Source organism: Diadema antillarum, unplaced genomic scaffold (assembly GCF_040938485.1).
Source record: "Diadema antillarum isolate AM-2024a unplaced genomic scaffold, OU_Dant_1.0 scf00000117, whole genome shotgun sequence".
Lineage (NCBI taxonomy): Eukaryota > Metazoa > Echinodermata > Echinoidea > Diadematoida > Diadematidae > Diadema > Diadema antillarum.
Window position 1 is genome coordinate 1,963,801 of NW_027271006.1, and position 288,358 is coordinate 2,252,158.

At 38.9% G+C, this 288,358-nt stretch overlaps 4 protein-coding genes and 2 pseudogenes across 5 annotated transcripts; 4 read left to right on the forward strand and 2 right to left on the reverse strand.

The window, feature by feature from the left end:
* Window positions 1–2,370: 2,370 nt before the first annotated feature.
* On the forward strand, window positions 2,371–23,359 carry LOC139719971 (uncharacterized). Its single transcript, XM_071631350.1, has 5 exons — window positions 2,371–2,568; window positions 19,905–19,990; window positions 20,544–20,719; window positions 21,995–22,112; window positions 23,231–23,359. The coding sequence occupies exons 1-5, from the start codon at window positions 2,517–2,519 to the stop codon at window positions 23,357–23,359; spliced, it is 561 nt and encodes a 186-aa protein (XP_071487451.1). The 5' UTR covers window positions 2,371–2,516.
* Window positions 23,360–30,532: 7,173 nt separating this feature from the next.
* Window positions 30,533–47,881, forward strand: LOC139719944 (aqualysin-1-like). Its single transcript, XM_071631324.1, has 9 exons — window positions 30,533–30,576; window positions 30,942–31,071; window positions 33,085–33,222; window positions 34,681–34,822; window positions 37,681–37,787; window positions 39,183–39,324; window positions 41,791–41,975; window positions 46,425–46,596; window positions 47,563–47,881. The coding sequence occupies exons 2-9, from the start codon at window positions 30,961–30,963 to the stop codon at window positions 47,691–47,693; spliced, it is 1,128 nt and encodes a 375-aa protein (XP_071487425.1). The 5' UTR covers window positions 30,533–30,576; window positions 30,942–30,960; the 3' UTR covers window positions 47,694–47,881.
* A 13,600-nt stretch (window positions 47,882–61,481) lies between these two features.
* On the forward strand, window positions 61,482–72,774 carry LOC139719972 (aqualysin-1-like; annotated as a pseudogene).
* Window positions 72,775–75,695: 2,921 nt separating this feature from the next.
* On the reverse strand, window positions 75,696–97,714 carry LOC139719946 (uncharacterized; annotated as a pseudogene).
* An 8,834-nt stretch (window positions 97,715–106,548) lies between these two features.
* LOC139719956 (guanine nucleotide-binding protein G(i) subunit alpha) lies at window positions 106,549–193,036 on the forward strand. 2 transcript variants are annotated; one of them, XM_071631337.1, is made up of 9 exons: window positions 106,549–106,988; window positions 113,870–113,912; window positions 120,312–120,453; window positions 141,418–141,575; window positions 155,496–155,624; window positions 158,841–158,970; window positions 181,756–181,909; window positions 189,039–189,267; window positions 190,627–193,036. In XM_071631337.1, the coding sequence occupies exons 1-8, from the start codon at window positions 106,871–106,873 to the stop codon at window positions 189,227–189,229; spliced, it is 1,065 nt and encodes a 354-aa protein (XP_071487438.1). In that variant the 5' UTR covers window positions 106,549–106,870; the 3' UTR covers window positions 189,230–189,267; window positions 190,627–193,036. The 2 variants fall into 2 exon arrangements, with proteins under 2 accessions (XP_071487438.1, XP_071487437.1); XM_071631336.1 differs by having other exon boundaries at window positions 106,550–106,988; window positions 189,039–189,271.
* Window positions 193,037–215,617: 22,581 nt separating this feature from the next.
* Window positions 215,618–236,033, reverse strand: LOC139719973 (mitochondrial mRNA pseudouridine synthase RPUSD3-like). The gene is made up of 8 exons (XM_071631351.1): window positions 235,709–236,033; window positions 231,797–231,947; window positions 229,477–229,584; window positions 228,768–228,802; window positions 227,237–227,286; window positions 225,051–225,183; window positions 219,424–219,564; window positions 215,618–215,889 (listed from the first exon to the last, which is right to left on the reverse strand). The coding sequence occupies exons 1-8, from the start codon at window positions 236,031–236,033 to the stop codon at window positions 215,618–215,620; spliced, it is 1,215 nt and encodes a 404-aa protein (XP_071487452.1).
* Window positions 236,034–288,358: the final 52,325 nt, after the last annotated feature.

Consider the following 288,358-nt stretch of genomic DNA (forward strand, 5'->3'; position numbering starts at 1 on the left):
TTGAATTGTGCCGATATCTCGAAATGAGGTTTGTGTCATTTGAGATATTGAAAAATCATTGAAAACTATTGAAAGAAAAAAGAAGAAAAATATGTATCTGGATACTTATTACTCTTGTTATCATTGTGACATAAAGACGGTAGTGCAAGTACTACCTGCAACAATTGATCTTCCAAATAACATGAATAATGATAATGTAATTGCAAAGGAGAATAACTGTGCAAAGTCATTAAAGGTGGGGATCTTTTTTCAGTGATTACACTGCATTTGCACTGTAGACGTGCTAAGATTGTCATGGCGAATCTTCCAGACGAGCGAAACGGAAACATTCGAAGAGGATTTGAGTGTTAACAAAATTTCATATTTATACCTCATCAAAAAAAAAAAAGGAATGACAACTGAAAGCTGTAGGCTTATTAGCTCAAAACAGAGCTTGCCGAATCTCTGTAAAAATAGAAAGAAAAGAGTTGCTGACAATTTAGCCTATGTCAGGTATATACTTCAGGTAAACAATATATGCCACATGGTTATATTTCTCGTGCAATCTTAATGTACATGCATACCTGTTGAGCCTGTATATAAATACCAGCGATATTAGACTTGAATCCATAGGAACACACGCAAATCAGATTTCAAAACAAAACATTCTATTTAATCAGGGTTACCATGCTCCAATAACAAATGCGAGTCGTATGCACATGACGATTGTGTTCCGACCAGGATTTTAATTCAAACACTTAATCTACTCTCCCCACTGTCATAGAATAAATGGCGACAAGGCAATCTTTAATATCTTAATCCTCATTCGCTTTGTTTTCCAGTGTATACGTATCAACTACCATTATGCCGATGTGTAATCGTGTAGCAAATATTTTTTGCAGTCTCTTTAAAATGCAACTGCAGTGGTTGAAGTGTTGCCATCGTGCTGAAGTGCCCTAATTCTAATTGACCATACTCGGCTTCAGATCTTTTTTTTTTTTTTTTGGTCAAGGTCTAAGTTCACCAAGATTGCTATTTCATTTAGCGAAGGTGTTGTAATGTTATTTGAACATAGCTGACGTTACAGGCATCATAGCTCGACAGTGATCGACGTTTGAGTTGATTAGTGTCTAAAGACACGTTGCCCACGCCTATTCAAGTAAGACGTTGCACTGCCGGTGACAGCACACGCAGCAGATGACAACAATTACTGTTCTTCTACTTTAATATGACATGCGTTTGCTACTAAGTATTTGAATATGATTACTGCAATATGTGTTACAAAAAAGAAAACTAATGCATTTTGAGTGAAACTTAATCGAATCAGTATGTACTGGTATGGGCCCTAATTGATTTGTTTCTGTTGTAGACGTATTGTGTGTACTACATGATTACTTTAGTAGGAGAATACGTAGATATTACTTCTTTATCTATTTATTTCACGTTGTTATTTTTATGATAAAGATTCTCTGAAATGAGAAACAAAAATGTAACAAAAAGATCAAAATAAAATCAACTCGATTTGACAATAAATATTGCTCCCGTTGGTCTATTTATGACTATTATCCGAATTTATCATAAACACCATGCTTTCGATTTGTTAGTACTTGAATTCTATTGTCTACTTGGACGTTCTAGTTCCATCTTCCGCCCCTCCCTACATTATGTAGGCCTATATTCTTACCTGTATAATGTATGTGTGCGTGTGTATGTGTGACATGGTTATAACACAAAATATGCATTTTTCATGTATATCTGAATATATCATGAATAACTCACAAGCACACATACATGATGATAATGTACTTGGAACATGATTCCTTGTTGCTGGTATCAAATCAGTGACTTCAAGTCACTTTCATTGTTTCCGCTATAAACATTATATACCGTAGTATATGGTGTGCACTGTAACAAAAAAATAAAGAAACACACACGAGAATAGTCACTATGGATCTACGATTTTATGCAATCATTTTGTGATAAATCTGTGTCTGTCATCTACAGATCTCTTTATGGCCAATCAACGAGTTTCACCATGTTCGCATTGCTTAGAATCTGCGGGATGCCTTCTGACGACAACAAACCAATCCAGTGGTTACTCAGTTATCCGTCGGAAGCCGATGTAGCTATTTCTCATACATCAATTTTGACCCACAATGTGCATCATTCTTGTTGTGGCCAGATAATGTCTTATTGTCACTCCTTACAATGCATTGTGCATCTCGGATATCCAAATGCACTACACACATAGATTCCAAGAACTAGATTATACCTTGGCTGAGCATGTGAGAAAGTTCGAGATGGGAAAACACGCCCCCTACGACTGTTTTTGGCTCTCATGTTAGAGGCGAATCTCCGTTCCTGACACCTTTTATACATTTCGTAAGAGCACTCCGACGGGGCAGCAGACGCCCCTTTCCTGTGTTGGATTACCTCAGTGGTGAAAGTAAGTCGCTCCATTTCGTCCCTTCTAGGGGGTGACCGTTGTCACCGGTGCTGCCGAGAGTTCAGCGAAGAAAAGCGTCACGACTTCCAAGATGCAGCTCCTGCTTGCCATCGCCTTGTTCGCCACTCTACTGGCACAGAGCTGTAAGTGTTGTAGGCCTACACATTATTACATTTGCCTTATCAATGGAGCACAGCCGACTTATAGAAGAAACATGGAACATGACACATACAGACGATTTTTTTTCATTCATTTTTTTTTTTTTTTTTTTGCCACTGACGCTTTGACGGCTTTGTTGCAGTCCCGTGTACTCTTATATTGTATCTCAGGAGCGGATTTCACCAATGTCCAAAAATTTGTCGAAAAGGATCTCTTTTTCGTAAACAACTGACAAGACAAAACAAACAAAATACATGAATTCCAGTCGAAACAAAACCACTGGTGGCACGACTCTTTACCAAACCAAGTCTGTTTTCAACTAAACGGCAACCTGCGAGAGGAAATAGGTTACGCGCGATAACATTTTGAAGGTGCTTTTCCTTGCATTACATACACAATAGTCATAGATGTTTGATTTTAACAATAGTCAGCCACCGAGTTATGCAAGGTTCGTAGACGATTACTGTTGTATTATCATGTATCAGTATCTGAGTTTTAGTGAGTGGCCCAAGAGACCGGATTTCCTGAATACATTCATGTTGGTCTCTTTTCCTTTATTACGTCAGCGTAGGTCTACCCCCCCCCCCCCCCACAATAACAAACAAACCAGACGTATGTTCGACAGAGATGATAGTAGTTAAAACTATGTTTGTGTTGTCGAACTATTCTTAAATTACCATGCTAACGTGGCTGCTATTGTGTAATTCATACCAAGCTCTGCACGCGTGGCAGGCAGGGCATGCCCGTTCAATGCCTCCATAGTTAATAGGGGAGGAGGGTGCCAAGTATTTTTCGCATATGGTTGTTTCTGGTGCCAATTGGCAATCAACAGAGCATGATGTTTATCAGTAATTGTATAATGATGTGTGGTGGCATGCCCGGTAATTGTTCGTAAAGCAATTCCCCATTGACAATGAATGGGTGTTTAAGGTGGCCTGATAGTTCTGCAGTTTTTATTGACTGTTCATTTGGCTGGCGATTTCAGATACTTGGCTAGATCGACCGGATTTAAAAGGCTTCGACAACATTCCGAGGAGTCGTTTATCAGGCTTAGACAGTTAAGTCATTTGACAGACGAATTTATATCAAAGAAATGGCTGCGATAAATATCTCTATCCTTTGACGGGTATTCATTCCCATTATAGTGACTACCTTTTATGTCACTGTGCGCGTAAGCATAGGAAGGAGGCGGGGGAGCTTTGGGCACAAAAGAACGATTATGATATTTACAATTGCAAGTTCCTACTCGTGAGCGAATAGTATTGAAGGACTGCGAAATGTGATTACCTAGCGAGGTTTCTTTTTTGTTCGTTTGTTTGTTTGTTTTTGTGTGTATGTGTGTTATCAGCCAGGTTATGTGTGTTATCAACTACGTTTTACATTTTCCTCAGCAAGGTTACAATGGGGGTCGCTTGCTGTGGCTCGGCAACTGAAAGAAATAAAGAATTTCGGGTTTTGTTGAGACCGGATGGGATAATCCCTATTAGACTATATTGTGGTAAAGATCGACCACCCCATCCCACTCCCAGTTGTGTTATTAGGAAGATTTTACGCAGAACAATAAGTGCTGTGCAACCGTGAAAAGCAACAACCTCGTAAGTCTGGGAGTATAAACTATTCCAGTTATTGTTGTCAGCGGTGGGAAAGGATATCAAGGAGGTAGTTAAAACTGGAGAATTTTAGGCTACCAAAACTGCTACCTCTAGAGGAGACAGTATTTACCTAATCTATGAACAGGGCCTCATTCATTCTGAAAATGCTCATTGCTATGAAAAGGACATGCAAGTCAAAACGTCATTATACTTATTCACAGTTAGTTTTGACAAATTCACAACGCTATCCCATATTTGTATATTTGTGATTCATCATAATAATCTGTGTCGCGCACTGCAATCTATTATTGTATGATTTTTTTGGCAAATTTCATTTTCTTGCCTTGCACACACACACACACACACACACACACACACACATATATATATATATATATATATATATATATATATATATAAACACACAAGTGCGCGCAGTTACGTGTCCTCTCTCTCTCTCTCTTGCCCACGCACACACACACACACACATATAATACACATACAAACAATACACACACAAACACAAACTCACAATAGAACTTTCCAAAAAGTATACCTTCAAGTTCAATAAACGTTCGTATATACAGATGTCAGGAGATCAGTACAACAATGCGACGAACATAATAACATATGATAAAGACACAGGTAAATTATCAAGGAGATACAAATAAATGTTATATCATTGTGGTAAAGGCAGAAACAAAATTGCTGGAAATGGAGGGGACTGCTAAAAAGCAGAGCTTGTAGTATGCAGTCCCCTCACGAGAGGGGACTGCATACTCACCTTACTTTTCAATTGTTTTGAAAATACAACATTCCGGACAAGCAATTTATGCTTTGGACCCGTGGGAGGAGCAGATTGTATCACGATAAAAAATTCGTTTTGAAACTGTCGCAATGAACAGACAATGTGACTCGAATTTGTCAATCTTCGTTTGGGTGTTTTACACGTGTTTATTGTTATTTGGTGGATGGTGTCAAAGTGTCATGGCGACGTTAACGAAACTTTAAACTTCGTCATCACTCTCCGTGAGGTATGTCAAATAAATTTCTCGTTTTTAATGTCCATATACATTTTCAAACTATATCTCTGGCATGATCAGAGCACCTACAGAAACAAAAAGAAGAACGTAAGGCAGCAGAAATGAAAAGAAACAGGAAAGAAAACAAACAGGACCAAACTTTTCACCTGGAGGAATTTCTTTCAATCGTTGATATACGTTTAGATTACAATTCATTTTGACTGGAGTTGGATTTCTGATAGGGAACCTTCCGTGGCTGTACAACAAACATCAACATCGATCTCCGCTTCCCTCTGTAGCAAGGTTTAAGGAACAATATTGATGGGACCCCAGGACAAAATCTTTCCCGGTTTCAATTTCGATAGATATATATTTTTGCGATGTGTTGGGTGTTCTCCCTTTTCAAATCATCTTTTAACTTCATTGAGTACATGGGCAAGGGACGGCCTGGGTGGATTAAGAGGACACAGCTAATGATGATAATAGAAACAATAATAGTAATAATAGTAATAGTAATGATAATAATGATAATGATAATAACAATAATAATAATAATAATAATAATAATAATAATAATAATAATAATAATAATGACAATATGGTCTTCTTTATTCAGGGTAGCCTCTTCAGTGTTGACACTGTTTTAATCAGAGGGCACTGCCATTGTTATTACCCTGGCGTTACCAGGAACCCATACACCTGTGGGTGGAGAGGGGCATGGTTTGTGATAAACATCTTTTTCAAGGACGTAAGCAGTGGTCGGGAATCGAACTCGGACCTCTTATCAAAAGTCAGGAATCCTATCCACTATGCCACAGTGCCCCTACAGATTGGTAATTCATGCGATTCTTTTTCTTGTCATTTTAGCTTAGTTGCTATTGTTTTTTTTTTTATGATGATCGCATTTTGTGTTGACGTCATGTGACTTCATGGTTGGTGTAGGTCGTCGACCCCTTCGTTCTAGTAGTTATCCCCATTGTTAAACCACGTAATCAAATTATCAACAGCAAACAATCGCTTCTAGGGTTAACAGCTTCAAGAATTCTTTTATCAGCAGAACGAGTAAAGTTAAACAAACAAGACAGTAAAAGTTCCATTAAGGGCCTGACCTATAAAAAGAAAGTTAGGTAGTTTTTTAGTGCTACTGTTTTCAAGAAACGTTTTAATGTATTAAGATGATATGCTACATTATTCAGGCGCGATTTAAAGGACAAGTTCACCCTCATAAACATAAGGATTGAGAGAATGCAACAATATTAGTAGAACACATCAGTGAAAGTTTGAGGCAAATTGGACAATCGATGCAAAAGTTATGAATTTTTAAAATTTTTGTGTTGGAACCGCTGGATGAGGAGACTACTACAGCTTGTGAGTCATATGCGTACAACAGTATAAAGACAATGTAAAAGAAAATTCAACATATTTTCACTTTTTTCGCATAATAAAAGAGCACTTGACTTGCCTCTTTCTAAAGGCAGGGGGAATAATATTACCCATAACATTTGTCGGTAACAAGTCAGGGGAATGTGTACTTTTTCCAAAAGATGGAATTTAGTGAAATTCTTTTTATATTTTCCTTATATTGTTGTACGCATGTGACATCTAAGTTATTCATACACTGCAGTAGTCTTCTCATCCAGCGGTTACTGCACAAAAACTTCAAAAATTCATAACTTTTGAACGGATTGTCTGATTTTCCTCAAACTTTCAATGATGCGTTGCACTAATATTGCTACATTCTCTCAATCCTTATGTTTATGAAGGTGAACTTGTCCTTTAACTTTTACTTTAATACTCATGTTACATTTCCTGAGCCCATTTACGGGATGATGTCGACCCTTTCCTTTGTACGTTCCCGGATCATCTGAAGATGATACAAAACATGTACACAACGCTTTCAGCTCTTTCGGCTATATGCAAGCGTCCGTAATTTGAGCTGCAGTTTGATTTACGCGCAATATGTTATTTGATATCATGTGCCATCACAAGTGGCGTCTTCCAGAGACACCAGAGAGTCAGAAGACTTGTCATAGAGGACTACTGTCTCAACACTAGGGGGCGTAAAGTAACTTCTCTGACACCTACAAACATCCTCGGGGATGTTTTACAAAAGCCTAGCTCCTAAGGTTGCGTCAAGTTCAAATAAGAAATGCATGGAATTCCGCATTGGTTTTTCATACACGGTCGAGATCTATATCTGTGTTCATAATGACTATACTCATTATGAATCTGATTGAAATGTTACATATTGTCATTATAGTCATTTGCTCTATTACACTGAAAATTCTTCCTCCTCTGCAAAGTTACGTATGATTACAAAATATTTTAAAATCATCTTTACCCTCCATTTTTATCTGACTCGTAAATTGAAGAGAGTGGGGCCAAGAAGTAGATGGGACTCCTTAAAGATGGGGGCACACTGAGAGGTGATATACATTGTTTGCCTTCCTCTCCTAAGGCGCTCAAGATCGCCAGGTTCTTCATCACTGTAGCCCAAGTTTTAATTGTCTTTGGTTGATATTTTTTCTCGGTATTTCATATATCATTATATCCCCATATATTTCGTATATTTTTTGTATCATTGTTCAATTGTTTACTTTATTTTGGTCCTAAGTTATATCCGTGCTCCATATATTGATCTTTACTCTTGGTTTCTACTTGCTTTTAAGTAGATTCCATCGTGTTTCTCTGGCATTTCAAATTCAAATTTTTGATAAACTGACTGCCATGTTCTACATGTTTCTAATATCTCATTGTGCATTCAAGCTGGGATATCATACATATCAGTCAATTTTGTTACTGCTGATATATTTCTCACTGAGAAATATAAACATACATTGAATTGAAATAAAATGAAATGAAATATATTGGATGAGTGCTTGATGTATTCCTGTTCGTGATTAGCTCGATCATTTCGTTTTCCAGGGTAGAAAAACACTTTTCTAGATTTCAAGTGTCATCTCAAATCCTACATGAGAGCTTATTTCAACGGCTCATCAGAATCAGAAGGTACAGCTGTTTCTAGAAATAACACAAGGGGGATGTCAAGTCACTTAACAGTCCTGAGCATGTCCCTCAATTGCTCTAACCTAGTTTCTTGAATCAATAATACTCATAAAGCTTTACTTTTTCACTTACGTTCAGCTCTCCTTCTCTTCTCTCTCGTCCTATTTCTTCTTGCTTCTTCTTCTCCCTTCCTTTTCAGTAGTAGTGAAGCAAGCTGTTTTTACAGTTGTGAATCTTAACCAAAACATGACAAACGTCTCTCAAGCCAGTACACTCAGGGAGCAAATATCGAAAGATTTTTCTCGAAGCAGCCGAGATGGTGAAAAGTTGAACGAAGGAAATAAAACAGGCAGTTTTTAATTCTCTGTTTTGTTTTGCTTCCTTCGTTCATGATGGTTTTAGGATAGGCTTATAGCCTTCTTTTCTACAAATACCATTTACACATCCGGTTGACAGCTTTAACTGAAGTTTTGTTCGCACGCACATGCATCAACCCCAACGCACACAAGCAGAAACATACCCGCACCCATCCACACACAAATATATGCATCTAGATAGATAAATAGATATCATACGTGTGTATTTATTGTTCATTTACTTCCCAATTCTCTATATATTCTCTATAATTCTCTGTCTCTTTTGCTGCCTTCGTTCATGATGATTTTAGAATAGGCATATTATCTTACTTTTCTATAAATGATATGTACATATCCAGTTTTCTGTCACAAGCCCATGCATATCATAAATCCCAACGCACACACACAGAAACACAGCCACACCCATCCACACATAAATATATTTTTTACACGTAGGTATATAGATAGATATCATATGTGTGTTTTTATTGTTCATTTACCTTGCATGGGAAAATTCCACCTTTCCATGCCAACAGAAATGTCGGCTTCTTCTCAACTTCAAACTGCCTGATTCTCCTCGAAGCGTTTTGAAATCGCATCTCTGTTTTCGTCTCGATCCGAGACCTGGAATGCTAATATGTTTCAGCGTATATCGTTGCTACACGACAATATTTTTTTTTTGCCTCTCTTTCCACACAATGGCAATGCCTCCAGCGGCACCATGGTCCGATTTCCAACCTCTCTTGTGTGTTCAGCACATAGCTGTGTTATTTTCTTCGTTTTGGGAAACAATCATAGTTTAAACATAGAAACGCAATTGCGACTGCCGACGGAATGGAGCAAGAAAAGTCACGTTTTCTTCTCTGTGACTCGATGAAACGTTGGGAACTAGTTACGATTACAGAGCTACAGCATGCGAAATAAAAAGTTTTTTTAAGGCCCTTTAGGGAATAGTATACTATTCTGTCACTCCTATGCTTGAATTTGAAGTTAGAGGTAAAATCGGTGAAAATTTGTGTAAAATCGAACAAATAATTATCACACTTTAACTGCTGATAAAAGTTATTATCGAGTACCATTCTTTGACGACTCATCAAAGGCGATTTGGTCATGTGACTTTCCTGACAAAGTTGAGCAGTTCTCCATTGGTGTTGTACACAAAATTTACAGTAGTATTAGTTTTCTGAAATCCACACAGAGAAGTGTTTTTATGCTCTTTTTCTAACCACATTATCGTAACTGCACGCTGAAAAGAGTTCTAAAAAGAGCATCATTATTCGAAAATGGAAGCAAGAGTAAAGTGATATACATGTGGAGAGCTTCTTGACTTTGCCATCGCAGTTACGTGACTAGAAGTTTTCAAGTTGCCTTAATACAATACGATGATTTGATGACGGCCTAATATTCAAAGCGTTATTACTTCTTTTATCATTTGTAGGATTTTACTTGAACTTTAAATGATTTGTAAATCATTTCAAAATTACTTCCTTACATATATGGTAACATTTTAATCAATAAGCTGTATATAGACAACATGTAAGACCCTGGTTGTGTAGTCCATCCCGACAACACATGTTATGCTCAAAGTGTTAGGTCCCGGGTAAAGTGATATGATTTTTGTTATCAGTCTAACAGTGTGAAAACAGTACATTTGCGTTTTGCTTGCGAGTTTGCAATGCATCAGAGAGTCGTCACGAATATCATGTTGATCCAGTAAACTGACCACTAGCTAGACAGTGCGGTCTCAAATGTTTGTCACACCTTGTAACGCATGAGCGTTCATTTTAATACACAATGACGATTATTCTGCGTAACTGTACAGTGTGGCAAAGCATATGAATTCATTGTAACCATGGATCTACAACGAAACGATACTCTAGCTTCGCACTCTCACTATTTACGCCAGGATTCTAAGAGTGCGCGTTTAATGTCGTATAGATCGACTGTGGTATAACCACATGCTTGTTAATAGTCTCTTACTGTATTAGACATCGATTACCATACTGGGAGTGTTGATTCACAGTATTTAAGAGCACTGGTTATCTGTACACAACACAGTAGATTGTCACATTTTGAGACAATTGCAGAATATATTTACTACATTTTCACGTTTTACCCAACAGAGTATAGGCCTACAATATATCACACTGTCGTCATCTGAGTGTGAAGTTAGCAGTGCATGCAATCAAATAGAGCAGTGTAGAATGGTGCTGTGTGGGCTGAAGAATAAATCCAGTTTGAACTCAACAATCTGTGCCGACTGAAATAGGAAATTATACAACACGCATCGCCGATTGCGTGAATTGAATGAAAACAGCGTAATTCCACGTTGTCTTTGTACCGTGCTAATATTGTACCGGTTGGTTCACTCTATGGATATAACCGTCCTATTATCACAAACAACGTTTTGCTATTCAATCAATTTGACTTGTCAATCAAATCCGATGCGACACTAATCCAAATTAACCATGAACTCGGATGACCGACATTCATCTGAGCAATCAAGGCTCCGTCTTCGAAACGAAGTGAGTTCGTAAAGTAGTTGCCTGCCAACGGTTACTCATTATTACAGACAAAACAAAACAAAACAAAACAAAACAAAACTAAGCCTGAAGTTGGGCAGTGATTGTCTTCGCGGAACTGTAGTTCGTTTTCCTCTACCGACATTGCATACTGTCGCAGACTTATAGAGCACTTGCAAAAGTCGTTGAGAGCTAGCCACTTTAAATACTTCATGAAATTGAGTGCAAAATGTCACGGCAGGAATACCAGATCCGACGAGTACCGTGAGTTTTAGACGTTTAACTCAAGGGAGATCTTGTCGGCACGAATTATGCAGCAAAGGCAAGATTGGATCGATTTTCATGAGGGCATAGCCTACTTTTCAGGATTTTTTTTCTTCAAAATTAGTACTTAAATATCTTCATTTTCTTCTTGTCATCAAGCTAAGAGCCAGCAATAACGTCCTTCCTAGCTTTTCATATCAATCTTCTTATCACTTGTTTCTATAAAGTACTTCAATGTTTATTTCTTATCGACGATCAAAAATTTGCTTCGCTTTTTTCCCCAAATAGCTCAATGGCGTCAGTTAAGCCTATGTTATGGTCTGTCGGCTTCATCCGTATTGTCGATGACAGTGGTCATACTAAACGCGCAGGCGCGTTTCGACGTACGTCATAATATGCTCAAAGAAACTCTCAGAGGATTTCAGTCCCAGGTGACTGCGCCGAAAATAGTTCCAGCACAAAAGACCACCGCATTTGATGTATTTTGGTAAAAAAATTAACAGAAAAAAAAAGGAGACTGCGAGACCGAGGTGTCATAGGTGAACAGCCCGTTAAGGTAGATGCCCGACAAGGTGAGAGGTGAGATGGCACGAGATATTTTGAAGCAGAAAACAGATACAGAGAGAAAAAACTGGAGCAAAATCTACTCCGTTTTTAAATTGACTTTGATAAAAATCAAACACTTAGAACGATAAAAGTTCCATTATAGAGTCGGACATGAAATGGAGAAGTTATGGCATATTATAAAGGAGAAGCCGTGGAGGAGAAGTAGGAGACGTAAGGAAGAAGTAAAAACGAAAGAAAGAAAGAAGGATAAGACGAAAAGAAAGTGATGGTAAAGAGAATTATCAAGATTCCGAAGAAGGGGAACAAGATATAAGGGTGCAATAAGGAACCGAGTCTCGTTCTTGATTGTTATCACGGGCAGTCACTGAACAACACGTTTCTCAAGGACCAGGTTTCTACTGAACAATTGGGGTGGGGGAGCGGTAGGTAGCAATTCCTCGTAGGGTATACATATTAAAGTGTCACGCCAGTATGTTGTCTGTGCATGTATTTCTATTCATGCGGGGAAGGAGTATGTGTCATTTTAAGTTCCTAAACTTTAATGTCAAGTCTCTGGCTAAAACTTTTGTATGACGAGTCATAATGTAATATATAATGTTCATGTAAAATGAACCCTTATAACCTACCCTGATTAATTGAGCAATTTTTCGTGTTTGAGATACTCATTTCATCTTCCTCGAATTACAATTTCACAGCCCTTCTTCTAAATTACATCATCTCCGTCAAACAGTGTTTCCTAACCCTTACAGTCATATTGTTATTATCATTATTATTGATTTGTTTGGCATTTCAACATAAAATATAAATAGAAAGCCATATTACATGATATGATATAGAATAATGTGGTGATTCTAGGTCCATACCGCTGGTTGCCAGGGTCAGGAAAATAGAATCTTTATCAGCGAGGCTTGAGGCCTCCCTCCCCGACCAGTTCAGCTATATCATTTGATTTCAAACAATTACAAACAGCTTCAATGAAATATATCATACTATGAAACAAACACTTCAAATACAAATAGATACAAATTGAAGTAGGCCTACAAATACAATCGGCAGCTGTTGAAGTCTGATACATTCATTTTCAGTTCACAATTCAGAATGGCATACGAATTGCAAAAACAACCCATTCCATTCATAATCACCCCAAGAATCACTTAATAATTCTTTTTTATATATTTCATGAGAGAACTGCATACTACAAGCTCTGCTTTATAGCAGTCCCCTCCATTTCGAGCAATTTTGTTTCTACCTTTTTCATAATGACATAACATTTATTTGTATCTCTGTTAATAATTTACCTGTGTCTCTATTACATGTTATTATGTTCATCGCATTGTTGTACTGATTTCCTGATATCTTTATATACGAACATTTCATTGTATTCTTAATTATTTGTTCGTTGGAAATGAAATAAATCAAACTTGAAACCAACACAACAACTGTTCATATATCAATCGCAACTATGTCATGGTACGAATGAAATAAAATATGACCTACATTATCAGGGCGATAAATTTCAGATTAAGGATCCGTTTTAATAGATTCTTAGAACAAAACAAAACAACAGGAGAAAGAGCGTGACTCACAAAAAAAAAAATGCAAGAGAACCTAAAGATTTGCATGACTTGTAATTTCAACGTCCGTGTTTTCATGTCATGTGTGTCATAGTGTGAACATTAATTGAAAGAGGTGTCCTACACTACATTCCCTATCATATACCTGTCACAATACTACAGCGAAACGTTTTGATCTAGACCATCAATGCGGGGGTTACGTATGGATGGATCATAACACTTACTCCGTCAAAATATCTTCATGACAATGACTATTATGTCCATGATGTCATACAAAGCAAATATAGCATACTAATCACAATCAGACGCATTGGTTTGGCACATGTATGCGTTTCACCTCGTGCTAATCTATGTTTGCTTTCCATTATTTTCTGCGTAATTATTTTGCTCGTGCTCGGTGGAAAGTCTAAGAATAGCTTCACCACCTCCATGCCCTTTGAAATTATAAAAACAAGTCATGCAAAGTTCCCGTAGGCCTACTATTGTGACGACTCCCCCGTTAGTCTTTTTCTTGGGTTTTCGATATCCCTTTAATTTCCCAACACTGGATGTCACATATGCTTGAGGGCTGCACTCCTCAAGTTACTTCTTTAAAGCGATAGCTGCTTCGTGCGATACTCACTCGAGAAATCTGCGTATGAAGGTTATGCAAAATAGAAAGCGCGATATCTGACATAGGACCTGATATCTTTACAGATAACAGGCGCGAAATCTACCAATTATGACATAATGTGAACGCACAGACATGAGTGTTGTCTTGTCTGCTTGTCTTTAAGAGTCTGCCTTGCAATCGATATATCATTTCATGCCATTTGTTCCCATCATTCAAGGAAAAAAATGCATATAAACTTATAAAAAGCGAAACAACGAAACACAGATGACGTCAAATATTGTTATTATACAAATCAGTGCAATTTTAGACAATGAGATAGCTGACAATAGAATCATGAAAAGGGGAATGTATGTAAGAAGGATTTTGTATGGCTTTCAGAAGTGTTTATGTATACCTATAGTGGTGTAAGCAAGATATTATTAGCACCAGCAGAACTAAAGGAATCAAGTCCTGATGAAAGTTTATTACACATAAGATTTAAATGCTATTGTCATCATACAAAACATCAGTATGAATTCAAAAGTAACTTTTTATAAAGTTTTTGAATAATATCATTAAATTGTGGATTAAAAAATTAATCAAATTCGTATTGTTAGGCAATACAGGTCGAGTTTGACCCAATGAATACATATTCATTTCATTAGTTATTATCACGTATCAGATAACAGCCTACTTAAATCCCAAGGGACGTAGTCTAAATTATCCAGACTGTACATGAATAGCCATCAAACGAAGAAACTTATAACCCACCAGCAATCATTCATGGAAAAGGAAAAAACAGACCAATTCTGTTTTGGAGGATGTGTAAGAATAGGGTCACAGCGATAAATGAATTGAAAAAAAAAGAAAGTAAACATTTTCGAGTTCATAATTTTCAAAGAAGATTTTGATGAAAATCAATGTATTATACACCATATCACAGGTAATTCTATTTGCTATCAACCTAGTAGGTCAATATAAAGGGAAATTTTACGCATGAGTGAACATACTTGTTTTTGTCCTCCAAGGCACAAAAGTAAAAATTGCAAAAATTGACACATTGTCTTTCATTTGCAAATGCCCTTTAAGATAACAATGATAACAAAAGACCAGTTTAACACAATGAGAGACATGAATAAAATAACAGAAATAAGTTTTCTTTCTCTTCATCTCTTTATTACCTCAAACAAAATCAAAGTGGGAAACATAAGGTGGGAAAATACGAATTTTCTGTCAAATCAAACCTCAAATGACATAGGGAGTGAGGGCACAAAATGATTAATTTAACAGAATATCTTTATTTCATTCTTCACTTTAGTAATTTAAGAATTCATAAGACAAATTCAAGAACCAAATGCAATGTACAATTTTCCTCATTTGAAAAATAAATTCAAAATCCCAACATTTTTGTTAACATTGATTCTTCTGTTATTTCATTTGAATTTGGATTTGACAGAAAATTCTTCATTGTTAGCCTTTATCATGTTTATTGATCTTCAAAGATATAACAGAAATCATAGGTATATTTTTTGCAACTGAATTCATGCTTTTTATTGCGTGAAATTTGTCTTTTGTTCTCATTGTTACATGGAAGAGCATTTACGGGTGAATGACAGCTTGCTTATTTTTGCAATTTTTACTTTTGTGCCCTTTCAAGAGAAAAACAGTGGTGTTCACTCATGCGTAAAGTTTCCCTTTTTATTGACTTACCAAGTTGATAGCCAATTGCATTACCTTTAACATGGTATATAAAACTTCAACATTTAACCAAAATTTCTATGAGAAATATGAGCTTGAAAAAGTGTTTATTTTCTTTTTTCTTTTTCTTTTTTGGTCGAGTGAAGATTGGATTCGTCTGGTTATGACGAGTTGGTAGACGAGTTAAAGGAAATGAACTGCACGGGGAAAACGTGAGCGTTGGGCTGCATGGGTGCCTCTCGACACTGACAGACTATCTACATCTCCACCACGTATGTCGACCATGTGTCTTCTAATACATATCAGTTAGGTACTCGAACGCAACATGATCAAAATGTCGAGGACACGCTCGGGAGCTGGAACGAATACACACCGCCTTGCAGCTGCCTTCGACCGTCAGCAAAACGTCTCGATAGAATGCTTCCAACACAACATGGGGTCATGTTGGGAACCAGCTAATTCTTCAAACGTTATATCTACTAGCAGATACACGCATGCAGCATTAGGCCTACGTTGCTACTAATGCATGCTTCTCAATGCTCCTCTTGCCGATGAAGTGCACTTTCCTACAGGCGCGTGACTTTAAGGTAGAGTTCATAACATAATTTCGGACACTTAACGGTATCTCTCCGTAGCATGACCTTTTTGAAAGTTGTCAAAAGCGTCCCCAAAACTAACTTCTTTTCAACAGTGCATTTAGAGTTTACTCATAGTGCAGTTACATTACAGTCCTTTTGATGATTTTATTTTGTGCCTTGAATGTATAATGCAAATTATGGAATATGAATATTCACTATCTTTATCATCATCATTCAATCATCATTTTTGTCATATTGAAGGCTGAAGCTAGAAGCGCGGAGAAATGAAATTGTTTAGCTGTAGATTTATGCCCTCTTATTTAAAAATGGATAAAACTGTAAAACGAGAGATCTTTTCTTTTTTTTTTGATTGACAATTTCAAATTAATCCTTAGTACATTTTAAACCTAATTACCACAAATCGACAATGCAATTTATTTGAAGCTGTTTCAGCAATGATCTCAAGTGTCAAGTTTTGCCATTCAATGACATTATACGCCCTTTGACAACGCTGTGTCCGCCTTACTTAAAGTGGGATACATTATGACAGTAATGTGATATGTAGAGGTAACGCTATACCATGTATACGGTGTCCTTATAATGTTTAAAGGGATATCGCCTCAACCAAACAGGCGGTGATCTTTACTCTTTACTAAACACAACGACTACAACGATGGCTCACTGACGCCTTGGGGGAAAACAACAAACCAAATGAATTCATGAGCATTTTAGACAGGTAGAAAATTGGCGACCTTCCTTTCTACAATGTCATTACATTTTGACATATAACATTTGAAGTGGTAGTCCATTTGATTATATACCTCTATGGGCATTTGTAGGAACGTTAAAAGGTTGCCAGGCGGTGAAATTGTGACGTCACTTGCTATTTAGTTCTTAGTGCTATCCTGACTATCTTTTTTTAATCTATTTAGGCTACATCTGTTGAGAAATCTTCAATTTTTGTCATACGTGGATATGTAAAGTGTGACAAAAACAATTATTCGGAAATCTCTGTAGAAGTATAACACTGTAAAAATACGTTGTCAACCTTGTACTAAAACAATCATTTTTCATTCTGTCTTTTATTTTGCATTTCCTTCAGTTTTGAAAGGGTTAGTGGTTCTTTCCCTTCTTTGGTTCGGCTGGATTCATTGGACGTTAACTGACTTTTTATTATGTAACTTCCCATTATGACAGTGGTTAACTATATCCGGAGTTCCAGTTCTTGCTACGGAATGAAAAGAAAAATATGAAAAAAGCGAGGTCCTAAATTCTCGATGGCATTTGTATTCTCTTTATCAATACCTGTGTGTATGTGTGTGTCGGGGGGGGGGGGGAGGATGGTGGGGTGCATAGCGTAGTGGAGGTTTCAAGTATGTTAATAATGTTGAAATAGCGCTTTTGATTTTGACCTGAGAAATATCTTTACTTGTAACGCTAAAGAAAGTTTGGTTATATAAAATACATCTAAATGGCATTAAAAAAAATCCGTAAATTATCTTTGAAAAATAAAAGTAAATTCACATTGCATAGTAACATTTACTGACATTCTGGATGACTTTGCACGTTTTCTCTTTGTGTCTACGTCACCCATCGATTTCCGTCAAAATACCTATTAGGCCTATCATTCCTTTTTTTTTTTTTTTTGGTCCTTTACAAATATTCTGAGATATTGTGCCACAATGCCACAATCGATAAAATGTCTGCATAACTTCACATCTTGGTAAGTTCACCGAGTGACCTGGATGTCCCCATCTGCAGTGTCTGCAGGTGGTCAAGTTATAGTCGGCAAGATGCCATCTTCTTTCCATAAATACTTGAAGCACCGAGGTATAGTAGCGACTCGTTTTGCCCTTTGACGGTATCCCGTTCTTCCCTGTTCCACCCATACCAGGTGCTGCGCGGATCCCTCTCTTTAGAACCTTGGAACGGCTCCAAGGCGAGATCGACGCCCTCAAACCCCTCAAGAGCGAGGTCGACGAGCTCAAACCTCTGCAGACCGAGATGAACGACCTCGAGCACGAGGTCGCTTTCCTCCGCACCTTTGTGAAGTCACACTGCAACCTTGAGGAATTCCCGGGTAAATTGGTGTCTCGTTTCGCAACTTTGTATGTCGTACGTGCGTGTGCTGAAGATTGATTTTAAAAGAGCGCTAGGACGTGGAGCGATTAACGGAATTGGGCAGAAGAAATTAACCACAATCCATTTCTGCATATTCCTTCTTTTTATTGGCTAAAGTACACATTCGTTTCCCTTCTCGTGTGAATCATTTGTAACCTTACGAATGGGTCTTCACTTTTATACTGCCTTTGCTCCTGCCCAGAGTGAAATGTGCGTGACGCATTGTGGCTTGACTATTATAAGCACATCATCATTACCGCATCTTCGAAACACACCCATCACGTAGTCCTGGTGTTGTCATTGCTAACACGTCTTCAGAACCTGTCTTCCGTGCACATCTCGAAGCTGTATTCGTTTGTGGTGGCATTTGGTTGTTGTTGGGTCATACTAACCAGCATCGGCATCTTGGAGCCTGCTCAGTGTTATGCAGTAACCATGGCAACTCCCACGGACTAACTATCATCCAGAAGAATCTCTTATTAGCTATCTGACTCTCTTTTTTTGAGCACTAACTTTCATTCTAATTTGTGAAAGTATGTATATGGGCAATGTTAGTATTCATAAATGTGTGGTGACGAGGTGCAACTTAACCCTTCCAATATAATGCAAGATGATTCAGTGACCAAACATAAAAGCTCGTCACAATTATACATTGAAACGCGAAGCCCTTTAGTTTCTCGTTGTATCGATACATGTATCGTCACGATTTTTGCATGCGGACAAGCTGGCTGTGGCTAACAGGTTGATATGAATAGGCCATCTCACATTTTGGAGTTCTTTCCGGGGCTTTCATAGTTTTAGTATTACTTTTCGTTTAATTTTACATATCACTGGCAGTCGATCGAACAGACGGGAAGTTTCCAAGCTTTCCTCGATCACGGTGTATTCATGATTCTGATATATCCTTGTGAAATTTGGACTTTTTTACAAGCATATTCTATAAGATACACTGTGTGCCTTACTTTAAGTCAAGAGGTAAGACGTAAATATCTCATTTCAATTTCAGACTGCGGGAAAATTTTGTTATAATAGCAGGTGGTTTTGTGTTGGATTCTAACAGCGTGTCGTGTCTGATATAATTTTCCATTTTATGCACCATTATTCATTCCCTTTCTTTGACACATTTTTGTTTCTTATCACTCTTCTGACATCATGTGTTTAACGATTATGAACATCCGAACATATTAATTGGACTTTGTTCTTAAATATAGTAACTTTGTAACCCAATGCAGCAACTCCTGGAATAGTACGCTTCGTGCGACGGGTTCAGGAGCTCAGTTTACGGAGCCCATCATGAGTAATGAAAAATGGTGATTTAAAACAAGAAGAAAAACAAATAAAGAGTGTCCGGAATGTAGAATTTAATCAAACAAACTTGTTAAGATTTTAAATGTTTAAGTTGACTCCATCTTTGTTCTCCATTAATAGCCCCTGCATCTGTCCACTACGCATCATGCCTCCTAGCCAAGAGCGGGAACACACAAATTGTCGGACGGGTCGATCTGCGGGAACAGGTAACTTGCATGTCAACACCTTGTCTCGTAGAACCCTTTATTACTTTACTTTATTACTTTACTTTACTTTACTCATTCTACTTGACCGAATTAAATATAAGCAAACATAGATCGATCACCGTCCGCACGAAATCGATTGCTGGGTTACATGTTACGGGGTTCAAAGTTTGATGTCATATGCTTACCATGGCTACATCTTTTTAGTTATGTCTTGGTAATAACTGTTCGTAATATCGTATGTATCAGCTTTATAGTTTTACATTTTAGTATGAAAGAGCTATGTAGGCCCTACTTCTATTTATAAAGATTCTCTTAAGAATAGTTTACACACTCTTATTCCTACAATCTACTGAAGAAGTAGATAATTATGTTGTCTTTATACATGTATTTTGTGAATGTTGTATGTTAATTGTGCAGCGTTTTGATGATACAGCCCTGTAAAAGCGCTCAATGAGAAATAGTTATCATTATCATTACTAAGAAACTTTGAAGAAATTCGAAAACATTTTCAAGTAATATCCGTCCTCCTATACAATCCTGGTCGAAACTGCAGAGTGGAACATTGGAGATAAACCTGCAGGTTGACGGTTCGAAACTCAGTCTCCAAGCTGACAGCAAGCACGGTTTCCACGTCCACACCTATGGCAACATCAGAGGCTCCTGCGGCAGCACTGGTGGTCACTACAACCCAGACGATGTCAACCATGCAGGACCAACCGACTCTGAAAGGTTCTGAAATCTAAAGATGCATGCAATGGGAAAATAGTGTCCATCATAAATGTTTTTTTCAAGCCCCTTCAGCTCCATGCAGATTGTAGGGTACAGGCCTACATTCATGTCGCCTTGTAAATGAATGTCTGAAAAGGGGACCAGTGGGTAACAAGCATGTCGGAAAAAGGGACCAGTGGGACTCAACCTGTCATCTACTGCTTTCCGGGCAGCGACACTACCACCAGGCTGTCCCTGGTTGCCGGCAGTGACACGATGAACATGGAACAAATACCCAAGCTCCGAAATTCCGACATTGTTATGTTAAGTAGTCCAAGGCGGACATGGCATATTAAATGAAAGAAAGAAACTCACAAGAAATTGAAGAAACTCACTCCTGAACCTTCACCCCTCTGAATAACATCTTTCTTTCAAGATTTGATCAATTGACGTAAAACAGTAAACAGAATGACCTAAAAGCATGCTTGAATCGACCCTCCTCTTTCCCCTTATCCCATCAATGACGATACATCTTCTCGTGGGACCTTTTGTCTTATTAAATTATTGTTACATATTATTACAGAGGAGAGGAAAAGATGGTGACAACTCAACATGTCACACGTATCATCACTGACACCAAATCATCACCGTACCACACTTTCTTTACAGTAACAACAACAAAACTTTATTCCTCCCCTCGAGCGCCATAGTCCCCAAGTGTCTCGAATCTTCCTCTGCCCCTCGTGGGCTGAACAGGTCATGCTTACTTTACATAAATGCATATTCATGAGTCATGACAATGTTTTATCACTCGAGGATAAGAGTACATGTCGCGTGAGGCAATGACCGACATTTTACAGCAGCTACGGCGATAGTACATCAGGCATTTACTCTATTTATCAATGGCTATGTCTCTGAGGCTAATGTTTGTGATTGTGATCACAAGTCAGATGACTTTTGCAAGTCTTCCAATCAAACTGTAACTTCACATGACACATACGACACGACAAGTTGTGGGCTTACAGTTAACCAGCGTGTTTATGAAGATGAAGAGTGCAAAAATGATAATAAGGATAATAACAATAATGGCACATGAACATAACTTTGACACTCTATAGCCAGCTCTACCTAATTCAAATAACTCATTAGAAATTCTATCAAATCTAATCTAATCAATATACATATCCATAATTATACTGAAGATAATGATATAAAACAGAAATCACCTAGATGTATTTTGACTTATACTTTACATTATTTTTTTGATTAATGCTGACCTGTTCTGTTCTGTTACAGACACGTAGGAGACTTGGGAAACGTCGTCACGAATAGCAGCGGCGACATCGACGTCCGGTTCAACGACACTTTCGCCTCGCTCGTTGGAAACAAGTCGATCATTGGACGAAGCTTCGTGGTGGGTATTGCTCGAGAAAGTTTCGTTTGTGGACATTAAAAGGGAATGGGAACGAAGATGATACGTTTAATTTGTCGAATTAATCTTTAGTCTTTAATATTTTTTTAAATATCTGAAATTGCATTTAGTTTGTCTGTTGCTTTATCTTGTTACCTCCGCAAAGAGGTTATGTTTTTCGCCGGCGTTGGTTTGTTTGTCTGTTTGCATAATTTAAAGTTGTGAACGGCTTTGGATGTAACCTAAAGTAAGCCGAAAATTTGATAATAACACAAGGAAAATATGATTAAATGTTGGTTTCTGATCCTGGAATTTTCAATGAATTGTTGAAGGATTTTTTATCTTTTGGCTGATAGGATCAATGAACTTGGAGTTCAAGATGCGCGTATTTGAGGTTTGCATTGAATGATGCACACTTAAGCGCGTGCTCTGCTCGTGGCGTCGCGCAGCATGCAGGAAGCTGATGAGGTAAACATGGTAAACTCAAGGCTTCTTGGTAGCCTATATGGAAATTTGTACTTGGGTGATTATTAGCATGTACACGTATGGGTGTAGATGAACTACATAGTGAAGGGCTGCTCTTTCCAAGTGTTTTTCTAGTTAATTCTTATATTGATAGGTTTCCGCCTTTTACAAGGCTCATGTCTCTTTCCTGTCGATTCCTATTGTCATAAGATTATGTACTTGTAAGATTCTTACAAGATTTTCTTCTCGTGTCTATCTTCTGTTATTGTCCTTAAATGACATTTGATTACACCAGTGTATAAATGTAATATTCCCCGTACTTTTGTTTTGATTTTGTTATGTGGATGTTACCGATATAGCATTAGTTGTTATTGATAGTTGATGTTTATTGTGGACGAATGAAAACTCAAATTGAAATGAATCGTAATCGCAGCTTTGTGTTGGAGACGTACACAGACACAGACAGGCAGACAGACGCACACACATACACACTACTACTACCATATACTGCTACTCCTACCACTACTTGAACCTTGAAGATATAATCTACTACCACTACTACTACTACTACTACCACTATTACTTCTGTCTTCGATCATGTTTTCCTCTAAAATTTTGTGGGTATCGATATCTTGTTTGCTTGCTCCTGATCGCAGCTCCATGCTGGCGAGGATGATCTCGGAAAGGTGGACAATGACGGGAGCCGGGCTAGCGGGAACGCCGGAGCACGTTTAGCTTGCTGCGTGATCGGCTGGGCGAGTGGCTCAGAATGGACAGACAGCTAACTTGCTCCTTTTTTTAATTTCAAGGATGTATCTCCTACATTTTGTATTTTGCTTTGGATCCCTCATTCCCCGTTTTGCATACTGCCATGCACGAGAAACACGCTTGTAAATAGAATCTTTCATAATGATACTCTAACGCCTTGATGCTTTTGCCTTCCAACCCGCTGCTGAGTGACACTAGACCACGTAATCTTATGTATATCTGATCGTACGGATAAGAATAAGTGTGCCTCCTAAGGTGCTAGGAAGTTTTGTTCAGTGCGGCCCTGTTAACGCACAGTTCGTATACAACAAAATGACCTTGATACAACTTGAGTAAGTTTCACAGACATATAGCACACATTGCAAATGACAATATTCCACTGTCGATTTCATGCGGGACTATACCTTCGTATTAATGATAGAGAGAAGACACGTGACGAAAAATACCAACTGTCGTAAGTCTTATGGCAAATATCCACCTGATTCTTATAGTATCATCTCTATGAGTAGCTCTATATTGCGAAGTAACCATTTGACTAATTGTAGCACATGTGCAACTTCATGTGATGCACTGAGCTCATTCTATCCATCTGAAGGAATATCTCATTTTATCGGCTAAGGTTTTAATTTTGGGCATTACCATACCCTTTTGTTGCTGCAGCCCTAATCCTGAAAAGAACTTGTTTTAAGTCCACTAAGGTGTAGGTCTATGTTTTTATACTCTTAGTTTACACAAAAGTTCTCAGTAGATCATTTCCTTAGCGAGGGAGTTTTCACTTATTTCTGTCGTGGTCTATTTCACGTGCTAAAGAACGTACACTTTGATACGACTGCCTACACTCTATCTGTGGTTAACTTTTACGTTGAAACTGGTGTTAAACTTTTGATCTCAATGCAAGAAATTTACCTCCGGAATTTTCAGCTGTCAACGCTATAGCCATCATCAGCGGAATGACCCGTCTTTGCCTTGATCACGTGACGGTCGATTTCAGCGGGTCATCATGGTCATTTATAGGCTTTCGGAAGTTTGTACCCCCTCCCTCTGTCTTCAGTTGATTTCCAATACAGATTAGCTTCTACTCTAACTTTTGTATTATTTATGTTGAAAACAAAAATAATGTACATGGTACCTTTGTTGAAATGATATATTGAGACCATAATATTCCATGTTGCTTCTTCATATGACAATGAATACTGAAAATGAGATTATCAATCTGGAGAATGATAGTGTTCAGCAGGAACAGACATTATCCCCATCATGGGATTAACCAGTCACATAGGAGAGTGGATCGTATCACCGGACGCGTTTTTTTTTTTTTTTTTTTTGGCTCTGAATTCCGTACTCAGAGGATGAAATTTCGGCCAAAAATAACACCAATTATTCACAAAGTCCTGAAAATTACGATTTCAGCTATGTTATGAAAATAATTCATTCCGACTTTTGTAAAATAGACTTTAAATATACCCCTCTCTAAAAAGTTGTCTTGTGCGCGGTGCAAAATCGCATTATAATTCCGGACACGATTTTTGTAAAGGAGTAATCTTTCGTCTTTCGCACCCTGTCCTTGCACCAAAATCACAATAATTATTCATACCCAGGATTCACCGTACCAATTCTTACCGAGCGGACGACAAAAATAAAGAATAAGAAATCGGCAAATGAGGTTCAAATTTCGTATTTTACGGTAAAATATCAGACTTGAACATTTCGAACACTTCAAAAAGCTTGTGATAAATCGATATATTCTTCTAAATCTAAGGTGAAATGTGAATTTTTTATCGTTTTTCCATTTTTATGTCGCGTTTTTGCGATTTCGGTCCATACAACGCTCTGTGAGGCTCATCTACGAAGCCCCGCGCGTATTGAACGTCATTAGTACGCAAAAATGTGCACGTCTGGAATTACCATGCTGTCCGGTAATACCATACCTGCATATATTTGGTAATACTAGTACCTGCACCCGTTCCGACAAAGTGAAATGGTGCCACTGCCAGCTCGAGTGTGATATTCAATTTTCTTTATTTACAGAGGATGTATTCTTTGTTTGAATTTAGGACGGAAATACTGCCCTGATTTAATCAAGAGTGTACATGAACCTGTTTATCCATTTTCAGTTAGTCTGTAGTCTGTCACTAGCAAGTATCATGGAGACCAAAGCAAAACAAAACAAAACAAACCAAACATACAATGCATGGCGATTTGTATTGTATTTTGTAATAACTGCTCACATGCCACTGATGAATGGCTATTTGCTTGAACTACTATGCCAGGATCCTTAAATGAAAAAAAGGACGGTTGAAACATATCAAAGATATAGGCCACGTTTAAATTACAAAATATGTAGCTGCCATCTGGAAGCAAAATGCTTTGACGTCAATATCTTATGTATTAATGTTGCGAAATGTAAGTGTAGATAAACAATTTATTTATTCGTAATGCGCTACAAACTTTTGTACTTGCAGTTTTGTAGAAAAAGGTCAGTCAATGTAAACTTTTGCACCATGTTTTAGATTGTTTTAAATCTATAAGAAACACGTTATCATAGTGTAAAGTTAATGTCATGTGGAAAATATTTACTGTTTAATTGTCTGTGATAAACATTGTTCTTTAATGATAACTAAGATTATGATTATTATATTCGGTACTTCAAGGATTTCACTTGATTGTAAATAAAAGTACACAAAAACTCAAAATATATTTACACAAACTTCGCTGTCAAAGTTCAAATTGGTATGAATTTGATGGATATAATAAATCCAATCATATCAAATCGACTTACTGTGTGTATGTTATGCAGAGCTTGATTGTGATAGGCATTTCTTTCTCACTATTTATGAGATCATGGCCTATTTCTCTTGATTATTGTTTCTTGTTTGCATTCATGTGTAACTGATTGAGTGATTGGTGATTATCTGAGCTATGCACTAATGATTTGATGCAGTATGGTGTGGGTGATTGCACGTAATGTTGTCAAGTAATATCATAATCTTTATCTTAGTTTGTGCTTGTGGATCGTAGTCATACGAGGCTCTTGATCAGGATTGTTTATTTAAAAAAATACATTTTTGTGCGTCAAAATACTGAGTTCAGAAATCGATGTAACGAAAGAAAGAAAAAAAAATAACTCGTAAACGAGAGCATAGCCTAAAACCCATTGTAGACCCATGTATTGGATTTTCGAATTGGTAAAGTGCATACATCCACAGTTACATCGAAGCCCACGTGTAAGTTTTCTGAGAAATCCTGAACCCAAAGTGTCATATAATAATGTATATAAATGTATATAAAATGTAATAAAATATATATATATACACACATAATTATATATATATATATATATATATATATATATGCCTACGAAATGTCGAAGGCAGATTGCTCTTTGATGTTGATAAGACTCGGCGTTCAAGTTTCGTGATGTTGATTGGAATATATTTGTGAATTGAAATTCAGGTTATCTTATTCAATAACATAATACAAGCACTCAACGTACACTTATATTAAAAAAGTTCCAAAGGACTTGTATCTTACTGTCTACTGGAACTATTTACACGCAGTGTTGATATTAAAACAAGGAAAAGTGCTAAGTAGCAATTTCAAGTACTTGATTTCTCATGCTATAGGCCGATTTTTGTACAGCACAATGCATGCTGGATATAATCAAGTTGCATTATGAAATTACAAGGATCCATGTCACCATTTTATAAAACAAATAATGCACACTACCTATTCGGGCGTTCAGATTTATCCACCTTCTGTTACTTTGGAACAGTTCAAAACATACTCGGCTTTGCTTCGTTTGTTTCAAACTGGTCCAAAGTTACTATCGGGTGGATGATTCTACTAACGCCCTCTGTGATGTATATTACTAATACCAATATCACGTATTATAAAATGGGTTCAAGAATGTAGCCAATAGGAAGCGCTGAAATGAGTCACGTGTGCTTTGGTTATTCTAGTCCCATCGCACTGGGCGTGTTAAATCCTATTGCCGATCGTCTGTGCGCGCGGCGGCTCCTTTGAATTGCATGCATACAGTACGCGCTGTCAATCCTGTAAACAACTTCTAGTTCGGGCTGCCGGCCGGCTGGCCTTTGTAGCGTACGTATACTCTTATACGTACACTTTGTACAGTACAGTAGACCAAGCGTTGTGGGACCGGACGCGTACATGGAGTCACTTTGAAGGGCAAATCAAACGATTTAGCAGATTAATTCTCACGCCGTTTTCAGAGTATGTTGTCTAGTAGGCCTATATGAGGAGTCTATATCAAGACTTTAAGGTAAAGGGTGCATATTCTATGTAAAATAAGTAAGTTTTCATGCGGGAACTTAAGTGTCCGGAAACCCAACCCCCCATCATACATTCCGAGTGCGACGTGCGTAAATGTTTGGGACGAACATCTTCGGACGTCTTGACCCACAAAGGTACGTGAAAAACGCTGAAAAATGCTGTTAGTTTTCGAATTTTCGACCCATTTTATAAAACAAATGATGCACAGGATTATTTCGTGGCGTTAGTGGAGGCGTAGCTCACTCTCGGGTATTAACAATGTAGTGCATGTTTCACAATTGTAAATACCCTCGAGTGCGCTATACGCCTCCACTAACGCACTCTATCCTGTGCATCATTTGTATAACAACTCAAAACCCCCTCAAAGAAAATCATTATATGAGAAACTAATGGCAGTATGTAATTCATCTACTCTTCTCTTTGATATCAAGGCAAAAATCCAATTCAAACCAATAGCCTACACTATTATGTTTTTCAATCACATTTTGCCACTCTTTGTACCTTGCGCACTTTGCGTTTTTTTTTCTTCAGAGGTTTGACGATTCAATAATGATTCAATAAGAGTGGAATCAAATGTCATAAGAACGACGTGGAGATTGTCACGTTCTCCTTACGTCAAGCTAGTTGGAATCACGTGATAGAACAGTGTACTTACCTTTATACACCATTACCAGTCATGTGAATTTCAGGTGGTGGTGGTTTAAGTTTATCGGTGTTTGATGATGAGTTTGATATCAGAAGCTTCATGGTAGACTGGAGACATGGTATCATATCACGAGACTGAGTAGCTTTGTTGACTGAGGTGATGATAGTGTGTGATGAACTGTTTACTAAACTTCGTTTGTCCGTCCCGACGCCTGCAAAATGCTGTTCTAGCAAAAAATAGTTCTGTAATTGCTAAAATCAAGTGACAATATTGACACTTACGCATTTTTTTCTTAATTAAGATGAGTATCCGTAAAGCAGTCTTCTGGTCGTCCTCTGGCGTTTGATCAGGTTTGAATAGGTTGTTTTGTTTTCTGCTAACTGTCTAGGGGTCTATCATTCACTTTCATTGTTTGGTTTATTCGAATCGCTTGTGATCATTACATCTTCATTTTGACGCTATGTACATTCATAAACATATGCCCACGAATATTCGAAGGCAGATTACTCTTTGATGTTAATAAGACTTGGCGTTCAAGTTTCATGCTGTTGATTGGAATATATTTGAGACTTGAAATTCAGGTTATTTTATTCAACATTTTAACATTCATGCACTCAACGTACACTTATATTAAATAATTTTCAAAGGACTTGTATCTTACTGTCTGCTAGAACTATTCACACGCAGTGTTAATCATTAAAACAAGAAAATGTGCTAATTAGCGAGTTTAAGTACTTGATTTCTCATGCAATAGGCCCATTTTTGTACAGCACAATGCATGCTGGATATAATCAAGTTGCATTATGAAATAACAAGGATCCATGTCACCATTTTAAAAAACAAATAATGCACACTACCTATTCGGGTGTTCAGATTTATCCACCGTCTGTTACTTTGGAACAGTCCAAAACATAATCGGCTTTGCCTCGTATGTTTTAAGCTGGTCCAAAGTTACTATCGGGTGGATGATTCTACTAACGCCCTCTGTGATGTGCATTACTTATACCAACGTCACGTAACAACTCAAACCCCCTCAAAAAAAAAAATCATTCCATGGGAAACTAATCACACTATATAATTTATCTACTCTCCTCTTTCATAAGAAATTCAATTTAAACCAATAGCTTACACTACGTTTTCCAATCACATTTTGCCACTCTTTGTACCTTGCGCACTTTGCGTCTTTTTCAGAGGGTTTGACGATTAAATAATAATTCAATAAGAGTGGAATCAACGTCATAAGAACGACGTGGAGATTGTCACGTTCTCCTTACGTCAAGCTAGTTGGAATCACGTGATAGAACAGTGTACTTACCTTTATACACCATTACCAGTCATGTGAATTTCAGGTGGTGGTGGTTTAAGTTTATCGGTGTTTGATGATGAGTTTGATATCAGAAGCTTCATGGTAGACCGGAGAGATGATGTCTTGTAACGAGACTGACTACCTTTGTTGACTGAGGTGATGATAGTGTGCGGTGAATTGTACGCTTAGTGTGACCTGACGCTGGCAAATGCTATTCTAGCGAAATTTAATTGTGATAATGAAAGAATCGTGTAATGATGATGACAATGACCCATTTGTTTTAAAGTTATGACGATAAGTAATTCATCATCTGCTTTTTGCTCAATTATTACAGAACATCCCATGCGACTAATATAAGATGTTTTTTTATTTCTTGTAAAAAGAAGAAATCAAGTAAAGATTTGTACGTAAGTTCATGACCCAAACTTAACATGGTTGTTTTCCTGTTTGTTTGTTTGTTTGTTTGTTTGTTTGTTGTTGTTGTTTTTGCCTACTTAGCCAAACTTAATTTCTGCCTACTTAGCCATGAGCGACAATAGATATGTAAAATGTGAGCTGTTCCAGTAGCCAGGTGGTAGCTGTACCAATACTGAATAATGGTGAATGATCATTAGGCGTTTTCACATCAGCCCGATGTTTCGAAATTCATAGCACGCTATTTTCTGACTTGGGAAATAGGAAAATATCTCGAGCTTGGATTTTTATCGGGCTGATGTGAAAACGCCTAGTATCTTTCTTCAGAGGATGAATATAGAAACTGTTTCATTTCTTTATCGGAAGCACGTGGCTGCTTGTTTATCCCTTTTCTTTTTTTGTCTTCTGTCGTAGTTGATTTAGGTCAAACAGGTGCAGAATTTCGCACTAGTCTCCAGCAGGCAAAAACTTGATTATAAATGTACCTGTTGCAGCAGACGGATTATCATCTACTATCTAGCGCTGACTGTCATTCTGTGTCTTGCCGCGACTACAGGAGCAAAGTTACACGACTGGTGAGCACATCGTGAAATACAATTTTATTGACAGGGCCCTGAATATCATTTGGTTTCATTTTAACTACAAATTAAATTTTATTTGAATTGCACGGAACCGGAAAAAAAAAACATAAAGAATGACATTTATATCATCGAGGCTTTAGGAGTTGTGCCCCACACACTCATTTGAATTGTCGTATGTCTTGTCAGCATTAACCACATTTTTTCCTACAGTTTGAAGCATAATTTCCATTCAGACGCTTAACTGGTCTTTGTTAAGCTTTATTGACTATTATGGTAAGCACTCACGATGCTGTGGTCAACATTATCATATATATGTATTTTATATATCCTCATTTTATACATTCTTTTTTTTTCGACAGAAACAGAAGAGAATCAGAGATGATGCGCCTGTTTCTTCTCGCCTTGACTTTGGCCGCCGCCAGCGCCCTGGCTCCATTCTACATCCCGGACAAGGACCGCGTCCAAGGACGCTACATTGTGGTCTTAGAGGTACTTATAATGATAATAATAGTAATAGTAATACTAACCATGACCATAACAATAACAATAACAATAACAATACTAATACTATTATTGTTATTATTGTTGTTATAATTACCATTATTATTATTATTATCATTATCATTATTATTGTTATTATTATTATTATTATCATAGTTATTATCATCATTACTATTATTATCATTATTATTATTATTATTATCATTGTTATTATCATTGTTATTATCATCATTACTATTATTATCATTATTATTATTATTACTACTACTACTACTACTACTACTACTACTTCTACTACTATTCTTTCTTCTCCTCCTCCTGATCCTCCTCCTTTATCTTCTATTTTATTCTGCATCCTTCAAATTCTGTTCTCCCTTTCGCAAGTCTCGCGTCCAATGGGCAGCGCCGAGTGTCATCGGCGCGCTGGTGACATCGCCGCCGCGGCGATGGTGAGTGTTTTATCCACAAAGCGCAGTATTCAGAAGTTGGCTGAGCATTCTATGTGTATACTTTGCATTTCCTCCATTGTGTATGGGGCTTTTGTCTCGCTGCGAAGGGGTGATTACGCCGCTAGTTTAATGTATAACAGACATTCATTTTTCTTAGTCTAATTTTCTTTTGTGTTCTTCGACGTGTATATGATCCCGCTTCACTTTGTCAATCTTTACAACTTTTACAATCTTTTCAATTTCATGTGAAAATTGATTTATCTATTCGTCCGGTGGGGCGGGGACTTTGCATATGAAAAATGAAATATTCCATAGCAAGTTTATACGATTTGAGATCTAGGTTTTTAGCTGACTGCATTATACACCACCAAACGTCAAGAAAACGAATATTAATGGAAAGCTTACAATTTGCAATTCACTTTTCTTTTCTCGAGACCCCCTTTTTTCGTAATATTTTTTTTTATTTTCATGAAATGCGTATTCATTTTACTTTTCGCGTTTTGTTATTTATGATCTGCATTGTTTTTACGATATGTGGTTGAACATGCACGTCCCTCAGGGCCGGTTGCACTCCATTTTAATATCCCATTCCACGTTCTGCACCATCTCATTGTTTACAATTTCTGTGTTTGTTTGTTTGTTTTTAGAATTCCACATTTCACATTCATTTCTACAAGTAAATCATAAAAAGAAATTGAACGTGTGAATTGTCTAATATACGAAATAACAAATAATTATGTTATACATTTGAAATATGAAGACTACATACAAAGAAGTATTACCTGTATAGCATAGATTCCAAGAAATAAATTTAAAGTAGATTGAGTAAATAGAAACTATTCATTGTTTCTGCTTCCTTTTGGTGACTTTGTTACTTTTAGTTCATTTTCATCTTCTACTTCATGTAAAAAATCAAAACAAAACACTACTTCGAAATGAAATCCAGTAGTTCCTGTGTAAAAGTCGGAGCGGAAAAATGTTTTGGCATTTAGCACATGCTGCTTTTATGCTGTCTGCGAGATTTTTCATGCCCTTTGAGCACTCAGACTGAGTGGTAAAGGGCATTATAAATACCTCCTATTACTATTTTTGTTATTATTATTATTATTATCATTATTATCATCATCATTATCATCATCATACCATTTTACTTATTGTGAATGAGATATTTAAGTTCGTTTTTCATGGTAAAAGGTCTGTTGGTAAAACCAGCATCTTTCGCGGGTAAGACATATTTTCCTGCTAATCAATATGCAGTAAACATTCAGTCAAAAAGTTTTGGGTGCATGAGAATATGATATGCATTTACTGTGAATGCATACTGCAAATGTATTTCCATTTTGTTCATGTTCTACATTTCTAATGAAAAACTTGTGAGTTTACTATTCATTGCACCAAGGTAAATTGGAACCCTCATGTTCTTGCGACTATTTTTTTTTTCAGTAACTGGGCTTGCTGTCAGACAGCCTTTGAATTATGACATCAGTAAATTCATATAGCACTTAATCTTATATCAATAGGAGCACCGATCTTTCTTTGCTATTTTGTACAGGATGGAGTTGATGTAGACTCCTTCATCAGTCGTTTTGAGCGAGAGGTGTCCGTGGAGATCGAGATCAAGAGAAAGTACTCAAAGGTGCTGAACGGGTTTGGCGTACAAGCGGATGTTGGCGGTGTCGCTCTCAATCTTGTAAGTATACCAGCGCCAGATTTGTAGAAATTTGTGGCATAACATAAAGTAGTGGAAGAATTAAGGAATAGCAAGCGAAGAAGTCAAAATAAACAGATGATACTGGCAGAGTGTAATAACCTGTTCGTCAGACGTGTGTATTGTGTTGTGACTGGCTGTGGCGGCATGACTCGAGAAGGGATTGTGTCATACGCGCGGAACAATATACAAGTTATGTATACACAATATATATATATATATATATATATATATATATATATATATATATATTGTGTATACATAACTGTGTGTATGTATATGTGTAGAGATTTCACGCATTGCTTCCACGAGGAAAATAAAGAAATTGTCATGCATTTTTTCCCAATATATTATGTATATTTGACCCAAATTTTCTGCGTCCTACGCCTTCTCCAGGAGTCTTGACAGCGTTTATAGAGCATTTAAAAGCTAATTTCTAGGGAATTAAACAGTGGAAAGAATCATTGCGAAGGACTATGATTATAACATACGGGGTACATTATTTTATGTGACGGTGTTAGATCCTCGGAGAGGGAGCGAGGCGACCGAGCGGGGGAGGGTGTGAGAGGGAAATACCCCTTCCCACGGTAGGGACTTTTTGTAAAAACAGAGTATAAAAGTCGCGTTTATAGAGCATTTAAATCAAATTTCTAGGGAATTAAAGGTGGTTTTAAAAAATTCACTGCGAAGGACTATGATCATAACTTATGCAAACTATTCATTCTACTATAACGGACAGAACGAGAGAGCCACTCTCACTTTGCTATTCGTCTGAAATGTATTCATTAAAAGCTAAAACGTAATCGCACTGTTCGAGCAATAAAAATACTCTTGTATTACTAGAAAGCATAGAAGCAAAGGAAAAATGTAGGGTTTACTAAAGGTATGTTCCACGGGGCACACTCGAGGACGCGAGGCTACCATCTATACACTAAATTTACTCATAAGTAAATCTCAGTGTATAGATATAATATTGTATATTGTTAGTGTATTATAAACGGGGCGAAAATTTTGCATTTTCAGGTTTGAAATTGACAACTTTTAGACAAGAAAAGTGCCTTTATTGTTCAATTTGGTCTTAAAACAATTGATTAATTACTTGTTGTTTGTTTGTGTGTTCTTTCTTTTTCTTTTTTTACTTGGCAGCCCAAGGGGGGGGGGGGGGGGGGGGGGGGGGTTAAACCCCCGAACCCCCCCCCCCCCCGTAGATCCGCCACTGGCAACCCCAAGCCACGTCTCCTAGCAAAGTCTGTCTGAGAGTGCGCGCTCTATCCATGCTCAAATTTTGCTTTGTTTTGATACCGCTATTGTCAAGACTCCTGAAAAAAAAAAGCGTGGAACGCCGAAATTATGACTCGAATAGACATATAATATATCACCTAAAAATGCACTACAAGGTTCTTTATATTACATATCTTTTCTCTTTCAATCCATCCAAAGCTTCGATCGCTTCCTGGAGTGGAATTTATAGAAGAAGACCGCGTTATCTTCGCCCAGGGAAGGAACAGAAATCCTGGATCGTGGGGGATCGATCGCATCGATCAGAGAGGAGTCACTTTAGACGGAGACATGACTCTTAGTGGTATGTAACTACTTTTGGAAACAAAAAATTATCATTGCCATGACTCGACTGATTGCACTTTGTCATTTTCCACACCTTTAAAAAGAAGAAGTTTAATTATTTGGAGATTTTGGTTTCAAGAGAATCTTAGCACGGACAAAAAGTGTTGGAGATCAACGTCTCACACATTTTTCAACTTTTCGTATTTGTCTTTTTTTTTCTGTTATTGCGAAAATATTATATGACTTCAAAAGAGTAGTTTTTCTATGTGGTCTCATACCATACATATGTAAGGAAGAATATGTCTGTCATTTCCCTTTGTATTCCGTATCAAAGCCTACCTCTGTTACACTTTTTTCTTTGATAAATTCCATACATCAAACTAAATCACATTCTCAAGTTGTTGGAAAGTTGCGAAAAGTTAGATGATTCGACACAACGTTTTTTACAAGAACCATAATAATAACAATGATAATAATAAGAAGAATGACAATCATGATAATAATCAGGGTAGCCTCTTCAGTGTTGCCACTGATCTACCAGAGGGCCCTGCTTTTATTATTACCCTAGCGTTGCCAGCCTGGCGCCGGAAGTGGGGGGGGGGGGGGGGCAGGGGGGGCGGCCGCCCCCCCCCCCCCCCCCAATCCAAAAAGTGGGAGGGCAAAACGCATTTTTGCCCCCCCAAAAAGCCCCCCCCAAAAAAAAAAAAAAAAAAAAAATAAATAAATAAATAAATAATAATAATACTACTGATAATAAAAATAAATGAATAAACAAAGAAATTAAAATAAATATGTATATATATGAATAAAAGGGAAAAAATATGGCTACAAACGGCAGCTTTTGGACTGTAAAATGTCAAAATTTTCGAGCTCGCTCGCTTCGCTCGCTCGCATCCAGGAGTTGAGCCCGGTACGCCTCCCCCTTAATTTCTAAAGCGAAAAACATAGCTACGACGGCAGTTGTTGGACTCTAGAATGTCAAAATTTTCAAGCTCGCTCGCTTCGCTCGCTCGCATTGAATCGTTATGCCATTCTCCTAATGGTGCTGACAGTAATTGCCAGTAGTTGCGCCCGATGCCCCCACCCCTTAATTTCCAAAGCGAAAGATAAATATAGCTACAAACGGGAGTTTTGGGACTGTAAAATGTCAAAATTTTCAAGCTCGCTGGCTTCGCTCGCTCGCATTGAATTGTTATGCCACTCTCCTAATGTTGCTGCCAGTAATTGCCAGCAGTTGCGCCCGATGCCCCCCCCCCTTAATTTCAAAAGCGAAAGGTATAGTTACAAACGGGAGTTTTTGGACTGTAACATGTCAACATTTTCAAGCTCGCTCGCTTCGCTCGCTCATATTGAATCGTTATGCCACTCTCCTAACGTTGCTGCCAGTAATTGCCAGCAGTTGCGCCCGATGCCCCCCCCCCTTAATTTCCAAAGAGAAAGATATAGCTACAAACGGGAGTTTTGGGACTGTAAAATGTCAAAATTCTCAAGCTCGCTCGCATTGAATCGTTATGCCATTCTCCTAATGTTGCTGCCAGTAATTGCCAGCAGTTGCGCCCGATGCGCCGCCCCATTAATTTCCAAAATGAAAGATATAGCTACAAACCCCAGTTTTGGGACTGTAGAATGTCAAAATTTTCAAGCTTGCTCGCTTCGCTCGCTCGCATTGAATCGTTATGCCATTCTCCTAATGTTGCTGCCAATAATTGCCAGCAGTTGCGCCCGATGCGCCCCCATTTATTTCCAAAGCGAAATATATAACTACAATTAAAACTCCAATTTTGGAACTGTAGAATATCAAAATTTTCAAGCTCGCTCGCTTCGCTCGCTCGCATTTTATTGTTATGCCATTCACCTTATGTTGCTGACAGTATATAATTTGTCGATTGTTTCACACCGTCATTCCATAATCCATGTAAGGAAAACTTACAATGTTCCTCAATGACTGCGTTGTTGAATGTATTTCATTCCGTAATGTATTGTAGTCCAATTATTGCTCACGCACACACGCATGAAGCATACAGACCGTCAAAATTACTTTATGGTGCCCCCATGTTTCGACCCACCGTACGCCACTTTACATATATATAAATAAATAAATAAATAAATAAATAAAATATATATATATATATATATATATATATATATATATATATAAAAGATGTGTGTGCGTGTGTGTGTGTGTGTGTGTGTGTGTGTATTGGGTAACATATGCATGGTCTAATCTTGAGCCCCCTCCAATGTTTGCCCCCCCCCCCCCAATCCAAAACTGCTTCCGGCGCGCCTGTTGCCAGGTACCCATTTATACACCTGGGTCGAGAGGGACATAGTGGGTACAAACATCTTGTCCAAGGACGTAAGTACTGGGCTGGATTCGAACTCGGGTCCTCCAATCGGGAGTCGGAAGTCATATCCACTAATAATGCCACAGCGCCCCAATAACTTGCCCTACTATTATAATGAATGAATTTGTTTTCGAATTTGACAATGAAAATGGAACCAAAAGCGGTGAAAAAAATGCTGAAAAAGCCATCGTATTTTCAATTGTATTGACAGATAACAGATGACAAGCTGACAAATTGATGAATAAATCATGTCCTTTGTAGAAGACTGATGTAGTCATGAATAATATGCCCTAAATACGTGACATATACGAAAATACAAGTTCATCCAAATATATACGTGTGGATTTAGTGAATGCAGCAATATAGACAAAATACATCAGTTATAAAGTGTGAGGAAAATCGGACAGTCCGTTCAAAAGTTATGAATTTTTATAGTTTCAGTGCCGTCATGGCCGGATGAAAAGACTACAACAAATTGCTGGTAAATTATATCCTCTCGGTATTCTGATCTTCTACCGTTAATTTTCAATAGGTTATGGGGCTGGACAACACATCTACGTGATCGACTCTGGTATAAACCCTTCTCACAACGACTTTGGTGGTCGTGCCTATGTTGCAGCCGATATGCTGGGAGACGACGTAAGATAATTTCCAAGACGCCTGTCGTACCTGGAAAAGGGGAATTCTGTCCTGATATTATGTTGCTTTGTCTGAAAACAAAAACAACAAAAAACTTCGGAAAAGTGGATCAGTTAAAATGTGTAGAATATACACTCAGCAAAAAAGAAAGACAGAAAGAAAGAAAGTGAACACTCTTTCAAGTTCACATTTCTCATAAAAAAATTGTATAAAAATTAATACATTATGTACCAGGTAATTTAATCGGCTATCAACTTGGTAGGTCAATAAAAAAAAATGATTTACTTCTCTGATTTTTCTGTTCTTATACAAAGCAAGTGTGCGGATCCAGGAGGGGGAGCACATGGCGCGCACCCTCACTTTATTTTTTTTTTTGGTTAAAACAAAAGAAATAAATGGGGGTGTGCGCCTTCTATAATTTTGTAAAGGCGCCTCCTCTTTAGGGAATTCCTAGATCCGCCCCTGCAAAGTAGCATAATATCAGGATGGAATTCTCCTCTATAATGTGATAATATTACAATGGTATACGACATTTGGCTTTGTCTGTTGCTATGGTTAAAATTCACATTATGCCTGTGTCACTGGTGATCTGATGACATGTTTATTCTCATAATTATGATTATTTACTTAATTGTGTGTTAACTGAAATCGCAGGACTAATTTAGCTGGACCTTTGGTTTTTAATGTCGTGTGTTGTCCAGTGTGAATATAGGTTAATAGCAACAAAGTCAGAGATTGAAATTGGTGTCAAACTTTTGATCTCAATACAAGATATTTACCTCCGGAAATACACTTCTGTTCATTGACCGTCACATGATCAAAGCAAAGACGTTTCATTGCGCTGATGAAAGCTGTATATCCGTTGACGGATGAAAATTCCGGAGGTAAATTCATAATTAAAGATTAACACCAATTTCTGTTGAATTTCCAATACAGATGGGAAATAGAAGACAATTTGTTACAATCAAAGACAATTATTCAGTAATAAGAGAAGTAAAATGTGGCGTTCTACAGGGAAGTTTATGAGGGCAATTAATATTTATTGTGTATATTAATTAATATGAATCAATTTTTAGTGAGTCCCTCCATATTTCGATGTTTCCGTATTGTTATTTCGTCTTTATTACTTCAGTTCTCATGACAACGTATTGTTACTCCAAGGTTCCACCATTTTTTTTTCAATTTACTTTGTTTCGATTATGCAACCTTATTCTCTGTTACCAAAGAAAGTGAAATGTCAATGTTTTTTCGAAAAATGAAATAAAATTTGAATTGAATTGATTTGATTGGAATTAAGCTTTTACTCTAATAGAGTCGAAGACTAATGAGGTAGGAAAAAAAAGTTCAAAGATGGCGTCGATTTTCGTCTCTATGAATGAAACATGTATACGATAGGGGATCGACTGTGACGGTCACGGAACACACTGTGCCGGAACCGCTGCCAGTAAAAGCTACGGAGTCGCTAACGAGGCATACGTGGCTGGAATACGCATTCTGAATTGCCGCGGGTCGGGATCCACGCTGGACTCTATTGCCGGTAAAACAAAACGAAGCAAAACTTTACATAAGGAATGTATCTTTACAGGTATAATAAAATTATGTTCATTTTTCTGGTTTTATTTCTCTTCGTAAACTATCACAGTCTGACAACACTCCGAATACCCCACACCCACCCAATGTGTTTGTGTTCGCTCGTGGGTGTTTTGGGGTGTATCAAGAAACTACTAATATAGTGAAGATGTTCGGATATATACATATATGTATAAGTTCAAGTTCAAGTTCATATTTATTCGTTTTTTCCACAAAATACAAACATAAATCTCACTTTCTTAAGTGACAAAAACAATGCATACAATTGTACAGAGAAAAAAACAATAATAGGAAAAAAACTAACAGTTGTGATACATTGCAATAGTTGCTAAGATAACGAAAGTGAAATAGTTTTCAATATAATTATGCACTGTGTAAAAAAAAAACGGAGGGACCCACTAAAAAGACAGAGCTTGTAGAGTGTGGGCCCCTCTTGTATTAGAAGCCCGATGTAAAAATTGAATTGAAAACAGCAAAAAAATCCGCACAAAAAGTTCGTCACAAAAAAGTTTGGCAGCCCACAAAGAGACAGACGAACAAACAGTTATACATAAAACAACAACAAACAGAGTAATGAACATGTAACAGGACTGGGACAGCAACAAGACTACTTGTAGGAGGAAAAACAAGAAACAAACTGACTTGACGACACAAGAGGAAACAAGACTATAGCATGATAAAGAGGTAACAGAATAGACAGGAATATGCAACACAGACGACGATCCTCGGAGGTTTGAGGAAGAAAGAGAAGAAGAAAAAAGAATATAGAACAAACCCTTCAACTGCGAAGTATAGGTTAAAGAAAATCTTATAATCAAGGCTTGAGCAATAGTTACAATAATAAAGAGAACGGCAATGCCGATATTGCGGATGATTAACAAAGTAAGCCTATAAACTAATCTGATTCTGCGAGTCGTCATTATAAGATTGTAAAAGAAAAGACTTTAATCTCTTTTTAAATGAGTATATAGATGGAGCAGATTTCAAATTATGATTCAGGGAATTCCAATAATTTGGTACAGTGTAGATAAGTGTATTCTTTGCTAAAATCGTTGGAAGAAGTGGTAAATGAAACTCGTTAGAACGTCGGGTGATGGGGTAATTATGGAATGATTGATTTTTTTTTTGAAACATAGAACCAAAGATAGGTGGGAGTAAATTGTTATCATACATATACATAAATTGACCTAAGTTAAATAAGAATAATTCGTTGATTTTCAATAGCTTATAACAGTCAAACAATGCATTTGTATGTGAACGTGTAGGGGAATTAGAAATGATACGGAGGGCTTTCTTTTGCAATAATAACACTCTATTCAGCAGTGTCTGATGAGTATTGCCTCAAGCTAAAATTCCATAATTAAGGTAAGGGAGTATCAAAGAGGAGTATAACACTAGTAGGGTTTTTTCAGGAATATAAAATTTCAGTCTATTCATAACACCTATATTGTGAGAAATAATTTTGCAGATAATATGATCAATATGTATTTTCTAAGAAAGTTTATTGTCTACAAAAATACCAAGAAATTTAAAATATGACACACTTTCTAAATTACAATCATTCAGAACTATTTCTGAGTTCAAAGAATCAACAGTATTGCTGAAAAGCATATATTTTGTTTTTTGAACATTCAAAGATAACTTGTTAGCTCTGACCCAGTTGGTCACTTTTTTCAATTCCGTATTTACTTGTTGAACAAGAACATCGATAACGTTATGGGCAAGAAAAACACTGGTATCATCAGCAAAGTGTATAAAAGAAAGTAGCTCTGAAACAGTGGAAAAATCATTGATATAAATTATGAATAACAGTGGCCATAAAAGACTTCCCTGTGGAACGCCACACTTAACATCTCTTATAACTGAATGATTATCTTTAATTGAAACAAACTGTTTTTTGTTAGCTAAATAACTCTTGAACCACTCCAAGGCCTTCCCGCGTATTCCATAGTGCGATAACTTATGGAGAAAAATATTATGATTAATCGTATCGAAGGCCTTGGAGAAGTCCAAGAATATACTAATTAAATGAGAATGGTTGTCGGTTGCATTAACAACTTTATCAATAAAATGAAGAACTGCGTATACATATAAGTAAAAGAATTAGTAGAAGAAGAACGCCGTAACAAAATAAATCCTAGATCTTGAAGATCTTAAAAACGGAGCATAGCTTTCAAATACTGAAAGGCAAGGTCACACTCTTCATAAGTGCCCATGGTGTGACAAAAGATCTTAATAAGATCTTAAAGATCTTATATGTATACATATAGATACATATATTAGCTTCAGACGGCCGCCACTTGGCTTACGATCTACGATATTTCATTGATAGTGTCTTTCATCATCTGCCATCAACAGAATCGTTGATTGCTTTTCCTCTCGTTTTGTTTCCTGTTTCATGACAATAATAAAGCCCTTGATTGGATTGTGGACTACGGTTATAAGCCTTCCGTAGCGTCTATGTCTATCGGTGGAAGCAAATCCAACTCGGAGAACAGAGCTGTAGCGAGGGTCAGGGAAGCCGGGGTGGTCGTCGTCGTGTCTGCGGGGAACGAAGAAAAAGATGCATGCAGACAATCACCGGCGTCTGCACCAGAGGTATAGTTGGACCTACTACTCATCGACCACTTTTTGAATGAATACCCTGTATCTTAGAAAATTCCCCTCATTTTCACCTTAATTTCATTCCACTCGAGGCAGAAAATACCGCAGATTAATATCCCGGGCTCAGATTGTTGACTCGTTATGTACGCGCAGAGTTCTCGGCGACAAACACAAGTGTCATTTTTCACTGTACACCGGCGCAAGCTCATCATTTTAATCGACCGCCCGTTTTCCCATTGAGAAGCACGTAAATCAAGTGAATGAGCAATATGTTAACAATAATTACGTGTATTACTAATGAGGATTTTCTTTAATTCTTTTTCCTCCTGTTTCCTCAGGTTATTTACCTGTATCTCCCTAATTATACCCCCGCCACACATAGTGTGAAGGGGGTATAGGTATCACCGTGATGTTGGTCGGGCGGGCGGTCGGTCGGTCGGTCTGTTGCAAAATCTTGCGTCGCGAACTCCTCCTACAGTTTTGAAGCAATTTAAATGAAACTTAGGGTAAATGATGATACTGAGGTATAGATGTGCAAGACATGTTTTTTGTGTTTGTCGGACAATGCGTTGCCATGGTAACCATAATTTTACCAAAACCTTGTGGATTGAATAACTTCCATAGTATTTAAGCAATCAATTTTAAAATTGGTATCTATGATGATCTATAGGTGTAGTTATGCAAGACACTCTTTGTGTTTGAACTTGACAAAGCGTTGCCATGGTAACCGCATGTTTTCTTCGAAATCTTGTGGAGGGAACAACTTCCACAATTTTGAAGCAATTGAAAACAAATTTGGTAGGCATTATGGCCTTTAGGCATAGATGTTGAACGCATAATTTGTGTTTGTCGGACAAAGCGTTGCCATGGTAACCATAATTTGACCAAAACCTTGTGGATTGAATAACTTCCACATCATTCAAGCAATAGGTCAAATTTAGTATGTATGATGATCGGTAGGTGTAGTTATGCAAGACACCAATGTGTTGATATAACAAAAATGTGTCGCCATGGTAACCACTCATTTTTGTATCAAATTGAACCATTTAATCTATGAAGGTGAAATTTGGCGTGTATGATGCTCTTTAAGTGTAGTTTTGCAAAATGTCCTTTGTATTTGTATCGGACAATGCGTTGCCATGGTAACCACATGTGTTTTTTTTTTAAAATCCTGTGGAGTGAACTTCTTCCACAGTTTTCAAGCAATTGAAACCAAATTTGGTAGGCATTATGGCCCTGAGGTATAGATGTGGAACACATAATTTTTGTGTTGCCATGGTAACCACAATTTTACCAAAACCTTGCAGATCGAATAACTTTTCCATCATTCAAGCAATTAAAGGACAAGTTCACCTTCATAAACATAAGGATTGAGAGAATGTAGCAATATTAGTAGAACACATCATTGAAAGTTTGAGGAAAATCAGACAATCCATTCAAAAGTTATGAATTTTTGACGTTTTTTTTGCAGTACCCGCTGGATAAGAAGACTACTGCAGTGTATGAATAACTTAGATGTCACATGCGTACAACAATATAAGGAAAATATAAAGAGAATTTCACAAAATTCCATCTTTTGAAAAAAGTACACATTCCCCTGACTCGTTACCGATAAATGTTATGGGTAATATTATTCCCCCTGCCTTTAGAAAGAGGCAAGTCAATTGCTCTTTTATTATGCGAAAAAAAAAGTGAAAATATGTTGAATTTTCTTTTATATTTTCTTTATACTGTTGTACGCATATGACTCACAAGCTGTAGTAGTCTCCTCATCCAGCGGTTCCAACACAAAAATTTAAAAAATTCATAACTTTTGCATCGATTGTCCAATTTTCCTCAAACTTTCACTGATGTGTTCTACTAATATTGTTGCATTTTCTCAATCCTTATGTTTATGAAGGTGAACTTGTCCTTTAAAGTCAAATTTAGTATGTATCATGATCTAGAAGTGAAGTTTTGCAAGACACCAATGTGTTAGTTTAAGGAAAATGTGTTGCCATGGTAACCACTATTTTTTTCATCAAAATAAACTATTCAAGCTATGAAGGTAGAATTTGGTGTGTATAATGGTCTTTAAGTGTACAGTGATGCTTGGGGAAAGCATGTTTCCATTTGCTGTAAGTTTTATACTTAGTGTCAACTCTGTAATTGTACAGTAAACTAAAATTATTATTTTTCCAATTCGACAAATGCACAGACTTGGTATTAACGTCATTGCCCTCATGACATCGACATACTATCTTTTTTTCGATCCCAAATTAGAATAGATAAGAGTTCCAGTCTTAGGGTGCGGTTTATGCTTGCCTTTTGGGGGGCTATATTCAGCATTTTAAAACATGGTATTAACGTCATTGCCCTCATGACATCGACATACTATCTTTTTTTCGATCCCAAATTAGAATAGATAAGAGTTCCAGTCTTAGGATGCGGTTTATGCTTGCATTTTGGGGGGCTATATCCAGCATTTTAAAACTTGGTTAGTGCAAAACATGGTTGCGTCCCAACTAACCTTAATATTAACAACGTTTCAAAACGTCGATTCAAAACGGACAAAAAGGTACGTTTGCGATCGGCGATTCTCTCTATTCACATTTACAGGAAGAGCATAAGCGCAAAATCTCTTACGCTGAACAATAACTTCTTACGAGAGAGGTCGATAGTTTTAAACAATGCACAATGCATGTTCGCGCAATCGGCTCTTTTTCGAAACAAATGAACATAAATGATATCCTCGTGAACGGTATTTTGGATCAGCATTTTGGATCAAAGTTTCAAAACGCTGGTTCTGCCTTCCCAAATTGGGCATAAACGCATCACAAGCTCAAAGTTCAGCTGAATTCACAACCAAAAGATGAACTCTCATTAATCCCATCGGCATAGCTAACTGTACACAATATCAGTGAAATTTTGAAAGTTAGGGGAATTTTGAAATGTGTTCGTAAAGTAGTGTAAAGATATTACAAGAAGCTGTCCACTTGTCACTACCCCCACCGCCTTGTGAAAAGGTTATGACCTCAAGCCACGCCCATGCAAGTCCTCATCCGTTACTCCCTTCCCACCCCAGCGGATCCCCACCCCAGGGGCTCCCCACTCCCTTCTTTTTATCCCTGTGGATGATTATCTCAATGATTTCTCCGAAGTTTGTGAAGGAAAGTATGAGTATAAACGGAACAGACCTTTGTCTTCCAGAGAACAACCCCCACCTCCCCGGGGAAAAAATAATGACATCAACGACTTATTCAGTTTCTTTCATAACAAAAGTGTTTATTACACTCAAATACACATGTTTCATAGTAGACTCGTGGAATTACTACTACTGTATTGGACCCATGAGCATGAATGTAAGTGCCCTATGAAGTTTCAGCTAGCCGAACAAGAAGCGCAGTGAACAAGATATAAATATTAGAAAAAAAAAGTGATGGGAGCATTTCATGAAGCGTTTTGGCCAGATACTTTTTCTGACAAATTTCCTCTCAGCCAATCAGATGCAAGGGTTTCAGTAGCTTATAACAGTTTGTCGGAAAAATATCTTACAAAACGCTGCATGAAATGCCCCCCCCCCCGAATTCTTTTTCTTAAGTGGTATGTTTTGTGCCTGCATAGTTAGCTTCGATTTTAAATGAATATTGGCAAGTCAACAAGCAAAATACGAGATCATACAACGGGAAGGAAATATCCGTAGCCAGAAAAAGTCACCTCTTCTTTTTCTTTTTAGTGGAATGGCCTGTAGTATCAAAATCAACCAGATTAGGAAAAAACGCTAATGTATGCCGATTATAAATGTATAAAGCCCTGTCAAGATAGAATAGCCCTGAAGAATATAAATTCTGGCCCCAGACTTGGATGTCTTGTTGTTTTTAAAGCACTGTTATACAATTATTCATTTCAGACGGACGCAAAAGACAATTCCGTTGTGTACTATAAAGAAATTGCATCATCTCTTATTCTATTGAAGCCATAGGGAATATCATACACATTCACAACATAATAATATTATATAAGTATTATCGTGAATATTATATGTGTTTATATCACATTTGAATGCATGACACCACAAATCAAATCCGGTATAAGCGTTTGTATATTTTGATGAAATGCACATGTACATTGTCTCTCTCACCTATTTTGATATGACGCCATGATTGTAATGGTTAGGCTATGATAAGGATGGGCAGCTTGGATTTACGATGTTTCCTTGTTTTCTGTTCTTCTGAAGAAGAATATTGTCCCTACCTCTTTCGCAGCATGGGAAGATACTTTAAAAATATAACCGACAACTTACGTGTAGAAAAGAAAGAAAGTGATCTAAGTTTTCTTTGTCCAGTATCGAAATATTGGGTGAAATAATGCATTGTTCCTCTGAAGTCTGAAACCATCGATTAAAGAGATTGAATTTGATGATCAAGGCATTCATCCTTACAATTTCATTTCCCCCTTTTCTAGGCCATTACTGTCGGAGCCACCGATTACACCGACACTCGCGCCTCTTATTCCAATTACGGTGACTGCGTCGATTTGTTCGCTCCCGGCTCTTACATTACAAGTCTTGATTATAGTAATAACGACGGTACCACAGCAAAGAGCGGAACGAGCATGTCTTGTCCACATGTCTCTGGTACGTGAATGCTTCTTACAAAAGTCCATGCCCCCATCAGAGGGGGTCGTCCCACGAGATCGACACCCACGAGTCATACAACCCACGAGTTCGACATTTAAATAAGGTTCCGAAAGTCATACAGCCCACGAGTCATATTTGTGGGCCATAGGTTCGAAACATAGGTAAAAAAAGCCCACGAGTTCCATAGATACAGCACGGGGCTCGATGTGTCTGTCTCACTTGCCTTCTGTGCTTAGTGTAGAACTCATGGGCTGTTTGACTCGTGGGCTGCATAACTCGCGAGTTGAATGAATCATGGCCTGCATTACTCGTAGGCTGTATGCTTAGTGGGTGTCGGTATGGTGAGGGGCACCCTATCAAAAATATAGATGAAAATCAAAAGCATTTCTTGCATTGGTTTATTCGTTTAATGTAGGCCTTTACAGTCCCTGATTTAGGGAGAAGTTGACAAATGATTTTATGAGTTGGTGAATGGACGTAACTGTTGATTGTCATGTTGAGATATGTAAATATATGTAAATAAAAGTTTATCCGCCCCCAGATGGCCAGGTTATGCGTGTTATGTGTTCGATAGATTTAATGATGCGATCATTCAAGTTCGAGCGATTTTTATAATCATCAAGATCAACATTCAAAAAGCTAACTGCAATGTACAATGTAGTTCATTCAAATTTATTTCATCAGTATCGTGCAACGCACGTGCACGTGTTACGCATTCAAATTCTCATCAGTATTATGCCCTGATGAACGTTGTAGAATTCAAATTCACAAAGAGGCAAACATGATATGCACTAATTGGGCAGTGTTTTTCAACACTATGCTCTTTGTAATTGAAACCAGGACCTTTACATCTGTTTTCATCGACTGTATAGACAATTCATACTTTGATTGTGCTAATAGAAGAGATACTGACTTGATGGATCTAGTAAGCTTCGACATTGATTTTTTTCTCGGTCCTTATAGGTATCGCTGCCGTTATGCTGGGAATGGGCTACAGCGCCGAGCAGGTTTACGCCAAGATCGTATACGACGCCACTCCAGATTGTGTGTCAGACTGCATGGGAACTGCGAACAAGCTGGCATACTGTGGCTAAAAGTGTCCAGTGAAAACAAACAAACAAACAAACAGGCACCATAACTGGATGATAACACTATATCCTAATTCAAGTTCAGTGCAGTTTTGTTCATTTTATTTCTTCAACGTTTTCATGACACAAGCTCGAAAAATCTGTAAAAAAAGTATAAGACATAGTACTATGGTCTCAAAGAACAAAATACATAACGGGAATGCATGATAAATCAAGAAAATAATCATACAGTAATAAATTCAACGACATAAGTGAAGATATTATCACATATAGGATTTTCAGTTGTTGATTTCTTTATTCGAAGCAAATTTATCTGCTGGAAAGAACACAGTGTCCCATAGCGTGAGAACCATAGTGAGAACACATTGTGAACACAGTGTGAACTCTCTCCACACTGTTAAATTCGAGCATGACAGCGTGAATACAATGTGAGTCGTCAATTCACAGTGTAAAACAAAGCATTACTATGGGAATACTCTGTGAAAAACCACACCACAGTGTGAAATCATCTTCACACTGGAGTAACATTCGAACGTTTTCACATATATACTTGTACTCGACTATATGAACACACTGTGCGATACTGTGTTCTTTCCAGTTGGGTTTATAAAAGAAAGAATTGTTTATTTGTTATTGAAATATCTAGAATTGCTATATTTTCTTTTGTAATAAAATGATAACTACAACTTTTCCCAGGGGTTGCCATGAAAGGCAAAGTTGTTCACCAACATGGCCATCCTATTTAGGTTTACACGCTTGATAGAAATACACTTAAACACACACAAAAAAAAACTTGCACACACACGCATCAATATAGATTATTCTTAAAGTAGGACTTACCTAGATGGTGGATCTGATAAAACTGAGATTACCTTTACAGTGTTCCAAGTGTACGATCGCAGTAGATGTACTCACAAGATGTCGCTCTTTGACAGGACGGCTTAAGTAAACGTACATTATGCACTCAATCAATGATCAAAGACTAAAGCCCCAGTCACATAATGCGCTGCGTCCGGCGTTACGTCCAAAAAAGTCATTTTTTCCGCGGACCCCCGCGGATCCTTTGCCGTCACCAAAAATTTGTACAAAACATGCGGGCAAAAAATGCGGGCGATACGGACAGATACGACCAGATGCGAATACATGCGTCCACTTGCGGATATTCCTACGAATTGGCACATAATAGTTCTGAACACTTGCATAGAGTTGCGGATATTTTCGGATAGTTACGGATAGTTACAGATTGTTATTAATAATTATGGACAATTTTGTTTTCTCTTACGATTCCTGCTAAGTCAGTGTATTATGACAGCAAGGTTATCACATTTTGGACTGTCTTACATTGTACACTGGGGAAAACTGAAATTGAATTACGTACAAGTTGTGAAAAAAATCGTAATCCTTTAATTTGCTTTACAATAATAAAAGATATATGAAATTTTGAACTTGAAGTTTGAATTTTGTTTGTGCAACTCAAATATGAATAAACGTCATAAATGTAAAGAATATAATTATGTGACCGTGCATCACAAAACGAACAAAAAGTCGCACACACTGATTTTGTGTGAGGACTGAAAATAGGTTAAATGGGTCAACCGAGCCGATCTTGACTTGGCTACCCTAGGTAAATACGGCCTTATCATTATTATTATTATTATTGTTATTACTATTATTATTATTATTATTATTATTGTTATTATTATTGTTATTATTGTTATTATTATTATAATTATTGGTATTATTATCATTATTATTAATTTCAGTTTAATCTGATAATCCCTTAATTGTTGTTACTCCGGTGGTTTCCATCCTGTTTTTTGTCCCATTCATCGCACAACCAGCACGGCTTGATAAAGATAAAGCGCTTGAATAGACACTGTACTTCAGAGGCTCTTTTCTCAGTTTACACTTTTCCTGAGTGTGTGCATTCTTTCCACTATTTAGATACGTTTGGAGAGTCCATTTGATTTGAGTAATACATCATTTTAAAGTTTAAAGTCTGCTCTTTCAGAATATGCTCTCAACTAAAATTTCATGTGTTTCAACGTTTTGTGTGTTTTGTGGTGCAGGGTCACATATAACATCACTATACCACAAATAAAATACAATATAGATCGAAAAGTTAAACATTAGAGTAAGAAAATATTACTTGCAGTCATGGAATAGACAAACTGTGATTACGCTGTCGTTGTTCAGCGATATTCATGACTTATACTGGGTTATGTTAAGGAGATATTTATGATAAAGCAATGCTTATTAAATTTACAGAAAAAAAAGACATCAAAACTTTCAAACACCCCTCCCACACCCAAGTACAATATTAAGTCATCTCTTGAAGTAATGTATTTTCTGTTTGAATTTCTTGTATGCATGTCATTTTGTAATGCGCAGTAGAGTATATTGTTATAGTAGCTGCGCAATATAAATGTCCTTTATTGTTATTATTATTATTATTATTATTATTATTATTATCATTATTATTATTATCAAAAAAGAAAATGTAATACACATTCGATGGAGCGTAAAGTGCATGGGTAAGACTATAGAGAAATACTAAATTCGTTCTCATTTTATATAGTTGCCCCTGTCCCACACCTTCCCCGGCCAGAAAAGTGAATAAAATGCTATCCCCATCCCCTACCCAAAATATTGCTTTTTTTCAAAAATATACATTCGAAGAGTACAAGAAAAAAAAAAGTTCAGCACCAAGAGTCAACCGATGTCATGAGTATACATGGTATTAATGGGTGCCACTTAAAATGACCATTAATTGTGGGAGAAATTTCATAATTTGACCATGCAGTTCTGCCTTTCCACCGCTCCGACTGTGTTGTAGCATTCCTTCAGGTAAAGGCGCTGCAGCTTGGCAACAGGAGTAGTGTGCCTTCCCACGAGTCTCTGTGTTCCCATGCGAGTGGAAAACGGAAAACGTCGAAGGACGTAATTGTCCGCAACATCCGTAGCTGCTCATAAATATCCGTAAGCGCGCAAAACTGTTGTGATACGTTAACTTGCGGTTAATTTCGGATACTTACGGTGGACGTAAGCGAACGCAAACGGACGTAAGGTATTTTTTTTTTTGCGGATGGTCTGCCTCCAAGCCACGGGTAGTTACGTTCAGTTACGGATAGTTACGTTTGGTTACGGTTACTTGCGTAAGTTTGCGTCCGTGGCGTCCCTCTGCGAAATTTTGAACATTTCAAAATTTCGCAGGTTCGGCGACGTCATTTTGCGTTTCTTTACGGATGAGTTACGGACAGTCACGTCTACATACGTCCCTGCGGATGCCTGCGTCCACGCTGCGTCCCCCTGCGTCCACTCATTCGTATCTATCCGCGGCGGACGTAATCCATCGTAAAGCACTGTGTGACTGGGGCATCAGGGGAAAATAATGCCAAAAGAAAATAAACGTGTGTCATTCATTCATGAAATATTTTGCGTTTTACTCGCTGTTCTATTGTCTTTATTATGTATATATATATATATATATATATATATATATATATGTGTGTGTGTGTGTGTGTGTGTGTGTGTGTGTGTGTGTGTGTGTGTGTGTAGGCCATTTATCGGCAAAATAAAACACAAAAACATGTTATAGTGGCGTTTACAATGAGAGCCGGGCAGCGTTGAAAGCATCTTGTGCTTGTATTAGGTCGCCTACACATGGAAATTTGGACTTAACAATAACAACATAATTACAAATGATTCTGTGTGAAGTCAAGTAGATAAACAAGACACCATCACATTAACCCGTTGAGGACGGACTGATTTTGCTACAACACGCATTTCCCATAGACCTCTGCCCGAGTATGCTCGGGACTCGTCCTCAATGGGTTTTTTAATACGTACATATTATATATAGTCACACACACGCAACACACAAACATACGCACATGCAGTATACATAAGGTTAGAAGACAGGATAGATAAACAGAACATGTATAGTCTACTCAGTCATGGCCATTATAACTGTTCAAAAAAAAAAAAAGAAGAGCGCTTCAGTAAGCACTTGAATCTAGAATGAGTTGTGTTGCATTTCAAAGCAGTACTTATTGAATTTCATTCATTTACATCGGTGAACAATATATATTGTGAAATTGCCTTGGCCACGTACGAGATGTGCTGCATTGTATACAAGTAGTCGTGACAGATATTATGAAAGGAAGAGCTAGCGGACGTTGCAGTCGTTGCTGATGTGTTGTCATCCTGCTGCCCTATAATTGCTTAAACCGCTGTGTATGTCAATGTATGTCATATTGCTGTTTTCTTTTTCTATTGGCTTTCCTTTGTTTTTACCTTATTTTGTTCAAATTTTGTTGCAAATTGGCTACTTTTTGTTATGTTCACATCCCAAGCCCTGACGAAGACCCGTAAAAAGGTCGAAAGCTCGGCATCATTAAAGGCAATAAGTGAACTAATGCAACTTCTGCTAGCTCATCCTTCCTGTCACGACTATATTATATAATGTACTATGCCTTAGATGGTCATCAATCCAATAAGGTATTTCATTGTCGAATTTTCGGGAACCTCCCTCTTCACCGCTTTTTATTGACAAAGAAGAAGAAGACGGAGGAGGACAAGGGGAGGCCCAGAAAATTCGGCAATGAAAACAACTTATTTTCAATTAAATTATTTCATTGCCATCGAATAAAAGGCGAGACAAAATACAAAGTATGCAAGTAAATAAGCAAAGATGTACAAGTTATAAAGTATAGTACAAAATGTACGAATGAATGCATAGTATAAGAGAAACGATGCATTCTTTGCAAGAATGACATAAACAATTAAAGGGATGGTATAGTATTGGTGGGATAAAGATTGAGCTTGTAACTTTTTACAAGATTTCTAAGGAACTACTTATGAATATTACAGAGCGTACCATTCTTAGAGGAATTGTCTATTTCATGAAAATTGGTTTTGAAATAGCAGAGATATCCAAAAACTAAGTAAAGAAAAGAGATCGTGATAAAAGGGTGGGTCCCACCTTTTTTAGAATCGCTTGTTTTGGATATCTCAGCCATTTCAAAATCAATTTTCATCAAATGAATGTTGAATTCCTCTTGGAATTACATGCTCTGTCATATTTCATAATGAGGTTTCTCATTATCTCACCAAAAAGTTAGAAACCTGAATCCAGGTCTTAACCAAAACTATTACATCCCTTTAATAAAGAGATGGAAAAGACATTTGAAAGAGAGATCCGCTAAAAAGCAGAGCTTGTAGACGTGGATTGATCGGTCAACAATATGCAAGTAACATATCTATCCAAAATGTACCTACTAGTATACTGAATTAGAGCATTTGTTAGCTGTTGTGATAAAAGCATATTATCAACAGTACTTCAATAGTGCAGATGAAATAAGAACGTAAAATAAGATGTCAATATTGCGGCACAGACAATATTCATTGAGTCGTGTGTGCCAAGAAAATATGGTACGAAGAAAAATGAATATACAAACACACATTATCTTGGTTATGCAAAAAAAAAATGCACATATTTGTAAACGAAAGATGCACAGTTATGGCAAGAGCGAGGAACACAACTTGAACTTAGTATTCTTGCAAATTCTTATCTAAGCTATTCCAGAATCTGTATCCCTTTAATATAGATAAACGTATTTTGAGTATATAGAGTTCTCATTAAGGGAAGATAGAATTAGGCAGATCGTCGCGTCGGATAATTATTGTGTACGTGACTATTTGGATCAAATAAATGGTAAAATATTCTAAGGTAACTAATAACAATTACAATCTAACACGCACAGTACCAAGCTGAAATAAATACAAATCTTTTATCTTCAAAACTTTTTTTAAAATCATATGTGCTCGGGTTATGGGGATTAGAAGCAACTCTGAGCAAAATCTATCACAAACTGTATTACCATTTATAACAAAAGGAGTTTGTATTTAAATATCTAATACGTATCGCCCCAAGCAAGAATTCTAAAATTCAAATACGGTAACATCAAATTTGAATAAATTTTTATAGTTATCAACGCAGATGAAGGAAGATGATATTTTAACCTATTCATTATACCTCATACGCGAAATGATTTTGCATATATTATTGATATTACACTTAGATGAAAGCTTATTATGAACACATACACTCAAAAAATTAAAGAAAGAAACCTCTTCTGTATATACGGGACTATTGTCAATTGCCTGGGAGACTGTCTGAAGAATTGCTAAAAGACATATATATCATCTTTTCAATGATCAATGATGTAATCAATTGTGAATCCATTGTACAACAATTTTCATTCATCATTTAATGTTCTTATCAAAATATATACATAAATATATATATTACTGTTTTACTCTTGACCATCAATGTGTAAATGCCCATACGTGGATAAATCAATATGATTGGAAAATGTATACACACATGATACGCATTTGCAGGGATATAACTCAATGTCATGAATCCAGAATTAGGACAAGTCAATAACGGGCAGGAAATTTGGAGGCAAGTTAAATGGTAAGACTTATGAGTGTGCCCTTGCGTTTGCAGCTTAGCTGGCGAATTAGAACTAGGTGATTCGTGAAGAATAACATGCGTTTAATACATTCTATTGTTTCTCGTTAACGAGTTTAACAACGTCTATTTCGGGGCATCAGTCGTTTAAAGCTAGTTGTAAAGCTAATTGGGGCTAAACCATTATCAAAGGTCCTGTTTACCTTTGGGAGCAGTGATTTAAAAAATATTCAAGATATCACATTTGATGCATATGTGTAGGTCAGCTGTATCACAAAACATCCTACCATAATATATGACATTTTTGGAATAAAGCCTAAAATAGAATAAGGAGATATCACAAATTTTCTCATTAAACCATAACTGTAGACGGTTTAGTCTGGAAACATTTTTATTGTAACTATTGTTCACATTTTGTATATTTAACAGTACTTATCCTCAATTATACTGGTTCAAATTTTTACATTGGCTGTTTCTACCCTTAACTCACATTTTAGAACTATTTTCCAGCACTAATGCTGTGTTTTTGTTTCATCTGCAAATGGTAAATTATGCATTTAAGCTACCTTGTTTTATGTGAGAAATTTGTCACGAGTTGAGATCAGACTGGGTTGATTAAAGTATACTGCTGACAAATATAACTTCTGTACATAATGTTTTAGAATCTCGGACTGAACATCCAGTTTGTGTAAGATGACTAGGCAGTACACCCTGGGTGGATTGAAGAAAAGAAGTAAGAAAAGAGGGAAGAGGAAAATGCTTGCGTGGCAGAGATGATGGGAGACAAAATGAATGAGAGAAAAGATGATAATAAAACATGACCTACCACGCGATATCATTTTCTATTAAATCTAAACTCCTTTTTTGTGGAGGGGAGGTTCGGATGATAATGGAGGGCACGGACTTAGCATCGCTAAAATGGGTGACACTAATCAGTGGTGTATCAATCACTTCTTCTATGACACACATACGGTTTTACAAGATATCTAGGCAATCACGGTCGGCGAGAATACTGCATGAGAGTATGTATTCTGATAATTTCCGCTGGAATGTTCAGAGCGAGAAGTGTACCCATCATGTTCCGGCTCTACCGCAGATATGGAGGTCTATAATCTGCGTTTACACCATGTTCCCGGCGGCCACGGCAGCCCCATTTGCCTGAAACGCAGTGCGCCATGGGTAGATGAGACATAGCCTATACTTCTGTTTCCCCCCCCCCCCCCTTCGCATTCTAGTCTTGTTCTTTCAAGTCCTCGCCCCGGTGAACATAATCCATAGCTATCAGACGCTTTATATTCTCACGGCGTCTGGTCAGGCTAGACTATCAATACTTTCAGTCGCGTCCCCTACGGTCAGCCTCCCAGTTGTGTTACGGTCTATTACGTGCCGCCGTGTTTGGTTGCGTTCACCTCGTTTTATCATTGCATTCGAAATTCCTCATTAGCACCGGGACTGTCGTGGCAATTTTTTTGACAGTATAAAAATCTGACACGGCATCCACGGCAATCATGGCCTGCCACGTTAGACAATCCCGTCTCACCGCGTCGTGTCACGTCCATTCCATTTTTTTCCACGGTGGCCTGAAACAGGGCTGCCGTGGTTGTAAACGCTGCTTTCACCGAGACGTGGCTATGTGGACACTTTTGTGGAAGACACCATTCCACGTCCGTATTGACTTCAGCCAACTTTGACGTGAAGCCGTGTGATCAGCAGGAATGAAGCATACAAAATGTGCTGAACTTGTAATGAAGGTTTCTGCGGGAAATCATACATGAGATCCACTACTGCTTATGACTTCTTACATAACTGTGCATGCATTGGACCTTTGAGGACACGATTTCAGAGTTAGACTGAAAATATTTTGATAAATGCGAAAGAGAAATCCGTTAGAGAACGAAAATCAATTTCATAACACTATAGTAACAGTGGTAATAATCAATGACGACCAGTGACAATAATCAATGAGAATAAGTAAGTCTAATAAATTGCCCTCATAGTGCAGGTTGTTATATTACTTCTCTGTTTTTGTGCACATGTAAAGGGTCATTAATGGCTCTGCTGATGATGATAATACACAAAACGCAAAATATTCCGCATGAAAATAAGTAAAAAGTCACCCACGCTACACACAGTTGAATGTAAGAGTTCAGATCTCCTGATTATTTTATTAGTTCATTAGTTATAATGATATATTAGTTATATTATTTCATTAGCTTCTTCCTAATCACTGGATGTCGGTTCAAAGGTGCTTCATCCCCCCCCCCCCCACCTTTATGTAAGTCTCAATGATTCACTTTCAGAACCTGTAATCCTTCACATCACTTATCAGTTTCTCATCGTATACGTCTAAAACAGTCTTTGTTTTATATAAAAAAAGATAATCCAAATGACGAAATGGGCAATGAACAGATTCTATATCTCTTCATTCTTGAGACGCTTTCAGTTTCACACCATGTCTTTGAACATGATGTTCTGATTTGGAGTACCATGGAACAATTTCAAGCTAAAATGGACGACAAATTTTGGGAGTGGAGGGTGCTACGTTGAAAGTTCATGGAGTCGAGTTAAGACATAAACTACAAGTATCGTTGTGTGTATGAGGTCACAAAGGTCAAGCACCATTTTCTGCATGATAAATCATGTGAATCATGCCATGTGTGGACTGAGATAGGCGATAGAAGCCCATTGGAGAAGGTCAAAGTCAAGGTCAAAATATGTCTTTCGTAGATTGGAAGTTGTTGTGTATTTTCTTTTCAGCGAACAGTGACATCCGTGACACTAATGTTATTACGATTCAGGCTACGATGAAGCAAAATTACCGTCGCCTCTGATCTCTGAGCTCCCAACGATTGACCTATGTATAGTACATAACTTTAGAAGTGGAACCTGTTTTGTAAACTTGCATACCCTCTGAAACAGCCGCCCTTCAAATAGAATGTCATATGACTGTTAGATAACTACATATCTTTAGAAATGTAAAACAAAGTATTCTTTGCAGTCTTTTGAATAAAACAAAGATTTGTGTATAGGTCAACGGGAAGCTTATAAGACCCTGAAATCAAACTCTCAATTGCATAAGTGACTGTGACCGACACGGCTACTTCGAGAAGTACGTGAAATTTGGAATTCTGCAACTTTCTTTTGATTTCTTTTTTTTTCAACTTCTCACAAAACTTTGATTGTTCTGCATGTTCAATGTTTTTAAACATATCAGTTCTGTATGATGATATATAATTAAATAACCCTAGTATAATACTAAATTATTTATTGATATGTAATTATTTAAACATTGAATATATAGGTTGTCACTTTAATAGCAAACAGCTTCACGGGGTTCTATGGACATAATCATTGACAATCTCAAAGTCAATACTGACGGCATCTGTCGGTTTCTCTCATGTAATGGTGTACCCTAGACGGATCTGCTTCAGGGACCTGTTGTAATGAGTGCAAAACTTACTAAACTTTTGAACTCAAATTCTAACTATACATTGTTTACAATATGTTTGGATGCTGCTCGTGTGACAAGGAAAATTTTCATGTCATGGTTTTAAAAAATGAATTGGCCAAATAAAGAAATGAGGTAACATTTACATCAAATTTGACAAGGCGCATTCAAGATTTATTAAGTATTGTAGTTTGAGTTGTGTATGTTTAGTAAAAGAAGTGAAGTTTCAGTAGTAGTAGTTGTAATAGTAGTAGTAGTAGCAGTAGAAGGAATATTTGGAGCATTTGAAAACGAAGTAGTAGTAAATCTGTTGCTATCAAACTACCATGCCATCCATTGAGAAAATGTGATTTGTAATAATTCGACGTGTGTTTGTTTTAATCACATAAGCAATTTAAAGGTGTGAGTAAATCTACTGAACCCCATTCAGTTTGTTGTAGTAATATCAGAAGTTTTCCGTTTTCAAAGAGTGTAGAATATCATAAGAAATTAAAATTGGGATAGTTTGGGATGTAAAACGTCTGTAGTGAGGTACTTTCGAAATGGATTTCAGTCCCTTTTTACGAAATTGAATTAGTAATGGATTTCAGTCCCTTTTTACGAAATTGAATTAGTCACTAAACAGAGAGGCATCACTATCTTGATATTTTGGAGTAATTGCCCACTTTCGTGGCAGTAATTGCTTTGAGGGCAAATATTGTGAAGATATGGCTGCAATTTGTCAAGGCTGAAAGGCAGCATGTAGATAGAGCAGGTGGTATTAGTCCCATGTTATCAAAATTGCGCTGCCATCTTATACCAGTACCGCGAACGGCAATCGAAGACTATATTATAGAGGGATTACGTTCGAGAATTGGGAACATTCACCCTGTTCAGCTGTTGGAGAAGAGAGGTTTACACCGTGTCGCGGAGAGTGAGTATGTATTCACAATAAACACATCGGTAATTGATAGCCATCGGAAAGGCAGCCACAACCTCGATTCAACACATGACGGTTGTTTGGGTTTTTCCAGAACTTTAGGTGAAGATATCATCTGCAGATATATATTATCAGCATTTCAGTTACCCCATTGCTTTCAAAACTGTTTATGCCATGCATTAAATAAAACAAAATGGAGTTTATCATTATCATTGAATTGATATAGATGGGTAATATAGGTTAAGAAAATAGACTAAATTCTCTCACAACAATTTTTATTTGTAGGCAGTACCAAAGGCCATATAACATTTTCCTGGATGTGAGATGTGAGGTCATGAAGTGCTACGACCATCAATAACCCCCTTGACGATGAATTCTTTGCCATCAATAAGATGGTCACTTTCTAAAGTATTAAAGTGGGGTTCCCACTATCACGATTGGCGCCACGATTGAAATCGTGGTCTTAATCGTGCAGCAAGCGTGATGGTTTTATCAGATTGTATCAGATCTTAAGGTCAATCGTGGCAATCGCGTTAATCGTAGGAAAATTTTGGACGGTTAAAAAATTTTCTACGATTATCACGATTAGTTTTTGATCGTGATCATCGCATCAGGTCGTCTAGGATCGTATCCAAACGCAGCAAATCTCTTCTAATCGTGCTTCTTAATCGTGTTGATCTGGATCGACTTTTTCACTTTACTTCCGCTTATCATTATTATCATTTTTTGCCCATTTGCCCTTATTTTACTCATAAATTGATTTATTTTGTATTCTGATAGGTGGTAGCCTGCATCTTTAGATTATTATTTCCAAATGGTAAATTGTATGACGGTGTGGGGTTTAATTGTCGTAATTTTTAAGGTACATTATCAAAATCATTTTTTAATGATTTCCGCTTTAATATCATTATAATTATTTTTTGCCCATTTGCCCTTATTTTACTCATAAATTGATTTATTTTGTATTCTGATAGGTGGTAGACTGCATCTTTAGATTATTATTTCCAAATGGTAAATTGTATGACGGTGTGGGGTTTAATTGTCGTAATTTTTAAGGTACATTATCAAAATCATTTTTTTAATGATTTCATAAAATGAAAGTTGTATTACAGATTTTTAGATGTTTTCATACATTATGATAATGATGTTTTCATTACTGAGTTGCTATTACCATTATACAGATACACAAAACAGGATATGGGATAACTTTTGTAACGAAAACAAAAAATGAGCAAAAATAAAATGGCAATTGTATGTCTGCACGTATTGACTAACGTCAGTACAAAGATGAGAATAATTTAATGAATCATGCTTGAATGGGTACATATCAAAGGCAAATGGTTAATTTTTAAAAGTATATTACAGAGTATTTTTTTTTTTTGGGGGGGGCGGGGTGCAGTATCCTGCTGTTTGTGTATTGTGCATAGTAATTAAAAGTTGTTGTTTCATCAGCCATCGTTTGACCCCTTTACATCTATTTTGACACTTTTCAATGTCTTTTTTTGTATGTTTGGTAGAGCATAATTTTAGAGGAAAATGATTATTGTCAACTCTCATTATTACTGCAAATGTAAAAGTGACAATTGTCGTGGATGTAAGATCACTCGTATGGTTATGACAATGAAGATCACTCTTATTATTTTTCACAGTTATTTATTCAATAAGTGTAGCAATATACCCCTGTGAACAACAATTCTGCGTAAAACCTCCTTTTTGTTAAAACGTGACATCATTTTGATTAGGGAGTCACTTTTCTGTTATGTGCGTGTATCAGTTATGTTAAACATTGTTAAGTAAAACACTAAATCAAGCCGAATAAACCAAACTTTTAATAACCCATGAGATAACGACATTTTGAAATAAAAGGGCATATGATACGTACACTTTGCGAATATGAAATCGAACATATAAGCAATACTATCCATTCGGTCCAATTTTTTATATCGAGCGTATATAACACATAATACTATGTTACATAACATTCAAAATGATCCCATCCTCTTTCTTAGCTTCCATTTCATCATATAATTATTTTCTTCATGTATTGGAGAGAAAGGTCATTTTGTCTTGCTGTTTTTTCATTTCATTCTTTTTTTGTGAGGGGGAGGGTGAGCATGTCGATTTAATAATCTATTAATTTCTTTACGTGTAATATTAGACGACGGAATATCTGAGATTATGGCTGGCCTGGGTGCTGCTTTCTCTCTGATAACATAATCGTCATTAGCAATACTGCAAAGGTTACTGCAAAGGTTGCCATCGTCAATGGTTGTGGATAAAATTGATAGGCCTAATCACTCTGCATGATTTAAGGGAAACAATGAAATCCATCGTCAGCCGGACTATAATATTCCCATTCGGGTCCAATCGCGCCTTAAATGGGGGTCGCTTCTGATCCCGATCGTAAAAGATATCGTATCTTATCTCAGCAGCCCGTATTGGTTCGCGATATTCGGATTGGAACGTATCAGTACGTTGCTGCACGTACCAGATCGGGGATCCTGATCGTAATGGTCATGTTAGATCGGTACCAATCGTGAACTCAATCAGGACAATCCTGTCGGATCGTATTTGAACGGCAGACCAGATCGTGACAGATCGTATCGCTTGAAATAGACCAATCGTGACCATATCGCATCCAAGCGTACCAACACGTATTGACTCTCATAACCTCGTATCCAAACGTGAAATTTCAGACGAGTTCAACAAATTTTCCACGATCAGTTACGAATGTCAAATCGTGGCGTTCGCAATGGATCGCACGATAGTGGGAACCCCGCTTTAAGGATCTCAGCGCTTAGTTATATTCAAAGGACAGGTAAAACAAATGGTGTACTACCTCAGTCATAAATCCTCCACTATATTCCGCTTCTAGACCTTTGAAACTTGGAAGACTTTTTTTTTTAGAACATATCCACAGAGATGAAGAACGTTTTTCTACTCGCCTTGATGGTAGCCGCCGCCAGCGCTTTGGCTCCATTCCACATTCCGGCCGAGAACCGCCTTAAAGGGCGCTACATCGTGGTGTTAGAGGTGAGTTGCCGATCTATCAATTATTTCATTATCCTCACATATTGTCTCATAAACAGAATGAAATGGGAGACTAAAAATTCTATACACTATGGCTGGAATGTGTTCGTCATAAATATAGAAAGGTATAGGTATTTAAGAGCTGTAAAAGCTTTATTCCACGAAAAATACAGGCATGTAAGGAAAGCTATTCTTCTCAAACAGTTTTGCAATTTTTCCTCTTGGCTATTTCAAGAAATAAAAAACCACAACACACGTTGATTTAGAAAAAAAAAAAGCATATCAAATTGTGTACTTCTGGGGAGAAAAAAAATCTGAATATTGGCTGATTCTCTCAGTTGGCCTATTCTCTGAGTTGATATGAAAGCGAATTTTTTGTTGCAGTATTTCTGTGGAGTTTTTTTTTTTAATATCTCGATACCAGCACATAGATTATTGTCTGCATATAATGAAAACACTCTTACACTTTCTTTAAGTGCGGATATGTATGTGGAAAATATTTTAGTGGCTCACTCCACCTTCCTAAGGGTGATGTCCTTTCATATTTCCGTGATGTTTGGGGTTTTTTCGCGTCACGAATGAGTTTTGAGCATGAAACAAGTATGCTAAAACGTTGAGAAAGTATTTTTCATTTGAATATTAATCATGCAATAATTTCAGTCATTGTGGACTCCTTAGCTCCCAGAAATATCTAAGTACATGAATGAAGCTACAAGCAAGTAAAAAGGGTGACTTATTCAAATATATTCGCAAATCATACATTATTCATTCAGTGTTACCCTTCTTGATATCTGCAGGATGGAGTTGACTTGGATTCCTTCATCAGCCGTTTCCAACAGAAAGTGACGGTGGAAACCGCCGTAGAAAGAAAGTTCTCAACGGCTCTGAATGGATTTGTTCTTCAGGCCGATGTTGCCGGTAGAGCCCTAAATCTCGTGCGTAAATATAGCCTTATTCTTCACGACTTCCTGTTTTGGAAACTTTCAGTTATTCTTAGATCATAGTTGATAATCCTGATTTCCATTTGATGGACATAAATGGATAAGAGGGCATCAGGCTTTGGCCCTGATGTGGATTTTAACACTGTTTACAGGACGTCATTGTTTCTCCATTTTTTATTTATTTCTAAATGAATTAACGTCCATTTCCTTTTACAAAGCTAAATCAATGTTTAAAAAAAATGGTCGAAGTTATGCAATCTACATTGAGCCTGTTTTCCTTGTAAGGGCTTTGATATAGACTTTAGACTTCAAAGGAGAAGTGTTCGTCGATAACTTTAATGAATACATGCATATCAAATCAAAGCAAAACAGTCAACAGCAACAGAAATGTCGTGAGACCCGAAATTTCACATTCATCAATCATAATCGGTTTAAAATTTAAATTGAGAATTGATGTAATGGTCTAAAACATCTCGTTAGTTGCGACATTGTTTTTGTTCGTTTGTCGATGTTGCTCTTTCATGAGAAGAGGAGACAATTATATCCTTCACATCAATCTACTTGAGTTGTGATGACTTAGAAATGATGTTTTCGTAAAGAGTAAAGAGTTTACAGTTGCTAAGATAACAGACAAAATGAATAGATTTTTTATGTAGAGGCATGATAAAGAATGATAGCAATATAATTACTTTATACTACTTCGTCTTCAAATGTTCCAAATGTTACTTCTACTACTACTGAAACTTCACTTCTTTTACCACATGTCTATAATGTATAAACTTCTAGAAAAGATATTTGAAAATGGCATCATAACGATATGTAATTGCATTGGCGTTAACTGTAATTTACATAATGTTTCGCCAGAACATTATTATAATTCAAGATCCCACAACTCTCTTATTTTGGTGAGACAGAAATTGAAGGTTTACTGTTTGATTTGTGTAACTTTACCCTTTTAACGGAAATCAACGTGACCACACAGACACAATTTCTATTTATACTGGCAATCGTGTATACAAGGTACTTTGTGTCTGACTATATTATGTAAAGCGATCAAATTTTTGGTATGTCCAAAGAACGAAATCAGCATTGTTCATCCCGAAATCTGTGCGTAATTTTCTATTCTGTAATGTTTGCAACTCATCACAACTTGTTAAAGTAGAAACACAGAACTGCCAATTTTAGCTCTGAATGTACACATGTAGTGCGTGAGAAATGGGAAATGTGCTGGGTTTTTTTTTCGATGTATTGCAAGTTAATTCCAAATGATGAGAATAACTGTCCCGTCATTATTGGCTTCTTCCTCTTCCCTCTTGCCCGCTCCACGGGCACGCGCTCTTTTTATCTATTTATTAATTTTGTTTTTATTGGTGAAACAGCTTCGCAGTTTACCAGGTGTGAAGTACATTGAGGAAGATGAAGTCATCTCCATCTACAGTGCCAACTACCAACCAGGCTCCTGGGGCATTGATCGCATTGATCAATTCAATAAGGAGCTTGACGACGAAATGAATCTAGAGGGTATGTGACTCATTTAGTCTCGGCTGTTAGCGCGCAACTTCCACTCCTCTTGTCTTTAACAGAGCTGTGTATCACTAATTTCCCATTCCTCAAAAAAATATCCCATTTAAATATGTGGGTACAGAAGATCACAGAAAGCGCAGTGTCACTAACCCCACGAAGGTTTCTTTATCAGCTTATTAAGCATGTTTCAGTATAGAATATTTAACTTTGACCCTGTTTACAGTGCGAGGCTTGGCCGCTGCCGAGCCGCGGCCGAGTCCACCTTCTTTTCAGTGTAAAAAGGCCAAATGCGAGGCCAAAATTGGCCTCGCATTTGGCCACGCTCTGGAGGTGGTCTCGGCCTTTTCTCAATTAGATTTTAGTTTGGCTTCCAAACCCTCTGCCTGTACTACTTCGCTGTTCAGGGTATTAATCCTCTCAACGTCGAAAACTAGTATAGTTTAAAGTGGTTTTGTCCTGCAAAGGATTTTTCATTCGGCAAAGACCTTTGCCCAATTGGCGACTTCGTCGCCACGGAATTCATTTGGTAAGGGTCTGAAAACCAGACAATACAAAATTGCGTTTGTTTACCAGCAGAGCGCCACTACGACAAAATATTGAAAGGTTTGAATCAAAAGCGCGGCAGTGTAAACGGACAAAATTGCGGGGCCCGGCCTCGCAATTGAGGCTGGGCTCGGCCAGTCTTACAGTCATAGTCCCCGTTTACAGTGCGGGGCTGGGTCGAGCCGCGGCCGAGCCCAACCTCAACTGTTGTAAACGCGGTGCGCTTAGTCTTTATTCAAGGCAGCGAAGGGAATATCCAAAGGTTATCATGTCCACAGCGCTTAGTCTTTATTTAAGACGGCGAAGGGAATATTCGTAGCTTATGATACAGCGTATATCCCTTTATCTAAAAAGAAAAAAAAAGAAGCAATTCCTCGTGAATTTTACCGTATTTTTCAATTATTTATCATTTTCCGGTGTAAACGCTACGGTGAAAACGCTAATACCACGCCAATGTCGCTTTATTTCCATCCAACAATGAAATATAATGCAAAAACAATGTACCGGTACACTACAATACATTATAAAGATTATATTGTAAATGAACAGAGTGATTTTTGTTTAAAACTTATGCATGTTTTGTTTAGAGGGTGGTATAAAAACAGTATAGATAATCCCTTTTATTAGGAACTTTAGATATGATAATGGTACATTGTTCTAGATAAAGACTAAGGACACCGTGTGACAGCTGTGGACATCATAACCCTTTGGATATTCCCTTCGCTGCCTTGAATAAAGATTAAGAGCACCGCGTTTACAACGGAACACCTGTGGACATACAGAAAACAGTGCTCTTCTTTGTATAGTGGTTGGTCTCGATTCAGAAGTATAGGGATATAAAAACGAGACCAAATTGGTTAAAATTCATTTATTATGACTAAGCTACTCATTTGGAAATGCTATCTTATAGCTTGATAAGCACATCTATGCCCGACAAACAAAATGACACCAAAAAGGTTTTGCCACCTCAGGTGGTACCAATAACCCATTTTTCGGGTTGAGGTTGTGAGCATGGACTAATAGTAGAGATGATCGGTATATCAGTAGTAGGTCGCTGAAAAAGCTGTCTTGCGTGTTCAGTAGCAGATTTGAAAAGAATGTAGATAACAGAAATTGTTCAGATGAAAACAGATTCCATTCATACTCCGCAGCAATCGTCCTTAGAAACTGAAAACCCCCCGCAAAGTTCTTCAAGTTGAAAAAAAAGCATGAAAATGAGGTTTCATTTCTCACACTAGTATAGGGTATAGAGTATAGGGTCAACTCATGTTATTCAGATGAACAAAATGACAAAGGTCTCGTGACATCTGAATCGATATTACAAACTAATACTAATGAGGACTAAAGTTTGAAAGTTTATCATGGTTTAATGTAGCAGTTGTGTCAGTCGAACCGCAAATCTATTCAAAATGGAGAGATGATGATATTGTCATATCACTCTCACTCGTTAACTGTACATCAATATTTTCGATGAAGATAATAATAGGCCCACATATTTAACATGAAATAATTGAGATGAACTTGTAACAGATTGTCTGATTGTAGTCTTGTAATAAGCTGGCAATCATACATGGCTTCAATAGGAGACAAGAATCGTACATATGAAATTATTGACCATTTTTTTTAATGTGTTGTTCGAACCAATCAGAAGCCAATAACGCCTTCTGGGGTGATGACGTCATCGTCGTCAATAATTATTTTGCTGTATGTGGTTGTGAGCAATATCACTTTCCAATGATAACATGGACTTATAACTATATATTTTTCTTAATCATGTTGTCTCTGATTTTGATGGAGCAAGTTCCATTCTTTTCATCTGTTTGGCTTTAATGATTTAAAGCCAACATGTACATGTATAGTGTGAAACTGCTCTTGACAGGGTCAAACGTGGTCAAATCTCTACTTGGGTATAGACGGACAAAATGAACACCTTATAGACGTAGGGCCTATAATTTGTTTATACCTGAATAGTGTTGTATAGGCCTGCATATTTTATCATGTCAGCTGTCGTGGTGCACCCAACTGGGTTCCTAAACGAGATATGGCTTTCTTATCACTAGTCTTTATTCGGGATTTATCTCCAAGCGTTTCCCTTCCCTACAGTCAAACCTGTCTATAGCGACCACCTGCTATATGAGACCAATAAACACAATTTCCCCAAGAGAAAAACTATGTTAACTACCCTGTCTACAGCTGCCACTTGTCTATAACGGCCACATTTGTCGTCTCCCTTGGATGGCCGTTATAGACAGGTTTGATTGTAACCTGCGCTGCCCACGTTAGCGTGAGGTCACACTGTCAACATCAAGCATCAGTACTTTGGTCTCATGGTTATCAGTTCCGATATATACTAGTAGCACGCACACACTAATGCTGTTTATCAAAACGGCTTTATTCGACTCCAAAGTAGGCACAATACTGCGGCTTTATCACCCTATAATAGAAATGCGTTAGGAGAGTGATTGTCATTTACTATCACAATTATGATCATTATTGCTGTTATGATTACTAGGTCTGATTTTATTGTAAATATTGTCCTCATCGTCATGCTCTTAAATTTCAAGTTAGCTTCAAATTTTCCATGGGCTCCTGATTACATGTATATACATTGCTTTCGCGCACTGCGTGTAAATGTACAATTTACGTACATTAATTTCCTCGTTTGGTTCCAGGCTACGGTGAAGGCGTACATGTCTACGTGATCGACACGGGAATCAATGTGGAGCACGAAGACTTTCATGGCCGAGCCTTCATAGGAGGGGACTTCATCGGCGGGGACGTAAGATCGTGTGAAAATGAAAAACTTCAGCTCTGGACTGTTTAAATTGACTCCACCTAAATTTATCATTAGAGATAGAGATATTACTTGATACTGTTACTGCTAATTGTAAAATGCAGTAGGCCCAATAATGATAATGGTGCGCCTATATGTCCTCTATCTGTTGGTTTATAGAAAACAACAAGAATTGTCTAAGTAAACTCTGGACAAAAAAAAAATCAACTGTGAAAAGCAACGTGCATTAAAAGACAAGATTGGAAACATCACAAATGAAATACGCTGGTCGGGAGGTTGTTCCGTAAGTAATCTGGTGGGATGCCCAAAAATATGTCGTGACCAAATCGAGTCTTGGGCATTAGGCTAATTGGAATAGCTGGAAGTGAGCGCATAGATTCTTCTGGTGTTTACGAGTACATTCGTACATTTTTATGACTTTTAATTGCTCTTAGGGTTTTATGGTTTTGTATTTAATCCAGTAATTTGTATTTCTTATATTTTGACAGTGAGTTTATATAGGAGCGATATATCCAAGCATCGCATCACGTGCATCCTTATAAAGCTTAGACTAGAAGCAGGGCCGGCGCCGCGTTTTTAAAAGTGTGTGTGTGTGTGTGTGTGTGTGTGTGCGGGGAGGGGGGGGGGGCAGTTTATATTTCTGGTGCTACTTCCGGACGGTTTCATCAGCAAGCAAAAACAAGAAGGCCCTCAACAGCAATGTTATGGTACAACTTCCGGGATTAGAAAGCTACTTCTGGGGTTTTAAAAAAAAAAGTGGGGGGGGGGAAGTGAATGGTTAGACCCAATGTATTCTTGTGTATTTTGCACAAAAAAAAATAAAAATATGGGGACACGAGGGACACACAAATTGCAAAAGAAAAAGTTTATAATTTGCCTCTAGGATAACCTGTATTCTTAGATACACGTCAGATCGACTCTTTTAAAGCCTTGTCAGAGCGTCAAATCATGATTTTATTGGGATCACGGTTGTGTGCAGGGCGATGACTGCAACGGACACGGCACGCACTGCGCCGGCACCGTTGCCAGCGCCACGTATGAGTTGCTAATGAAGCGTACGTCTACGGTCTCCGCACCTTGAACTGCTTTGGCTCTGGACAGAAAAGTTCCTCAATTGCTGGTAAATATAGTCAGACATAATTATATAGAGCATGCTCATGATAGCTCGCATTATGTCTGGCATAACGGCGAAATGCCATTCCATACTTAGTCTGGCTTACTATAGGCATTTGTTGGGTACAGGTAATACAATTACGTGGAATGGTAGGATTACAATGACAAATAATTATGATAATGATAATAATAATGATAATAATAATGATAATAATAATAATGATAATAATAACAACAATAATAATAACAATAATGATAAATTGATCAACAAAAAAACTGACAAAGTTAATGAAATCTATACATGGTTCATGCTATTTCATAAGGAAAGCGATGTAGGTTGAAACCTGTATACTCAAATCAGATGAAATGATGCCTCAGCGCTTTATAAGTCTCAATGCACACAAAACTACACTGAATTTACCTCTGTAAAAAAAAAATCGTAATAGAATACACGATTACCTTTGTTGTTTAAGATTATTGTATATGACAGAGAGTTTATTTTGCATACAGAACAGCAAAGTTATCTCATTCAGCATTTCAAAGTGCTTTAATCAACATTGATATTGTTCATATTACATAATGTACGCAAATGAGATGATATAACAGGGTCATCACCTTTTATCTCCGCCGTCATTTTGTGAGTAAGGCATCAAGAAAAAGAAAAGGAGTTTGGCAAATAATCCTTACAAGGTAGTCGTCACAGCCAAATGACGTCATCTCTAAAATAATATGATTTTACTGCTGCGAAGGACATGTATGTATCTGTGTTCTCCGTTTTGCACTCCTGAACCAAACACATTAATGAAATACACTCAGCAACAAAAAAAAGGAAAAAAAGAAAGAAAACACTTATTCAAACTCATATTTCTATAGAACATTTATATAATATTGGATGGCCTTGAGGTTAATACAAGGAAATATTGGACGAGTCGAAGACGAGTCCAACATTTTGCTTAGCGAGTCCAATATTTCCTTGTATTGACCGAAATAGGACATCCAATATTATCATTATTATCCTACAAAGGATTTTAGCAAAGAATATTTTCACTTACCCTTTCTGTCTCTGTGTGCTGTATGGTCTCCTACTGTACTTGATCCTGACATGGGGTATGGTACACTCTTCAGTGCAAGTTCCTCTGCATCCAGATCTGCATTTCTCCGACGAGCTGTAGATCTATCCATGGTAGCCGCCATGTTTCTGTTAGGCCGAGATCTAGCCAATTTAGACCAGAATTAGATGTTCTTGTATCCGAGATCTGAGACACAATGCACGTCACATCTACCGTAGATCGTGAAAGATCGAATTAACACATAACGTAACATGCATGCAAATGCAAGCGGCGGCCGGCTATATGTATATCGCGGGCTATCTAGCATTTAGCGCTGAGCTGATCGATCGTCGTCTGCACAAAAAATGCAACTTGTTTTTATCAAACCTAAATTTAATTTCCTGATATGAAAGTGATACTTTGAAAAATTGTATGAAAAACAATTTTTAACTGATTAATATATGAAATTTGTTTGTATTAACACAGAATTTGGGAAAAAAACGATATTTTAGTTAATTCGTGATTGACCAATCACAGATGTTTTTACTTCATATTTCGGGTTATCTCGTATATCTCAACTAATCACGGTGCAGTTTATAAAAACTTTGGGGAATCCCCCTCTTGCCGTCTGATATTTTAAATATTGGTCGCCTCGGCAAAAAGTATTGGTCGAGTTCAACTAACTTTCTAAGTGGGTCGGAGGTTATGAGGTGCGTCGACAAAATAACACTTGTATTTGGGCTCTAAAAATCCTCTGTGTGGATAATAATGTAGAATATTTGTCTAGATAGGCCTATTGATGTGTTATAGACCATGTTCAACGTAATGTAATTGGCTATCAACCTGGGCCATGTTTCATAAAGCTGTTCGTAAGGTTACGAACAACTTAAGAACGACTGGTGATCAGTTCTGATGTGCTATACTTATCAAAATTTCCCTTATTCAGCACAAGAACTGATCACCAGTCGTTCTTAAGTCGTTCGTAACTTTACGAACAGCTTTATGAAACACCCCCTGGTAGGTCATTAACAAGGAACAAAGTTTAATGTTTGGAACCGTTTCTCTCCCCCTCCTCCATTCCACCTCTGCACCTTCCCTCCTCACTTCCCCGACGAAAGCCCTGGACTGGGTGGCGAGCTCCGGGGAACGTCCAGCCGTTGTTTCCATGTCCCTCGGGGGGAGCTATTCCCAAGCACAAAACGAAGCCGTGACAAACACAAAGAACGCCGGGGCAGTGGTCGTCGTCGCGGCTGGCAACAGCGACACCGATGCGTGCTCGAGCTCGCCAGCGTCCGCCCCTGATGTAAGTTCGACCTGTTCAAATGTTTATATTCATTTTTTTTTTGTTGAAATGAAGTAAATGTACTGAAATGAAATGAAATGAAATGAAATGAAACTGCATTCTATCGATTATTCAAGTTGACATAATTTGAGGGAACTTCATCCCATGTTCAAGTTGAATTAATCCTTTCTGTGCCAGAAACTTTGGAGTATATAAAACACTGTGTGGTTTCTTTTGCTAATCGACATGCAAACGCAAAAGGGTTAAACGAACGGCGAGGAAAAACACAAAGACATTAACAGACAGAGGAGATTGTTATCAAATAAAATCAGACATTTGCATTATTACTTACGAAGTTTTAAAGATTGACAGTCACTTATGTCGATTGCAATCAAACACATTAATGTTATTATAAATAAGGTAGAGATCTCCTCACATGTCATCCAACAAAGTGCAAAGCGATATCATCACACAAAATCTCCTCTATGAGACTGATGACCTGTTCTTCATGTAAAAAAAAAAGAGAGAGAAAAATTATGTCTTTTTTTTTCAGGAGACGTACGTTATTCCGAAGGTTTGAGAAACCGAAAATAGAATAAGGTTCGTTAATCCAAAGGTTTGTTATTCCGAAACACGTACACGTCCCTTCTACGAATCATTGATGTACATATCGTTCAGAAAGTTTACGAAAAAAATTGAAGCTCAAGTAGCACTTAATAATCAATACATGCAGGCAACATAAATATAAAAGCCAGGCTCACCAACCGTGAGCTTTTAGCAGTGGCGTTAGCTGTAGTGGACGGGGTTGATAGAGCCCGCCCTCCCCCTTCCCATGCGGAGGGTGATGCATGCAGTGCCATCAATGAATTTTCGTTTGTTTGTTCGTTCGTTTGTTTGTTTGTTAGTTTTATTTTGCTTTGTTTTGTTTCGTTTTGTTTTGTTTGTTTTGCAAATGTTTATTGTTCACTAATAATTTGTGTGCAACTGTGCATTGCCATGAAAGCCTTTGTTGATATGCCTCTATTCTTCGCTTGCTCCATCATGTAACAAGGCTATCACGGTTGGGTCCACCGACAGTGAGGACACGCGCTCCTACTTTTCGAACTACGGCCCCTGCGTGGATCTGTTCGCTCCTGGTAGCGACATCGTTAGTCTGACGCACAACTCCAACACCGGTTCCACGACGCTGAGCGGAACCAGCATGGCGTGTCCACATGTCTCCGGTGAGGGCAGCACGCCATTATTCCGTCATTTCAAAATAAAAAGCAAAGCAAAAAAATAAATAGATAAAAATAAAAATAATACGCCATTCCAGAGTTAGCTCATGTGCACATTGGCACGAATACCCTTTCTTTTTCCTCTGTCGGTTGGGGGCACTTCACTCGTTTTCGGAATAGCATAATGCATTATTTACCAAAAAAAAAAAAAAAAAAAACGTTTTTCCCCCTAATTTATGCGTGTGGTAACACTTAGGAGTCCCTGAAAGTTTTACGAGGTTTAACAATTATTACTCATGTCTTACATTTGAAGCAGCTGTAGATTTCTGTGAGCCTACAGGTTCCCTTCAAGTTCAGTTTCATGTTCGTTTCTGTATTAAATCAATTCTAGTCTCATTGAGCTAGATATGTACTTACGGTTCGTTTGTGATAATAAAATTCAACCTAACCAATATAATAAGTAGTGATTTAATGTGTTACACCCCCCCCCCCCCCTTCGCGAAAAAACCCCACACAAACACTGTCAATGATTTTCTCTTTTTTTTTAATGATAACAGTGAACGTATTTTATCAATTTCATTACTTATTTTCTCTCTTTTTCTACTTTCCAAATATCAGGAATTGCTGCTGTTCTCCTCGGCTTAGGCAATACCGTCGATGAGGCCTACGACTCGATAAAGAATGGTGCGACCAATGATGTGGTCGAGGATCCTATGGACACACCAAACAAGTTGGCCTACTGTGCTTAAATACTGGTCTTCCTCAAATGACGTCATTTGACGAAGAAAACCATCCTGATGAATAATGATCTTCGAATGGTAGTTTAGAAAGCATTGTAGTTGTTACATTGTATAACTCATTACGTTGCGTGGACTATTCCATGTCATATGAAGTTTTTCCGTCCCAGAAAAAGGTGAAACAGTCAACATATCTCGGGGGGAACAGAACTCGACCGATTTTTGGAATGGTGTGGTCTTAAATTCACGAAAAATTTAAATCAACAAAACCTTAAACAGACAATACGTGTAATAGAATATGAACTTAATGATCATCCTAAACGAGTCTGATCAATCTGATCTTGTTTTTTTTTTTTTTTTTTTTTTTTTTTGGGGGGGGTGTATCTAACAATAAACAAAAATAATAGGGAAATTGGTTACTTTTTCGAATAACACATCTTGATTTTCCAAGTAAAAATGATATCTCATACAGTCCTATCCTAAAAATAAAATGGAACTCTTTTATCCAAAATGAGCCGTAAATGCATTACAGCCTCTATGATTCAGTTTCTGAATGCGTGCCATGGGCTGGAGCTTTGGTTGTGCACAAAATTGTATACTTTGTAAGGATAAAAGACTTGATGTGAAATCTGAATCTATAGCCACGCACCATTCTACTCTTATATCATAACAAAGGGTTAAATTGCAATCTTGCTTTCCTGTCCTTAGTGTGGGTAATTACCTTATTGCGTGTGTGTGTGTGTGTGTGTGTGTGAGTGTGTGTGTGTGCGCGCGCGCGCGTGTGTGTTGTACCTTTCTGTGTTTGTACATGTAAATGAAAGTTACACAACAATGGAGGCACTTAAATATGGATAGTAAATTAAAATACAGTGTAGATAAGAAAGACATATTCCTCATGCAAATCTGACAGAAACAAAACCAGTTTAGGCGATTGCCAAAGACAAAGTGAACAGATCCTTACATTAATTTTAATCAACGATAAAATTGTCATTACATATATCACAATTACATACGCATGTACTTACATTGTAATTCACCGCGACATTATATTCACATATCTGTGGGTTACTGTTTTGTTTTGTTTTGTTTCGTTTTTTGTTTCTCTTTGTGCAAAAATAAGGAAACATAAACTCATCAACTACATCCTCTGGTAATTAATCATCGTACATCTCTTCTGATTTGATCGCATGGAAAATGTGTAAAAAGTACATTGTATTACCAAGACAAAATAAAGAATTAAGAAATAAAATAGATAAATAATTGCGCCTTAGATCAAGCCTAAATACCGGCAAATGCAAACATACACGTCTATAATCCGAGCGGATTATTTTGGCCATATCACATTGTTTGATGTATCATTTTAGGGAATGGCTGATTCGATGTCTGTATAAAGAATGTCGAGTTCATAGCACTATTGGAAATTGTATAAAAAGCCATGAGAAAAATGTAAATTCGGAATTCAGTATCCATTATGATGCGCCTCAGAGTACTACAACTGTAGTAGGCCACTAATCGATGGCGCATTACAAATGCAGTACTTATTATTATTATTATTATTATTATTATTATCATTATGATTATTATTATTATCATCATTATCATTACTATTATGAGGCTCTGTGATAAACAATCACATAGACTACAAAGTACATAACTTTACAGGGTATCAGAGGAAATTGATAAACTTTGCTGCACTTTTATACATTTTTACCAGAGAGGTTTTGATATCACAGTGTTCAGTTCTTTGTCTTAACTGAGAGGCTGTTAATATTTTCATCAAACAGTGGAAGAAACATCTTCGCACATGGACATGCACATTACCCGAACTGACATATAAGACAAGATGATGAACAGTGTATCATGTGACTTATGTGTAACCTGCGCATAATGATAGTAAAAATTCCACATTTATGAAAATACCTATGACAGAGATGAAAACAATCTTCCATGGTCATTATCAGGGCAACATTCACCTCTCAGGCAATATTACGATGAAATGACTGCACGAGCAATGAGGGATATACTCTTATTGGTCACTCACATTGGAAGGAGAATCAAGTCGAAGAAAAAAAGAGAGCAAACGAAAGCGGCTCCTGATCTTGTGAGTGCAAGCTCCAGCGACATGAAAAATACAAAATATAGATGCTGAATATAGACTTGATTACTGAGAGCAGATACTTCAGAGGATCATCTCTAGGGGAAAAATCCTCTGGCAATTTCAAAATTCATGGAAAAAATTTTCCTGTCCACAAAACTGGCGTGGATACCACAAAGATGTGTTAATGCCTACATAATACGCCACGTATACAATCACAGGGAAAGCATATAACTATTACAATCTGGATCATTCATGCTATCAATGCACCCCAATATCCCAAATTCAATATTGACATGATTTCAAAGAAACTGAGAATGTAATTATAACTTTGTTTATAACATAACATACATGTATACATACACTGTACATAATGTACACATCTTCAGCCCTCGATTTGTTGATACAGCTGTAATTCTCCTTGGTTTGATTTCATTGTTTTTATCTTTTATACAAGGAAATAGACATTTCTAATTTTCGTTATCATTCTTGTACCGTCATAGTCATAAAAACACATAATTAAGATATAAACATCATAAAAATTCAGTTATAAAATAAGTCCATTTCTTAATAAGCAATCTTTTTGGAGATTTGCGCGGACATATATCTAGTTATAATAACGACTTTTAAAGGCGACTGTCACATGACCAAGAAAAAAAAAAAGTAGCCATGGTACATTTGTATATATGTACACAATAAAATTTGCATAACAACAAATACATTGTATACACATCTTCAATCTTCAACTGGTTGTGGGTATTGACTGTGTAGTGTGTTGGGGGAAAACCCTAATATTTGGCATTTATCTGGGATAGAGCTGGCCGGAAGGCTTCATCTTTCACACGCCGAGTTCCTCGTGGTTTGCCCATAACCAGTCGTGGTATTTGTTCAACATGTGATCAGTCGGTTTCACCTGGATGGCGGGACAAAAGAAGACACAGCGAAATATAATATTCCTGGTATCATTTCAATTCAATCCAGTTCAGTTCAATTCACATTTTGTTGCAATGATCACAAGTTCGTTCAAATACAAGTCAGTGTCATACAAAATATAATTGCGTATAAGTATACTTTGAAAGCGGAATAGAAAAAAGAAAATGAGCAAGTGTATAACCTACAATAAACTGTTTGTTCTAAATCACTGTGCAAGTGGAAAAGAGAGAGCTCACGTAAAAGACAAGCTGAAAGATTATGTGGACCACTCAATTTATTGGAAGTAGGTTTAAGAAGAAGAAAAAAGAAGGTAATGGTATGGAAGTACACAGAAGCACATACTTGCACAGGCACACAAACGATCGAAGAAACAAAGGCCAAGACATGACAATGATCGTGTGATTAATGTGATCAATGAATGTGATCAAAATGATCGTAACATAACTACAATCATCGTAACAACAATGTTATCACCCGCAATCAACGGTATTATAGGCACGACACCTTCAGACACAACAATATTTTGTTGTTCATTATCGGAACAGACTAACAGTTATACAGTGTTAACGATGACAAATGATACAGAAAGAAAAGTAGCGAAATGAATGAACAAATTTAAAACACAGACACGCAGAGACAGAAACAGATATTTTTTACCTGTCTCCATTCATTTACACAGAATATTCTGTACGAATCGTTGCCATATTTTCCGATACCATGAAGCTCGATGGGGTAGGTCCAATCCTTGGTGAGGAACTCGTCTGCATTTATAGCAACAACAACAACAAAAAAATACCTAATAAGATATAATTACTTTCATTTTTTTAAAAAGGAGACACAAGAGAGAGAGGAAAAGGTAATTATGTGAAAACCGCGAGTGCATAAGACTGGTCAAGGTGTGATTTTATTTGGCACTGTTCAAACCAATACAGGTGATAAAATATCATTCCTTTCACTAAGATAACACGAAATAAAAACTGTAATTGGTGTAAGTCTCCACGACTACAAAGTGATTTTGTTTGTGCGTGTACTTGTGTGTTAAAGGGACTGTTCAGTACTGGTTGAGGTGTGGATTCATGTTTTGAACATTCCTAAGTGAAATAATGAGAAACCTCTTATGAAATATGAAAGAGCATGTAATTTTGAGCAGGATTCAACGTTTACTTGATGAAAATTGGTTTTCAAATGGCTGAGATATCCAAAAAGAGTAATAATAATAAAAGGCGACAGGCCACGCCTTTTATTAGGATCTCTTTGGTTCACCTTGTTTTTGGATATCTCAGCCATTTGAAAACCGATTTTCATCAAATAAACTTTTGATACCCCTTAGAATTGCAAAGCTCTTTAACATCTCGTAGAGTGGTTTCTGAATATCTCGCAAAACGTTAGAAGCTAAATCCTCACCTCAACCAGAAATGTACACACCCTTTAAGCTGAGCCACGAAACGTGACGCCATCACTTAGGCCCTACTACGCTTTCCGCAATTCAAATTTTATTTTATAAAATGGAAATAATCGGTCACTGTTAATGGTTTAAGGCAAGCACAAATATCTAATTGTCCTTAATTGACTTGACTTGACTACTTGACTTGATGTTATCAATCAACTATAGAAAAAAAAATGACAGTCGATTGCAAACGAAAAGTATCTAACCGCTCTTCTAAATCGACCGATAATAATGACTACAGAGGATATCGACTGATAGCAACTATGTCGGTCTAATTTATCAATGGAAACCCCTTTGGTGTTAGCACTGCTTTCCCTAATGACTCAATCATTGTTATTACCCAAGCAGTGCCAGATAATTGTATTTACGTTCGAGTCAAGAACCACACTTATTATGATACAGAAAACTTTGTCAAAGGGTTTTATCGCTGGCCAGGAATAAAAACCAAAGATCTTCCGGTTATTACGAGTCCATAGCCGTAAAAGGCATTATGGGTGATGTTCGCTATTCCGAAGATTTGTTAATCCGAAAATGAAATAAGGTTCATTATATTCCAAAACACTTATTCCGTAGGCCTATACCTATAGATGTTCGTTCATCCAAACATTTGTCGCGTTATTTCCGAAGGTTCGTTCATCAAAAAAAAAAAAAAAAAAAAAAAAAGATGTATAGTTCGCTAGTCCGAAGGGTCGATAATATGAAAAGAAAATAAGGTTCCTTATTTCGAAGAATAGCTAATAAGAAAACGGGGGGGGGGGGAGGCGCGTACAATCGAACCTTCGTTATAACGAACGTTTGTTTTTTGTTTTTTCATTCTTGGATCAACGAACCTTCAGAAAAGCGAATCTTATTTAATTTTCGGATTGACGAACACAATTTCTTTACGAGAATCATAAACCTTCGGAATAAAAAAACTTTGAAATAACGGCCTTCGGAAAAACGAACTTTCTAAACGAACTGTAGCCGGCAGTATGACGCGGTGCATGTTCTTGAATTCTACAACTAGGAACTAATTACCATACCTAATAGCACGGCTAGTTAGTGGTATATAAAAAAAAAATAAGACAAAATCTCCAAAACGTTGGCACCTGAAAAACGGATGAGCATCTTGGCTCTCTTTTCAAAGAGACCGAGCGGTTGTAGCAGGTCTGCGATTTCCCTCCAGTCCGCCTCCCTGGTCTTTTCCGGTGTGTCCCACTTCTTGAAGAATTCCCACACAACTGGGATTGCCTTCTTCCCTAATATTTTAGGGAAAAATATGAAACAAAGCAATGGCGAAAATATCCAACAAATCTCGCATATCTTGCACATCGTTTACAGATTCTTCAGACGATCAGGTTCTTGGTTTTAGGGAAGAAATGTTTCTCAAGTATCAGGATTATGATTCTGATCGATCATGATACTACATGACCGTATTGTCTGCTTAATTCGTTGCTATATAAAGCAATCTGCGCAACGTCGAGAATTCAGTAAAATTGTAGATAAGGGCTTTGATAACGGAAAGACAGAAATACAAGTATATCAATCTGGAAAAGTACATTAAGAGGACTATTAGAATAAATGTTATTTGCTCATCTTCTAATGCTGTGATATGTTGTCATGACGTAAATGGTAGAGCGTCACCAAGTTGGACTAATATTGAGAGACACATTTTTAGATCGAAAACATTAAAAATGTTGCTGTAAAAGCTATCAATTATTTTTTTTTTTTTTTTAAACCAGAGATCGTATTTAACTTCAGCTGCGTAATTTATCCTCATGATATGGCAACACTGGAATATCGAATAAAATATGGGGTCCCGTCAAGCAAGTGAAGGGTCACTGTTATACCTGTGGTCCGGTTGAGGAAGATGGTCCCAACAAGCAGCTTCCACGGGTCGTGGAACAGGCTCTCCTGGAGAAGATTGTACGGCGAGCGCGGCGGGGTCCATTGGCGCGCCGACCTGTTTCCGTTGCGGGGGTTACCAGGAGGAGGGAGCGAGACACTGTTCCGTCCAAAGTACGGACTTCTCCTCGATGACGGTGAAACACCTGTGGACGAAGTCGCTTTCGTCTTGCTTGTCGGTGATGAGGGAATGCGTGAGCGATTACGGGTAACATGTCGGGTCGCGGCCGATCTTGTCGAGCGTTTTTCTTTGAAAGTCGAAAAAGAAATTACAGCATGTAACAAATAATGAGATATTGAAGGAGAAACACATGACTTGATTGGGCTAAACAGACTTACTTTTGGTTGACAGTGTGTACGTTATTATGGCGACCCTGTACTTATAGGCCTACACTGTACAAGACCTTGAAGCAAGAGCGGATACATCAAACTAACACAGAGGTGATGAAAGGAAAGTAGGAACGTTGCTCAATACATGTATGATATACATAATTTGATTCCTGATCAAACTCCATTTATGCGGTATTTTCTAGTCACGTATTTAGATTGATTCAGACTGAGAGAGCTATTATATAATAATTAGCTAGACATCTACGTATCCAATTATCCGTAGATTATGTAGATTTGTCTAGATTCGTGTAGGCCCACATTTATCTACTCATTTGCTAATACTGTATAATTTACAGTGCCTGCGTATTAAGCAAACCCCCCTAATTGAATGCATGTATATAATCAAAGGACTTATTAGGGGATTGTTGAATACGCAGGTACTGTGCTATCAAGTGACACGCATTATTCTAATTGGAAATTTTGATAATCTTAGAAATCAAAATAAATGAGATGAGAAACTTTTTTCTGTCGTTTTCCCTATTTTCATGCAACATCGGAAAAGGCGCAATGTAATATGAATATGAATGTTCGATATGTTTTCCAAAATATATAAAGATAGTCTTTACTCCCTTTCTAGATTTTTCAGGAGTCCAAAGAGAGAGAGAGAGAGAGAGAGAGAGAGAGAGAGAGGGAGGGGGATTATAAGATAATATCAGAGAGGTGATTTTCTTCTCACTTCCCTGAAATACCGGGTGAAGTCACATACACCCTTATTTGTTTCTTTGTTTGTTTTGTTGTTGTCTACAATATTCTCGGAACATATTTCATCGTTCTTTATTGGTACTCCTTTAAAGGAGATTTAGGGAGCACGCATGCTGTCTCTCCGATCCTCCCCACCCCCCTTCCCCGAATACCTCACAATTACTCCCATCAGCAATAAAATGGCGGTGAAGAAAACGGATTTTTCATATCGCTGTTTTATTTCCTCTCCGTATAGGTATTTATTTCAGTATGGTACATGATGAATACGTCTTGCGTTTAATACTCGCATACATATCCCGTCTTATAATCTGGAAAAGAAAATACAAGTAATACCAAAACACCCCCCCCCCCCTTCAAAAAAATCTATTAAAATAGTTATTATGACCGGGCCTACAAATACAATGTATAATATTGCTTCTGCATACGTTTTTCTCTATCACTGCGTCAATCAAATGCTCCTGTTTTGCTTACCGGAGAATCAAAGCCACGAATATCAAGTATACATAATTATCTCTTATCTGCAGTATTTTCAATGGAAAGAAATCTTCAGAAAAGCCCCCTTGAAGACAAATGTTCAAGAGAAAATCATAACTTGATTGATTATTTGCTGGAACAAATCCGTGATCATTAATGTCTTTTTTTTTCTCTGAAAAAAAAAAAGGAAAAATAAATTATGTTATGAAAAATAAATGAAAAACATAAAAACCGAACAATATGATAACGATGGGATTATACCCTGATAGCTTATACATTGCAGGTCTTTGTTTATTTTTAACAAAATGAAGGGCAGTCTTACTGTATATCATTATCGAATACAGCATATAATGATACATCGCATAATCCATAGATGACTGCATATTTGGTTTGGAGGTAAACAAAGGTATTCCCTGGAGAGCGTAGTATTATACGTAATGTATACGGTTCCATACACCTGACATACTCAGATCAACACCGGGGGCGGTTTCAATACACTCGAAAATCAATCCCAAGTTCAGTCCAACTGGTCTTAGGGCCAATTTTGGGATTAATCATGCAGTCCTGAGAAGTTAGGAACTGTTTCACTAAGCCATTTTATTTTGGGAACAAGAATATTCCGGCGCCCATCTTGCCACGTCCACGAATACATCTTGAATGTCTACATATCCTTGTCAACCAGATCTGAATCTGTCTCATTTGTATAGAAAAGTTTACAGTTTGGCTCGATATACTAGTTCCCAAGTTCCCATGTTTAGTGAAACAGGGCCCAAGAATTATGGAACTTGGCTTTTATTGCTTGCATGGCATCTCAATCCGGAATGGTGTTTGCACTGTCGCAGTTACACATAGTAACAACTTGCCGTAGGTGGCAGCATTCAAAACATCGTGAGCTACTGCATGGTAAATGTACATGGCGTGACACTGCATCAGTTTTAGCGAGAAAGAAAAATAGAAGGGATCTGAAATTGAAAGGAAATATTTGTTATATGTTGTTTGTTGCGTTGCTAGATTCTCAACATTTTATTTGGATAGATATACAATGCATGTACAATGTACAATGTACAATGTACATACAGTATATTTTATTCACTGGAGCATATACACTGTATTGCATTTTACAGACTTCTTGAAAACAATATTATACTGTAGAAGATATTCTGACACAACTGTGCAGAGCATGGAAGAGACTATGTGCACAGTGTTCATGCGCATGGCTACAGAGCAGCACGGGTGAGACAATTTTAGGATGTCTGCAGCTAGGTAGAACTCCAGTCCTTTGTGTGTGTGTCTGTTTGTCTGTATACAAAGTATGTGAGCATTTGTCTGTGAAATTCTTTTTGCTGTTATGCACTTGTCCAATCTGTTATACACCTCTTCAATTTGCACCCCCTTTTTCACACAAATGAAACATTTCCTAAAAATGTCGCCATGGCGACTGGTATGCCTCCGCCTTAATGTATGATTCTCCTTTATAGGTCTATAGTACGTCTTGACAATGTGTGATAACAGTTCCATCTAATTGGCAAAATATTAATGTTCACTTTCCTTGAAATAGGTTTATTTGGATGGATAGCTACATTTTCTAAGAGCATGTATTTGGGGATTTGAAGACTTTTACTTAGCTTTTGACCCTTTTACAATTCTATGCATTTAGTAATTTTTCATGGTATAGAGAAAAAGTGGAATTTCTGTATTAAATACATTGTAGTATATTGTTAGCACTTTGACTTGGCCTTTGACCCTTGTCCTTTGACCCTATGACCTTAAAATTCCCAAGAGAATCACTGTCGGGCAGAACATTAGTTTATGATGATTTTTTTTCCCCAAACGTTTCACGGTTATGCCTAGAGCCACTTCCGAAATATGAAGGAAGAAGTGAAATTTAGCACTGTTCAATTGACCTCTGACCTTTGACCTTTTTGGCTAAAAACTTCCTCGAGAATCTCTATTGGGTACGGTAATACATGTACACACCAAGTTTCCAGAAAAATCCTGCAGGCATTGCATAAATACGATGGAAAAAGTAAAATTTAATGAGTTGACCTTGACCTTTGACCCCCTGATCTTTGACCTCATGACCCCCAAATTCCCTACATAATCACTGCCAGTCAGTACATGCATATGTACTATGTTCCATGAAGACACCTTGAACCATATCTGAGATATGGAGAAAAAAAGTGCAATTTTAACATTATTACTTGACCTTTGACCTCATGACCCGAAACTCTCACTCGAGAATTTTTATTGGGTAATACATGTAAACACTAAGTTTCAAGAAAATACCTTCAGGCATTGCGTAGATATGGGGAAAATTGTGAAATTTTGAGCATTTGACCTTGACCTTTGACCTTGAGCACCTGCACCCAATAGCTGACAGGCACAACTTCACCCCCTCATACATATACCTGCCAAGTTTCATTAGGATACCTCAAGCGGTTTTTAGTTATGCTGTCCACAAAATTGATTACGGACGGACGGACGGACAACCCGAAAACATAATGCCTCCCGCGACACTTTGTGGCGGAGGCATACAAATACTGTAAAGCAATATTTTTTTTTGCGGCATGAATTTTTCACAATTTGGAGGCGACGGTCTTTTCGTAGCATGCAATTTTCGCAAATTGCCACTGGCAATCAATGCATGTGTAGTGTAGAAGAAGTTTTGCATGCATTGTACTTTTGCGAATATTGGCTCTCACAGAATTCACAAAATCAGAATGCATGTGAACATTATATTTTTTGGTTTTACAGCAGTTGCTGTTTTTGGTTTTGGTCTTTTGTTGTTCTGTTTGCTTTGGTCATTTCTTCGTCTGTGTTGTCTAGCGCAGATTCATGCAATGCTGAGCCAACCTAGCTTGTGAAAATGTAAAGAAAAAATGATGATGAATTGAATGTCATGTATGTTGGAAAGCGATGCATTTACATGTATCCCCCTTTTCTATGCACTTTGCTTTAGTTCTTTTTTTTTTCTTCCTTCCTTATATTGTGCATAACCTTTCCTTCATCCTTTAAGTACATGTACATTGTGTCGGCCAATGGTAATGGATGGAAACATAATATGATGCCAAAGTTACAAACAAAACAAGAAACATGCATGCCAAAATGGTGTAAAAGTACAAATCATTAAGCAGTTTAATTAAATACATCATGGAGCATCACATATTCATAAGCACAGTTGTACTCATACAATGTACATGTCTAATTTCTTGAAAGAGAAGAAAAATACCAAATTATCCCTAATAGAAAAAAAGAAGGAGGGAGACAACACAGCAATTCATCACTATTTACCAGGTCAGGAGAAGCCGCTGACAAATGTAAATCTACAAGTCTACAACTAGCATATATCTGGACAATGCCTTGACAAGAAATACAATTACCATTCCATGAAAATCATACATGAAACTACATTTTAGCAAGCTGTCTATATAGTATGAATTCATAAAAAGACGATAGAAATTCAAATATGTACAGACATTATATTACAGGAAAAAAGTAACTATCCTGCATGTGAAAATATATATATACAGATATATATTCTCTTCTTCAAATAGTCAGATGTATAAATCTAATTTCTGAGTATTCATTGCAAGCATTTAATCTACAATTCATCTGTATTTCTACATTATAATTTTTGGTGAAATGTGCAGATACCTTGAAACAACATACATTTGTACTACAGTTGTATCTTTAACACCTACAGTGTGTATACAACATTTGGATTAAACCATTGAGTCAGGTGTGGAACATGGACATAACTTGGTACACTGCACTGTCAAGCCAGAACAAATCATTGAGTACATGTACCCATATCACCTAACTCAATGGCAAAACACAATACAGCTGTACAACCATACCTATGAATGGCTAGTGATGCCTACAATGTACACTGTATTTGAAAAATGAAGAAAAGGCCAGCATTAGAAAATACATCTTCCTCTCAGAATGGACACAAGGATTTAGCACAAAATGTTATTAAAGTGTTACAAACCCAAGATCAATATATTTTTGCTGTAAACCCCTTCCAACATCCAAAGTGCCCCCCTCCATTTACTCCGGCCACAATCCAAACTCCTTTATTCATTGTTTTTTGTTGTTGTTGTTTTGTTTTGGTTTTTTCGTTTTGTTTTGCTTTTGTTTTGTTTTGTTTTGTTTTTTTGTCTGACAACCTTCATAAATGCAAAACCAGACTGTTGGGGAAATAAATGCCAAAACACATCTAGCACACTGAATCCATTGACAGAAGTAAGGGCTGCAGTGCAGGCTAGCAGGGATATGCCAGCGCTTAGTGAAGTTAACCTACGATTCATATACCAGAACCCCCAATTCAAGACTGTATGTACACAAGAAATTCAACATGCATTATTTGCACACTTGATTTAGTTAAACCTATTGGAGGTACTACTTGAAAGTGTCGCTGACATCTCATGCAATTTACTTGCCAGTGACAATGAAAGGGTTAGATGACAGTCCAGTTTGTATGTGTTGTGAGGAAGCAAACAGGCAATGACATTAACACAAATTAATCATAAAATGAACAAAGCTTTGCATTATGATAATTGACAAAATCTTAATCCCATAACCCCCGCCCCTATCCCCAGGATCAAATTTTACAGATAGCATTTCAGATATGAAAGTCACTTTTCATTTTTCTGTTACAGTATATGGCACTTGGCACACAAATAACACTTAATAGAGTCTCAGGGATTCTAATGTTGCAAAGAAAAATATCTACACAAACCACTATCACGCTATTCCTTTGTCTAGTACAACTGCATGTCAAACAAATAGGGGATAATATTGTAAGCATAGATTTAACAATACATGTACACACTATCATTTTCCAAAAGATGACAAAATGTTCCCATCCTTTAGATTTTGAAATAAGGAAAAACAACCCACTGAGGACGAGTGCTGAGTATACTCGGGCAGGTGTCTAGAGAAATGCGTGCTGTAGCAAAATCAGTCTGTCTTCAATGGGTTAACATACACACATTAGCTGTTTAAAAAAACACCGAACAAACAAATGTAGAATAATGCTAAAAATCTTTCATTCCCTGCCCCTGCATGCCATCACCCCAATTTCTACAATTTTGGTACATTGTACTACAGATTGTATGTTACAAGTGACACTGCAATATCTGTGCCAACTTATCCCTGGAAGCAGATCATACATTAATCAGCTTTAGGTGATTCATACTGATGTTCTGTGCAGTAGCAATATTCCTATAAAGCATTCTGTTATGATGGGTCATCCTAGCTTGCTCTTTTGCTAGGTGTCTGAATTACTCCAGAACATTGCATAGATGATTACAGCTCATTATTCCGAAGGTTCATTATTCCGAAGGCTCTTCAGTCCGAATATTCGTTATTCCGAAGGTTCGTTATTCCGAATTTCACTTTCGGATTAACAATTCTCCGGAATAATGAACCTTCGGAATAAAACGACAAATGTTCGGATTAACAAACCCTTTTTCATTTTCGGATTAACAAACCTCCAGGTATAGGGATTTTGTGTGTTTCGGAATAGCGAACCTTCGGAATAACAAACAGCACCCGCATGGACAATGACTTTAACCACACATAATCAAAGACACCGTTTGAAAACTTGTAATACTGTGCTACCACACTGTAAAACAGTGTCTTGGATGTTTTACAGTGTGGTGGCATAAATTTAACAAATTGTCAAACTTGGCTGACTGACCTGCATTACGATGTTCAAATGGATGAAAAACACTCCACAGTACAAAGTGCTGTACACGCCAAATATTTTGCGAGGTTTTTATTTTTACGAATTTTGCAAGTTAGGTGTTATTTGTGAATTGAAAAACACACGAAAATATTAACTCTGATCCCGACATGGATGTGACATGCACACATATTTTTCTTTGTTCAAGGTTGTACCAATGTGCTCCATAAGTTCACAAATCTAACCACTCGCCAAATTGTGGGAAGTCCCAGTTTGTGAAAAATTAGACTCGCTAAATATATGGCGTGTACAGTAGGTATTGGACAATTATGCTGTAGTAGCAATCATGATATGTATCTCTCAATAAATCTCCCTGTGCTGATTAAAGCCATTCTGGAATGATTCATTCTATCATTACTGTCCATTGGAAGGTGCGTTTGTTATAACCCAATCCATTTATAGATTTTCACTTCTTTGAAGAATTTGATAATGATATCAAGCCAGTTCTGTTCAGCTTTGTTTACAAATAATAGCAGAGACACTGGTACCATACAAACAGGCAGCCCAGAGTCTCTAAATTGGAAACAGTTCATGTAATGTGAGATTTTGTGAAATGTATGGCGTGTGACAAGTCACCTGGGTCCCAGTTCATAAAAGGTGCTGGTACAGCAATATTTGCAAGAATAACAACTATTGGTAATAAAAGCCAAATGTTCAGGAAGAAGGATATTTCTTATTAACGTGACACTAGCCATCGCAGCAAGAATTGTTCTCATATAAACTTTTTTTTTAAAGATATGATCTGGAACTCTGGTAAGGACTCCTTCCAGGGAGAAAGAGTGGATAATTATGGCATAGTGTTGCACTAAGTTTGTAACTCATACTGTAAAACCAGAAACATTGGCAGCATGAAACTATCACGAATAGGAGTTGATGGCCTTTCCAGCAACATGAAACTTTCGCAGATTGCCACTGGCATTCAATGCATTGCATAGACAAAACCTTTCACTTACACTTTACTTTTGCCAATCTTGGTACCTCAGGAAATTCAAAAAGTTTCATGCAGTTGAAAATTAACAGTTTTACAGTATCTGACTCTCCCTGTAGAAGACAAAATAGGTGAACCCCCAAAGAAGGCAGCTGTGTACAGGATGTGATAGGGAATCTACAAAATATATGCCATGGTCATCCATTGAAATGATATATTTGCACAGTCCATAGAATGTTTATGAACAGCAGTGTTCCAGTCCAGATACCCCATGGTACACGTAACGGCATCATGCAAGTCCTATAAAAAGGTCATGGGCTATGCAGGTATTGTGTATTGGTAGGTCTTTTTTTAAATACTGTCCAGTAGTCTTCCCCTAGAACCAAATGATACCCATTCATCCATGCAGGTGCATGAACACAATAGTTATCAAAAATTAAAAATACATACACACAGAAAAGGGCAATTACAATAAACCCCCTGCCAGGCAAATACACAGTGTAGCTCCATTTGGGTTTTACAATTCCTATACACCAATCATCAGCCCCTTTGAGATTACTACAGCGTAAATGCAGTCATCATCCTCACATCATCCTCCATTATTAGATGTCATCCAGAAACAGAAATTGACAGTTTGCTTTCAACTACTTTCAGGGATGCCAAGTTCAAAAAAAATTTGTGAGTGAGATTTTCATGACTCGGCATCTCGGTATGCGAATGTGCGCGCGAGCGAGGGTGTGGGAGGGTCCCCCCCCCCCCCCAAGTCTCACGCAGAATGCGTGAGAGTTGGTAGCTCTGTAGTTTAACTACAGTGTAGTTAACGCATTTCCTCACTAGTTTGACAAGTCTGATCTCATGTCTCATTTGAATTGACCATCATCATTCCTAAAGAATTCTGACACATCCCTTGGCAGAAAGCCAAACTCTATCTGAAATGTGGCAGCTGTACTCAAAAATTTTGTTTTTTGTTTGTGTTTGTTTGCTTGTTTGTGAGTGTGTGTTTTTGTGTCTCTTCCTATCTTTAGCTTTTTACTTTACCAAGAGTGAAAGTAAATGAGTGTAAGATTGCAGCAAACCCTTTCTGAGACTGACAAACTGTGTTACAAAGCCTGAAATATTGTGTTATTCCTTGGATCTACTCCTTAAATATTCTACCCTAGTGACAAACACAAAGTTATCCCTTTAAAAGTCAGCACTATCAAATATGTATATCAAGCAAATACATGTAGTATGCTAATGAAGCTATGGGATACAACACTGAGAAAAGTTGAATAATTGCCTATGTTGAAGGTCTTTTCAAGTCTTCTTCTCTTTATATGCTACTGATTTTAACCCTTCATAAGTCAAATTTTCTCGAAGTCAAAGCTACTTCTTTAGTCCAAATAGATTCGACTCAGGCAATGTTGACTGTACATTTTAATTCAAAAATGCAAATCATAAATATGTCAGTTCTCACTAAAAAGAATAAAAGATAAATACACTTCAACCTCACCTATCAGTCAAATCCAAATAGACCAGAAAAAAAAAATGATCTACCTGAATTCTGACTTACACAATACAATTAGCACATGTTCATATCCATCTGGGGTATAATTTTTCTTTGACTTAGCCAAGTTTTCCACTTGAGCTAGGTCAACTAAGGGGAGGTTGACTGTATGTGACAATCTAATTTCTATTGCAAACTGCAAGCTATTTCATCTTCCAGGGCTTAAAGTTCCAGTCACATGCATAAGACAGAGTTAGACTTCAAGGCAAATATTATCGCAATGTTGCAGACTTTTTACAAATATGCAAACAACCCCACCTCAACTGGGAGAATATGTTCATCACAATCATAACAAGTCTCTTTCAGAGAGTGGACTCCACACTAAGTACAGGCAAAGGCCATTTAAATACACCAAGAATCTCAGGACTATTAGATTTTTCTAGGTATTATAAAATCTCATTAAAATTGATACCCTTCTACAGATTGCTACATATATACACACATGCAGGATTACAGACTGTTGCTACATGTCAAGTCCCACTTGCAGTTGAGTGAATCACATGGTTAGTACAAATTTGTGTCATAAACGAAGTGTGTCAATATGTGTTAAATGAATTAAAATGAATTAAAAGGTCCTGTTTACCTTTGGGAACAGTGATTTAAAAAATGTTCAAGATATCGCATTTGATGCATATGTGTAGGTCTGTTGTACCACAAAACATCCTATCACATAAAATTTTCACAATAAAGCCCAAGATATAAAGAGATAGTATCAGTATTTTTCTCATTAACCGTAACTGTAGACAGTTTAGTCTGGCAACAAATTCATTATAACTATTGTTCACATTTTGTGTATTTAACAATATTACTTAACATTGGTTATATGGATTCAAATTTTTACAGTGGTTGTTTCTATCCCAAACTCACACTTAAGAACTACTTTAAAGCACTAATGGTGGGTTTTTGTTTCATCTGCAAATCGAAGGTTATGCCTTTAAATATTAAGACCACCTGATTGTTTATTTGAATTTTCAGTGGGGGGGGGGTTCTTATCTCTTCTGATGATGTTCTATCTATGCATTCATAACATCTATATGGGAGTGGAAGCATCTGCTATTCTATGCCAAAGAAACAATCATTGTAAACAAAGAAACCAAGTAGGGAAATACATCTGTAGTGACTGTTTCACCAGTAAAATTCTATCGAACTAATGATATCTACATATTAAAATCAGCTCACTATATTGAGTGAGTTGTGCAAATGACATCCATTTTTAACAAAGTCTGCACTAGGAAAATCCTCTCAATAACAAATCTTGTTGTATCAGTGTTGATTGTAATCCAGTTTGTTTATATATCATGTTATGCATATTTTCTTCCTTCACAACTCAAAGTATTTCTTGTTTCCGGGCAGAAACTACGCAGCAAATAAGGACATTAAAGCAGATTTTACGCAGTATTATTTCTTGGATAACATTTGTGAAAATGACTCTTAGCAATGACATTAATCCCCTCCCAGTGCTAATGTTGAGAAATAGTCACTGTAAGCCTCAATCAGTCACAAAGAATTAGGTGTGGCATTACATTTGAAAAAAATAGTGCATGCAGTACTGTAAAAGTGGAATTTACACGCGAGTAATTTTTCGTGCTCGGCCGGGCAAGATGAATTTTGCGTACGTTCTTTACAATTCTGTGGAATCAAAACATTAAAAAGTGTATACGTGTACATGTATATTAGAAGCAAAAATATTCACTAGCTTTTATTTTTGCGCCAGTTTCTGGTCGCGCAAAGTGCTAAAACTCCATTTTCCTTTACCTTGCCGACACAGTGACACGTGTACATTAAGGTTTGAGGATTAAGGTTTGATATTTGGGGAAACAGCACACTTCATGCACGCCATACCAGCAGGCAGAAACATAATCCGACAGTAGAAGTTTTGCGGTGAATATTGCATGAGCAACTCAAGGCCCACTGAGTGGAGCATTTTCCTCTTTACAGGAGGGGGGGGGGGGGAATTCAGCCATATTTTTAGAATAAACACAGAGATTTCTGATGAAGGGCTGTGCTGTATACAACTGAAGTACAAGGGCTTGAAATGTCTCGCTTCTAACACACACGCTAGAACAATGCAATTAGCTGTTAATCATCATTAGTCATCATTCTTGTATTTCATAACATCTGCATCTCTTCCACTAAAATGTGACACATGCAACAAACCAAAAGCACATCTTCCTATTGAAATGCAACACTTCATTACCCTGATTGCATCAAATTTCTCAAGTAATCCTTTCCTGCAGCCAAGCAACACTTACATTCTCCCTTTCCCCCTCTCCTACACATACACAGGAGAAGTTGCAAGCATGCTACATGAACATGACTTAAGTCATATACATCAAGGTTCATAAAATTTGGCTAAAGTCCTCAAGTCAACTGCATTCTCAGGAAAAACAAAACAAAATAGAGAGGTATTATAATGGCAAATAGAAGGTATTCCACATGTAATTGGTCTACTCAGAACATCTAGTTTTTCGCACCTCTGGGACTTCTCTTGGGTGAAAGCTCAGGGGAAGCTGCCTCCTCTTCCTCCTCGAGACCACTACCCTCGTCAAACGAATCCTCCTCATCCTCGCTCTCCGCACTGCTTTCGTCTGTCCCCTTCTGCTGGAAATTGATCTTCACTAGCAGTTTCTGGAATTTTTCCTGCCTGTTCTTCTTCATGCTCGCCTTTTCCGGGGGCGGCATTCGCACTTTGCGCGGCTCCTTCCCTTTCTTTTTGGGCAGGGCAGCGCTCTTGGTCGGACTCCTCCGCTTCCGCTCCCGCACCACGATGGCCTTCTCCTCCCTTGGCTTCTTCTGCTTCTTCGGGGAACCCCTCGGCTCCCGAGAGTTGGATCGCTTCGCTGCCGTCTTGACGGGGGACTTTGACCGCGCCCTCGGCTGCTTGTTTGTGGGCGGGGACCTAACTGCAGCCGGGGTGGCTTGGGATTTCAGATTCTTGGGTTTGAATATAAAGTCTGCAGCAGTATATGCTGATTTGGTCTTGGCCAGGTGATCTGTGACTTCCTTCATGGAACGCAATCGCTTGCCTTCAGGACTGCAAGGAGAAGAAAAGGAGAAAAAAACAACAACTAATGACCTCACGTCAGGGAAAGAACAACTTGATAGCAAGAAGTGATGAGGTTTTTGGGTCTTTACACAATATCACTACAAAGCTAGCAGCAAGAGGCAGTGATGTTGCCTTCCGTTGCAAGGCCACGAGAGAAGTTTTATTTTCATATTCATTTATCTTTTCCAAGAATGTAAACTATCCACGATATAGAGATGTTGCAGGCTCCAGACACCTACAATAATTTAAACAGAAACCTCTAACATGAGTGACTAAAACTATTGAAAAGCAAACCTAAGCACCCTTTGCACAGAGGAAATATTCCCTGATTAATTTCTGTCAATCAAGTTATACATTATTAGACTTTCCTAGCAAATAGTAGAAAATAACATTTTAGCTTCACATCTTTCACTTTTGATTCACCTTTGACCTCCCATAAAATGAAATAAGAAACCACTTTCGTGATCACAGTTCTGTTGAAATCTTCTGAAATATATCTGGTACAACCATTTAGCATAACAGCAGATGCATGGGCCCTATCGCATGCAGGACCTACACGACAGTACCCGACTTGAATGGTGACAGGCAGTAGAAATCTGGTTTGATGATTAGGTACTGCTATTGTTGAGACCTCTGGCCTTACTATTCAAACAAATCTTTGACATAAAAGGGCACAAGTGTTTCAATAGCTTGGTTGATTAAACTTTGGCTAACCCACATGAACCAAAGTGTTATATAAAGCTAGAAATGTTGCTATGGCAACTGGTATGCCTCTGCCATATCGCATTGTTCTCCCAATAGGTACTAGTATAATAGTAAATCTTTTCACAGGATTGGCAAAAAAATGAAGTGACAAATTTGAAAGTTTGGCACAACCACAAATGCGTTGACTGTTTACATTCCTTGAGTCAGATTTCATTTGGATGGCTAAATTGTTTTAGAGAACAAGAATTCAGGAATTTGAGCATTTCACTTGACCTTTGACCATTGCCCTTTGACCCCATGGCCCACAACTTTCTTCAAATAATCACTAACTGGTAATATCCAATTTTCACAATACTTTGAGCAATTGTCAAAATATGGGTATAGATAGTGACATCTCAACATTTTCACTTGACTTTTCACCCCATGACCCAAATCTTTCCCAAAAGAATAATTTTGCAGAATTTTTACGCATCTATGTACCTAGTTTATCAAGTGTATGGATTGAGTAATCTCAAAGGTATGGAAAAAATAGTGTAATTTCAGCATTTAACAGTAGAATTTGAGCCTTTCGAACTGACCTTTGGCCCAAGACCTAATAATTCTCAGCGAATCATTGTCAGGCATTACATGCATATGTACTAAGTTTTATCAGGACATTAAGCCATTTCGGTGATATAGACAAAACAGTGAAATGTTAGCATTTTCACTTCCCCTTTGACCCTTGACCCCATGGCCCAAAACATTCCCCATAAAAGGATCTTCACACTAAGTTTCATAAAAATTCCTTCAGGCATTGCAGAGATATGAGAAAAATAGTGAAATTGTACAAATTTCACATTGTCCTTTGACCTTTGACCCAAAAGTTGATAGGCACAGCTTCCTCCACTCATACATAAATTTGCCAAGTTTCATTTGGACGTCTCATACGGTTCTTAAGTTACGCCGTCCACAAAATCCATTATGGACGGCCAGACGGAAAGGACTGACATCCCGAAAACATAACATCCCTGGCGACACTTTGTGGCAGTGGCACAAAAATAATCCATTATTTACCATTCATGACTACGATCAAATGGTTCCAGTAGCAGAACTAAAATCTGACCAGTGTGTGTTGAAACATTGAATTTGGTCCCTTGCAGGTAGGTATGAGTTCCTTGGATACCAGCTCGCAGTGCATGATACATGACTATTGCTATCATGAATATTCATTGACAGTTTCCAGACATCTGTGCCAATAGGCGAGCAAAGAACAGCAAGGGTAAACAGCAAATGAGGCTCTTTTGGGGGAGATCACACTGGAGCCTGGAGCCTACAACAGAACAATGTTTCAGACTTAAAGTCAAGGCATTCATTTCCTCCATTTTCTGCTCTTTTTTTTTTTTAATGACAGTGGCCAAACATAACTTAAATATGAGTTTCATGTTACTATTTTACTCAGTACGATGTAAATAAATAAATGCATAAATGAATAAATATAATGCATGAAATAACTGAAAAATACTTTTTACTTGGCAAACTTGCCTCTGGAGACCAAAAACAAAGCATTTACTCAGACAATTGCCCATAACTTTGTCACTACTGGACAACTCTCTCATCACACATAGTATGCATAACAGCTGCTTAACAACCTTGTGAGGTACACATCAAATTTGCCTGCTGATGCTCCCGACATTCTCTCAGTGATTTTGCGCTTCCAGCCTGGCGGGAGTCCAAACGTTACTAGGTCCACCTCATCGTCCCCCTGCTTCTCTCCGGCCTTGATGGACACCGGCTCCTCCTCTAGCTCCGTTGAGGTTACCCGGCGCTTCTTGAAGGGTGCAGACACCTGACGCTTGTATTCCACATCTTCTTTCTTTGGCGGTACCTCAGGCTTATCCTTGTCGGGTCCCGGTACCTTCGTTTCATCAATGATGAGCTCACCATCCTCGCTGTCCCTACCATCCATTGGAATAGGTGAAAAGCTTCTTTGCTCTTTGGGCGGTTTAATAGATGTCAGTGGAACGATCTTGCAAACACTGGTGCTGTCGTTACTTGAGTCAGATGATTCAGATCTAGGGGGAGGGGCAAATGGATTCCTGTGATTACAAAATGAATGATGATTACAACAAAAACTCACTTGTTCTAAAGGATTTTTTTTTAATCACTGCTCCCAGTATTGATTAGTCACTTTAAAACTGTTACAGCAGATACTGATCCACTTGCAACTCACACCCGTGCAAACTTGAAAATATATTCAAATGACCCAAAACCTCAATTTACCTCATCCTCAATGGTGCTCTATCTTATAAAAAGAATAAAAGAATGAAAAAGAACTAGAAAAGCACTCGGAGAGCGCAGACCTCTGCCAGGCAGCTTATTCTAGCTGTGTGGCGCCTCGCCTAATCAGAGCACACGCTTTAGAGCACATGTGATGCAAACCTCGAATATGCGCAGCTTGAACTCCCAAATTCATTGACCCTATCTGCCAAACGATAAAAAATCCTTCAAAAGTCCATAACAATTTCTGGATCACTACCAAATTTAATCATCTGTATCACCTTTTCCTGCAAGTTTCATCCAAATCTGTTCACAACATTTTAAGTTTAATATTTTGCACACAGTCAAACAAACAAATGTCAATGAAAACATAACCTCCTTCCTTGGCAGAGGTAATAAAGTGTAGTAACTCTAAAACTAAATGACATACTAGGCCCTTAATATCAAAATGTATACTGAACCCAGAAATACTAGTATTCAAATTTGCTCCCTCTAGCAGGCAACAATAGGAAATGATCAAAATATTTCAAACAGCGAGTGTGAAGTGAAATAGACCTTCACTAATTTGTTACGAACAGGAAGTTTAGTAAGAAAACTTGCAACACATCACAAAACAGCATAAGAGTGCTTCAGTGCACTTCAGAATTTTAAATGATTGCAACCTTTTGAGGATTGAGCTACTGTACTTGATTTGTTGCATGAGGAAGGTGTTAAAGCATCATGGAGTGCAAATCTCGATTTTGTCTGAGACATTGCAAGCATAATGCAATAGTATAGATCATATCCTTCATTAATGAAATCCTGCTGGATTGGGTACTTCCGACTGATTACAATCAAACGCAACGCTACGACTGGGACTTCGTTTGCTAGCAAGTGCAGCCCTTAGCTGAAAGACTGGTCTGCATCTTTAAATCGCGGATATGCTCTGCAGAGACTACAAACTGGCTTCACAGAGAGCAATAGAGGAGAGCCAAAAAAGCAAAAAAAAAAAAAAGATTTAAAAAAAATCCTCCAGACAGACAGATTTTTCTGTCTAGCGCAGCCTTGGCCCTGCACACACACATGCACATTTAAATGAAGCGCGTGAACAGAGCCATATACCCATGGTATTTGTGTGTGTACGAGTATGTACAGCATACAGAGTATGAATAGTAGCGCATTAAAGCCACCCCTGACTGCTGAGATGCTGCGCCAGCTGACTGGCTGATGGGATGGCCACACCACCAATGATCGCGGAATGGGGATGCACCAAACCCAACGCTGAGCCTCGGGTTAGTTTAGAAAGTAAGATCTTGCAGTTGAAACAGGCGAAAAAAAAAAAGTGAGGAAGAAAGACGACGAGAATAAAATGGAGACCATTTTTAGAAAGTTGTCTAGAATGTACGAAAAATAGATTACTTCCACCATGATGTTGCATACGCAATGATTGTACGTAGACCACCTACGCCTATACTGCATTGCTTGTAATATGCATTTGTGGCTGAAATTTTATCCATAATATCCAGTGACTCGGGCCGTGGCTACAAGTTAACAACCACATGCGTGTGGCTGGACACGCGTGTGGTTGTATACACTACCTTGTTATACTGTAAAACACAATATATTTGCAGCATGAAAATTTCGTGAATTGGAGCTGAGGGCCTTTCTCGCAGCATGAAATTTTCGCAAATTGCCACTGGCATCCAATGCATATTATGTGAGCAAGAACTTTCGCGCGCATTTTAATTTCCCGAATGTTGGCGCTTGCAAAATTCACGAAATTAAAATGCATGCGAACATTCCTCATTTTCCAGTAAATAGAATCTACCAAATTAGTTCAAATTATCGCTGAGATCGCTTGCACTGTGATTATGTTCAATACACGCAAACACTGACTGACCTGATCCCGCTGCTGCGATCAAGATGCACTTGCATTAGAAAAAGTTGCAATTAAAAAGTAATATTTCAGTAGGTCCTAGATGATCTGTACTATTAATAATCAGGTCTAAGTAGTAAACATAGACATCAGTAGATAAGAGTCTCAGAAGTCAGAACCTATCGAACAAGTTAGACGTAGACTTAGGTCTAGAAGTAGAACATAGTTTCTAGTAGTAGGCTAGTTATAGAGTCAGATCTAACACAGTTAGAAGATTCGGGGTCTATGCTCGAGGCAGCATTCATCATTGTGATCGACTTTGCTTGCAACTTTCTTAGTGAGATCGTGAATGCAACCAGTAAAACTAATGCCATTTTATGCGAAAAGTCAAATCATACTCAAGTCAGTTATCCATGGACCATAAATCAATTCCATGGGCATGGCATTAGCAGTTGATTAGTGTGACTTATGAGAGTGGAATACGGCGACCAAATTCGAAGCGAAACTAAATCTAACGTTAGATTGATTCTAAATTCATGACATTAGGCCTAGGTTTTCTAAATGAAAGTTGCTTCTCGTACATCATACATGTCTAGAAAGTAGTATTAGTAGTAATAGTATAGACTACTCACAGTAGGCGTAGGTAACCTACGATCTTTATTAATCATAATTCAACAACTCGTGAAGACGGGTGTGGGACTGAGGAAATGATAACCACCGTCCCGATTCGAACAGTCTAACACGATAGCAGAAACTTCAAAAATACTTCTTGCAGTTATTGCAAATCATCTCAATGAAAACATATTTTCGTATATTTATGAATATCAAGCCATGTCGTATCATTCGATAATACTGCCATAATCCTGAAAGCCGTTTACGCACCCTATTTCTTCGGTTGATTTGGGCTGCGAACCCTCCGAGAGCGCCATTTCCGTAAGAACGGTAATGAGGCCCTCTACGGTGGTTACTAATGTTGGCGGAGCAAAGGATAGTCCACTGATCTCCCCTCTAGATCAGTGGGATCGTCCGAATCAAGACAAAAACAACAAACAAGATGAAAGTAGAAGTAGAGCGACTGAGTTGTTCACACACGATACCCTTTCGTAGAAAGTTCTACGCGCGTTTACCACTTCGAGAATTTATTGTACGCCCCTTCTTACATATTTCTGTGTTTTTACCGGTCCAAGCCTGTCTGTACAGATTGACATTAAAAGCCTGGTTCGACCCTCCTCCATAAAAGTGAGATAGACCGGCAAGAAACAGAAACAATAATTATTAAACAAAGAGTAGAGTTTCGTATCAGATCAGGGATCATTTCAAAACGTTATAGAGGTAATTATTGGAAGCAATGTTGTCTGAAGGAGATGGGTTTCAAGTTCCTAAAATTAACCCAAAAACGCGATTGAGAGTTCTGAGCAAAGTACGTTAATAGGTTCTACAGTAGGCCCTATAGAACTATACGCCTTAGCTCTTTTACAAAAAGTGGACAATGAATAACGGAAAGCCATTGATAGAACTTTATGTTCTGCTGTGGGAGATGACATGATATGGATCATGATAGTCTACCTATGGGTCCAAATTATGATTAAACGAGAAAGTGGGCCTACTTGTATACTGTAAAACATAATTTGCGCCATGAAATTTTCGCAAATTGGAGGCGACGGCCTTTTTTGTGTCATGAAATTTTCGCGAATTCAATGCTTGTAGTGTGGACAAGAACTTTCGCGTGCATTCTAATTTCGTGAATCTTGGCGCTCGCGAAATTCGCGAAATTAAAATGCATGCGAAAATTTCTCGTTTTACAGTATAAATATGCAAAACATAATATTGCAAAAGGCCTATACTGAGGGGAAATGGTGAATGGGGACGACTAAGCAGGACAAGAAGGTCTTTAAAGGATACTCAGTAATTTGCCCTAAACTCGAATATGAATTTAGTGAGTGCAGAAAATTTAGCCGTTCACATTTTCATAAAATTTGAAGAAGTTATTGAACAATTCATTCCGTTCAAACAGATATTTTTTTGTGTGTGCTGTCATCCATATACGGCCAATCGCTTGCAAAAGAAGTCTTCAACATTTATTCATAATGTCACAGAGCTGGAATGAAAAGAAAATAATTAAGAGGTTCCTACATTATCTACGCTTGCTTTACATAAAAAAAAATACATTTCCTCCATTTTACTGACATTACATACATATTGTAGCGATGCACATATCTAGGCCTATAAAGTTAGCTGTTTCCCTGCCTTTTAGATATTGCTTTTTTATTATGCAAGAAAACTAAGATACGTAGGATTCTCTATATATTCATGATTCTATGTGATATAGGCCTACACTGTAAAAACATCGGTGTTAGATTTAACACCACGGGTGTTAAATCTAACACCGATCAAACTTCAATAAAGGACCACACCCATAGGTGTTAAAAATGCACTGTGATGGTGTTGAAAAGTGTTCACCTGTTACTTCGTGGTGTTAATTTGACACTGTACCTGGTGTTATTTTGACACTGTACTGGTGTTAATTCAAAAATGACACCACATGGTGTTGATTTGATATTTGTTGGTGTTAATATCAATGGTTTAACACCCGTCCAGCTTCAATAAGAGACCACACCAGCTGGTGTTACTTTGGTGTAAATTCATTTTCACATTTTTTCAAAAATCTAGAATTTTAATGTAAAATTCTTGATCGTCTTGTTTAAATTAAAAATCAACAAGAAGTGCAGTTACTAAGAAACTCTTCAAAAAACAGTTTAAAATTTGGAAATGACACCCGGAGGTGTTAATTTAACACCATAAATGAGCACCGAAAATTTAACACCAGCTCGGTGTTCACTATTTAACACCGGACTTTTTGCAGTGTATGGTTTATTTCTACTGATGCAAATCAAGATTGTACATATGATATCAATCTCAAAGGAATATATATATATATATTCCACGGCAATATGAGTAACGGCAATGAGAAGAGAAAAATCTCTTTGGCAGTGTATTATCATGTCAAGTGCAATACTGCCATCTACGTCCATTGACTACAGGCATGAGAAGTGTTCGCGAATCTCGGTGCATGGTCACGAGCGGTCATCTTTTAAAATTTGGAAATTGTTCGTTGTGCTGCATGAGTCTTGACCTATATAATTGCGCAGGTTTTGCTGTCTGCATTGTGGGTTATCTTGCAGTTACGATCTATTGATTATTATCTCTCCGTATAAGTTTAAGATCTTTATAGTAAATCACATGATCTATTTTGTCCATGTTCCAGAGATCTTTGTTGTTGTTGTTCTTGTAGTTGATGCTGTTTTGCTAATTTATTATGATACCCAGTGAGACGTTTTCTAATAACAAATGGCCAATTTATGCTCGAGTATAACCTCAATGAAATGTCATTTTTATACTTCAGTGCATTTATCTAGTAATCTATACTTGCTGGACTGGACCATTTAGTCAGGTAGTCATCCATTTCGAAATTAATTTGATTTCATTTCATTTCATCAGTCATCTCTCTTAGAGAAAATTGCATGCAAACAACATGACACGATAAGATTATGATCACTGTGGTATAGTGGATAGAGATCTGGATTGTGAACAGAATGACTTGGGTTCGAATTCTGGGGTGGTGCGTTCATCCTTGGACAGGATGCTTGGCCCACATTGTATTAGTTATATTGACCAAGATATAAGATGGGCATTTGAACAATAACCATATGTATATACCAACTGCAGTAAAAAACACAAATCCTGCGCCTGTTCACTTGGTTTTTTTTTTTTCTTTTAAAATTTGGGTTGACTTTACTTTAATGGAATTGTTATAACTATATTAGACTGTATGTGGTTTGTGCGAAACGTGACAGATTAGGTCTTTGAAGCTGATCCACGGAATTGAATGAATGTATAGGCCTATACATTTTCAGCTGTTTTCTTGTTGCTGTTGCTGTTTTGCAAGTATTTTTTCTGCTTTTTTTTCTCCCTACCGCGTCCAAAGTTTTGAGCATAATGATATCCCACTTACGAGCTTTTAACAGTTCAAATATGTATCATTCACACAGAATTGACATCATGTTACTCATCCATCAAAACAAGTTCGATTGCATTTTTTTTTTTCTGCATGCCATCCATATCTGTCGACATCAAATGGGTATAAGAGCGTTACTGGGACTTAAATTGTCTTGAACACTGACTTTCAAGAGTCACCTTTTTAAATGCAATGGTTGATGAGTGCACAAATTGACACGCTGCATGGTCTTACATAGGGTGATGTTCGTTATTCTGAAGGTTCATTAATAAAAAAAAAATGAAATAGGGTTGATCTGAATTTATAACGTTATAACTCCAAAGGTTCACTTTCCCGAAGATTCGTTAACCCAAAATGAAATAAGATTCGTTAATCCGAAAATGAATATAAGATGCGTGCTAACAAGCCATCGGAATTTCGAACCTTATTTCTTTTTCGGAATAACGAACCCCCTTTTTCATTTTTTTTTCGGATTAACGAAGCTTCGGCATAACGAACCTTATTTCATTTTCGGATTAATGAACCTTCGGAATATAACGAACTGTAACCTTGACACCAATCGTGTGTTTCTGACGAAATAAAGATAAGTAAATAAAAAAAAAACAGCTCCGTAAATGATGTTGAGTATCGTGAATAAATAAAATAAATGAGTGAATCAAAAAATGTCCAGTTCACGTTTGAGTTTTAAGACTTTCATAAACATAGTAATATTCAATTGAAGACAGTTAAGCCATGATGGTGCAATATGTCGCACTACTTAATAGAAAATGTGATTTCGGATAAAGTCACATCCATGTGCAAACATGAGTTAGTGAAAATGTACTATTATTCCTCGCAGGTGTCCTATTCGCACATAAATCGTCCCTATTTTTTTTCTTTATCTAACAAAATATAATCCCAGAAGAATTCATTATTTCCTTCGGTGATGACCAGTTGTTGCAGAATTTCAAAAATAATTATGTCAATATAGACTTCTTGAATAAAACTGATATTTTTATCGTATATTCTGTGTAGGCCTATAAACCACAGGAGAGAGTAAACTATGAGACGACGTCAAAATAGCCTTGGATACAGGACGTTCTTATGATGTATATCAATGCATACTAAAATCTGTATGTGCATGCATGCTTTGTTCACAGAAGATTGCCTTAATAACAACCACAAAGCTTGCCGAAGGCTTGCCCTATACTAGCAAGTGATTGATGCTATAGTGAAATTCTGCCTGAGAAGCTTAATTGGAAGGAGCAGGTGAATAAGTAGGTTCGTTATGTAGGCTGTTGGATAGGAACATTAATGAACTTCATGAATCTATATAGAAACTGTCTAATTTGTAACTGTTATCGTTAGCCTGAAAATGGATTCTTAATTGCACTTTATCTATTTTTTTTTGCAACCCGTTTGTAGTAAATCTTTCACGTTTCTCTTTGTTTCGCTTTACACCTCTTGAATAAAGTCAATTTGAACAAAAAGTGATATAGCTAAAACCAAAGAGCAAATAATTAAGAATCGACTGCATGGTTTCTGAGAAGGATAAATTTAAGTATAGACTTTGATAAACACGATAATAGATTTGTTTGTCAGATTTTACCCGCAAGTCAAAGTGACCATGATGCCGGTGGATTGTGTTCTCATAACTTCATGACGTATGAATAACATAACTTACATAAATGTTACGTATGCATAAAATAAAAATGCTACAATTCACGAAAAAGTGACATCACAAGTGAATATTTTGTAAGGGAAATATCATGCGACTTTACTATAAGTGCTCGAGAGTATTTGCGTTTCCTGATGAGGATAAAGTGCGTAAACGTGTAATTGTATAAAACATTGACGTTTATTTGATATCCTTGTCTAGAGAGTTCCGAGAATTGGGGACTATGAATACATTCTGGGCTGACAATATTCTTGGGAGGGGAAGATGAAATTCATTGAATCGTCTAGTATAGGATAATTGAGAAAGGACTTTTATTTCTATCTATACATTCTACTAAAGACACTGGCGTGGGAGAGAGTTATTAGTAATAATGATACATGTTGGCCTGAAATGATCGCAAGTCTTCGATTTTCAAGATTTTGTTTTGGAAAAATAATTTGGTTTGTATTGCAAATAATGCAAAATGACTTTTTGAAGTAAAAGCAAGATTCTATGTGTGTACAATTGCCCTAAGAATTTCATTCCTCAAGTCCACCTTCGTAAACATTTGGATTGAGAGAATGCAGCAATATTAGGAGAACACATGAAAGTTTGAGTAAAATCGGACAATCCGTTCAAAATTTATGAAATTTTGAAGTTTCAGTTCCACGATCGCTGGATGTGAAGACTATACAGCTTATGCTATCATAATACATGTGTAGAACGATATAAAGAAAATATAAAGCAAATTCAACATATTTTCACTTTTGTCGCATAATAAAAGAGCACATGACTTGCCTCTTTCAGAAGGCAGGGGAAGTAATATTATCTTATTATGTCAGTTACAAGTTGAGGGAATATGTACTTTTTCAAAATATGATTTTTTTTGTGGAATTCTCTTTACATTTTCCTTATATCGTTCTACGCATGTGACATCATCAACTGCAGTAGTCTTCTCATCCAGCAGTATAACTGCACAGACACTTTAAAAATTCATAACTTTTGAGCGGATTGTCCAATTTTCCTCAAACTTTCACTGATGTGTTCCACTTATATGTTATACATTATAACAAAACATTATGTATCTATGAAGGTGGACTTGTCCTTTAAGATATAGAGGCATCGAAGGATGGAATATGAGATTTCAATCTATTACGTATGCCAATGTATAAGTGATATATATATATATATGTGTGTGTGTGTGTGTGTGTGTGTGTGTGTGTGTGTGTGTGTATAAGCATTACAAATACTGAGGATGTGTGACTTCCAAAACAATTTAGTTCAGTTCAGTTCCGTTTTATTTCTGCATTCTTATAAACTTTAAAGCGATAAAGTTTTGGTTGAAATTAAAATAAATGTTGAATTGAACTGTCTTAAGAGACTATTTGAACTCTAAACTTCAGCCTTATAGATGATGGAGGAACGAATATCACAGATCAGTGACACCGAATAGCTGTGTTTTTTATTGTTATTATTATTATTATTATTATTATCATTATTATTATTATTATTATTTGGTGTTTGTATTGGGAATACTTCCCTCATATATATTTATTTTCTTTGTAAACGATAAATAGAACCTATGTACACTTCATGGACAAATTCAGAATGAATGAAAAAACCCCGAATATGATTTCAGTTCAATTTCAGTTTTTATTTTGTTTTTCGACAAGAACATAGACATCAAAAGAATGTACAATAATGACTTTAGCACGTTACGATAATTATATATACATTGTCATAAAACTCATATTGTCATAAAACAATTGTTGCTTAAAAACATGACAGGAACAGCTTCATTACAATCGTCCAATGAGAAAGGGGAGTTTCAATTTCAATTGTGTCCATGTTTCTACCAAAAAGTGATATCCGATCTTCTGAGTGACACTCATGATATTACTACGTAAAATACGTGACAAAGACGCTGCAAAATACGAAAAGATATCATCTCTCTTCGCAGACATTTTGAATTAAAACACATGAAGAGACTTATTTTTGAAATGTTTTATCAAAAGTATATAGGCCCCTATAAAGATATTCTTCTTCTTGAAGTCTCGGATTTTAGATTATTTGGCAATTCTTTATGAATTGATTAAAAAGATTGTGATTTGTAATTTGTAGTGAGGGATTATTATTTGTGATGCATAGGTAGGGCCTATATACGTCTTATTAGAATTGCCTTTCACGTATATCCGTCTTACATTTATCACTCTTTATTTATCACTCTTTCATTACAAAAAAAAAAAAAAAACCATACTTGATTACGGAATGGTTTCATTGTTCATTTGGTTTGGTTTTAGGAAATAATGCATATCAAAACAGAAATGAATTCCACTTAAAAAGAAAAAAAATAACGTGCTCCATGAACATTGCAGACCAATAATACCTTGTCCTGTTACTGTTCTACTTTTCCGTTAGACTGTCTCATCAAAATTTCTGTGTACAGTTTTTGTAGGCCTAGTATAGGCAAAAATATATATATATAACAAAATGGGACATTACCCTTGCACCACTGATTAGAAAACAAAACGAAAAATAACAAAAAATGCTAAAAAAATAAAGTCAGGCATGTGACGTTGTCCAATTCCTGGACCATAAATAGAGACCGAAAGAGTTTGTGTGGTTGTGATTTTCTAAATTCTTAAAGGCAGAGATGAAACCAGGTCGCTGCTGCTGCTTTTTTTCCCCACTTCCTCTGTAAGTTCGACAAAACTATGATAACGAATCATGACAAACTCTTCTCTTCTTCTGTCATTATATAGGCCCTAATATGCCATTACGAGCAATCTGCCATGCATGACTGCGAGTTCAATAGTTAATTTTGAAATTCACCCCAAACATTTGAATACTTGTATTTTATTGATCATTATCAATAATGTACATGTCATTAGTTAACAAACCATTTTGGAAACTTTTCTTTTTAGTTATTATTTAGTATTGACACAGCCGTTTTCGACGGGAGATCTCCCGCCGAAAACCCATTTTTGAAAAATCTCCCGTTCTCCCGCTTGAGATTTAATTTCTCCCGCCCTGGCTCTGTGTCTCCCGTTGGAAAGGATTTCTTACTTATTGCTATTGTATGTTGAAAAAATAAGCCTTAGATAGCACCAGAGAGCATCTAGAACCCTAGGAACTTCGCGCTTCGCACACATCAACTTGCAGTCTCCCGTTTGCTAGGGGTTTCAGGCGGGAGCATCTCCAGATCAGAAGCAGAGACTCCAACCCAAAGCACCTTCTGATCTGGAGATGCTCCCGCCTGAAACCCCTAGCAAACGGGAGACTGCAAGTTGATGTGTGCGAAGCGCGAAGTTCCTAGGGTTCTAGATGCTCTCTGGTGCTATCTAAGGCTTATTTTTTCAACATACAATAGCAATAAGTAAGAAATCCTTTCCAACGGGAGACACAGAGCCAGGGCGGGAGAAATTAAATCTCAAGCGGGAGAACGGGAGATTTTTCAAAAATGGGTTTTCGGCGGGAGATCTCCCGTCGAAAACGGGAGAGTTGGAGTCTCTGCAGAAGGTGCTTTGGGTTGGAGTCTCTGACACAGAAATAACATGATCACTGAGATAGAGAACAACAGCAACCCCCCCCCCCCCCCAGAAAAAAAAAATGAGCACTAGTATGCTGCAACAAGGGGAAAAAAAAAACACCGTTCACGACATGATAGGTATTCACGACCAAATAATAGTCTCAAGCAGTTTCAGAGAGCAAATCTGTCATATTCCTCTCCAATCATTTTATACAGTCGGAGGAAAAACATTTTATTATAATCATTCACTTTCTCACAGGCCAGTACAAGACTTGTGGAAGAAAGGACGTGGGGAAAAGATCGGGGAAAAAACAAAATCTCTGAAAAAGAGTGAATTTTTGCGTAAATCCGGGACATGTCCCATAATGCATTTCCCCACTCACTTACCGATATTACGGTTTGTGGAAAATGTGAAGCCAGTGGCTAGCCAGGCCGGGTGAATCTCGTATGTGTTGTATGCATGCATCGCATGAGGGACGCTGTGTGCATTGTGCAACGGCTGCATTCATAACCCGCGAGAGATTCGAGCTTCGGGGAATATGCGGGTACGTTTTTGCTGTACAGAGTATAGTAGCAGCGAATGACTGCAATAACGCACCGTACCGGTATACTGCAGTACATCTATACGTGCGTGCGCGGCGTTAGGTTCTGGGGTGTGGTGAATATCATTTCTGTACAGAGGGGATACATGGTCATCGGAATATTATTGAAAATCACGGCGAAAATACCACGATTGGACACTGCTGGACGGTGCTGGAGTCTGAGGATATTCTTTTATAGATGGAACTTCTAATTTTCAAGTCAAGAGGAGTGTAATCGGGATTTACGGGCAGTTTGTGGTGCAGTGATATCGTGGTGGATAGCGGCTGTTGTTGGCTTACCGGACTGTGAACAAACGTTATTTCTGTATATTCCAACATGGGGTGCGCTACCAGCGCAGAAGATAAGGCGGCCGCTGAGCGGTCGAAAATGATTGACAGAAATCTACGGTTAGAGGGGGAAAAAGCAGCGAGAGAAGTCAAATTATTGCTCCTAGGTAGGTATCGATACAAAAATGACTATTGAAGTTCCCAGAATGTACAGCAGTATTGTATGGTTTAATTAGATACATGAAGAGGTCCTGGCGAAAAATGACATTATTATCATCAAGCTCCTCGGCCTCGGCTGCATGGATGGATGGACCCTGCGGCCGCCGTCACACCGTGCACCGACCGGCTAGAAATCAATGTCTCACGTTTATCTTTCTACATGCCAATCACCAGACCCTAGGGGAGTCTAGTCCTGTAATATAAAGCGTTAGACCAAAGAAGACAATGCTCTTTGTCAACTGGAGTTCCATGAATTTATGCAAACACAGTTGTGAAATACTAGCACAGTACAATGTAGCAGTTCATTCCGAAGCGATTGTCTTATCTGTGTTTTCCACCTGCTCAGTTTTTTTCCTTTTTGAGATCTATCTAGTAATCTACCCATGGGCCATGCCAGGCATGTACTGTAGGTCTACTGCAGTACGAATTAGCTTCATTGCTGTTTTTATTTGTTTTGTTACATGTGTAGCTTGACCGAAAGATCGGTCTCTCTTGCTCTACATTGTACCTGGTCGTCGGGCAGGGATACTGTGTATGTTTCACGGAGACTGTGTCTGGCTTCACGGAATTCCCTCGTATTGTAAATACGAAGGAGAGCCGATAAAGTAAAAAACATAAAAGACTCCTCCAGAGAGACAGATTTTTCTGTCTAATGACTAATGACTATGTAGCGTAAGACAAGAAACCTGAGCATCATGATATTCAATTGTCACTGCACACTGGCATAGATCTATGAATTGTTGAACATTTACATTGTACATTGTAGCATTTAATGGATATTATATAACGCCTGTAGAGATCCTTGTCATTTGATTGGTTGTTTGACTTTGATCATTCCGCCCATTTTACTATGATGTCATCATCCGTGCAATTGTGGCTCTATTTACCGTGCAATTTTGGATCCATACGATTTGCTCCATTGCACGCTCGCTGAGAGCCCGGGACACACCGCGTGTTAAACGTTTGCGTTTGCAGTGTGTGTATGCGACAGCGCGCTAGTGTATATAAAAGCGCTCATTGAGCACTATCTCGCGATCTCAGATTCTGTCTTGTTTCTAAATTAATAAAACATCAAATGACAAGGATCTTTTTTTTAGGGCGTTATATAAAACAGATAATAAATGTTTTTCATTCGTGCAATGGACAGAATATTTCATTCGGTGAAAGATGAAATGTTTGATCCATTCAACTCGCCTACACCTCGTTAAATGGACCATTTCATCTTTCACCTCATGAAATATTCTGTCCATTGCACTCATAAACATTCATTATTTGTATATTAGAATTCAGGATGTTTACTGTAGCAATCTTCATTATCAAACCCGTAGTGGACGAGTCCTGAGTATACTCTGGTAGGTGTCTATGGGAAATGTGTGCTATCAGCAAAATCAGCCCTGTCTTCAACGGTTAAATACCACTTGTCAAATTGGTGGCACTTTTAAGCAAGACAAGGTGTATTTATTGATCAATGTTATTGACTATTGATCAATAAGAATTCCTTCTGGCTAACCAGGTTTTAAGATGGACCAAAACCTGACGGTTTTGTTTAATTATGTTTGTGGCCACTAATGGAAGAAAAGTAACCCCAGAATCTAGGTAATTCTGACTCAAAAGTACTATATTACCTGATATGGTGTTGATTGTTGACTGTGCTCTTCGTTGGCGCAGTGCAATGCCTGATGGATCATTGATCGAAAGAAGAGCAATATACAGTAACAATCAAACCACATTGTAGTCTGTTTTACAGTGTATTGATCGTAAGAAGAGCAATATACTAGTGACAATCATAACCACATTATACAAGTAGTCTGTTGTAGCGCTGCTTTAACCAAAATAATTACAATGTATGTTGGCCTGACATGAGAGGAATGGGAGTGATCTAGAATCTATACATTTTACAGAGTACATATAGTTACAATGTATACATGTAGGTGACTTAATTGCACATTTTTGTTTTGTTTTGTGTTTTATCGTCTCTTGCATGTACAATTGTACAGGTATACAAGTACAAATAATCATGTGTTTGTCAACATACTTGTATGTTGCTGGCTATAAATAATGGAAGGATGTAGGTATTATACTTGTACTATGTCCAATGTGCTATACGGTAGTAATCAATAAGGACTTCAGTGATAGCAGGAACAAAAGTAAAAATGTACAATTCTATGTTTGAAGTGTATTAAAGCACATACTGTACAACATACTGTACAACATACTGTACAGTGCACAAATGTACAAATTAGCAATGACTGATGAAGATAATACTACAAAGTGTATTTGAATGCTATAAGACGTACATTGATGGAACCTCGTTGAAGTGAATTACATTTTATACAATTTGTAGATGAAATTTATTATGTACTGTGCACATGTACAAAGTGTATACAACAACTTTTGTTAGGATAAAATCAATACTTGACACAGAAACGATGTTGAAATCCTGTTATAAATAATCTCATTTATCAATTGTAAGCGTGATAGCCATAATAATGACAAGGAAAATTAAAGCTTAATATTCTATCAGATGCTGTTCGGTATTGGTAAGCAGCTGATTAGAGACTATTGTAATAGATTATAATCATTAATATCATTCCTAATGATAAGCACAAATGTTAATATTGATTAGTGCCAAATACACTCAAACAACAACAACAAAAAATCATTAATATCATTCTCTGCGAAGTTGATGTATTATGTACTGTGCTGAGACAGCTCAAGACCGGCTTACTTTTCAATTCCAATTTCTCATGTTTTCTTGTCTTTTTGACTCTCAAATTCCATGAAAACTCTCTATGCTTCATTTTGTAAAGCATCTCTAACAGTTGCACAAAGTCTAATTGACAGACAATTAACTGTGAGTGCACTTTACAATAGTGTAGATGTGCATCCTTCCATGGTTATTACATTTTGCACCACTGGTGAACAGTTGTCCACTACTTTGAAAAACTAGAAAAAAAAAATGATTGACTTACACATTGTGTATTATTAACTTTAATCTAATACTATAATGTAATATAAACTTAAAGAATTATAAGTGATGGGTTTATACAAAACTGTAGTTACACTAATACATCTGCTGTAGTACAAAACAAAATTTTGAAGTCTATCCTGCAAGTACAATGTAATTTTTCAAAATTGTAATTACATGTATTACTATGATTGTGATACATGCTGATATTTTGAACTGAACTGTAAAGTGTAATTACTGCGTAGAGGGTACAGGTCTAGAATTACAAGTCATATTCAGTAATCAGGGCCTGCAATATGAAGCCATGCTTCTCACTACATTATGTACATGTGTAGTTGTTGCCAAGTTTATTCATCAAGTCAGTACACTGATTATTTCTGTTCCATATGTGCAAGTACATGTACACATGTATGATGTTGTATCTGTTTGTATTGGCCAATGACCAAACATGGATGAATGGGAAAACAGTCAGTTGCTATACACCAGTAGTTGCTTGTTATTTGAAGTCATGCATGATCATACAATGCATTTAATAACTGTCAGCCAATCAGCAGCCAATCAGCTGGAGGAGATCAGTTTAGTATGTGTGGGAATATTACATTTTTAAAATGGCATCTGCCTATACACTTTTACTTGCATTAAAAGTGTTTTTTTTTTTTTTCTGGTGGCTTTTCATTTTGACCTTTTTGGTTTACTTTTTGTATTGTGCTTGCTATTTAGCTTATTATAATATGTATCAAAACACAAATTTGAAATAGATTATAAAAGCCAAAACGTATATTGTAAGATGCTGTGCAAGTACAGGTATAAAGGTTGGCAGGTTGTGATAGATCTTTGTTTTAATATTGTTGTACATTGTACATCATGGCTGGAGATTATTGTAGCATAGCATACATACATGTACAACTGTACACTGTAACTGTGCAGTGAATGGCTGCCAGTTGGAAAGATCTTGAACTGGAAAAATTTGGCACTTTGCTGCTTGTGATTTTTATCAAATATTTGTCTCAGACCAGGAAATGTAGTTCCTACATATTGTATTTTCTAGAAAAGAACAGGGCATTGTTTTTACTGCATGAAAAGCCATATAAAAACAACATTCTGTAAATAAAAATGCCACTTACAATTGTAATTTGTTAGAGCTTTGGTACAGATTAGGTTTGTGCTTCCAGAAGTGAGGAAGAAAGAACATACACTGTACATTGTACCTTGTACGTGTAGACTACTATCTAGAGTATGAGGTAAAAAATATTGTTGTAATTGGTATGCTCTGTTTAAATAGGCAAAATACAATGTTTGTTTTGAGGAAAACTGCCCTTGATAGATTTCTTTTTTAGTGACAGGAGATGCAAATACCTAGGTACTGTATGTTTACAGGCACCATGTGCTTCCACCCATGAATGGAGATCACTGAACTGTGTACACATTAAAGGGATCGTACAGTTCTGGTTGAGACCTAATTTCAGGTTTCTAACATTTTAAGGTGAGATAATGAGAAATGTCATATAAAATATGAAAGAGCATGCAAGTCTATGAGGAATTCAATGTTTATTTGATAAAAATTGGTTTTGAAATAGCTGAGGTATCCAAAAAGAGCGATTCTAATAAAGTGTGGGACCCACACTTTGTAACGATCGCTTTGTTTTACCTTGTTTTTTAATGTTTCAGTTATTCCAAACCCGATTTTCATCAAATAAACGTTGAATTCCTATTAAAATGTATGTACTGTATGTGCACATACTGGTTGTATGTACTGTACAGTGTAGTTGTACACATGTACACAATGTATCTGTCCACAACGTGAGTATTGAAACTGCTTCGAACCTTGTATGCTGTCAGGGCCCATTCTGTTCGTTATTATCTATTTGAACTGATGTTTTGAGTACATACCGTGAATTGAGAAACCACTTATTAAGCAATTCTGTGGTTTATACATGGTTTTGATGACCTGAAATTCATAACCTGTGCTCCTGGTAGTTTTTAGTGGGGGCGGCTGTGACTCTCTGATGAACTGTACAGTTTTTAATGATTAAGGTTTTTTTTTTTTTTTTGATACCCCATGTACGATTCTGTACACTGTACACTGTACTGTATATGCCGAATATTTCGTGAGGTTTTTATTTTTGCGAATTTTGTGAGTGGGATGCTGTTCACAAAATTAGAACAACGCTGCACACTGGTCTGACGGTCCCTCACCAGTTAAAATCACTGTCGGACCAGTAACTTTTTCCGGAATGGACCAGTGAAACATGGAAAAACTGGGTACCTACTGGTCCGACAGATGGGTCGGACCAGTAGAAAAAATGGGTTAGCGTGCAGCCTTGATTAAATGCATGCGAAAATATTAACTCCCAACCTGACATGAATGCAGTGGGTATGCATACATTACTCTGTTCAGTACTGAATTCCATAATTGCGAATTTAACCACTCTTGAAATTGTCAGGAAGTCCCGATTTGCGAAAGATTAGACTCGCTGAATATACAGTATGTCCCAAAAAAAATTACAACGCGGCCTTCCGCAATGATATCTTTAAAAATAGTTAGTGAATCTTAATAAAAATTCAGGGTATGAGACTATAACTCATTGCCCACATCTTACAGAAAACCCCATTCGATTTGCTTCAGTGGTCAAAGAGAAATACGGAATTTTGTAGAGGATGTCGGGAATCTCTTCTGTCCAAGTTCTGTCTATTGTTCACACACAAGATCATCGAAATGCTAAACTCGGAAGAATCCGATTCATGACATGCTTTACAACAATCCACATTTCTCTGTGACCGCTTAACCAAATTGAATGGGGTTTTCTGCAAAATAGAGCTAAGATGTTATACCTTAAGACTCTGAAGTAGCACGTACACAGGTTGATCATAATAGGTGTTATCAATTCGAAAATCTGATTGTAATTTTTGGGGCGACTTACTGCAGTATGTCCCCCAAAAAATTACAATAAGATTTTCGCATTGATAATGCCCAATATGATTAAATTTTTCAAATGCTACTTCAGGGTCTTGAAATATAACATTTTAGCTCTATTTTGCAGAAATCCCCATTCGATTTGGTTAAGCGGTCACAGAGAAATGTGGATTGTTGTAAAGCATGTCATGAATCAGATTCTTCCGAGTTTAGCATTTCAATGATCTTGTGTGTGAACAATAGACAGAACTTGGACAGAAGAGATTCCCGACATCCTCTACAAAATTCTGTATTTCTCTTTGACCACTGAAGCAAATCGAATGGGGTTTTCTGGAAGATGTGGGCAATGAGTTATAGTTTCATACCCTGAATTTGTATTTAGATTGATTCACTATTTTTACAGATATCATTGCGGAGGGCCCCGTTGTAATTTTTTTTGGGACATACTGTATGGCATGCATACAAATTGTACAATGTATGTACAGTGTATGATGCAGTATTCAGCTTCCCTTTTTAATCAGTGTGATGTCTCTATCTCCAGTTGTGGTACATGTACAGTAGCTACACTGTACAATAATGATTTTTATCATCATGTGGTACTTTACAAGTTGAATTACCTTAAGTCAATGACTGTGATCTATTTCTAACAAAGTACAAGTCCCTGTTAATTTTAAAACATCTTGGGGTTATAAGATCTGTTGTATATTGCATGTTGCAGTGAAAGTATGCACAGTACATGTACATTTGTATTTTGTGTACATGTACATTGTACGTGCATGTTTAAACCTGTACACTATATCATCAGGAAACATGGGGGATTGTGGTAGCATCGAATGAGATGCAACTTGTGATTTTAACAATTTTGCAGTTGTAAGTCTGTATGCATGATAATTGTGATTTGTAAAGACTGATCCCCATTCTTTACCTGTTTTTCATTTCTTCTGCAGGTGCTGGTGAATCAGGGAAAAGCACAATTGTAAAACAAATGAAGTAAGTGCTACGTGTGTACACGTACATGTTTCAAGGACCTTTAGAATGTTGAACAGTTTTGTTTTTATTTTGATCCTGTGACAATTTGTTTTAATATTTTACTTGACTGCTCATTTGCTATTCAGTAAGAGTTGCAGTCCTTACATGCATGAAAGCTTTCTTCAAGAAAATGATATTTTTTACAATGGTAGAATATTATTAAACTGCATTGCGAGGTAACATTGGTCTAGAAATTTCAGTGGTATTGTTAAAAAAAAAAATACTATTTAAGATTTAAACATATTATTCAGGCTACAGAAGGGGCTGTCAACCTCAGTACTGGTATTTTTATTTTCATTCCCTCTAGGGCTTCTAACTCTTTTTTTACATTGAAAAAAAAAAATGAATCTGTAATGCTACATTTACACCATGTTCCCAGCCGCCACGGCAGCCCCGTTTGCTCGAAACATAGTGCACTGTGGGTAGGTGGGGTATTCTCAATTTTTTTTTCTCCTTGTCTTGTTCTAGTCTTTTTCATTCCAGTCTGCTCTCCAGTGAACATACGTACATTAATTGTACAATTAACATTTGTAGACGCTGTTCTTATGGTGTCTGGCCAGGCTAAACCACACTCTGTTACAAGTGTCCCGCTATGGGCCTCCTCCAAGTTTTGTCGGGGCCTATTACGTGCTGTTACGTTTTGTTGCTTTCATCTCATTTTTACTACAGCTCACTAGGTTTCTCATCAGCACTGTGACTGCTGTGGCATTTTTTTTTCTTTTTGACAGTTTAAAGGGATTGTACAGTTATGGTTGAGACCTAATTTCAGGTTTCTAACATTTTTTGGTGAGATAATGAGAAACCTCTTATAAAATATGAAAGAGCATGTAATTCTATGAGGGATTCAACATTTATTTGATGAAAATTGGTTTTGAAATGGCTGAGATATCAAAAAAGAGCGATTCTAATAAAAGTGTGGGACCCACACTTTATTACCATCGCTTTGTTTTACTTTGTTTTTTGATGTTTCAGTAATTCCAAACCCGATTTTCGTCAAATAAACTTTGAATTCCTCTTAAAATGGTATGTTCTGTACTATATCATAAGTGTTTTCTTTGTATCTCACAAAAAGTTAAAAACCCAATTCTCATCTCCACCAAAACTGTACTATCCCTTTAAAACTCTGACACAGCATCCACAGGAATCATGACCTGTCATGTTTAGCCATCCCATCCTCTCGCATTGTTTCACATCCATCCTGTTTTGGCCATGGTGACCTGAAATGTGATTGCCGTGGCCACCGGGAGCATGGTGTACACATACGTAGCATGTAAAGAAGAAATGCACCCCCAAAATGAATAAACTTCAAAAGAAAGAGAAAAATATTCCTTACAGAACGATACAAAAATGACAGAAATCAGATGAAAAATAAGGAAGATATGACATTTTGAAATTTCACATTTTTTAGGAAAACATTTCTTGACCAGTCCTTGTGAATATTCAAATGAGCGAGTTGATGATGACTTACCCTCACATTTGTTCATGTACAATGTATGTTACATGAATTCAGAAAATTTTTTATCTTAACCTAGTACACTGTACAAGTAAAAGCATGTTCCCATGCCAAGATACAGGTATATCAGAGTTTGATAGCATTTGTTCTTTTTTGTTTTGGGTGGTTTTAAGACAGGTTTTATATTTAGATAGCTGAAATACACTGTATGAGAGTTTTGTAATTTCTGTATATGAAATGAATAAGAAATTGTGAGAACATGACATTGTCTATTTGCTGATTTGAATATTCATGAATATTTATAAGGACCGGTCAAGAAATCTTTCCTTAAAAATTTTTTGCCCCTTTTTTATCGTTCTGTAGGGAATATTTTCTCTTTCTTTTGAAGTTGATTTATTTTGGGGATGGATTTCCTCTTTAATATTATGGTCATGTGACAATGGCACAATTTAGAATTAATAGTATTGTCACGATCAGTACTTGTACAATGAATTGTACATTTATTCATTGTCTTTGAGTATTTTTTTTCTTCAGTCTGTGATCATGAATACATACTCGTAGTGATTTATATCGACCTGAATCATCTCAGTACTGTATACTTGTAAGGCTGTTTCTTCTCAAAGTCTGAAGAAAGTATCTTCTGATGTTATTGTTCATACAATTACACTGAACAGTATGAAATTCTGTCACTTGATCAACCTTCTAAAAAATACAGAACAAATGTACAGTTGTGTAAGTATGTATACAAATGTAGTCCATACGAATGGCAAAACAGAAGAGATACACATGTACAGCAGTACCAAACTCTAAACAGTGAAAGCATACCATTTCATATTGAAATGTCAAACCCATGCAAACATCAAGTACAAATTAATGAATGCCATTGTTTATTCAGGTCACTACGTCCACATATTATCTCCCTCTTGTCTTGGGTGCCCTGTCCATTCTGTTGGTCAGGTTTGATCCCAACTGCCTCCAATGTACACAAAATACAATGTAAAGGATGCATATCTGGTAAATGGTAATTTAAGATAAATGGAAGAGGCTACTTTCTTTAATGTCTTGCCTACATGCGGCCAACACTTACAGTTGCAGTGGGCTACACTTCTTCGCAATTGTACACTATATTGTACGTAGCATTGCATTGGACGTGTTGCCCTTGTAACTGTACTGATACTGTACAAATGTACTTTATATGTATACACGGAGTTACATATGTATTATACAGACTATATTGAATGGCATACACTTGCGTATGTTATATTGTCTCCAGGATTTAGCCTGGACATATGATACGCCTTCACTCTATCTATAATTTGGCATTTGGTAAAATATGCTGGTGGGTTTTAAATTCACACACATCTGCAGGTTCTCCTACCAAATGGTATACACGTATGCACAAAAATGCTTGCTGGCTTTCATGTACAGCTCAGTTCGAGGTATTCCATATCTTTACTGTATGACGTGAAGTCTGATGTGGTTAATAGCATAATCATCTGTCAGCCTACACACCCAGTATTTTATGCAGATTTCCACAAGGATTTCAAATCACAATATCAGCAATGGGCTATTAACTTCAAGATGTACGACGTGTACAGTGCACAGTATTGTGTACATAGCCCATTGTCATTTTGTATTTGTCACACACTCCATACAGTACAGCTTGGCACCATGCAGTGTGACTTAGATTTACATTTGTATGCATAGTACAATTGTATGTACAAGTACATTGTAGGTACTATTGAATAGTGTTACTTCTAGACAGCCTACAGTAGCTCAGGAGTCACGATTAAAGCTACATGTACACAAACACTGCTTTGTAGTACAATTTGTACAACTGTACACTGTACATGTACAGATGTACCTTTACACAGATACTGCACATACAAACACTGACATTATCCCCACCCCACTGGAGACAAAACATTATGCTGATCACGGCAGTAGAAACACATAACCTTGTTGAAATGATTACATTTGTATCCTGTTCTTAAAAAAGCAAGAAACTGTTCGACATTTAGATTAAGCCCACATTGATCAATGAAAAACAAATATCCCTCAGATACACAAAAGTGTTTCTGCAAAATAAAATCTCACTTCCAAGTGTGGATTGTACTATATCATGATACAAACAGAGAGAGGAAAAACGAGTAGATTTCATTATAGAGTTACAGTATGTAAGGGATGCTTGCCAGAGACGACCTGTACTCTTGTTCACACACACAAATTGTGTCCATTACATTAAAATAAAATGTGCAAAATGTAACACAAGACCTAAAAAAAGAAGGTGAGGAAAAGACTGAAATCTGTGGTGGTTTTGGGTGTATAGCAAAATTAACATTCCATTTAAACTTAAGCTTAAAGAGGCAGTTTTAAATCATTGAATTTGGACTCTTCTTCTTGGCTGAAAACAATATCAATCTTTTGTCTCTTATTTGATTACTTTTTACTTTAAATTTCATGACTCCCAAATAAAAAAGAGCACAGTATGCAATGTACAATGTATTGCAATGATTGCTAACATTGTATGATACCTACTCATGTACAGGTAGTCCAATGCTTATGCAAAATGTTGAACATGTTAGTTGTACTGATATTTTTGTCAGAAGTCAACATCCAAGATGTTAACAATATCTCTATTACAATGTATGCATATTGCATGCTTATTTCTGTTCCAATTCAATACCTCTCCATACCATTCAGAGTGATTTGTACTGTAGATCAAGCCTTGGAAGGGCGAGGACGTGATCATTACCTACATGTATGATACACGTTGTACACTGTACCCGTACAGTACATGACAGTAGAGACTTTGGATCGGGTAGATGCCCTCCTCCCGTCCCGTGGTGCTAATTTACTTCCACACTCGGTGTGTGCTGACCACCCAGAGGACTCTTAATGCTAATTATACCTCTCTATCCATTCCTCCCCATCCTCGCCATGCAGTACTTATTACTTGAGTTGCTATGGGAAACCTTGTTTGCCCTTTACAGAGTCCCCATCTCAACAAAGCTGCAGTTCAGTGCTACAGTGTAGAACGTACAACTGTACATGTACAAGAGATACCATACATGTAGATAGAGTTAGGGAGGGATGGAAAAAGAAAGAGGAAGGAGGAGAAAGGCAATATGATACCTGTATCTCCTAGTTTGTCTGTACCCTATCATCAAGCATTTGTAATTAAAGGCATTATTTACCATTTGCAGATGAAACAAAAACGGAGCTTTAGTGCTTCAAAATAGCTCTAAAATGTGAGTTAGGGATAGAAACAACAAATGTAATCAATTGAATCAGTATTGATAATCAATGTTCCCAAAGTATTATTAGTAGAAAAGATGAACAAAAGCTATTATAAAAATGTTTCTAGACTAAACTGTCTACTGGTTTATTGAGAAAAATAGTTATATCTTATATTTTTAGGCTTTATTGCAAGATTTTTGTAAGGTAGGATGTTTTATCCAACTGACCCACACATATGCATGAAATGTGATATCTCAACATTTTTTAAATCACTGCTCCCAATGGTATACAGTACCTTTAAGATTGTACTGGACCGTCTCATGTATTATAACCATCGGACATAGATTATTTGAAAGATACAATACATAATGTACATGGACATCCCATAATGAAGTATGTACATGACCTTACATAATGAATGTTTTTGTTGTCATTCATTTAAAGAGAAAAGCACTGAAAGCTTTACAGGCAATTTTTCTTGGGGGGTTAATAATTTAGTGTCATTTTTCAGTCTCTCCAAAATGTGTTTTGTCCTTCCTTTTTTACTTCAAAGATTCACAGTTAACAAGGGAGTGTAATTTGGATCAACAATTCACTTATGTTTGTCTAGCGGGAGCAATTTCAAGGTAGCAGTACAGTGTAGCATCATCTAGTTACATGTAGTATGTGTAAATTGATTTTGAAAAATCATGAAAAAGAGAGAATCTGTGGGAACAAAATGTATGAAAGCAGAGGTTTCCCATACAATCCATGAACAAAAGAATTTCCCTTCCACTCGTTCTCTTGTGCATTACAAATATCGCTTGCCGTATTTTACCGTAGGTCACCATGATAAACTGACAACATCCTTGGACTTACTTTGTCATCTGTTTCTTGTGTGGCGCATGGGCCACTGTGTTTATACTCGATGTTAAACATGTTGACACAATTACTTCGTGATGATGAAGTGATAATCTGAGAAGGACTAAATTTCAAGTTGCTGAGACATACTGTATCATGTACATACATTGTACAATGTGCAGTATGTACAATTGTACACTGTTCTTGAGCAGGTCTGGTTGCAGGATTAGTGCATTGTCCTACAATATATGATACATGTTCATAGGTGAAGACAGTAGGTTTGCTTTTTTTTGGGGGGGGGGATTTTTCTTTTAAATGCCTGTCACGTGGATGAAGATTGAAAACATGAAATACTGTAGGCAATGTACAATTGTATGAATCAGATCTGCTATAGGTGGGAAGCTCTCCTCACCCACCTTGAATTTTGCTCACATTGCTTGATGTACACATGTAATTTTCTCTTGCATAATTTTAAGTACTGTAAAAGTGGATATTTTCAAGCGAGTATTTTTTGGGCTTGGCCACACAAGATGAATTTTGTGTGTTTTTAATTCTGCGAAATCAGGACATTAACTACTGGAACGTATGGCATGCAAAAATATTTGCATGCTTTTATTTTCGTGCTAGGGCAGCTTCTTGTTGCGCAAAATGCGAGAAAATTTCCACTTTTACATTATATGTAGTTACTGTACTGTGTATTGCATATGTACATGTAATCTGTAATAAGAAGGATTGCAGTATCTAAGGAGTATAGCGTCAAACTTTTCTCTAACAACTTGGAAACAAACAAAACACATGTATCCCCTTGTTCACTTCTCTGTGCACAGGATTATACATGAAGAAGGCTACTCCGAAGAAGACTGTAGGCAGTACAAACCAGTGGTGTACAGTAACACAATCCAGTCTATGATCGCCATCATCAGGGCCATGGGATCACTCAAGATCGACTTTGGAGATACGGAAAGAGCAGTGAGTATTGGGCAAGAAGGTTTGTGCTGTGTGAATAAGTGGTGCACAAATGCTTCCAAAGCATTGTGCAGATACGATATAAACAAAAATTGTTGAATAGATTTTATAGTGGAAGTATACTAGTAATACAGTATGCTGATTCATAAATGAATGGCAAGATTTGATACTTAGCAGACAATTAGCAGACATATGAAGTACAGTATTAGTGTACAATTTTAGGAAACCAGATGTTGGTATCATTTAATGGCTGCAGGTATACTGCTGTAGTGGTATACAAATAGTGCACCCATATCATCATCTTTAATAGTCTGTGGCCATTTGAATGATACAATATATGGCATCAATATTGCAAATACCATGATACCTTCAAAGTGCATGATGTTATCACATATCTTTCAAGCACTGATGAGTTAGTATAAGTATAGAGTAAATCGTCATCCAAGCATAAAAACGAGAAAATCACAAGACATGATGCATGAGTAGAACTTGACACATCAAACACAAACTTAAGTTTTACTCACGATTGATACATTACTCTTCATCGATATAGATAATTACAAGGTCCTATGTCAGTTTGTCAATCAGTTGGAGTAAAAACAACTCAATGCTATTTAAACAGTCATTAATTCAAATTTATAGCTTAAATTTGTACTGAATTCATGTTCTTCAACATATATGGTTTTGTATGTATTTGTATCGTGTCAGTTGGACATTAAAACTGATTTGCACATGTACAGGTTCCCTGAAATCGTGTTCAAAGTACTTCACTCTCATGATATAATATGAACAATTGATATCCTCTGTGTTTTGTCAGTGCAATTTCTCACAGAAATGTAACATATTTTGCCAAAATAAGCACCAACACGTTATCCAACTTCATGCTTTCGGCGCTGCAGTGCGGACGTCAGCAGCCCACTTTGAGGTACACTTCTACATTGCTTTAATGCATACTAAATATGCAGCATCACTCAGCCGAGAGTTCGCAGAATATCCAGTATATTTAGAAAGTCATCGTGAAATTTGAGGCTAATGTAATCTCAGTGCCTGGCAGGATATTTACAGAGCCTTGCTTTACATTGTGATAGGCACTGACCAAAGTGTCCTGCTTGCATTTTTATAGGCACTTCTGGCAAAACTTGCTGCACATGACCAGCATATCATCAGCAATGTCTTGTCTTCAGTGTGATATAGATTTTATTGCACCATTAGAGACATAATAGAGTAAATGACTTTCAATTTCTTTGTACCATTAATCTGTCGCAGAATTAGAAAGGAGTGATGTAATTTGACAGAGAGAATGTCTATTCTTGAGAGTGAAATGAAAGAGTTTATATCCCTAATCATATTCTGGCTCACCAAACAGACTAGTTACTGTCAGTTTTGATTTAAAGTAAAGCACTGTACACCGAGCACTGCCTCGTGGACAAGTATTACTTTGATCTTTGTGTAGAATTACATGTACTTGAATCTAGAGCTAAGTTGCCTCCATAAGCTGATTTTTTAAAAGCTCTCTTCAAATCTAATATCCATTTTTAAATGTCAAAATTTTCTTAATTTGAGATTGCCTTGTGACTTAACAACATACATATGTGTACATACATTACATACAAGTTCATCTGTTTGTGGTGTAGTGTTGAAATGTACATTTGCCCTTTAATATCGACCCTGTGAGTGAAATCTGTAGTGCCACTGAATCCTTGCACTCTGCATGCTATCAGAGACATCACTAAAGTTTGACCGTCAAAGTCTGTCAGTGGCATGTCCAGAAAACATCAGGAAAGGGAGCATCTGAAATTCTTCAGCAGGGTACAAATGGCTCTCACAAACCCACCAATGTGGATTCAACATCGGGTCTAGCTCTGCCCTCATGAGCATTGCCTCTGGGCCTGTGCAGGAAATGTGTTTCAGAGTTCCGGAATAAATGTGCTATCATTTTATGTTGGAGGGATAGATAAGGAAGCTATTGGGAAAGGAATAAGGAGTTGAATTTGAGAATATGTTTCAGTGCGTCGTGTGGTGCTACCAGAGAGCAAGTGAGATGATTCTGTCTTCATCTCAGGGGGAGAGTTTTTCCTTTTGTCTTGGTAGAAAGGTGAAATAACTTCTACAAGTTTCTTCTGAAAACATTAAAGTTGAAATATGAGAACTTGGTGAAAATCATGTATTGTGTATGCCAAATATTTCACAAGGTTTTTTTCATTTTCATGAATGTCATGAGTCAGGTGGTATTTACAAATTTAAAAACAAGTGAAAATATTAACTCTGATCCCGATGTGAATTTGATGTGCATGCATACATTTCTCCATTCAGTACTGTACTCCACAGTCGCAAATTTAACCACTTGCGAAATTGTCAAGAAGTCCAGAATTGCAAGAAATTAGACTTGCTAAATATATGGCATACATACTGTACAGTAGTATGCCTGGAAATTCATTGCTTTGACCTTCCATGCACATGGACAAACCATTGATATTTGCTCTAAAATGGACACTTAATGCATTGTATTGCAATCTCATACAATATAATTAAGTGATCATGAATGCTACATTATGTTCTATAATTGATTATCGATGATCGACAATTTGACCATACCAGTATCCCTCAATCTTCCGTGCCAGAGTAAATTGCATGCAACTTGTTTGGGAATACGATTGCTAGGGCACAATTGATCATCATGTGATCATTCTACTTTAGCCGCTACTGAACAGGGAGGGCTTTTCAGGAATAAAGGTAGGGTACACTGATTTTAATCATTTTATACTTACAATCTCAGAATAATCCAAAGCAACTCCTTGTCCCTAGCAAATTGCTTCAGCCAGACAAGTTTCTTAGTGGACCCTTTTGATGTATTGCAAGCACTCCAAACGGAGGAAGATGAATTTTGAGCCCTTCTGAGAACTACGTAGTACTGTACAATGTATGTTTGAGCTATAATATACAGTGAATACAATGTACATCAAGTGCCATCTTTAATGTGTCATAGTGCTTTGGCTGTAGCATTTCCCCCTGGTGTGGTGCCTCAGTATTTTGATGGTTGTGTTTTTTTTTAACTAATCTATTAAGAATGAACCTCAATTCACTGTGTATGGGTGAAGTAAACCAGAGGCTGTACTCAGACTATCAGCTGAGAGGAGAGCCAGGTTTGATTTCACCCCAAAGTGGCATAAATGATGGCCCTTGTGCTGTCCATTTGCTGTGAGCTGCATAAATGGTGCTGGACTGTCTGGTGAAATCGATCCAAGCACGTCCTTATGGCCAGAACACACTGTCTCTGAAAATGGCTCATAAGAGAAAGTTCACAGGCATTACAGGTACTGTACAGTGTAGGTACAAATGTCGTCAAACCTGTGTCATAGACAAAATGACAGTGATATCAGCAGCATTCTCCACATAGACACTTTCTCTTTGCTTTGATCTATTTTTTTTTCCTTCTGAAAAAATGAAGGATCACAGCTCTCCTGAGGTTTTGTAAAGCCCGTCGTTGTACAATGTATGTATATCGCCTCGAATAGCATCCTGCATTGACATTCATTGGCACTTGTTCATTTTGCATACTGTTCAACTCAAGCCTCGGACGCAACAAGGCAGTGTTTACTTGTGGATTGCCACTATGAAATAAATAAATGGATAGATAGATAGATAGATAGATAGATAGCTAGATCGATAACTAGATAGATAAATGAATGAATAAGTGAATAAATAGATAAATAAATAAATAAATAAATAGATAAATAAATAAATAAATAAATAGATAGATAGATAAATAAATAAATAAATAAATAAATAAAAATAAAAATAAATGAAAATAAAAATGTTAAAAAAAATAAAAAATAAAAAATGCAGGAAACTATACCTGCAGTTACCTTTCACAGATAATCCTCAACTGGCCTTTAACCCTCGAGCTTTAATGTGAATGCTTGGTAGAGGATCGGATGCAGTGGCAGTACCCTTCTTCATCCACTGGAAAGATTAATGTCACACCCCCATGTGTAAGAGTGCCTGTCCCAGATTAACGCCAGCACAGGGCACCCATCACATACAGATCCATCTTGTTCATTACTCAGCTGTAAGTTGTCAATGTAAAGGGAGCTCTTCTAACTGATTGTGTGCATCTGTAAAACAGGGTGCTAGAGGCATGATACGTGTACTTACAGCATGTCTGTTAGTCGGGTTTTCTTTGCCTCATCGATGTAGCAATACTCCAGAATTCAACTGGCATTAGTACAAGGGGATCAATTCATTACCCTATTAAAACTAACTAGCCTGCTTACACCACACACATAATCATATATTGGACTAAGGGATGTGCCAATGACAAACTCTAGAACATCAAATGAATTAGTCTGTACAGACAATACTACTTTTTACAATCAAGTGACAACTTGTTTTTTTCTTGTCATCTACTGATCGCTGTTTTTATGCCTACGCCACGAAGTGGTGCCGGAGGCATTATGTTTTCGGGTTGTCCGTCCGTCCGTCCTTCCGTCCGTCTGTAATGAATTTTGTGGACAGGGTAACTATCAAAACCTTTTGAGGTATCCTAATGAAACTTGGCATGTATGTGTATTAAGGGATGAAGTTGTGCCTATCACTTTTTGGTGCACATGCTCAAGGTCAAAGGTCAAAAGGTCAAGGTCAAATGCTTAAAATTTCACTATTTCCCCCATATCTATGCAATGCCTGAAGATATTTTCTTGAAACTTAGTGTATACATGTATTACCCAATTAAGATCTCTGGTGAAAGTTTGGGGTCACGAGGTCAAAAGGTCAAAGGTCAAAAGGTCAAGTAAAATGTTAAATTTTCACTTTTTTCTCTTTATCTTGGAAATTGTTCAAGGTATCTTTATGGAACAAAATATATATACGTGTACTGACTGGCAGTGGTTATCTAGGGAATTTGGGGTTCATGGGGTCAAAGGTCAGGGGTCAAAGGTCAAGGGCAATACTTCAAAATTTTACTATTTTCCTTATATTTATGCAATGCCAGCAGGATTATTTTTTTAAAACTTGATGTATGCATGTATAACCCACTAGAGATTCTCTGGGATTTTTTTTTTTTTGCCAAGAAGGTCAAAAGTCAAAAGGTCAAAGATCAAGTGAAAGCGCTGAACTTATTTCTTTCTCCATATCTCGGAAGTGGCTCAAGTTATCTTTAAACTTGGTATATATTGATGTATATGTACCTGCCTGACAGTGATTCTCTTATGAATCAAAGGCCAGATGAAAATGATAACAATTTACTGTTCAATACAGAAATTGCACTTTTTCTCCATACCTTGGAAATTACTCAAGTGCGTAAACTTATGAAAGGGTCAAAGTCAAAGTTAAAGTTCTTAAATCCCCAAATACATGCTCTCCTATTCATCCAATTAAACATAGGTCGAGGAAGGTGAACATTCGACACATTTGTGACAAACATGTCATTTTAATATTTTGCCAATTTTGTGAAAATGTAATCACACATTGTCCACATGTACTATACACCTATTAGGAGAATCATGCATTATGGCGGAGGCATACCAGTCGCCATAGCGACATTTCTAGTTTTTTTCTGTACCAATTTGAAAATATTGAACAGTCTTCAATACAAAGTGCTGCACAAATAAACTTGTACATTAAATTAATTATTATGCATAGCCATAGGGCTAGATACATACAAGACAATGACCTGCCCCGTATGCATCACGCAATTATGCTATCGTTCACACATAGCGAAAAAAGAAAATCACTCAGCTGCACTCAGAATCTCCAGACTGCACAAACCTAAACAATAACCTGAATGTGGACCTTGCATGTGGTGAGTTTCATTTCATATAGGATTAAAAGAATTGATGATGTTCATGTGTGTAGTTCACACTTGCCAGTGCACAGAGCAAATTATCACAAGAGTTTAACAAAAGCATCAAGCTTGACCAATTTTTGCATCACAATGTGTATCACGAGAGTGAAAGATATTTTGTGTACACACACAAGGATTAATTGTTTTCACATTGTGTCTCAAAATTCAATTTTGAAAAACTATTGAATTGTGTGTATGTGTGTGTGTGTGTGTGTGTGAATGGGACAATAGATAACTAAAAGCTTTCAATATTAAATTTCAGGAACTTGATGATGATTTCACAATTAGGGTGCAGAGTTCATGAACACATGTTTGTTAAGTAAATACTCCCCAGCTCAGAACAGGTTAAGACTTCAGGTAGCAGCTATCAGTGGAAATTGATATCCCCACCGAGGATGTGGTATGGTACTATTGCAGTAGTGAAAACAACTGCAGACAGGACTTGGCTCTCGCTTGCATTCTTTGGTGGTTGGTCTACCATCTGTTGTCCACAACTTTCTCCTTTCGGATGACCTGTACATAAGATAGTACATGTAAGCCCCATTTTTTACAGTCAACTCCCGTTACAGCGAAGTCCTCGGCTTTCTTTTGTTATACAGTCAAAATTTCATTATAACCAAACAAATAAACAATTAAAAACAAAGAGGGGATAATGGTTGGGACCCTAATTTTTACTTCATTGTAACTTTAGTTTCGTGTATAACCATTTTCATTAAAATGAGAGTGCACTGTATTTAGGTTCACACAACATATCTCATCGTAAAGGTAAAGTTCTAAGCTTTGATGATTAGCTTGTACATTTGTAGTTCAGCACCGTATGGATGCACTCAAGGGTTAGCAATCCTAAAGGTTACTATAAAACCAGATTTTTTTTGGGCAAATTTGCAAGGAGCCAAGATTCATGAAATTAAAATGCGCATGAAAGTTCATGTGTACACTCTATGCACTTAATGCCATTGGCAATTCATGAAAATTTTGTGCTGCAAATATGTCTTGATTTACAGTAGTTGATAAGTACAAATAGTAGAATCATAAGACGTCTTAGGGTTTATGCTCTACACACGAGCCATGGAAACGCTTCAGAGACCACTGCTTGTGATATGAGTGGTTCTGTAAAAGACATGTACCGGCAGTATGGTGCAGTCTGGTATACTGAGTAATAATATGAAAAAGTTTTAGTGTTTGTTTATGGGCAGGTCAAATAAGTAGGGAAAGTATCACTCTTATATTCAACCGGAAAATACACCGAAGTGATAATAGTTTCCTCCCAGGAAAACCAAAAGGAATCTTGAGCTCTGCTGGTTCCACTTCTCTTTCGTTATCAACTTTCTTTTGGATACAGTTTATCTTGCTTTTTGTTTTGTGGGGGGGGGGGGGAGTGTCTGTGCTTAAACATTCACACAAACAAGTCAATGAAAAAAGCACACATCATTATCATATTAAAGGTTCATGCATATCATGATACTAATAGAGAGAAATGATTTAAAAGCTAGTGAGAAAAAAATGTACAATGTACAGTAATGATTGTGTGACAGTGTAGGTGTGATAGCCATCCAGAAAAAGAATCAACTTTTACAGATGAACAGTCACTGTAGAGAGCAGGTTAATGAAATGATCCTCTGCAGATCAGGGCACAGTAGCAATGACAAGAACAACTAGAACAACAACAACAACAACAACAAAAGGATTTTTAGACACAGCATGGATTGACACAAGTGTACAACATGTAATGATCTTCCCACAATTGCTGTATGGTTATAATTTGTGGATCAGTCAATGCCTCAGAATAGAGGGAATGGTAGAGAATGAGTTTAGGTTAATTTGATTGTTAAAGCTGATATATGCGCATATATACATCAAATACAGGGTAGAGTTAAATATTACATGATCTCTCCAAGGCTCGGTTTCACCTTGGCTCAATTGACCCCACCCTTATTCTGTCGCCATGGCACATAATTCCTCTGAAATTGTTCCGCTGCTGGGGGGGGGGGGGGGGGGGGAGATCGATGAGAGGCAATTTCGATTTGATGTGCTCGGCATTTGTGTTACTAGGCAGCTGGCACCAAGCGGCCTGAGATGTCGCGGAGGTAATGAAGCAGGACGAACATGCCATTGATAGGAATCCAATAACACCGTGTCCATTCCCCCAGCACAGCTGCAGCCTTGTGATGAGACCTCATTGTGTGGTGAGATGTCTCAATAATGCACAGGCCAGGAGATCTGGCGATGCATGTCATCTCTGTCCAAATCGCCATATCCGTATTCATTTCCAGCATTTTCACTCTCATCTTCTCTGCCAGGGGGAATGCAATAATTACATTGTTGTACAATCAACAAAATTTCAATGATTTTTCTTTTCTTAGAAAGGCAAATTAAATATTGATAGCGACTCATCATCAGTTACATCTAATATTCAAAGTTAACTCAATTGTACTCAAAGTGTGTACCCTTACAATGTATGTGTTTCTGCTATTGCCGTCATATTGTCAAATCACCATGTCAAAGTGGTTGACAATGAATGAGGATTATGTTTCATATTGTAACAATTGTATGGGAAGAAACAATATTAAAGTTTATAAAATGTTTGATTATGAATCACCAGGGACAGGTCTGTGCATACAGCTGTACCTGTATCAAACTCATGGAACTCCATCCAAGCAATCACATGATTTTTATGCTGTGCCACAATACAATTTGCAAAATTCCAAGAGAAATTACTAAATGTTACCCTTTCCCATATTTAAAAGCAGTTACTGTAAATTGTTGGATGAAGGTCTAAAAATGGGATAAATCATTAAATCATTAGTAAATGACATGATACAGCTGTATAAGCTATCTTGTTATAAAAACTACCATAATGATTATGTGAATACTGTAATTTCATGGGATGCCTGAAAATATAGCCTTATCAGGGCCATGTACACTGTCTAGTACAAGTGGGTATTCTATTCTATTGGCTTCCAGGATAGCATGATTGATATTACAGAGGCACATCATGTGGTGAAATCCAAACAGCCATTAATAGTAGGGAGATTCTTTTTCTTGTACATACATTTTGTAGTATTCGAGTGAAGTGTTACTGGAGAGTCTGAATCTAACATAATTTGTATTGCTGTTTGTTAGTGTACGGTTTTTATGTGTGTGTGTGTGTGTGTGTGTGTGTGTGTGTACTGTCAGTTTTGATAGACGTGCAGGCATTCTACTGGGCAAACAAACACTTTGCGCCATGTTGGTTTCTAAAATCAAGCTTGTGACTTGTGAGTCTGGCTTATTAATTACAGCCGCACACTTTGGTAAACGTTTGGTTTAAATAACGAGTTATTATCGCTCTGGGGAGTGAGAAAGTGGGGGGGGGGTAGAGATGGAGCCTGAGCTTGAGAAAACATGGATAATTGCTGGTATGGAACGACAGTGACGCAAGCAAAATTAACGGCTGCATACAGTGAAACAGGAAATTACATATTCACGTTCGAACGCCCTACAGAAGGTAATCCCAGTCAGCATTATGAATGTGTTTGCCGTGCTAGTGCAGCTTGGATGTGTGCCTCAAAACACTCCCTGCATACTCATAACGGGATCTGGAATCAAATTTCAGAACGATAACATGATAAGCTGGTGTGAGATACATGTACAGACTGTTTTCCCACACATCTCCCTGGCTACGTATTTGTACAAATCTAGATGATTGTTCAGTGATTTAGAATGTGGCAGTTTTTCTTGAAGAGCGGATGAAATGGGAAAATATCAAAGCATATACACACCAGGGTTTTGTAGGGATAATGTGTCAAGAATGAAAAAACAAAACAAAGCAAAACAAAACAAAACCGAAGTTACATAAAGCAATAGAGCAAACTTTAATTTGTACCCACTATGTATGTACAAGTTTGTAGGTTAGTATGCACCATAGGTGTGCACATGACATCCATCGATTCTTTTATTTCAAACTGTACGTGTACTGCGCTTGTTAGCGGTAATTATTTTTATGTAGTTATTATTACCATGTCATCACTTGCTTCAGACTAATGGTTAACTTTGCTCATAAAAGGGCCAAAATGTAATTTTGAAATGGAAGCAATTTCTTGTGTCTTTTAAAGGGTATGTGATTGCATTTTATTCTTCATGCAATGAAAAATTAAGGAAAGTAATGTCATTGACATCACATACAATATTGTCATCACATCACTTTTGAAGTTAAATGTTATTGTGGTTTCAGTTCTATTCACTCACAAGATGTCATGTAGCCAAAAGTATTCTGTGTTCAGTTGTACTCGGGTTTTGATGATCGTACTGTTTAGGTTTGCTGCTCTCCTCAATGTAAGATTCTCTTTTGCGGGATATATTCTTTTTGCTGCAGCATGTACTCTTTCAAACACAGCAATATGTTTCCTAAAGTACTTGTATGTATGAGTGCTCAGTGAAGCTACAGGGTGAGATAGTTTGTCAAAGTGAAAATTTTATGGCACTTTATTTTGTGGGTTTTGGTGTGCTTGTTGCCATCATCATGATATTCAACTTCAAGGTAAAACTTTCTTTACTTTTCTGCTTCTTGAGTTTAAAGAAGACATACAGCTGTATTTACTTTCTAGGAACTACATGTACCAAAGCAGAAGTTCTGTAACCACAGGCGGATGTCTCCATGATACAGTACCTTTATTTACAACAAAGGAAGCAAGATTCACCACATTTAAAAAAAAGAAGAAGATGTCTTGAGAGTTTGTAAAACCTCAGTGTTAAGAGATATCATTCGCTGTAGTTTTGAGATAGGCATTTCACATCAATGGCCATTCTATGGGGAGCATTGAGTCAACAAGATGCTTCATCAGTTTTAATCGAGTGGAGTTCTTCGTACTGTCTCTGTCAGTGGAAGTTTTCAATCACTCCACTGATGCTCAGAATACAGACACATGATGAAAGGCTACAGGAAGATGTGGTAGAGTACAGGTCACTGGGGAACATCCTGGACAGTGAGGTTATCCTAGTAAAGTGACTACTGCTCCTGCTACCTTGGTGTCAACGCCCATGTACACCACACTTCTTTTCTCCCCAATACATTTTCTCTGCTTTGCAGCAAAACTTTAGCTTCAAAAGAATATCTGATGGGGAATGTCCTCTCCCTGGTAAAAAGATGTAAATTATGATATCAGGATTACCTTCTCTCCCTCTTCTTCTTCCTCTTCTTCTTCTTCTTCTTCTACTACTACTTCTTCTTTTTCAATGGATTGCACTTCTCCTTATGATGACAAAGGATTGTGATGGTCTTCTTTTTTTTTGTGGGGACAAGGTGCACATAGGCCCCCCAAATATTTAAATTTCAACTGATAATTGCTGAAAATTGTCAAAATCCTTCATTTAGAAAACAATTTCAAGTAAATCTTTAGGAAGATAATTCTTTCTGATATCGTTTTGGAGGACAATTTCTTGTTGCCATTCCTAAAGGGAAGATTAGTTTTCATAAAGTCATCCGTGCTATTATGCATGGCATGTCATGTGTACATGTATGGCTGTAGCAGGAGCTCTTGAGAAACTTCTTCCTTCTTGTCAATGTCAGGCCCACATGTGGCCTGAGAGCTGTTGGATGGGTGTTGCATGGCTTGCCATGTGCTCCTTTCCTACCCTGAGACTGAATTTCGATTGAGTGAATTCTTCAGATGCCATCATGCTGCTCATCCCACTAAAACCAGGATGTCACTTTATCACCCGGAAACCAATTGATGGGCATGGAGTAATGTTCCCCCTTTATCTGGAAGATTTAGGGAAGCTTTCATCAGGGGCAGATATTTTATTTCTTGCTCTTGGGCCTATCTCTCTTTCTCTGTATGCCGACATTGGCACTTCACTTGTCATGCTAATTTGCTCCAGACCTACTCCACTCCAATGATAACATAAATAACCAGTCACCGTCTGTTTGATATGCCTCTCAGAGTGAACAAGCCCATTGATTCATATACTTTAAAACGGTGTCTGGGGTCAATAAATGTTTGATTTGCACTTACTAACCAGGGTATCATCGTTCAGACTTGGGAGTTTTAGTGCAAAATGTATTACTGACGGCAATGTCAGAATGGACAAGTGTATCTTTTAACAGATTCATGTCCACACACCTTTACAAATTTGTATTAATTTTCTAGTCATCTAGCTGTTTGACATGTGTGAGCTACTACTTCTTTTTTAAAGGACTGACACTGATAAGGATTGGTCGGATGTACACCAACATCTGTATTATACCGCGAATGGCTGCATCGATCAAACAATACTCTTGAAACTAAGCTGGATTTCCTGGGTGTATTCCAATGTACTTCCTTGTCCGTTGCAATATGCTCACTTCTGCTACAGGAAGGCATCTAAAAACAGAAAAAAAAGGCGAGAAAAAAAAAGGACTGCCGGAAATTCAGCCGCAAAGATCAACATTGAGAGGACAGTTTGCTTCCACTGATGCTGCGCTGATGGTTACCAATTATGTGTTGAGATTGTCAGTTCTATGTGTAGCTTAAGATGCTTGCTGACCAGTCAAGCACAGAACGTTGTTTGTGAAGAGTAACCAGAGCTGCAGTGAAACACCTGATAGGGAGTGCCAACTTCTACATATTTATGTATGTTGCCGATGGGAAAACAGAGAGGCAATGTATAGTTGTTAATTTGTTAACAGCTGTAAAGTCTCTGCCTTTGTCTTTTTAGTTGGTGCTGTTGTTGCTGTTCAAAATAACTATGACGTGCAGAATGAATTTGTGAGTGATGACAGGCCAGGAATGAGTGAGGAGGACACAAGCTGAAATGCAGCAAAGTTAAAGTGAAAATAACACAAAACAACTTGATGAAGTAGTAGTATACATAATGCTTCTTAGGCAGTCGTGTACCATTAAAGTAAAGTGTCACGAAAACAATGTGGAATGTTTTATATCAGTCCAGTAGTGGTACACGTACATGTACAACGTACCTGCTGCATGCTATATAAGGATTAGCACCAGCACCGCCTGTATATTGGGTGGAAGCTCGGTGGTCCTTTTGATACAATGCCTGTGTGATGATCAGAGGGCCATTGGTTCTATTCCAGCCCGAGTATATGTATGCCCATGATTTTTTTTTTTTTCAATCACAGCTACTATCAAAGCACTGATTAATCAGTGGTTAATTACGTGGATGTCAGGCTACAATGTATTTGTCAATCAGTTGCAATAAAAGAACCTGATGCAAGAATTCACCAATTTTAATGATAATAATGCAGATACAATCATACTCTATTCACAGAAGTAAAACGTACACATAGTAGTATTAACTTTTGTATGAGAATTACATAAAAATGCAGCTTGGTACATGGTGTTTTGACTAACCAACAGCATTCACAAAGGGAATTGTAAGGATTAGACCCTCTTTGCAAAGTAATTGTTATAGCATTATCCGCAGGAAGGGGGGGGGGTGGAAGAAGGGACTACCATAGGATTTGTACTCAGTATCCGTCAGAAGTGTGATTTGAATTCTCTTATAGAACAACAAATGATGTTTCGTTTGAAAAGCCATAGAGGATTATAGTATTCAAATTGCGCTGGTATAGACAGAGTGCATGATGAAGGCCACTGTATTCACGCTTCTATCTGTCTAGTCTATCACACTAGCTGTTCCTGCCTTTGGGAATTTGAGGCATTATTCCGATAACGGCACATATTTGGCAGATTAACGGCCAGAGTTATCAGATGATTTTCCTCTCTACAGCATTCTTGCTGAAATGTACACATTTAATTTCACAGACCATATGCCTATTAGAATGTCAGTTTGTCAGCTATTGCTAGCGTGAATTGAATAAAGCGATTAATGGATTATGGGGAGATTCCTAAACATCCATCTGTTGCTCAATGATCCTCTTTCAGGATAAACTATGAATCATACCCTTTGGGAATTTTATTAGGCAGCAGATGTTACCCACAAAAGTAGGCAGCGTTTATTTACTCTTTGGCAGTACTAGGGTTGTTCACACAGCACCTTATCTTCGATGATTCCTTCCTCGAAACATGGGCTTGTTTACGTTTTTGCTAATCATTGGTGTTTACACTCATAATTTGGGTTAGCAAGCACCAGTCATTGATAAAATTGGTGATGCTAATTAGATTTTTATAAAAATCTGTAGTCTCATCAGGCATGAGATTTCTCCGTGGATCCGCGGATTTCCGCGGATTTTGACATTCTGGGGAGAAAATACACAGTCGGGAAAATTTCCGTGATTTTCCTCTTTTTCTTTTTTTTTCTTTTTTTTTTTTTTGCAGCCACCATATCTCGCCGTGTGTGAATGGTGATGAGTGCATTTGTCAGCGGGCAGCTGTGCGATGTTGCATGTTTCATGCGTGAAATGGATGTGAAACGTGCGTGACGATCAACTTGTATACTGTCGCTTGCAGTGTGGTGTGATATGATGCACACCTGTGAGGCTGTAACTGCGTATTACGTGTATCATATACACTGTACTATCAAGGAGCTTCGGCATGCATGCTGCCGCAGCATTCAGCGCGATGCGTTGACCGAAAGATCGGTCTGTATCTGTCCGTCGGGGAATGTTCTGCGGAGACTGCGTCTGGCTTCACGGATCTGGACAGCGTTATGGCAAAATATAAAAGAGTCCTCCGGACAGACGGATCTTTCTGTCTACGCGATGCGTTGACTGAAAGATCGGTCTGTATCTGTCCGTCGGGGAATGTTCCGCGGAGACTGCGTCTGGCTTCACGGATCCCCTTCGAGTCCTCCGGACAGACGGATCTTTCTGTATACGCGATGCGCTGCTTTTGTATCCCGCTGATTACGTTGGCGTGACCTACATTTGTCATCGTGATTTTGTGGACCGGTGAGAATATTTCTTTCTTCAACGAGAAAATGAAGACCTTCGATAAGGATGACCCTCGTGTAGGGGATATTGACACAGATGTCTCCAATACAGTAAGTTCAAGTGGCAGTGGTTGGAATATGAAGTTGATCTCCCAGAACCAGTTTCGTCTTCTAACCACGTTAGGCCAGCGAGTCAATCGACTTCCTCGGGACCTGGAACTTGTGATACATCATCCGCCGCAAGGATTCGCTTTACATTTTGGACTTCATCCAACAATACTTCATTTGCTTGGTCTACATTACAATTAGCTGTTCATGGACTTAACCGGGTCTACAAATTTTTGTACCTCCTGGTAAATAGGCAGTCTAAGTTAGCTGTTGCATGGACGTAGAGACGGTCAACAATGCTGAGCTGCATGTATGATTTATTTTCAGCTGTCTTACATACATGATTCTCTACTAGACTACATGGACCAAGATCAGCAATACTTTGAAGTTTGCCTGGTCTGCGCACTGTAAACTGTTAATGGACTAAGGTAAAGACAGCCAACAATGGCAATGCTAAGCTGTGATTTATTTTAATCTTTTTTTTGTACCGGTATGAACTGAATCCAGCAAGACGTCACCTGGGTGTACATTACTGTGATTTATATTATGGCCTCACATTTGAGTAGGTCTTAGGTATAACAGTTAAGCATACTATTCCTTCCTTTAGATTTTGCAAGTGTCATTCATGAGTTCAATTATCACAATGTTTCTCTGTAAAATGTACCTCATAACAATAGTAAATTTCAGTTGTAAAATGCATTAAAATGAGTTTTTTCATACCTTGAATTTCAAAAAGTCCTCACCGTGGGACGTGGGAGGGGGTCGCTACGCTCCCTCGCAAACTCTCTCCTCCTTTTTCAACTTTTCTCTGTCTCATGCCTGTCTCATGCAAAGTGAGCATTCCTGGGAGAATGTGACCCTTTAGAATTGTGTGGACAGTGCAGCTGTAGGACGGTACCATGAATATGACCAGAGATAACTTGTATACATTTTTATACGCCATATACACGTATGTAGCAAGTCTAATTTTTTTTTTTTTTTTTTTTGTTAATCAGGACTTCCTGACAATTTTGCAAGTGGTTATATTCACAAATGTGGAATACAGTACAGTACAGTACTGAAGGGAGAAATATAGTTTAGAGTTAATATTTTTGGCGTGATTTTAGATTCATGAATAGTACCAGACTCACGAAATTCACTGAAACAAAAACCATGCAAAATTTTTATGCCTCCGCAACGAAGTGGCCGGAGGCATTATGTTTTCGGGTCGTCCGTCCGTCCGTCCGTCCGTACGTCCGTACGTCCGTCCGTCCCGTTTTGTTTTTGTCGATATCTCAAGAACCGTGTGGTGGTTTTACATCAAACTTGGTATGAGGGTATATCCTTGGGGGATAATACTTTGTGTGGATTTTAGGGTCACAGGGTCAAAGGTCAAAGGTCACAGGTTATTTTGTGAAAAAAATTGAAATTTCATGTTTTTCTCCATATCTCGCAAATGGTTCAAGGTATCTTCATGAAACTTAGTATATATGCTTGTACCGATGGGCAGTGATTATCTAGGGAAGTTGGGGATCATGGGTCAAAGGTCAGGGGGTCAAAGGTCAAGGTCAACTCCTCAAAATATCACTACTTTCCTTAAAATGCAGTATGCCTGAAGGTTTTTTTTTTTTTTAAACTTGATGTATGGCATGTATTACCCAATATATATTTTGGGGGAAGTTTCTTGCCAAAAGGTCAAAGGTCAAAAGGTCAAAGGTCAAGTGAAAGTGCTAAATTGCACTTTTTCCTCCATATCTCGAAAGTAACTCAAGGTATCATCATGAAACTTACATATTTATGCATGTTCAACCTAACAGTGATTCTCTTTGGAACTGTGAGGTCAAAGGTCAAAGGCCAGGTTTAGATAATGTCATTTAATATTTTGCCAATTGTGTGAAACTGTCATCACACATTGTCAAGACATTGTACTATAGACCTATTAGGAGAACCATGCATTATGGCGGAGGCATATCAGTAGCCGTAGCGATATATCTAGTTTGATGTATACAGTGGTATGTGCATATTTCTCGGTAATGATGTTTGATTTGTAGGCCTACATGATATGTATCATAATGTACAGTATAAGGCTAGCTTGCTTGTGTACCTATCAAGGTGTTGATATCTGAGAGTTATTCAGTGCTCCAAGACTTAACCACCAGCTTATTGATATCTGTTTATATGGGTTGTTTAATAGCTACAATGCTGTGCGATGGGGATGTCAAGTTTTTAGTAACTTCAAGCACTTTTATCTGTCAATTAGTACATAAAACCAGCAGGAATGGAACTTTGTACATTTGTTGTCTTGGAGACAGGCTTTACATCAGCAGATGGGAAGTATGGTTTACATATAAATTACGGGGGGAAAAAAGAACTATAATCTCTTCAGATCTGTGTAGGCGTGTGCAGAAACAAAAAACAAAACAAAACAAGACAAGACAAAACAAAATCATATAAACAACCAAACAAAAACAATGGTATTCCCAACTGAAAAACCATAATTTTTTTTTTTCACAGGATTCTTTGGCTGCTCTGCAGCACGCAGAAGAAATATTTGATGGCATCCTGCGAGGCAATGCTTATGATCACTTCACATAAACAAAGCTTGTGTTGATACAATGCCCATCCAGATAGACATGTGAGAGACACTGCCATATAATTTCATTAGGTTCAGAGTCCATTTTGTTTTATTATGGTTTTACAAAGAAATCAGTGGGGGAGGGGAGTTGGAACACGGATAAGAGCTATTCTATAGGAAACACCTGAGATGCCTGCGTGACTAAGATAATATATTTACATAGTGGTAAATAAACATTCAATAATTTGCTATCGGGCTGTCTAAAGATTAACAAGCATCGTGGTCTTGAATAGTGTACAGTCTTATGTACCAGGCAGTATACTTTAAGTGTAGAACTACTGTGTCCCTTTTATTTCCAAACTTGTGAAAATGTAGGGAACATCTCTCACTTCTTTCTCCCATTTTTTTTTTGTCATTTTTTTTCAATGGCAGGCATTCATCTTGTGAAGGACATTCTTGTATTGAAGGTCTATGTGTATTTTTATGATATACAATCTTGGCACATGGCAAGTGCATTGTAATTCTCTGCAGTTCAAGGTAATTTATTTGTAAGAAGATGAGTTATACATACAGTTTCATGTCACCATTTCTAGGACCAAAAGACCGAGGGCGTGTAGACAAAACATTTCATGTGCACTTTATTTTTATGAATCTTGGCTCCTCATAAAATTTGCGAAAGTTTCATGCTTGCAAAAAAGTGTCTGGTTTTGCAGTAATTCTATCTTCTTGACTGAAGATAAAGATATGAGTTTTGTGAGACTTGCAAATGAATGACATAATCACCTCATAATTTGTATGCATGTAAGCAGGGTTCTACATAAGCCCTTGCCCGATTTCCTCAGGCAAGTATAAATCAAGTGAGAGTCAAAGAGAGGGGGGGCGGTATAGAATGTCAAAGTCTCAAACATTTCCACAAAACAGTCATAATTTTGGTGGCAAGCAAACACTGACACTGTACAAGGTGATGATTTCAAATGTGCTATGTGCAATTCAACGGGAGGGTTTGGAGGGAATGACATCTAATTTGCAAGTATGCAATTCCAAGACAAATATAACTGTCGCATGCTGTGCAAACATTTGAGGCATTGAAATTTTGTGACCTAAGTATTTTACAGCTCTGATTTTGATAAAACTTCTAATCTCTTGATTTGATTTCATCTTGTCAATTTGAATGTGGAGTGATGTTCTACTCTTATAAAGGAAAAAGAGTCCTGAGTATGATTTGAATGTTGTGTGATGACAAACAATTGACTAATAGATGATATCAATTAAATATCATCTTGAGCTTTTGTTTAGCTGTTGAGATGCTTGACAGCTATTTGCAAAATTTATTGGGGCATCTTCTTTGGACAATTGAATGAAGTATTGTACGTTCAATGTAGATACATATGTATCCACCCTATCCCTAACCGTCCTCCTCAGCACATGATAGATTATATTCTCATGACACTTCATCTGACATTTGTACTCTTTAGGCAGTGCTGCAAATGACTTTCCTGTCAAGCTGATGAAACTTGTAATATGTTATAACTAAACAACCTCCTTGACTGTCTCAATAATGTAAAGTATTTTGTATATACTGCACATGATTAATCACCTTTGGACACTTCCTTAGTGGCTATCATTGATGATGACATTGAAATTAACTTAGGACATTACTTCCCGTAGCTAAAATAGGGTATTCCAAAATCCCATCAACAATTTGGGCTTCTTGAATGCCTCAATGCCTCATTTTCAAGGGAAATAGGAATACTGTCTATTTTTTAGGAGGCTGCAGCATATTTTGTCCTCTCTAGCTCATGTCGTTTAATGAGCGTGAAATTACAGTATTCAAGTCACATCATATGGTGTGATTTTGACTACAGTTTGTGTGGTAATATCATTAAATGGCATTTTGATGTCGTGCTCAAAAATAGTCTCGAAAGTGAGTGAAGCTGAAAGATGGGTACTGGAGGCCATCCATGATTATTTACCAGGAAGCCAAGCCATGTTACCGGTTTCTGTCTGCCTGGCACTCATGTAATTATGAAAGTGATGACCATAATAATTGCAATAATGGTGTCCAGCAGTGTTCTCATGTCCGCTGAAAGAGCGCTCGTGATAGGCTCTTCAAATAGGAAGTGTTTCGTGTACATGCTTGATCAGACCTGCAGTGTACAGTCTCATAGTCTGAGAATAGCAGTTTAAGGGATGGTATAGTTTTGGTAGAGATGAGGGATTTTGGCAAGATTATTAGAAACCACTTATGAAGTAATAAAGAGCATGTGTGTTACAACTCCTAGAAGTATTCAAAGTTTATATGAAGCAAATCAGTTTTGAAATAGCCGAGATATCCAAAAACATAGTAAAACAAAGTGGTCCTAATAAAAGGTCAGCCCCATCTTTTATTAAGACCTCTTTGTTTTGGATATCTCAGCCATTTCAATTCCAATATTTATCAAATAAACGTTGAATTCTTCTTAGAATTGTGTTCTCTTTCATATTTCATAAGAGGTTTCTCATCTCACAGAAAGTTAAAATATGAATCCCCCATCTCAACCAACACTATGATATCCCTTTAAGCATTGACCAACTAGATTATCAAGCAAAAATGATGAAAAAGGCATGCTTGATTGGGTCTTTAACACCCAAAACAGTGAATTCAGTCAAGGAGTTATGATAACTCTTCTTGATTCAACCATCAATTATGTATATGTGAAGAATGAGACAATGTACATGCAAGGCTATAATGTTGACACTCTCAAGCAGTTGATGGGTAGTTTACCTCATCATAAGAATGCAGACTGGCCTGTTCCTTTCCCACATGGTACACTGAGTTCCTGTCACGTGGATAGCCGCACTTGCCATTGATTTTGTTATCTCAGAAGTGTTTGAACTAGGCAGTCTTCAGTTCAAGTTACAAAGTTGTTTGCAGATGATGAGATAGCGGCATGAGACAAGTTGAAAGAAAGACCTGTACACTGGGTTTGCTGCCATCTTGTTTCTCGAGCCCGAGTTCCCTGTTATTGGCACACGGGAAGGCAGTCCCATACCTGTTTCTTTGTGGCTAGCTCAAAGCATTTTGATCACCATTCATACATGACATTGGCAGGCTGGCTTCAATGTCCAAACTACAATGTGTATGCAATTGATTTTCCATACTGTGTGTACCAATTTCAGCTGGCCCACATTCTGTGAAATACAGAATTGGGTTTGTTGAAGATGCGGGGGAAATAATGAATTATGTACGACAGTTCTCCATGTACATTGTATGTCTATCTTTTAAGTCCCAACATTCTCTTATCCCTTTCCTCTTTTTTACAACATGAAAATATGGACAGAATATTCATCAAAGTTGCCATGAAAATGTTCAATAAATACAGTGACACAAAATATGAAAATTCTCCAATGACTGAAAAGAAAAAGAAAGGCATTTTTATACAAGCTTGTGTTTTGTAAAGTCATTTGTAAAGGAGATGTATGTGTAAACAGTAAACACATTGCACAGTACAGTGATAGACATTTTGTTTGCTGCATGCGTTGTGATTGATGAATACTAGTATTTGATGATTCAACAATCAACATGGTTGAAATACACTTGTGAGAAGTGTGATTTTGGTGTGATTTTTACCTTTGTTAATTTATTTTTTTAAATTTCTTTTCTTGTTCAAAATAGGATGATGCCAGACAGTTATTTGCCCTCGCAGGCCAAGCAGAAGAGGGAGAACTGAGCACTGAGCTAGCGGCAGTCATGAAGCGGTTATGGGCAGACTCAGGTGTCCAAGCATGCTTCAGCCGGTCTCGCGAATACCAGCTCAATGATTCCGCATCCTAGTAAGTACCTTGTCCTGCTTGAAATTTCCACCAGTTGTGAAGAAACATCAGATCAGAATACGAGATCCATCATACCATGATTCACTGCAGAGAAGCAGTTTATCAAACAGTAGTGGTTCCTCCTTTTTCTCCTGTCTTTTTTTTTAAACATTACTTTTAGCAGCTGTTTTAGCCACAAAGTAGCACTTGATATTAAAGATGCAATTTATAGCACAGCCACCAGAGGTTAAAGAAATTGATGGTTTAGATTAGGTAATGGGTGAGGCGAATTGGCAAGTATAGTTGTGATCGCTTTAGGGACTTAGATAGGGCCTAAGTATAAATTTTGGTGTAATAAGACGAGTACATTGTAATTTTCAAGACACTGTTTTTTTTAGCTCACCTGAGCCAAAGGCTCAAGTGAGCTATTGCGATCGCCCTTCGTCCGGCGTCCGTCGTCCGTCGTCCGTCGTGCGTCGTGCGTAAACTTTTTACATTTTCATCTTCTTCTTGAAAACCCCAAGACCGATTTTCATCAAACTTGGCAGGTAGCATCCCTAGGGGGTTAGGAACTCAATTTGTTAAAATGGGCACCATGACCCACCCAGGGGGCCCCCAGGGGGGCCCAAACCCCCCAAATTTAAGGAATCTTTAAAAATCTTCTTCTCTAGAACCAGAAGTAATAGAGCTAAGTTAATACTATGAGTTAGTTCATTGATGACTGTAGTTTCAAGTTTGTTCATGGCAGAATCAGGGATGCCCCCCTTGGGACCCAGGGGAGGGGGGTGGGGAAGGGTTCTAATGGGGCCTAAATTGTACATTTTCATCTTCTTCTTGAGAACCCCATGACCCATTTTCACCAAACTTGGCAGGTAGCATCCCTAAGGGGTTAGGAACTCAATTTGTTAAAATGGGCACCATGCCCCACCCAGGGGGCCCCCAGGGGACCCCCAGGGGGCCCAAATCCCCAAAATTAAGGAATCTTTAAAAATCTTCTTCTCTAGAACCAGAAGTGATGGAGCTAAGTTAATACTATGAGTTAGTACATTGATGACTGCAGTTTCAAGTTTGTTCATGGCAGAATCAGGGGTGCCCCCCTTGGGACCCAGGGGAGGGAGGTGAGGAGGGGTCCTAATGGGGCCTAAATTGTACATTTTTATCTTCTTTTTTAGAACCCCATGACCCATTTTCACCAAACTTGGCAGGTAGCATCCCTAAGGGGTTAGGATCTCAATTTGTTAAAATGGGCACCATGTCCCACCCAGGGGGCCCCCAGGGGGGCCCAAACCCCCCAAATGAAGGAATCGTTAAAAATTTTCTCTAGAATCAGAAGTTATACAGCTAAGATAATACTATGAGTGAGTACATTAATGACTGTAGTTTCGAGTTTGTTCATAGGAGATCCAGGGGTGCCCCTCTTGGGGGCAGGGGTGGGGGTGGGGGGTTGGTTAGGAAGGTCCAAATGGGGGCCTGAATCGTACATTGTCATCTTCTTCCTGAAAACCTCATGATAGATTTTCGTCAAACTTGGCAGGTAGCATCCTTAGGGGGTCAGGATCTCAATTTATCAAAATGGGCACCATGCCCCACCCAGAGGGCCCCAGGGGCCCCCCAATCCCCCAAATTAAGGAATCTTTAAAAATTTGGGCCCTTATTGTACATTTTCATCTTCTACTTCAGAATGCCTGGTCAAATTTTGGTAGAGCTGTGAATAATTTAGATTAGTGACTGCGTGAAAGGTGAACTTGCGATACTCAGGTGAGCGCTAGACCCGCGGGTCTCTTGTTTTAATATAGTATTCAAACTGCTTTGATTAAAGGGGTAAGAAGTCATGAAGACTTATGTTCATAAGAGATTATATTCATAAAAGATACAGACTCCTGAAGGAGGGAAAATCAACAGCTTTTTGACATATAATGCGTGTAGATGTGGATGTTGAATCATATTCTACCAAGTCATGGAATCTACCTGTATGAAGAAGTACTTTCACAACAGTAGATTAGGATTTATTGCAGGTAGATGCATCAATGGTCTACACCTGTCATGCTGAACTAAAGCCTTTTGATGAAATATGCTGTCATTTGCAATAATGTGCAAGCCATCAATCCTTGTTGAAAAGTTATTAAAGCAGAATTTGGAATTGAATAGGTGTAAAAAAAAAAAGATGTCTTTGATACATAACTGTCGCTTAATATGGACAAAGGTATTACTCCCATATTGTCCCCATTGAGCAGTGGCTATCACTGTAATAACCCCTCATTAAAACAAGTGGTATTACAGCACAGAATTAAATGCTAGTCATAAAGAGGATAGTCATGGCACAGTTTTGAAGGTTGTGTTGGTCATCTTTGGTTATAAAATTGCATTGGAACCTTATGTGATGACCTTTTAAAAACACGCATGGCCTGTTGTGAAGATATTACATGAATCTAAAGGCAGCTATAATTCATTAAGTGTGCTTTTATTATGAATAGGCTGAGATTGGAATTGCAAACAAACCAGAGTGTAGGAATATTGTTGTGTTACCTAGTACTGTCATTAACATCAACCCCCTTTTCCCCACTCCCAATGATTGACAACTGAAACCAACTAGAAAATTCCATATTTCTCTATTTTGAACTACAGTGAAATTGCAGTGTGAACGATAATTTGATTGTGATATTCATAATTATTGGAATAGTCCTGCTGCTACCAGAGATGCTGCATACCAAATGAGCCATGGGGAATTCCAAGCTGTCTAGAAAGGCCCCTACTTTCTCGGAATTAATATAATTTGTCATCTGCGTGAAAAGGGGGATGGGATTAATGCAGTTCTAGCATTACTATTAATGTACTGCTGCTGATAAAGTTAAGTGCTAATCGTTCAAACTATCTAGGAGGTGTTAGGACAAAACCACTGTAATACTGCCTAAAATATAGTGGTCCATACAGAAAAGAAAAATTCACTAAAATAACCTGTGCATTCCTCACACTGTATTGCATGGCAGAAGGTGAAGAGTAAATTTGTATCTTCAGCACGAATTGGTCATTGTCAGTGGCACATCCAGTGATAGGAAGCTGTCGAGTTGGATGATATTTGTCTTTGTGACCCCCCAAAGTGTGATGTAGATTTGAAACGTTGATTCTTAGTTTATTTGAATGATTAGACAAAGTGTAGACCATGATATTCAGATTGTACAATACACCATAGAAATGTGGGCCTCTAGATCTTTTTTAGTGAGAGATGTTGAAACAGGCAAACTCATTCATGTGCTCCAGTTTATGGCTGCAAAGAAAAGCACAGATTGTCAGCGTCTGTCGTAGATGCCAATCTTTTTTTTTTTGCGAGATGCAGGAAGTGATTAGTTGTAGAGTTGATACAATTCTTTAGTATACTCTCACTCCTCGGTATATTTATCACTTCCTGTCTGTTTCACCCCCAAAGAATGTGATTATTTTTGTCTCCTTGGATGACGGATGACAACTTTTCATGGTCATTATCAGTCTTCAGCCTAATGAGATCTTAGAGCGCTGCCACGTTGCCAGTTGGCAAAGCAACATGGTACTGTGTGCAAACCTGGCATCAGCATTTGACATGGTTAGCAGTGTGTCCTATTGTACATGGTTAGTCTCAGGCATGTTTCTGCACAGTAAGGAATGGTATGGTGTGGTGTCACCAGTGAAGCTACATTTTTACTTTCAGTATTATATCGAAAAAGGACCTTTTTTTTGTTTTTTCTTATGATATGTTTTTGTGTAGTAGATTCCTATGCATTCTGTATCATGGAGATTGGCTGCGGAAGAAGAAAAAAAATGAAGTGATCTTAACCACAAAGGCCCGAATTCATGAAGGTGGTACAATTGAAACCATGGTTAAAACCATGGACAAAGACCGTAGTTTTTTATGGGGCGCCAAGTGTCACATTGCCTATTTCGTTACGAAATCAGTCATTTCGTCGATGAAATAATCATTTCATTAACGAACTGGTCGTTTCATCGACGAAATAACTGATTTCGTAACGAAATAGGCCGTGCAACACTTGCTGCCCCATAAAAAGAATATGGTCTTTGTCCATGGTTTAAACCATGGTTTCAATTGTACCACCTTCATGAATTCAGGCCAAAATGTTTACACGTTTCAATAGTTGTGCATTATAATTGACTCAGGAGCTTGACATTAGGATTTTGCTTGATTATAATATAACTGTAAAGCTCTTCAGTTGGATAGTAAATCCTAGGCAGATTTTTTGTCCATGCCATTGGTGTGTCACTTTTAAGAGTTGATATCCACTCAAATTTCAGTAGACTACAGTGTAACACTGAAAAGTAGTCCATAGGCTGTTTTTCAGAATATGTGAAGACCCCCATCATTACACGAGATGATTTTAGCTGTAATTGGAACCTTGTTGTAGTGTTATTCAGAATGCTGTCTTACGGCAACACTTGATCAAAACTTGGGATCGATGCCTGCTGAAAGAGCCACTCAATCTACTCAGCAAGTCGATAGCAGTATTAAGTTCTTGTCTACGTGAAATGTGAGCTGGGTAGTCTCAACTGATGCCAACTTTCTCAGGTGGAAGAGAGAGAGTTAATGCTTGGGCTGAGCATGCGTATCATGTTACCCAGTCTGCATGTGCAGGAGGACATTTAGACTTCACTTTTTCTTTGTCTGTCCCCTCTCCAAGACTGGTTGTTCTCATGCTCGATTTTGCATATTAGTCAGTGTAGAACCCATATGTTATCAGGTTTGTTTGTTTGTTTGTTTGTTTTTTAGCTATCTTTTTGATGTGTATTACTATTCTTTATAAATCCCCCACAGATCTATGAAGATCCCTTCATGGATCATAATGTCTTTCTTGTGATGTTGTAATGCTGGCACACACAGGTGCACAAATAGGCTTATATCCCCTGCCAGAGTTTCAGAAACTGCTGGATCCCTTTGTGAATGTTTAATGGTTTATCCATCCCGAGATCAGAGGAGCTTGACGGGACTTTCAAAAAAAATTTGCTCATCCACTTGCCTATTCATCAAAGGAAATGTCAAGAATGAAAAATTCACCAAAGGATGTTCAACTAGATATGTAGAGGTATACGTAATGTTGAATGAATTATGGGATAGATGTCTGATGATGACGCAAAGATGCTTTCATGTTCATCCACACCTGATAAGAAGATTTCTGTTTCATTCTTACCTGAACGCAGAGTATACATTGTAAGGAATTACCTTATTGTTGATCAGGGCTTTATTTTATAAAGAGTTGCTGTGATATCAACTCTTGCTGCAATGGCAAGTGTCCTGGTGATGACGAGAATCCTGCTTCCCGATGAGCTGCTGGTACAAGAAATTGCTATTCTAGCAAGAATTGCTATCATAATATTTTTTAAGAATTGAGAACTCAGAGTTCCTAGTCATTGCACATACTTAGAAACAAACATGCTTCCTTTAGCCACAGTGTTGAAAAGGAACACGCCACTGATATCGCAGCCTTTGCTCTCGGTAGTAGACTTTTAACAGGCCTTTTTCTTTCCTGGAAACCCCATGATGCAAATTTGCAGCCGTCAAAAACTGTGATACTAGCAGCAGCGATGGCACCATTAATGAGGAAAGGGATGCGCTGTGCAAAACAGCACCCGTCTAAGCTGATTCCATTAGCGAAATTCCACTGTGAAGTTATTTTCTCATCGGGGGACTATGAAACGCCTACAACATGATAGCACAAGTTTTGATGTACCGGGGTACTTTATATAGTGCTCTTCATCCATAACATCACCATAGTGAGACATTAAAAAGGGCAAAAAAATGGATTCACATGTATACATGAAGCATCAGAACGAATTTGAAATGAGAAGGGCCAGCTCAGTAGAAGTAATATACTCATAGTTTTGTGGCACGATGACAAAAAGACGAAGTTGGCTCAAAACTAGAACATGTCTTGGTTTCTGTACTTGGCATCTCTGTCTGGGCTTAGATTGGTAGTCTGAAGCAAGGATAACCTGGTATAGAAATAGGCCTGTTGGGTACAATATGAGTTTTGGTCTGGCCTTAAATTGGATCTTGATTTACTTTGTCTTGTCTAGACATTCGTTTTCCTTGTAAGCTCACCTAACTTAAGATGAATGTGGAGTTAGACATTTATACTGCACTCTACTTCACATTCATTTGAGTCCAGAGGCATGTATAGGTCTTTGTGTACCAATGTACATCCACTGACTGTCTTGCATACCAATGTAAAGGGTTAATGAATGTCCTAAGCCCTGTCTAGTGTTTGATGTTCTTATTAACCCGTTGAGGATGAGTCCCAAGTATACTCAGGCAGGTATCTATGGGAAATGCGTGTTGTAGGAAAATCAGCCCGTCCTCAACGGGTTAATGGCCCAAAACTACAAAGAATAGGGCATTCGCATTGAACATGGACCTTGCTCCCATTCCTCTCACTGCAGTTGCCTTGTCTTTCTAGGTTCATATGGATCCCAGTCTTTCCTGTCTAGCCCCGCAGCCTCGCTATAAAAAGTTATATGAAAGGGAAATATTGGCACTAGTGACAACTACAACTTATATAGTATGTACAGTACAAATATGCAGTGGATAAAGGGGCATGTTCAGACTCAATCACTGACCATGTGAGAGTGTGGCTTTCCAGTGGAAACCAGCCTTGCCCACAGATGTTTGTATCAAGCAGAGATGGTAGCCTTCCTTTATACTGTAAAACATGATATATTCGCGGCATGAAATTTTCGCGAATTGGAGCCGACAGCCCTTTTCGTGGCATGAAATTTTCGCGAATTGCCACTGGTGTTCAATGCATATAGTGTAGACAAAAACTTTTGCGTGCATTTTAATTTCGCGAATTTTGGCGCTCGCGAAATTCGCGAAATTAAAATGCATGCGAAAATTCCTCGTTTTACAGTATCTGGATTTCACTGCTGCTGCTCCTGCCTGGCATATTTTCTCTCTGCATGATGTGAGATTTGTATTAAAATCTGTGTATCATATGTCATACAAACCATGAAAATGTTCCCCAAGGCAGCATCTTTTGAGGCTGTGGATGAAGTTAAGACAAAGTAGGTTCCAGTGCCATGTCTTATTTTTACTGAGCATGCTCTCCTCATGAGAGGAGAATCTTAGGGTGCATTTTGCCTGGTCATGAGAATCAAAAGGCATGTCAGATTTTCTTCTTTTGTTGGAGGGGAGTAGGGCAGGGATATTATTTATCAAAGTCATAGCAAAAATTATGAAGGTAAAGCACTGTGGTGATGAACCAGGAAAAAAAAAATGAGAGAAATGACAAAATGTGAAAAAAAAGGAGAGTATGTTATCTAATAGGAAGCCACACAACAGCAAGAGGCTTTGGGAAATGTCATGCCACTTTACTTCTCGATGCAGTGCAGTTGTTCTAAAAGCGAGTTAAACTGAGCTGTGAATTTGCTAGGGTTTATCACAGTATTGACATTCTGTGAACACATTGAATACCTGCATTTTGCTGATATAGATTACAGTGAGATTTTGTAGGGAACTGTGCAGTGTGTTGTTTCATTAATTTCATAATTATTTAGTCAAGATCATGACAAACATCCTACACTGAATGACACTATGGATGACACAGTCGATGATTGAAATGCGTTTGATAAACCTCACACATTTGCAGGAGGGACTATATTCAGGAATAATGGATCATCATACTACTCATAATAATCCAATTACTTGTACTCTTTCATACCACTCTAAAAACTAGCCTGGAATTCCCCTTTAATTTTAATGGAATATTTTACTGGTCTCTCTGTGTTCACTGAATCCACAAGTTTGTTTTGATGAGAAGTTCCTTACTTTAACTCTTAATGTGCCATGGTGGAAAACCTGTGTGTGCCACATTATTCTGGGACACCAACATAGTCATACTTTGAGACAACATTTTGTTTTTCAAATCTATGTAACTTTTACAAATTTCTGTTGAGCTGGACATGTAGTGCGCAAAGTTGTAGAGAAAATGCCAAGCATTGCTTTGATGTTTGCATGTCAAATCTATGATTGATTTTCTTTCAAATAACAGTAGCTACATGTTCATTACTGTAAAGGCCTGACTTTTGCACACAGAACTGTGGCAGAAACTTAGAATTTATATGCAAATCCAGTAGGGAACATCGATTGCTAGTCAATCACCACATAAAATGCAAGCTAAATATGAGAGGAACGGAATCAGGAGAGACGCTTTCATTGTAATTTGGCATTTAGCGATTTATCAATCGTTTTGGGAGGGTTTGTGCGTTTTAGCAGAATATGCAAAATTGGCACGCCGTCGACTGAGTCGGGCGTGTGAACGTGACACATAAAGAGTTAAGCAACATGCCAATATGGTACTAAATACACAATGCTTCATTCAGAGTGCTCAAACATTGAGAAAAAGAAAAGGATTTTCATAATGTCTTACCTGCGCTTGTGTATGTAAAAAGATCAAAAAACATTCTTAAGAATTTGAAAAAGGATTGGAAGATCTTCATTATTTCCTGCTCTTTTGATAAATCAAATTTGACAGTTAAATACATTAACCCGTTGAGGACGAGTCCCGAGTATACTCGGGCAGGTGTCTATGGGAAATGCATGTTGAAGCAAAATCAAACCGTCCTCAACAGGTTAAGAAATTTGAATTGTTATCTGCAGATGAATTTGGTGGAATTATGGATGGCTTTCCAAGCAAAGAGCATAAAAAAAAGGTTGCAGTTGGTTTTGAATAAAAAAGAAAGAAATATCCCAAAGCAAACAAAAAGTCCTGGGGGTCGCTGTCACAAGACCGTAACTCTTTGTGTGAGGTGTAGTTTGCTGTCATTGCTGGCTGCCATGATGTGAATATGGCCGTGGTGTGGAAAAAAAAAAAACCCGAACAACGTAGCATCATGATAGAATGAATTTTCGTTCACAGCCATGACAGAGTAGAGATTTCTACTGTGTTTCTCTTTTCTCTGTCGTAACATGCGATACGTACATGTACAATGTAGATATTGATCTGTGTCCTAACACCATTGTGGTTAATTCTGTCGAGGCAATGACTGATAAAGTAGTGAACTCATTGTCTCAAATTGGAAGTGTGTCTGCATTGTGCTTCCACTTTCGCTGGCTTCTGTATAAATTTCATAGACATCTTTGTGTAAGTGTGTCTGTGTGTGTATGTGTGTGTGTTCGTGTGCATGCATGTGTTTCTTGACAGTTTGATGTGATTGCATCATGGACAGCCAAAGGCAATAGGTGTCAGTATGATCAGAGGAAAAAAGAAACACATCAGCGGCTCAGAAATGGAAGCCAGGGGCAGTTTACTTTCGTGCATTAGTGTGAAAAGCTCTGAGTCAATCTGAATAATGACTGTGAGAGATGTGTGAAACTGATGCGATGCGGTGATGCCCTAAACCCATTACACTTCCAAGTATGCCAAGTGCATACATTTGTACCATGCATCCCCATGGCTACAGTAGCCCTCTGCAGGCTTCGCTGGCACTGAGTAATGGACTGGGTGGGGATCATAATTGATGGTGCATGTGGCAGCACCCGTGATCTCATTCCCGATAGGTTTGTTTCTGACCATGTGACTATGCTTCATTTTAAGGGAACTGAGTCCAGGCAAAATCACCTCATTCAATTTTCTATGCTATGTACAAAAAAAGTAAAAATTTTACATTCCTCATCAAATTTGAATTGGATCTCTACAATGTTGAACTTATGAACCTACTTTACTAGTACTTGTACACAAACTGTATGTATCAAGGATGGTACAAGGTATGATTGTGTTACATATAGTCATCAGGAAGCAGCAGACTTTTCCTGTATTCCTGTCGTTAAATTCAAACCACATAATTAGTGGTAGAGCGATGATTGGAATTCCTAAAGCACTTTGGACTGCTGGACAAAATGCTACTTCGCATTTCTTTTTCGTTTTCATCTTTTGACATTGTAGTTGCCATAAATGTGTTAAATGCTAAATGCCACCAAAGAGAAATTATTTGTGAAAGCAGTGAGGTAGACTAAACTTGTAGGCAATATCTTCAAGGGGAATTCATACACAATTAGACAAATTTCAAAAGAGTTTAGAACTTAAATGTCTGCAGTAGTCAACCAACACAATTTCGTAGGGTCATCCCAAATGTCCACTCTTTGGTCGATTGGACTACAATTTCGCTCATTTTTTTTTTAAATTGTTTTGTAATTTTTGCTGGTTCAGTACATGGGCATACCGGTACCACTATTGTCACATTTAAGAAACTGTTTTCTTTGACTACTTGGCAAACGATGCAACTTGGGATGTTTTGTTGTAAAAAACACTCCATTGCAAGAGGTGACCTCCTTCACGTTTCCCAATATACATGAAAATCATGCATGTAGACAATGTACTTATGTTTTTATACACAGCCAGTTTGGATTCTCACCAGGGAGGTGAAAATGAGATACATTTGTAGGTTAGCAGCCTGACCAATGTCTTGTCGATAGATTGACAGGATACAATGGTGGGTCCACCACTGATAATCAAACAAGCATTTTATTTTGCTGAGATTTTTAATGACTCATCATGGGTATTCTATTGTTATCACCCAAACAGCTCCCTCTGGGCAAAAGATTTTCAGTTTCTATGATTAATTAAATCTATGTACAATGTAGTTTGCGTAGTTAATGAAATGTTGAAACCTGAAGTTTCCTCAAACATGGAAGAAAAAAGGTGCCATGTTGATTTTTTTTTTCCACATACACCTACATACAATGTAGACTGCGAGATGAACCCCATTAAGTATGGAAAAACAAAACAATAATGGGGGGGGGGGATTGTTGAAACAGAATTTACTTTTCCAGTGAATAATTGATTTGAAAGATTTTGGATATTTTTTATGGAAACAAGACAAGTTGACAATTGAAAAAACAAAGTAGTTCAACCCTCTGAAGTTCAGTAAATTATGGGTTTCCGATCACATCATCAGTGATGCTGTCTCATTGGCACATCAAAATAGCAGTCTTACTCAGTGACTGTGACTTCCTGTTTGCTTTCTACATTAAGTTTTTTTTTTTTTTTGTCTGATCCCTACTTACTTTTTTGAAGGAAACATTTTCTGTCCCGGCTTTCACATTAGTCCCCGTGTTGCAGGGAAAGTCCCACGCTGTAGGACTTTCCCCTCCAAACTGAAGTGTGGATGCGCACCTTGACCTTGGGCAGTTATTGATAATGCCCAGCTGTATTCATCAAATATGCCATGTTCAAAGTCTGATTTCAAGTGGCAGGGCTTGCCCCAAGCCTCAACTGCCCCTGTAGCTCGGGGATAGTCAGTCAAGATTGCAGCGTTGATGGTCAGTTGTAAAAAAGATAAGATCTCGGGTGACTGTCCCCCGCAACGACCAGGGGTCCAATGTGAAGGCAGAGTGTATGACTCTGTTCTAGATGTGTACATCTATTTATGGCATTATATGAATGTACAAATTCTGAAAAATACACATACCATACACACTTGGCTAATTCTTCCAAACTGAATGCACAAGGATAATTTTTGGTCATTATTGTTGAAAACAACAAAATGAAAAAGTAGTACAAGAGTGCCAACCTTGCAGATGTGTACTGTACTGACACTTGAACGCTGATAATTTTTATAATTTTCTGTCATTCATTGCCACCAATCAGTAGCTCTCAGTTCAGTGAAAAAAAAAAAAAGTGAAGAAAGAAATAATCACTGCGAGACCTTGGTCCGCAGTTCGAAAGCAGTTTGCATTTCCTGGAAGTGGCCGCATTGGCAGGAAAGAACTTGGAAAGATGAGAGCGTAGCAGCAGACCTTTCTCACAGTGACTGTGCTAAGTATGCAGGGCAGTTCTATACATGTATCCATATTATAGTTTCTAGCATGCCCCAGGTACACATACATGGACTTGGTTTTTATCGCTGTTGTGCTAGGACGTTTGCGGTCTGCGGGCGACCAGAGCCGACCCTGTAATTGCAAATCCATGTGGTGTGTGCCCACTGTACTAAAAGAGCCTACCCATGTATTCATGACCATTTAATATCTGGAGTTATGTGTAAAAAATCTAGGGCAGAGCTGTGCTCTGGTCTTCAATTTCTCCTTCCAAGTAGATTTCTGTGGTCTCAGATCACGTCTCATGTCTAGTGTCTAGACGAGTTTGTTTGTTTGGTTTTTTTTTTTAAGTGTGTGTGTATGTGTGTGTGTGTGTGTGTGTGTGTGCATTTTATTCCCATTCTTTATACTCAGAAGATGGGCTTCCTTTTCAATGTCAAGACTGTTGCCATTGCATTGATATGCGGATTATTTCCAGGGAATATGTAGACCTATTGCTATCATTTTGTGTAGAGATACTCTATTATATCCCATATAATTTGTGAAGTTTTTATTTTTGCAAATTTCGCATGTCAGGTGCCATTCCTAAATTTAACAACATGCAAAAATATAATCCTGACATGAATGTGATACGTCTCCAGTCATTACTGTACTCCGCAATCACAAATTTTAACCGCTCACAAAATTGTCAGGACGTCCCGGATTCATGAAAAATTAGGACTTGCTAAATTTATGGCATAGGCCTATTCAGTAGTTGGACATGTGAGTGTGTAATGTGTGTGTGTGGGGGGGGGGGTAGTGTGCAGAAGTGAGTTGAGGGTCTAATGCAGCCTTGTCTGTAAACATGAAGCCAATTTAGTGCTAAGAATATTGAGGCGTCTAATGTTAAAATAAAATGTACACTGTAATGCATTTCTACAGGACAAAGGAGAGGTAAAAACAGCATCTAGAGCCATTACAGGACATCTTTGTAGATTATTCCAAACCAAGTTTTGCCTCTACAGACTGGATGCCATCAAAAATAAACACATGGGAATTCTGGATCTCACCCTTAACAGGTTATGAGACATGGATGGCAAATGTATGAGCATTTATGACATAATGTTAACCTCCCCTCCCTCCCCCACCCCCTTGCTGATAAATCAAATGTTTTGCATTTTCTTCAATAATTGGTGCAAGTTGTATTAATACATTGTGCATTTATAATGTATAAATTTCATTTGAGATTGTTGTCTGCTGTCCTATAGATAGCACATCTTCGATCAAACCCTTACAATGTAGGTCTTCAAAAAATGGGACTTGTGATTAACAATATAAATTGTCAACATAAATTTTCCTACTTCTGTAGTAAGAGAGACAGCAAAACCCAAATTTTCGACAAATTCAATTAGTAAGACTTGGTTGACTTCAGGCTCATTCTCGTATGTTACATGAAAACTGAATATATGTAAAAAAAATGTACACTTGTAGAAAACAAACATAATTACCCTATGCCCAATTACTGTAAGTCGTGCTCCAACGTTGCCATTATTCATTTGACAAGTGTAATAAGTGCATGATTTATACAAGAAGTTATCATGTTGGTAAGCCTTTCTTGAATTTGACAGTTTTGTATTACCAACCGTTTTTCCCAATGATATCTTTTTTTCTGTTATTTGTATTCAAATAATTTTTTTTTCTAATCATTAAAACACTTGATGTAACTCAGAATATTGGTCATGTACAGAATTAGAGAATAGAGTAAATGTCATTTCTTGACACTCACATCACAAGCAAGTAAGCAAGCTATGATTTGTTTTTGAGCCATTTTCTGTGTAAAGTTTTGCAGACACTTGACTCATGTGTAAGTTTCTTATTTTCAGCATGTCACTTCAGCATTTAATGTAATGGTAAGCGTGCCATTTTTTTTTTTTTTGATGCTATGCAAAAATATTACCATGTTGCTGTGACATGCTACACAAAACCACTCTTGACCAAACCTGAACTGTAGAAATACAGGTGTGCATGGCCCTATATCATCAACTACTTCTATTTGTTTTGATTACCAAAGTATGATGTCTTTTTGTAGGATTGACTGTTCTTCAATTGAATATTAGTGCATTATCTGTCATGTGTATTTTGTTGTTGTTGTCCTTTTACCCAACCTCTAGTTATCTGAATGCCTTGGATCGGTTGTCAGCTCCTGGTTACATCCCCACACAACAAGATGTTCTTAGAACAAGAGTCAAAACCACTGGTATTGTGGAAACTCATTTCACCTTCAAGGAGCTCCACTTCAAGTAAGTACAGTATCTTTGATCATAACTCTAAAATTACATATAATGGGAGTAAAATTTTGCCAGGCAGCTAGCTCTTAACTTCATAGCAATGACATTGATATCATTTGATGATTAAGTGTAGAGAAACCATGAGGAAAATTTGCTGCTCACAAGTTTGTGTAATTGATTGATCACTGTGCATGGCCAATGCTATTCTTCCAGCATATAGAAAGCTTTATGATGGAGTTCAAGCCAGGATAGGTTGGTCTGTTCAATTGTTCACGCCAAGTCTGCATTCTGCTGAAAACAAACTTGAAGCAGTAAATAAAACTGTGCGGATTGCCGGCTCAAGGTTTTAAGATTATGGGCTTTGTTTAAAGCAGCGAAATGTAGTCAAAACTCGCCCACGCCTTCCTGGGGCTAGATAAAATTCCAGCTGAATAGAAATCCCTTCAGTTCCTCACTCTAGTCCACTGAATACCAATGAGAATCAAATCAAATGCAGATCACCCTCATTTCTTTTCATGCTCTCCTCTTTATTCAATCAAGTACAGTTTCATCCTCGTCAGTTCTCTTTAGGCGTTTTCACATCAGATGGATGTTTCGAAATAACATGCTATTTTTTGACCTAGGAAATTAACCCGATCACGAAATAGCGCGCTATTTGATAATGTGAATACAAATTAGCGTGCTAGTTTTATCTCTCTGATCGAGAAAATTTCTCGAGTCAAACTAGGGAAATTTCGAAATAGCGGGATAATAGCATGCTATTTAATAATGTGAAATCACCATAAGAAATTAGCGCGATGCATCCCATCATGCCTAGCGTATGTGATGGCGATCATGCGGGTAATTTTTTGAAAGCGCGCCCTCTACTGGTATACCCGACACTGTTTGCGTATGCTCAGATGTCGAATTAGCTCGAAAAAATTCTGGGCTAATTCTCTTCAGGCTGATGTGAATAGGAAATGAAATAGCGTGCGGCCTGATGTGAAAACGCCTTTTATGATCCTGTGTTTACATTTACAACAAAATTCCAGAATAAACAAGAATGTTTGGTTGCTTTAGCTTTGCAACTGTGTAAAACACCCTGTGTAATAATATCCAAGTGATGCACAGGTGTGAGTGCATCAGTAGGAAGTGATAACTATGGAAATCTTAGATCCATCATCAAGTCAACTACAGAATTTGTTGTTGTTCTTGATGTTGTTTCACCTTTTTTCGTGGCATTGCAGTGTTTTTCTCATCAACTTGTGCATGCATGTGCATTCAGTCTGATGTCAGTGTAGATCAAGGAGGCACATGCCAAGAGCAGACCGTGGCAATTCTAGGACAAATTTTGTGATTCATTTTGTTAATGCACAAGGTCCTGGGATGTGTATCCTATTGGTTTTCGGAGTGTCAGTCGACTCGATGAAAACAGGAAAAAGATGCTGGTAGTGCTTTAGCAGGCAATATGGGGGAATCATCACAAAAGAGAAGTAATACATCCATCTACTGTAGGTTAATTTGAATTTTATGTTGGATTCTGTCTGTTTTTTAATTTTAGTCTCGCCCACCGGAGGTGAAGGCGAGACTTCAAATGGCGTCCGTCCGTCGTCCGTCCGTCGTCCGTCGTCCGTCACAATGAATGTTAAAGTTTACCTGCAAGACTCTCTTATGATGCATAACTTGGCAACTGTTACAGCAATGGCAGCCACACTTGGGTGATAGAAGCACTAGGGGTATCTTCATGTTATGGTGTTGTCAGAGGTCATGTGATGATGTCAAAGGTCATTTGAGGTCATATATTAAAGAGTATGTGCAAGACTCTTTTCTATGTTAAAGTTTACCTGCAAGACTCTCTTTTGACAAATAACTTCACATAAGTTGCTTGGATTACAACCTAACTTGGGTCATAGATGCACTGGGGGTACCTTCATGTTATGGTGCCGTTGCAGGTCACAGGATAAGGTCAAAGGTCATTTGAGGTCATACGTTAAAGTTTACTTGCAAGACTCTTATCACATGAAACTCGACACATGTTGCTACAATGGCAATCAAACTTGGGTGATGGATGCACTGGGGGTACCTTCATGTTATAGTGCCGTAAGAGGTCACATGATAAGGTCAAAGGTCATTTGAGGTCATACGTTAAAGTTTACTTGCAAGACTCTCTTATCACACGTAACTCAGCACATGTTGCTACAATGGCAATCAAACTTGGGTGATGGTAGATGTCTCTTGGGAAATTGAAGGTAACCACAAGGTCAAAGGTTACAGACAGGGGTCAACGAACTTTTAGGGCCCAATGTTACGTTTTTAGGGCGCATTTCGTTAATGGCTCATAACTTTTGATCCCTTTGTCCGTTTGTCACCAAACTTGGATGGAAGATGTCCCTTGGGGAGGTGAAGGTCGTCACAAGGTCAAAGGTCACAGACAGGGGTCAACAAACTTTTATAGCAACAGAATGATATTACTATTGAAAATATCATAAGTAATGGTAAAACTGTTGAAAATATCATTACACTCAGTATGAGAAGGTATAATATGAAAAGGTATGGGACATTCCATGATTGTGTTTTGAAGTGTTTATTTAGGGCCCAATGTTATGTTTTTAGGGCGCGTTTTGATTGTGGCTCATAACTTTTGATCCCTATGTCCGTTTGTGACCAAACTTGGACGGTAGATGTCCCTTGGGGAGTTAAAGGTCATCACAAGGTCAAAGGTCACAGAAAGGGGTCAACAAATTTTTCGGGCCCAATGTTAAGTTTTTATGGCGCGTTTCGATTATGGCTCATTACTTTTGATCCCTTTGTCCGTTTGTGACCAAACTTGGATGGTAAATGTCCCTTAGGGTGTTGAAGGTCACCACAAGGTCAAAGGTCACAAGCAGGTCAATTAACTTCTGGGAGTTATAAAAAATATTAATTCCTTGTACGCGAATGGGCGAGACACAATTTGGCGATTGCCTTGTTTGAATGGGGGCTATGTTTTTTGTTTTCACGAATTGACTCTGATGCTATCGTAACTACACTATTCATCTAGCGCATGGCGACATTTTCGCATGTTGTTGAATTATCGATCTGGCTGTGATTCGTGAAATTCATGAAGAAAAAAAATCCTCTTGAAAATAACAGCTTATAAATACAGTATTACATGTGTGTTATGGCAGACTATTGAAAATCTAATTTAGGTGTATAAAATGCTTTATATTTTTGCTCCCTTCTCTTTGTTTCTGCATCACTTCATCGTAGAATGTTTGATGTCGGAGGTCAAAGGTCAGAGAGAAAGAAGTGGATACATTGTTTTGAGGGAGTGACTGCCATCATCTTCTGTGTGGCCCTCAGTGCCTACGACCTCGTCCTGGCTGAAGATGAAGAAATGGTGAGACAGTTTCCTCTCCGTCTGTCCTCTTGTCTGTGAAATTGTTTCCCACTCTGCGCTTGGCAGCATGAATCTTGATATGCCGTTCATGCTTTAATCTCCTACTTCAATTCAAATGAAACAAATTTAGTGGCTATAAACTAAAAGAGCAATCTGTTGCAAATCTTTGAATCATACTTTTACCAGATTTCAAAGAAGGTCCACAAAAAGTTTCTGTCCTGGCCAAAATCTAAGCCGATATATTCTGGGGAGAAGATAAGCAGATGGATGTAGTTAATTTCCTTGGGATGGAAATAGTGAAAGCTAGTAGTGTGACATGATTTGCCATTGATGCAATGTATGATTCTGCAAGTGTGTCTGCCCAAAAGGATACTACTTGCACTTGAAAGGCAAACTGATGGATATAAATTTACTTGTGTGGCCAAGGAGATGGAAATGAGAGGATGCCAATACACTCATTCATCTGAAAGAATAGAAGAGTAGGGGAAAGATAGGGAGAGCGGGTGAGGGGAAACGAAACAGAATGTGACAAGCTGCATCAACGCACGCTATGGCTGGTTAGCCGTACATGTGGGGCTCACTCACCTCACCGTGAAGCTACCGTACGCGTGTGCCCACCACTCCGGGAATGATGTTCACGTGCAAAAAAAAACCTGCTTTCACAGGAGGCATAAGCTGGCGAGAGGAGTTCTATGTCGAGCCTTGACCTTTTCTCATGCTGTCAGGCACCATCAGCGATCTATCTCTTTTTTTTTTTCATGGAACGGGTGAAAGTAAGAAGGGGTGTAGGGCCTTTGCTGTTTTTCTCTTCTTGTGTTATCCGCAATGATCACCACTGTTGTTGTTGTTGTTTTTTTGTGTGTGTGTGCGTGTTTTGAATTATCAGGCATGCACTTGATTTTTAGTGAGGATGATATGTGTACAAAACAACAACAAACAAAAAAACAGGTTTAGATTGAATGAGGGCCACTTTTGCATTTAAAGTGCTTTGTTTATGCTCAATTCGCATATAAAGTGTATGGTGAGTTTATTCAGCATTTTCACTTTGCTTCAGCAGTTGTCAAATCCCAGAGCAATCCTCAGCAACAAAGAGAACAGACTATACTTGTATTGTTTTGAAGAATTCAAGTGTTAAGACTCTGATTACTCTGGATGTTAGAAGAAAAAAAATACATCCCAACCTGCAGCACCAGTACTAGTTCATGGGAACGCAGTCTGCAGATTCAGCATCCAAGCTTCCAGACAGAGACGATCGATGTTTGTACCTTCGCTAGACTCCAATAGATGTACGGACCAAATGCTAGAAGACAGAACATCTCATCTTGGGATGTTCATTTAAATCAAAAGTGATAACACACTCCTGTGCCATGTGCCATGCTCTGCCTACAGAAGATAATATCTGGGTTACTAGTCACCAGTCCTCATTATGTATGCCCAAACTGGATACTGGATAGGCCCTTCCCACCCCACCCCCCTTTTTTTTAAGAGCAGACTCACAGGATGCCATAGTTGGTATGATAAGCAGACAAGTTCGATATTTTCAATAACCAAGGGTTTCATAGTTGCATCTCAATCTCTAGAGCTCCATTACTGAAAGTGTAGCTAACATACCACAAGACAATGTTGAGATGAATGTATTGCTCTGCACAGCATTGGATGATCAGTGATCGAGTGGTACTGTAGGATCATGCTGTTGGTCGGGGGGGGGGGGGGGGCAGAAAAGAGGAAAAGCATGTGATTGAGCCTGAATAATTATGGTTGCCGTTAACTGGGTGCATATCATTCATGCCTACATACAAGAGAGTGGAGCCCTGAAGCAGTCTTGAGCCATTCTCGTCTGCCCTCCCCAACCCCCCCCCCCCCATTTTTTTTTTTACATTATTCATGCAGTCCTTTGTGAGGAGGTAGGGGACATGTTGAATGTTTGTAGCTGAGAGGGCCCCGAGTATAAGGGAGGGGGGAAATTAACAAACACAGCAGGGAAGATATCATCCATCGATCGTAAGGAGAACTGACACCACAATGGAGCCAAGAGTACTGCAGTAGTATTAGTGGCCGAACCTGCATCACCTAGGAGCAAGTACAGTATGTTTATGCATCTCTTTGCATCTCTGGCCATCCCTGAGACGATAATAATGCTTATAAACTTGTTTTATATTCTGTTTGCTTTATTTTTTTTATTTCATTTGAGGGGCAGGGGGATAATGAATTCAGTAAATTACATATAGCTGTACAATGTAGATTATCTGTACATTGATAGACAACTTCAAGATGATACAAAATTTGCATACTTTTCCTCCATTGTGCTTGTTGTAAATACATTTTATATGCCCTTTTTATTGCAAAAATGTACAGTCCTATAATGAATTATTCAAGCCATTAAAACCCTTATAAGCAAGCTAAAGAAATATGGGCTATATGAAAGAGATAAGTTTTACAGTACTTTACCGATTAATGCTTGGTATTAGACACAGCATGGTTTTGTCAAATTAAGAAAGAGTAATATGTTAAAGGTATTAGCCCACATTTGTAAACCTGCAGCAATTGGTCTCATAGTAAGCATGGAGTTTGGGTATGATTGCAGTAACACCTGTGCAAAATTTCGTTCCAATTAGTCCATTACTTTCATAAAAATAAATGAAAATGCACCGTATGCATGCGTATAACGCTCGCTAGCTCCGGTCCACATATGTACTATACATGCATGCGATACATTTAAAGTTACATGTACATACATTGTACGTAGCTAGCCCGCGCTCGTAATTCGATTTTGGGTCGGTTGACCCGGTTTGAAAATTGATTTTAAAACGATGATTTTCTCTCTTTTATCGAATGGTATAGACAAAGAGCAACAGGTGAGGTATGTTACTGTTATAACTTGTACTTGAAGTCATATTGGACCTGTTTTATGCAGTTTTGATTTTCGTGGGTTTGCAAATGTGGGCTAGTACCTTTAAAAACAAATGTAAGAACTCAAGGACGTAGTATTCGCTTGTAAGTTTTCTGAATCTTCTGTGCACTTACCTTACAGGACAACACACAGTAGAATCTACCTGGGTATCAGAAAACATTGTACTGGTACCGCTTTTCATACAGAATGCACATTCACTGTCGTCAATGATCCACCATATGTGACCGTGCAGCACAAAACCAACAAAAAGTTGCGTGCCCTGATTTTACATAAGGACTCAAATAAGTCAAGCAGGTCAACCTAGTTTATCTAAGATTTTCATATTTTGTGAAAGAGCAATTCTTCTTTTATATCATTCTAAAGGTAAGGATCATAAAGCAAATGGAAAATTGTGTTTTTTAGCAGTTTTTCTATTACAATTTTTTTTTTTAGAACAGTGTGAAAGGTATGTATTAGAGGCCCCTTCCCATTTTTAAAAAACACTCTTCAATTTCAACTCAAATAACTTTTGGAAGGATGATGCTTCTGCTTTGAAAGTTGTATAGGTAATAGATAGAATGTGTTAATACAGCATGTTTAATTTCAGCTTAATCTGATAATCCCTTCATTATTGTTGTTAAGGCATTTTACATCCTGTTTTTTTGTCCACCTCATTGCACAGCTATAGCATGGCTAGGTAAGCACTTCAATGTACCCTATACTTCGAGCCTCTTTTCTCAGTACATGCTTTACCAGAGTGTGTGCTTTCTTTCCAATATTTAGATACATGTATATTTATAGGAGAGTCCATTTGAATTGAATTATACAACAACGTTCTAAAGTTTAAAGTCTGTTGGGTTTTTTTTTTTTCAGAATCTGCTCTTTCCTAAAAATCCATATCTGGCAACTTTTTGTTGGTTTTGTGATGCAGGATTATATAATGTACAATTTTACAGGAAAACTTACTTTTTGTCAGTATTACTTCCTCCTGAAATAACTCCAGCAAGGCCCAAATTATATGTTGTTGTTGTTAGGTGATGCGAGTATCCTCTCGGATCACCTTCTGTATCTGTTTTGATTCTTTGTTCTTCTATCTTTTTATTCTTCTTTATTTCTGGGCAAAATTTGTGCAGCGGTTAGCTCAGAAAGTGCATTGCCTTTCAATGTCAAACTTATACCATATATGTATCATGTCCCAAAGACGACAGATCAAGTAAAATCATAGTGATCAGTCGACCGTGACGTCACTATGACGTCATTATATGAAAACACATTTTCATTCATATCTCATTAATGGAATAGAATTTTGCAATGAAATTTACGTCACATACATTTCAAGTTATGCGCATTTTACTCATATTCTCAAAATCATATTTCCTCTTAAAACGTGCGCGTACGCGCGCGTTGAAATATTTGTATGCTCAAATCGAGCTCAAATTTTTTTTGCACACGTTTCAGACCATTTGGAGCATTTTTTGAAAAATTGAAAAAATTGGACGGACGCGTACGCGCGCGCACATATTCGCACACACAGCTCATATGCAATGGAAATTTCCCGTTTTTTTACACTTATCGGATGCCTAAAATGTCAAGGAATATTTCTACCAAGTTTCAAGTCAACCCGACTCAATATGACGTCATACGGGCCCGTCAAAGTTGAAATTCCGCGCGCGCGTCAATGGCGATATACAGTGCAACGATGCCAAAAAAACGCCAATTTTAAATCCGATTTTACTCGTCAGGATGGACGGTAACCCCCCATTTTCTTTACATCTTCTGAAAGCTGATGAGTTGGACATGTTATTTCATGGGTTGGCGATGCTGGCAAAATGATTAAAAGATATCAAATTTCTTAATAAAGTAAAAAAAGTAAATTTTCAAAATGACGTCATCAAATTACAAGTTCACTCGAGCGTATCTCACTTATCCTTTGCCAATTTACACCCAGATTTCAGTATGTTGTAGCTTATTAAATGATCTTTCATTAATATAATTACAACATTTTGATTGGATGACGGTATCACCTCGTAAAAATGGATTGAAAGTAATATTGTCAAATTTGACCAGTTTACGTGTTATCTCTATGGGAGAGCAGTTTTTCTGGCAGTGAAAATTGACATGACTCTCTTTTTCGAGCACTAGCTCACTTATGCTTCAGTGAATTTCTCCCAGATTTTAGAATGTTGTAGCTGAGACTTTGGGCTATTGTAAGTGTGCCCTCCATTTTTTCATACGATGTCGGCATCACGTCAAAAACTTGGTTGAAAATGGCACTAGGCTTCGATGCAGCGTCATTTTGCTTAATACACAGGGCCTATGGAGAATGAAATAGGTCATTGCGTAGCGCATCCGACTCGTAATCCTAAGGTCCCTGGTTCGAGGCTCACCCCTTACAATATATTTTTTTATTTTTTTAAACACTTTTTTTCTTCTTTTTCTTTAGTTAATCTTAATCTCCCTTTCCTTACTTTATCTTTTTCTGATTTTTTTATGCTTCTCCTTCAAATTTCTATAAAATAACATAATTTTTTCTTTATTTTTCTTTCTTTCTACTACTTTCTGTGCAATAGATGAACAACAACAATGGCTATCAATCCCATATTTTGCACATGTTTAGTACATGTCACGTACATTATTTCATAAAATAACAACTACTTGATCGGACACCATCTTGGGTATGTAAATTAGGGTCAAAGGTCATAAATGTTTCATCCTGTATCTTTGTGAATACATGTCCTATCTTTCTCATATTTTGCACACGCAAAGACCATGTTACAAGAATCATTTTATACAAATGATGCACAGGATAGAGTGCGTTAGTGGAGGCGTATAGTGCACTCGAGGGTATTTACAATTGTGAAACATGCACGAGGCGAAGCCGAGTGCATGTTGCACTACATTGTAAATACCCGAGAGTGAGCTATGCCTCCACTAACGCCACGAAATAATCCTGTGCATCATTTGTTTTATAAAATGGGTCGAAAATTTGAAAACTAACAGCATTTTTCAGCGTTTTTCGTGTACCTTTGGTGGTCAAGACGTCCGAAGAATATGTTCGTCCCAAACATTTACGCACGTCGCACTCGGAAATCCCGCACATACAGTATAAGTATGATGGGGGGTTGGGTTTCCGGACACGTAAGTTCCCGCATGAAAACTTACTTATTTTACATAGAATATGCACCCTTTACCTTAAAGACTTGATATAGACTCCTCATATAGGCCTACTAGACAACATACTCTGAAAACGGCGTGAGAATTAACCTGCTAAATCATTGGATTTGCCCTTCAAAGTGACTCCATGTACGCGTCCGGTCCCACAACGCTTGGTCTACTGTACTGTACAAAGTGTATGTATAGTAAGAGTATATGTACGCCCGCCACACATGTTATGCACAAGGGAAGAAAGGCCGGCCGGCCGGCAGCCCGAACTAGAAGTTGTTTACAGGATTGACAGCGCGTACTGTATGCATGCAATTCAAAGGAGCCGCCGCGCGCACAGACGATCGGCAATAGGATTTAACACGCAGTGCAATGGAACTAGAATAACCAAAGCACACGTGACTCATTTCAGCGCTTCCTATTGGCTACATTCTTGAACCCATTTTATAACATAAAATAATCACTTTTTGCTTAGACGCCATCTTGGGTGTGCAAAGTGAGGTCAAAGGTCAAATATACTTCTTTCTGTATTTCCGTTAGTGTATACGGAATTTGGCACCAAAGATGGCAGGTCTCACTCCCTTTTCTAAATGAGAATCCAAACATCACATGGCCAATGTCCCGTCAACACAGATGAAACCTGTATGGTCATGAATATTTGGATCAGGACTCAAATCATTGATTTTCGAAGAGATCGGATCACCTAATTTGTCAGTGTTGACAAATTCCGGTTCTAGTTGTTATTGTTGTTATTATTAGTATTGTTGTTATGTGGTAGCAGGGTTTTTTTTGGGGGGGGGGGGGGTGGGGGGGGGGGGAGTATTGGGGGATTCCAAGACAGTATGAGGTTTGTGCATCCCTTCAGATGCACAGAATGAAGTGTGTATTCTTAAAATACAGGAATGAATGCATAGAATATTCATGAAAACTAAACCCAATATTTTCAAGGTTACTTCATGCATCCAGTGGAGTATCCTCTCTGTATTTTGAGAGTTCTTCCCATACTCGCAGCTTGAAATTAAGCTGCCCCACTGAATGATTTCAGAACATGATTGCAGATTCCAAGATGTAATGTGAAAACTTAATGGCAGCCGCGAGTGCCCACAAAGGAATTTATTTTTTATATCGGAGGTGAAAATTGGAAATGTGCACAGCTCATGCAACGAGATGTTATTTATAGAATGCTGTCGGACTGTAGCTTTTGGAGAGGAGCTTGGCTGACAGTCAAGAACAATGAAGTACAGACGGCAGACATTTATTTTTTTCAGTTTCAAAATGAATTGTAGTGATTTCATTCTGCGGTTGCCACTTCCAATTTTGCGCAGTTATTTCTCAGATACCAGTGCATATTTGTTTTTCACAGCGATATCACGCAATATAAATTTCAGTTATTTTTTAAGTACATTTGTTGAGAAAGAGAGGAAAGGCACCTCCTTAGTTGAAAAGACCGGATAGAAAAAAGGACTGTTTTTTCCTTTCACTTCTCATACTCTAAGACTGAGTGGTGAATGTTAATGTTGTGGAAGTGGGAGCCATTCTTGATAAAGGGGGGTGTGTGTATACAGTATGAGGTGCAGCATAGCAAACATTATAGCAGCCTACAAGTATTTCATGCATGTCTATTGCTGGATAGCTAGAGACGATGAGGTAGAGAGGGAGAGGGGGAAAAAATGGCTACCTGGCACATATTATTTACACAGATCAGGGGAAACTTGCCTGAAATGCTTTCAACTGCTCTTTCTCTCTCGCTCCGCGATCTCGGCCGTCATTGAGCTCTGGGCCGTGTGCTCATGACTAATAGGTGGAGAGCCATGACAACAGCCGTGTGCAAACACAGGTAAACGCGAGAGAAATTGGCCCGATATTTCAGTGTGAAAGGGCTGCGTGGCAACGTGCTCATTTAACGACGAGATGGCTCAGTGGTGCAGATTTTTATGTCCCTCCAATTTTGAGCGGCTGTAATGATATCTCTGTCATATGATCATGCCGTATCATTTTGAATTTGTGAGGAGAAAGGGACATTTATGCCGATAAAAATGAAAATAAAACCGATTTAAACTCTTTTTTTTTTTTTACCCGTTGAGGAAGGGCTGATTTTGCTATAACATGCATTTTCCATAGACACCTTCCCGAGTATACTCAAGTGTAGTCTTCAAAGGGTTAAAAGTGTGGGGATAGTGTCGCAAGGATTCATGGAAAATGGAGATCTTCAAACTTTTTGCATTTGTCACATGGAGTCCTAGAGGAGATTTATCTAAGACATGACTCACTCTGTTGCAATACCCATTGTCATCTCTTTGCAGATAGGTTTGCCTTTTCTAGACAGCGAAGAGCTACAGTGTACAAACTCTCTGGGTTGGGATCATGTGATGTGATGTGAAGCACTTTTGATTCCTGTCCCGTCCAGCCGTGTCCTTGTCACAATTTCCTCTAAATTTCACCAGCTGCACATCACCTTGGTTATGGTCCTGTGTCCTCTAGATTTTTCAAAGTACAAACTGTATGTATGTATGTATTTCAATTTTAAAGGAATTACCAAAAGTATGACTCCAGGCAAAAGACATGTTTGTTTTTGTAAACAGACATAATGCTATGTAGGTGATGTCCTGTGGTTAGACATTTTCTGTTAGGAGCTGGTACAGTAGGCATGTGGATGCCTGAAATGAGTGGACTTTCTTGCCTTCCTATAAATCTTCCATGACCTGAGGTATTGAAAGTCACTTCACTTTTTCTTGAAACAGTTGATTTGCTCATATCAGAGGAAGGCAGTGAATGAGAAATGTCATTTAATATCATTTCGTGAAATTCCCGCTCATTGCAATTCAGTGTGGTTTCTACAAAATCGATTTCACTGCCAAAAGGCTGCGTTGCAAATGATTTCCAATGTTGAATTATTACCCAGGCCATACAAAATTAAAAAGCCAAAATGGTATACTCTTGCATCTCATATCATATTGATAGAAATTGATATGTTTGACCATGGAGCTCCATGGTTTGACTGCAAAATCTTTGTAAGGCTGAGCACTGCATGCTCACGACAGGCTTGAATATTGTAATCAAAGTACGGCTGTATTGCCCTATTATTAAAGTCTAGAATTGTATTTCTTATTGTAAATTACAACGTAGGATTAAAAAAAAAAAACACCATGATGAACATTCTACAGTGATGAGATGAAAATGTAAAAACTGATAACCATCAACCAAGGATACTATAACATGCATAATATGTGTATTTTTTAATTTGAAGGGCACAAGATATGACATTTTTTTTGTTATGCTTTGTGTTATACCCTGTGCTGACTTTACAATTATGTGTGTATATCCATCTCTAGGCATCCAAGTATTTTGTCAGCAGAGGTGTCGCCTGGGTTAATTGACCCAGAGTTCTGGACAATATATTAAAATCACTGGTATGAAGTCACCTCGGGTAGTAAAGGCTACCACACAATATGATGGTTAATGCATTTCTTATTATAATGTGTTTTCTAGATTCCACAATCCTGATAGGTGATAACCAAATATATATTGGGGTTTATTAAAACTGGGTGAATGAGGAAGTGCCTGAGAACAGTGCCTGTAGCAATCCTTGGATGGTAATTAATTTCCACATTCTATTTTAGGCCTCTGTTTGCAGAGAATACCAAAGACCGGACGTTTACTTGGCCCTACATAGTATACGACACCAGCATAAGAGCAGACATAGTGGATTTATGCCTTGCTTTGAAACATTTAAAAAATCCCTTAATTTGGTCATGCTTTGACATATATAAAATATAATATATAAAATCTTTGTGATATGTGTTTATAACCAAATGTTTTTACTCTTTTTTCCAAGGCATATTTAAATTAGAGGCTTTCAATCAAATAAAACAAAAAAAAAATGTATCCAATTTGGGTTATTTTCTATAGAAAGCCAACGGGATTATTGTGGGAGAAATAGCATTATTAGACCTACCTTTTCAGAAGGACACATAGTACTGCAGTGTCATGCTATCACATTAAAATAGATGTACTATATTGTAGGTTTGCTTTATATTTTGCCTACTTCATATAATTCTGTACCTCTTAAAAAACACAAAAAGAATAAATATGATTTTTGCTCCAAATTGTTCCTTGTGGAGATTCAGAAACTGCTGTCATTACAAAATTGCATGGTGTAGTAGAACAGAGCATACATATTTCTTTCTACATGTTAGACAGCAGAGCAAAAGAGATATGCAGTATTACAGTGTCATGAACTGTTACTTACATACCCAACATTCATTTTATGGGTTCATGTATCAAAATGTGCGTGTGTAAGTGTTTGTGCATGTGTGTGTTTATGCCAATTCATGCCTTACAAATTTATACACTACTTAAAACAAGCCAATTTCTCCGTAGCAATTAGCTGTGCCATTTGTCATTCATAATCCACTCCTCTCCCACAAGTGAGCAGTGTAATTTGACATGGGACATTTATCAAGATGGCTGTAAATTCTAGGTGTATGACAGCTCTCCGTGCCACCCCCCCCCCCCCCCCCCTAATCAGCCATGGCAATCATTCTGTTTGTGGAGTGGAGAAGTGGGGGGGGGGGGGGGAGGCATAGTCTGTGCTACGATACAAGACTGCCTTTTTTTTTTTTTTTCTTCTTCTTCTTTCTATCTCCTCTTTTCTGTACACCAACTCATCCTCCTTTTCTGTACTTCTTCATCCTCCTTTCTTAGTTTTTTCTTTCTCTCTTCTCCTTTTTTTGTGTTTTGTGTTTGTTTGCAGTACTTTCATTTAGCAGTATCTTTACCCATTTTTGGCTAAGATTTGGTCTTGTGAATGATGATAATTGAGAAATAAACACTCCACAGGTAAACTCAGTTCCAGGGAAGACATAGAATGATGGTTAGAAGTGGAAATGAAAAAGAAAGAAGAAGAAAGGTCTGCCAAGAAGGCATATTTTTTTAATCACAGGGTCTCGGGTAGGTTTGTGTAAAGTATCCATGAAGTCAGTATCCGGAAATCTCGGATAAACACAACTGCGAGCGCGCGCTAGTATGTATACAGTTACACCTATGTGCTTTGTCAACGTACAATAAACGTTTATTTATCGTATGTTATATGCCATCGCAAATTGTTTGCCGACGTGCAGAGATATCAAATTTGTAAGAACAACGAATGATTGAATGATACAAAAAAATGAAATATGTGTTGACTACAAAATAGTAAAGTTTGTTTTATTCATGTCTAAACAATTTTTACACTCATTTCACTTGTAAAATTACAAGGCAATTTAAGGTGCGCCTGCTTAGCGTAGAATTGGGTCAGTCTGCGCTAATAATTAACATGATTACTGACGACTGCCATCAGTGGCTATACATACACTGTAAAATGTATGTATTGTTGTATAATGCATTTGGTAAAATTCATGGATTCGGCATTTTGGTGGACTGCCAGACTGTCGCTTTCATAAAAAAAAAAGGCGCGGGAAGCTGGCCGCAAGTAATCACGGGACCATGTCCCGAGCGGGTTGCTATGGGAACGTGTGCCGAGTTTGTGCTGTGTTTGAGATCAATATGAAAGGGTACCATGAGCTGTACCTCGTGTTTACATAAGGATTTGGGAGGGCAGTCATGCCGTGCTCATCCCAGACTCGAGTCTGGCATGACATCCGAGGATTCCGGTATGAAAGGGGTATTACATTTATAAGTATGTATTTTGTAAATTATCTAGAGCCACTGCGGGCAACTGCAGAAGTGCCGAGGGGCTAAACCGAGCATTTCATAGTTTTGTTTTGTCATTTCAGAAGCCTGTGCATTCAAAATAATGATAATGATAATGAAGAAAGAGTTGAAGGGTGTTGCAACATGAAGATTCGTTCCCCCCCCCCCCCCAAAAAAAAAAAAAAAAAAAAAATGACATGCAATTCATTTACAGGTATGTACACAGGTTGTATGAGAGTTGTTAGTTTTGAGAGTTATTTCTAGTTAGGAAGAAATTAGGGTGGAAAAAACCCCAAAATTCATATCCTTTGTTTATGGAGATGTACTGGTGCTGTGGATTGGGTATTACACTTTAAGTAATGAGGTCCAGGATTCAAGGCGATCTAAGGCACTGATGCTAATGAGCAAGATACATTGTCTCCCATGCTCTTCACTGAATTGGTATAAAACAATTACAGACAGGTACTTTGCAGAAACTAGAGCAGGATCATGGTTTGATAATTTATGTTTGTAAGTGGCAGCTTGGCTGGAATGCTCTTCAGAGTCTCGCCCCCTAATCAGACGCAAGCCAGTTTATACCAAAACTCGATAAAGAAATGACGTATAAAGAATCATCGTATAGCTGACAGACCGTTCAGACGCTAATTTTGACCATTCCGGAAAAATGTCGTATAGATGTGCAGTTTCTCACTGCGCATGTTGTTATGGTCATGAGTGACAGGTACAAGGTCACCTTTCATTCTCGCTCCCATTAAGCCCCGCCCAGTTATACCGTTCTGTGGTCGCCATACGTTTAGATGCACAATGGACACGATGGAATGCTGATTCGTTATCGAGTTCTAGTTCGAAACGATGCTCTGACCTTCGTTTCGCTATACATCATTTTGTTAGTCAGCATTCAGACGTATAAATTCATCGTATAGCTATACCGTTTTGGTATAGCTATACCGTTCTAATATAAAATTTTTGCATCTGAATGCCCCGTGAGTGTAGAGTGAACGCTTGGTAAGGATTTGATTATGGTGATCAGGGTAATGATACGGTGTGTGAAGTGCTCTTACCATCACGATGGTAAGAAATTATACTGCAGTGAACACAACAATAGAGTTTTCTGTTGTTGTTGTTGTTGTTGATGCAATGTAGTTTTATCGATAGAGGGGGTGGAGAAAAAGAAAGAAGGAAGAGGGGGGAGGGTAGGAGGGGTGGGAATAAGAAATCAACTGCTACAGTGTAGAGATTGCATTCGGAGGTGTGATGCTACTGCAAATTTATGTGATGCATCAGATGTCACACCTACCCATGCGAATAGAATCTTAACAGCTCGGGATTGGAAATCTGTGGCACAACAGATATCAGATTCATTTCATTCCAGTGTATTAGTCTCTTTGAAAGGAAACATGCATGAATGCTTCATACAGATGTACTGAAAAAGAGGAGAATACAAATGTAAGTGCTGTTTAGAAGCAGATATTGTATATTGTGTTCAGGCAGAGGAGCAGACACAGATGAGATTTAGGATGATCATACCAAGAATACTGGTTGTAATTACATCTTCTGCTGCACTGAGTCTGAAAGCGTCTGCCACATACTGTACATAAATGCACGCACAAATGCCCAAATCCATCATAGGCATACAGTAAGAGTGTTCTGTAGGTGTAATTGTTCGATACAAAATGTAGTAGGTATCAGCGTGAGAGGTGTAGGAAGTATTTTATTCTGGGCTGTCATACTTTGTGGTCTGTTTACAGTTAATGATGATGATGATGATGATGATGATGATGATGATGGTGAAGATAATGATAATGATGATAATATAATAACGATGATGATGATAATAATGATAGTAATAATATTAGTGATGATGATGATGATAATAATAATGATGATGATAATAATAATAATAATAATAATGATGATAATAATAATAATAATAATAATAATAATAATGAAAATATAATCACAATGATAATAATAAGAGTAATTAAGGCAAAGCAAAACAAAAACAGCAGAAAACCATACAAGTTCTATCACTGAATAATCTAACCCCACACAACAAAATGTTATGTAGATAAAAGTGGCAGTCCTATAGCATCAAGTCAATGATAATGTAACATATGTCCCTGCTCCTTTTTATGTCAGTTGATTCTCCAGGTTCAATGCCAGAGGGGGAGTAGCATTTAAGTTTAATCACAGTCCTTGAAGTACTGCCAGTGACACATTTATTACCTGTACCTGTGTGAGGGAGGGGGTTATACGGCAGAGAGAACACTGGGGGAGGAGTAAAGAGAAGGGCTTTTTACACTTGTGTTTCTTAACCCCGGACTTTCTCTGACCCAGGACTATCGTTAGTCCCGTACCAATTTTTTCAGCTTTTTACACTCACCAATTAGTCCCGTACTATCTCTTGTCCGGGGCTAAGGAGAAAACTGACCTTTTTACACTCGTATTTCTTAGCCCCGGACTTTCCAAACCACATGAATAAGAGTTCTCCTTGTTTTTATTTTTGTTTTTGGCTTGTTTGCCAACATGTTCACGCCCGTGCAGACCTTCGTGCTCCGCAGCAGATGAGGGCTTCGCCAGTAGCGTGTACTGACACGCTTGCACACTGGCGAGCCCACCATGCATCGCTTGAGATGCATGGAGAAATGATGGATCGAGTGGCCACTAATAAGATGTTTTTGAACTGCCATGATATGTGGAGTGTAACAACAACCCGTGCTCCCCGCGCAAATGTCCCGAGTGTGCAATCAGCACTTGTCTACAAAATCCATCTAGGATCGTAGCACAGAGGCTCTGCTGCATTCCTAATTAGATGAGCTATTAGTCAAACAAAATTCCGTTCACTATAGAATTTGTTGCTTTGTCTTTTTACTGAAAATACATGAACGCCATTTTCATTATTTTTCCTTTTTACTTCTTCCCACAAGGTTGGGCATTTCCCTGTAGTATGTTTGTTTGTTTGGTTCGTTTTTTTTTCTGTGTGTGTGTGTTATATCCTTTCATTGGATTCAGCAGTTCTCCAAGCCATTATTTCTGCAGCTACCCCATATAAAACATTCCAAAGGGGCTGGGGTTTGGATATTCGATTGGTGAAAAAACTGTGCCTCTCTTCTTCATAACTGAAAGACAAATGCTAGTGGTTGTGTAATATATCATTTAGGCTCCTCTATAACCATGTCTCCTTCATTGCTCTGTAACTTGCGTATCGTACATGCACTGCTTTTTCCTTTGGTGTGTGTGTGTGTGCCAGTACATGAACACATGCGTGTACAGAGAATCCCCCATACTCTCAGCTGTACTGAATCAAATTTTCTACTCCCTGTGCCTTCGGGCATTCCTGACACGTAGCACAGCGCATGGAGCAGAGTCTGTCCCTCAGTCACTAGATTTGCACAGTGCTAACAAAATTCCTTGTAGGGGAAAAAAAAAAGGATAGAAGGGGTTGACCTTTTCATTTATATTTCCTACCAAATTTTCTGTTCATTTCCAGCCATTGTGGCTGCGGGCACGTGCATGTTTTCCTCACATCAGAGCTAATTCGATGAAAAAACAGAATTTGTTTATGCCCCCAATATGTTCACTTTGAATGTGAAACACATGGTTTGAACATTTACCGTTGTTAACTGGTGCCGACTCTGAATCATTCAGTAATCTTCAGAGCGTTCCCATCTCCCTGCTTTACCATAGTTTGCTGTTAAAGGCACAATTTACATTTACCATTTGCAGATGAAACAAAAACCAAGCTTAAGTGCTTTAAAATAGTTCTAAAATGTGAGTTATGGATAGAAAAAACCACTGTAAAAATTCGAATCCGTATAGTCGATTGTTGAATACACAAAATGTAAACAATAATTATGATAAAAATGTTTCCAGACTAAAACGTCTACAGTTATAGGTTATTGAGAAAAATACTGATATCTCCTTTATATTTTAGGCTTTATTGCAAAAAATGTATATGGTAGGATGTTTTGTGATACAGCGGACCTACACATTTGCATCAAATGTGATATCTTGAACATTTTTTTTTAAAACTCACTACTTCCAAGGGTAAACAGGACCTTTAAATGTAGGTTTACTCTATCTCGAAGCGTCTTGTTCAGTAGTACACATGTTTTGAATTCTTTCCCTATACATTAGAATGTGTGGAGGACAATGAGCTACTTTTTGGTATCATCTCTACAGATGTAGCCACGCCTTTGGTTTCAATACATTGTACGCCCAAAATATGATGCGAAGTCCATGTGCAGCTTTCTGAAACTATTTGGAGACAATATGATTTGATGGAACACCCATGCAGTACATAAGCAATGCATTTTAATAGAAAAAAGCAGTTGCAAATGTATATGATAATATTTTCACTTTCAGGAGACAATAGTTTGACCTATATTTTTTACATGCTTCGTCACTTTAATACATGTACTTGTAAAATCTGTCACTGATGTACCTCTCTGAAATCCTGTCATTATAAAAAAAAAAAAACGGCTCTTTCCTCACAGTAAAATCCACTTTACTGGCTTTTCATGGCAGAATCCTTTTGAGGCAATGTCTGTACACACATGATTGCACAGTAAAAAGATGAGAAGGAAAGGAGAGCAAAGCCACACTGAGTCGGTGTTTGTGCAGTATTTTTAGTTTTCTGACTTTTTTGTATTTCGTATATTTTGTACCATTCCGAGGTATTGTGTGAGGTCGTTCACATGGCAGTCATCTAATAGTCTCACTACTTGTCTGTCTGTCTGTCTGTCTGTCAGTCTCTTTTTTTTTTTTTTTCAAGATAATGTACTCAAGAGAGTGTTATGATATGCACAATTCATACTAACCTTCTTTTTTCCCTTATGTTATACCATTTTACACGTCACATGTATGATTTCTTTTTTCACATTTGCCATTTCGGAACACTCGCTCAAAGAAAACAAAATTTGATGCATTCACCATGGATCTGTCAAGCACAACTTATTTTGTGGCCCATATCCTCTTACCCAATTTAGTTTGAATTATTGATAATCCATCGGTCGAAAGGTGTACGAGCAATTTCTCATCTGGACACCGTAACCTTTCCAGCAATGTTCATATGGGCTGTGCATGCCGCAGGTTGAAAATTGAAAGGAGGTGGAAATTGCCACGAACCTGCTACATGCAACCAATTTTAATGGCTCAAATACCTCAGTTAAGCCATACACACACACAAAAAAAAGAAAAGCAAGCAAACAAGAACAAAAACGTGTTTCACTGGCTTTTGAAGTGTTTTCAAATTTTTCCATTTGAGGTCTTTTGGCAGCTAGTACAAAAGTGTGCGTTGATTAGATAAGTATGAAAGACTTGAGCTGCTCCACTTCATCTGCTCTCATGTACACATCAGCTAACAAAAAGAATTAACAAATTCCAGGACAGGACACAATACACAACTGACTCCATGCTGAAATTGAGAGATGGTTTATTAAATATACTTGTGTGGGTGTGACTGTAATGGTATCAAAATTTCACAGTCCGCAGTGCATTGTCATCTCATCTATGGAGATCTTCAGTACATGCAAATTTCCAAGTAATTTCCAGTGACATACTTCCAATGTTCAAAGAGTCAGTCTGCAGTCTTACAATAACATTTATTTCAAGCTTCAGATTCCTAGATGCACATACATGTATTTGCAGAGAGTGCCATCCAAACCACAAAGATCACCAAAAATTTATTAAAAAATAAACCCAATTTTGGTCAAATTCTGGCTCAATACAAGATATACGTGAAGATTGGTATAGAAAATGTATATTGCGCTGTTAAAAACAGAACAGAGATATTTCATGTTAGAAAAAAAAAAAAACCTTCCCCTTAAACAAAAACAAGCATAAACAAACAAATGGATATGGGGTGCAACTACTGTCAACATGAAAACTTTTACACTGGACCAATTTCAGTAAAGTTACTTTTATGATTTGCTGGTGAGAGTATTTTTGTACTCAGTAGTTTCTACAAATATTTACGTGTTATTAATTTCATCATAGCTAGTGGAGCGCAAAATTTGAAAAGAAAATCTTCAATTTTTTTTTTCACGTTTATACAGTACTATCATATTTTGCACATGGACAAGTGAATGCTCGATGTGAATGTAATTTCTTTGCTTTTGATTGTGAGGCATTGCTAGACAAAAACAGAATATTGCACTAATCAGAGTTTTGAGCTGTAATTTGAAGACCCCCACCTGTCCTTTCTGTAGTACTTTAGTTAGGATTGGAGATCACATATTGTATCAGTTGCTATCATTGGATAGCTTCCATAAGTCCAGGTGCATTTTGTGAAAAAGAAAATACAAAAGAAGAAGGGCTTTTTAAGATACATTAGCAATGAATATTCATAATTTATCTCACTAATTCTAATTTTTTTTTAATTCAAATACTTCTTGATGTTCTGTGAAATTTCTTGAAACTTCCTGAAATCTTCAATTTTCTTACTTCTTCCTGATTTCTGTCTGTGTCTTATTTGTGGTCTTCAGCATGCAAGAAATGAGCCCAGAAAAAAACATAAATTTGTCCTTTTGAAAGACCTGTTTATAAAATGTGTTTTTTTGTTTGTGTGTGTATGTGTGTGTGCGTGCGTGCGTGTGTTGCGTTTCCATTTTAAGCAAATCCAGGAATTGCTATGCTCCCATTTTTTATTGTATTTTATTTTAAACTGTGTAGTTCGTACTGCCATCACACGTTTTGCCCTGTGATAACCCCAGGCTTGCCCAAGGCTTACCGGAGATTGGAACGTGTACAACTTATACAAAGTGAGCTGTCCTTGCATGTTTCAAGAGATGAATTACAATTTTTCATCCAGGAGGAATAAAAGGAAGAACAAAAACAAACATGGAATTCTATATTTTACCTGTAAGTTGAGAGAGGAAGTGCATTATATAATGGCATTGCTTTGACATTTTAGTAGAAAGCCTTATGCCAAATGCAGTTGTGGATTATTACACCCTTAAAATATGATATGCATACAGTACATTGTACAACAGACCACCTTCATAGATCAATTATTGAAGTCATGTGCGTAATTCCTTCACAAAGGTTGTCCGTGGCAACCCCAAAGATTGCTTTGGGTTGTGCCCAAAGTGATCTGAGCTACAATGGCAACAGGGAACATTTCCAAGACAAATTTCCATGTTTGTATTCAAAGGAGCTAGGGAAAGGAGCTAACTGCTCCAAGAAGTGAAGCCCAAATCCTTAGCACATTGCAAGTTTGTATTGAACTGTTTTAGTGTGTGTGTGTGTGTGTCCCATTGTTGCATTATCATACCTCTACATCTTTTCAAAAGAACAGTGCCTCTTTGTGTTTTACTTCTTTACTTCATGTGAAAGAAGACACTTCCAGGAACAAGTGCTTTCCGATCATTGTTAACTTTAGAAATGTCCAGGTCTGGCATTTGAGAATTCATTTCATTTTCATTGTGGCTATCCCATAAAAAAAGCGCAAAAGAATTATTCTTGACTTTTAAGAGCATATGCAGTTTCGAATGCTTTCAGTTACCATGGCGTTGTTTGCACAGCACTCGGCGCGAAACCTGATGTTGAGACATTCCCAAGTTGCCGTGTGCATACAATTCCCATTGACGCATCCAAGCCTGTGCATCATTTGTATGCTAATCGCCACACACAAGCAGCAGTCCTCCCCGCGTTGATCAGCATTGGGAGCGATCTTTTACCTCGCTCCTATCCATCTCCTCGCCTTCCTCCTTTCCTCCCTTCATGTCGTGGTTGTGATTTGCAAAATTAGTTGCCAGCCTTTTCTTCCCACCACAAGCCCCCCCCCCCCCCCCCCCTCCGTCCCTCAGGCCGAGTGAAGGAGCAGAAACGTAAACTTGAAATCATTAAGGCGCTGTTGCCGTGGCAACTGCCATGGTGGTGGAAGCTGGCAGCATCCAGTTCATTACGTCTATTAAAGACGTATCGTGCTGGGCGATGAGAGGTGTTCGTGTACAAAATGAGGGAAATTATACAGGTTGTTGGATAGATTGGCTCAGCTACAAGCTTGTATCGCCTTACAAGTACGTCTGATGTGCGAGCATGTACACTTCCTTTTTTTAGTGCGAACCTCTTAAGATCCTTAAGCACGGTGTAATTATCAAAAGCTGCTTTTCAGTGTGGTTTCTGAGAGTAAAAAGACAGTGCATCTTGATCCATTTTCCCTGTAATAACACCCGGAATATGACAATTTAGTTGAGCTTATCACTTGCCAAACATCCTCGCCAAATTGCAAATGTACTTGTAAAATCACCAGACTGAAATGAAAGTCAGCTTGTTGACCTACATTATCTCAGTTGTCCATATGAACAGACTCTAGGGCCAAATGCACAGAGGCACAGTAACCAACACGCATCTTTCATATGCACATGCAATGTACACACACACACACACACACACACACACACACACACACACACACACACAGAGACACTGTTTAAATCATTTAGGTGGTCTTCCGTACAGAAATATCTACCATCTTTCTGAATTTGATTCTCAGTGCACTACAAACATCCGTGGTTAAAATTCATCTTAAAGCCGCTGGATTTTCTGCTCTGTTTAAAGATATATTTGACCCTGCATCACAAAACCGACAAAAAGTCACCAGACATGGATTTTTAGTTGAAGGCAGATTCTGAAAAAGTAGACTTTATGCTTTGAAATAATGTGTAACTCAAATCAAATGGACTCTCGTAACCTATCTAAATATTGGAAAGAAAGCCACATTCTGGAAAAGCATGTACTGAAAAAAAGAAGCTTTTCATAGGGTCTATTTGAGCATTTAATCTCATGAAGCTCTCTTTAAAGCTTTGCCATGAATAGGACAAAAAAACAAATTAAAACACGATAGCAATAACAATAAAGAGATTATCAGATTAAGCTGAAATTGAGCATGCTCTATCAACACATTCTATTCATGACTGATCCCAACTTTCAAATCTTCGCTATCATCCTTTCAAAAGGTATCAAAGTTAAAAGTGAAGATTGTGTAAAAGATCTTTAAGAAATCAAAAATGGCCTCTAAGACATACCTAGAATCAATCTGTACTTTAGAATTATGTAGAAGTAGTATTGCTCATTCAGAAAATTAAAAAAAAAAACCCTCAAGATATATTAGGTTGACCCATTTCAACTATTTCGAGTCATCACGCAAAATAAGGGTGTGTCACTATTTGTTGGTTTTGTGATGCACAGTCACATATTGACAGTTTGTCTGTTAGTGATGAACAATGTATTGGCATCATATCAGTTTCTGAATATGTTCAGAATATCATCAGTTGAGGGACTGTTTTTCTGCAGCATTTGCTGTAGAAACAGGTTTGTTTGATGGGGAGGAACACTAACCTTCCTAAAACTCTTCCTAGAGAAGACAACAAACAGCCCTTCCACGAACCGTGTCTCTAGTGGAGAGGGAATAGCTGTTCATTTCACTGAAGGTTAATATATGCTGGCGAAGCGGCAAGATGTTGAGTTGCCCAATTCAGAGGATCGTTTGGCTGGCAATTAGGGGTATCTGACATTGGGGCATAATTACCCGTGTTTGAGTTTACCCCAGCATGTACACAGGCACGCCCCGCAACGGGCATGTTCCTCGTGGCGTGACGCACGGCGCGCATCGATGTCTTGTTATGTCAGGCACCTGGGCTCCAGTGCCACTCCACTTTGAATTGTAAGCAATCATGCTAACTAACGAAGTTAATGGTGAAGACATACATTGTAATTTGAGGATTTGAGCCATTTCAGCATAATGTGCAGATTCATGTAAAATTCCCTTTAAAATTCATGTCAGATGGTTTTTTTTTTTTGTGTGTGTGTGTATGTATGTATATATGCAATACATGTGTATATTTGTTTGTGTGTGTGTTTTTTCTTGATGCCAGCAAGTACAGTATACAGTGTACCTCATGTTGTAGGTAATCTATCTGCACAGGTATTCAGAGTTCGTTTTGTTTTATCATTTTTTTGAATGGTTGTATAGCTTTGTTTATGGAGAAAATAAGGGAAAGTGGTCACTTTAGTGCAGGTAGATTTTGCTTGATGTTAAACATGTTGCAGACGTACATGTATCAAATCTGAATAAAAGACTGGCTGATTATTTATGATTCACCTTGCAAGGTTTTTATGAGATGTTTGGTTTTTCCAGTTACAAAGAGGCTGTCATTTTCAGTATTTGTGGAGGAAGAAAAAACAAAAAAACAACCTATTGCTTCCCATAATCAGTGTTCCAGAGATTGGAATATCAGATGTTTTGCTTTGGAGTAATTTTTCCCTAGAGCTGCAGTTTCTATTTTTGCCAAGGTAGACTCTCAGTGTTGTTGTTGCCATTATAAGAGTTCTTCAAAACATCTTTGGCAGTTGTCGGGATATGTGTATAAGTATTCCCAGTTTATCTATCAAAATTCAAGTCTGCTGCATTTGCTTGGATTTTATGTTGGTGTGAAATGCTGTGAGAAAATGTTGAATAGTGCAGAATATGTGTTTGTGTGTGTAGAAGTATATGTCAGTCTGTCTGTCTCAGATATGATGCTGGTACACAGATTTTAAAGTCCCTTCCACATTCATGGTGCCTTCATCCTACACAGATGATAATGAAGTAGTCCAAATGTTTGGAGAAATTGCTATTTACACATGCATGTGATGTAAGTGTAGACATGCTTTTTCTTTGATAGCATTTAGTTCATCCTTTTTAAAGCAAAGAAAAAAAAATCATAATGGAGAATATTTCATTTGGCAGAATGTAGCTGCTCTTATGCAGTGTATGTTGCAGATAAGATTGTGTTGCTAAAGACATATTAAACTTTTTAACTGTGATCAGTTTCCACCCAAACACCCATACACTTTTCGTCGTATCTTTCTCTACACTCAGTCTGAATACTTTGAATACCGCGAAAGTGTTTTTGACCGACAATTTTACCAACATGTACGGATGCAGCATTATCCATTTTTCATTGATGCATGTATTTGTGACTCTCTTCCGTGCTCTGGTGAGAACACTTGAATTTATTAATCTGAATGTCTTCTCTCTCCCTCCCGCTCCCAAACAGAATCGCATGCATGAGTCAATGAAGCTCTTTGACTCCATATGCAACAACAAGTGGTTCACGGAGACCTCCATCATCCTGTTCCTCAACAAGAAGGATCTGTTTGAGGAAAAGATCCAGAAGTCTCCCCTGACGATCTGCTTCCCAGAGTACACTGGTAAGCGCCCCAGTTCTCCGCTCTTATAACTGCTCACAAAACGTCTTTCACATAAATTGCCATCATCTTCCTTCATCGTGCCTGAAAATCCTTCTAAATCTTTGTGGTCTCTCTTTCTTGCCTCCTCCTCCTCCCTTTTTAGACTGTTCTTCCCGGACCCTTTTCCCCATTTCCTTATTTTTCTCTCCCACCTCCTCCTCCTCCTCCTCTTCTAACTCATCTGCCTCAGCCTCCTCACTTGTCTTGTATTACTGTATACTCCATACATTTACCGAGTCTCATTTTATGTGGATCTGGACATCCAACAGTTTTGCGAGTGATTAAATTTGCAATCGTGGGGTGCAGTAATGAACGGAGAAATGTACATGTACAGTGTGCATGTTGCATTGAATGTCGGGCTGAAAGTTAATATTTAAGCGTGTTGTTGAATTCGCAAATATCACCCAACTTGTAAAATTCGCCAAAATAAAAACCTCCAGAATATGTATGGTGTATACCGTTTTTGTCTTCTGTCTTCATACTGCCTCTCATCCCTCCTTTGCTCCTCCTCCTCCTCCTCCTCCTCCTCCCTTCTCTTTTCCATTCTATCTTCTATCCCCACATGCTCCCTCTTACCACCCCCTTTCCTCCCTCCTTCCCTCATCTTTCTTCCCCTCTCCACTCCTCAAGTGCCCCTTCCTCATGCCCATCCATGCTCTCTTGGTTCCTGCTCCACTTTCCTTCTGACCTGGTTGTGACAAGTCCGCACATATCAATTGACTTAGCAATCGTTGGAAAACAAGTGCTGAAAAAAACCCAAAAAGATTGGAGAAAAACAGCTGCATCTTAAATGAGAGGAAGCCGATAAAACAGTGCATTAATGTAACACTTGTTGATTTCATACAATGGAAATCACAAGATACATTAGACATGTTGATTTATTAAGTTTACCTAATTTTAAAAATATGATTAGTAACCATGCAGTATCATAGGGAAAATGTGCACCATGGAGATAAATGTTTCGACTGACAGTACTTACAGTGCAGTGCCACTCTATGTTTAATTTGACTACCATAAATAGAGTACAATCAAACAAAAAGCAAGTAAGTTTCATAAAAAAGTACACACAGGATACCTTCCAAAAACATAGAAAGAAAGTAAATATTCAACATGCACTTTAAATGAAACAGATTTATTGGCCATAGGCACAACACATGCAAACAATGAAATAGAGACTTTTCTTAAGAATGCCAGTCTTACATAGTCCAGTTTTCATCAAACTCATTTTCATTGGGTGCCAAGATTTTATTGAATTTTATTTTCTTGTGATATTGCAGGAAAAATAAGAAGTATGTTTTGAGATCATGGAAGATTTCTGCATTTGTACTGCACATGTGTGTTAAAGCAAGGAATGTGTAGGTACATTGTATATGCGTGCACACTGAGCGTTCACATCTTAAGTAGATCTATAGATTGCAACAAGCTGCACAAATGAAATGCCGGACCTCGGCTGGACTTGAAAAACACCTTCGAGAAACACCTGGGATTCCAGCCACCAGTCATTACAGCAAGCTGCATCACAGTAATCAGTTGCCGGGGAAACGCTGGGATCGGATATAATTACTATATATGTAGCATGGAAGAGGAAGTTGGAATGGGTGGGGGGGGGGGGGGGTAAGAGAAGGAGAGACGATAATGGCATTTATTGTTTTTCCATCACCATCGTGTTGTCTGCCCTTGCGGTTGCCAAGGCAACTTCTTGTGACGACTATGTGGGCTCAGCTTGACTACACTTCGAGTAATCCTGCTGCAGTTTATTCCCTCTGAATTATTCAGGCGTATTGTCACTTTAAGTGAAATTGAGATACATAATCCAAGGGTGGTGTTGTATCATATACTTTTAGTAGAGTAGTCAGTTTGTTGCATAGAATATCTTTCACTAGATTGTACTCTTTCTGTAGTGCAGAACTCGGCGGTATTGACTTCTTTTGCCCTGGGGGAGGGGTGCAAATATCTACTGTAATTAGTAGTAATAGAAATCATTCATACGTTAAAACTTGTCTGAGCAGGCCTGGTGTCAGCCTTCTCCAGCAAAATTTTCATGCATGGATACTGTGTAATTGACCCAATGAATTATTCAGAGTGAAAGATATCTTTCAGTATCCTGTGGCAGTTTGCTTCCTTTTGCAAGAAACGAAATACACTTCTGTATCATAAAACATTCGTATTTGCCAGTCAAAACAGATAGAGGTACACATAGACAGCCTTTTAGCGTTGTTTGATGTAAATGGGTACTCTGTTGAGCACCTGTAAAATATTTCACTTCATGTATTTCCACATTCTCATTAAACTACAAACACGAACTAAGGGTACCGATCTGGACACTCAAAATACTATGGCTTTACTGGAATCCTTCCATACATCGTAGATACTGTACATGTACCTCATGTAGGTTGTGGAAGGCCGTCAACATGCCGTACTGTGCCTTGCACTGATCAGATGCATGAAACTACAGTATGCCAAGGGAACATGTGATAAATTCATGACCCATTGTGCTGGTGATATTATATTCCTGCACGAAGGTGCTCATCTGGGACACAGGCCAGTTGTCGTGGCAACCAAATGCAATTAGGAACATCAACGCAAAGCCCCATATCGCCCGTACCATACAGAGTAGTGGGTCTCTTGGCTTTGTATTCAGCAGTCCTGGGCTGCCTCGTGAATGTCCATATTGATTGCGCTTTTTTTTAATCATGGCTGTTACAAGTCCATAGCATGCTTCTTGCTGCCATGGAGAGAATTGATAATGTGTCTCGATGCCGTGGGATTGCTGCCCAGACAGTTATATAACATATCATGAACTGTAAATACATGTTAGGACGTGTTGGGAAGAGCTTGAATGCTTATGAAATAGTCATCGCATTAGTACCTGTTGATTTTTATAGGGTTTAGTGATCCTAGCATAGGATGCAGTCACAGTTTTGCCTACTGGACTATGTACACAAAATGTACATAAGGGAAAGGAGCATTTGCTACAGGCAAAGTAACACTTTAGCAAAAAAACAGCAACAACAACAAAAACAAAAACAAAACACACACACATATCATGTGCTTTTCTGTAAGCAAGCTTGTGAAATTATTACATCATATTATCGCTCATCTTGTGGAGGAAACAAGAACTTGAAGTAGAATGGTAATCAACCACATCTTCTTACAGTTGTACATAGTGAAAATAGTGTTAAAATTAGAGATAACAATTTTAGTTTCGCTGGTAGTGATATAATGTATAGATCGGTTCACTTTCTGTATTTAGTGTAGAGTTGCCAGAGACTGATTATTCATTTGCCAGTGTGAACAGAATGCTTGAAATGATGCAGTGCAATCAGTGTTTTGTAGTCAATGTGGTTTCTCTGTGACAGTCATTGCATGTTGATAAATTTTGATATCATTGTAGGGATATGTATTAGGGGACAATTAACCACCAGTATATTCATGCAGTTATTTGTATGTTTCAATGTGGTAAAAACTTGTCTTCAGACATAAAAAATAAAGAATGCACGAAAAGATAAGGAGGTGTTTTACAGGTAATGCATGGAAAATAGCAACACACAAAAGACAAGATACTGTGAAGCTGGAACATTATATGATACATGTAGATGTATAGTACACGAGTTTATAGAATATGCCAAAACAAAAGAGAAGGGATGCACTGAAAAATGAAAATACAAAACACAGAGAAAGAATCAGTGTGGTTTACAAGAAAGAAAGAAGTTAACTTGTCTGAGAAAGAGACAACATACCAGGAATATCATGTCACTTTTGTTTGCTTGCCACAGAGATATTGCTTTTGATGAAAGCAGCAGATCAAAAACAATCCGCCAAATATTCTCCATCAAACAGTGTTGGTTCATCAGTCGCCTAATTATTTTGTGTCCTACAGTGTATGACCAATATGAAATATATGTTTAGGTAATATAATTATGATAACTATGTACAGCTAAAATAACAATTCACTTGAATATGCATGAAGATGTTGACTTACACAATATTGCACTCTGTTATAATATTGTATCATATTAGTGAGTTATATCGTATGGTAGTTATTTCTCTTGACTTGAAGCAAAGATGATTCACCATGCTCTTGTACAACAAGCATATGATACAATGCAAAGTAATGTCTCAATGACTGCTAGAGACAAATTGGAGATTACTGATGTGATGTCATGTTTTTGGCATTCAAATAGCCCAGAACTTTTTTTTTAAACATACTCATCTGACAAAGCTGTAATATATTTATTGTAGAGTGCTCCCTCTTCGGAATTTAATGCTTTTATTCCGCATAATTCTTGTGTAGGAGAATTTTGTTTTTCTGTATTCTTGATGAGTTTGAATATACTCAAATGTGGTATTCTTGGATTTCAGCAGTTGTAGGTGCCTGGTCTGGGAGTTGTTAACATTAAAAGATACAATCAAACATAAGTCTGGAAATCAATCTCAAGTCGGATGTCAGCCAATCAGAATTAAGTGTTCAGAGGCATATGTTCGATCTCAACTTTCATGTCATGGGCCCAGGTACAATGGTTGTACAGTAATATACCACATATCATCAAGGCACTTAAAAACAATCACACACACACACACACACACACACACACACACACACACGGTAGACAAGCACTAATAGAGAGTACACCAGTTTTGATAGGATAATGATAATGTGACTCATGGGAGTGTAGTTGTCAGCTTGCCCTGGATTATACGTGAAAATCGCAGTAATCCCATGTCTTATAGTCTTTCTCGAAAAGTTGACAGAACTAAAGGTCAGCTGTGCTGAATTGCAAATGATTTCCAAGAAACATGACAAAGACACTGACTGCAGTCTCCTGTGATTAAACTCCCCGTCGGTAGTAGAGAGATTCATGTACTTGCATTTTTATAATTGTGTTTGCATGTCATTTTCTGTTCTACTTCTCCTTTTTCCCCCCTAAATGCTGTGAATTTTTGAAAACTATTTTTGTGTCTTTTTTTGGTGAAATCTTGATGTGTTATGAATTAATGATTTCCTTCCTGTGTGATTAGCAGTTACCCTGTAAAGCATCAATTACCAGCAGCAACTCCAGAGTAGGAAAGGAAAGGGGGAAAGAAGGGGTTGATGTTCCAGTTATATATCAAAAGATGTCTGCATTAGTAGGTTGTGTTAATGATAGACCCCTTCCTTGCAATGTGCTATGTCAAGGAAAGGTCAGGAGAGTCATCGTCTTTACACTTTCAATGCCGAGTTTTTCTTTGCCTTGTAACTGGGTGTGAGTGATCTTTACGTATGACATCAGGTTCACACAGTAAAATGGCAAGGCCCAGCCTGGCTACGTGTGCCTTCATCCTCAGAAGTGCAGATAGTTAGAAATGAAAGTGCTCTCCTCTTGGGTTCCTGTATTGTATACGGGAGGGCAGCACACAGCTTCCATTACTCATAGAGTTATGTTCATGCATTTTAATGCGATGAGCCGCTGGCATTGGGCACTGTGTACATGAACATGGTGCAGACACGGTCTAGACACAGAACAGTAGCACTCGCAGTACTGGGCAAAGTGCGTTCGTTGAAGACTGCAGTTATCAGTGATGAATGACACATTGGTAATAGAGATTAGATTGTGAGCAAATTACATCAAAATGTCTGTGAAGTGGACGATTAGAATCGTAGTATCTGATGCTGAAGTTAAAGGGTGTGTACAGTTCTGGTCCAGGTTAGGATTTAGCATTTAACGTTTTGCGAGATATTCAGAAAGCACTCTATGAGATGTCAAAGAGCATGCAATTCTAAGGGGTATCAAAAGTTTATTTGATGAAAATCAGTTTAGGAATGGCTGAGATATCTAAAAACAAGGTGAAACAAAGAGATCCTAATAAAGTTGTGGCCTGTCGCCTATTATTATTATCACTTTTTTTGATATCTCAGCCATTTGAAAACCAATTTTCATCAAATAAACATTGAATCCTTCTTAAAATTACATGCTCTTTAATATTTCATAAGAGGTTTCTCATTATCTCACTTAGGAATGCTCAAAACATGAATCCCCACCTCAACCAGTACTGTACAGTCCTTTTAAGCTAATTAGGTATGTGCATTTGCAAATGAGAAAATATATATATGCATTTCCTTATGACAAACAAATGTGTTTGTAAATTCAGAAATGCTATTACCATGATTGGATTCTGATAGTTTTGCTATGGAATGAGGTGCATTGTTAAAGATACATAAGGACAGTTTGGAAAAGCAGGAAGTAATTTAGCCAATAAATGGACCCACTCCATAAAGCATTGTGATAAGTGTAGCAAATGAAATGACAGTGATACATGGTAAACGTATTCTAAAACAAACATGATCACACAGCTTCATCATGCAACCAGGGTCTGCAAGGAAGTGGCCTAGTAATATATAGGTCACTTTCCTTGGACTCGTTCACTTGTTAAAACACCGAGATATCAACGCTGCTACTAAATGGATACTGTTACGTCCAAAAACAACACATTTGTTATTCTTGTTGCGTGATGGCACTGTAGTATGATCATTTTACAATAGCAAGTACCACAAAGGGCAGAGGACTAGAAATCATGATAAACCATGTCCTACTGAGGTGGCACAACCCGAGTCTGGTGTTATGAAAACTACACAGACCTGAATATAACCAGGCATGATGTAACCAACGCTGCCTTACACCCCCCCCCCCCCCCCCCATCATATGCAAGTTGTGATACTATTACCAGAGCAGCTTGTGCAGTCCTCATTTCATGTTATGTTCACAATATGATGTCAATTTAACCCATTGTAGACTAGTTCCAAGTACTTGTATTCTTGGGCTGGGGTAAATGGGAAACGTGTGTTAAAGAAAAATCAGCCTTCTTCAACGGGTGAGAGATCATTTAGCCATCCATGGATCACTACCAGTAGGCCTGTGTGGGCTTTTGAGCACATAAGGGAGAAAACTGTACTCTAAGTCATCTGATTTATAATTTTTGTAAATATTCTCTTAATTTGTGCTTTGTGACAGTGACAAAAGGACTTTCCATTGTATTTGCAGTTAAGATGTGATATTCTCCGTACCCACTGATTCTTCACGAGTTTCCTTGTGATTACTGTCTCCCTACGCAGGGTCCAACACATACGAGGAGGCGGCCGCCTACATCCAGATGCAGTTTGAGGACCTGAACAAGCGCAAGGACCAGAAAGAGATCTACACTCACTTCACCTGTGCCACGGACACCAACAACATCCAGTTTGTGTTCGATGCCGTCACCGATGTCATCATCAAGAACAACCTGAAGGACTGCGGTCTCTTCTAAACGGGGAGCCCTCGGAGGGGCGTGGCACATTGCAATCAGTAGGTTAGAGAAGCCATTTTCTGTTTTACAATGCCCCCCCCCCCCCCTTTAGTGTAAGGCCCATAGTTTGTTAGGATATATATATTGAGTCAGGGGGAGGGGAAGAAAGAGACAAACTTAGAGGCTTTCAAAAGAGTAGTCCTTGACATTTTGCAAGACCTTGTAATAGATAAGTGTTCAAGGAACCAGAGACTTTGTAGTGAACACATTATTACTCTCCCTTTTTTTTTTACAGACTATGGATGCACTTGTGTATATATACTTGTATGTTTGGCACTTTGAATGAGACACTGAAAAAAAAAAATGACAAGCAACAGATTGAAATGTGAGAAACAAACCGCATGGGATGTGCGATGCGATGACTGTAACCTGGCTGTACAGATTTAGCCTTTCATGAGGGCAGACGCCATGTGATATCTATCTTTGAAGTACAATTTACTGGCTTCTGATGAGAACAGTTCAAGTACAGTGTAAATGATGGAATTATAAAGTATATTTGGCGTCATATGAGATCTTTACATTCCCCTTCCCTTTTTGTTACGTTTTACACAGTCCATTGTTTCCACTTGTGCAAGAAATAAAAGGATATACACCTTGTAGGCATAGAGTGATGAGCTACATTGCTGTGGGAGGGGGGAGGGGGAGACTTTGAATACATGTTTCTTTGCTTGCTTGTTTGGATGTTGGCCTAAGAAGGAGCTATGAGACTGTTGTCTTGTATGTACAAAATCTCAAAAATGCTGATGAATGTGATTCAAGGCTTCAGACTGTGTTTATCTGCTAGAGAGGGCAACAGTTCTTTGTGTGTGAACCAACATGTCCTGTACATATACAAATTGTGTAGTTCTCACTTGTATGAATCCTATCCTCCCATTGTGTCTGGAAGAGAAAGACCCCTGTTTACACTCAAAAGTGACAACTCACTCAATAAACATTTCAACCCGTGGTATACTGCATAGTCATACTCTGACCACGATGTGGGCTTGATATATTTTCATCTTTCACCAAGAGTTAGATGACTTTTGGACTAAAATTAACATTGATTGGATTGTTTAAACATAGCACTTAGGTTTCTTGGTAGCTGTTTTAGAACAAATTGATGTATGATGACACATGCTATACTATATCTTTTGGTCTGGCATCACGTTCAAAATAGGAAAGAGAAAATGCAAACGAGGTCCTCAATTATGCAAAGATGCTACAAATATTATGTAATAGCTGCAGAGATATGTATATGGGGTATTGTCATGGCATCATGTGGTGATCTATCGAAGTGGGATTCCTGCTGTCATCCGTGTGTGTTGAATAAAATGCTAATTACACCCGTTCTCGGCATCTACATGTTTCCCCGTCTGCAGGTATCCTTTGGAATTTATTTTGGAGATTTGACATTTGCGAGCCAGGCTGGAGGTGGTTGCTAAGGGACCCATCACCCAAGCTGCAGGAGGAGTATGCTGTGTCAGACAGCGCACCACTCAGTTAGGGGAACGGTGTTTAGGATCAGCATGTCATGTCTTACGTCAGCACTGTATGGCATGGCAACGTTGGAACTACTTTTTTCCTCTTCTTTTTTTTTATATCTATATAAATATATATGATTATTCCTGTGCAGGAGTTGCAAGCTTGAAGAAAAAAAAAAGAGAAAAAAAAAAAGAACTCAAAAATTGATGTCCAATGTAGGTATACAAACATGTACATATTGTATATGTATCCATTCTCCGATGCTAGCATAAGTTTGCTTGATTCTTGTCATATTTGCTGAGCTTCTGACTTTTCCATGACATTTGAATACTTCATATGTGTATGTCTGCGGTATTTTGAATATAAAAGTGACGATATAGGAGTAAGGTTTCAAGATTTCACTGTCTCATTAAATCTTTGCGCATTCTCTTGCTATCATGCTTTTTTTTCTCTCTCTCCTTGTCTTGGCATATGGGCAGAAAGCGTGTGTGTGTAGTGATGGGAGCTGTACTTCATAGTGTAGACATGTCTGTGAGTCTGGGCGGAATGGTGAAATGCTAAGTAGTGGATGAAATAGACTTTGAAATACAAAGGCATGTTAGGACGATGCTCTACGATGATTGTGAAGGGTGCAAATGTACGAGACAGCAAGATAGCAAACTGATGATTAAGGAATTCTGTATGAAAGAAGATAAAGATTTGTCTTTTTTTTTTTTACTGTGGTATGCACAGAGTAGACTCCTGTTCCCGAGTCAAGGCACCAAGCTATCGCAATCAATTATGAGGAGAGGCGTAGTTACGTGGTAGTGATTCAAGCTTAATGCATACATTTACTACACTGTGCTTTTTTTAAAATGAGATATCATGCGAACAAGCTCCTCGACACGTGCATCATTGCATCGTGAAAATCCTGTCAAAGACCCACTGAGATGTGTCAAGTTTTTAGTTTGATGTCTGTTTCCATGACGATGAACATAAACTAACGTATGTTTTGTTAAAAGTATGTCGTGTACAGTTGTGCAGTTAGTATTTACATAGCACCGTAGGTCATCTCTATATATAGATATATATTAACAACAACAAAAAGAAGCATGGCAAATTTCTGTAAGAACATCGGGCCAAATATTTTAGATTAGGATTCCGTCAAAGTATGACACATTTGTTGATTTTTTTTTCTTCCTCTTCAATTATTAATGAATGATAAAGAATGTGTTTTAGTGCATTTTATAATGGCTTTTTATGTACAAAGATCTTCAGTGAGTGAAATTTTCTGTTTGCTTTCTTTGTGAGTATCCTAAAAATATAACAAAGTAAAAAAAAGGTAAAGTGTCTGTTTTGTAGAGTAAGTCTCCATATATATATAAAATATACATGTATATGTAGGAAGGAATATGTGCAAGAAACTATTAATTGGGACTTTTGATAATGGTAAATGTTTACCTTTGATTGTGTATCTATGGATACATGTTTTTCTTCATTGTCAAAATGCGTATGTCAAGTTGGTTTGATTGTATACAATTGTACTTGGACTCGAAGCCCGCATCATGCAAATGCGATTTCCTGTATGAATGAGTGTCAACAAAAGGCAAGAAAAAATAACAACAACTGAAGTAAAAAAAGCAAACAAACAATATTAACAAAGAAACACAGAATGATAGGTATGAAAGTGCCACTATTGTGGTGTTTAATTAGTTTGTTTTCTTTGTATCATATTGTATAGCTCTTTGACAATCTTGTGTGTAGCTCTTTATTCCCTTCGTTCATCTGCAAATCAGCATTGCCACATTGAGCACTTTGTTCATTTTAGTGCATTGTCAAGTCCAAAGTCATTGTATTGTCATTTTAAAATTCTTGAAATATGAGCTGAGTACGTCAACGTGCCTTCAGCATTCATGGGGGGGGGGGGGGGGCGGTCGTGGTAGGAGGAAGATTGATAGGGAATCAGAAAATAATAACTGGTAGTCAGTCGATATCCTTGTGTGTATGTACATTTGTATGTCGACATTGTTGGAAAATAACTGTCAACCCGCGGCAGAAAATGAGCGCAACAGGAAATTATGCACTTGATTACATACTATATGCAAGAGTCCAGGTTGCATTGGGAGATCAAAATTGTAAGTTTGCCCACACCCAAGTATGACAAAGAATCAAACAAACAGAAAAGGAAAACAAATATTTGTTATCTGTGTGCTTATGTGTGTCTGTTCCGTTGAAGTTGTAAAATGCTATTTTCAGGTGCCGTTTGATACTTTTTTGGCTGTATGCTTGAAACATGTTCGTTTACTGAAAGGTTTCAGTTAATGGGGGGGGGGGGGGAGGTGGGAGGAATACGTGGGGGGGGGGGGGGGTGGTAGGAATACGTGGTAACTAGAACAAACTGGCTTCCTGCCATGCATGCTTAGGTACCAGCACTTCTACTGTCCACATCTTTGGAACTAGGTTATGAATTCGGCACACGTATGACTGGGAATGGTCCTCGCCAACTTTTCATCTTGTTTACAACGATAATATCAGGCTGTCAAATTCATGAAATATCAGGCTTATTATTATAAAAAAAAAAGACAGCAAAAGTTCTTGGTGGTTCCCCCCCCCCCCAAAAAAAAAAAAAAAAAAAAAAAAATCAAACTGATGGAAACATTGTGTATGACTTAGAAGCTTGTGTTTTTGAGTGATCAGTTTTTTGCTGCTTGCTTTGCTCTTTTGACCGTAACTCACAGTTTGAATTCAGGATGACATCTCGTACCATGATATCCAACATTCACACATTTTTTTTTTGTCTGCTCGTCTGTTTGCAGCCACGTGACATATACAGTCACATGTGTTAGACCCAGATGGTATGTTAGACATAAGTGGTTCATAGCGATCTTTCTTGTCTTCAGGGAATCACTTTTATAACAAAAGAAAAGAAAAAAAAACCTCTCTGTGAAATTGTGTCAAATCAAAATTACTTGATCTCGTGGCATTTTGTACCAAGACCTTACGTGTTTGCCATAGTTTTTATGTACAGAACTGTTAATGTGATACTGTGGGTAACAGTGATTGTTTTTTTTTTTCTCTCTTTCTCTCTCCCACAAATGTTCCAGTGTGATCGCATCTTCTCAAACTCGTTTGTTCAATGTAGGAATAAGTTCTGAAGAAATACGAGGACAATATTTTGATAGTGAATGTCCTAATGCAGTAAAATAGAAGACACTTGAGCATAGAAGGAAGAGCTCTGTTTTGATGTATGTATGCAAAGCTAATCAAATATCTTTTGAGGTTTCTATCACTGTGGTGGGGGAGAAAATGAAAAAAAACCTTGGCATTTCTGGATGAAGACAAAATGAAGACTTCTTTTTTAAAGGGTGTTATGCATCATGGTAATTTGTATGGTTTTAGTTTGTGCCAAGTCTGTGCTAGCTAGCTTCACATGTTTTAAGTACAGCATGTTGATGACTAGGAAAGGTAGTGTTTTGAAGAGGGTCCACTCTGAACATTTTCTTCACTAATTCCAATCCCGACTCTTATCTTCAGGTGTGAGCAGAAGCATAGCCAGTACCCTTTTCCTTGTACATATCTGCACATAATAAGTTTTGCTGTATGATACTTTTCCCACCCTTTCTCGCCCATTTGGACTACTGCTCTTTCACCTTCAGTCATACATGTATTTTACACATTGTTTGTCTGTCTTTTTGTCTTCTCCTCTTGTTCCCCAGCAGATTGCAAACTGTATGATGATGTTAAATGAAATTCTCAAGTCCATTCACTGTTGTTTTGTGTTTTGGGGGTCGCACATAAATGAACTTGCAATTATATTGACAGTATCTGTATGATGAAACCATAACGATCTAGTCAGTTAAATGTAATAACCCGTAACGTTAGTAGCCTCTTGTGTATACATGTGCGTGAAAGAGAGAGAGAGGGGGAGGGAGAGAGAGAGAGTGAAAGTTAAAAGAGGATAAATGTGTATGCGGATGCTCGTATCAAACACAAGATTTCACTCAATCAGTTCCCAGTTAGAATGTTTACTCTTTGTACAGTGTTTTATTTTAGTAAGTTGAATCATGACAGCTTATTTTCTTCTTTGGTTCAAAAACTTGTGAATTGTACTCTTGTTAATATAAGTCTTTATTGCCTACCAGTGGAGCAAACAAAAACAAAAACAAAAAAAACTTTTCGAAGTCAGTGTATACAATATTTTGTAATTGATAGCAACAATGCCTGAAAAGTTGCCAATTGTAGTGTAAAAGAAAACAAAAAAATGATACAGGCAGTGAAGTTTTATTGATTTGAATGGTGACAGACTGTTGCCAATTTGAGTTACTACTGAACTGCCCAAAGATTTTGGCAAACAGCTGTGTAAAGATAATCTGTGGCTTTGTCCCTGTAACTTTTTGTGTTTTTCTTGTGTCAGTAGTAGTGATGACTAGCTTGAGGTCAGAAATAACAATTATTGTTCCACAAAATATTTGCCTGCCTCTTGGTCTTCATTTGTGTCATGGTCACGTTCAGCTACGTATTTTGTGTGTGAAAACAGAAGTAGACAGTTTCGTAGTCAAATTCTTCAACAGGGTAACCACTAGTCCAGTTCTGGACTCTTTTTATTGATTCGTCTTTTTCCCCAACTATATGCATTAAGCTGAGTGATGGCGCGATCCGGGCTGCCCCCAAGTACTCGGGGGCAGCCGTTCGCAGCAGCTCTCGGGATTGCGCCATCACTCGGCTTGACGTGTATAGTCGGCAGAAAAAAGAATCAATAAAAAGGAGTGATGCCAGGGTAACAAAGATGTGTCCAGTAGAATCACACATATTGATGGAAGGCTTCAAGCATTGAAATTGTAGCATTTTTTGCTGAGCTTTATCCTCAAAACAGCTATCTTCAGAGGATGTGCACCATAGCCAGTGCACACATTTCAGCTGTATTATAGCTCCTTTCAAGAAGCAACATAGGCTTTGCGAATCATAATAATAGGGTCACTGTATACTACACAGTTTACACACACACACACACACACAAACATAGACACACACACTCGTAGACTGATGGCTTTACTCTTCATTTCTAAGTAATGTTGATCGTCCAACAGTTTCCCCACATGAATGTCAATTGAAGCAGAAGCTGACACGAAATTGAAGCAGATTGGTGTACGGCCTCTGTAAATTAAAAAAGTCACATCAAAAATGTAATAATTTGGAATGACATGACTACATAATGTTGTATTGTACTGAAAATGCCACCGAGGCTAATGTAGGCAGGAGTCCTGTATGAAAGCTGTTGATCAAGTTGTCCTAACACAGACATGCACATATGTAGCTGCCAACTACTAGTAAAATTTAGTAGTTATTAGTCATTTCAGCATGTAACTTACTGTTTCGGCCTAGTAATATTCTGCATATTACAGTAGTTTGTGTGTGTGTTCGTTTTTTTATTAATGAATATACTACATGTATGTGCTTCTATGCCAAACCAACATAGTTTTAGTAATAATTTCATAAAAATGAGTGGAAGATTGTACACAGACATTCTGGCAGCCATGCCAACATTCTGATTCTGCCCATACTACTCTCCCTTGTTTATTGCTTGGGTCTCTCTTCATTTTTTGTTTGAATCGGCCATTGACTAGCTGGATGCTGTAATTAATGGGAGTACAGTATGCAGTCATGCCACGTGAGGAGCAGGATATTGTGAGTGTGCCTCCTTAAAGATAGATGTAACAAATCGATAAAACGAAAGTGATGCTGCGGTTGTTTTTCGTCTGCCCATGGAGGTGGTCTCGGACAGGGTCCAGAATTGACGGATGAAATGGAAATGCCGTTCCTAGCTAGACACTCCCTTTGAATGAATTTCATACTTTTGTCTTATCTACAGATGTATCTCATTTCATTTCAAGTGGTGTGTCAGTTGTAGGACTGGTCCATAAATTCTTCAATCCAAAGAGGAGTTTTTTGTTCATGTCATCTCAACGATTTTATATTCCTGCATGAGCTTGCATATTCATTCAATCAAATATCCTTCCTGAGCTTGCATATTCATCCTGCCTGTACTCACACAGAATGAACATTTAGGATGTGGTATCCCTGCATAGCCCATAATTATGTTAACCCCCCTGGTGTGCCTCATCAGTCCCACATTTATATCAATTCCGAGATTGAGGGATGCTTGACAATCTAATGGCAAAGTTTGGAAAGCTGACTTGAGGTCGTTCATGAACTTGATTAATCTGTTTTTTCTTTGAGTTTATTTCTCCATTATCTGTTTTATCGATCAAACGCTCCATCAGTGTGGGAAAGTTTGTTAATGTCGGGCTTATCTTATAAATGCAGTTTCACAAGGACATGCATTTTTCTCCTTTCTAGTCGGATTGGAAGTATTGATGAGTCGCGAGTACTATGTCGCTGAATTTAATTGGCCTTCATTGTCAATTATTCATTCCCTATTCGTTGCATCAAACCAAAACGTCCACAGCGAGCAAGTCTCGCACAAAATTGGCCGCTAATCTATCACAGGTTACGCTTGTAACCTATACACTGTGCTGTGGGTAGGAGCTGAACTATGGGAGTACCGGGGACCTGGGTAAAGTGGTCGTACAAATTAACATGTTCAGCCGTTACCTTGGGAAGCATCATTGTGTATTATTCTCGGATTGATTGTGCTGGAAATGGTAAATGGCTTTCTAATGAGTTGGAGCGACGACAGAGACAGAAATTATCACCGCCACTATGGGGTGACGTCTGATTCAAATGCACTCGGCTTTAATTATTTGCACCACACTGAAGTGAGAAGTGCAAAGTGAATCATTTCATAATCAAGTTTGTTTGTTTTTTATTTTTTGTTTGCTTTGTAATCTTTTTAATGAAAGACCTGGCACAATTAATGCACATCCATGTGTTTAAGCTGTACAGTAAATAGACAACAGTACACTGGATGCACGCACACATGCTAATACGTTATTCTGAGGCAGTTGATGAATTTAGTGCATCTGCGTTCTCCAACCATTGGGAAGGTTTCCACTGGGGAGAAAACCAGTATGCTTGTTTGAAAGTTCTACATGCATGAAAGTGGAATACACTTGCGTCTGTTGCACACACTTTAATGCTAACCTAATTATTCGTGACACCATTGTTAGGAAACACTCTTGTAACCTGATACAGGTAATTACCCTCACCTTCCATATCCAATTAGACCTCCAGAAGTCCAATACCCTGATATTCTATTTTCTTCCCCCTTTTCTCTCATTAACCCCTAAAGAACGATCCGAGTGTACTCGGGCAGGTGTCTATGGAAAATGTGTGCTGTAGCAATATCAGCCCGTCCTCAACGGGTTAATTGCTCTATGCAAATTGCTGTACGTGTTCATTTTGGTAGATGGCACGCCTTATTCCAATGGACCTTGTGTTAATTCATTCCGTCCTCGGCTGGACACTGACTTGCAAGATAGAGGCCGCCACTTTATCAATGATCAAGGCTGACCAACAAGTGTTGCTTGTTCCCTATTTGGTGCTTTATTCCCTTGAGTCTTCCTTGACTGTTCTCTGCCAGGTCACTTGAGGCCTGCCTTGTTTTTCTCTCTGCCTTCACTCCCAGCCCAGGCCTCTCCCTCTCTCTCCCTCTCTCTGTGAGTGCCACTTTGGGACGTGGTTCTCGCTCATTCAAGGAACACCACCTAGTCGCGTCAGCTAGTCCGCATCTGCTTATTATCCGATTATCATCTTGTTATCATCCGATCAGGCTTCTTAACTTCATATCTGGCAATGCGATCCATCCTCTAGACTCACCGGATTCTTCTGAGACATTTGTGATGAAAGGCAACAAGTGTTTGATTTTCCCTTTCAAGGCATAATTTACCATTTGCAGATGAAACAAAAATCCAGCATTAGTGCTTTAAAATAGTTCTAAAATGCAAGTTAGGGATAGAAGCAACCACTGTAAAAAATTGAATCGGTAAAATTGATGTTAAATATTGTTAAATATACAAAATGTGAGCAATGATTGTTATAAAATGTTTCCAGATTAAACCGTCTACAGTTACGGTTTACTGAGAGAAATACAGATATCACCATGACCTTATATTTGGGGCTTTATTACGAAAATTTTATATGATAGGATGTTTTGTGGTACAACATATATTGTATGCATTAAATGTCATATCTTGAAAAGTTTTTAAATCACTGTTCCCAAAGCTTAACAAGACCATTAATCCCTACCATTTCCAACATTTCACTACAGCATGTATATAGCAGGACAGTTAAAACAGTGTCCTCATAAACCCCCATGCTAATTAGCTTGCAGTGTTTAACATCACTTCCAATTTGTAAAGACATGATATACAGACTGTACAGTGTATTTATATGGACCCATCAGGAAAGAATTAAGAAGAAATAATTCATATTCAGAACCATTAATTGCACACCTATCCCATTTGTTTTACCAGCAATTCCACTGGCCTTGGTTTTTATGTTTTCCTTGCAAGGCGTCTTCCAGTAAAGGATGCCTCATAATATTTTGTAGAGCAATACCACACAATATGTACTAGCTCTCATCCTCTTAATCGTATCTTGCTGGAGAAAAACGCATCCATTATCTTTATGTGGTATCATTCTAATTGCTTTCTTCCAATTTTCAGTGACCTTATTGGCAGTAATGAAGCACATATTTGCTCATAAATCATAGCCACAAATCCAACAGAAAACTCATGATTTTATGGTTTCTCTTATCATTACCAGTAGAACTCATGAATCCGCCTTAGGTTGGAAGGCATTAGAATTTATCTTCAGTTTGCTTGTTGGCAGCAAAGGATGTTACTTTAACAGGAGCATGCATTGTCTTGTATTCCACGCTTTTTCAGGCATTCTGTAAATCTTTGCCAAAATGTTTCCTATACATGTCAACATAGCGCCTATAAGAACATGGTCAATTTTGTGTAAAGTGTGCAGAGATTTCAAAATCTTGGAGGGAACTACTTAAATTTTCCAAAATTCAATGCAACAGGCTTTTCATACTAGGTTTTTCTTTTTCCTTAAAAAATATCTAGCTGTTGTTGTTGTTGTTGTTATTTGGATTTATTTGGCGTTTATCATTCCTCAAGGAATATTTACACCAAATCAATATTCATAAAATCACTTTAAAGTTTTAAAATTTTACCCTAAATTATTTTCATTTTTTTAAAATAATTAATTCAAAATAATACACAAATATATCAAAATGAAATCTCCCTCACTGGCCTCGGTTCGAGCTGCCCAATCGACGATCGTATTTTCTGGCCAGCCCGGCTCGGTACCTTGAGCAGACTTCTCAGCAAGGAGGGGCCGTGATTGGCTGTCCGCCTGCCTAGGCCACTCCAATACACGAGAGGGGCTCGACCGATGCTCGTGATTAATCGGGAGTATTCAACGCGAATTTTATCACAAATTTACATTAATTAAAACACAAAACAACGCTAAGATATAAAGCAAACATCTGGGCTGTGTGCAATGTGCAGAATGATTAAATCAAGCATCATATACTAGTACTTAATATCTAACAAAATTTTGTGTTAGAGTGAATCTTCTTGTCCTCTGGACATACTGAACGAAAGCACGCATATGTTTTAAGTTAGTACTTCCTACAAACTGCAAAATGTGGCGCACATCAGTGATACTAGTATCTATTTCTGCTAATAACATACTTCTTTCTATTATATACTTTGGACATTCACATAAAAAATGGGTGATTGTTTCAAACATTTGTGGACAGTTCGGACAAATTCCATTTTCATGCATATTCAATCTAAACAAATCATAATTTAAAGAAATATTTCCCATTCTCAATTTATGCATAATGGATTGTTCTTTCCAGTTGCCTACCGAACATTGAAAAGTTTTCTTAACTGTTTTTTGTATCAACTTCAGTGGAGATTCTGCTTCTTCCCATCGTTTCTGCCATTTTCCCATAAAATACTCTCTAAGCAAATGTTTACATTCTGCCATATTCAGACCATTTTCAATATCAATAACATTTCGACGTAAAGCAGCTTTTGCCTCTCTGTCCGCAACCTCATTTCCATTAATTCCACAATGACTGGGTATCCATTCAAAATTTACATTTATTCCTCTATATTTCAATTCCGTACATCTTATAACAATTTCACTTACAAAACATTCCGGTTTATTTGAATTAATAGCCTGTAAAGCACTTAATGAATCACAAAAAATTACCACTCCAGCATACAGATTTGAGACTTGTTCTAACCAGATCAGAGACATAATAATGGCAATCATTTCCGCTCTGTACACAGACGTAGAGTCTTGTATGCGTTTTCCTTGTGCATACTTCCAATGAGAAACATAGAAAGCTGCGGACACTTTGCAAGTTTTAGGGCACTTTGAGCCATCGGTGTATATATGAACATAATTTTGCCATTTCCTGTCTATCAATTCAAGAGCGATTTGCTGCTGATGTAGAACATGATCACCCTTGGACAGCATCATGTCTGAACTTAACTCCGTGGATACTGCTGGCATCTGCCAGTGCCAAAACGGTAGTTGAAAAGGTTGTACTTTTTCCATATATTGGGGAAACAATAGGTCTTCACATTTCTTGATTCTTTCACCAAATGGGGTGTGGGGATTTCCACTTTCGTAGAAATTAAATTGCCAGCATTTTTTGATATCCCGTATTAAGGGATGGTTTGGAACAGTGTCAATATGCTTACGGAATTGGGCAGTGAACATTTGTCGTCTTAGATCTAGTGGTAATTCACCTGATTCTACTTGCAGGGTTGTCAGGGAGGTGCCTATACTGGCTCCTAGACAGATTTTTAGAGCTTGATACTGTACTGAATTGAGAATATTTTTTACATACGATGATGCTGAATCATATGCTTCACAAGCATAATCCATCAAAGAACGAATTATTGCTCTATATACAGACAATAAATCACTTGAGCCTCTAATCCATCTCACATGACTTAAACTCTTCAAAATATTGATTTTTCGTTTGCATCTGGATGCCACTTCTTGTATATGGGCTCTCCAATTTAACCTCTTATCGAAAATAACTCCTAAATATTTATGTTCATCCTTTGTCGTTAATATTTCTCGTCCTATCTTGAGGGATAAAATAGCCTCCTTAGGCGTGTGAGAGAACAGCATAGGTGTGGTTTTTGTGTGAGAGATTTTAGGTCCCCATGATGAAAACCACCCATCCAAGGTGTTCAAATGTTGTTCTAGAGCGGTACTCATTATCTTAATGTCCTTTCCCGACTGCCAGACTACACAATCATCAGCATACAGCAGAGTGTGAATGTCGGTCCTGAGCGGAATGTCAGACATCATGACATTGAATAACAATGGGCTCAATGTGCTCCCTTGTGGAAGCCCATTCGGTAGTTTCATTGTTTGGGATAATTCATGTCCCACACGAACTTGAAAAGTACGATTCAATAAGAATGCTCTTAGAAATAAGTACATATTTCCACATATACCAAGTTTCGATAACTTTATAAGACGAGTTTTATTCAAGACAGAATCAAATGCTTTCTCTAAGTCAATAAAAACTGCCAGGATCTTGGCGTTCACTTTCAGATGTTTCTGAATTTCATTTTCCAGATGAACTATGTTATCCACACACGTTCGGTTTTTCCGAAAACCTTGTTGTACTGGGATCAAAATATTATGTTTTTCTATGTACATACTCAAACGTTCTTTCACCATCCCTTCCATGATTTTCATAAAACATGAGATGAGAGCTATCGGTCGATATGATGTTAGTTTATCTGACACTTTGTTTGGTTTTAGAATGGGTATCAATATGGAGTGCAGCAGGGACTCAGGTATGTCGCCTGTTACCCATATCTTGTTATATATTCGTAACAGTACTGATTTTGATGATTCAGGTAAATGCTGATATACTTCGTATCCTACCCTGTCTTCTCCTGGGGTAGACCTTTTCCTGGATTTTAGATACATGTCCAACTCCGTCATATGAAAAGATTCATTTAGGACGGACAACATTGAAGTATTTTCAGAATATTTCACTACTTCAAACTCTGCATTTATGTCATCAGATGTTTCTTCCTGTCCACATGATCTATAATATTCTCCCAAATAATCTGCTTTCTTCCTATCTTCCACGATGGGAAGGCCATTCACCTTTAAAGTTGGGATGGTTGGTATACCCGTGGAAGGGGTTCCGTTGAGGTTTTTTACCGTTTTCCAGATCTGAGATACTAAAGTGAAACGATTAAGGCCGAGTTGAAAAGATAACCAATAATTTCTTTTTGCTTGTCTTATAGTTCTCTGAGCGTGAGACTTTTTCAAATGATAAGTCTTCTTGCAATTTCTTAGTCCAATGTTTAGATAACTTATTTCTAATTCTGTTACGCTCCTTTATGATTGTGGAGCACTCTTTTGTCCACCATGGAACTGGTTTGCGTTTGCCCTTTGATTTGATTGGATTTACGTCTTCTAAGATTTGTGTCAAACATCGCATGAATTTACTATGCAAGTCTGATGTGGACATTTCAAAACTTCCGAAACACGTTTCATTTAATTTTTCCTCACACTTTTTCTGAAATGTGCGCCAATTTATATTTTTCGTTGACCATTTTCTTCCCACTTCATTTTGTTCAGTGCGGGATTTCAGTGTACTTCCTAAAAATAACTTTGTACCAATTATAACATGGTCACTCCTGTGTTCCACTGGCATGACTTCCCAGATGCATTTGGTAGCCATTTCAGGTGACACAATAGTCAAATCCAAACATGACATTTTTCCTGAGGACGGGTCCTTTCTAGTACCCGATCCGTCATTTAAAACAACCAAATTTGTATTTAACAAAAACTCTTCAATTATTCTTCCATTGATATCTGTTTTTACACTGCCCCATAAAGTGTTGTGGGAGTTAAAGTCCCCAACAATAATTACTTTCTTGGGGTTTGTTACGTACGTCATTAATGCATTCATGGTTTCCATGCTGATCTTTTTGCATGGGTTATAGTAGTTAACTATCGAGATTTCTGAATTTTCTATATACAGCTTGATCGTCTGCATTTCTACATCATTTTCATCTGTCAAATAATCAAAATATATTGAGTTATGTATATAAAAAGCAACGCCTCCTCCACACTGGTTTATACGATTTTTCGAAAGGCACGTATAATTCGGAATTTGAAAAGACTGGTTTTGTGCAAACCATGTTTCTTGTACACATATGACGTGGACTGTTTCATGACATTCAGACTCTAAAAATGCTATTAAATCCCCTCCATGTGAGTGAATTCCCTGTGCATTCCACTGGAGGATGAATAAACTAGTTATCACACAATGTGCCTTCAGAGAGATGGTAAGAATTACTGAGCTATGGTTGTTATTATGGTGCGCAATTCTGATTCCGACTTATCTTTAATAAAAGTCTGAATCACCTGAATCATGAAACCGATTATATCTTCGCTTGATGCTGACATGAAAAAATTTGAGTGCCATTCGGTGGGTTCCTCGTTCTTTCGTACTGAGTGGTGGGCTTCTGGCTCAGGCTGTCTAGGGATGGTTGTGTCCTTTGCCTTTTGAATGCCGGCGCCACGGTTTTGTTCAGTTACATTAACCTGCTTATTCTGGTTGGGAGGAACAGGTGCACTTGTCGATTTATGTACCTCGTTCTTCTTTGTGACTGCTTGTGTTGTATTACGACGACTATCTTTACCTAATTGATTTGGTTGGCTGTGTGTAATTTGGGTCTTTTCTTCTTTTTCCTGCCACTGACGGGCAGCTTGGGCGTAGGAAAAGTTATTCACTACTTTGATTTTCTGAATTTCCTGAGCCTTTTTAGCCATTTTACAACCATTGTATGCCGCGGAATGTTTTCCGCCACAATTCACACATTTTGGGTCGTCTTTCTGTTGGCACTGGTCGAATGTATGCATCTCCCCACATCTGACGCATCTTTGTTTAGCTCGGCAGTTTTTGATAGTGTGGCCGAATCTCTGACAATGAAAGCATCTGACCACGGGGGGAATGTACTGCTTCACGGAAAATTTTTGGAAACAAAGGGTTACTTCTTCTGGTAATTCTGCCTTTTCGAATGCTAGAATGACACTGCGTGTCGGGGTGGGTGCTTCTTTGTCACTCTTTTCTTCTTTGCTTTGATTCTGTTTCTTATGATTTCGCATGATTCGCTTTGCATGCGATACCTTCTGTTTCTTTAATTCCGTTTGTATCTCAATATCCGACATTTCTATCGGCACCCCAGAAATGACACCCTTCACGTTGAGTCCCTCCTCCCGAGCTTTCACATGTACATTGCCAATTGACTGAATTTCCAGAAGTTTTTGACGTTGCTTTTGGTTTGTACACTTTACCATAATGCCATCTTTGGTTGGCTTGAGAAACTCTGGGGGTGAACCACAACATTTCTGAATGTCACGAGCAACCGTTATTAGGTTGATGTTCTTCAATGATTTGCGTGTGTCAATCGGTGAAATGTACACCTTCAAGTCGGGAGGTTTGGACCTAGGGGTGCCAAATGTAGAATTTTCATGTTCTCCGTCTGATGAAGATTCTACCCTAGTTGATAGTTCTTCAATATCTACACTTTCTTCACGCACCTTGCGCTTTTTTCTTTGAGCCTGTTTCTTAGGCTTAACTACGCGAAAGTCCAGATCAACAGAGGTTTCTTCCTCCATGCCCTCTGTGGTGCCCGCATCAGAATCCTGGTGGGAGTCCAAGGGGGCAGAGGAGGCCGTATAGGCGGCCATATCGGTGCCCCCTTTCAGAAGGCGGGAAATTGAAATTCAGCCCTCACCCTCGGGTTACTGGTGCAAGTGTGCAAAGAACAACAAAATAGCCCAGAGTTTGCTTACCTTAACGTAAACTGCCTTTTCGAAGCTCCGTGTTTCTGCTCTACTATGTGACCGAATTCCGAAATATATATCCGAATAATTTAAGTAAATTTCAGAAATATTCTCCACTTCTCTCCTCTCCACTCCACTCCGCGCGCGGATTGAATGGATTAGTCTCCATTCAAAACTGACGAGCACAAAATGTATACAAGACTCATGTACAGTATAGAGTACCAGTGTGATGTCACAGCCATTCATCGCCATGGTAACCGGAAACTACACAATCTCGCCATTCCCGAGTGTTTGTGCTCACTCCTAGTTCCAATCCAGGCTACAACAAAAGACTGTGACATCATATCACTTCCATTATAACAGCAGTGGATAGCAGCCCACTTCAGAAAAGGCAGTCTGTCACAGAATCTTTTGAAGAGAGATAGTTCATGTGGCTGTTTTCTAAACTATGCTCAGTTACATACTGTAAAAGTGGAAATTTTCGCGGTGTTGAAATTTTTGCGCATTTCGCGCAACCAGAAACTGGCGCAAAAAAAAAATGCAAAAATAAAAGCACGCGAATATTCTTGCTTGCCATTTGTTCCTGAACTTACTGCCTTGATTCCGCGGAATTAAAAACACACAAAATTCTTCTTACCGCTCCGAACGCGAAAAATTAGTCACGTGAAAATATCCACTTTTACAGTATGCAGAATCATATGCAATGAATTATTAGATGATGTTTGAACAAATTTTCCTCTGTAAAAGTTTTTTTGTTTGTTTGTTTTTGCATGGTTACATCTCTTTTTTAATGTAGAAAAACATAGCATATGTCTCTTGATGATAAAATTATCATTGTTAGGTAGACCATTAAATTTCCCCACAACCACTGTTTAGAAGCAGCCTCCACCCCCAAGGAAATCTGGACTCTTCTGGCTTTTTTTTTTTTCTAACATGGCACTCCAAAACAAACTTTACAAAGAAGAATTTTTCAGCAACACCAACAATGTATGATGATATACAGTATTCAAAAGCCAATTTTATTTCAGCTCTGCTGGTTTGGGCCACGTCATCTGATGGTTCTACAGGTGAAGAGTTTTACTGCAAAATGAGTCAACTCCCTTCTTGTTTTTAAGTTGAGATATTTGTGATTAAAGCTGCTAAAAAAACAAAAATAACAAGAAAATAAGAGATATTTTACATCATCACTTCATTCCTCATTATGTTACAAGTAAGGTATCACTGGAAAGTAAGGTTTTATTTCACTGTATCTGATGATGGGCTTACTGTAAAAGTGTTTTAAAAATGACACTTGGCTCATTTTGCAATGAAACTCATCACATGTTGACTGAGAAATCATCATGTGAACCAGTGAATTCCCACGGCAATGACCTTGACTCCTATAGCATAATGCTGTCATGCTCAGAAAAATCCATTCACCAAATTCGCCCATCGTTATAATTGACATTATCGCATGATGTTCCACTATCGATATTCAACAAAGAAAAAACAACTGTGCGAGATCAATGGCATGTCCCTGGCACATCTTCATTCATATCTCAAATTCCCAAGTACATTACAGAAAAGGAAATTATGAATATCATTTTCTCTTACAATATATAATGGGTTGGTTGAATGCCGTCTCCATGGCAAGAAAACAGACACACAAACTTGGTCTTAATTTCTGCTCTCCACACATTAATTGTCTGGGTATACTGTTCAGCTCATAACGGTGTACAGTTTCTATATAGCCTCCTCACACTCGAGTGGAGGAATGAATTGGCAAGGCGGGTGCTTTGTGACTTACCGAGGCATGCACAAATCTCCCTCCACCTGTGTTAATGCCGAGTCAATAAAATGGGAGTGTATATGAGTGAAAGCACTTTTGATGAAAGTTAGGCTTTTAAAGCACCAGCCATTGCCACAGTCACACACACACATCAACACACACACAAATTGAACCATTTTTTAGAATAAAAGTCTATATACATTCGTGCAGAAATATTATAGACTATATACCACTATAAAAAGAGTCACAATAAAAACACTACCCTTCTTTCATTTGATTTTTTTAGTGTTGTCTATATACATAGTATATATATTAATATATATATATATAATATGATATAACATGTACATATACATACATACATACATACACACATACATACATACATACATACATACATACATACATACAAATATACATACATACATACAAATACAGTGTACAACACATATTTTTGACAAATTCTGTTTCTGGTGTATGTTTAAATGCTGCTTTATTATAGCATCCATTATTTGAGTTTGAACCAAAATAACATAATAGAAACAAACAAATCTCATGCATGGCTTTCACCTAGTATGCTTTTGAAATTTCAAGTCTGTTTCTTCTTTACACAAAATAAAATAAAGATGTTCAAGTAGAACATGAGATTCAGTGGGTCTAGCACTTGTCTAAGTATAGCAAGTTCATCTTCCACACTTTCTTGCAGACATTACCCAAGAAAAACATGGCAAACATGAGGAGTTTTGGAGGGCCTCCAGGGGCATGGAGTCCATTTGCATACCAGGTAATTCTATCGCACTGGCAATAATACATGCCATGTTTGTCGACAATTTGACCATATGTTGTTTTTTTTTTAAAGAATCCACTAATGTATCAACTCATAGCACAAACTTTATAGTTCTATGAGTTCTGATTCAAGAGAAAAGGATATTCAAGATCCTTGATTCAATGGGCTTTGGGAAACCCTACAAGATTGTCAAGTGAGGTGTGGTGCCCATTCTATCATCTCAGCCATAATATTTGTCACGTTTAGTGAAAATGTGACCATGCATTTTCACGAAGTAGATAAAAATGTGAAAATTGGCCCCTAATTTCATTCCTCCACAGGGCTCCGAGGGAAGGGGGGAATTACCTCAGTTTGGGAATATATATCACAAGGGATGGTTACTTTATAAACCTGACTGAAATCACATTGTGTTATAAAGCCATCACTTCAAAGCTATAAAGTTATAATAAGCAATAAAAAAATAATAATTGCCTTACAAGTCACAAATATAGGCCTACCCTGTAGTTCAGTCAAATTCATTTTTGTTTTACATGAGAAATTTTCCAAAGTGATCCTCATGATATATAAAATCAAATACACACACACACACACACACACACACATGACACAAATCATTTTCACTGCTCATTTGAGGAGTAATCTTGACAAAGAAGGTTTAACAACTAGAAAATGCTCTCCTTTTCTATACCATAAATGCCCCATCCCAGGCTCTTTAAAGGTAGGGGATACTTTTTACAGAACTCCCAAAATGCAGCAAAACATTAAATATGAACCTCAGGGGACTTGTTTAGGCCACTGCTTAGAAATTTGGAAGTCAACAGTTATCTACAATTTGAATAATGCACAAAACTCAACTACTCAGTAGTTCTGTGTGTCAGCCACACTTAAGCCTTTTTGTTGCAGTCTTCTGTATTTTTTTATCTATAAACACAAATCTAAAAGTATAAGAGCTGATTTAATAACATATAGAGTGTGTGGCAAGAATGTATATAGAAATGTTTGTAAGTTTTGATGAACTTTCTTCACAAAATATACATGATGGACACACATGCAGTGCATGGGTCTGCAAAGGTAGCCTAGTAATGTACTGGAATTTACGGTGAGCCCCGAAAACAATTCAATTCAAAATCTAACGGTCAATAAAAATGTACTAAATATTATCTTCCACTTTCAATACTTTATGGGAGTTTCTAAAATGATACTCTCAACATACCACTGTGTTTATACAACTCTTCATTTAAGGCATGCAAATGGGATTCCCTACCTTTAAACCTGCAAACACTTGGTGACTTGTGCATAAAAATTGGCCAGTTTATAGATAGATAAGAAGAATTAGGTTATCATGCTTTTGAAAACATATTTAGTTCACCATCTACTGGCATTTCATTACCCTAATATGCAATTTATTTCATATTTTGCAATGCATATCCAAATTGACTTCATATTGTAGTATGAAAATGCACAGTGACCTGGAATTTAGTTCTTAACGACACAGAGTCTTCAATAGAAATCACCTGAAAAATCTGCTATATATATATATATTTTTTTTTTTTTCAAATTCTTGAAAAGTAGTTCTCTTTTTCTCTTATGCTTTTCTCTCTCTAATGCTTTGCTTTACTGCCTGGAAATGGTCTCAGATGACATGAATAACCATGTACATAATCATTGGATATGGTATCAATTCATGAGAATAAGCATTGCTTTGCAATAGGATAAAACACGGGCATATGTGTTACATGCGCTTGTTTACGGACATGTGATCAGTTACTGTAATCTGACACCAAAACTGCATGTCCGACCCTCATAAATGAGGCATCAAAACATGTAGAAACCATTAGAGAGGAAAAAAGGTCATGAAAGATAAATGCAAAAGCTGCAGGCAATGTGAAGCAACCCCCCCCCCCCCTCTTTTAGAGTTACCGTATCATTTACTTCACATACGTCACTATTTAGAGTTATGGTTTCCAGATCCTTCTTGATCCTAGTCAGTTTCTTTGCAATAATCCTACCACCTCTCTCTCTTTCTCACACACATACACACACACACACACACACACACACACAAAACCAAAAACACACACAGATACATACACAGGGGAATCCATCAAGCAACAACTGCCAATACTGCCCTACATTCCTAGCTAATAGCATATATCACCGATAAATCTGTGATGTCAGTACACACCAAAGACAATTGGGGAAAAAACCCGACACTATTTCTTGGAGTTAACCATGAGTTTCTCCAAGTTTGTCTAAGGTTTTGGATAATAAGCACTATATGGAGTAATTGTACAATCACTGAATTCTGATTACAAATACACCTGGCAGGCCTACTCTGAAAATAGAACAATGCTTTATGCAGCACATTGATGAATATATGTACATCAATATGTGACATGCGAAAACTATACTGGTGAAAGTGCACAGATAGATGACTCATTCACATCAATATAGTGATAGCAGTTTGCAGATGTGTTATTTAAAAGTGCCTCGCCCAATATGTTAATTGTACACCACTTAACTGTTCTAACTTCAGCTAAAAATAGCACAATGTATCCATCTCACTGTTCACTGAATTAACCAATAAAAGATAAGCAGCCTGATAAGCACCTTCCAAGTTCATGGAAACACATCCAATTCAGATGAGACCGGACATGTCAATGTACTACTATGAAAAAAAAAGACAATAATGTATATACTAAGCAAGAAAAACAATAGGAGAAAGTGAACATATTTTCATATTCATATTTCTTATACAAGACTTTAATAAAAAAACAATGAATTATATATCAAATCAAGGGAAATTCAAACATGGTAGCTACGCACGAGAGAACACATTCCTTTATCATAAGTACAGCACATTAACAGAATCTTCAGTAAAATATTTCTTTCAGGAGGGGGAGGGAGAGTTTACAATAGCTCAAACATGAAGTTTAATCAACTCTATCTCTCATTAAAAGATAAAGCTGTTGTGTCTCCTGATTTGTTTTCATTGTTATTTGAAAGGGCACTGACACAGGAAATGGCAGATTGTCCATTTTTAGCTCACCTGAGCCAAAGGCTCAAGTGAGCTATTGCGATCGCCCTTCGTCCGGCGTCCGTCGTCCGTTGTGCGTCGTGCGTCGTGCGTAAACTTTTTACATTTTCATCTTCTTTTAGAAAACTCCAAGACCGATTTTCATCAAACTTGGCAGGTAGCATCCCTAGGGGGTTAGGAACTCAATTTGTTAAAATCAGCACCATGCCCCACCCAGGGGGCCCCAAGGGGGGCCCAAACCCCCCCCCCAAATTAAGGAATCTTTAAAAATCTTCTTCTCTAGAACCAGAAGTGATAGAGCTAAGTTAATACTTTGAGTTAGTACATTGATGACTGTAGTTTCAAGTTTGTTCATGGCAGAATCAGGGGTGCCCCCCTTGAGACCCAGGGGAGGGGGGTGGGGAGGGGTTCTAATGGGGCCTAAATTGTACATTTTCATCTTCTTCTTGAGAACCCCAAGACCCATTTTCACCAAACTTGGCAGGTAGCATCCCTAGGGGGTTAGGAACTCAATTTGTTAAAATCAGCACCATGCCCCACCCAGGGGGCCCCAAGGGGGGCCCAAACCCCCCCCCCCCCCCCCCCCCCCCCCAAATTAAGGAATCTTTAAAAATCTTCTTCTCTAGAACCAGAAGTGATGGAGCTAAGTTAATACTATGAGTTAGTACATTGATGACTGTAGTTTCAATTTTGTTCATGGCAGAATCAGGGGTGCCCCCCTTGGGACCCAGGGGAGGGGGGTGAGGAGGGGTCCTAATGGGGCCTAAATTGTACATTTTTATCTTCTACTTTAGAACCCCATGACCCATTTTCACCAAACTTGGCAGGTAGCATCCCTAAGGAATTAGGATCTCAATTTGTTAAAATGGGCACCATGCCCCACCTAGGGGGCCCCCAGGGGGGCCCAAACCCCCAAAATGAAGGAATCTTTAAAAATCTTATCTAGAATCCGAAGTTATGGAGCTAAGATAATACTATGAGTGAGTACATTAATGACTGTAGTTTCGAGTTTGTTCATAGGAGATCCAGGGGTGCCCCTCTTGGGGGCAGGGGTGTGGGGTGGTTGGGAAGGTTCAAATGGGGGCCTGAATTGTACATTTTCATCTTCTTCCTGAAAACCTCATGATGGATTTTCGTCAAACTTGGCAGGTAGCATCCCTAGGGGGTCAGGATCTCAATTTATCAAAATGGGCACCATGCCCCACCTAGAGGGCCCCAGTGGGCCCCAATCCCCCCAAATTAAGGAATCTTAAAAATTTGGGCCCTTGTTGTACATTTTCATCTTCTACTTGAGAATGCCTGGTCAAATTTTGGTAGAGCTGTGAATAATTTAGATTAGTGACTGTGTGAAAGGTGAACTTGCGATACTCAGGGGAGCGCTAGACCCACGGGTCTCTTGTTTATATAAAGTATTTACTTTTGCACCTTAACAGAGAAAAACCAAATGTGTTCATTCATGCATGAAATTGAGTAATATGTTATCCTAGTAGGCTAAAGCAGTATGCAATTTTTGCTTTAATTTGATATGTAATTTATTGGTTTGTATTACAGTCATACATGGAAAATCTGAAAGTGGAAAGGTGTTTAATTTATTTTTGCACTGAGTGTACATAGTCATCTGGGTATCTTCGCTTTACCTCATATTCATTTGGTAAAGATAATTTGTTGACAAGTTTGCTTTGGAACTTTAAGCTTGCTTTCACAAACTTCATAATTTCCAGAGCTATTTCATCTGATCTGCAATTTGACCTTACCATGCACACACCTTTACACACCTTTCCCCAAAGTGGTCCTGCTCAAGTAGCGCGTTTTTGCCTGATTCCATTCCAAGTTTTATCAGACCATGCAATCTGCTCCTGTCATTTACAGCTCTCCTGTCTAGATTAAGACAGCGTAAAGTCAATTTGTAATACTGTAAAAGTGAATATTTTCGCGCGATTAAATTTTTGCGCTAAGCCCGGTACGAAGAGTTTTTGATTCCACGGAATCAAGACATCAACTAATGGAACATATGGCAAGCAAAATTATTCGTGTGCTTTTATTTTCACGCTAGTTTCTCGTTGCGCAAAATGTGCGAAAACTTCCACTTTTACAGTATTGGACCGTCTCTGTTTTGGTCTTCCACGTTTCCCGCTTCCTTCTACTTTCATCTCAAATACATGTACTCCTCTAATGTCTTCATCACTCTCTTGGCTGCATACATGACCATTTTTAATCCAACCATATCAGCATCATATCTCCATTATTTCTCTATTTGCTTGTTTTTGTTTCCTCCCAATTAAAAAGAACCTCTCTAAAAGCCTCCCAGGCCCCCCCCCCCCCCTCCAGATCTCGGCCGTCGACCGCGCAATCGCGACGAAAATTGGCACACACATTGCCTATGATGTAATCTAGAATACCATGAAGTTAATTTTTCAAAAAATTATCATTTATGCTAAATTATGCTAATTTATGCATAATGATGCATGAAATCAGACTATTTGGTATAAATCACAAAATAAAGCTCAAAACAGGCACATTTTTTGTGTAAATATTCTTTTTAGTGTCCTTAGCAAATGTAATGAAAAAAAATTGTGATATCAGAAAAAATTCTTAAGTATTTTATTGTTTTTTTAATTTCTTATGTATTTCTTTGTTTTTTGACTTTATGTTTTTCATTGTTTTTTTCGGTGAAATTTGTTCGCGACATCGCTCCAAACAAGAAAATATGTTATTCATTGATTTTAATCAATAAAACACCAAAATAATTATGCTTTTATGAAATTTGCCTGCAAGCACAGTTTGCATTGAAATTGTACACGAATTCACGTTTTTGAGCAATTTTTGGTCTGACATGCATGTACATATTTATGCGTAACTTCAGAACCGCGCGCCCGGCGTCGCAAATTTGGTGTCAAAAGATGCGCGAGACTTGAAAGAAAAAAGTCATGAAACATCGCGGTGATAGCTTTTTGCGATTGCGATACATCGCGCGGAACGTCGAGGGGGGGGGGCCCTCGGAGGCCCCCCCCCCCCCCCCCCCCCCCCCCCGGCCTAGTTAGGGTTAAGTTACATCCTTAAAATATGTAAACATTTATTACAAGAGCAAATTTGGTAGTTTGAATGGCAATCTCCTAGGGATGGTATGGTACGTGTCCCTCAATTTATGCAGACTCCAGCTATTTTTCTAGTATTTTAAATTGAGCTCCTGTGCCTTGTCATGATAACTGCCCTTGCTTCGCCCTCATCTTATTAACCACCACCACCATCTCATACGGCAAAGGCAAGCTAACATCATTATTCCATCCTTTGCTCCACAATGTCTAGTCAGATAAATGTTGTCAGCAACACTCACATAAATTGTTTAACCCGTTCCTCTCCGAGAGCCTCCAATGCCCCAAAACGATATTCTTTTAGCATGTTGACAAAGAACGGACAGGCTGGTAATCCACGTGACTGTGCAAAAGCAGTCAAGCAGTACATGTACATTGTATCCCCTTTCCACGGTCAACTACATGTGCCACTGAACAATACAAAATATTGATCGGGTGCGAGGCAGGAAAAGGAGCGTGCGCTGATGGGCTCACAAACTTTTTGTTTTACACAAGAGGTGCCAGAATGGGGTTAGGGAACATGAAAATCTCAGCCTTGATCACTATGCACATCTTTATATGAGTTTCATAGCACAATAAAGCGCATATTACACTGTACATCGGAAAAGAGGCAATAAATGCTGTGATACACACAGTTTTCATGCAGAAAGAAAGATGATATTGAAAATCTAATCTTTCTCGCAAAGCCATTTTTCTTGGAAGAAAAACACAAATACACGTGAATTTTGGCCACAAAATCAGGTACTCTTGTCTACATTTCGGGAACCTGGTATACCAGATTTCCGTAAGGTACGGGTTCAGGTTTTCCTTGTACTATTTCTTAGTTCATTAAATATTTGTTTGTCATTTTGTTGGGATGGGGTTGTATGTCTGTGTGTTCATTAAAAAATATGCATGGCATCAAAAGTAGCTGGATAAAGTATGAACATACTGTAAAACATGATATATTCGCAGGCATGAAATTTTCGCAAATTGGAGCTGACAGCCCTTTTCGTGGCATGAAATTTTCGCGAATTGCCACTGGTGTTCAATGCATGTAGTTTAGACAAAAACTTTCGCGTGCATTTTAATTTCGCGATTTTTGGCGCTCGCGAAATTCGCGAAATTAAAATGCACGCGAAAAATTTCTCGTTTTACAGTAATCTGAGAAGGGCAGCTAGTGGCATACATATAGGTTACAATAAAATCAACAAACATGAGATAAATACTTCCTGGTGGGTTCACTATCACTGTAGCACACACTCACTCATTATAATAATGACAGCTTTTATGTGTGTAATCCAATGCCATCACTCTCCCTGTGTGCATATGGGGAGGGTGATTCCTGGAAGGCACTGTTAACAAGGTTTATAATGAGAGAGAGAGAGAGCTCCTTGCGACGGACCATTTGACGACCTCGTCATCTACCCGCAATCCTCCTTGGCTCTGTGTTGTGGAGTTGCAGTTCCTGGAGAGCTCTGCTGAAGTGGGAAGGGAGGGGTGCTACCACGGCGATGTCGCCCCGCCCTCGCCATCCGGGGATGAGGGCGTGGTGGAGGTGGATGAAGAGGGGAAGACAGGAGGCCTGACTGTGGGTCAGTGATAGGGCCCTCTTCACTGGATGGGGCAGCACCTGACCAGAAGGGTGGGGGAGATAAGAGTGACGCAGGGCTACCAACATTGGTTGACATACTACAATCAGGGAGATTCCACAGAACAATATTAAAGGGGAGACGTGTGCGTTGCATGCACCTCACTTTGTAGGCAAAATTGATTCTAAACTCATGGGCCTGAATTCACAAAGGTGGTACAAATGAAACCATGGTTTACACCTTGGACAAAAACCATGGAGCGCCAAGCGTCGCAAGGAATGTTTCGTTACAAAATTGGTCATTTCGTCGACAAAATGACCGTTTTGTTAACGAAATTATCATTTCGTGGACGAAATGTTCATTTAGTTACAAAATGTTGTCATTTAGTTACAAAATGTTGTCATTTTGTTACAAAATAATCATTTCATCGACGAAATGACTGATATTGTAACGAAATATTCCATGTGACATTTGGTGCTCCATGGTTTTTGTCCATGGTTTAAACCATGGTTTCATTTGTACCACCTTTGTGAATTTGGGCCATGGAGGCTTTTACTTTTTCTTGTCAGGACATGAAAGAGACACAATAATACTCAGGGAGCCTAATCCTGCAATATCAGGGAGATTTTGCAGTTCTGGGGATGTGTGCTACAGGTTTCTCTATACTCCCATTGATAGCTAGCCTTCTTTTATAGTTTCCATTAATTTCAAGATTCACAAAATATCTATTCTATTTAAACTTGTCTGTTCACTGTCTGAGGTGAATACTCTGTCAATGTTCCCTAAAATTTTATTTCATCTCATTGGACCATCAAAAAAAACTATCAAAGTTCTTCGTAGAAAATTATTAATGCATGGGGTAAAGATAGCTTTGAAAAGTATACAGAATATTAAGACTGCACTCAGTGTACATTAACCATTCTGCAGGGAAGAAAAAGACCCTTGCAAACAGGTACACCACACATAAAACCTCACCTCTCCTACCTATTATGTATGCTTTCAGATATTCATCTACCTGGGTATTATGTCTAAAAATAAAACTATGTAACACTGATGAGAGAATGGCAGAATCAATTTACAGACTTGTAATTGAACACAAGAGAAGAACAAAAATCAAAAGCCATTTTCCCAGTAGCTTTTCTCAGCCCTGGACGATGCATAGCTCAAAATACAAACGCAGCCCTGGCGTTTCCCTAGCTCCTTTCTCAGTTACCCACCATTCATTACTCTGAATATCTTAACACTGCAAGGTGCAGTGCCTACTCTGTCAAACTGAGGTGCCTAGTTTCTAGACTGCTGGGGTTAGGCCACTTTCCAAAGAGCCAGGGGAGCAGATAAGGTTCTGCATGAAATCATTGTAGCTTTTATATTCTTTCAAGTGTTGTTAGGTGATCCGAGTATCCTCTCGGATCACCTTCTGTATCTGTACTGATTCTTTGTTCTTCATCTTTTTATTCTTCTTTATTTCTGGGCAAAATTTGTGCAGCGGTTAGCTCAGAAAGTGCATTGAGTTTCAATGTCAAACTTATACCATATATGTATCATGTCCCAAAGACGACAGATCAAGTAAAATCATAGTGATCAGTCGACCGTGACGTCACTATGACGTCATTATATGAAAACACATTTTCATTCATATCTCATTAATGGAATAGAATTTTGCAATGAAATTCATGTCACATACATTTCAAATTATGCACATTTTACTCATATTCTCAAATTTCATATTTTCTCTTAAAACGTGCGCGTACGCGCGCGTTGAAATATTTGTATGCTCAAATCGAGCTCAAATTTTTTTTGCACACGTTTCAGACCATTTGGAGCATTTTTTCAAAAATTGAAAAAATTGGACAGACGCGTACGCGCGCGCACATATTCGCACACTCAGCTCATATGCAATAGAAATGTCCCGTTTTTTTACACTTATCGGATGCCTAAAATGTCAAGGAATATTTCTACCAAGTTTCAAAGTCAATCCGACTCAATATGACGTCATACGGGCCCGTCAAAGTTGAAATTCCGCGCGCGCGTCAATGGCGATATACAGTGCAACAATGCCAAAAAAACGCCAATTTTAAATCCGATTTTACTCGTCAGGATGGACGGTAACCCCCCATTTTCTTTACATATTCTGAAAGCTGATGAGTTGGACATGTTATTTCATGGGTTGGCAATGCTGGCAAAATGATTAAAAGATATCAAATTTCTTAATAAAGTAAAAAAAGTAAACTTTCAAAATGACGTCATCAAATTTCAAGTTCACTCGAGCGTATCTCACTTATCCTTTGCCAATTTACACCCAGATTTCAGTATAATGTAGCTTATTAAATGATCTTTCATTAATATTATTACAACATTTTGATTGGATGACGGCATCACCTCGTAAAAATGGATTGAAAGTATCCTTGTCAAATTTGACCAGTTTACGTGTTATCTCTATGGGAGAGCAGTTTTTCTGGCAGTGAAAATTGACATGACTCTCTTTTTCGAGCACTAGCTCACTCATGCTTCGGTGAATTTCTCCCAGATTTTAATATGTTGTAGCTGAGACTTTGGGCTATCGTAAATGTGCCCTCCATTTTTTCATACGATGTCGGCATCACGTCGAAAAACTTGGTTGAAAATGGCACGAGGCTTCGATGCAGCGTCATTTTGCTTAATACACAGGGCCTATGGAGAATGAAATGGGTCATTGCGTAGCGCATCCGACTCGTAATCCTAAGGTCCCTGGTTCGAGGCTCACCCCTGCAAATATTTTTATTAAAATTTTTTTAAACACTTTTTTTCTTCTTTTTCTTTAGTTAATCTTAATCTCCCTTTCCTTACTTTATCTTTTCCTGATTTTTTTATGCTTCTCCTTCAAATTTCTATAAAATAACATAATTTTTTCTTTATTTTTCTTTCTTTCTACTACTTTCTGTGCAATAGATGAACAACAACAATGGCTATCAATCCCATATTTTGCACATGTTTAGTACATGTCACGTACATTATTTCATAAAATAACAACTACTTGATCGGACACCATCTTGGGTATGTAAATTAGTGTCAAAGGTCATAAATGTTTCATCCTGTATCTTGGTGAATACATGTCCTATCTTTCCCATATTTTGCACACGCAAAGACCATGTTACAAGAATCATTTCATAAAATCATCACTTTTTGCTTAGATGCCATCTTGGGTGTGCAAAGTGAGGTCAAAGGTCAAATATACTTCATTCTGTATTTCCGTTAGTGTATACGGAATTCGGTACCAAAGATGGTAGGTCTCACTCCCTTTTCTAAATGAGAATCCAAACATCACATGGCCAATGTCCCGTCAACACAGATGAAACCTGTATGGTCATGAATATTTGGATCAGGACTCAAATCATTGATTTTCGAAGAGATCGGATCACCTAATTTGTCAGTGTTGACAAATTCCGGTTCTAGTTGCTATTGTTGTTGTTGTTTGTTTGGTTTTGTTTTATTTGTGTGTTTGTTTGTTTGTTTGTTTTTGTTTTTGTTTATTTGTTTATTTGTTTGTTTGTTTGTTTGTTTGTTTGTTTGTTTGTGTTTTTTTTTTTTGGGGGGGGGGGGGGGGGCTTACATTGCACATTACCAGTAACATGACGAAAAAGGTGGCATACCTGACCAGAGGAGGGGGCCGGGATCTGCCTGGGGTCAATCAGCATGGGTTCGCCGAGAATCGTCTGAACCTGGTGGGAGTAGGTGTGGTCACCCAAAACTGGACACAACTTGGCAGCCAGTTGAACCTGCAGCTGGTGCCTACGCACTGAGAATCGCACAAAACACATACATACACACAGACAGAAGAGAGTAAGTAATTTAAAGCCATGTTGCATCAGGTTGTATACTCACGTACATGGCAGGGGCATAGGAAGTTTACGGCACTTTTATGTCCTTCATGTATCCCATGTTATTAAACTTAAAAATTTGAACACACTCATACACACTCATCCCCACACACACATACACTAGTGCACATGCCCACAGAGAAAATCCAAAGAGAGGTAGAATTGTCACATATGATGTGGCAAACACACTAAAAATATAAATGACTATTTATAGTTGGTGGAATGAGTGATATTTATACATTTATGTCCCACTTCCTGTGGTACTCTTTTACTCTCGACATTCCCCTTTTCTGGAAACATGCCAAGGTTTTGCCTGTGTGCATCTTTTACTTGCCCTTGGAAATTATATTGAATTTCATACTGCTCGCATTAAAAAAACAAAAATGTATCTGTTACTCTTCATGCGTGTAAAGTACCCTCATATTCCCTTTCAAAAGACAGCAATGAATGGAGGCTCCTATGACATTACGACCATGACCATACCTTGAAGTCAAAATCTGTGAGTGATCCAACAGTTTCAAGTAAAAAAAAAGAACAAGAAAAGAAAAGTATCACATTTTCTATTTGCTTTACGCTTGTATACAATTTCAAAGCTTTCTCTTTAACTACAGCTGCTAAGTTGCCCTTTCTATAACCTTTCTAGGCACGATTCTTACAGTTTGACACGCATCTCTCGTATGAAAGAAGTATCTCTCTACCCAGACCATTTCACACAAGGTAATCCTGCTATGTGTTGAAATAGCTGCTCTGTGTAGGGACATTTTGTATCTAATGCCATCATCATTCCACAGTGTACCAAAGCACACTCAGTTATGACATAATTGATTATGATATTGACAAATGATCATATATATATTGTTTCATCTACTGCAATTGCCATTTCTTCCCATCTTCCAAGTTGACAATAAAACGAGAAGCCATTGCTGCCTTCAGTCCCACAGCAGATTCCGGTGTAAGTGGTCTTTCCACAGAAATGGATTGCAAGTGTAAATGTTTGTAATTGCCTGAGAACTTCTCCACTATTCAATCTCCATATTGTCACTTTCATGACACCTATTATCTGTGCAGTTGAAATCATGCTTTGGCAATGCCAGAAACCTGGGCCCCATTTCATAAAAATGTTATATACAATAGCAACTCTTGCTAGAATGGCAACTGTCATGGTAATTTAAGTTTCCGCATGAAAACTTACTTATTTTACATAGAATATGCACCCTTTACCTTAAAGACTTGATATAGACTCCTCATATAGGTCTACTAGACAACATACTCTGAAAACGGCGTGAGAATTAACCTGCTAAATCGTTGGATTTGCCCTTCAAAGTGACTCCATGTACGCGTCCGGTCCCACAACGCTTGGTCTACTGTACTGTACAAAGTGTACGTATAAAGAGTATACGTACGCCACACGTTATGCACAAGGGAAGAAAGGCCGGCCGGCCGGCAGCCCGAACTAGAAGTTGTTTACAGGATTGACAGCGCGTATGCATGCAATTCATGTAATTGCAATTCAAAGGAGCCGCCGCGCGCACAGACGATCGGCAATAGGATTTAACCACGGTGGATTTAACACACAGTGCGATGGGACTAGAATAACCAAAGCACACATGACTCATTTCAGCGCTTCCTATTGGCTACATTCTTGAACCCATTTTATAATGGAAGTTGCCATTCCAGCAAAGAGTTGCCATCCTAACATCTTTTATGAAATGGGGCCCAGGAGTTGTAAGCATCCTGCTATATCATCAGAGACAGAGACATTATAGTAGCTGTTAAGGAGGTAGATGATTCAGACAACGGATACCAAGTTCAAGGAATGCCAAGGGTGTTTTGAAAGAGAGGGGTAACACAGTGGAACAATAAGGAAGTTCAAAGTTATATTCTGTGCATGAGGAGATTATCAAAAATGCCATTTGAGAAAAACAACATTAGACACCTAGTTGGTGCAATGATCAATGTCATGGACAGCACCTGAATGGTTTCTACATATTACAGTGAAAGAATATTTATGAACTTTCAAGGGAGCCTGTCAACAAAAAAGCAAGTTGGATCATGCAAATGGGCGATATCTAGCTTTATATGTAGTGTTATTTGAACCATCACCAACTGCGAACTGGTCTATAGATGAGCTCATAAAATGAAGTAGAAACAGCAAATTCGCAGACAACAAGTCCACAGCCAATAGAGCAATTTACCACAATAAATATAGAGTTCTTTAACCCTTTGAACCCGAAAGGCCGGAAAACCGGCCGCGCGCGGAAGATGCAAATACCCTAAAGGCCGATATACCGGCCAGAAATCATGTGACTTTGATAACTTGAGTTTTAACTGTCAGGTGACCCCCTAAATATGACGCCATCTCACTACAACGATGTGGAGAGATTCTTCGGTCTATACTTTCGTTGATTACGGCTTGGATTTGCAAGTTTTGAGATATAAAAATGGCAAAAAGATGCTATTCTGCAGAGGAGGCTCGTGCGATAATCTTAGGTGAATCATCTGGTGATTATGAGGAAGCTATTGACAAGTCATATTATAGTCAAAGCAGTGATTTTGAAGATGAAACAGACACAGATGATGAGCTAGATGCTGCACATGGTGATGTACAATCTCAGCCGGGTACCAGCGGGGGAAATAGCAGCTGGGATGCCGTTAGAGCTGGAGCTGGAGGTGATCATGTTGGTGATCGTCGAAGTCAAGGGGGCGCGGCACAGTCAGGGAGTGAGGTAATTGTTTTTATAGCTAACATTACTATTGTTGTTTTTATAGCTAACATTACTATTGTTGATTATCATTATGATTATAATCATTATAGTGGGGCAGATATGTGAAAAAGATGCTCACATCCGGCGGAAAGTATGAAATTTTGCATATAGGGGTATTTTGGGGCGCTGATTTCAAAAATTGCCGGATCCAAATGATCTGGCCACGGGGTCGGCCGCCATTTTGAATTCCAATATGGCCGCCGTCAAAGATCCCTATCTTCAGTTCTGAATGACGTGAGCCATTGGAATTTGATACATAATAGCATGGTGATATGATGACTTCAATAACAGACTTATTTGATATGTCTGACAAGCTGCAAGGCAGCCAATTTGAATTTTTATGCATAGTTGCCTTGTTGGAGTGTTGAAAATCTCTATCTCGGGTTTGTAAATTAGGCTACCTGATTGAGCGCGCGTTTGTAACTGATTGAGTGCACGCTGCTGTATTTACATTGTGACGTCAGTGAAAGGTGCATTATGCTTCCTTTTTGCTGCACTTTTTGACATGCTCGTGAATGTTAGTTGTGGTGTTTGTCTTCGTAGCCACATTGGAATTCAATATAGCAGGCATTGCGTTTGTCAGACACATCACATTAGTTAATATTTTAACTCAGTATGTTAATATACTTGTTTACACCTAATTTCAGCGTCACTCACCACTTACAAATCGCGATACGGATTTTGAATATTTCGTCGAGGCGGCCATATTGGAATTCAACATGGCGGCCATTCGATGTTTGTCAGACACTTCAAATCAATCTGTCATCAAATTCAATATGTCAAAACGCTCATGTGTACCAAATTTTGGTGCCACAAGTCATTCAGAACTGAAGATAGGGATCTTTAAATTCGTTTTGTGATGGCGGCCATATTGGAATTCAAAATGGCGGCCGACCCCACGGTCAGATCTCTTGGATCCAGCAAGTTTTGAAATCAGCGCCCCCAAATACCCCTATATGCAAAATGTCATACTTTCCGCCGGATGTGAGCATCTCGACCAAATTTTGTTACATATCTGCCCTACTATTATTGTCATACTGAGCTATTATTGCAGCTCAAATAAAATTGGAGTAATCATAACCACACTTCACAGACCTGTGGTTATTTGTTTTTGTTGTATTTTTTGTATGTATTACCAATGTATTCAGTCATTTAGCAAAATATGCTCAATGTGTACAAATAATGCAGGGTGAGGGTCACGACCATCTCAAATAATGCGGGGTTCAAAGGGTTAAACACACCTAACTGCTGTGTTTACCTATGACAGTTTCGACAACAGGCTGTCATCTTTCTCATATGACGGCTAACCAGCAACTGATGTTTAGTTACATTCATCAACCATCCTTATGAACTTATTGGCAATTTACTACCATATTCATACTTTATGCATAATTTCATGATGAAGGCATTTTGTGACAACCAGTACCCTCATCTCAAAGGCTTACCCAACGTAGCAACAAACAGTGCATGCATAGTGCATTTCTAGTACTGAAATTTACAGGTGGAAGGAATAGCTTGTAATTTGGTCGCTAAAGAAAAATATCAGTAAATCTGAATACATTAGCAAACCAGCCTCTAAAAGCTTTCATGCTTAAATCAATTTGTTTTTTTTAAATAGCAAATTTCACCCAGGTGCACCTGCATGACTTCAGGAGATCTTGTGGCATAAAATGTTTCACAGGTGAAATCCCGTGCAGATTGATTGTTTGGAAATTTTACCCTCAAACCTTCCCTGGTAATTACCTGGGGGCTACCAGGAGCTCCTGAACGAAGCTGTCATGTAAAAGGCATTGCAGTTAAAACTCCCAGGTAAAATCCATTATAAATGTCAAACGTCACACTTTATTTCCAGTCATAAGATAGCAAGAGAAAACGCTGCTACCAGATACTGTCTGCCAACCTGCAAGGGAGGTGTTTGGGGATCAGCCTTACGGATGGTGGTATACATTGCAGACATCATCCCGTAAGTGATGACCTGAACCCACTGACTACAAAGACATGCAGCCCCAGTCAGACCACCCAGACGACTGTCAATTGTGACAATGTAGGCTGACTCCAGAACAAATGTTGACAAGCAATGGTGGGAAACAGATTCCCCCCCCCCCCCAAAAAAAAGCAAAAAAAAAAAAAAAAACAAAAACAAAAAAAAACAAAAACAAAAACAAAAACAAAAACAAAAACAAAAACAAAAACAAAAAATGGAAGGGGAGAGGAATGAGTATTTAGAGTAACTGACAGTATCAAATCAAACATTCCTGCATGATGTCTGCAAGACCAACCAGCATGATAACAAGAACTACAAAGACGTCAAATTGAAAATAATAAAGAAAGAAATTAATGACAAAAGGAAAGTTCACCAGCAGCAAAACTATCCAATTAATTTGAATTGTTACTTGTCTTACCTAGAACATTGTTCGGGCCATGACATTAATTGTGAAACTTGCTCCTGACACAAAACCAGTGATCTAACTGAGATACAGTGACACTTTGCTGTGAAAAGAAATGCTCCAAGTGCATGTTCTCATTATATGGTGTGCATGTTTGATCTGCTCCAGTGATGGGTCGTGATGGACAACTGTCTGCATATGGGTCAAAGGTCAAATAAAGTGCATGGCATGCAATAGACTTAGGTGACTCACCTCTCAAGGGTTGGAGTTCAAGGAGAGCACAGCCAAGTTCCCGGTTCTCGCTGACCACTTTGTAGTTAGTCTCGGCTGACCAAACTAACCCCTGATTGATCTTCTTTTGTGACGGGTCATGATGGACAACCGTCTGCATCAAGGTCAAAGGTCAAATAAAGAACAACCCTTCTCACAAAAGCTAGAACAGAATTTAGATAAGAGGAATAAGCACTCCAGACATCTTTTCCTACTTCTGAATTCTATTTTCAACATGGAAACTTCTTAACTACTGGGAAACACCATATATCTTAATACAAGTTTGCAATTCAGCACCATATTTTACAAAGAGTGAAACCTTGAAACGGTTGTGAAAGAACATGGAATTTAATCTAAATCACATGGTCAAAAATTCATTCAATTGGAATGATTCCACAACAGTTCACTCAAAATTTCATTCAGTACAAAGTGCTTTTTTTCTTCTGTCGGCTGTCAAAGTGTGTCAAGAAGGGTTGACGGTCATTTTATCATAACAGTTTTCAAGATTGTTTCATTTTGATGAATAGATTACCAAATATTTGTGGTTTTTATCCTGCTTGTGCTGAGATTCGTTGCTATAATTTCATCATGTTTTATCCAAAATAAATATCCTATGTATTAAAGGTAAACTTGTGAGTGTTACATTATGAGCATGTATGTGGCAGAGTCTAAACAAGGAAAAGTAGAAATTACGCGGTGCGTAATATATGTCCCCGCCGGAAGTAGCATTTTGTAGCAAAATGTACAATATAGGTCAAAAATCAAGGTCAAAGGTCAAAATTCTGTGTACAAGTTTTGAAGCCCTCACCTAGTGCCATCACATAAAGCAAACGGAATCGAAATCGGGTTAGAAATGGCGAAGGAGTAGCATTTTGTAGCCAATGTACAATATAGGTCAAAAATCAAGGTCAAAGGTCAAAGAAGTCAAAGGTCAAAATTCTGTGTAGAAGTTTTGAAGCCCTCACCTAGTGCAATCACATAAAGCAAACGGAATCGAAATCGGGTTAGAAATGGCGAAGGAGTAGCATTTTGTAGCCTGTGTACAATATGGGTCCAAAATCAAGGTCAAAGGTCAAAGAAGTCAAAGGTCAAAATTCTGTGTACAAGTTTTGAAGCCCTCACCTAGTGCAATCACATAAAGCAAACGGAATTGAAATCGGGTTAGAAATGGCGAAGGAGTAGCATTGTGTAGCCAATGTACAATATGGGTCAAAAATCAAGGTCAAAGGTCAAAGAAGTCAAAGGTCAAAATTCTGTGTACAAGTTTTGAAGCCCTCACCTAGTGCCATCACATAAAGCAAACGGAATCGAAATCAGGTTAGAAATGGCGAAGGAGTAGCATTTTGTAGCAAAATGTACAATATAGGTCAAAAATCAAGGTCAAAGGTCAAAGAAGTCAAAGGTCAAAATTCTGTGTAGAAGTTTTGAAGCCCTCACCTAGTGCCATCACATAAAGCAAACGGAATCGAAATCGGGTTAGAAATGGCGAAGGAGTAGCATTTTGTAGCAAAATGTACAATATAGGTCAAAGGTCAAGGTCAAAGGTCACAACTGAAATTCTGTGTAGAAGTTTCAAAGCTCCTATGTAGTGCTATCATATAAAGCAAACAGAATCAAAATTGGCTCATAAATGACAGAGAAGTAGCAAATTGAAGATTTTGATCACACACGGACGCACACACGGACGCACGGACGCACGGACGGACGGACGGACGGACGGACGGACAGACACACGGACACACACACGTACGGAGCCCGTTTCATAGTCCCCTGCTCGAACTCGTCCGGCGGGGACAACAAGATATGACCCCTCATGTTTTGTTACATCCATTTATGACCATAGTTAATAAACAATTGTCATATTTTTCTTTAAATATATTATCATTCAAAAATCAAAGAAGTGATTACTGTACGCAAGCGTATAAGATATTCTTTCAAGAATCCTGCTGACCAATTAGAGAGTGTGAACATAAATGTGACATACACCTGTTTGCCATTTCAATATCAATGCCACTTGAGGCTGAAATTTGTTGGGGAATGGGACACGGTGCAATTCAGTGACAACTATTCAGCGACAGTTTATAGACTCTGTCCTATGATTTGAAAGGGGAACTAATAATGGTTTGACAGATTACCACAACATGAGCTGCCTTAGATGCGAGACATACCATTCGCTTGCCATGGATGACGTCATCACCTAGGTACATCTTCAACACTCCTGCAATGTGTAACGAAGAAGAAAACAATATGTCAGAAAAGACAGCTGAGGGCATGTGGCTAAAGAAACTTTAGAAAATGCAAAGAAGAAATTAAAGTTAGTCAGCAACTATAAAACAGAGGGGAAAATCATCAATTAAGACTATGAGAACATTTGGTTTACAACAAGAATCCAACTATAGAGAGGGTTATAGTTGGCATGTACCAACTGAAGGCAAAATATTGTATGATCTCATCATCCTTTCATACAATGTCATTTCCTTTGAATGCTCCTTGATATCATAACCTTTCATTCATTTATGCAAAGTCTCCACTTAACCTGTTGAGGATGAGTCCCAAGTATACTCAGGCAGGTGTCTATGGGAATTGCGTGTTGTAGCAAAATCAAACCATCCTCAACGGGAATGACTACAAGAACCCCAATATACCCTTGAGGTACATAGCCGACTGATGTGATATATGTGATATATGTGACCATGGATCCCAAAACCAACAAAATGTCACACAACCCAAATTCTACATGACGACTCAAAATAGGTGAAATGGGTGAACCTTGTAAATCTTTAGTTTTTCATATTTTCTGAGAGAGCAATTCTTCTACATAATTCTTCAGTTTGGGATCATAAAATGACTGAGAAGTTTTTTTTTACAGCACATTATTGTAGAGTAGTGTGATTACACATGCTCTAATGGCCCCTTTCATTCTTAAAAACCCTCTACACACTCTTCACTTTCAACTCTAATTCTTTGAAAGTATAGTATCAGTAATGAATAGCATGTGCTGATAGAGTGTACACAATTTCAGCTTATTCTGATAATCCCTTCATTGTGGTTGCTAAGGAGTTTCACATCCTGTTCTTTGTCCCATTCATTGGGTGGAGCACAGGGTGGTGAGGATTAAGCCCTTAAATAGACCCTAAATTTCACAGCCTCTTTTCTCAGCAAACACTTTTCCAGAATGTGTACTTTCTTTTCATGATTTTAGATAGGTTAGGAAACTCCATTTGTAGTAATCCCTGAATTTTTGGGGAATTTATGAAGGATTTTTGATATTTTGGTAGGTAGGGTCAATGAACTTGGGAGTTCAGGCTGCGCGTATTTGAGGTTTGCATGCGCGCCACTTAAGTGCGCGCTCTAGTTTCTGCTAGGGTGAGGCACGCTGTGCAGCTGAGGGTTTATGACGTAACAAAGGCTTCTATATTGGGAAATCGGGAGAATTTCAGCACACTATTATGAACACTTTCAGCATGAAGTATATGTACGTATGGGTGGAAATCACTGATATCTTTATGGAAGAACTAGGTCAGTGGTGGAAATGAGCTGCATGCTTGATGCAGGTCTGCGCTCTCAGAGTGCTTTTCTAGTTTTGGTATTGTGATGCAGGGTCACATATTCATCGCTTCAAGCACTCGATCACTACCCTGGTATAGTATCATTCTTTCTGCTAGTAACTAGAAAGAATTGAACTAAAAGTAGTATTACCTTCCTTGGGTTCAGGCACACCACAGACTATTGACCTGCCATTCAGACAAAGAGAAACAAGGACAGAGAGTAAGTAATTGATCACTTGAAACCGTAGCTATGTGATTTACAAAACTTTTTAAAGCCTCTCCTGAACCTTGAAACAACAGGCTCAAACTTGCTCTTTCTGAGGTCAGGGTAGCACATTTCAACTCACTGACATTATACCAACATGTACTTTAGGCAGAGTCAGAAAGATATGACCATAAGTGAGTAAAATGATCCGTAGTAGATCAGACTGCCATATTATTGGGAGCCAGGGCACTTGGGGTACTCTGTCAGTCAAGTGAGATCACAGTATTTGATTTCTTTTTTTTTTTAATGAAAGTGAAGAGGGGCAATACATGTTTTCTGTATTATGCGAAGGAAACTGTTGCCAGCCTGCAGATTTGTTTATTGCTGGACAGTGTTTGGAAGGGTGAAAGAAAGGTACTTGCAAGACAGAAACAAAGGGCAATAGAGGGAGAATATGAGAAAGGGATAGAGAGAGGGAAAAGGAGACAGACATTGTAAGAGAAGGAGAGAAATTAGAGATACATGTATATGACGATGTGTGTGAGCAGACTGCATGGATCTACAGACAATCACAATTGGATATACTGCCCTGTTGTTGTTGTTTTTTTAAATATCTACCATGTACTTCCACAAATCAGGAAAATTGGGTGCTTACTTGTATGTCCTCAGGAACACTCTTTTTCTCCTTGCTTCCTGAAATTTGGCTGATATTTCCTGCGCAGTAATTCTGTCCTCACCCAGCAAGACCAAGCCCGACATCTCTCTGATATTTGAATCAAAGTAGAGGCATTGTTTGAGGCATCACTATGAATAGTCATATGGTACATATAGGTGGTGGTATAAGATTGACGGCAAGCTGTGTTCACCTGCCTATACCATGTTGGGAATGGTTCCTCACAGAGTAAGCATCAATTCCCATCAAGTTACTGTATACGTCAATATTTTCGCGTACAGATATTTTCGCGAATCATGGTATCAGTGGCATTTTCGCGTGTTGTTAAATTCACGATTGATAGTAGGGTCTACTGCCAAGCCCGAGAAACATGTTCAAACACTTGCCAACGTACTCGTAATGTTTTTCCATTTGCATTGTGACTCCCAAACATGAAAATAGGAAAGACACAGTAGAAGATTTATAAAATGAAACAATTACGGCATTCACAAGTACTCAGCTAGAACAGTTGTGTACCTACCAAATGTTGCAACGCAGAAATAAACGACAAAGTTTCAGAGCTGTGCAAGCGCTAGCGAAAGTTTTACATGCATCCTATATACACGGCCCTGTCGCTGTACACAAGTATCGCGCTAGCCGATATTTTCTGGTCGGGCTACATGCATCCCTAGGCCTTACCCATGTACCCAACCACGTCGAGCCGGTGTTCGTTCACGTAGGGTAACGTAGCACGGAGATTTTAATGCACATGTAGCATCGTACTGCACTTCCACAATCGGTCGCACCATAGCGTACGTACTTCTATGTAGTATGTGTACATACTGGCCGATGTAACAGCCGCGTTCTGGTCCAGCCAGCGTTGGATGCATTTTGTCATCAATTTGCACATAAGGTATGACGGGGTAATATTTTCGCGTGTCTTTAATTTCGCGATCAGCCCGAAGCTCGCGAAATTCGCAAAAATAAAACCCTCACGAAAATAACGGCGTATACAGTAATATGCATTACAGTTAAAGGACAAGTTCACCTTCATAGACATGTGGGTTGAGTGAATGCAGCGATATTAGTAGAACATATCACTGAGAGTTTGAGGAAAATAGGACAATCCTTTCATAAGTTATTGATTTTGGAAGTTTCTGCTCAGTCAAGTCTGGATGAGAAAACTACTATAGGGGTGACATGTGTACAACGATATAAAGAAAGAATAAAGAAAATTCAACATATTTTCACTTTTCTCGCATAACATATGAACACTTGACTTCTCTCTTTCAGAAGGCAGGGAGAATAATATTACCCTTAACATATGTCAGTAACAAGTCGAAGAAATGTGCACTTTATTCAAAAAGTGCAGTTTTGTGACATTCTCTTTTTATTTTCTTTATATCGTTGTACACATATGACATCATAAACTGTGGTAGTCTTTTCATCCAGCAGTGACTGTCCTGATACTTTAAAAATTCAAAACTTTTGAACGGATTGTCCGATTTTCCCAAAACGTTCACTGGTGTGTTTTACTAAATATTGCTGCATTCACTCAATCCACATGTATATGAAGGTGGACTTGTAAATAAGGAAGTTAATGTGACAAATCCTTGATGACCACCATCCACTCACCACAAAGATTACCAAAGACATTGTTCTGGTCTACAGAACATGATAATAATTTTTTTCCCCTCCATCATTCACAGCACCATGAGGTCAGAATTTTAGACTAAGAAAGAGCACATTTGCAGGTTGGGGCAAGGGAGGCAAAGGACAATTATCTAAAAAGAATATTGTGTGGAAAAAAGTTGGTCACAAAATGAAACAAAGTTGTGAAAGTTTATGAATAATTGGATACCAGCTGCTTTCAATTTGTGAAACATGATATCCAATAGGTATCACGACATGATGTCTCTTGTGTAACACTCTTCTCTGTACCGGTACATTAAGTTCAACTCACTCATTTTTAATTTCATGCAGTTCACTTCTATCTATGTTGCTGCACAAGAAGGTTAATCCCTTAATACACCTTAAGCAAGATCATGGTGAAAATTTCATCCTTTATTGAAGTGAGGCTGACAATATTCCAAGTAATTACATACGAGTCTTATGCCAGTCATTCAATAATGAGGCTATGCAGTGACTTCCATTTTACTCTTTGAATGCAAATCAACTATAAAACATGTCTATATTCCCACATTTTCCTGAAGGTACACCCTTATGGCCCACCTGAAGCGAATATGTATCCCAATTCATGCCACAGAGAGTTTCAACTTTGATAAATTAAGAAAAAATGAGGAAATGTTCCTTACTTCTCTACACTACTGCTATCTCAGCTGCAGGGGAGTCCAAGAGGTCTACTATATGAGGCATCAGGCTGGAGATGCTAGGGACCTGTGCTGGGTCATCTTCCCCGCCCTTCTTCCCGGCAACCGGTAGACCTGGTGGCTTATTGAGAGCTATGATGCCATCTGTGGATGTTGAGCAAAACAAGAGACCCGCGGGTCACGCGCTCACCTGAGTATCGCAATTTCCCCTTCCATGCATTCTTGAACACTCTTACCAGAGAACATTGGAAACTTAGGTCTGCATATGGACCCCACCCCCCCCCCTCAACTCCAGGGTGTGGGGGGGGGGGGGCAAGCAGCTCTGGATCTGCGATGAACAAACTTGGAACTAAAGTCATCAATGTACAAACTCATGGTATTAACTATGCTTTATCATTTCTGGTTCTAGAGTAGAAGATTTGAAATATTCCTTAATGTGGGAGGGGGGGGGGGGGGGGGGGGTGGGAGGTGGGCCCCCTAGGGGCCCCCAAGAGGGACATGGTGCCCATTTGAAGGAATTGAGATTCTATCCCCCTAGGAATGCTACCTGCTAAGTTTGGTCAAAATTCATCATGAGGTTTTCAAGAAGAAGATGAACATGTACAATTCAGGCCCCATTACAACTGCAGTGTACAAAGTGGTAGGACTTCTCTCCATCCCCTCTCCTGGGTCCCAAGGGGGGGGGGGTACCCCTGCTTCCGCCAATCCCATGAATAAACTTGAAACTACAGTCATCAATGTACTAACAGTGTTATCTAAGCCCTATCACTTCTAGTTCTAGAAGATTTTTAAAGATTCCTTAATTTTAGGGGGTTTGGGTCCCCCTGGGGGCCCTCCAGGTGGGCCATGGTGCCCATTTGAACAAATTGAGATCCTATCCCCCTAGGGATGCTACCTACCAAGTTTGGTAAAAATCAGACATGGGGATATCAAAGTGAAGATGAAAATGTACAATTTAGGCCCCATTAGGACCCCTCCCCATCTCCCTCCCCTGGGTCCCAAGGGGGGCACCCCTGATTCCCTCATGAACAAACTTGAAACTACAGTCATAAATGTACTAACTCATAGTATTAAGTAAGCTCTATCACTTCTGGTTCTAGAGAAGAAGATTTTTAAAGATTCCTTAATTTTAGGGTGTTTGGGCCCCCCTGGGGCCCCCCAGGTGGGCCATGGTGCCCATTTGAACAAATTGAGATCCTATCCCCCTAAGGATGCTACCTGCCAAGTTTGGTGAAAATCGGTCGTGGGGTTCTCAAGAAGAAGATGAAAATGTAAAAAGTTTACGCACGACGGACGACGCACGACGGACGGACGGACGACGCATGACGCACGACGGACGCCGGACGAAGAGCGATCGCAATAGCTCACTTGAGCCTTCGGCTCAGGTGAGCTAATAAAATCTAGTCCATGCTATTGGTGACCAGTAATAGTACACTTTATTTGATGTCATTGGTGTCACAAAAAGAGGGTTACTGGCTGAATGTTGCTCAAATCATAACTATACACAGCCCAGTCTCTGTATAAATAGCTCCGCATGGCATATCGTCGGGCTATTCAAATTGTAGCTTTCTGAGGGGCATTTCATCAACGAGTTCGTCGGAGTTTTCACCGACAAATTTGCTATCAGCCAATCAGACGCAAGGATTTCATTAGCTTTTAACAGTTGTCAGTGTAAATCCTTGCGTCTGATTGGCTGATAGCAAATTTGTCGGTGAAAACCTCCGACGAACTCGTTGATGAAACGCCCCCCTGAAGTGCGACCATCTGTCATGTAAACTTACCTTATCTGCCCAAAACACCAACATGTACATAAATGTATTTAAACAGCTCTAGAAGTGCTTGCCTATTTTGTGACCCTGCACCTCAAAACAAACAAAAAGTTGCCAGACATGAATTTTTAGTTGAGACCATATTCTGAAAGAACAGACTTTAAGCTTTAAAATGATGTATATGACTCAAATCAAATGGACTCTCCTAACCTATCTAAATATTGGAAAGAAAGCGCAAACTCAGGAAAAGTGTGAACTGAGAAAAGAGGCTCTGAAGTACAGTGTCTATTCAAGCACTTAATCTTTACCAAACCGTGCTGGCTATGCGATGAATGGGACAAAAAACAGAAAGTAAACCACCAGAGTAACAACAATGAAGGGATTATCAGATTAAATTCAAATTAAGCCTGCCCCATTAACACATTCTGTCCATAATTAATGCCAACTTTCAAAGCAGTAGCACTATCCTTTCAAAAGTTATTAGAGTTGAAAGTGAAGAGTGTGGACAAGGTTTTTCAGAAATGAAAAAGGGATTCTAAAGACACACCTAATCACACTATTCTACCAAAAATGTTCGAGATAAACTGCTAAAAAAACACACTTTCCTGCCCGTTTAATGATCCCAAATTTTAGCATAATGTAAAAGAAGACCCGCTCTTTCAGAAAATATGAAAAAATCAAGTTCGGCTAGGTTGACCCATTTCACTTTATTTTCAGTCCTCACGCAAAATCAGTGTGTGCGACTTCATGTTCGTTTTGAGGTGCATGGTCACATTTGGGCATGTCTCTAGTATTATATGGAACATCCATGATGCATGTCAAGACTGGTTTCTGTGTGGTGGTATTTGTAGCCAGGTTTGTCTGTCATTCAGGCAAGGGATACAATGCAAGATAGACACAGTCAGCATACCTTGCAAACTGAATGTTCATGGAAACCAATTCTAGGTCTTGCAAGTTGGCTCACACAAATGCTAATCATTCCTAATCAGTTCGGGAAACCCACTCACAAGGGGGGCCCCTCCTTATAAGTAACCCGTCCCCCTTATAAGTAACCCCGTCCCCCTTATAAGTAACCCCCGGGGCACCCCTTATAAGGAGTCTCCACGCTTTTTTGCAATGCAACGCGAAAATGAAAGGACTGCGGCAATTCGCTTGATTATGTCCATAAAGCTTCACAAGTTTCCTAGTTACTCACGAAATTTGAGCAAAATCGGTTTGAGGCATCATATCTAAAATCATGGATTTAAATGCGATGTCAAACGACCCATGCGAATGCTGAAATGCGAGCGATTACTGGCGTGAGTGTCGCCAGGCGCGGCGGCGCGGCAATGCTTGAGTGCAGACGTGGCGACTGAGTACGTACTCAGTCGCCACGTCTGCACTCAAGCATTGCCGCGCCGCCGCGCCTGGCGACACTCACGCCAGTAATCGCTCGCATTTCAGCATTCGCATGGGTCGTTTGACATCGCATTTAAATCCATGATTTTAGATATGATGCCTCAAACCGATTTTGCTCAAATTTCGTGAGTAACTAGGAAACTTGTGAAGCTTTATGGACATAATCAAGCGAATTGCCGCAGTCCTTTCATTTTCGCGTTGCATTGCAAAAAAGCGTGGAGACTCCTTATAAGGGGTGCCCCGGGGGTTACTTATAAGGGGGACGGGGTTACTTATAAGGGGGACGGGTTACTTATAAGGAGGGGCCCCCCTTGTGAGTGGGTTTCCCGAACTGTAATGGTTCCTTGTGACACTTGTGTACAGCGACAGGGCTGTGTATAGTTAAAGGGTTCCCATACAACAAGAGAGTAGGTGTTATATGGACTGATATAGTGATAAGAATACTTTTGAAAGAGAACTTTCACTTATAGATCTAGATCTAGTCTAGACTATAAATATAGACCTATGCATCACATGTACCAACCTCCAGCTGAATCTGCTTATAAATCCTGTTCATAATACAATAATTAAATTGTCTCTTTTCCTTTAGTACACACTCACATCCATCATCCCAAAATATCTCGTTAAATAACCTAAATGGATGAAGGATGATGGAAAGTCTAAAGTGTAACCGTTAGGTAAAATCTTCTGCATGTCTTGGGTTCATATCGAGCAGGACTCAAAAGAAATGTAACTGACCTTTCTTGTACACAATGTTCTTTTTTATGAAGTCGACAACACTGCGTTCATCTTCAAGGACTGATAAGTGCTGTCGTAGATGTCGATGGTATCTTCTGACATTTTGTGACGATGTTGTATGTAACACTTCCAAGTAGTCCAACGATGATTTTCGACATGACTGTTTACAGTAGCAGCAGAGACGTGCAAACGAGCGAACACTGACAGGACATTCTCGGGGCATCGACGGGAGGAGCAGCCGTGGTGGCACTGCTGCACTACGATGTAACGCCGCCGCAGTCGTCTTCTCAATCTCGCGACATAATAATAGTGTTGATCGTTTCATGATGTGTTTACGAAGTGGCCGATGAGGTTATCTTTCTAAGAACTCGTAATTTTCTTCATTACACCACTATGAACCGTAAAATTAATACTGAATATGAGACCATGGAAGAACGAAAATCGAGTAAAGTATAGTATACACTGTACTGGTATGTATTCGGCACGTCATGCCCATCCATGCGCTTGTTACTTCTGCCATGCGCCAGGGCTGGAAATTGTAGCCTTCTTCAAGACTTTAGTGTGGGGGTTTTTGTGTAAGAGTTCTGTGGTGGGGGTCCTACTAATTATTGACGCAAACTAATGCAAACTAATGCAAACTCAATGTACAGTAACCTCAATGCGAACTACTAATTAATGCAAACTAACGCAAAATACTAATTAATGCACACTAATACAAAACGTTAGCGGTGAAAATTAGGGTGAATTACAGCACCTAGCTGGGGCCTGTTTCTCTTCCAGGGCCACTTAGTCGTCTCTTTTTTTTCTTTTTTTTTTAAGAATATCTTATTCTTCATCAATGGAAACATAATATACAAATAAATTGATACAGAAATCTCCGGACCAATTTTATAGTCCTTTTCATCAATGGATGCAAAACTGATATCAAAACTTAACATTGATTTAGCATGTTTTGATACACTCTGGTACATTTTTTTTTTCACAATCAATATACACAATCCATATATAAACATCTCTTCTTTTCTAGTTTTACATTATTAATTCCTCAATCTCTTAACAATTTTTTTCTTTCATTACATAATAAATTCTATTAACTGAATCACTTACCCCAGCAATAATTTCTTTTCAGCTTTCATACAATCCAACCTAAAATATCAATATCCATTGATTGAAGTTTTTTGTTAAAAAACAAAACAAAACAACCCCCCTCGCCACCCCCCCCCCCCACTACTCAAAACCCCCGTCCATTCTCCCTCTTACTACCCCACCCCATCCCCCTCCCCCTTCCAAAACAACCATCACAACAAAACCTCAAAAGCAACTGAAACCTGTGTGTCCTGACTTACATTATAACACGTGGAAAAGGCATTTCCTGGTGGATGTACGGCAGACCATACTCTGTTAAATAAACGCAAAGCAAATTCTCAATTCTTTTTCCAGTTTTCCCACTTTTGTAAATGTATTGACAACGTATTACGTATAACTGCTAATTTGTCTTCTTCTAACCTATCCTGCTCTATAGACCTTTTAATGAAAAATTCCGTTGGGGGTGTCTTATTTTTCCTTCCTAAAAAAAGCAATTTCTTCACCAAAATTATAACATGGTTAACTAACTGAGCTTTTCCTTTATCTGGTAGCTCTATACCAAAAAAGATCTATACCAAAAAAGGTCTCGAAACAGATATCGATCAAGTCAATCCATATCCCTATCGAAGAATCACTAACGTCATGTTTACTTCAGTACTTGCTACTTCAAGCATCTCATCTCAACAGTCAGCAAAAACTCGGAAAACCATTTTATAGAAATATCATCGAATTAATATTTTTTCGACCAAACAGACATTTTATTTTGCTTTCAAAATTCAGAAAATGTAGAACAGAATGATGCACAAAAATACGGATTTTAATGAACGATTATTAAGGACCGAAATACTAATTAATGCAAACTCAACTCAAACTCCAAGACACAACGCTATCCTATGTAAAAACCACGTATATTAGTCCAGGCTAGGCTCCATAGAAAGTGCACCTAACCTTGTTTTTTGATATATACAATGTTTTTTTGATGGTTTCTTGTCAATTCGAGGGTGCTGATTCCAAATCCGTTGATGCCACTCGCGTAACCTTGAGCATTTTCGGCAAAACGCAAAAATCCAAAATGGCCGCCAGATAGGCTTGTGCCGAAAGGGGGGTTGGGTGGTGGCGCGTCGCGTTAATGGGAACACCACCCTTCGTCCAAAGCCCCCCCCCCCCCCCCCCCCCCTCGGTTTTGCCGAAAGGGTGCGTTGGGAGCGTTGGATCGCGTCGCGTTGACTGGAACCCCACCCTTCGTCCAAAGCCCCCCCCCCCCCCCCCCCCCCCAGTTTTGCCGAAAGGGTGCGTTGGTACTTTTTCTCATGTAATATTAAAAGACGAGTTTTGAATTTATATTTAACCTTCAAACAACCATTTCAAAGAGGCTATCGTCCGGATCGGTTTACACTCTATTACCACTTGGTCTACAGCCAGTTGGTCTAATAGACTGTTTAATATCAGTTGGTCTAATAACCAGTTGGTCTAGTCATCATTTCGTCCAATTACTGTTTGGTCTAATTGTTATTTGTTGTTTAATATCAGTTGGTTAAATATAAATTCAAAACTCGTCTTTTAAGCCTATATAGACCAAGGGGGGGGGGGGCACGTACATTGTGCCCCTACCAGATTTTCATTCGCCACTCCTTCGCCCTTAATTTAGTTTTAACCAAATTTGGTGACTTTTCCTAAAATCTTATTCCGAACATCTTGATATATAATTTAGCTATATTTGATATTGCTGGTTGCCATGGCAACAATAAACTGACAACCATGTCAGTCAGATTTTGCATATTTTCTGTTCCAATTCCAATTAACCATATTATAATGTATAAAATGGGCGTTTCTAGGCTGAAATTTGCTGAAGGAGCAAAATGTGAAGTAATTATGGCCCTGAAATGTTTTTCCTATTATTTCCTTTGTTTTTCTGTGACAATGCCATAAAACAATAAATATAATAGAGATACTTGAAAATAACAGTATTTTCCAAAGATTGCCATTCTATTTTGTGTCATTTTGATTCCTTCACCCAAGTTATACCTCTAATATCATTTGTTTATCACATTATCAATCTGCAAACTTATCCGATATTATGGGAATATGAAATATGATAACTATGCATGTACCTATCCCAAACATTACATCACAGGTCTCATAATGTATTTCTTTATTTTGTTATGAATAGCGCCCCCATGTGGTGACCTTGAGAAATGTCAACCATAAAAAATAATGAGCTTTGACTTGCAGATCATTTGTGGCAAATATGAAAAATATTGGTCTATGATAAGACATATATACTGGGGATAAAGAAATTATACAGAAAAATAATGTTTTTAGCATATTTCCTATGTATTTCTTTACATTTTGGTAAATAGCGCCCTCTATGTGTGACCTTGTCATGTAGACTATGAGTTGCTCTACCCATGTGCCAAATGTGACGATGAAACATCAAACAATAACAAAGTTATATAGGGGGGCACAATGTGCCCCCCCCCCCCCCCGGGCCTGGGAAGGGTCAAAATAGCTTGGGCTTTATAGGGTCAATATTACATGAGAAAAAGTACCAACGCACCCTTTCGGCAAAACCGGGGGGGGGGGGGGGGGGGGCTTTGGACGAAGGGTGGTGTTCCCATTAACGCGACGCGCCACCACCCAACCCACCCTTTCGGCACAAGCCCGCCAGATATGCTAATTTGGCCATGATAATCCCAGTTATGTCAATTTTATGACAAATTATTCCATCAAAGTTTTTTTAAATTTTTGTTTCTTGAGTAATTCTACTTGCACATGCAAGAAATTTTTCATTTGAAGAGGTACATTTAGTATTTTAAGCTTATTTTCAATTCAAAATGGCCGCCACTCCTATACTCATGCACAATGGCAAAAATTATGCATAGAAATAGAAGACGAATTTTCAGTCACATACCTACGCTTTTATCTAGTTTTGCATGTGCAATGCAAATCTGATGAGTGCCACTAGCAAAACAAGCAAACAAACAAGCAAACAAACAGAAAGTTTGTTTTTAGGCTTATTATATTCTTCTTAATACAAAACTTCAAAATGGATGCCACTCATACTATTATACCCCTGCACAATATGAACGGCAGAGCGTGTGAAATAAACAAATTTTCTTTTCTTTTTCTGTCACTCAGGTACACTTTTTAGCAATTTGTGTACTGATTATAAATCAGAAGGTTGTTACTACCAAAGGCTGTTTTATTTTTTGATGCAAATATCCAAATTTGCTACCTCAATCTGAATTTTTCCCTATGTATTTGGAAAAATCCACCAAAACTTGAATTGACGCCAACATCAAGATCGTTTATCAGGAATTATTAGATATGAACATTTTGATACTTACTTGTCTTGAGATGTTGAACATCAAAATATTCATTCTGATTTACTGAATTAAAAGGCTGAATCCTAGATGATGACACAAATGAAATTTCCAATTAACTGTCCTGTTCTACATTATCTAAAAGCGATATTATACAAACTTTTCAGTCCCCTCCTCCGAGAAAGAACATGAGGCAGGGGAAAGTGGAAAAAAGGACCACCTCACTTCCTGTTGTCAGATCTCTGAAATGAAAACAATGCCCCAAAGTTTTTAATGTTAACCCAGATGAATTATATATGGTATAGATGAATTTTATCACCGTTTTTTCGGAGTGAATGTGTTTGAATTGAGTATAGGCCTATGATGTCGAGGGAGACTCTGAGATCTGTACAGTGCTGCCTCATTCTGAAAGCAGTGTTATAACAACTTTACACTGCTTGTCTTTAATCTTCAGCATTTGCAGATTCAGGATTGCTCTCGGTAACCAGACCAGCTGTGTTAGGACTCTGAATGATGGCCTCCTTAATGGTGGCTGTAAACTAACTCCATTAGAGGTCTTTTTAACATATATGTGGTGGCATTACATTCACTTCACGTAGGAAGTTTGCAGATGATCTTGCCTTTGACGTCTCATAGAAAGTCCTTGGATGACATCAGCCGAGTACTGACAAGACAATAGTGGAATAATTCATCTTCTGGAGACTTTGCCCCAACCTTTATTAGATTATCATCAGACCAATGCCTTCTATCTTAGTAACCATCTGGCCAACGCTAAGTTCAAGGTAGCCCTCTGTGGCAAGCCTTCCAAGCATACGGGCTAAGGAAGTCCACCCTCCTTCACTGGCACTCGGTCACTCTCCCTCACACTGGAAGGAAGGATGGCAAGTGTCACCAGTGCCGTCAACGCATACCCTGACCTTCCAAACACGATAGCATGGGGGGGGGGGGGAGGGCATTTCATGAAGCGTTTTGTCTGACAAATTTGTCTGACAAATTTGCTCTCAGCCAGTCAGATGCAAGGATTTAATAGCTTATAACAGTTTGTCAAAAAGAAAAGATCTGACAAAACACTTCATGAAATGCCCCCTTGAACGACCTGCCATCAACGCGCCTGAAATCCCACAAGCCTAGATTTCCCTACTGTAACTTGAAAGCTTTGGCCCCAAAACAGGTTGGTGCAGATGCTGGTCTGATGTCATCTCTGATACCACCCAAGTTACCTACAACACTGTCTCTGGCCTGGCAACAAAGCCACAGGGCTTCAACGGGTGGTGATCAAGCAAGTCTTCATGTCTTCATCCTGTTTCTATGGCAAATAATCGCCCTCTGACCCCTGATGAAGTGCTGAACATCACCAGATGTGGTTGCAATTAAAACAATTGCAGGACTAATATGCATCTTGAGAACAACCTGAGAATTCTGCAAATTTGGGGCTGATGTCGCCTGCTGCTAAACATACAATTAAAGGGTTCTTGAAAGACAATAAAAATGACAGTTTTAGTTTTAAGACAAGACTCAATGACATCATGATGTCAAAGTGTGTATTATCAACACCTGGGAACTGTGAGAGAACTAAAAGAGGTATCTCACATTGCTCCTTGGTTGATGTTTAATGAACAGTTTGTACGGTATTGCATTAGGACAGTTTCGTTTATGCCTTCAACAGTTTTTGTTGTTTTAATTCAAGAAGAAAATCAGGTTTGCTCGATAATATCAAGGCTGCACTTCTAAATTAAATCATGTCAAAGTGATGGAGGTTATGATCCATTTCGAACTCGCCTCAAGACTGCTCCCCCCCCCCCCCCAACTCCTTACTGGAAAAAAAAAATCTACAATGTAAAGGGTTTTTAGTTGTGTCGTTAATGTCCGATGTGTTTTTGTCTGCAACTATGTATCTCTGCACTTACTGTATGGGATTTTTCTGCAGTTTGTTAATATGGTTTTAGGGGAATGCATATTACAAGCTTTGCTTTCTAGCTTCCCCTCCATTTTCAACATTATTTGTTAAATACCATGTATCTAGGCTCCTTAATATATTATTTTAGTATTACATTTTTATATTCAACCTGCATGTAGAATATGATGGTATATTGATTCCTTGCGAGACGTTTAGTGAACTTATATTGTTGAGACTTTTGTAGAGACAAAATGAAATATATAAGAAATTGTGTTCAACATCGTAAGGTTTATGAATATTAAATGCTCATATATGTAGGCCCCCAATGTATTGTAAGTGACACCCAACATATTGCACATTCAACACTTTATGATAGCGTAGGTACGGGACTGGAAATACAGTAAATTGGTGCTATATTTCCATGCATATGTTTTGCCATTCATATAGTACATACATAAGCATAGGAATGGCGGCCATTTTTAATTTTAAAAAGTGAGCTTTAAATGCTAAATGAACCTATGTGAAATGAAAATTCGCTTCCAAATGCAGATGGAGTAACTCTAGGAACAGAAATGTACAAAGTTTGGTGGAATAATTGGTCATATAATGCACATTATTGTGTTTATCACAGGCGAATTAGCATATCTGGCGGCCATTTTGGATTTTTGCATTTTGCCGAAAATGCTCAAGGTTACGCGAGTGGCATCAATCGGATTTGGAATCAGCACCCTCGAATTGACATGAAACCATCAAAAAACATTGTATATATCAAAAAACAAGGTTGGGTGCCTTCTAGCCTGGACTATATCGATTACAAATATTGGAAAATGACACCCCTAAATGTTAGGTGTTACAAAAAACATTTCCCACTTTTGATCCTTTAATAGTTCAAAAACTATATATCAGATAACGCTGACATTGATATGAGCAATAGCTGAATAGTTTACAATTTTGTTGGAGGCAATCTCAAAATGACAGCATAATTCAGTTTCATTAAATGAAACATTAATTTTTCAGCTAGGTTTCAGATTTTGCTCTATTTTCAACCCTCTGTACAAAACTTTAACTTTGCACAGAAGTCAATTGGTGTGTATGGAAGCAAGGAGGTTCAAGAGAATGGAGTCACAACCGTCTTATTTCCTTTGCTAGATGTTCGAAGCCGCCGCTCAAAAATATTTGAAGCATGTGGCAAACTGGATCTGCCGCTCAGATAGGAAGACAATTGACTCGCGTCTCATTGCATAATCACCAGCCCCTTTCAAAGGAAGATATGTCTTTGTGATGGTAATTACTTTTCGCTATCCCTTCTTATAAAAGGTAGGTGGTACAGACACGAGGATGCGCGAATAGAAATTGAGCAAAAAATGCTGAAATAAAGATGAAATTACTCGACTGGGCATACCCGGGCACTAATCTGATATATCTATCAATAAATAATTATACTTGAAGATTATTCCATTTGTGGAAATTAAGCGGAAAAGTGATAAAAGCAGCTTTCCAGGATGGTACAGTTTTACACATTTTCACATGATACAGCTCTGATTTACACTTTTGCGCAAATTTCTGGACGGAATTGACTTTTGCTTTACATGCTTTATCATTACGTAAAATTTCATTTCATTTTTATAAATAAATAAGCAAAATATAGCCAACATCATGATAACGTTCAAAATGAATCTTCAGATTGCTCAGCAAGACGGCGGCTTGGAACATCGATCATCAAAGGCACAAGTGCACCTGTGGAATTCTTTTGTACATCAATAGAAATCTGACAACCGTTTGAATAATTGCAGCCAGTTGGAACTCCAATGTATTAAACCTCCTTGATGGAGTAGTTGTGTAGTTGACACCCAGACAATCAATGGTCCTGGACAATGACCAGGATGTTAATGCTACATTATTCATGAGAAATCCCACTATCACAGCTAGTCTTTATTCATTCTGAAATGTGGTGTATGCAAGCACATGGAAACATGCGCTTACTTTTTTCATGTGCATGCATTTTACCCTTTGCTAGGAATTTAAACTAGCAGTGCCCAGGTAATCATCATGAATAATTAATAGAGCATTCATGTGCCTTGGAGCAGAGCTCTGAACAGGTGGTATCCAGGTCCATTGTTCAGGGTCATTGCATGCACACACTCACATACACGTCTTCCTGTGTAAAGTTCAGGTTTTGTACAGAGACCAAAATCTGGAACCTAACTTTGAAATTAATCATGGATTTCATAAAACTGATATAGGTTTTCATATTCAAATCACCTCCAACTAAAATGTACACTATTCAGCTATTGCTCATATCAATGACAGTTTTATCTGATATATAGTTTTCGAGCTATTAAGCATCAAGAATGGGATTTTTTTTGGTAACACCTAGTACTAATTAATGCAAACCCGAAGATACAACGCTATCCTATGTGAAAATCACCTATATCGATTACAAATATCGGAAAATGACACCCGGTGTACAAATGCAAACTCATAACGTTTTCCAATGTTAAAATAACCTAAATCGATTATAAATATCGGGAAATGACACATCGAAACAATTTAGTAATGCAAATTCCAAAACAAAAAGTTTTTCTACCTGAAAACTACCTACATCAATTACAAATATCTGAAAATAACACCTCGATATTAAAAAACAAACAAACACGATATTATATATAGGACATGTAAAACCGTACTTCCAAAACACTATTATTTTCCTGTATCAGATTTTCACTCTTGCAGAAGCGCAAATTTAATTAGCACCAGACAGAATAACAGTTTCCAGCAAGAGTGGGGTAGTGATGTAGAGGAAATTTTAATTCCCAATGTTAAAACTCTCGAATTTTCAAGCGGGAGCTTTATTTTAAGAAATACTTCCAACACTCCAATGATTCGCAGAGAAATTTTAAAGCAAATTCCGTCGGGCATATCCCAAATTGCCATGTTTCTGGAAGATATAATCACATTCCTAGAAATTAAAGATTTTGTACCCATTGCAATAAGAATAAAATTGGTGATTAATTTTTCATTGCAGCCTCTTAAATGAGCAGCGAAAGAAATACTTAATCAGATATCACAGGAAATACCCAAAATGAAGGTGGATCAATTATTCAATTGTGGAAAGATGGCAGTCCTTCCTAGTTAAACCAAGTTTTAAAGTTAATAAGGAAATATGTTTAGATGACTAATATTTTTTCGACCTTTTCTTAATTCCTACATAACCCTTTTTACAGCTTGTGCCTTATCTGCAACATGTATCCCACTCTCCCCTAATTCTCTTCCTTTCTCTTCTCGCTCTTGTGTCCATATTTCATGTAATTATTCGACCAAGTAAAGAATATAGGATACATATCATAAACATTTCAAACATGAAACAAAACCAGAATGAACATTACAAAGGAATGCAATGTACATTATTATGTCACACAAAATAAAAATGAAATAAATGGAGCCAAAATGAGGGTCACAGGACACATAAGTTATTTACTATTGCCCGTAGACATGTGAACCCACACATGTTGCCCCTAAGAAACATTTAACATTCTTTATTCATCGTATGAATATATTTCTGTACCTTTTTACGTGTTTTAATTTTCTTTGTTGTTGTTGTTGTTGTTTTTTATGTTACTCATATTTCTTTCGTTAATTTGTCCAAGGAATTTGTCATCAGCTTTGTGTCCTTCTTACTGTTTCCTCTTACTCTTTGTTTATCCTCTCTCTCTCTCTCTCTCTCTCTCTCTCTCGCTCTCCCTCTCTCTCTCTCTCTCTCTCTCTCATCTGTCGTCATATTTTCCTTCCTTTTTGTTCACTATATCGTTTATATAAATCATGTGTTTCTGTACATTCTTCTTTGTTTCCTTTCATCAATCGTATTTCACTCTTATTTACTTTATCATAGTTGTTTGTATAGACTTAAAGTTACGTGCAATTCTGTATTATTGAAGTAATAACATGAAATATGATTTTAAATTGGACTCCGATAGCCAGAATATGGGTTGTTGAGTAAAATGAACTTTCAACTTTCGACTACAGTCCCGCAAACACGTCATGAAAGAAAGGTGTCGATCGATTAACAGATCGTGCAACGCAAACTCCCGAGCGCATTAGATCGATTTTCTTTATAATACGGTATCTGATTCCTCCAAATTGCTGCCAATTACTGTGCCGAAACGATGGAATAATAGGTAATATCAATACTGATAATTGACTTACATTTGTATGTTAATACTTTCATAAATGCTTGTTCACAACAATAGGTAAAACAAAATGCACCGTCTAGGAGATTGCTTGCTTGCTTGCTTGATTGATTGATTGATTGATTGATTGATTGATTGATTGATTGATTGATTGATTGATTGATTGATCGATTGATTGATTGATTGTATGAATGATTGATTAATTCTGTTCGATTTGAAATTATTTCCACTTTGTGTTCGCTAGCACAAAAACAAACATAATTGACTTACAATGATTATACAATAGCATTTTTTTTTCAAAAATGATAAAGCACATGAAACTTTTGTAAAAGAAGAGCATTTATGTAGTAAAAGGAGCCTACGCAGCTTGTATTACCTGCCCCCCCCAAAAAAAAACAATGAATAAATCACATCGTTACTTTGACTGAATTGATCTGAATTCATTTCCACATTGTGTTCACAAGAACAGGAAAAAATGAGTTACAATGATTATGAAAAAAAAGAAAAATCTATATTTTATGTAAAAAACATAATAATCTCAAAACATGTTCAAATTACATAGACGCTTGCAACAAACCGTAAATAACTAGTTTAAGAACCTATATAAGTGGAGGAGTCTAAATCAAAAGCACAGCCAGTATATTAGATAGGCCCCCGAAAAAATCCCATCATAACAGAACCGTAATTTACACAAAAAACAACAACAGCAAAGTATTCATACCTTTAGAAACAAGCCAATAACTATAACAACTGAAACTAAAGCCCCGCAATGATTACAGAAAATGAGATGGAAGGATACGAAACAGAAGGAATAGATGAGACAACTTAAGATTAGAGGGGAAAGAAAAGATGGAGATGGGAGCTGATATCGAACAGAAGGATTAAACATTTCAAACATAACATTGTTGTGATATTTGGTTCCTGAATTGCCTCTTAAAATAAATGATAGACTGTCAATGTGTCAAAGTTGAATATAAAATTAGTTGGTTAGTATATAAATATTCTTTGTATGTGGGGTTTTGTTTAACCTGATGTTGTGAACAAACATTGATAAAAGTACTAACATACAAAGGCACTATTAATATAGCCAATGTGATTTTGATTGTTTTGGTGCAGTGATTGTCAGTAACTTGTGGGGAAACAGATTCATTTTAAGACCAACTGCGCTAAGGAGTTTGCATTTCAGAACCTGTTAATCGATAGACACCTTCCTTTCACAAGTTTGCAGTACTGTGATTAGTGGAAAGTTAAAATTTTATTTCCTTCACTATATAACCCATATTCTTGGTATCGGAGTCCAATGTAAAGTCATATTTCAATTCAGTAATACAAACAGAGTTGCAAGTAACTTTGAAAATATAAAAAATAAGTATATAAGTAAATCAGAGTGAATCACGATTGATGAAAAGAACCAAGAAAATGTACAGTTATATGTAATATAGGCCTATTATAATACACGACCCCGTGAACAAAAAAAAAGAAAGAAGGAAAATATGACGAGAGAGAGAGAGGCGGTGGGAGAGAAAAAGAGGGGAAGGGGAATTCCTAAGAGTGAGAAGGACCAAAAACTGATGACATGAGCACAGCTGTACAAATTTAGAATGAAAGAAATACGAGTCACGTATATTTAAGAAAAACAAAAAGGGAAAATAAAAAACGCAAAGACGTACGGAAATATATGCACATGATAAGTGAACAAAGAATGAAGGAAAATGGAGACGAGAGAGAGAGAGAGGAAGAACAATGAAGAGAAAGAGGGGGAGAGTGAAAAGACACATTACAGATAAAGAAGTCACAATCTGTTAAAAAAAAGGCTTATGCAGTAACTAAGAAAAGGACGAAATATAGTCATCTTAACATGTGTCATCTATAACTACAAAACTTAGTTTAACTAGAAAGAACTGCCCTCTTTTCATACTTTTCACAATTAAATGATCCACCTTCGTTTTGGGTATTTTTCTGTGTTATGTTATTAAGCAGGTCTATTTCTTTCGCTGTTCATTCAGGGGCTGCAATGAAAAAGTAATAGAATTCATCACCACTTTTATTCACACAATCTTTGATTTTAAAGTATTTGAATATCTTCCAGAAACTGCTGGGAATTTGTGATTAGCACAACGGAATTTGAATGAAAATTTCCCTGCGAATTATTCCAGTGTTGGAGGTATTTCTTAAAATGAAGCTCCTGCTTTAAAATTCGATAGTGCAAACATTGGGGATTAAAATGTCTTCTTTACACCACACTGCGCCACTCTTCCTTATAATTTTCATTTAATCTGGCGCTAACTAAATTTTTGCTTCCGATAGAGTGAGATTTGATGCTTGATTGTACCAACTTTCCGTGAAACCTAGGTTGTCAAATATCTAGATTTTAAAAATATTTTGGGGTGTTATTTTCCGATATTTGTAATCGAATCAGGTCGTTTTTACATAGGGTAACGTTGTGTCTTGGAGTTTGCATTAATTAGGATTTCGGGGTGTCATTTTCCGATATTTGGAATCGATTTAGGTGGTTTTCAATAGGATAGTGTTGTGTCTTGGGAATTTGTGTTGAGTTTGCCTTAATTAGTATTTCGACCTTCAAAGTAATCATTAATCATTCTGTTCTACATTTTCCACATTTTAAAAGCAAAATAGAATCTACGTGACATCTATTTGGTCAAAAATATCTTAATATTTCAATACAAATGTTTTTCCGCGTTTTAGTTGACTGTTGAGATGATATGCTTGAAGAACTGAAGTAAACGTGACGTTAGTCAGTCGTTGATAGGATGGATTTACTTGATCGATATCTGTTTCGAGACGACTAAGTGGCCTAGGAAGAACCAGGTCCAGGTGCTGTAATTCTCCCTAATTTTCACCGCTAACGGTTTGTATTAGTTTGCATAAATTAGTAATTTGCGTTAGTTTGCATTAACTAGTAGCTTGCATTGAGTTTGCATTAGTTTGCATCAGTTTGCCTCAGTTCCATTAGTCTGCGTCACCGCACCACCACACTGCAGCCTCTCCCTTCAACACAGGGCCTATGGGACAGTGCCAAAGTGGTGCATGTAGTAGTCTTGGCGCAGACTCCTTTACGACCAACAAGGGTTTGTGCCTGCAAACTAAGGGCAAGCCGCCTCACATGGTAATAGTATAGATAAATCTGACTTCAGAGCACTGTAGCTTAAAGGACAAGTTCACCTTCATAAACATAAGGATTGAGAGAATGTAGCAATATTAGTAGAACACATCATTGAAAGTTTGAGGAAAATCAGACAATCCGTTCAAAAGTTATGAATTTTTGAAGTTTTTGTGCAGTACCCGCTGGATGAGAAGACTACTGCAGTGTATGAATAACTTAGATGTCACATGCGTACAACAATGTGACATTTCACAAAATTCCATCTTTTGAAAAAAGTACACATTCCCCTGACTCGTTACCGATAAATGTTATGGGTAATATTATTCCCCCTGCCTTTAGAAAGAGGCAAGTCAATTGTTCTTTTATTATGCGAAAAAAGTGAAAATATGTTGCATTTTCTTTTATATTTTCTTTATACTGTTGTACGCATATGACTCACAAGCTGTAGTAGTCTCCTCATCCAGCAGTTCCAACACAAAAATTTAAAAAATTCATAACTTTTGAACGGATTGTCTGATTTTCCTCAAACTTTCACTGATGTGTTCTACTAATATTGTTGCATTTTCTCAATCCTTATGTTTATGAAGGTGAACTTGTCCTTTAAATGGCAGCCGTAACTGGGGGCTTCCAAAGAAGAACAAAAGCACTTTCAATGGGTTATGAGATGAGTCAGGTGCGTTGCAATGTCAGTGCATGAATTATCTTTTGTCAGGCATACTTGAAGCCCCCGGTTAGAAATTACCAGAAAAACAGTACCCAAACCGAATTGGTCTATACGAGTGCCTCACATACTGGCAACCAAGAATTATAGTGAGCATTGATTTCGCATGATATCAAAGAATCTATTCTCCGTATAAAATCTTTTATGACATTCGACATTGCAAGGGTTTATCTGACAGGAGGTTATACCATATACGTGCAGTTTAGGCTGAGTAATGGAAAATCTAACGGAATCGCTGATTCGTTAGCTATTTGAACGAAGCAAGTACAGTAATTAGTCACTTATATACTGTGGAACGATTTATTCCAAACCCTTATACACTGTAGTATAAATGGACGAATAGCAAATGGAAATAAATGGACGAGTAGCAAAATGGACAATTAGAAATGGTGTGTTTGATTCAAATGTTTATTGCAGACTCTTTATGTCTGGAAAAGTACCAAACATAGCATGTTTGTTAGGCATTTAGATTCAGGAATTCATGCATGCGATGCTGTTGGTATAATAAGACTGGTAGTAGCGCAAATATAGCTGTAAAGATTGGTCGATATGCTTGCATCGGCGGAGAGTATGAAATTTTGTTTCTAGAGGTATTTTGGGGGCGCTGATTTTAAAAAAAAAAAATGCCGGATCCAAGAGACATGACCACTGGGTCGGCCGCCATCCTGAATTCCAATATCATGGCCGCAATGAAGAAACAATTAGGGCTTAGAAATTTTTGTCTTGGCTTCTAAATGACTTGTGGCAATAATATTTCATGCACAAGGGCTTTTGGACATGCTAACTTCAAATTCATGTGACGGATGGATTTGAAATGTCTGACAAACATATCAAAAGGCAGCCATTTTGAATTTCAGTGTGCATGCCGCCTCGACGAAAAGTTGAAAATCCCTATCTTAAGTTCTATTTGACGAATGTCGCTCTGTGCAGGGAAGAATTAATGAGATCTATCGCAGGTGTTGATGATTTGCTTCGACGAAACACAGCGTTCCTGTTTAAATATGCATAGTTCCTCAATCACAGCAAACCGAACGAGCAGCAGTTCGAAGCCCCTTTCAATACCTTCGGCAGCAATGTGGATAGAGAACAGGACACGTGAACAAAAATCAGTTTAAAAAATGTAGGCATACTTCGGATTGTTAAATGTAACATGATACTTAAGTTTACACATAAATCGGGTCATGCTTTAGCCAATTACATTTCATAATTAGAAAGATTTCACATTCAAGTTCTAAACTTCCCCAACGAAGCCATTTTGTGCGCAAGGTAGTTGGTAGTTGGCAAGGTAGTTTTATTGTCGCAAACAGTTGTTACTGTTTGCTACAATAAAAACCGTTTGCGAACTTCAGAAAGTTCGCAAACGGTTTTTATTGTCGCAAACAGTTTTTCTTGTCGCAAAGAAATTTTTAACATGTTCAAAATTTCTTTGCGAACCTTTGCGAATTTGTATTTTCGCTAAGAGTTGCAAACATTCGCAAAACATTCGTTAGAATTCGCAAACGGTCGTAATGCGGTGTCGCTAACATTTTTTATTTGATTCGCCACTGCTAGCGAACAAGTAACCATATGGTTCTTATATAAAAGCTTCTGAAACAGACAAGGTTCCACTCTAAGAAAGTTCTTGAAGTTCTTGACATCTCCATCATGTAATTGCTGCAAAAGCTTTTCATATTGACCAAAGTCTGTCCTCTGCAACAATCACTCTCTGACCCCAACAGTCTTTCTTTTCTTCTTCCTTTCTTGTTTTTCTTTATTTTCTTTCTCTTATGCAGCACAATAGCTGTAGCAGCAGCCAGACAAAGCAGCTCTTCAAGGATAGAAACACGTTGAGCCTCTTCTTGGCAGAAATTTATTTCCATATACTGGAAATCCATCTTGAACGGTTGTCACAAGAGATCTGAATTCAGGGGAAGGTTATACGTTCGTTTTATGGGTCTGACTACACATAATCGCCTGGTACTTATCTAGGTCCAAGAACATTCGCAAATTGTCGCAAAGGATTTGCAAATAGTTGCTAATATTTGCAAAACTGTCGCTAACATTTGCAAAATTGTCGCTAACATTTGCAAAATTGTCGCTAACATTTGCTAACATTCGCTAATAGTCGCCACCTGTGTTTCGCAAACACTTTCGCAAACATTCGCTAAAGTGTTGCTAATTGTCGCTAAACATCGCTAAAAGTCGCTGACTGTCGCTAATGGCAGAAGCGAACTTTGATTTTTCTCAAACATTCGTCAGGAAAGTTGGCGAATTTCAAATTCGCTACGTTCGCAAACGTTCGCCGCTCAGTGAGATACCATTAAGCGTTAGGGTTTGTCTTGCTATAGAACCCATATGCTATTCGAACAAATTGCGAAGAGACTCCACTCCTTCTCCAACACTTGTTTTTTTTTTTTTTTTTTTTTTTTTGGGGGGGGGTATAGTAGTGGAGAGCATTAGCTGTTATTTTAGACGCGATCGCCATAACAGAGTGACGTTTTGAATACGAAACTGTTGTATACAGTACATAAATGTACCTCTATTTTCTCAGCCCCCCTGAGATTCACAACGCTCCCAAATTCAGGAACTACTTGATTAACAAAGGACATTGGAATGCATCTTCACAGTATAGTGGACATAACTTGGGTGTTCCACTGCAATGTCTTTTAAACATGGAAGCATGACAGTTAGGCTAGGGAAAGCTGCATTCTAATTTCTTTCATTAATCATTAGTACCTAATTGACTGACTAAGGCCACTGGTATAGGATCTTGGTTTTGAAGTGGGTTTTTTTTTATGGGCGTATAAGAAATATAATAGAAGACTATTATGAAACATATGACATGTATTTAGACACTCATTTGGTTATTGCACATGCCGTCGAGGGTATCATGAATCAACGCAAAGTCCCCATGCATTTGCATTATTAGGCCCTATAGTTTATTTACAGGAAAATCGAGTCTTTGTTCAACATGACTTTTGATAAGTAAAATAATGACATCAACCAAACACGTTAACGATGTATGTTTATTGAAAATTTGGAAATCAGGGGTTTTTTTTTTTCATGATTTCCCAGCAGAGTCATAATGAACAACCATAGACAAATCAGATGAGATGAAGAATCCGTAAAAGCTCATATTCCTCTCCTGCATGAAAGTTCGCTGTTTTTATTTCTTTGTTGATATGAATAGACAAGTAATGTATTAAGATGATCATGCATGCTTATGATTCACAAAAGTTGCAAAGCTTGCCGGAGGCTGGCCCTACCATGGACCTAATATGCATGGACTGTTCACTGCAGTCTTTCTTTGATGTATATGATCGTCGCCGACACCTGATTATGTGCATCTTAATGAGTACATTTTGTTTCTAGAGGTATTTTGGGGGCGCTGATTCAAAAAAAAAAAATGCAGGATCAAAGAGACATGACCACTGGGTCGGCCGCCATCCTGAATTCCAATATCATGGCCGCCATGAGGCTTCTAAATGACTTGTGGCATTAATATTTCGTACACAAGGGCTTTTGGACATGCTACATTAAAATTCATGTGACGGATGGATTTGAAATGTCTGACAAACATATCGAATGGCCGCCATTTTCAATTTCAGTATGCCGCCTCGACCAAAAAGTTGAAAATCCCTATCTTAAGTTCTAAAAGACGAATGTCGCTGAAATTGGTTGCACATAAATATTATAACACGCTTGGTTAGGAAATGGAATAATGTGATCTGTCTGATGAACGGTTTGCCCGCCATTTTGAATTCCAATATGGCTGCTAAGACCAGTATTACGACTAATTACATTTAAAAAATATTATAGGAGCTGGGCGGGGGAGGGGGGGGGGGACTGCTGATTCAATTTGCATTGGTGAAGAAAAGGATTTCGTCATGAGGGCAGGGAGTAGGTCTACACATCTTGCTCCTTTGGTTATGTCTACAGAAGTTGGTCTCAAAGGCAACAGGCGCCGATAATTGCTTGAGTAATCATAGAAATCAATTTCTCACAGTTTGCAGGATTCATATGACAGGCCCCATGTAAAGCACAAGCTGTTTTGATTGCGTAATATAGTGTATGAAATCTGCTGAATCTCTGGTTGTTAGCACTGGAGACGACAAGGAATTTGTCTTGAAGGAAGAGACTTGTTTGCTTGTTTTCCTCCTTTGTAATGCTCACCGTTGCTTGCCCCACATAACAACAGGCAGTCAGAGTTTGCATGCATTTGAATAAAATTCAGCTTTTGAAAGCATTCACTTAACTAGAAAATGTTATCTGCACTCAGTTTGGTGGCGCAGGCAGGTGGTTACTAGAAAAGAAGTGACATCTCTTCGCGATTTTGCAAATTTATGCATAGGCCCTATAATTATGACTGTGTAGGATGACAATTGAACAAGTAACATTTTTCTGGCTTTGGTGTTTCATGTTCCAAGCCACTCTATAACGCCTCCCTGTTTTCCTTCAGTTAGGCTGTCGGCGGTTATGATGGGATCCAAGTAGGAAAGCATGTTTAAAATAATATTGTAACGCTTTTGACAGAAACTGTAATTAACGGGTGATGAATGTCCATAGTCAAAGCAATTCAGTATAAAACCTGCGATAGAGCGTGTAACATCTGAACGATAAGGAGCAATCTAAGGGTATAAAAAAGAAAGGATTGATTGTTTAAATAACACCTCTCAGACGGACGTCGTGATAGGCATCTTTCAAGAACGGCCGATTTCGATCGCACCAATGAAGACACGGGGAATTGTCCATACAGGGCACCCAGAGGACATCTTGTTCCTTCTGTATTGTTCATAGTGCCTTGCCTCACTAGTCTGGGTGCCAGAGGCTGAACCTTGTTTTACCGTCCACCCAATGTTTTTTGATGGTTTTACCCTATTTCGGGGGTGCTGAATCCGAATCCGGATGATGCAACTCTTGCATCCTTGAGGGTTTTGAGATATTCAAGATGGCCGCCAAAATGGCCGCCAAAACCGGAAATTCCCACGTATTTCCTTCTAAATAGTGAGATATTGAAAACAAGTGATGGTTTTACCCTATTTCGAGGGTGCTGAATCCGAATCTGGATGATGCAACTCTTGCATCCTTGAGGGTTTTGAGATATTCAAGATGGCTGCCAAAATGGCCGCCAAAACCGAAAATTCCCACGTATTTCTTTCTAAATGGTGTGAAATTGAAAAGAATTGATGATTCTCCCTATTTGGAAGGTGCTGAATCCGAATCTGGATGATGCAACTCTTGCATCCATGAGGTTTTTGAGATATTTAAGATGGCCGCCAAAATGGCCGCCAATTAAAACCGGAAATTCTCATGTATTTCCTTCTAAATGTTGAGAAATTAAAAACAATTGATGGTTCTACCCTATTTCGAGGGTGCTGAATCCGAATCCGGATGATGCAACTCTTGCATCCATGAAGATTTAGAGATATTCAAGATGGCCGCCAAAATGGCCGCCAATTAAAACCTGAAATTCCCACGTATTTTCTTCTAAATGGTGAGATGTTGAAAACAATTGATGGTTTTACCCTATTTCGAGGGTGCTGAATCCGAATCTGGATGATGCAACTCTTGCATCCATGAAGTTTTAGAGATATTCAAGATGGCCGCCAAAATGGCCGCCAATTAAAACCGGAAATTCCCACGTATTTTCTTCTAAATGGTGAGATGTTGAAAACAATTGATGGTTTTACCCTATTTCGAGGGTGCTGAATCAGAATCTAGATGGTGCAACTCCTGCATTGTTGAAGATTTTGAGATATTCAATATGGCCGTTAAAATGGCCGCCCAAAACGGAAGTTCCCATGTATTTCCTTCTAAATGGTGACAATTTGAAAGCAATTGGTGGTTTTTATCTTATTTTGAGTGTGCTGAATCCGAAGCTCAGGATACAACTCTTGCATCCTTAAGGGTTTTGAGATAATAAAGATGGTCGCCAAAATGACCGCGAAAAACGGAAATTCATATGTAGACCCAGTATTTCCTTCTAAATGGTGTAAAATATAAAACAGTTGGTGGCTTTACACTATTTTGAGTTTGCTGAATTTGAAGCTCCAGTATACAGCTCTTACTTCCTTGAGGGTTTTGAGATAATAAAGACGGCCGCCAGAAAGGCCCCTGAATGGCCGTCAAAAAAAAATTTCCATGTAAGCCCTATATTACCTTCTAAATGGTGTAAAATTGAAAACAATTTGCGGTTTTACTCTATTTCGAGGGTGCTGAATCCGAACCTGGTTGATGCAACTTTCGTGTTTTTTTAAGGGTTTTGAGATGTCCAGGATGACCGCCAAAATAACTGTCAAAAATTGGAAAATTTTAGGCCCTATTCAGCACCCTCGAAACTTGGTTGTCGAAATTCGTCCATTCTTTAGGGTTTTTAGACGTCCAAGATGACAGCCAAAATAAGTGGCAGAAATTCCAATGTTAATATATTTTTTTCGTAATGGTAAAAATTTTAAAATAAATTGATGTTCTTACCCTATTTCGAGGGTGCTGAAGGTCTTTGAAGGTTTTCGGACATCTATAAATGTCCTGTATGAACGGAAACTCCTTAACATGTTCTTATACTGAAATGGCGAAGTATTGTGCTCCAACGCGAAGCGGGAGATTAAACCCATGCAGGGTGAAAAGCAATAATTCGTATTCTTCAATTCAACTCAGTTGAGCGAATTTGTCAAATCAGCTAAAATTTATTGACAGTCAAAATGACTGTCACAATGGTATTGTAATATACTGAGATATTCCGATATGTCTCAAACGGAACTTTAATACCTACTGGAAAAAAAAAGAAGTGATATTGACATCATACTGAAACGTACTAACGCAAAGAAAGATACGACTAAAAATGTCTTTATGCATAATTGTTATGAAATAATGCTTGTGGTCGCCAATAATATGGCTCCATAGATGTAAAGTTAATCCTTTTCGGCTACCAATAGAGTAAAATCAAATTATGGCATGTTGGTATTTGGTGTTGAAACTTGTCTTGTATTCTTACGAGTCTCGCCTCGTATTCTTGTGAAACTTGTCGCATATTCTGATTAGGTCATAGGAAATGGTTGCATCCACGACAACTATAGTAGATATCAATAAGGGTAATTTCAAAAACACTCTGCGCGATTATGGTATTCGTAAATACTGGATTATCAACTATTACCTTCCATGTTGTCGTTTGATTTTTATTCAGTTTTTTTTTTTCACGGCGCGTTACCTGTGATTTGTCCGTCCCCTCGTGTGTGTTTGTAATAGATTATATGTACATATATATACATATACACATACATAATGTTACATCATATTGAAGAAAAAATTAAAGCATAACAATAAAAATGTCCCACTCGTGTCTTCAACAATGTCATCAAGACCACCAAATAACCAATTTGAGTGTTCATGGATAAAGAGATTAAAACTGCTCATGGATTAAGGCAGGTAATGTTGGGTAATTTCAGTACACTTCTCTACATCACTATCACAATATGATTTAGATGAACATGTCTTGTCCATTAATTGTTAGTGTTCAAAACTTATCCATTATATTATGTAGAGGAAACAGTGTAATCTTGCAATTATTCAACCGCATCTGTAGTCTTGAAGGGTTAATTTCTGGCACACTTGTATCGTACCAACTCAAAGATATCCAGTAGAGCTGGTTTCACTGTGTATGACGAAAACCATCAATTGTTATCAATTTCTCACCATTTATAAGAAGGAAATACATTGGAGTTTCCGTTTCGGCGGCCATTTTGGCGGCCATCTTGACTATCTCGAGGTGCATCATCCAGATTCGGATTCAGCACTCTCGAAATAGGGTAAAACCATCAACTGTTTTCTATTTCTCACCATTTAAAAGCTAATACATAGAAATTTCCGGTTTTGATTGGCGGCCATTTTGGCGGCCATTTTGGCGACCATCTTGAATATCTCAATACCCTCAAGGATGCAAGGTTTGCATCATCCAAACTCGGATTCAACACCATAGAAATAGGGTAAATCCATCAATTGTTTTCAATTTCTCACCATTCAGAAGGAAATACATGGGAATTTCCGGTTTTAATTGGCGGCCATTTTGACAGCCATTTTGGCGGCCATCTTGAATATCTCAAAAACTTCATGGATGCATGAGTTGCATCATCCAGATTCGGATTCAGCACCTTACAAATAGGGAGAATCATCAATTATGTTCAATTTCACACCATTTAGAAGGAAATACGTGGGAATTTTCGGTTTTGGTGGCCATTTTGGCGGCCATCTTGAATATCTCAAAATTCTCAAGGATGCAAGAGTTGCATCATCCAGATTCGGATTCAGCACACTCGAAATAGGGTAAAACCATCAATTGTTTTCAATATCTCACCTCTTAGAAGGAAATACGTGGGAATTTCCGGTTTTGGCGGCCATTTTGGCGGCCATCATGAATATATCAAAATCCTCAAGGATGCAAGAATTGCATCATCCAGATTCGGATTCAGCACCCTCGAAATAGGGTAAATCCATCAATTGTTTTCAATATCTCACCATTTAGAAGGAAATACGTGGGAATTTCCGGTTTTGGCGGCCATTTTGGCGGCCATCTTGAATATCTCAAAACCCTCAAGGATGCAAGAGTTGCATCATCCAGATTCGGATTCAGCACCCCCGAAATAGGGCAAAATCATCAAAAAACATTGGGTGGACGGTAAAACAAGGTTAGGCCCAAAAAGTGGCTTTGGCACCCAGACTACACGTAGCATCAGGTGGCGGGAGTTTGCATGCATTTAAATACGATTCAGATGTTGAAAGGAAACACTTGACTAAAAATGATAACCTCGCCCAGTTTGGATACTTGGGTGACTTTGAGAAAGTGCTGATTTCGATAGCACTAATGAAGACACGGTATTTTTTGTCATTAGGGCAGCGAGTGATCAGGTTGCTCCTTCGTACCGTCCGTAGATAGGAGCCTGCCTCACATAGCATCAGGTGGCGGGAGTTTGCATGTATTTGAATACGATTCATGTTTTGTAAGCAAGCACATTAATGTTAACCTCCTCCAGTTTGGATCCTTGTGCGACTTTTTTTTTTTAATAGAAACTGATAGCACCAATGAAGACACGGTATTTTGTTAATGTGGCAGGGAGTGGTCACGTTGCCACTTTTGTAATGTTAGTAGTAGCTTGCCTCACATAGCACCAGGTGGTGGGAGTTTGCATGCATTTTGAATACGATTCGGGATTTGAAAGGAATCAACTGACTAGAATGTTAACCATACCAAGTTTGGGTCGTGTGATAGGCTACGCCTACTTTGAGAAACTGCTGACTTTGTTGGCACCAATGAAAGCACGGCATTTTCTCGATAAGGCATCGATCGAGTGGTCAGGTTGCCTATTTTGTGATGTTCGTAGTAGTTTGCCTCACACAGCATCAGTTAGCGAGAATTCGCATGCATTCGAATATATTTCAGCTTTTGAAAGGAATCATTTGACTAAGAATGTTCAGTTTGGTTCGTGTGATAGGCCAGGCCTACCCTAAGAAACAGCTGATTTTGTCCGTAGCACCAATGAAGACATGTTATTTTGTCAATGGACATTTTGCCCCTTTTGTATTGTTTCGAGTATAGTCTGCCCCACATATCATCAGTTGGCGGGAATTCGCATGCATTTGAATAAAATTAGACTTATGATTGGAATCCCTTGACTAGGAATGTTAACCGCACCCACTTTGGGTCGCGTGACAGGATATATTGAGAAACTGCTGATTTTGTGAGCACCAATGAAAACGAGGGATTTTCTCATTTGGGCGTTGAAGAGAGTTTTTACTCCTGTCATTGGCTAGGGGGTAGAGTCAGTGAAAAGTATTAAAGGGGACAGCGTGGATAGAGACCAGCCTGTATCACCGCTGGAGGAGAGTCTATGCTAAATGGAGGAGTCGTGCATGCTGAGGAACGAGTCATTTTTCCCTGCAGCAAGGCATCCGACATCATACCGATGAGGAGCGGGGAGGACCACACGGCCGTTTCGTGGACATCTCTCTCAGGAGTTGGGCAGCTGTCTACTTTGGCTCCTTTGTACCGGCATTCAAAGTAAGTATCAGTAAAACACATTTAGCACCCTATTTCTTTATCTGTTTATTTGCTTCACGAAATATCTGTAGACTATATAGATCTATGGTCTTAGTGAGGAAAAAAACTACAATGTGTGCATCCAATGCTTTTTTATGTTTACAAGTTACTTAGTATGTTATGTAACATTGTTTGTGTGGAAACTGTATTAACTGGTTACTTATACTTTTTATACCTGTCGTATCAAAGGTGAATGCTAGTCGACAAGCCCACCATGCCGAGTGTTCCAACAGCATTTATGGGGACGTGCAGCCAGTGAGACCAATCCAAGTTCGGACACCTGCTGGACCGACCACGGAGCAATCCCCGGCAGCAGCCACCAGTCCACCTGTACCCGCCACGAATGGGCCATTAGTAGTTTAGTCTTGTCTTTTAAATCTATGCTTGCAATATTATATTGTGTCAGTTATGTTACGGTATAGGGCGTGTCTAATATGCCATTTTATCTCTTTTATCTCTTTATGTTCCGTAACCATTTATAGAATCTAGCAGTTCAAGTGGACATCATTTTAGCAGAATACGGTTTTAAGCGGTGATAATGTATTGGTTGTAAGCTCTCATTGCCTTTGGGTTTTGAATTCCATATTTGGGACAGGAATTATAGAAAATTGCTATGCTACTACATGCCATGTGCCACCGTATCATCTATATCCTCGACTTCCGTTTGGTTTTCTTTTTATTTGAAAAGGTAAAACTAAAAAAACAAGTGAAAAGTAATACCGATTCTGATCAGTGTAGTGAGATGTAGATTGCGGAAAAGTTTATGATATCATGTTTTTATGTCTCTAGACTTAGTTAATAATACTTCTACAGGTTACTTGTCCAGTCTACGACCCAGAATGCCGAGCATCCCATTGCCTTAGTGGGGCATACAACCAACGAGACTAATCCACGCTCAAACAACCCATTACTAGAGCTGACCATAGACAGCCATCTTCGACGGCCGGGGCCTCCCCTCCCGCACTTCACATTGGTCAGCACGGTGGGGACGACCTCCCGGGTAATGCATCTAAAGTTTTTAGTAAGTGACTTGGCTGTCTTTTTGGGGACTGGCTGTTTCTTTGCTTCATCCCAGATAACTTTATTCCTTATGATAGAATCTGAATGATCTTAGAAGGCAAATGACTGCGAACAAGTTTCGCTTTTAATTGTGTATACTTCTGTTAAAACCATTTGTACATCAAGTAAGGCGAGGTAATATTTAGATAGATCCACAATCCATTTTGGCATTTCCGGACAGACGATATAAAATCTACTAATATCTTAAACCATAAGACTGAATGGAGGCTCTCCAATAAATGAATTTAGACCCTATATTCTTTTGGTTTTAATTCTCTTCCCAAGAAACCAACAAAATAGCTGGCGACGTGCTTTGTGATGCATGTCCTATAACGGTATTCACCATTTCCTCGAGACATTTAGCTGAATAGGCCTAACATGACTTTACCCTCTAATAACGACAGCTTCATCTTAAGACTTGAAAATCGCTCAATCTCGAAGACCTGCTCAAGCATCAAATATTTAGTGGAAATGCAGATTACTTCATGGACTTCTTGTACATATCTTGTACAGTTGATTGTAATAAAGATGAAATAACGTTACGAAAAGAAAATTAAAAAAAATATTTTCAAAACCTGTTTGTCTTTATTTTCAGAGTGCCCAGATTGAAATGTGACATCTATCTCATTTTGTATGCAGCAGAGTATATAAGATGAAATATGTCAAAGTGCAGAGTGTACAGACCCCAGGGGGTGTGTTGTCACAGTGCCTATCCAGTCATCACTGTGACAGCACACCTCCTGGGGTCTGTACACTCTGCACTTTTGACATATTTATCTTATATACTCTGGCATACAAAATGAAATAGAAAATAAAATTCATTCATTCAGGCTTGTAATTTCGGGAGTGTTGTGAAGGTGTGAAATGTGACATCCACTTCACTTTGTATACATCACAGTATACAAAACGATTTCAAAATAAATTGTGTTGGTGTGACTGCGTGGCGTGTCCCATATCACGTAGTAAATAAGACTATACAAAAAGATATACAAATCTATCAATTTCTTAAAAGACAAAAGACTCGACCGGACAAGACCATATGCCATGTGCCACATCCAGGGGTGGAGATTAAACAAGATACACTCTTGTTTACAACCCATCCACTAAGTGTGGCGAATTCTTTGTTACTGGGTCATGTCAGGTCGAGTGTTTGTGTCTTTTAAGAAATACTTTCTATATCATTTTGTCAGAGCAAGAGTACACAGACCCAGGGGGTGGGGCTCAGAGCAAGAGTACACAGACCCAGGGGGTGGGGCTCAGAGCAAGAGTACACAGACCCAGGGGGTGGGGCTCAGAGCAAGAGTACACAGACCCAGGGGGTGGGGCTCAGAGCAAGAGTACACAGACCCAGGGGGTGGGGCTCAGAGCAAGAGTACACAGACCCAGGGGGTGGGGCTCAGAGCAAGAGTACACAGACCCAGGGGGTGGGGCTCAGAGCAAGAGTACACAGACCCAGGGGGTGGGGCTCAGAGCAAGAGTACACAGACCCAGGGGGTGGGGCTCAGAGCAAGAGTACACAGACCCAGGGGGTGGGGCTCAGAGCAAGAGTACACAGACCCAGGGGGTGGGGCTCAGAGCAAGAGTACACAGACCCAGGGGGTGGGGCTCAGAGCAAGAGTACACAGACCCAGGGGGTGGGGCTCAGAGCAAGAGTACACAGACCCAGGGGGTGGGGCTCAGAGCAAGAGTACACAGACCCAGGGGGTGGGGCTCAGAGCAAGAGTACACAGACCCAGGGGGTGGGGCTCAGAGCAAGAGTACACAGACCCAGGGGGTGGGGCTCAGAGCAAGAGTACACAGACCCAGGGGGTGGGGCTCAGAGCAAGAGTACACAGACCCAGGGGGTGGGGCTCAGAGCAAGAGTACACAGACCCAGGGGGTGGGGCTCAGAGCAAGAGTACACAGACCCAGGGGGTGGGGCTCAGAGCAAGAGTACACAGACCCAGGGGGTGGGGCTCAGAGCAAGAGTACACAGACCCAGGGGGTGGGGCTCAGAGCAAGAGTACACAGACCCAGGGGGTGGGGCTCAGAGCAAGAGTACACAGACCCAGGGGGTGGGGCTCAGAGCAAGAGTACACAGACCCAGGGGGTGGGGCTCAGAGCAAGAGTACACAGACCCAGGGGGTGGGGCTCAGAGCAAGAGTACACAGACCCAGGGGGTGGGGCTCAGAGCAAGAGTACACAGACCCAGGGGGTGGGGCTCAGAGCAAGAGTACACAGACCCAGGGGGTGGGGCTCAGAGCAAGAGTACACAGACCCAGGGGGTGGGGCTCAGAGCAAGAGTACACAGACCCAGGGGGTGGGGCTCAGAGCAAGAGTACACAGACCCAGGGGGTGGGGCTCAGAGCAAGAGTACACAGACCCAGGGGGTGGGGCTCAGAGCAAGAGTACACAGACCCAGGGGGTGGGGCTCAGAGCAAGAGTACACAGACCCAGGGGGTGGGGCTCAGAGCAAGAGTACACAGACCCAGGGGGTGGGGCTCAGAGCAAGAGTACACAGACCCAGGGGGTGGGGCTCAGAGCAAGAGTACACAGACCCAGGGGGTGGGGCTCAGAGCAAGAGTACACAGACCCAGGGGGTGGGGCTCAGAGCAAGAGTACACAGACCCAGGGGGTGGGGCTCAGAGCAAGAGTACACAGACCCAGGGGGTGGGGCTCAGAGCAAGAGTACACAGACCCAGGGGGTGGGGCTCAGAGCAAGAGTACACAGACCCAGGGGGTGGGGCTCAGAGCAAGAGTACACAGACCCAGGGGGTGGGGCTCAGAGCAAGAGTACACAGACCCAGGGGGTGGGGCTCAGAGCAAGAGTACACAGACCCAGGGGGTGGGGCTCAGAGCAAGAGTACACAGACCCAGGGGGTGGGGCTCAGAGCAAGAGTACACAGACCCAGGGGGTGGGGCTCAGAGCAAGAGTACACAGACCCAGGGGGTGGGGCTCAGAGCAAGAGTACACAGACCCAGGGGGTGGGGCTCAGAGCAAGAGTACACAGACCCAGGGGGTGGGGCTCAGAGCAAGAGTACACAGACCCAGGGGGTGGGGCTCAGAGCAAGAGTACACAGACCCAGGGGGTGGGGCTCAGAGCAAGAGTACACAGACCCAGGGGGTGGGGCTCAGAGCAAGAGTACACAGACCCAGGGGGTGGGGCTCAGAGCAAGAGTACACAGACCCAGGGGGTGGGGCTCAGAGCAAGAGTACACAGACCCAGGGGGTGGGGCTCAGAGCAAGAGTACACAGACCCAGGGGGTGGGGCTCAGAGCAAGAGTACACAGACCCAGGGGGTGGGGCTCAGAGCAAGAGTACACAGACCCAGGGGGTGGGGCTCAGAGCAAGAGTACACAGACCCAGGGGGTGGGGCTCAGAGCAAGAGTACACAGACCCAGGGGGTGGGGCTCAGAGCAAGAGTACACAGACCCAGGGGGTGGGGCTCAGAGCAAGAGTACACAGACCCAGGGGGTGGGGCTCAGAGCAAGAGTACACAGACCCAGGGGTGGGCTCAGAGCAAGAGTACACAGACCCAGGGGGTGGGGCTCAGAGCAAGAGTACACAGACCCAGGGGGTGGGGCTCAGAGCAAGAGTACACAGACCCAGGGGGTGGGGCTCAGAGCAAGAGTACACAGACCCAGGGGGTGGGGCTCAGAGCAAGAGTACACAGACCCAGGGGGTGGGGCTCAGAGCAAGAGTACACAGACCCAGGGGTGGGGCTCAGAGCAAGAGTACACAGACCCAGGGGGTGGGGCTCAGAGCAAGAGTACACAGACCCAGGGGGTGGGGCTCAGAGCAAGAGTACACAGACCCAGGGGGTGGGGCTCAGAGCAAGAGTACACAGACCCAGGGGGTGGGGCTCAGAGCAAGAGTACACAGACCCAGGGGGTGGGGCTCAGAGCAAGAGTACACAGACCCAGGGGGTGGGGCTCAGAGCAAGAGTACACAGACCCAGGGGGTGGGGCTCAGAGCAAGAGTACACAGACCCAGGGGGTGGGGCTCAGAGCAAGAGTACACAGACCCAGGGGGTGGGGCTCAGAGCAAGAGTACACAGACCCAGGGGGTGGGGCTCAGAGCAAGAGTACACAGACCCAGGGGGTGGGCCCCTTTTGTATTGTTTCGAGTATAGTCTGCCCCACATATCATCAGTTGGCGGGAATTCGCATGCATTTGAATAAAATTAGACTTATGATTGGAATCCCTTGACTAGGAATGTTAACCGCACCCACTTTGGGTCGCGTGACAGGATATATTGAGAAACTGCTGATTTTGTGAGCACCAATGAAAACGAGGGATTTTCTCATTTGGGCGTTGAAGAGAGTTTTTACTCCTGTCATTGGCTAGGGGGTAGAGTCAGTGAAAAGTATTAAAGGGGACAGCGTGGATAGAGACCAGCCTGTATCACCGCTGGAGGAGAGTCTATGCTAAATGGAGGAGTCGTGCATGCTGAGGAACGAGTCATTTTTCCCTGCAGCAAGGCATCCGACATCATACCGATGAGGAGCGGGGAGGACCACACGGCCGTTTCGTGGACATCTCTCTCAGGAGTTGGGCAGCTGTCTACTTTGGCTCCTTTGTACCGGCATTCAAAGTAAGTATCAGTAAAACACATTTAGCACCCTATTTCTTTATCTGTTTATTTGCTTCACGAAATATCTGTAGACTATATAGATCTATGGTCTTAGTGAGGAAAAAAACTACAATGTGTGCATCCAATGCTTTTTTATGTTTACAAGTTACTTAGTATGTTATGTAACATTGTTTGTGTGGAAACTGTATTAACTGGTTACTTATACTTTTTTATACCTGTCGTATCAAAGGTGAATGCTAGTCGACAAGCCCACCATGCCGAGTGTTCCAACAGCATTTATGGGGATGTGCAGCCAGTGAGACCAATCCAAGTTCGGACACCTGCTGGACCGACCACGGAGCAATCCCCGGCAGCAGCCACCAGTCCACCTGTACCCGCCACGAATGGGCCATTAGTAGTTTAGTCTTGTCTTTTAAATCTATGCTTGCAATATTATATTGTGTCAGTTATGTTACGGTATAGGGCGTGTCCAATATGCCATTTTATCTCTTTTATCTCTTGTACATGTTCCGTAACCATTTATAGAATCTAGCAGTTAGCTCAAGTGGACATCATTTTAGCAGAATACGGTTTTAAGCGGTAATAATGTATTGGTTGTAAGCTCTCATTGCCTTTGGGTTTTGAATTCCATATTTGGGACAGGAATTATAGAAAATTGCTATGCTACTACATGCCATGTGCCACCGTATCATCTATATCCTCGACTTCCGTTTGGTTTTCTTTTTATTTGAAAAAGTAAAACTAAAAAAAAAGTGAAAAGTAATACCGATTCTGATCAGTGTAGTGAGATGTAGATTGCGGAAAAGTTTATGATATCATGTTTTTATGTCTCTAGACTTAGTTAATAATACTTCTACAGGTTACTTGTCCAGTCTACGACCCAGAATGCCGAGCATCCCATTGCCTTAGTGGGGCATACAACCAACGAGACTAATCCACGCTCAAACAACCCATTACTAGAGCTGACCATAGAGAGCCATCTTCGACGGCCGGGGCCTCCCCTCCCGAACTTCACATTGGTCAGCACGGTGGGGACGACCTCCCGGGTAATGCATCTAAAGTTTTTAGTAAGTGACTTGGCTGTCTTTTTGGGGACTGGCTGTTTCTTTACTTCATCCCAGATAACTTTATTCCTTATGATAGAATCTGAATGATCTTAGAAGGCAAATGACTGCGAACAAGTTTCGCTTTTAATTGTGTATACTTCTGTTAAAACCATTTGTACATCAAGTAAGGCGAGGTAATATTTAGATAGATCCACAATCCATTTTGGCATTTCCGGACAGACGATATGAAATCTACTAATATCTTAAACCATAAGACTGAATGGAGGCTCTCCAATAAATGAATTTAGACCCTATATTCTTTTGGTTTTAATTCTCTTCCCAAGAAACCAAAAAAATAGCTGGCGACGTGCTTTGTGATGCATGTCCTATAACGGTATTCACCATTTCCTCGAGACATTTAGCTGAATAGGCCTAACATGACTTTACCCTCTAATAACGACAGTTTCATCTTAAGACTTGAAAATCGCTCAATCTCGAAGACCTGCTCAAGCATCAAATATTTAGTGGAAATGCAGATTACTTCATGGACTTCTTGTACATATCTTGTACAGTTGATTGCAATAAAGATGAAATAACGTTACGAAAAGAAAATTAAAAAAAATATTTTCAAAACCTGTTTGTCTTTATTTTCAGAGTGCCCAGATTGAAATGTGACATCCATCTCATTTTGTATGCAGCAGAGTATATAAGATGAAATATGTCAAAGTGCAGAGTGTACAGACCCCAGGGGGTGTGTTGTCACAGTGCCTATCCAGTCATCACTGTGACAGCACACCTCCTGGGCTCTGTACACTCTGCACTTTTGACATATTTATCTTATATACTCTGGCATACAAAATGAAATAGAAAATAAAATTCATTCATTCAGGCTTGTAATTTCGGGAGTGTTGTGAAGGTGTGAAATGTGACATCCACTTCACTTTGTATACATCACAGTATACAAAACGATTTCAAAATAAAGTGTGTTGGTGTGACTGCGTGGCGTGTCCCATATCACGTAGTAAATAAGACTATACAAAAAGATATACAAATCTATCAATTTCTTAAAAGACAAAAGACTCGACCGGACAAGACCATATGCCATGTGCCACATCCAGGGGTGGAGATTAAACAAGATACACTCTTGTTTACAACCCATCCACTAAGTGTGGCGAATTCTTTGTTACTGGGTCATGTCAGGTCGAGTGTTTGTGTCTTTTAAGAAAGACTTTCTAGGGGGTTTTGTCAGAGCAAGAGTACACAGACCCAGGGGGTGGGGCTCAGAGCAAGAGTACACAGACCCAGGGGGTGGGGCTCAGAGCAAGAGTACACAGACCCAGGGGGTGGGGCTCAGAGCAAGAGTACACAGACCCAGGGGGTGGGGCTCAGAGCAAGAGTACACAGACCCAGGGGGTGGGGCTCAGAGCAAGAGTACACAGACCCAGGGGGTGGGGCTCAGAGCAAGAGTACACAGACCCAGGGGGTGGGGCTCAGAGCAAGAGTACACAGACCCAGGGGGTGGGGCTCAGAGCAAGAGTACACAGACCCAGGGGGTGGGGCTCAGAGCAAGAGTACACAGACCCAGGGGGTGGGGCTCAGAGCAAGAGTACACAGACCCAGGGGGTGGGGCTCAGAGCAAGAGTACACAGACCCAGGGGGTGGGGCTCAGAGCAAGAGTACACAGACCCAGGGGGTGGGGCTCAGAGCAAGAGTACACAGACCCAGGGGGTGGGGCTCAGAGCAAGAGTACACAGACCCAGGGGGTGGGGCTCAGAGCAAGAGTACACAGACCCAGGGGGTGGGGCTCAGAGCAAGAGTACACAGACCCAGGGGGTGGGGCTCAGAGCAAGAGTACACAGACCCAGGGGGTGGGGCTCAGAGCAAGAGTACACAGACCCAGGGGGTGGGGCTCAGAGCAAGAGTACACAGACCCAGGGGGTGGGGCTCAGAGCAAGAGTACACAGACCCAGGGGGTGGGGCTCAGAGCAAGAGTACACAGACCCAGGGGGTGGGGCTCAGAGCAAGAGTACACAGACCCAGGGGGTGGGGCTCAGAGCAAGAGTACACAGACCCAGGGGGTGGGGCTCAGAGCAAGAGTACACAGACCCAGGGGGTGGGGCTCAGAGCAAGAGTACACAGACCCAGGGGGTGGGGCTCAGAGCAAGAGTACACAGACCCAGGGGGTGGGGCTCAGAGCAAGAGTACACAGACCCAGGGGGTGGGGCTCAGAGCAAGAGTACACAGACCCAGGGGGTGGGGCTCAGAGCAAGAGTACACAGACCCAGGGGGTGGGGCTCAGAGCAAGAGTACACAGACCCAGGGGGTGGGGCTCAGAGCAAGAGTACACAGACCCAGGGGGTGGGGCTCAGAGCAAGAGTACACAGACCCAGGGGGTGGGGCTCAGAGCAAGAGTACACAGACCCAGGGGGTGGGGCTCAGAGCAAGAGTACACAGACCCAGGGGGTGGGGCTCAGAGCAAGAGTACACAGACCCAGGGGGTGGGGCTCAGAGCAAGAGTACACAGACCCAGGGGGTGGGGCTCAGAGCAAGAGTACACAGACCCAGGGGGTGGGGCTCAGAGCAAGAGTACACAGACCCAGGGGGTGGGGCTCAGAGCAAGAGTACACAGACCCAGGGGGTGGGGCTCAGAGCAAGAGTACACAGACCCAGGGGGTGGGGCTCAGAGCAAGAGTACACAGACCCAGGGGGTGGGGCTCAGAGCAAGAGTACACAGACCCAGGGGGTGGGGCTCAGAGCAAGAGTACACAGACCCAGGGGGTGGGGCTCAGAGCAAGAGTACACAGACCCAGGGGGTGGGGCTCAGAGCAAGAGTACACAGACCCAGGGGGTGGGGCTCAGAGCAAGAGTACACAGACCCAGGGGGTGGGGCTCAGAGCAAGAGTACACAGACCCAGGGGGTGGGGCTCAGAGCAAGAGTACACAGACCCAGGGGGTGGGGCTCAGAGCAAGAGTACACAGACCCAGGGGGTGGGGCTCAGAGCAAGAGTACACAGACCCAGGGGGTGGGGCTCAGAGCAAGAGTACACAGACCCAGGGGGTGGGGCTCAGAGCAAGAGTACACAGACCCAGGGGGTGGGGCTCAGAGCAAGAGTACACAGACCCAGGGGGTGGGGCTCAGAGCAAGAGTACACAGACCCAGGGGGTGGGGCTCAGAGCAAGAGTACACAGACCCAGGGGGTGGGGCTCAGAGCAAGAGTACACAGACCCAGGGGGTGGGGCTCAGAGCAAGAGTACACAGACCCAGGGGGTGGGGCTCAGAGCAAGAGTACACAGACCCAGGGGGTGGGGCTCAGAGCAAGAGTACACAGACCCAGGGGGTGGGGCTCAGAGCAAGAGTACACAGACCCAGGGGGTGGGGCTCAGAGCAAGAGTACACAGACCCAGGGGGTGGGGCTCAGAGCAAGAGTACACAGACCCAGGGGGTGGGGCTCAGAGCAAGAGTACACAGACCCAGGGGGTGGGGCTCAGAGCAAGAGTACACAGACCCAGGGGGTGGGGCTCAGAGCAAGAGTACACAGACCCAGGGGGTGGGGCTCAGAGCAAGAGTACACAGACCCAGGGGGTGGGGCTCAGAGCAAGAGTACACAGACCCAGGGGGTGGGGCTCAGAGCAAGAGTACACAGACCCAGGGGGTGGGGCTCAGAGCAAGAGTACACAGACCCAGGGGGTGGGGCTCAGAGCAAGAGTACACAGACCCAGGGGGTGGGGCTCAGAGCAAGAGTACACAGACCCAGGGGGTGGGGCTCAGAGCAAGAGTACACAGACCCAGGGGGTGGGGCTCAGAGCAAGAGTACACAGACCCAGGGGGTGGGGCTCAGAGCAAGAGTACACAGACCCAGGGGGTGGGGCTCAGAGCAAGAGTACACAGACCCAGGGGGTGGGGCTCAGAGCAAGAGTACACAGACCCAGGGGGTGGGGCTCAGAGCAAGAGTACACAGACCCAGGGGGTGGGGCTCAGAGCAAGAGTACACAGACCCAGGGGGTGGGGCTCAGAGCAAGAGTACACAGACCCAGGGGGTGGGGCTCAGAGCAAGAGTACACAGACCCAGGGGGTGGGGCTCAGAGCAAGAGTACACAGACCCAGGGGGTGGGGCTCAGAGCAAGAGTACACAGACCCAGGGGGTGGGGCTCAGAGCAAGAGTACACAGACCCAGGGGGTGGGGCTCAGAGCAAGAGTACACAGACCCAGGGGGTGGGGCTCAGAGCAAGAGTACACAGACCCAGGGGGTGGGGCTCAGAGCAAGAGTACACAGACCCAGGGGGTGGGGCTCAGAGCAAGAGTACACAGACCCAGGGGGTGGGGCTCAGAGCAAGAGTACACAGACCCAGGGGGTGGGGCTCAGAGCAAGAGTACACAGACCCAGGGGGTGGGGCTCAGAGCAAGAGTACACAGACCCAGGGGGTGGGGCTCAGAGCAAGAGTACACAGACCCAGGGGGTGGGGCTCAGAGCAAGAGTACACAGACCCAGGGGGTGGGGCTCAGAGCAAGAGTACACAGACCCAGGGGGTGGGGCTCAGAGCAAGAGTACACAGACCCAGGGGGTGGGGCTCAGAGCAAGAGTACACAGACCCAGGGGGTGGGGCTCAGAGCAAGAGTACACAGACCCAGGGGGTGGGGCTCAGAGCAAGAGTACACAGACCCAGGGGGTGGGGCTCAGAGCAAGAGTACACAGACCCAGGGGGTGGGGCTCAGAGCAAGAGTACACAGACCCAGGGGGTGGGGCTCAGAGCAAGAGTACACAGACCCAGGGGGTGGGGCTCAGAGCAAGAGTACACAGACCCAGGGGGTGGGGCTCAGAGCAAGAGTACACAGACCCAGGGGGTGGGGCTCAGAGCAAGAGTACACAGACCCAGGGGGTGGGGCTCAGAGCAAGAGTACACAGACCCAGGGGGTGGGGCTCAGAGCAAGAGTACACAGACCCAGGGGGTGGGGCTCAGAGCAAGAGTACACAGACCCAGGGGGTGGGGCTCAGAGCAAGAGTACACAGACCCAGGGGGTGGGGCTCAGAGCAAGAGTACACAGACCCAGGGGGTGGGGCTCAGAGCAAGAGTACACAGACCCAGGGGGTGGGGCTCAGAGCAAGAGTACACAGACCCAGGGGGTGGGGCTCAGAGCAAGAGTACACAGACCCAGGGGGTGGGGCTCAGAGCAAGAGTACACAGACCCAGGGGGTGGGGCTCAGAGCAAGAGTACACAGACCCAGGGGGTGGGGCTCAGAGCAAGAGTACACAGACCCAGGGGGTGGGGCTCAGAGCAAGAGTACACAGACCCAGGGGGTGGGGCTCAGAGCAAGAGTACACAGACCCAGGGGGTGGGGCTCAGAGCAAGAGTACACAGACCCAGGGGGTGGGGCTCAGAGCAAGAGTACACAGACCCAGGGGGTGGGGCTCAGAGCAAGAGTACACAGACCCAGGGGGTGGGGCTCAGAGCAAGAGTACACAGACCCAGGGGGTGGGGCTCAGAGCAAGAGTACACAGACCCAGGGGGTGGGGCTCAGAGCAAGAGTACACAGACCCAGGGGGTGGGGCTCAGAGCAAGAGTACACAGACCCAGGGGGTGGGGCTCAGAGCAAGAGTACACAGACCCAGGGGGTGGGGCTCAGAGCAAGAGTACACAGACCCAGGGGGTGGGGCTCAGAGCAAGAGTACACAGACCCAGGGGGTGGGGCTCAGAGCAAGAGTACACAGACCCAGGGGGTGGGGCTCAGAGCAAGAGTACACAGACCCAGGGGGTGGGGCTCAGAGCAAGAGTACACAGACCCAGGGGGTGGGGCTCAGAGCAAGAGTACACAGACCCAGGGGGTGGGGCTCAGAGCAAGAGTACACAGACCCAGGGGGTGGGCCCCCCCCCCCCCCCCCGTGAGTTTTTTTTTTTCGGGGGGGGGGGGGGCATTTTTTCTTGCACTTGCGAAGGACCCAGGGAGTGAAGTGCAGATGTAGAGTGTGCCACCCCGATATTACCTATGAAGTCATTTATGGAAATGAGTTAAGCTCCTGACGTCATTTTGAATGTCGCAGTTAGTGACGTCATTTATTACCCCTTTCACTTATCAATACGTCCTACGACATTATTTGTATTTTATTTCATTCCTCATTCATTTTTGCAATTTCCTTTTTATGTATCCTATATTCATGTTTCGTAACTCATCTACATTTTCATATTCATATTCCATATTCTATATTGTCCTGAACAATACCCACAAGTTATGACACCCGAGACATACTAATACTACTTCCCTTTCCCATCAGTATCATTGAAACGGATCGATGCCCCTGGGATCATTGCTTTAATTGACTGAAATCAAGATTATTGAGAAACACAATATCTACCACATTGTATATGGAAATAAAAGAATATCTATTACGTGTATAACAACTACAACAAAGTATTGATACCACAATGGTATCAAAAAAAAAACAACTAAAGCCCCGCTTGATAACAGAAAATGTGATGGAAGGATAAAAAAGAGAAGGAATAAATGACACAAACTGAGATTAGAAGGAAAAGAAGAGATGAAGAGAGGAGCAGATATCGAACAGAAGGATTTCAAACATATCATTGTTGTGATATTCTATTCCTAAATTGTCTCTTAAATCAAATGATAGGCTGTCGATGTGTCAAATAAGTTGTATATAAATTTGTTTAGTTTTATCTGTTGTTGTGAAGAAACATTAATGAAAGTACTGATATACAAAGGTAACTATTAATATAGGTAATGTGATTTTGATTGTTTCGGTACAGCACTTGTCAGTATTTAATGGGAGACATATTTTACGACCAACTGCGCTCAGGAGTTTGCATTTCAGAACCTGTTAATCGATTGACACCTTCCTTTCACGTGTTTGCAGTGCTCAGTGTGATTAGTGAAAAGTTAAAATTTTACTTCACTCAACAACCCATATTCTGGGTATCGGAGTCCAATGTCAAGTCATATTTCACGTTACCAATTCAATAATGCAAACAGAGTTGCAAGTTACTTTGAAAATATACAAAATAGCTATAATAAAGTAAATGAGAGTGAAATACGATTGATGAAAAGAACAAAGAAAATGTACAGAAATATAAAAAATACAGAACTATTAATACACGATACAGGGACCCCCCCCCCAAAAAAAAGAGGAAAATATGACGGGGGGGGGGAGAAATATAAGGGAGGGGGACGACAGTGAGAAGGACCCAAAACTGATGACATGAGCACAGCTGCTCAAATTTAGAATGAAAGAAATAAGAGTCACATAATTATAGTTGAGAAAAACAACGCGAAAAAAAAGACGTACGGAAATATATGCATATGATAAGTGAACAAAGAATGAATAAAAAATGGAGATGAGAGCGAGAGGAGGAGAAATGAAGAGAAAGAGGGGGAGAGTGAAAAGACACGTTACAGATAAAGAAGTAACGGCCTGGAAAAAGCTTATGCAGTAACTAAGAAAGGGACAATAGTCATCTAAACATGTGTCATTATATAACTACAAAACTTGGTTTAACTAGAAATGTCTGCCCTCTTTTCACAATAAATAATTGATCCACCTTCATTTCGGGTATTTCATGTGATATCTTATTCAGTATTTCTTTTGATGTTCACTATAGGAGGCTGCAATGAAAAGGTAATGAAATTCATCACTTTTATTCTCATCGCAATTTGATCCCTAGAAATTAAAGGAAAAATTCTTAGGAAAGTATAGTGAATATCTTGAGGGACCCCTAACACCCCCTTCATCAATGTTTCTGTTGGTTGAGATCTGGCAAACGACGGCATTCTGCAAAATGCAAGACAAACCGATATCTGAATTCTTTCATTCCATTTGCAATTAGATTTTTTAATAGTACCCGTTAACTCATTAGTAGCTGAACTACCCGAGGCCGCCCGTGAGGTTGCCCCCTTTAATGGGCTACCAGAGGCCTGCCTGTCCGTTATCTGATAATTTTGTTTCCAATGTTTTCACGTGGAATACTACTGTCATTGAGTAATTTGAGGGAGGTTAGGGGTCAGCAGGAGCTTGTCGGAATTGTTTCTGTGATGAGCGGGTGTTTTGGTGGAGTCTTGGGCTTTCAAATGGACGAATTGTGATAGATAGGGGACAAATTTGCGGTGATTTATGGTTTGGAAAGTTGTCGGGTTGGGACGGTATTGTAAAAAAGTGAAACTGCACTGAAGATCCCACGTTTGCTTGTTTTTAATCACCATCATTATCATCTCAACGACAGCATTATCGCCACCTTCATTATCAGCTTCACCATCATAATGATTGTAATTTTTACAGTCATTGCCACAGACGAGTCATTATCATCACCTTGGATCACCATCTTGGGATTTTACAGTTTTTCGGATGTTTGATGTAAAAGTTGATGTTTGATATATATACATTATGTTATTAAATGAGCTGTTATACCTCCGCTTCCTTTTCCATTCTTGTTTTTCTTACTTTTCTCTACTGGTACTCCTCCCTTCATATTTTTTTTCCTGGCAAATTGACGTATAATTACAATATATTTGTTATCTTGTATATCTCAGTATTGTAAAGTGATTACGTGCAACACAAATGGTGGAATGTATAGAAAGAAATGTAGATGATGATATAATCGATCACTGTTATTGTGTTTGTATGTGTTAATTTGCTTGTTGTGTCGTATTTTAGGGCGAGTTGGTTTGAGTTGTTTCAGTTTATCGCGGGCTGACATGGGGGGAGGTGAGACTGGGAACACAGCAACAGGGAAGGTTTCCGGAGTTTTGAGGGCGGTGAGTTGGCTCAGTCGGTAGCGCGTCTGCCTCACGATCACGCGGCCCGGGTTCGAACCCGAGTCTGGACTGAGCAATGTTGTGTGTAAACATACCGTCCCCTCTAGCAAGAGGCAAAACACTCTGTCCCTCGGATAGGACATGAAATGGAGGTCCCGTGTATGAGAGAGTAACAACTCATGCACGTAAAAGATCCCGCTTCATTCATTCATCGTAAAGAGCAGGGTGTCTAACCCGGTGAAGTGGTCCCACCCCACATCCAACTGGACCCCATGGAAGACCAGCTTAGTGTAGCTGAATATGGGCTATCCAGCCATCTTCACAGATGGAAAATGAACAACGACAACAACAACATCATGCCAATTGAGTCGGTTTTATGCCACGTTTTTATACCTACGATTGTTCTTTTCAGTTTGACTTTGCATTGCAAGCATGTTCAGTTATCTATTATTTATCATGTACTATTTCGTGTTTCTCTCTCTCTCTCTCTCTCTCTCTGTATATATATATATATATATATATATATATATATATATATATTGTATTTGTTATGCTTCGTATTTATATATGTTAAAATCCCGCACTGAATTTACTGTAATTTTTTTAATCATTATTATTGAACGATTAAAATGGAATGAAGTGAATTGAAGTGATTTGATTATATCTTCAAGAAACAGTTGGGATTTGTGATTAGCACAACGGAATTTACATAAAAATTTCCTTTCGAAACATTCAAGTGCTTGAGGTATTTCTTAAAATGAAGCTCCTGGTTGAAAATTCGATAGTGCAAACATTGGGGATTAAAATTTCTTCTACATCTATGCGCCACTCTTCCTTTTAAATGTAATTTAATCTGCCGCTAACTAAACATTTGCTTCTAATCTGCTACAGTGAGATTTGATGCTTGATTGTTCCAACTTTCCGTGAGATCTAGGTTGTCTGTAATCTACATTTGTTTTTATATTTTTTGGTGTTATTTTCTGATATGTGTATTTGTAATCAAATTAGATCGTTTTTACATAGGGTAACGTTTTGTCTTTGAGTTTGCACTAATAAGCCAGTTCGTAGTTCTACTTTGCGCATGAGCAGAAAAAGGTCACTGTGCAAAACGCATGATGGTTTTTAAATTCATGGAGATAAGCATCTGTCATATAATGATTATTCATGCAATCCTTGTACATGATACTTGCTATTACATCCACCTGACTGCAAACCTGGTATTTGGCAATATAAACATGCTTTATTGCATTCAATACAAACAAAGAAATGGATGCTTCCCCCGATGGTTTTTTGACGGACCATTCTGGTCACCTGGTCTCGCTATATGCAAGATCATTTTTTGTTTAACACGAATTCCATAAATACGGAATCTACATAGAAGCATTGCTTGTAGGGTAAGTGTTACGCCGGGCAAACTTACTGGAACGCATACCTAATGTTGCTTTGAATATGAGTGAAGTACCCAACCAACTAAGAAAATAGAAAGGTCATTTGTACCAACGTGCACATGAGCTAATTACGAACTGGCTTATTAAGATTTCAGGGTGTCATTTTCCGATATTTGTAATCGATTTAGGTCAGTTTCACATACGATAACGTTTATTCATTTATTCATTTATTTATTTCTAATCTTTTGTCAGGGTAGTCCATTCACCAATAAATAGTGGTCTTCCACGGAGCCCTGAATATTATCATCTATATAGGACGTTTAAGCGGCGCATTAACAAGGCGTATATAATTGTAGCCAACTCAATTTTACCGTTCAATATTATACTAATGATGCACAGGATAGAGTGTGTTAGTGAAGGTGCGGCGCGCTCGAGAGTATTGACAATGGTGCGACATGCACGAGGCGCAGCCGAGTGCATGTTTGCAACCGTTGTCAATACTCGAGAGTGTGATGAGCCGCACCTTCACTAACGCCACGAAATAATCCTGTGCATCATTAGTTTTATAAAATGGGTCGAAAACTAACAGCATTATTCACGTACCTTTGTGGGTCAATACCAGTCAGCTACATGTAGCACTCGCTCAAAAGTCAAGATGTCCGAAGATGTTCGTCCCAAACATTTACGCACGTCGCACTCGGAAATCCCGCGCACTATAAGTACTGTACGTACGTATAAGAGTATACGTACGCCACGTACTGTTATGCACAAGAAAGGCCGCCGGCTGTTGTGGCAGCCCGCGGCCCGAACTAGAAGTTGTTTACAGGATTGACAGCGCGTATAGTAGCGCGTGACGCACTTGTAACAACTGATTGAGTGCGCACTGCTAGTGTAAAACATTGTGACGTACGTCAGGCCAGGGAGGTGGAAGAGAGACTCTTCTTAGTGCTTACCTGAAGAAAATAATGCACGCACACGTGACTCATTTCAGCGCTTCCAATTGGCTACATTCTTGAACCCATTTTATAATATACAAATGATGCACAGGATATAGAGTGTGTTAGTGTAGGCGTAGTTCACTCTCGGGTATTTACAATGTAGTGCAACATGCACTCGGCGAAACGCCACGAAATAATCCTGTGCATCATTTGTTTTATAAAATGGGTCGAAAATTCGAAAACTAACATCATTTTTCAGCGTTTTTCACGTACCTTTGTGGGTCAAGACGTCCGAAGATGTTCGTCCCAAACATTTAGGGCCTACGCACGTCGCACTCGCGGAAGTCCCGCACATACAGTATTAAGTATAATGGGGGGTTGGGTTTCCGGACACTTAAGTTCCTGCATGAAAACTTACTTATTTTACGTAGAATATGCACCCTTTACCTTAAAGACTTGATATAGACTCCTCATATAGGCCTACTAGACAACATACTCTGAAAACGGCGTGAGAATTAACCTGCTAAATCGTTGGATTTGCTCTTCAAAGTGACTCCATGTACGCGTCCGGTCCCATAACGCTTGGTCTACTGTACTGTACAAAGTGTACGTATAGTAGAGTATACGTACGTACGCCACACATGTTATGCACAAGGGAAGACAGGCCGGCCGGCCGGTAGCCCGAACTAGAAGTTGTTTACAGGATTGACAGCGCGTATGCATGCAATTCATCAAAGGAGCCGCCGCGCGCACAGACGATCGGCAATCTACCATAGGATTACAGGCAGTGCAATTGTACTGAAGTAAAGGAAGGAGGTGTGTCTCATTTCAGCGCTTCCTATTGGCTACATTCTTGAACCCATTTTATAATATACTAATGATGCACAGGATAGAGTGTGTTAGTGAAGGTGCGGCGCGCTCGAGAGTATTGACAATGGTGCGACATGCACGAGGCGCAGCCGAGTGCATGTTTGCAACCGTTGTCAATACTCGAGAGTGTGATGAGCCGCACCTTCACTAACGCCACGAAATAATCCTGTGCATCATTAGTTTTATAAAATGGGTCGAAAACTAACAGCATTATTCACGTACCTTTGTGGGTCAATACCAGTCAGCTACATGTAGCACTCGCTCAAAAGTCAAGATGTCCGAAGATGTTCGTCCCAAACATTTACGCACGTCGCACATAAGTACTGTACGTACGTATAAGAGTATACGTACGCCACGTACTGTTATGCACAAGAAAGGCCGCCGGCTGTTGTGGCAGCCCGCGGCCCGAACTAGAAGTTGTTTACAGGATTGACAGCGCGTATAGTAGCGCGTGATGCACTTGTAACAACTGATTGAGTGCGCACTGCTAGTGTAAAACATTGTGACGTACGTCAGGCCAGGGAGGTGGAAGAGAGACTCTTCTTAGTGCATACCTGAAGAAAATAATGCACGCACACGTGACTCATTTCAGCGCTTCCAATTGGCTACATTCTTGAACCCATTTTATAATACTTGCTACTAGTGCACGTCATTTTGTTACATTTTTCACAAGCGCGCAAACATCTTGCTAGGTGTTTGTTTCAAAGTAAACGCAGTTTTACGGGCTTCCCCTTTTCAGCGCTGGGATGGGACTACCGAGTCAACTTCAAAGACGAGTAGAAGCCGGGTAATTTTGTGAAGTTCATGGTTGCTCTACTTGATTGTATAGATGATAATAATTATATTGGATGGCCTTGATTCATGGAATACCAGGGAATATTGCACTCGTTAGAGTCAATATTGCACTCATCTTCGATTCGTGCAATATTGGCCCTAACTCGTGCAATATTCCCTGGTATCCCATTCATAGCCATCCAATATAATATAAATATTGATGAACATATGTACATTAAATAGCAAAACGTATATACAGAAGATGACATAATACAGTGTAGATACATACCAGCATACTGTACATTGCAAAGTAACATAAAAAGTACATGCCACAGCAAGAGTTCACCAGAATGCCGAAATAACAATTAAAAACGCTATTATACAGGAATGATAAAGCCCAGAATGAATTTCGTGTGTCACTTACAAATAGCAAATTTGCTTAAACAATCTCTTAAATGAATATATGGAAGAAGCTGATCTAATTGAATGATCTAGCCTGTTCCATTCAAGTACAGAGGATACGATTGGGCTGCACTTGTGACAATCAGAGCGAAATCTTGGCACACATAGATTTCCACTGTCTATTAGCCTTGTATGATGTTCATGTACATCACTAGGCTTACTAAGTGCACCTGAAGGTACGAAGGTGCTAAGTTATGGACGCATAAAATCATCATCATAACTAAGGCCCCGTCACACTACCGCGTATAAATCAGCGAATGCCTAGCGGATGGGCAAAATTGGGCAAAGTCCAGATACGCTCGTATCCACTCGAATTCGCAAGCAAAATGTGGTTTTCGAACGTTCGCCTGACGAATGATGAGCATATGCTGACCGTGTAACGAGCGGATAAAGTAACAAATGAAAGCGAATGCGTACAGTCCACCCAACGGATGCTGAGCGGACAAAGCGAATGAGCAGCGAATGCCCAACATATGCAGAGCGATACTGCGGCAATTACGTGACGGATCTCGGATGACGCACACTTTACCGAATCATTTTGAGCAGTGACAGTGTCAAGTAATGTTGTCTCTCTAAAAAAAGAAGAGTGAAATTGTTCACTCATGAAGGAGTAAATAACAAAAAAGAGTGAGTTTCGAGTGAAATTGGAGTGACTTTGGAGTGAAAATGTTCATTTTCACTAATTTTGGAGTGACCTCAGGGATCACTCGAAGATTTTGGAGTGATCTTCTTTTTTTAGATACATGCGTAGTTGTGACTGTGAAAATGGCCCCAAAAAGAAGGAAGCCGAAGTAACCACCAAATACTCCTGATGTCACTCATTCAAGATTCCCCTAAAAGTGTACTTCCTTCTGATGATCACGTGACGATGATGGTAGTCCAACATCCTCCATTGCGTCTGGTGCCTCCAACTATGGAGTCGAACTTTCACAATTCCCAATTTCCATTCAGAGATTCCCATTTACTACAGGTTGACTTTTATAGCAGTGGTTTAGAATAATGTTCTCTTATTACTTAATGTCAGAATACGTATAATGAAATGTCATGTGGGGGGCTGACGTGGCATAGTGGATCCGACTCCCGAACCGAGGACCCGGGTTCGAATCCCGCCCAGTGCTTACATCCTTGGACAAGATTTTGCCCACGATGTCCTTCTCGATCCCAGGTGTATAAATGGGTACCTGGCAACGCTGGGGTAATAATAATGGCAGGGCCCTCTGGTAGAGCAGTGACAACACTGAAGAGGCTACCCTGGGCAAATAAGACCCTTTTTTTTTTCTTATCATTATAATTATTATCATTATTATTATTATTATATGTGCTATATATGAATATCTATTTTCTATCTACGTTTGATTAACGTGTGTTGCTGTGCACATTTGCTGGGCGAATTTGGACGAACGGCGGACGAATGAGAAACGAATGCAGAGCGACCAAAACTTTCAATCAGCGGATGCTAAGCGAACACAGAGCGGATTGTCATTCCGTTCGTCATCCGTTCAAGATTTTGGACATGTCCAAAATCAAAATTTTGCTCCGGCGGATCTCTGCGAATCTCTGCGAACAGCTAGCGGATGCAACGAACGTCAAGCGGGTCACGAACGATGAGCAACGGATGTGAGCGTATGTCCAAATTTTCGGATCCGCTGGGCATTCGTTGGCTCGATCCGCTCTAGTGCTCTAGCTTAGTTGTGGGTCTTGGGGTTTGAATTACAATTGTACTAGTAATTACGCTAGTATTTCGGGGTGTCATTTTCCGAAATTTGTAATCGATTTATGTGGTTTTCTCATAGGATAGCGCTGTGTCATGCAGTTTGCGTCGAGTTTGCATTACTGAGTAATTACTAGTAGTATTTCGGGATGTCATTTTGTAATCGATATGTCAATTTGTAATCGATATTACTTGGTTTTCACCAAAGACGCTTATCTACTATCTTTGGTTTTCACGTAGGATAGACCCTAGGATAGCGTTGTGTCTTGGAGCATCCTAGCAGGGAGCTATGGGTGAGACCTTCCTGCTTGGAGTTTGCGTTGAGTTTGCATTAAATGATTAGTAGGTCGGCCACACAGAACTATATTTATATCTGTGGTCGGCCATCAATGATCGATCATTACAGTCCGTATTCTTGCGGTCGGCTACACGTCACTTCCGGTTGACTGGAGTGAAAACAAACAGCTTGCAAGCGCTAAGCCTGCATATGAATGCGCATACTGCATGCTGTGCATGTGCGACGCGTACACTTTATGTGCAACTCTGCGCAGACATGGGGACTGTTTTTCATTATTCATTTTGTCATTTGTGCCATCATTCATGGGATACATGCATCATGTCTTGTCAGCAATATTCTAAAAATCTGGATCCTGTCGATCGATCGGTCCCGGTATTTTGCCAACTTGAAGGCAGCCGGACTGGACCTGTGCCCGTATGAAATCGCGGCAGGACTCTGGATCAACGACCCGACAGAATGGCCAGATGTGCAGTAGAACCTCTTTGAGTAGGCCCTACCCCGATATCTACGCTTACTTAGTATGGTTGGGTGTCCATAATACCGGACACCTAACGTTTTTCTATCAATAGAAACGTGAAAAATCTCACAATTGGCCTGAAATTTTACTCACGTGTGGAGAAAATACTCCGGATTCACAAGCGCGCACTGAAAATGCGATCTGAGGTACGCGCTCTTAGATGGCGGCTTCGAACGCGTGGGGTGTCATTTTTTCCGCACTCAGTTGCCCTGCTCATTTCAACCGACCACCCTGACAATGCGTATAAAGGGCACTTAAATGCGTTTTTTCGACAGGCCGCTGTTTTTTTCTAGCCGTCATTTTTTCCCCAATAATATTTGAATATATTTTGAATCCTTCGATATTACTTTTGAAGGACTGTTTGATGAATTTGACTTGATTTTCATTAGGAAACTTTTCATCGTAATTGAAATAAATTAGATGAGTCGGTTTGTTGTTTCACATTCATTTCTCATTTCTGCATCAACTCGTACGGTCGTAGCGGGCGACAAAATGTTTATGTCATGTATATGTGTAACGTGTGTGAACGATCGTACAAGCGGCGGTGACAATTTTGCGGTCAAAATCGTCAAATTTATTACGGAAGGATACTCTACATCTAACAACGAGTCAGCAAAGGTAGGCCTAGTTATAATATATGTAACGTTAGTTACACGATAAACCTTATTCGATTTTGCTAAATTTCGGTAATTTAGAGGGAATACTTAGTTGTTTTCGCCACATTTTACTCAGTAGCGTAGCCAAGTGAATAATCGAACACCGTTGCGCGTAGTCCCATGCGTACATTTTCTTTCTGTACGCGCAATGCCATTATAATGCGCGGCCGGTCGTTATGGACCCGGTCGGTAGGTTGGACACCTACCATACCTCATAGAAACTTCAGGTAGGTCTAACGTTAGTACTGTAGTACTTAGGGTAGGGCCTAATTTAGAGTAGGCCTAGGGCCTAATCCTGCCGCCCGCACAGCTACAGTACCAGCTTGCGCTAGCGCTATGCTCGCGGGGCGCCCCGGCAGAAAACACGTACAGCGTTCACTCCAGGCTCACGCGAGTGGTTTGTTTTCACTCCAACGCTATCCATGACCCCGTGACACGCAAAATACCCGGATGTCCGACCATGAGAATTTCTGCGCTTCATTCTGTTTTACATTTTCTGAATTTTGAAAGCAAACTAAAATCTAAACGACATCTGTTTGGTCAAAAATATTAATTTGATAATTTTCAATAAAATGTTGGGTTTTTTTTTCGAGTTTTTGTTGACTGTTGAGGTGAGATGTGTGATACACTGAAGTAAACGTGACGTTAGTCATTCTTCGATAGGATGGATTTACTTGATCGATATCTGTTTCGAGAGGGCTAGAGTGGCCTGGCCCTGGGAAGAGCCAGCTAGGTCCATGTGCTGTAATTCACCGTAAGGCCTAATTTTCACCGCTAGCGGTTTGTATTAGTTTGCATTAATTAGTAATTTGCGTTAGTTTGCATTAGTTTGCGTCAGTTTGCACCAGTTTGCATTAGTTTGCATTAGTTTGCACCAGTTTGCATTAGTTTGCGTCAAGTAGTAGGACCGTAGTGTGGCAAGAAAATAATCAGAGTGAGTTGTTTTTGCAATTGAATCGCACATTCATACAACCATGACTGCAAGAAAATCTCAGTTGTTACCACATTGATTTGGTATCACAATCACTTCGACCACCATGAATTCGTTGGAAGCTAACTTATGCTCATTACTGCTCACAAACTTTGCATTTTACCAGACTTGTGGCTATACTATTACTAGTGTGCTGATTATTATGCAATCACCATGATCTTCTTGAAAATGCTCATGTGTGGGTGTTGTTGTTGTAATATGTCCAGGGAGGTGACTCGCCTCCCTGGGCCCCGTCTTATAAAGACTTGTGATTAATTCAAATCAATCACAACTTGACGATTGAATGCAAATCCATCTTATAAAAAGTTATGATTGAAATTGAGACGGAGAACTGCAATCAATCAATCACAGGTTGCGATTGATGTTGCAGCTTCCAAGAGATTTGTGATTAATTGATTTGTATCACAAGTTTTATAAAACAGGGCCCTGGTACAGTGGCGGATCCAGAGGGGGGCGCAGCCGGTGCACTCCCCCCCCCCCCTTTATTTTTCGCTAAAAACAAAAGAAATTAAAAGAAAAAAATGAAATGAAACCCGGAAGTGGCACCAGAAATATTAGTCACGCCCCCCCCCCCCCTTTACAGAATTCCTGGATCCGCCCCTGCTGGTATGTCTTATACTCTTGGTGTGTGTAGGCCTACAGTGGAAAATTTGGAAATCGCCCCTCCCCATACACCCATAAATGTATAGGCCCTATCAGACATATAAACGGACACACACATCCAACACATACACACACACACACACACACACAAATGAAAATATGATTTCACTTCAAAGAAAAAAGTCGTTTATCCTCTGACTTGTTCTAGTAGGCCTATCACTCTTAGTATTTTCATTATCAATTAACTGTGTCTAATGTTCTCATCTTTCTCAACATCGTATCACAAGATCATTACTCATCACCACTACCACTACCATCATCAGCATCATCATCATTATGACTGAACTACCTATGTACACCAGCAAAGTCCTAAGAAGCATCAGCACCAGCAGTGGCATCATCCTCACGTTCATCATCGTTATCATCTTCCTCATCATCGTCATCATTGTCATCAGTGTCATTACCATCATGGTGATCATCAGCATCATCATTACCATTACCATATCCTCTTCATCATCATCGTCATTATCGTCGTCATCGTCGTCATCATCATCATCATCATCATCATTATCAACCCATGCAGTTGCCATGAAAACCATCATTTGGTAGTTTTGTTTTTGTTTTCATCAGCTTGATTGCCCTGATGCCACTGGTAAGAGGCTTATTCTCCAGTAGGCCTAATGTTTCAATGACTATATAGCATCAATATTTCAGTCACTTCTAGAAGTAAACATGCTTGTCATATACAATGTGTCTCTAAAAAGAGTAAACCCAACTTCAACGGCAAATTTTCAGAAAACTATAAAATATTTACATATTATTTTTTCATGGTTAGATAGTCCAATAAGTCCTCTATCCAATGATACCACGTAGGTTATATAACTCTCATGCATTACTGAGCATGATTCAACTTAGTGAATGGGTGTGAAATCATCACTGTGGCAAGTTATTTCTTGCTATTGTCATGCATTCAGGGCATATTTGAAGTTAAATTTTTGTCACATGTTAGGCCTATGATTGCATAACAACTTCAGCAAAGGTTGTTCCTGACACACGCACACTTCATATGCTTTCCAAACATGGTACAGTTGACAATTGAGCAGAGAGTATTCCTGGTAACTCGATACCAGGAAACAAGAAGTTTTGTGGAAGTTCAAGAGGCTTTTCGGGTGCAGTTCCCCAACAGGCAGCCTCCAACAAAAAGAGCCATCTGGTACAATGTGAGAAAGTATGCTGATCACGGAACTTGCCACAGTGATGATTTCACACTCATTCACTAAGTTGAATCATGCTCAGTCATGCATAAGAGTTACATAACCTACGTGGTATCATTGGACAGAGGACTTATTGGACTATCTAACCATGAAAAAATAATATGTAAATATTTTATAGTTTTCTGAAAATTTGCCGTTGAAGTTGGGTTTAGTTTTTTTAGAGACACACTGTATATAGCACATACAAACAAAGGAAGCTCCAGAATGGTTACATTCACTACACTAGACAGGTTGAAAAAACAACAACTAAAGAACGATTATTACTTATATAGTAATGTGCTGTTTTATTGCTCATTTCAAATATACAAATAGTCAACAACATGCATTACTAGTTGAAAAGAAACCAAAAAAATAAAAATAAAAATGGTGAGAACCATACATGTATATCAATTTTTTTTTTTATTTGATTTGACTGGATTTTCTGGACTCGCCCAAGGCACTACATATTGTATGCTCAAACTGGAATCCATGCACTAGCTGTCCTCTAAGCTATATGAATATTGGATGGTAGTGATCTAGCAAAGTTGATGTTCAGCCATGAGTCAAACGATGAACCTCTACATACTTACATACATAACACCATAAACTATCATTTCTAATTGTATTTCATCCACTTCCATCAAGTGGGACAAGTATTGATATTAATTGATATTAAAAATAATTTGAAAGAGAATAAAACACACATTGACCATTACCATGATAAGTATAACCATTCAAAAAGACATCCCATAACAATACTCAAAATCCCATGACATTCAAGAATATTAGAGGCTTATAGTATAATAGTCATTTATCTGACTATAGTCAGTGTGCATGGCTGCAAACAACAAGGCTACTATGCTTGACACTGTGCAGATCTCTACTAGAAAATGCACACAAAGTGAATCATGGGCTTTGCAATAGTAACATACACTGAGTTTCTGTGTCAGCAGAAATATGTGCTCCATTTCCAAATTTGCATGAACAAAGATATTGTTTACTTATTATTGGCTTTTTGCAAAGCCCGCGGGGTTTGACATTGAGAATAACGGTATCCTACCACAGCAGACAAACAACAATGAAGTTATGCCTGCATTGCTAAGAAATGTAGGGATCATTCTAAATTCTAGGCCCGAATTCATGAAGGTGGTACAAATGAAACCATGGTTTAAACCATGGACAAAAACCATGGAGCGTCAAGTGTCGCACGGAATATTTCGTTACGAAATTGGTCATTTCGTCAATGAAATGACCGTTTCGTTGACGAAATTATCATTTCGTGGACGAAATGTTCATTCAGTCACAAAAAGTTGTCATTTCGTTACAAAATAATAATTTCATCAACGAAATGACTGATTTCATAACGAAATATTCCATGCCACACTTGGCGCTCCATGGTTTTTGTCCATGGTTAAAACCATGGTTTCATTCGTACCACCTTCGTGAATTCGGGCCCTAGTGTTCATCATAAGATATCCTGACTGAAATACACAAAATAAAAAAAAAAAAAAGAGAGAGATGGAGCTGTCATATGTTCAAATTATCTTGTCTAACCACAACTAAATACTAATTTAGTTCTCTCTGTCATACTTGTCTGAATAAACCAAACAAATTTTGTCAACATGAATAACATCAGTGCTCACAATGACACACAAACTGTGAATCCAGGAGCAGCATACCTTCATCACTTGTCATGCATCTACATACTACTTAGTCATAGAAATATCAACATGCATGAACAGGGGCGGATCCAGGAATTCCATAAAGGGGAGGCACCTTTACAAAAGTAAAAGGGGGCGCACGTGCACCCTCCCCCCATTTTTTTCTTTTTATTTCTTTTGTTTTAATAAAAACTAAAGAGGCCCCCCTCTGTCTCCGCCACTGCATGAAGACCAATGAAACCTTGAATATTAGGATCTCAAACTAACAGTCATGGCCATAAAACTTAATGCTTGAGACAAAAGACATTAAAGCTGAAGAAGCAATAGAGGGCCTGAATGACACAACGGAAACAATGCAGGCGCCAGCATCATGGACACCTTGTTCATAATGGGCTGGAAGGAGGTGTATAATAGAGGGCGCACTTCCAGAAAAACAAAAACAAAACGGCTCTATCTTGCGAGTGTTGTCTTTCTTAACAGCAGCAACTTGCATGCATATCTTTTTCCTTTTCCCCTTTTTTAAGAGTTAATTGGTAGCTATTCTGTTGGTGATTACAGTGCATTTGTGGTTTACCAAACATAACTACTACCACTTGCCACAAATCCTTATGTCCCTTATTAAGGGACTTTTCTTTTCTGCTTTTAATATAACCTCACTAACATGGAGAACACAGTTACTT

Bases quoted from the DNA above. Each gene is read 5' to 3' on its own strand.
- LOC139719944 (XM_071631324.1), top strand. From the start codon at position 30,961: ATGATGCGCCTGTTTCTTCTCGCCTTGACTTTGGCCGCCGCCAGCGCC. The intron at 39,325-41,790 runs GTAAAACAAAAC...ACAATAATAAAG, and splicing joins CACGCTGGACTCTATTGCCG to CCCTTGATTGGATTGTGGAC. The intron at 41,976-46,424 runs GTATAGTTGGAC...CCCCTTTTCTAG, and splicing joins CACCGGCGTCTGCACCAGAG to GCCATTACTGTCGGAGCCAC.
- LOC139719973 (XM_071631351.1), bottom strand. From the start codon at position 236,033: ATGAAACGATCAACACTATTATTATGTCGCGAGATTGAGAAGACGACT. The intron at 231,948-235,708 runs GTCAGTTACATT...CAACATCCACAG, and splicing joins GAACATTGTGTACAAGAAAG to ATGGCATCATAGCTCTCAAT. The intron at 228,803-229,476 runs GTAAGCACCCAA...TCTGAATGGCAG, and splicing joins GTGTTCCTGAGGACATACAA to GTCAATAGTCTGTGGTGTGC.
- LOC139719971 (XM_071631350.1), top strand. From the start codon at position 2,517: ATGCAGCTCCTGCTTGCCATCGCCTTGTTCGCCACTCTACTGGCACAG. The intron at 2,569-19,904 runs GTAAGTGTTGTA...CTCCATTAATAG, and splicing joins CACTCTACTGGCACAGAGCT to CCCCTGCATCTGTCCACTAC. The intron at 19,991-20,543 runs GTAACTTGCATG...TCGAAACTGCAG, and splicing joins GGGTCGATCTGCGGGAACAG to AGTGGAACATTGGAGATAAA.
- LOC139719956 (XM_071631337.1), top strand. From the start codon at position 106,871: ATGGGGTGCGCTACCAGCGCAGAAGATAAGGCGGCCGCTGAGCGGTCG. The intron at 120,454-141,417 runs GTGAGTATTGGG...TGTTCAAAATAG, and splicing joins TTGGAGATACGGAAAGAGCA to GATGATGCCAGACAGTTATT. The intron at 158,971-181,755 runs GTGAGACAGTTT...GCTCCCAAACAG, and splicing joins TGGCTGAAGATGAAGAAATG to AATCGCATGCATGAGTCAAT.